Raw genomic sequence first — 215801 nt, forward strand, 5'->3', positions numbered from 1 at the left:
CAGCTGGCTGCTGGCAACAGCAGTGAGCATCAAAGGGCTTGGAGTGGAGGAGGGAGACAGAGCCATGTGTGAGGGAGGTGTTCTGGGGGCAGGCACTGTCCCAGAGAGACAGGACAAAGGAAACATCACAGAATGATTCAGAAATACTATTTCAGGGTGGAACAGCAGAGACAGGGGAGCTGTTAGGAAATATTGACTTGCACAGAGGAGAGGTTACAAAACTTTTGTGTCAGAAATGGCACAGAAACTCCTGAGTGAGGCAGGGAGGGGAGCTGCTGAAGACAAGAAAGCAAGCAATGACCATGAAATTCCCAAAAATTCTTCAATCAGACACAGCTGGGCAGGAACAAGCGAAGTTTCATTATATGCTTATGGGTTAGTCCTGAGAAAACATGGAGGTGAAGCGGGGAATGCACTGGAGAAACTCTCCTGAGATGCACAGCTAAGAACCTGAGGTGACCTGCACACCTACATCAGAGTCCTGCTGATCTCTGCTGGATCTCTCCTGCACACACTGAGGGCTGTGCTGGCAATCTGAGCTTACTGAGGGACTGAGATGATGTTCCTGGAAATATTAACAGGTATCATTAACCTTTTTCTTTACCATGAGCTTGAAGTTTATTTATCCAGAGGCTTAACACTCTACACCAGCATACACACATATGCAGAATTTTGATCCCTGGTTCCCTTTCCTCCACTGCCCCTAACTCTTCACAACTTCCAAGTCACACCAGTCTTTCCATTTGTCAGAAGCAGCAACCCAGCTCAGCTGGCAAATAACACAAAGAAACTCAGCCCAGCCAAGGCATGCGCTTCTTCACTTTTTATTCTGTACATTTCCACACAAGTCACAATACAGAAAAAGCGTCCAAAAGGATCAGCAACCAGCTCTTTCACTGTATACATATTTCTTCCTTCCCCCAGTTTAAAATCTCCTTGGTTAGCGACGCAGTGATCAAGATACTTTGTATAAATAGGAAACGCAAGAAAATCGTGGAAGAAAATACTTTCTTACTTTGTTACAAAAAGCCCCTCCTCCTTCTTGTGTTCCCCCTCACTGATGATTAAATTACCTGTGCCTTGGTTCTCTGTTAAACACATATCCTCCATTCATGGTTCTGCAGCCTGCCTGGGGTTCTTTTGCCAGCTGGCAGCCTCAAGATGTTCCAGTGCATTGTGCATGGGGTCAGGTAGCATAAAAGAGCCCTTTGAGATGTTATTACAACTCCTGGAACAGATGTGGGTTCAGATAATAGGATATATACAAATACTGGAACTCTGGATGCCCACGAAATGTAGGTTAAAAATGCTCATTTGTTATTTGAATGTACTGCTCGGTTCAAGGGGCCAAACACATCATGGAATGGTCCAGGTTCTGACCTCAGTCACATCTTGGCTCACCAGAAGTGAAGCTAGTGCAGAAGAGATCAAAATCTGCCCATTGTCCTTTCTCCACCATCTCCAGGAAGAACCACTATCTATGTATATATAAATATATATATAGCCTGATGAAACTCAGCCTTTCCATCAAGAGTCTGTTCATCACCATCCCACTCCTTCCTGGCCTGATGACTCTCTCCTAGCCTTCTTCCTTTTTGCATGAGGCACTTCCAGTTCCCTAAATCTTTGCTAACCCTTGTCCTTGTACTTTACCAATTTTCATCTCCCATTTGCCAGAGGAGATGTAAATATGAAGGCCAGAGAATCTGTTCCCTCAAATGTTTCTTTCCATTCCCCAGAAACCTTTCACATAAACAAACCAAACTGGTAATTTCTGGACTCTTAGGCAATACTCTGTCCTACCAGCACAATAGCAGAGGGGTGACAGAAACAGTTATTTCTGAGATGGGCACTCCCAAAGGAAACATTCTCTGCTCAATGAACTCAATGTGATGGAATAAAGCTGCTCTAAAATTCAGCAAAATACTCTTCTCTGAAGAGAGATAAACCACCTGAATGCTTTCATTGACTTGAAATATTACCTGAGTTACAACTTTTAATACAAGATAGCTCAAACATGGAAATCAAGCATGAAAAGTGCAAAATAGCTAATTGGAAAATTCTCATTCTCCACCCCTCTTTACTATCTCAACTTAAACCAGTTAAACTAAAAAGCATGGGACAGGGCTACTCTCACTGTCTGGAGCAAAAAAGGTCTCCAAAAGAAGCAGGATGCTGCAGAATAATATTACAAGGCACAATGAAAAAAAAAAATTAAAAAACCAAAACCACGCAAAAAAAAAAAAAAAAAACCCCAAATCACCAGACAAAAAAACCCAAAACCCAAACAACTAAAAAATAGTTAATATACAGCATATTTTAGGCTTGTAACTCAAAACACCTTACCTGTCTGTGTGTGGGGAGATGATATTATCCCCATTTTACAGCTAAGAAAACTGAGGCACAGTAAGGCTAAATGATTTACCCAAAGGACTCAGTGGAAGTGGCAGGAATGCAACCTCAAAGCCTTGATTTGCTACCTTTGGCCCTATCTCTTTGACTCCAGTATCTCCCAGAGAGAATTCTGATAAATCCTGAAAGCAAATACTTTCCCTGTTCTGTGACACAACCATGTGGCACACAGTTAAACTTGTTAACTATCATAAGACAGAAGCATACCATTAAGCCAAGTGATTATTTTTTTGCATGATCTTCTTTGTTTTGCAGCAAAACAAGAAGTCAGGTCTTGCTGGAAATAAATCCTCACCGAGCTAGTTGTGACAGTCTCATAAACCAAGCTTAGTTTACATTGCATACATACATTGCATTTTCATTAGCACAAAACTGCAGCTTGAGGAGTATTTGTGTCTATAGGAAAAGCAGGTTTTCCCCCATACCACTGTGGTTTTTCCCAATGCAAGGCTGCAAAACCACAGCTGTTCTAAAAGCTGTGCAGAAGCAAAGCAGCAATAGCAGTGCCACAAAGGCAGGCCTGTAGCTTGTACCAAAATATTCTGCTCACTGACTCAGAGAGGACACAAAAATCTCCACGGACTGCCAGAAGGTTTGTGTGGGAGCTGCAGAACACAAGTCCTCAGCTTCATCATTGGCTAGACTTTCAAAAATCTTTCAAAAGCCTCCTGCTTCCAAAAAGCTGTCTGCATCCAAAATGACTGGCAAAGGGTTTGCAACACAAAACAATGTGGGCAGGAGAAAAATAACCTTCATTTCCCACTGTGAAAGCACATTTCACCTTGAGGAGATTTCTACAGAGAAATGTTGGCAGTCCTATTCCATTCCATATTCCTCTCCCCAGTGCACTGCACCCTGGTGGGTCAGTGGCCAAGCTCCTAAGTCCATTTTGAAAGGGATTTTAACTCTTGATTATTTCATTTTCCAATGGAGTTACAGGACACAGAGCACGTGTAACACATGGTGACAGGGCAGCAGGATGGCACCCATTACAAAGGGCATCCTCAGGATGATGGCTCTGGGAAGACACAGGCAGGAATTCCTGTCCTGAGGCACCAGGAAGAGAATCAAAAAGAGCTTGGAAGAGCCCTTAGGAAAGGAAGTCAGCTCCTAGAGGCTTGCTGATGTCCATATGCATTTTACACCCTACCTGGCACTGGTGGGGTGTCAGAACAGGTACCTTCAAAGAGTTGTTACTTTTGCCAGTGAGGTGAGAGATTGATCTTTCTGCACATAAAGCATCCCCTGCTTTCCCTTTCCCGGCTCTGTGAGGTGCAGCAGCAAGCTGGGGAGAGACAAAGCTCCCAAGAGCTGCTCAGTGCTTTGAAGGCTCAGCCACTTCTTTTCTTTCCTCCCAAAGCTGTTGCATGATCAAAGGAGGCAGATGGAAGAGAATCACTCTGCAGTGACATGTAGACTGAACGAAAAATCCTGATAAGCCCCTGCCACGTCCCTGTGATTTCTGTGAGCTACATGCTGAGCAGAAAGCTGTACAGTAGCAAAGCCAGCCAGTTTGCATGAGAGACCAGCACACTCACTTTGCCACTTGGAAGCAGCTGCCTCTTCTTGCAAGCATAAGCACAGAGCAATACAATTGCATTTGCCCAGGCAAAGATTGTTTAATGGGAAAATCACAAAGGGAAGAAGCATGAGAATAGACCAAAAAAAAAAAAAAATAGATGTAAGAATTTTCCTATTGATATTAAAACTAAGTCTGGAAAGGCTGAAATTGAGCCCTCAGGCATGAAAAACCCAAGTTCATCATACGGAAGTTTAATCATCTGTTTAATCCTGAGATTACAACTTGGGCATTACAACTGCCCTCAGAGGAGCCTTTAGTGCTGCACATCCAGCTCATTCCTAGTACAGAGAATTTCAACATTCCCTGCCCATGTCTGTACATGGTCAGAGGAGATCCAACCATCTGTGACTGGTCAAGCACAAGCGTCCCAAGAGTAAGTACATGAGCAGGATTTTGACCTTTCCAGTCAAAAATGAAGGTAGAATGAGCTAAGGAAAGAGGAGGTGATGAAAGATTAAAGACCTCAGTACAGAAACTCTAAAAGGGAGGGGAAATGAAGGAAAAGCAAAGAGCACCAAAGAATATTTAAAATTAAATTTAAATAATGTTATTTTCTATTTCCTTCCTGTCATTAGCTGCCAGCAAGATCACTTTTTTCCTTAGCTTTGACATGAATGTACTTCTCCCCTATGCCATGCAGATAAGGATTACAACAGCAGCAAGACCACAGACAACAACCACAACAACCCAACTTCTGTTAATACAGGCACATCAACAGACTTCCAATTAACCAACACACTTCCCATTCTGATAAAGGGGAAAAAAATGTCCCTGGAAAAGGCCTGAAGCAGGGGACATGAGAAGAAAGACAGCTATGAATTCACTTGGTGACCTACAGAAAACATTTGTTTTGATGTGGCATTTCCTCCATTCATTTGGAAGGAAAGCCTCCAGCGTGGCTAAGGAGCAGGGAGGGGTGGCCTTGCTCACCTTAGGGCTCACGTCTCACTTCACAAAGCCCCAAGCTTTGCAAACAGAAGGCTGTTCCCCCTCCAGGCTGCCTGGTGATCTCTACAGGGGCAGGAATACCTCTGCATCTGGGTGACATAAATATTGGACACAGTGAGCACCCACCTCACTATTACAATTAGCTATATCTAATTATGATACATAATTACTCATTACAGCATTGCAACTCCCTATCTAGAAAAGAGCAATGCATGTGGAAGCCAATCTTTAGAATTCCCCATTCCCAGGGGCCAGCTTAATTTGCTTTTCTAATTTTGTCATCTTTCATTTTTTATGTGAATGTCACACAGGAAAAGCAGCCCTAGAAAAGTGGGGCTGCTTATTAAAGCCTAATTAGCCAAGTAGAAATCACTCATGTCTGCTGCATCAGACTCAAGAGCTTCTTGAGCTTCTTCTCCACACCTACAAACCTAAGTGATTTGTAGAGTTCCTAGACAGGATTTGGATTCTGTAGGAACAGAGATTACCTTCTACCTCTTCTTGACCACAGCTTGAGGAAAAGAGTGGAAATTGAAGGTCACTAAGGTAGCTGGAATCAGAAGGGCATTTTTCTCATTAAAATGAAGTGCAACACTAAGAAATGAATTTTGTCTGCTAGTAGTTAGGTAATTGCAGCAGCACTTTGGCACTGGATTGCCACAGTGCACACTTCACTGGGTGCTGGGCTGCACATCAAGCAGCCTCCCAGACAGGGACTAATTGAAGAGCCAGGTGTGGCACTTCACCAGCAAAAGGAGGCTGGCAAGAGATGAGGCAATTACATATGTAGTATTATATTGCTCAAAGAAATAGTGCTTTTTTTCTTGCACTTCAAATCCCTACAGCTTCTATATACTTTGCAAATGAATGCTGAGGCTGTTAAAATATTGCTGAACTCTGAAATAGCATTCCCAAATCAGGATTCTGATTCTAGTAGATGAGGGTGGCAAAATAGAAACAGATTTTTGAAGAAAGGTGGTTTTATGCTTTTTTGAGCATTCACCTATCTTTATGTGCCTGTCAAGAGGATTACTGCCTCCTTAGATTCCCCAAATCTCTGACACATAGGAGATCTAAGAGCGTAAGCTAGACTGTTTTAACAGGGCTTAGCATCAAATTATTTCCTGAAATATAGATGTGTTAATATTGAAACAAATGCTTTTGTTGCAAGGCTTCTCCCTGCTCAGACTTTAGAAGTCATGATGTGCTACATCAGAATGAGAATATTTTTAAATTATCTCCCTGCCTTCCCCACTCTCTGGGTAACTAGATACACGTGTACTGCATAGGATGGATTGGTTTTTTGTCTCTTGGTTTGGGGTTTTTTGTTGTTGTTTTTTTTAAATCAGCCAGGGAAACGAGAAACTGCAGCTGAGACTGGAATGTGGCACCTTATAAATAAGGCAGGAGACAAGATGCACTCTGATGGCTGAATACAGTAAGGTTATTCAGCTCTAAGCCTGCCTAATCACTGAAGTCAAATGTAATGAATTTACTGGTGTGATCAAGGCCCCAGGGAGGGCATTTTCCCCTTTTGCACAAATGGCTCCATACGTGGGCCAGGAAATTCCTTGGCCAAGGCAGGGGGTGTTGCTCCAGGGCACATTTACAGGGGATGGGAGAACACCACCCTCTGTGGGCACCACCACGGGCAGCAGTGCTGGGAACAGCCAGGGAGGGGAAACCCCTGAGCTCTGGTACCTGCAGGAGATCTCACTCCAGAGAAGTCCAGGGCATAGCAGAACCTGGACTAAAAGCAGCCATGGTCACTTGCTATGGCCACCTGGAGTAGCTTGCAGCACATCACTGAGTTGCTGTTGCAATCAACAGATTTTGGCAGGCAGATCATGGAATTTAAGGCTGCTAAAAAGAATAGTACTTAAGAAAGGCAAATTAGATGAGTACCACAATAAGCACTCTAATACTGTTTGCTATAGCTTTGCATGCATCCAGAAAGGCACAGGAATATAAGCTGTTTCCAGGACAGCTGAAATGTCCAGAGTTACTCACATTGGATGTTTTAGACTAATTAGAAAGTTAATAACTCTGTATCATTTTGGCTCAGATTCACTGAGGAAAATAAAAAGAGGAAACATTATCTTACGAATAGAAAAGAATAGGTAAAATGGAGGTCAAAATGTTACTTTTAGCAAGCTTAAAAACAAGTCTTAGAAAACACTTCTCTATAGATGTTGGTTTGGTGCAAAAGAAGCAAAAAGTGGGAGAAGCCAAATGACACACCTCAAATGGATCAGCACAAGGAACTGCTTTTTTTCTTGTAGAACATAGAGTACAAGGACAGAATTTCCTTGGAGTTTTTTCAAGGCATTCAAATTTCCAGCATGCCCATACATTTCTTGAGTACTATTAAACTCCCAGAAAACTCGAGGCTACCAATGTATCTTGCCCATTTCATACCCCAGAGGCAGATCACATCATACTTTTGTCATCCTGGAAGGGTCAACTCATAAGCATGTCCCACAGAAGGCATCTGGGATGGCTGAAAGGGAAACAGCCACCTTCTAGGTGAATTTGTGTTAGAAAATTTCACTACCGTACATTTCCCTGTCACAGCAAAGACAAAGACAAAAATGAGCCAAAGAGCCATGAAATATTACTGAAGCAAACCTCCCACAGCCACACCACCAGAAAAACTATGTGCCCCATCTATTCTTACACAACAGTACCAGCTCAGCAAATACACCTGGGAGGATCAGTGGCAACAAAACATTAATTTTGTACTATTTTCTTTGTCTCTGGTCCTTCTGTATGACAGTTCTCAAGCAGCAGGGGACATCTCATGTAGACTGAATCCAGGCTACAGCACCATGAGTTGGGACTGAGCAATTCTACTGATGCTGGGGAAAAGCAAGAGTGACAGGTCTCAATAAAAACATCTACAGACATCTTAAGGTGCTAAAACACAGACAAGCAAGACACCACATGAAATGGTGAAAGATCCACTGGAGTCTGACACCAGTTTTGTAACAGGCAAAATTTGCCTTGAACCCCTGTTTTACATAAGCAAAAACTCAGCCTCACATCTCACAGTACTGAGGGATGTCCAGAGAAATTGTGGACGACCCATCCCTGGAAGTGTTCAAGGTCAGCTTAGATGGAGCTCTGAGCAGCCTGGTCTAGTGCAAGGTGCCCCTGTCCATTGCCATTCTAAGCTATAATAAGTAAAAAATGTATGACACCATCATGCCTTGAATAACACAAGAAAAGTACCTCTAGCATTGAAACATGAAATAATAAGAGTAATTGATGCTATTAAATTACAAAATTAAGTTTATTTTATCAACATTAGAAATACTTTCTTTCCCTCCATTTAGCTCCAAAATGATATAGTAAAACCAGTACAACTGAACAATTTGGGAGCTCCTCAGTCCTACTGAAAAAGTTCCCTTTAATAACAAATTAAAATGGAAAATGACATTTTGTCTGTCCAGCAATCTCAGTAGCCAAACATCCCTAGGGGATTTATCACTCAAATGGCACAATTTCAAGTGTGTTTGCATGTGTATGTGTGCACCTGATATATATGCATACTGATGTTTATAAATATACATATATATAGTAATATACACACATTAACAGACACAGCCACTGAACAGATGCTTTAGTAAATTGAAATGTTTTACATGTAATTTAAGTGGACTCCCAGCTGCACACTGGAATTTGGGCCCTGCCCAGTGCAGGCACAGCTGTACTGTACTAACCTAGACCCCAAGTGCTCCAGAGATTCAATACCTGTGTTACCTTTACTGCAAAGCCTGCTGCTTCTGGTAATCCCACCACACCGGAAAAGGGTAAGGAATAGTCCCGGTCCCAAACTGCCCTCAGTGAACCAACTTCTGATATTCCTTGCCACACATGGGCCATTGTGGAAAGCAACGGATGTGCTGTTACCTGCAGATACCAAACATCACCAGTATCCAGTGCATCACATGTGCAGTGCTTCAGGACACATTGAACATCAAAGGCACCACATCCAGCCCATTCCTGCCCTGCCTCCAGTGCTGGGGGCTGTTTTTATCACACAGTGGCTGTCTCCTGCTGAGCGCACAGCACAGGCAGATCTCCAGAGACACGACAGACTCACTCTGATCATTGTACTCCAGCTTTCGGTGAGAAAGGCAAGCCACGCTCTCTCATGTGCTCTGAGTTCCTCTGAGCACTCCAAATGGCACAAAATTGCTCAGGAAATCTGCCCATCCTGATCAGCTGCTCCAGCGCCAGCCACAGCTGCAGGCACCTCCTGGGCACCAGGGATGAGCTGACAAGGGGAGGACAATTGGGGACAGAGGGACCAGAAGCAGCTCCCTTACCATAATGCACATCTGGCCTCTGGAGGCTACCTGTGATGAAAGCAAGCCTTTACTGCTCCACCTGCTTCATGGGACTAAAGGATCAGGGAGCTCTCCCAGCTTCATACTCAGCTTGGCCTCAGCACAGGACAGAGCCAAGCTCCTGTGCTGTTGAAACTTCCTCCATTTCTCAGATCAGTAAAGCAGACCAAAAGATTAAAGTGATGATAACATCATTCTTGTTTTCATCAAATGTATAGAAATATTACATTAATGTCTTTTCTCACAGCTGGGAAATGATGCAAGGCCTACCGTGAAACTACAGTGTGAGGATCTTTCCTTGTGGAAATATCACATACACCAAAACTATATTCTGAGTTTTTATTTTAACAGTTGCCAAATTCTGTTCTAATATATACACATACTTATTTTCTCCACAAGCCCCTGGATAATTATCAAGGGAAGTAATTTGGCTTTCATATTTTATTTTTTAAATGAGAAAGGTAAAGACAGAAAATAAGACAAAATACATTTCATGTTGCCATTGATCTATAGATTACAAATATATATAGTTTCCTTCCAGAGGAAGAAATACTAAAGAAATATTTTGCCCATATCAAATGAACTTCTGAAAAGAGGAAAAAAAATTAAAATATATTATTCAGCTCCCCCCCTCCCTACCACAACAATCACTCGTGCTTAAAAAAAAAATTGCATTCATTTGATTTTCTCCACTTCTACCAAAGAAGAAAAACTTATCTGGATAATGACCTGAGTTATTTTCATGGTTTCCAAATGTATGTAACCCCAATGATCACCATCTATCAGAGAGCTATCCCTAGCAAGGGATGTGAAAACAAACACTGGTGGATCTTTTGAATCAAACAACAAAGCAAAATTCAAAACTGTATTGCAAGAGTTATGCCAAAAGTCAGCCATGAGCATCTTCATGGGCACTGGTTTGACAAAGTAGAAGTGGAAGCTCTGCTATTTCATCAACTGAGATATCTGTAGCAATTGGAAACCCAAAGATGAAACATTTTATTTATGCCTGTGTATTTGTTTGCTTTCTCTTCTTTTATGGTTATAAGACAGAGAACAGATGAGTACAGAAGACGCAGCTGGCCTTTACAGCAGCTAAGCTTTACATTTCTAACCTATTGTGGGTAACAAGGCAAAGAGCTGCTGCTTGTCTTTCTCCAGGGACAGACTCCCCAAAACTTGGCTCCCTTGAAGAATCAGATAGTTTACAGGTTCAGCCAAAGGAGGTTTTCCCATTCCCAGTGTGACCAGGCCAGTGCCCATTTGTTTGTTGGCAGCAGTGAGCCCCGGCTGGCAGCTGATGTTCCAGGTCTCCTTGCTCCCTCAGGCTGTGCTGCAAAGGGGACTGGGTCTGCCATCGAGTCCATCAGAATTCCCTCAGCCTTGCACAAATCTCTCCCCAGTGTAAAATCCATCTTTTCAGAAATAAAGAACTAAAGAAGCTATCAACTTCTAGGCAGGCTGGAAACCTGAGAAGAGCTGGGTCAGCCATTACAGGCATAAAAGTGATATGAGAAACCTTCCTGATGACTTTCTGCTCTGCCATTTCAACATGCAATATCCCATAGAGATCTTTTCCATACAAATGCCTGTCTTGTGAGGATACCATAACCATATGCCCAGCAATGATGAGGTTGGGTTTTGTCACTGCGGTAAATCTGACTGTGCCCAAACCCTGGGAAACAAGGCAATAAGCAGCATCCCCTCCAAAAGCAAGGAAACTCCATGGGGGCTGAGTACTGACAACACAGCTTCTGAGAGGATGGCAGGGGAGGGAATGTAGCTGGTAAAAACACTGGATATTTCTTAAGGGCATCCAGAGCTCCTCAAACATTTTGCTACTGCCTGACCATTTGTGAAGACAACACAGAGATAACAGGTAATATTTAACTGATGAGAAGTGAGGGGAACAGGAGAATAAAAGCAATGCAGGAAACTGTAAGGATGGAGGATAGCCTGGTTGGGTGGCTTAATGTACCGGTTCGTTTGGATTTTGTTCCCCCACACCCTCTTTACTCTTTCCTTTTTCCTTTTTTTTTTAAATAAATTATACAGATGAACATGGGAGAAGTTCATGCTACTTGCTGGAAGCAATAAAGGTAAATTTTCATGGCCTATGGATTCCACAGACCTTTGAATGTCCCACCTCATCCATCATGGGCTAACTTATGGAACAGAACCGTTCCCAGCAAGACTCAGTAGCCCTTAGAAACTGGTGGCATGTCCTCAGGTATTTTCCTCGAGAGCGAGAGACACGTGGGTTCCATCAGTTTCTTCCTCACACGAGGCCCGAGTGCCTCGGGTGCAGTCTCGAGATTTCCAGGGATCCTCTGGGACATTTTCAGACATCAGACTGCTGTCTCCAGGTCCTCGTGGGAAACCATTTGATAGTTTTGTCGACTCTCCAGGTAGGAGGCCAGATCTGGATCACCAGCTTGCTGAGCCCTGTCACGAGGGGTCTTACCCTGTAATAAGAAACATGAAAAGAAAGTCTTGTGCTAACACATTTCGAACAGATAATTTCTAGACAGAAGACAATTAACAAGTCAGAAGCCTGTCACGGACGTATTTTATGAAATTTCCTTTCGTTAGGATCTTCTGAGAAGCTGAGAGGCCTCAGAAACTAAATGTAAACAATAATTATCTGCTGTTGTGGAATGCAACAGGTGCATCTTTGATTGGTCTGATGTGGTTGTTTTTAATTAATGGCCAATCACAGTCCAGCTGTCTCAGATTCTCTGGTCAGTCATCTTCTATTCTTTTAGTATAGTTTTAATATATAATTTTCTTTTAATATAACATATATTATAAAATAATAAATCAGCCCTCTGAAACATGGAGTCAAGATTCTCGTCTCTTCCCTTGTTGGGGTTGCCTGCAAATTCCACAAGAAGCCACTTGACTGGATTTCTTCTGTTTCAGAAAGCTTTTTGCAATGTACAATTCTACCATCTGAACAAGAGATGATAGAATCATAGATGACCTCTCTTCCCATTATAGGATACCTCATAGAGCCCAAGAAGGCAGAAATTGCTTTTGATTGCCTGGCTGCAGCAAAGGTGCTTCTGACTCTGGAGTCCAGAGAACCAACTCACTCTCAGCTGCTGACCACAGGGTGCTTGTGCTCAGAAACTCCAGAGAGGCAGCTTCTGGACCATGTTCCTAAGCAATCACATTGTTGGAATGACAGAATATTCCTTGGATTTCATTTTTCCCAGATTTTTTTCTCAGTCAAGCTTACACCGAGAGTGCTGTGGTTAGTGTCACATCAGTGAGCATAGGAGCAAGCCAAGGCAAAAGAAAACAGTTAGCCATCCTCACAAAGCAAGCCAGCCACAATAACCAAGCCTCACAGATGCTGTGCAATCAGAAACCAAGGCTCCTGCAGGTGGTCCTTGCCCACAGGCCTCTCTTTTGACCACACAGGAGGAGGACACTGCTGTGCCATGGAGATGTCTCATTCACACCCACTGCACCGAATAGTTTGAGGCCAGGCTCTCACTATGGTGACAATGACCCATGTTGGGGACTGAACTGAAGTCTCTTGTGTTTGTTTAAATCAATACAGTTTTCTGTATAAAAATAGCTTGCTTCAAAGGAGCAACACACAAGATTGAGGCTCCTTGTGTGAGCCTCGGCACACACAAGGAAGCCTCAGCCACGCAAGCAGCAGGGAGGATGCTGCAGGGTCTCACTCAGCACAGGGGATGGTGGGGGCTGATGGAGTTGCCTTACCTTGGAGTCTGTCTTTCTCAGAGAGGCTCCTGCATCCACCAGGAGCTGGCAGACGGCGCGGTGGCGCTGGCAGGCTGCCTTGTGTAGTGCTGTCTCCCCCCTAGACCAAAGCACAGAAGGCAGCCGTGAGACACAGCACAGCAATGCACATTTAGGAAGCATGAGGAGCAGAGCATAGACACAGCAGGATGCTGCATTTCTGTAAGGGTCCCTCTTGCTGACAGAGGTAGGCTTGTGCACTCTCTCCCTTAGCATCTACATCCTTTGACTCAGTAGGAAAGTCTGCAATGCACAAATAGCAGACGAAGAACTTCTGAGGGATGGGAAAGAAACATTGACAGACTTTATATATTCAGAGGACTGAATGTCACATTCCCATCCAACCATCAGCTCTGTTAACTGCTGCAGAGCTAGCCACCTTCCTATTTCACAGCAGGCAAAACAGCAACAGGGTTTGTTTCTTCCTGCAATTTCTTTCCTCAACCTCATTCTTGGAGCCGTCCTAGAAAAATCCTACCCATCAAAGCTATGACTGGTGCACTTGCTGCCCCAGTTCTGATGCCCTGCTCTCTTGGATGTATGAGAGCAAGAACTCTCATGTTCTTCCACCACTGGACTGCTGAGCTACTGGGGAAGATTAAATACATGCTTTTCAGAAGAGATGACTGTGTGGTGGGAGCACATTTGTTGCAAAGCTTCTCACTCAGACTGGAACTAAGTCTGACAGGATTCTAAAACTGTCTGAAACTGAATTACTCTTTACTGAGAGTAAAGAAATCTATCTGGATTTGCCTAGGAAGAGAGGAAAGTATACTTTGAAGGGGTTGTAAAGGGGTCCTTAATGCCAGTATCCAACAAGTAGGGCCATTACATAACCTGTGAAATAACAATTTACAAGAAATACATGTAGCAGGACAAATCTTGCACCTATCTACACAAAGTGCATAAAGGAATCTCAGCCCCCATCTATGACAGGGGATGTTGAAATATTAAGAGGCAGCTTTGTAATCAATATGCCCTTGCTTCATCAGAGCTAGTATCAGAATAGGATACCATCCTATTTCCCCCCGAGGACCAGAAGACAAATTCATACTGCCAGTTACAGCTTGAGCCTTCCCTTTCCAAGGGTTAGAGGTAGAGGAACCTCTGTAAAGGGAAGCTCTCACAGCTGTGCTCACTGACACTTGATGTGGTTGTGCTACACTCCTGGATGAAAAGAACCAGTCCCTGTCACCCTGTCACCTCTGGACTTCACTCATGCACCTTGTGCAAAAGGTGTTCTCTGTTAGCAGAGGAGGGCACTGTGGGATGAGAAATGGTAGGCTTGGATCCCTAGGAAAAAGACTGCTTTTATTTCATATGTATTACACATATTTTCCAGGATTATTCATGCTTCCCTTACATACTTTCATGGAACTTTGATCATACAAGGTGTAAAAAATTGGGAATTGGAAAGGAAAGGAATTTTTTGGGGTTGAGTTGTTGCTTTTTTTTTAATAAGAAGGGAGCTGATGGATGTTTTAACTGCTTGATGGAAACCTTCAACTGCACAAGTCCTGGACATTTAGGAGAGCTAAGGCAGAGCACCCTGGATGAATCAAGAAGGGACTGAAAAAAAAAGGTGTAGAGCAAGAAAAGTACTTTCCTGACTTTTGGAATTTGCTCTTCAGGTTAGTCCCTTAGTAGCTGGAGGCCAGAAACATCAAAACACAAGGCAGGGCTTCTATTCCTCTAGAAAGATTAAGGAAGCATGGGAAGCAATAGGGAGAAAGGCCCCTGCAAATCCAATAAATGCTTGTTTTAGGCAAGAAAGGCACATATGACACGGTTGATGTGTGGTTTTTAGGGGGCCTTGTTTGTTTGGTTGGTTTTGAAGAGTTGTGTGATTTTATAAGCTTTTTCCTTTTTAACAGTTTGCATTGAAAACCAAGATTCTACTAGTTTAACACACATAACATGAAGGACAGAGCAGGTTGTACTTACGTTTCACTGTCTGTCATGTCCAGCAATTCAGATGGACCTGCAAAAGACAGTCAGGTATGTCATAAAGCATTTGTCTGCATGACTAAAAAAATATGTCTACCAGGAGAAGATTCCCAGTAAAAATATATAAAAGAAGCCAAGTGAAAGTTAAACCTGTGCAAATATATCAAACTTCCATGTAATATTTGCTTGTGTAAGCCCTTGCACTAATAAAATTCTGGATGCACAGTCACTGCTGGAGTGTCAACAACAGGGAGTAGCAGCCTCTAAATTATACTGGGAATGAATATTCATGGAGTTTATTTTCTCACTCTTCACCTTGCTCAATTAAGTGGTTCACATAAGTACAGTACATTGAAAATGCTGATATGCTGGAAACCCTGATATATTGCAAGTTAAAATCTATTGTTGGTATTAGAGGGAAAATGTCATTAGGAAGTTGAAATTAGCCAAATTCCATCCTGAATGACATCCCTGTGCTGCTCCATTTAATAGTGTTATACAAAATGTAGATCAGGGTGGAATATTCCCAGCAGTCTTTATATTGATATGCAAATCCTGTACTCTACTGGTTAGCAATGATCAGGAAAGTAAGATTAAGAAAAACAGAAAAGATTTTTGTTAAGTGGGAAAAAATAATACATTTGGGTTAATGTCCTTTTGTCCTTGATATTCACTACAGGCAGATATTTATAGAGGCAAATTCCATCGCTGAATTATAGTGACATGGAAAGGCTAGGATCTGGATATCACTTGGAAAAAACAACTTTTCCTTTGCAGTCTGTCACAGTATTCTTCTCTCCACTGCTCTGGAGTGTAGTATTAAATGGTATAGGGCAGTTAGCAAGGGGAACAGGAAAACTTTACAAGACTTTTCCTTCCTGCGCATGAGTATTTCTCTCCAGCACACTGCGACTTTGAAATTCAAGAGTCCTCAAGAGCTTACAGCAAATCTCACCTGAAACTGAGGAATTTCACACTACTTGCTTACAAAGGCCTACACACAACCTCTCTACACTCCTTTTACTTTGAGTGTGTGTCAAAATGGATCAGAGCAGCCTGTCTTTACCTCGCTGCTTTTACAATGTACACATGGAGTATCACTGGGGCTCCTGAGCTGCAGGCAGTTCCTTCATTTCATCTTCTACCATCATGAGAAAGGGTGGTGCTTAGTCCTCAGTGCACAGGGCATTGTGTACACTGCATACTTGCCATGACAGTTCTCCAAACTCAGTAGCCACTGTCAATTATTTAATGCAGCCTGGCTCTACCACCACACATCCTCACCCCCACACTTGGAAGTTGTGTGTTCGCTTCTGCCTATCAAAAAGAAGAATCAGTCACTACCCCTGAGCTCCCAGGACCACGAAGAAGGATAAGCAGAGCCTCTTATTGAGAGGAAAAAAAGACAATGCCTGAGAAATTAACATGACAATTAAAAAATACACATGAAGAAAAAGAGTCCTTTTCATTTCCTAGGAGAAAATCGTGTTCTCTCAAAAATAAAGGTAATTCCCCATAGCTTCCTGCAATGCCACATCTCAGTGATAGGTAAGCAGGAATGGCTTGCAATGTGTTAGAGAAGACACTGCCACCTATTATTTCTGCTCGTAGTTGGAGCAAGGATGGTTGTACTGCCAAGGTGGAACAGGGTGACAGGTCTGGCTTTATGGGACATAGAGGTACTTGCCCAGGTAAGCTGAAGAAGCTGTTAAAAGGTAAGTAAAGGTAGTAAAATAGAGAGTATTCAGAAGAATATGACCTGAGAGGGAGAAGAAAGCTGGGACAGAGTGGGTCTGGAGAGAAGCCATGGGTAAAGGAAAACTGGTGTGAAGCAGGAAGCAATAGCAGGGCTAGGACAGAGGAGCTCAGTGCTGAGTCTGTGAGTACAGACCTGAGGAGATGACAAGTACACCTCCCCTGAGTGCAAAGGGTGCTCTCCTGGATACTGTCCCAAATTCAGCATTTCGTGGGAGAGCCCTGACTCCATCCGAGTCATACTGGGGTTAATAATTAGCTGCACAACATGGTACCAGGATTCTTTAATTTCATTCTCTCTGGCCTGTCTCTGAAGCTGGAATGTCCCAACTCACAGCCTGAGCGGTGCCCTTTACTTCTTTATTTTATTTTCACTTGTGCTTCTCTTAAACCATCTCACGCCCTCCTCCTAATTCCCTTTCCCCTCTTTTTTGGACCTCATTTTTATATCAGTCTCCCTGGCGCTGCCAACCGACCATTCCAAATCCCCCTCTGCCCGGGGACAAAAGCTGCACAGATGTGGGAAGGGCTGGCACTGGGAAAGCTAAGGCACTGTCATCCTGACCCAGCAGGGAGGCGGCTGTTTCACTCTGGGACAAGAGGCACAGAAAGAAAAGGGGACCAAGGCACGGAGAGAAAGAGGACAAAATAACCCAATAGAAATCCGGAAGGGAAATGCATGAGTGAGATTTCTATCAAGGAAAACAGCAGGAGGGGAAATAAAAACAAAAGATAGAAATGTGTGGAGAGGTGGAGGGAGGGAAAAAAAAGAGAGAGAAAGGGGAAAAAGAGACTGGGGGGCTGAAGAATGGCAGGATGGGGACGGGGGACCGGGTGGGGGGAGATATTCACTTGAAAAGAGCTGAAAAGCATGACACACTGAGGGGAAGGCCAGCTGAGATCACTCTCTTTCCTCAACATTGCCCATAGGCTGTCTGTGTAGAATTATTAACTTTTTTCCTTCTCTCCTTTTGCTTTCTTTCACTCCACCAAAGCCCTTCTCCAGCTTCTCAGAAGGCAAAGCAGCCTGGGCTGGCTATGGGAGGAGGGAAGGCAAGGAGACTCAAAAGCAGCTGCTCCTTCACTGAGCTCACTGCAATAAAAAAACCCCAACACTAAGTGACCATATTTCAGAGGCATTTCCAAAATATACAGCTCCACACATTCTTGAAAGGCCTCTGAGCCCACAGCTTAGCCCTCTCCAATGGATGTGGTTACAGTTACCCACAGGAGACCCACAGATATTAACCCCTGCCAGTCCTGCATCCTGTCAGTCCTTCATAGAGCTGAGGAAGAAAGGTATTTACTCTAAGCAATAATGTCAGACATCATCAACATTTCTGTTTATCTGCCAAAACCCTCTTTGTTTAATAACCTGATTGAGGTTATTATCTGGGGGACAAAACTGGATGAGGATCCTTACTTTCAAAGTAGGAGTATTTTTAAAATAACAGTAAACTGGAAACTCAGAACTATTTCTAGTCCTTTCCCAACATCACACCATCACACTTTTTTTTTTTTACCTGATAGGAAAATTAACAGTGGTCTTTTCTGCTTGTGTCTTTTAGGTCAGAATTTCCACTGTAATATAGAGGCTAGACAGGTTATGGGAGCATTCCTTCCTACATGTCTGTCAGCCACATTACCCTAAAATTTGGTACACTTGAAATTAAAATAGGCTATGTTATACCTTGTGCCTTTCAGAAAAACTAAACTGTCTTCTGCTCAGGCCCCTCATAAGTGACCACTACCCTAAAACATTCTGCAAATTCAGACATACTAACAAGTGTCATGCAAACTCATTCAGTGTTGCTTTCTGATGATTATTCAAACTTTGTCACTGACACACATCTCTGTCACAGCAAAATTTACTTTTCCAAAGCCTTCCAAGGAACTTCTGAATCTGGTCAGGATGCAAATCCAGATTCACTATGTCTCTTAGCTCTGGACTTTGCAGTGTTAAGATTAATGAAAGCATAATATTTTTTTTAATCAGGGGATGCCTTCTAGTGAAGCAAGGACATTGAGGTTTGAGGACACAGGAATGTTAAGGATAGGATGCCCTACATATTGTCTGTTGCAGCAGAAGTTCCCACCACAACCTCCTAAGGCAACTGTAAACGTCTTTTCTCTCTTCTGTTTAAAACCAAAATACCATAGATGAACTTCATAATTCTTGGCTGTCTTTTAAATGTCTAGAGAAGACAAAGACAAGGCAAATGGAATTATTTGTATAATGTTTATAAATTACAAATATTTCACAGCTGCCATATAGAGACTTCAATCCAAGTTTGATACCAAATACAGATGATTTAGGAGACCCCTCTGCTAACAGATCTTTCCTTAATTCTGCTTATGTTAAGCAAATAGACAGTTAACTCTTCTCTAATGTACATGCTAATGGATGCAATGCAGTTGCTGACTGCAGCATTAAAAGGCTGTGGTTGCGATACCTACTGAGTTTGGCCCTCAATTTCTAGCTAAGCATTTCTTACCTCAGTTACAGATGAGTTTTTAAAGCTGACTCTTCTACTAAAAGTGAAAGACTCCTGATTTAGGTGGGCAATCTTCAATGAGTGCTAGGTCTGTGTCTCTATGTATCTGCCCTTCCTGCACAGGGGATAGAGACAAACTGTTTTACTGGAGCAGCAGCCAGCACAACTCTTCCTGCAGCAGCAAGCAGCTGTTGTCCTGACACCTACTACACTGGTGCTTCAGCTGCTATCCCAGCCTTGTGCTGGGCCACTGTGAATTATCTGGCAGCACTGCACAGCAGTCCCCCTGCGTGACTCATCCCTGCTATTTCTATTTTAAGATAGGTTATTTTCCTCCCCTTAACATCTGAAATCATTCTGATCATGATCACAGAATAACCTTTCATATAAATGTGCCCTGCATGTTTGCAGAATAGGCCATGTCCACAAAGGACAGCTTTAGCCCCACTACACCATTTTCCTTCCTTTGTGGTTCTGGTTCTGTGCATGCCACTCCTGTTCTGCATTGGATTCATCCCACTGTTTTTCAAACTAGAAAGGTAAAGTTCCTGGAGCAGTGGGTTTTTCTTCTTTTGTTGCAGTTGTTTTTTAGAGATATTCAGAAGATTTTTCCCTGTGTGGTTAATAATAGATTTTCTTTGCTGTGTGCTTGAGGATATTTTACAGTGGAACTTCTATTATCATTCACTATTCTCAACCGTCTATTGGGAAGCAGACAAACTCCAGAAGAAGTGTGACTGGGCAGAGGTAATTGCCACAACAGAAGTAAGACTCGTTTTTATGAAAATTTTATGGGTGGATATTGGCAGAAACAAGAAGCTCCACGCAGGGAAACCCTTAGATATTAGTAGCATTAGATCAGGTCATGTACAGTAATTAATGCTGAGAAGATGCCAAATGCCAGAGAATGCAAAGAAAAACAAGGGCATTATGATGATGATGATGATTCAGCAAGAGAGCTCATTTGTGGCTGAGAAGTGCCCAGAGTAGAAATGAGTTTCATTAATTGCTTGGTGGGAGAAGAGAGGAGGCCTCTATTAGATTGTGCATTGTCCCATGCACTCCCTGATCCCCACAGAATGTTAAACAAACAATGCATTTGGAGAAGCCCAGAGGACATATGTCTGGAAAGCTGCAAAAGCCTCCTGCCATCCTTGGGGATAAAGAAGGGAGAGAGGAACTGAGCTGACATTTGCTCAACCTTCTGATTTGTCTTTGTCTAACAGTCCGTAATCCCTCACATTTCTCTATTTACTTCAAAAATTCCCATGGATTCCCTGCTTACATTCTTATCAGTTTAAATTATCTCACTTTAAATATTCATCAAAGCAACTGGGTCAGACTGTCACTAAGTTAAAGTATATGTGTCTAATAAAAATCCTAGAGACATGTTGATGAATTGGTACAGGTCATGTGCAGTGTGAGAGGAGACATGGGGCAGTTAGAAAATAAAGCAAATTATGCCTGTCTACAGAATTCAGTGGCACATGGGTGCACTGTGACTAATGCAACAATCCAGAGCAGTCCACAGAAGGTAGAGTTAGCACTGGTAAGGTTTGCTGGAACTGGTGAGAAAACCAGTCATTATTTGGATGTAAGGCCAACTGCGCTGCCCTATCCATATGTAGGTATCTCTACATAAAGGAGTAAAAGAACAATTCAGCCCCTCTCAGTCAGATTTTTGGGGCATGCTTCAGTTGTCCACTGAACAGTTATTTTGTGCTGTTTGATATACCTATGGGCAAGCCTTGGGATGCACTTGGAATGACAGAGATGCTTGCTTGGGCTTTAGCCGTCAGTGCAGCTCAGGCTTCCTCTGGGCCTTGTGTGTTATCTTGTAGACCCAAGCAAATGTCTTGGATACCCAAGGGCAAATGATATTAGACATTTATCTTTATCTAAATGAATAAAGTGCACAGGTAACTGTTGCCTGAATCACTTTCTGGGCTCCAATGACTACCTTGACTAAGATTTCCTTTGAGTTAGTCAGGTTAGAAGCCTGCTGCTATTAAGGATGCCCTCCTCACTTCCATCTGCCACCAAATGTGCCTCTGTCACACAGAGCAAATGAACTAAGTCACAGATTGCTGCTGACAGCACAGGAACTTGGACCTACAGAATACCTGACACTTATATGTTAATACCTAATTTAGGGGTCAAGAGTGAAGAGATGCATTGTTGCTTCTTTCTTTCTTAGGAGCTGTGCTTTTTTCTTCTCTCTGTAAAATTTGTGCAATACCTCGGAGCAATAGCTAACACATTCTAATTACCAGGGGCAGTCTGTGTTCACACTAACACTGCTGCTGAAATAATGTAGCTGATTTTGACAACCAGAAGTCGAAATAGCCATTGATATTTTGAAGTGGGGTCAGAGAAGAGTTAAGACTAGAACACTTTTCCTACAGTGAAGGAAGCTGATAACTGTGACTTCAGCTCTATGTGCAGAGCAGTTACTATTTTACTGTGCCACTCTCCAGCAATGAGGGAGCAAGGTTACAGTGGTTCAACAGGCAGAAGCTCCTAAATGTGGCTGCCTCAGACACAAAAAGAATAGTCTGTAATCTACTGACAAAGAAGAGAGAAAAGGAAAAAAGGGCAATAGCATGATCACAGTCCATAAATACAAAATGGAGATCATAAGTTTTTGCTGTTGGGTGGTCTTGAATCTAACAGATATAATATTCTAAGGCTGGAATGGAAGCTAGATGAATTTGTCTAGATATAAGGAAGCAGATTACTGACCAGTGTGTTACTAAATGCTGAAATAATAACAATGGTTGTATGGGCTCTTTGTCACTGTAAATGTTTTAATAGAGATTAGATGCTTTCTACAACATATGCTCTAATTGAAACACAGTTCAGAAGATCCCTGTGCCAAAGGTTTTAACTAAAGCTTCACACAGCTTCTTCACAGCCCCCCAGCTGATGCAAACGTGTAAACACCACCCTCCTCAAAAACCATTCTAATTCTTCTTTTGACACTTTGCCTGGAGCCATCACTCTCATTGCTATCCCATTCCCAGCCTCCTGCTCACACAAGCTGCAGGTGGACATTGCACTGAGGGACACCACAGATGAGTGAGGCCACCTGCAGCAGCCCAGTGTGGTTTTTGCCTGAGTGACACTTGGCTGAGGTACAGCTCTCTGTGGATCTGCCCCCTGGGACTCACCATGCTCCAGGATGTATTTCACAATCTCACCATTCCCAGTCTTGGCAGCGTGGTGCAATAAGGAGCAGTGATCAGGTCCTTGGATTAACAAATTGGCTCCTTTTTTACAACATTCTATGAACTAGAAGGAAAAAAAAGAGAGGTAAAAAAAACATACAGAAGGATAAGATGGGAGGAGCAGAAAAACAAATATGTCAGTAAATTCTTTACTGCTTCTCATTGTAAGTCAGTTCCAAATAGAATAACATAAAATAAAACATTAATTTAAAGCCAGCTTTTAGGCCCTGATATAAAACATCTGAAACCAGAAGTATTGACAATTATATGGGTTAAGGAGAACAGTCTGTATTTCCTAAACAATGAGACATTGCTACTCTACTGGTGATGATTTATTGCTTGCAAGGAATGCTTGCAAACCACATCTGGTAACACTGTTGGGATATATTAAAATATATGTACTTGATAAAAAGTTCTGGCTTTTTTGCTGAAGACTCAAATTTTTCCTCAGCACAGGAGTCAAATATTTTCTGACTAAATCAGAAAACTCCAACTCAAAATTCCACAAGGAGATGAGGTGACTGTCATGGACCTCCCTTGTCACAGTGCCCCCTGTTCAGGGCTGGCTGAGGTGGAAGCAATACATGGGGTAAGAATAAGAGGGAAACAGCAAACAGGCAGGTCTCAGAAATGCTGCAAACTTTGGGGGAAGGGGGGTGGGATTTGCAGTGCAGATCACTGCAGAAAAAGGAGACCATGGCTACAGTGAGGACTCATTTATGATGCAGTACACTGAAGAAGGACAAGGAGTTTCCCCATCAAAGCCAGTTCAGGCAAGATGTTTTCAAGAAGTGTAAACGAGACAATATTTTTATGACTGCTTGAAGGACTGCTCCCTAGATGCTGCAGCCACAAGAGCTGAGGCAGTGGTATAGAAGGGAGGCAAAATACCCGCAGGCAAAAAGTTGGCCTAACAGCACTGTCATTTTTACAAATGGCTCCAAGCTGGCTTCTCAGAGATGAAATTGCAACCATTAATCACAGTCCTCATCCAAATTCGAGAGCATGTTTTCAGATCCTGACTTGGCTACTGAGACAGGCAGCCTGAATACTGTCTGATGTGGGACTGCAGTCATTGGCACAAAAAATTTTGCATGAGTAGTTTTGCCTCCCAAACTTACTATACCAAGGCAGTACATGTTTTGAGACATCCATCAGGTGATAAAACAACCAGCTGAGGTTTGTTCTACATGGTCTGGTGGTTGCCTAGGCAGACCTTGAGCAAGCTAGCACTTGGGGTCTTGGCCACCAACCTCACTGGTGGAAAATATGCTTTCCTGTAAGCTGTGTCAGAACTACCCTGCTGTTCAACGCTGCCAATATAGTAATTTCCCTGTTAGTGACTGGCACATTGCTCTGTGCAGTGGACTCTGAATCCTGGGCAAAAAGGCTCTGGCTAACACCAGATCCTATTCAAACCAACTTCACACCTCACCTGAACGATGTGTTCCCCTAGTGTTCAGGGTTTCCTGGAAAGGCTGTAAAATGGCACTTGCCAGAAGTCTCCACAGCAGCCTGTTTATGATTTGGGCAGAGGTGTAACAAAATGTACAGTATATCTGACCAGCAAAAAACTGTGAGTAAGTGGGCTCAGTGCTCTGTACCTACCTTCAGAAAATCACCAGATATGACTGCCTGTAAAAGTGCTGCAAAAGATAAAAAGAAAACTGATGTCAGGCAGAAAGCATTATGCATACAGCTCCACAGCTGAGGACACAGCTCACAACAACTACAAGTTAAGGCTGACATCCCTCAGTCCACTTGCATTCTCATGTACTACTAAAACCAATGCAAACTCTGTGCTGACACATATTAGAAAGGCAGAAGACAGCCCATGGTGATGAAAGCTGTATGGACATCAAGCCATCATTTGCAATGCTCTCCTGGAACTGCAGGCTTCTGTCTGAATTTTTCACTTGAGACACTTCTGAGACCTTTCACCAGTGTCCACAAGGTGGACAAGGTCAAGTTTCCAGCACCTAAACCATCACTGAAAAAAACAGTGTTATCTGCAGAGAACCTGAAATTGTCTACAGACCTGTCAGACTTTGTCACACTGATGATGGAGTCAGTCCCCAGTACACTGAGAATCCCAAATTGTAGATGACTGAGTGACAAGAGAGAAATTTCCTAACAATTACTTGCATTACATATACATTTTGAGATGCCAAAGGGGAGCAAGTCCCCTGGGTTTGGCAAGCAGGGTCAAAGACAGAGCAAAAGCCAGTCCCCACCTCATCAGCCTTTGTATTTTAAACACACATGGAAGCAAAAAGAGACAATGTGGACAAGGGCTCACAAGAAGGCAGGACAGAGCTGCAAACAGCAGGGAGCTTCTCAGTACCCACTAGTGTCTGTCCTGAGCCTGTTGAAAAACAGAAGAAAGGCAAAAGCCTGGGACCCTCTGTTGCCCAGAGAAGCTGTTACAAACTTATCACTATGTGGCTGTGTCCTTTTCTCCTCCTTCTCCCTATCATGATATATATTGTAAAAAACAATGATGAATAATCTTTCTCAGAAAGCACTTATGTGGTTTGCATCTTCAAAAGCACTAAACATCTGCCTCAACTCACACTTTTTAAACAGCGTCCAAGCCAACTTCTATCTTTGTGTCTAGGCAGTGCAATCAAATTAAGCATTTCCCCAAGTGCCATCCTTGATAAAGATGCCAAAAATTCATACAGGAGTAAGCAGGAACAAATGAGGAAAGAGAAGCACAGTATAGCCCTGCCTCTGAAAAATAACACACAGGAAACTGCACAGTGGGAATTCCCTGATGAGCTTGCTACACCTTCAGAAATGACAAGGCATCCAAGCTAAACACTGCAGAAGAGGAAGGATGTTCAAAGGCAGCTCAACAAACGTCCTTTTCTTTGAAAACACCTGGGGCTAGTATGTGGCTTTCTGGTCTCAGTAATGCCTCATGCCCCAGCCATGTAGCACTGGGAAAAGCAAAACCCCAGTCTAGCTAAGCTCTGTCTGGAGGAGCAGTAGCAGCAATTCTTGCAGTTTTAGATTTAGGGCAGTTTTTCAGTGACCATGAGTTAAACCAAATCCTAAAAATTCCCCCAACATCTATGAGAGCGAGAATACACAGATTTTAGGAATTGAAGAAGGCAAACACCAGCAGGTAAGAGCTAGAAAATTCTTCAGTTTTAATTTTCAGTGGTTGACATCCTTCTTTTTTTCCCCAATAATTCTAACAATTGCTCAGCCCAAATTAATAGCAGAGCAGAATTTAACTCATGTAATTTGCTTTATCTATTTCCCTCTCTTTTTTTGGCCGATCTGGTCTCACTGACACCTTTATGCTTTAGCCTTCAGCAGTCTGAACTTGCAGTAGCCTAAAGAATAAATATTTTGCACATCTCATATGTGAAAATCAAATGAACTGGTGACATGTTTTTCATTGCCTTCAACATCCAATGTTTTAAGACATGGCTTCCCTAAGTCACTTTCCTAAGAGGCAGTGATACATTTTCCTATGCAAGCCACGCTGAAGATTACAGTTCAAAAAAACCAGAGAGAGATTCTATGAAAAGCCTGACAAGATGTGAAAAATCTTCTGTGCCAAAAATCCATAATCAGAAGTGGTCTGGTGATAAGGCTATTAGGATAAAGCAGCTCTGAAACAAATTCAACATAATTAGACCAATCTTTTCATCTCTTTCCTAAGCCTCAAATCCAGCAAAGCATTTAGGCAAGTGCTTAGCTTTGAGCTAATTACATTCTTTTCACGCCAAGTCTACCTGCACTCTTAAAATTAAGTGCTTTGCTACAGTAGAACCTACTGGATAAATGAATACATTACAGATCAACAAAACCAGCTGGCATAACAAGAGATTACACACCAGTAAAATAATTCAGAGCTGTATGCCCCGACAGAGGAAGATTTAGAAGCTATTGAGCTAGAAATGGAGAAATGTTCTTTGGAATGAGAAGCATGTTTACATAAATATATGAATATTGCTTAGCACACTAACCCCATAAACCCAAATGGGGCTGCTGGGCATACTGAGGAGGAGGGTGAGGATGGCAAAAATCACCTGGTTGTTAAAGAGGTGGTGAAGCAAGCAAGCAGATGGCATTGACAAGGGAGAGCAGACTGAGAAGTTGGAGAAAAATGCTGTTAACATGCAAAGCCAGGCTAGCTTAAAATTAGAAGCATTAAACTGAGAATTGTTTTATTTCTTCTAAGCAACACTGCACCATTGGCGTAATACATAAAATGCATTATATCACTGTTTTATCATATATAATATACCTTCAGGTCTTAAAGATGTGTCAAAAATCACTTGATTTAATTAATATTTTAATCAAGACATTGTTTTCTCAGTTTCTCCCAAGAAAAGCATTTCTCATTACTAATAAAAGTGTTTTATTGCCTTTTACATTTATTTAGCAAGTACCTTTATTGCTGATGTGACAGCTTGGCAAAACTGGCAAGTGGGGTGCTCTGTTCATGTATTGAGGAGGCACTCAGTCCCCCAGGCTGCCTCCTCAGCAAAACTCTAACTACCCAACTTAGAAAAGAATCTTCATTAAAAAAAAAATCAAACAAACAAACAAACAAATAACCCCAAAAAAATAAACACACAAAAAAAACCCCAAAAAAATAAAAAAAATCACCCCAAAAAACCACAAAACCCAAGCAAACAAAAAACCCACTGTACCCAGGCCTGCCAGCAAACACAATAAAATGACAAGCAAAACAAACACCAGAAAACCACCCACACCAAAACAAACCCCCTCACACACATGCACCTCTCCACCTCTCTTATAAATTATTATTGAGCAGATACAGGTGCATAATGCACTAACAGAAAAAAAGCCATGTTGAAAAGGCTGCTAATTGAATTGTGGTAATGCTGCAAGCTAATAGAGATTGAGACACAGGATAAACAAGTACTAGCACACTCTCATGCTGAAAACAATACTTTTCCTAGGGCATATATCACTCATCTAATTTCTATGCTAGTGTCCACTGCTTCCATTGGAAACAGCTAATTTTATTTCATATTTTAAAAATCTATGTTAATGTCACTGAGTTACAACAAACATTTTTTGTTCCCAGACAAAATTAACTGCTGAAATAACAAATGCTCTCTGGCTCTGCATGTGAAGCCAGCACCATTAAAACAGTGCTGCAAAGTCAGTCATTAAACACTGGGCATCAGAGAAAGGAGGAGTGAAGTATTCATGCTCCACAACTTCAGAGGTTGCAAGATGCCTGAGAGGTGTCACAGGGTTGCTTGGATGGTCAGAAGAGAAAATAACTCTCCATAGAAAATAAGCTATTTTGCCCTGCAACAGTTCATGTTGTGCTCCACAGACCAAGGAAGCTCTAGAGAAAATTACTTCCAACCTGCAGCACCTAAATTAAGAGTCAAACTAAGGCAGAGAAGGGATCCTTCAGAATGGCATGACTCCAAGGGACATGTCTGATCACCTCCAGGAATGACAACCAAACAAGGGCAAAATGAGAGATCTTCTTTTAGGGTTTTATACCCTCAGGTGCAAAATGAGAATGTCTCATCAATGTAAGGGCCAAGGCCACGACTGCAGCACCTCAGAAGAATACAGCAGGAGAGGGGCAGAAGTCATCACCATCACCTTGCTCACTTCAAAAGCCATGAAAATTCTCAGAAGCATCACAAGCAAGGAAAAACCTCAAACAACTACCCCTTCCTGTGTGCCCTGCAGAAAAACTTCCTCCTAATGCCAAAGAGCTTAACACCAAGGACAGACACAGAGTTGCTGGCACACCAGAAACTTTGCTGCTGAAGCACCTTCAGAAGGAACATGAAGAAAAAAGTTCTTACAAGACCTTGTAAGTAACATCTCAGGATCACACGGTTCTTGGCTTAAAGTAGATTGACATGGAAGATATTAAGTTAGTTGAATAATCATTAGTGAGACAGTAAAAGGAGATGGTCTGCACTGAAAAGAATCTCAAAGAACAGGGTGGTTCTACAGCCTGCCACTGTCAGTAGTACAGGGGTAACGTGTGATTTCACTTGAGTAAAAGTTATTCATAAACCAGAAATATCATCCAGATTTTATTAGTCAGATTGCACACCTGATCTGACTCTTTCAATGCCATATTTGAAACCACTACTTCTGTACCAAATAAGCCACAGTTAATGCTGATAAAAATGTACAGCAACTTTGAAGTTTTCAACACTTACAAGTAATTCTTTAGTGAAGATCTAAAAATTTTGAATGAAGGGAGCAGAATTATTTAAAACTATGTTATAAAGTATAAGTACAACACCAGGGAATTGTCATATTCACAATTAAAATGCAGGCAATTATAGACCTATGAATGAAATGCAGTGTGACAGCAGAATATTATTTGTAATAATGCATCCTACCATGAGTTAAAAAACACCAGGGTATCAGTGCATCTAATCAGAGTATGACAATATTTAAGCACATGGGAAATTATGGCAGAATTCAGCTACAATAACTCAAGGCCTGGTTGGAGGAGGGTGCTTTGACCAAAGTGGTTTGGTGGATGGCATCCCTGCCCATGGCAGGGGAGTTGGAACTAGGTGTTCTTTAAGATTTCTTCCAATCCAAACCATTCTATGATTCTCTGATCTCAAGCAGAATTAAGGCTCATAAAGGCTTTAGCTCTTTCAAAAGACAGAGCAAGGCAGTTGATAATCTGAAATTATCAGCTCCTTGCAGAAACTTCAGTTAGCAGACAATGCCTGCATCTGTCCAGCCCTTTCTAAGACACATCTGATGCACTGATTCAGCATTTGGAACTGATATGCCATCAGCATTTCAGTGCTGAATGCTTCTTACTAGTTGGAGGCAGCTAATAAAAAATATAAGAGCTTTGGTGTGGAGTGCCTAGAATTTGAGTGTCAGTGTTCACCACCATCTCCTGCTAGAGTGCTCAGGGGAGCTCTTAAGGAATCCCTCATAAAATACTGCCTCATTCAAACCTTGTAGAGCTGGTAATGGAGAAGAAACTATAGGAGAAGGTGACATCATGAGATTTTTGAAAGTTATTAAACTTAACTTGGACTATCATTAGCTTCCAGAACATTTCCAACCCTTTATTGCTGTTTTAGTCTTTGTGTAATTCATAGAGTCAGAAATTTAAAGTAATTACTGCTTTACATCTGGAGAAGTTAAAAGCTGACCCTGATTAGAAGAGCACTTTTACACAGTTGGAGTCCTCTGAGCTGTTAAAGATCAGCATTAGAGAAAAGATAACAAAAGAAGCCCTTGGGGTTTATTTTTTACCAGTTTTACAGAAATCAATAACTTCTATTTCAATCACTCCAAAAGCTATGCTCTCAAGGGACTGGAGTCCATTCAGAAATACACTATTTTCTCTGTAAACAGCAATTTGTTCATAAAAGGTTTATGACAAACTGACAGTAATATAACTTATCCAGAAATGTACAGAACTGATATTTTTTCTACTCTAGCCATGATCTTCAGCCTTGCAGATGAAAGGGGTGGGGAGTACCACAGAATTGCTTTATGGATTACTTCCCTTCTGAGAGGACTGTGAGAAACAGGCACCTAAGACACAGAGCAGTGAATTCACTTGGTATTTCTGAAGGGCCTGACAGTCACATTGAACAATTTTAGGGATCCATGAAGAGAAGTTGCAAATCTCTGCACTTGGGCTTTTACAAAATCTTTACCTCTTTCCAACATTTTATCTGCTTTTAAAGTTACAAAAAGAAACACAAACCACCTATAAAATACACATGCCAAACTGTCTACATAACTGAGAAATTAAATTGCAAAACTAATAGTGCTTTGTTGGAATGACTGTGAGCTCTCAGGTCTTTGATCTACAGACAATCTCAAGTCTCACCAAAGCTGATGATGATTAAATATTTCCTTTGAAGATAAGCTAACTGAAAGGAGCAATTAAATTTTTCTTCATGTGTTTTATGCTCCTGCAAGTAGTGGAAGTGACAACTGGAAACCATGAAAAAAATGAAACAGAAGTTAAACGTTGCAGGTTAAGGGGGCTTCTAGATGCTGGCAAAAATAAAAAAGCCTAGAAATAAATGATAAATGGTAAAAACACTTCTTCTATATTCACTGAAAAGATACTCACTATATTCACTGAAATATATTCACTATATTCACTGAAATATTCACCTAGACATATCCACTGATATATATTGACCATATATCACCCATTCTATAGTCACTGAATTTGCTGAATATAGTGAATACGTTCACTGTATCCAGTGAAATATTCACTATATTCCATTCACAGGGAGTGGAAACATGTTCCTGAATTTGCTGGAGGAGCCCCATAGACTGCAGAAGAAGCATGATGGAAATATGACAGCAAAAAATAGATGCAGTTTAGAGGTTTCCTGCCTAAATCATAATATCCCTTGTGCTGAATAAAGCAAAGACTCACTGATTTTAATTTTTTTTTCCCAAAATATATCTCTTTGCTACCACTGCCCTAAAGAAACAGGTGTTAAACAAGGGTTCTCCACAGGTTTTCAGATTCAGAAATGTCTTGGGCATCTTATGGAACCTGAAGGCAATGCCACCAGTCCAGGCAGGTCACAAGAGGTCTGGTGTGAGGCACTATTTCCATGAAAGACAACAAAATAAAGATCCTGAGAGCTCAATACTCCCAAGAGACCAAGAAAACTGACAGTGCAGCAACCAAGAGCTCAGCAGCACATCAGCTGAGCAGCAGCCAGGCACACACACCTGGGAAGCCTTCCCACAGTATCTTCAGCTATTTCACCTTCACAGGAAAACCTGCATTAGCACACATCCTCTTGGGGTTTGAGAGAGACACTTTTGAAATCTGCTGGCGCTCTGAATAAATCATGCCTCAATTACATCTATTTCTAGGATTGGATAAAGAGGTAGAAAACTCTTCTAAATGTTTGAGGGCTGTCCTTTAGTTACAAAAGCACTGCATCCCATGCAGATTTAGAGAATTGACACAGTTTTGATTGCACCTGTTTGCCTAACTTGTGAATAACAGAAAGGTTTAACATGTAAAAAAATCAGTCATTACTCAGGTGGTTATAAATATGCATTATGAACGTTTACCTTTTAAGAATTTAAAAATTCAAACTGCACCAAAACATTGATAAGAGAGAAGGAGTGGAGGGGAAGGCAAAAATAGCCACACATGCTTGTTAAAGAGAAAGAAAGGCCAAGTTCTCACTTACACAGAAGTCCCTTCATACAACTCTGGAAGGATAAAGAGGCTTTCAAGCAGATGTAAATTACACTCAAGCTGCCTTTAAAGCCCCATTTTCACTCAGACTAGTTTAAAGCTACTTTGATGCCAATTAGAGTCCAACCTGAATTGTTTCTGTGGCACTAGTGCAGAGCTGAGAGTGCAGTTGATAGTTAGGAGTGAAAGCATTCATACCCTAATGTTGAACTTTTGCTGCAAGACCATTTAACTCAGATTTACAAAAGCAAAGAATGGTAAAAAAGGAAAAAAAGGACTTCCTTTGTAAATAGTTCATAACCCCAAATACAGTCACAGATAAACTAAGCACCATCTGGCTCACATCATCACTTTTTTGCCTTCCTCTTCCCTTCCACCATTTTTAATTTTAAACCAAGACAACAATTTATGTCATTCTCAGGAGTGATGCAGTGGAAGAAAATGTCTGTGATGAAGTAAGAGCACAAGGCAGGGAAGACTTTGGCTGACTAATGCAGTAATTTTATCAATAGAGTGGCACTACTTTGGCAGAAAGAGAATCCTAGGCAAAATAATTAAGCAGTGGTTTATTTTTAATTTAAAAATAAATAGGACAGCAAAAAAGAAGCATTGTGGGCCACACTGTTCCTCTTCTCTGTCTTTGTGGACCATTCCCATCACAGGCACTCAGCACACTCCCTTCAGGTTTTTGCCACTGCGACATTGGCTGCAGTGCCTCTGCCTGCAATATCTAATTAACCCTTCCTCAAAAAGCTAGGGCTTCACAGGAGGACTACATCATCCAAAATTCAGTTCAAGAATATTTTTTCTAGCCAAGTTCTTCAGTAAGTGAAATCATTGCCACTCTTATCTGACCATGAGCAATCTCCATCAGAAAAAAAGCCAGAATCAAAGTAGTTTGCAAGGTTACCCAGAGCTTCTGCTTGAAAACAAGCTCTCCAATTCACACAACATACTCCTCACTCACACTTCCTTCAGAGGGGAAAAGGATAATGGCAGTGGACATGGTGAAATAAATATTTTTATGTTTTCATCTATTACTTATCCAGATGCCCACATCTGCCAGACATCTCCCTCTCAGATGCCTGCTGACCCCTCAAACTGCTTGGATATGATGAGAGGGTGGGTGTAGGCATCTTTTAAAGGTTTTATCCAGAAAGGGCCTCCCTCAGCCCTAGACCTGTGCTTTCACAGAATGATTTCTTTTGCCAGAGGGACCCTGGGTCTGCATCAATACCAGCCACTGCTGAACTGAAAAGAAAATGAACCAACCCAGAGCAGATCCCCAAGGTATCACTGGCCCAGCCACAGACACTTTCAAACACTGTCCAGGAGGGCTTTCTTCCCAAAGTGGCTAATTAATAAATACCTGCAGTCGGGAGGGAAGCCTCCCTCCAACCCCTCCCATAGTCTCTATAATTTGCACTGAGAAAGCATTCCAAGACATCTCAATTTGTTGCTGGGCAAACAGCAGCAGCATCACCATGAAGAACACAGCATCTCCTCTCTCTCTTTTGAAGGCCTCTGGTGTACAAAATAGCCATTCATTTTTTCATCTTTATTTTTTTAATTCTACCAGCACTGAGATGTTTGGATTCATCTACAGCACCCTGCTCATCATCATTTTAATCAGTCTGGCAGACTGCTTCAAAATTCTAGAGAACATCCCTTTGCAGACTGTGACTTTCAAGATTAGTGGAGGGTGGCTCCAGAAAGAAGGGTAAGAGAATGATATCTGCATTCCTACAGGTCACCATGGGCAACAGGAAATCCCATCTATCTGAGGTTCTAGGAAGTGTTATTCCTTCTTGTGCTATTTTCTGGGATCCTGTAACCATCTTCCTCCTTGCATGTGTTTAGATTTCCTCTCTTGAATGGAGCTGGAGCAAATGCCAGAGTGGACAGGGCATTCTGCCTCTAAGGCAGGAGCAGACACTGAAGAGCAAAGCATTTTCCTGTGTGTGATGGAGCCACCACTGCCTTCCATGCACACTTGATCTGTCCCTTCCTTATAACTCAGATAGCAGCTCTCTCTATTCAGAGGGATCTCCAGAGACAGAATTACACCTCCCACCTAAAACTTCCAGTTTGAACCTCTGCCAAGCAATCCCTGTGAATTTTTTTTTCTAATAGAGAATCATTTAGAAGTCACCATTATAAACTCACTTTACTTCTAATGTACTCCTGGCTCTACTCAAATCCCTCCTAGGTGTAGGATATCCAGCCTAGATGACTCCAAGTCATGGAGTGGCTCCATGGCATGGAACCAGCACCTGGCAGAATCTGAAAGACCTTTGAGTGTTGCTATTTGTCTTTTCAAGAAGAAAACTCATCCTTTATCTTAATCTCTTGTAGAATATTATTACTTTGTAATAATTAACTGTCTTCAAAATTGCTCCACTGAATGTATTTCCCTCTTGTCTTAATTTCTCAGTTGTCCTCATGAATTTTGATTCTATTACACACAAAATGCCCAAAACCACAAACCCTAAACCACAGAAATTATGCTGATGCAGCAAAACCACATATCTGCTGGAAGCAAATTAGGCAGAAAGCCCAATCTCATTGGTTTATAGAGAAATAAGTAGGAGAGCAGGGACATAAATATTTGAAACCTCTTGTCTCCCGATCAGAATGCAACTCAGGAGTGTAAGGATTAAGCTCTGGTTGCCTGTACTTGAGGTGCTTTAGTATAGCTACTTAAAACGGACTAATTCCATCAAAGGCAAGGTTCCTGTGTTTGAAGTCAGACACAAAATTGAGCAGCATCAGCTCCAAGTTGCCATGACACAAGTAACACACCAATGTCCCTACACCATTAACAGCAACACTCAAGAGTTTGTTGGGGTTTTTTTTTTTCAGAATAATTGAAATGGAAATAGAACTCATTGTACTCTTTTTAAGGTAATTTATTTCAATTGCTTGCATGATGATGAAGAATCAACTCAAACATACAAGGTAAACAAAGAATAGTAGAGAGAACCTAACTTTGGCCAGACAAAACTACAGATGTGAATATTTAATGCAGATTTCTGCAGAGTACTGTAAATAGGAGTGGGCAAGGCATGATCCAGTGCGCACACAAAATATAGTGCAGCTCTGAAAGGTGCTGGGTGAATGAAGGGTTTGGTCAACCTCAGCCATTCACCTAACCATAACCAGACAACAAGTGTGTGCTGGATAACCAGACAATGACTGTGTAGGGGCAACAGGATGAATTAGAAGTCTGCATTCCCATCACACCACCATTCCTGTTCCAGAAACATTAGATGCAATAACCTCCAACAGTGTCAGACCTCCTGGGCATATCAACAAGACTTTTTATACAGCAAAAGTGTAGCAGGTGATACCCTTCATTAAAGATGACTTGCCTGGCCTTCCATCATGACATCTACCAGGTCTTCTGCAGGCCTGACACGTGCCCATTGTTGAGTCTCATCTAACCCCAAAACTCAAAGAAAACCACTGACTTCCAAGGCTGCAGGGCATGGAGCTGCACCAGGGTGTACCTGGCTGAACAGATCTTTCTTCAGAGTCATCAATCCCCTGTCTAAACTGGTATGCTTTAATATTTACTTGGCTTGTATCATTTTGTCAATTTGAGCATTTGAGGGTTAGGGGGTTTGTCTACTCCTTTTGTTTATTAAAAAAAGAAAAAAAGAAAGAAAAAAAAAAAAGCTGATGGATTTCACTCTTTAGTTATCTATTTTCTAGCTACCTGTACTAAGACACAAACCTTAAGAGGCTTTGGGTATTTTTTCTTTTGAAGTTTGGGATTTTCTAGCAGTGCTCTTTCCTTTCTGTGCCAATTAAAATGGGCCTGTTTTGTAACTGATAAAGGTGCCTCTAACACGTGTCCACAACAAGGAGCATTGTGTGCAGTTACAGTTGTTCAATAGATGCCCAGTCCCAGACAGATGGTGCTTTATCTTCACCCTCTTGTCAAGACAGCATAATGCATTGTCCTGTCAGGGATTAATGGAAGTGCCACTCACATTAGATGCTAATTCTGGTACAAGTCTGTTAGAACACTACAGATGCTACAGCCACTGTTTCCCACTGTGCTTGTAGTAGTCTGTCCACACTGGAGCAGAAGCAGGACATTCAGAAACCAAGGTGAGGAGCACAATGCAAAAATCTATGCAGAATGCAACCTTGTGGTCAATGGGAAAGAGTCATTTAAAAAGCAAGAAGAAGATGATAATAAAAACCCCACAGAGAAACAGTAGAAGAAAAAGTGACAACTGAATATTAAAGCAGACGAAACAAAGATCAAGAACAAAGAGTGAGGTTAAAACAAAAGAACCAACACAAAAGAGAAAGAGCCTTTTCTCAGTAATGATCAACATATCACATCATCAGAAAATCAGCACTAGAATGGTGTCCATAACAGGGCAGAGCAGCTGTAATACAGGGCACCATGTAGGTACAGTGAAGGTACATTATTCCACTGTTGGATCTCCCCCCACTATGTAGCCCAAAGCATTATTGCCTTATTAAAAAAAAAAGTAAATGTTTAACATATTGAATGGGTACACAGTTGGGTACTGATTATTAATGAATATGCAAGTCTCAAAACTGATTTTAAGATACATACTCCAAGAACAATATGCCAGGAGACATCTGCATAAACACTATAAAAGACAGGCAATTCAGAGATAAGTTTTCAGCTCTCTCATGGACCCTCTTTTTGTTTAGATAAGAGATTTGAGATCTAAGGCTAATTTGAGATGCCTCCACACATGCAGTCTCAGTGGACTGAGAACCTTCTAGACTCTAAAATACCTGCAGCACTTTTATCACATTTTCCTTTTAGTACTGTGCCCATTTACCATGTTCTGTAGCTGCCATAGTGGGATAGAGGAAATACAAGTATTGGACCTTACTTTCTGAAAAGTCACTGGAGAATGGGAAATCTTTTGTGCTTGAGAGAAGCTCCTACATATTTATAGGGATGACAAACCTAGTTAGAAACTCCATGGTCACAAAACTTCTAATAACTGGCACTGTCATGTCACTAATTGGTCAAGGCCTTTCACTCTGCATTTCAGAAGAGGTTGCTTGTGAGAGAAAGGGAAGAAAGGCAAGGAAGAAGAGGCTATTCAGAGATGTTGATCAAACCTGAAAAGCCAAACCATAGCAGCAGATGGTAGATGGCAAACAGGAAGGTTTTTTCAAAAACTCAAATAAGTATAAAAATAGTGGAAAGAAGAAAAGCATTCTGACAGCATGAAATACTAACCTTTAAAGACACACAAGGAAATGCATATACACCGCCTGTTGCTCCATTAATAGATAAAAATGAAGCAATAGAGTAAATGCAAGGGAAATGAAATAGCAAGAGCAGCCCATCACTAACAAGTTTATGCACTGAGATGCAGCTTGAATCCAGGTCCTGAAATAGTATATTAGACCATAATGATTTCAAATCTCTTCTGAGAGTTGGAGACATGAGGTATACTGTTAACTTCTCACAGTCCTGTACAGAATATTAGAACCTGTGGTCATGGTAAAAAGCAGATGAACTATTAAACAGGAAAAGTCCATCTGGTTCACAAAAATCAATGAGCTGTAAATCATAAAAATCTAATAGGCCGCATCAGGAAATTAAACCTGTATTCTTCTGCCAGTCTCATACTTTTATTTGTCACAGGATCTGCTGCTACCAGACACTAGGAATGGACTAGATAAGCCAGATATATCCTTAGTCTTGCATGGTTGTTCACTTTTATGGCTTTCTTTACAACTTTTGTTACTGAGGAAGGACTCGCCAAGGAGATAGAAGAGAGTTTATTAATGACAATATGCTTGACATCCCTTACAGTGGACTGAAACCCTTGGCTGGAGCCAAGGACAATGTATGTTGATACCTAACTAGTCACTCCACACTCCAAGTGAGCATAGTTCAGTGACACACTTCCAGGCTCAGACCTCCTTGCACCTCCATTTGCAACAGTCCTTACAATCCCCATCTGGATCTTTCCTGAGTAATGCTTGTGGTATTGGCCAGCAAATGTTCTGATTGTGTGACTGCATACAAATTGGATGTCAGAAGAAAATAGATATTTCTTTTTTGGACCAAAAGAGTATTCCCACTTCAGAGCCACATGATGAACTTTCTCCTCTCAGTCAGTCTCCCTTTTTTTGTTCCTCATTCCTTATGCAACTCTGGCAATGCAATTACCACCCCTTCACAGTGTCTCTGGATTTCAGTACCAATGTAGCCATATATTGATATACTGTAGATGGACTTAAGTTTGCCACATTATTAAGCAGCTGGTCATCACAAACTCCCTCTTTAGGCCATGGGGAAAAATCAGATCCTTCAAGTCTCCCTCACAGCAAGCATATTACCATAACCTGCAACTCCTGCGACTCAAGCCGTGAGATTTTTCCATGTAGAAGAGCCTATCTGCCTTAAATTCCATACTGTCCTACTAAACTGACTTTACTGGTAACCCAAGATAATGTGTGTTTAAGCCTTTAAAACACAATGCATTGTCCTCTCAGTGAAAAAGATGCTGCCCTATGAGAGTCATAAAAGTTGTGCTTATCTTTACAAAAACTTGTATCATCCTTTAAGCCACACATTTTCCAGAGGTGGGGCTCTATACAGTTGGATGAATAAACTGTAAACTCTAGCAATAGTTCCATTTGATTAAGCAAGATTCATTTTACAAATAACTCAACAATTTCTGTCAGTCCCAATTAAACTAACCAAATGATCAAGCACTTAATGTCTAGGGGTGAACAAAGTTTCATCAACATCAAAGTTTCATTTTTATAAAAAACCATCTTTCTCCACCACAACTATGTTAAAACAGAGCTTACTCACTAGTCTTTGGTCTCATTTTTAATATGCTGTTGGTATCTATAAAACAGATCTTACCTTGATCTTCTGAAGAAACCGGTGACCTGGAATAAAACAACAAAATCCAGTCAATCTTGGGAAAAAAGAAGGTCACAAATAAAGTTCAGTCTCAGTCTGGGGAATGGGATGTGGAGTAATTTGAAATTTTTATTCTTGATTCCCTAGAAGAGAGGAGTGAAAGGCATCTGACATCAAAAAAAAAAAAAAAAAAAAAAAGAAATAGAGCTGAACAGGTCATCCAGCAGCAGATTCTGCAGGCCAGAGCGACCATATGGAGCCACCTCTGTGAGGGCTGCTGCAAAGACTGTCTGTAGGTACTTGGCAGAAACTCATCTGCTACTGCCACTGCCAGGAGAAAACCTCACAACTAGGGTTAGTCAAGGAAATTACATCTTGACAGGAACTCAGTCACTACAGTGGTCATTTTTTTGCCACATACCAGCTGCAACCCAAGAGTTATGAGCTACCCTAAGCAGTAGATTCGGACTCTGATAATACCCCAAGAGAGGGAAGGGTTGTGAAACACAAGTGACCTCTCAGTGTCCCTGCTGACAAAGAGAAGAACCCCAGTGAATTCCAGGGATTTGTGTCCTAGTTCCCATCACTAAGGATCACACTCCTGGTGGTTTTGGTCACCACCAAGAACAAAAGGACATAGAAGTACTGGCCCTCCATTTTTCCATTTGCTGCAGTAGTGTGGCTTAGCAAAACTGAGGCTAACCGTGGGGCTGAATCTGGGATGTACCTTCATTCCTCAGACCAGACTGAGAGCACAGAGTCCAGAGGGCTGGACCACTCCTCAGCACTTCCCCAGCACAGATTTCATCCATACACAGCCTTCCCACCCAATGAGTTTGTTCCTGCAGCGAGTGGGGCAACCCATATTTCCTTTCCAAGATATTTAATTTCACAACAATGTGCAAAAATAACAAATTAGGAAAGATTTTAAAATGTTAGTGTTGCCAGCAAAGAGATCAAAGCCAACATAAGGAAAGCAGCCACAGAGGGGTGAAGGGAAAAGAAGGAACAAAGGGGAAAAGAGCACATGTATATTTAACTGAGTCAGCAGGGGCTGAGGGCTGGAGGGGGGAAAAGAAGTGAAGCAACCCTGGGTTAGAAGAATAAAGGAGCAGAGGAAGAAGCCATGATCTCATTTCATAACAAGGGTTTGAAAATGAAGGTTGAGGGATTATAGAACATCAGAAGCAGATATGCAAATATGTAGATGCAAACAGGAAAAATTGAAAGAAAATAAGGAAGCTTTCCTGCCAAAGTATGTAAATTTTTTTGCTGTAAAATAGAGAGAGATTTGCAAATAAAGAGAGGAAATAGCTAGAGCACAGCTGGAGCAATGGTCACTGTGAAAGGAAAAAAATTTGATTGCCTAATTAGGATTCTGGCTGCACAAGAAGCCAATGTGTCTGTATGGATCAGAATTAATTAATCCTCTACTCCCATTAAAGGCTCTGATTGCTGCTGAACATCCTAAGCATGTATCCTGCTCTGCTGCCAGCCAGGCCAGCTCTGCCCTCACCCTTCAGCCATGAGTTTGAAATAGAGCAGGAATGCAGGTAATCCAAAGGATATAGCAGGCTCCACTAGAACTGTCCTGCTTTTACCAGTTAGTTACAGACTTTGGTCTTTAACTCCTAGCAGAACCCCTTCAGAAGATCAAAACCCACTGCATTTTCTACAAGGTTAAACAAATCAGAATGGGGCATACCAAGAGGTGAAAGTTTCTAGATACTTGAAGATATTTTTTACATGCAAGAGACATGCAAGGTTCCTTGGCTCACATGCTCTGACTCTCCACTGCTAATGCAGTATTCCACTGCATCAGCAAAATTTATTCCTTTGCTTTGTTTCTTAATTGCCCAGTTTCATCAACTTTCAGTTCTTTATTTGAAACAATAAAATAAGCAATACAGATTATCCTGTAATTTGGCTCTTCTTTATGCTTGGTTAAACAGATGTCATTAGTTCCTTAAAGCATCAACAACAGAAGAGATGTTATTGCAATACCAATGCCTTCTCAATTAAAGCATTGATTGAAGGGGAGGATGAAAAATATGTTTATTCATATTTTGTGTGCCTAAAATTATTATCTATTTTTCAAAATATTACTGGCCTTTCTGCTTTGTTACGTGTCTCAAATACAATGTTTGTAAGAAATTTAACATTACCACTGATACTACTAGCAATGCTTTTATTTGAAAGGATACATCAAGGAACTGTGTAGCCTGGCATCCTGAGAAAATAAGGTTTATGTAACCTTATTTATATCAGTTTCATCAGGTTTATATCAGTATCTTGATGCGAATATATGCACCTCTCTGTCTCACTCTGATAAACTCTGAGCTTGTTGGCTCATTTCATCCCTTGTTAATTGACAGAGAGTCAATTCCTGCTTTCACACACCAGGAAACAAAATAGCGTAAGCTCAACTTTTCTGATGTAGCAGCAAAGCCACAAGGGAAGGTTTTGAATATCCCAGCCACAGGAAAAGCCTCAATGAGAGCTTCCACCACTGGAGATACCAAAGGCTCAACCACAATAAACTGGGCTTCCTTTGTTCTACCACTGACACGAAGAATTTTGGCGAAGAGCAGAGAGGACTTTCAGCATCCTCCTACCATTCCAGGCCATACAATCTAGCAAGGGAGAGGGAGGTTTTTCTAGCTGCTCAAGTCCTCTCCTAACTGCACCAAGGGGAGTCTTGTTTGTAGCTGTGATGGGAGGAAGTGAGGCTGCAGAAATCTCCACACTAAATGGAATTGGGCATTTTGTGCACTGACCCCTCCAGCCCATGCTTATGGCAGGCTCTAAGGGAGGAAAGAGAGAAAGCCTAATGACCTACTCTAAACCACATCCGCCCACTCCACAGCCACAGGGGCTTTCCTGAGAGGACAAAACAATCCAGTAGATGCTCATATTTCCGGTCACACATCTTTCTCTCAGGTCTGTAAGAGGTGTGAGAGACAGACTGTGGCAGCACTGGTCACCGGACAGGTGTTCCAAGAAGGGAGGATTCTCATCTGCTAACACCCACACAGGAACCATCTGTCTAGGACATGTCAGCTTCCCTCCCAGTATGATCCTGGCTATGTGTTTCACTGTCATAAAGAAGAAAGTTATCTTCACAGCCTCCATGCCTTAAAAAAAATTAGAGACAGGTCAGAGATATTTCAGGAAAACTAATATACTGTCAAGATCTGTGGTCTCACCTGGGTCAAAACGCTTTGCCAAATGACATCTTGAAGAGATTTTCATTTGGTTAAACAAAACAGAAAAAAATCTTCAGGAAAAGGTTCAGGCACCACAATATCCTGTTCTTGGCCATTTCAGAATGGAAAAACTTTTTTCTTTATATGTGTTTACATACACATAACTGGGTTTTTCTCTGGTTTTATCTTGGTGTAAAATTAACTTGTAGAAAGAAAGGGTCACCATCTGCCCAAGAGAGTAAAGGCAGACGAGACTATCTGTGACTGTCTACATTTCCAGAGTCATGAGATTCAGTTATCTCTTCTACCAACACTGATATTTATTTTCCCATGCATAAATGAAACTGGGGAGCCTGATTTCACATATTTTTCACCAAAGGCTTTAATCTGACTCTTCACTTGCTCTGGTTTTACAAACAGCTATTGTTGTAGCAGATAGTTTGAGTAAAGACATTTCTGTGATAGGAAAGAGGATCAGAAGGGAGGAGGAGGAAAAGCACGTTGCCAAGAAAGGTCTTATCACCGCTGTTTACTTTCCATGCTGTTCATTGCCCTCTTTTCTTACAGGTCCTGCAGCAGTGGTAAACTCAGCCAGAGGGATAAAAGAACTTGCAAGCCTCAGCCTGCAATGGGAGGCTGTGCAAGGTCTGTTCCACCACCCCTTATGCAGGCAAAACAATACCCTTTGGGCTCAACATAAAATCCTCAAGTATCTTCCAGAAATCAAGGTGCACATCTTTAGAAATGCATAAAAAAGCCATAAACATGGTGTAAAAAAAGCCTGATCATACATACACTAGATGCATCCCACAAATTGGAATACTTACATATTGAAGGCATGAGACCTGCCCACCTGAAGCCACAACAGGCCTCCAAATTCACTGTCTGATTCAAAGCTCACTGGAATTTTCCCACTCATTCTTGCAGGATTTGGATGAATGGCTGCAGAAATCTAATTCTCAGCATAGGCAAGGCAACCTTCAGTATCATACAAGCCTCACTCAAAGAGCAAAACAGTCAGAGCTGTTTCCAAGTGCACCATCCAATGTGCAAGCACTAGGTTTGTTCAGATGGGTGGAAGAAGGAATAATCATTTCTAAGGAGGGAAGTGCAGGGAATGTCACAATTTTGAGCCTACTCAACAGAGACTTAGGAGCCTAGAGATATACAGCCAGACTCCAGGAGATTAATTCTAACAAAATTTCAGCAAAAGAGTACATTATTCATGAAGACAAAAGCCTCTGGAGAAACAAAGTTGGAGCTGATGTAAAGCAGCTATTTTAATCAATAAACCTGTAGCAGAAACCATCAGCACCAGACCTATTTAAAACCAACCACTTAATATTTAAAGGCCAAATAACAATCTCTATGCACCAATTCTACTGGGGTTTATGACCATTCCACTTTTTTCCTGCTTAAGGAATGTAGTTCTGCAAACTTTTTAATTCAGTCTGACAACAGTGGCCTGTGATGAGGGGAGAGCAAGAGGAGTCAGATTAAACCCATTCCTTCTCATTTTGTGAGTGCATCTCTTCAGAATCAAAAGTGGCATCCCTGTTGGGATTTATTCACATATCCTCTGATTGCAAATGAAGAAAATTTTTAGCACATCAAGTGTTTTTAAAATATGGGTGAGGAAACCCTCTCATTCAGCAATTTGTATCAATACCCCTGTAACTGTGATTCCCCTGCAGTCCCAGCTGCAAAAAGTACATAATTTTATTAGTAGAAAGGCAGAACTGCTTGCTTTCCTGGTCCCTGAGCAGATAATGCTCAGTCTGGCCATGGCACTTGATGAAAAAATAAAAGCCTGAGAATTTCTGAGAGCTTCCTCACACTTCCACTTTGACCCTATACATTCCCAGCGCAGAGGGACAATCAGAGGCTGGAGAAGTACAGCAAGCTAGCAAGTTCAGCAAAGGCAAATGCAAAGTCTTGCACTTCAGGAGGAGTAAACCCATGCAACAAGAAAGGCTGGGGTCTAACAACTGAGAAGAAGCTTTTGAGAAAGGATGCCTGATGTCAGCAGAGTTCCCTGTGATGAAAAGGACCAAAGACACACTGAGCTGTATTTGCTACACCAGAGCCATAAAGTAGATGGAAATGGTTTTTTGGCTCTACTCCATGCTTGTGAGACTTGAGAACAAGACAGACATTGACAAATTGGACTGAGTTCCAGAAAGGGTTGCAGAGGTGCTGTGGGCATAGGAGGAGAGGCTATGGAAGCTGGGTTTGTTCAGTAAGAAGAGAAGGTTTGGGCAAAATCTAATTGCTGCCTTCAACTACTTAACAGGAAAGGATAGAGAAGACGGAGTCTACATGACTGAAAGAAGCAACAGTCACAAGCTGGCACATGGAAAATTCAGATGGGATGTTAAGGAAAAAGAATTTTCTACCATGTGGATGATCAAAGAGAAGAACAGGCTGTGTAAAGAGATTGTCAAATCTCCAGTTTTGCAGGCATTCAAAACTCATCTGGAAAAGGCTCTGAACTTCATCTAGATGGATCTATCCTGAAGATTTATATCAGATGACCTTCACAGTTGTTCCCAACCCAAGTTTTTCTGCAATTCTTTAAGTCTCTCTACAAAGCTTTCTGGTTTTACTACCCCATTTCTCCTGTTGCTCTTTCCTCTCAAATATTTCTCATAGACAATGGCCATACTGCCTCACACACATGGGAAAATGCTGACCAGCAAAGCCCCCAGAATCTGAGAAATTCCATGCAAGTTATTTATCAGTTTGCAGAAATCTGTTTGGACATGTCCTGTAACCTGCAACGACCATCTAGAGACAAACACTAGAAATCTTATCCTTTCTTAATCCTGCTAAAGGACAAGATCAGTACTCCTTCTAGCATCTCTGTAATTTCTGATACCTCACATTGTAGGTTTTATATTTTTCAGATTCTGTACTACTTTAGAGCATACATCTGAGCTTCATATTAAGGGTTGGTAAGCTCTCTTCACAGAGTAGGAAGACAAAACCATTCCTTTCCTAGCTTAGGACCAAGGACAACCAATCAAAATCTAAGGCCCAAGATCATCAACGATGTGGATTGAAGAGAGAAAAACAAGAAAGATGAGACTTCATAACCTAAAGCTATAATTGGACAATTAACTCCAATATGCAAATGGACCAGAACTTATAAAAATGGGAGACCCTGTGACCGGTCATCCATTTTTGTGACCATTTTGGGTTCATACTGGGTATAGCCCTGGTTAGGCCCTTGTGCTGCCCAAGATGTACCTATTGAGGCCTCCTAATAAATACCTACTTTATTTTTAGCTCCATCTAGTCTCTGTTCTAGGTCAGCCTTCACAAGGCATCACTTCCTTGAGCAGTCTCCATCTCCACCTGCACAGCAATCACTGCCTCAGGCTGTTCACGTGCGGTCCAACATACAGGAGAGTAATTGGTGCTTCTTAGGGAAACCAGGGCAGCTCAGATGTGTTCCATGCTGGGTCTCAGGCATGTCAGTGTCCCCTCAATTGTCACATGTCCCTTTGCACTACTGCTTAAGTTTTTATCTCTTACCTTTCCTCTGTTCACTGTGGAATGTTTTAAAGAAGAAGTGCAAGACCATAGTGTAGCTATACCTGAAGTTGTACTGACACCCAGAGGACTTATCTAGGAATTGCTGCTTAAAAAGGGAATAGAAGATTTTATTGCAAAATCAGTTATAAACACAAACATGCCTATCAGTAAATTTTTAAAAGGAGAAAAAGGATAGAGAAATGTTCTATAGAATTTATCTTGGATAAGATAGTTCCACCTCAAAACATGACCTGAGCAAGCTGGCTAGGTATTGGCTTTAAAAAGAAGGTATTTCCAAATGAGCAGCAAGATCATTGTAGGATAATCACAGTTTGTTTGGATTTGGGTTTTTGTTTTGTCTTTTTATAAATACTTGGCGTTTCTTTCTCTTATCGCATGGCACTAAAATCTCTCAGTGGAATGCAAGAGAATGATTTTGAAGAAGGTCCTATCCCGGCTTATTTGAAATGCTCTTCTTCCATTTCCAGACTTTAATAAAATCCTCAAAATCCTCACTGACCTATAGAAAGCGAGATCTAAGGACATTATGTAATGCTTTAGTGAAACAACAACCTGGATGTCAAGGGATTGGATGCTGTTTGACACAGGTCACTGTTAAGAAGACTTGGAGCAGGAGCTAAAGTAGCTACATCTATGCATTTCCTCAGCATTCTACATGAGAATAAAAGCATATCTATTAGGTAACAAAACATCTGGCTTTTCCTCAACAACAAATAAGTGCACTTTTACTACTTCCAGGAAAAGATTAAAGCAGAGGTCACTTTGTTAGGATTTCAGCTTTATTTAACCCACAGACAGAAATTATTTTGCTAAGCACAATTCCATGACAACCCCATTTTGAGCACCTCAGGGATAAGCTGGTTCATAAGACACAGCTTCTCTTGGCCCTCAGGCTAGATGGAGGTGAAGCACATCAACTGCTTTGTGTCTCGAGATACTACCCAAATAATTTTAGGCTACTCTGGATTTCTAAACAATCCAGAAGGTACCCTAAATGGTGGGCTTGTTACAACAATTCAAACCAGCCACTTTTGAGAAACAGCATTTTGTTCCTGAAACACATGAATCCCTCAGAAACAGATTCTTGCAATTATGTTAAAAAATAAGTCACCTGATTTTCACAAGTGCTAAGCACTAAGAAACTCTCACTTTTCTGCCATCTTTTACAAAATAATCTAAAAATTAAAAATTCACCTTAGTTAATATGCACAACACAGAGATCCTAGGCAGAGCAGAACTGCTGAGCTGTTTACACTCCTGCTATAGACTAATTGATGGAGGAAGATCTTCTGTTGGGAGTTTCAAATATGGCTTTTGTGCTGCACTTTTAGATGTCTGGCACAGAAACAGGAATCTAGGAGTCAGAGTTACACTGGCTCTAAGCCACCTCTGGCTCTCTGATTTCAGCTCTTGGCATAATTTAGCCAGGTCCATCTGTCCCTGCTGGCCCATGGGCATCAGCACTGCCAGAACCTCAGCAAGGCTCTCTGTTATGGCCCTGCTCCCCTTGTATTTCCCTCCCTTGCTCAGACCCCAGTGCCAGCAATGCTAAACACTCTGTCTCAGCTACCAAGACAAAGCTGTGGGTTTTAGTGGGCCTTTCCTGGTGCAGAGGAGCAGCAAGCAAGCAGGGACAAACTGAATGTTTTGAAGCTTTCAGAAGTTTCTCTGCTCACCCAAGTCCTTTGGCAGGTGTGTTAAAGAGGCACTGTAGCTCCTACACTCTGCCATACAAGCCCAGAGCCAGGGCACTCAGGCACTCACACCACACATGGGAAAGGGAAAGGGCAGCTCCCTGCAGAGCAGCCATGCCAAGACACACAGCCTGGGAAGCAATGAACTTCCCAAGCAGCCCCAGTGAAAAATCTCACTTTTTGTGCCATGAGTCAAGTGAGGGCTCATGTCAGAATATTGTCCCCAGCCTCACCAAACACTAATTTCTGCAGGTCTAAAATAATCCATAGCAAACCTCAAAAGATTACCTGTTTTCACACAACTCTCCTTTGTCTTTACCTTTTTGTTGCATGGTATTTTAGACATTTCCCAGGTTTCAGCCACAGCAGAAATACAAACATGAAGATATCTGAAGAATTATTGAAGGGTTTGGCTTTTTTAAATTTAACACAGTCAACTCAGGTGAAGTCGTACTTCTGTGTGATATTTTAGAGCAGCTATTTTACCAAACTACATTTCTATTCTCTTTGAAAGCCTGTTAAAACAGAACTTAGGGGTATGAACAGGAATAGAAATAGAGTCTGAATGCATCTAATGAGATGTCCAGGTGTGAAAGCTTGAACAGAGTATGCAGCCCAATGTGTGTGTAACACATGCACAGGGCTGTTTCTTACCCAGGCTCTGAAGCTCACTGGTTTTGGCTTTGCTAAGACAGCTTGGTACTGAGTGAGAACACATTAAGGACCAGCCTCCTCTCCAAGCAGATGGCAGCTCCTTATGGCAGGCACAGAGCACATGGACACAGGCTTGCTATTCCTGTGCAGCGCCCAGAAAACTAGGACTGGGAGGTTTGGGATTTGGTTTTTGCTGTTTTGGTTGTTTTTTTCTTACCTCAACTCCTACAAATGAGTAAAAAGTACACATAAATACAGATATAGGTGTCTAAAACTACAAAGTACATAACTTTTCCAGCCTTGATTGGCTTTTAAGTCTGCCATGCTGGAGAATACTTGACCTATATTTGTAACAGTGCTTAAAGTATATCCAGAAGAATATATCTTTCTGTCAATCATCCTTTATCACCCCAGTAAACCCATCCATCCCCTTTTCCTGCACCTTTAATGTCACTGGGGACTGTAGGTCTGTTGTTTCCAGTCCATAAAGCTGGAGAGAGGGATATTCACATTCTACAGCGGCATTGTCAGAGCCACTATTGCTGCCCTGCTCCTGCCAGATACAGTTACCACAAGTCCAATACAGGGAAAGCAGTAGGCCCTAAAAATTAAATTATCAAATGTCATTTTCTTTTACCCAGACAAAAAGAAAATGAGATTATGAGAAGTCTTTCTCTTAATATATTGCTGCCTTCTTTGCTGTAAAGCTGTTTTACTTCTCAGAGAAGATTCTGCTTTGCTAATCAAGGACTAAAGTAGGCAAGCAAGGATGCAAGCAAAGGAGGGAAAAGAACACAGCTGTTAAAAAAAAAGAGAGAATTGTCACAGACATCTTTTATGAAAAATCTTTTCTTTAGGATTTTTCCTCTTGAGAAGCTGAAAGGCCTCGGGAACAAAATGTAAACAATGATTATCTGCTGCTGTGGAATGCAACAGGTGGATCTGTGATTGGTCTCATGTGATTGTTTCTAAATAATGGCCAATCACAGTCAGCTGTCTCAGACTCTCTGTCCGAGCCACAAGCTTTTGTTGTCATTCTTTCTTTTGCTATTCTTAGCTAGCTTTCTGATGAAATCTTTTCTTCTATTCTTTTAATATAGTTTTAATATAATATATATCATAAAATAATAAATCAAGCCTTCTGAAACATGGACTCAGATCCTCATCTCTTCCCTCTTCCTCAGACTCCTGTGAACACAGTCATAGAAAATAGACTCCATTTCTTCAGTCTTGGCTATCAGTCAGAGAGCGGAAAGCAGATTAGTAACTGTTACGATAAACCATTTCAAGAAAACCAAGGTACCCAGCTATCTCTACTTTTCCAACATAATTTTTTTTTTATCCTTTAAATGCACTCCAAAATAAAAACTTACATTCCACGTGGAAAACCTGGCTTTTTGTCCCTTTATCTGTTGGAAATATTCAGAAGGTATTTTCAAGCTAGGTGGTAGTTGACCTTTTAATATTCAGATAAGATGGTTCCTTTGTCAAGTGTGTGTGCATTCTGTTGCTTGAAGCTGCCCCAAGGAGAGGAGGAGAGCTGGACTGCTTGCATTTCCCTTTTGGAAAGTGGGATGCCAGTCAAGAAGCAAGATCTCTCTAAAGAAGCCAATTTGTAGTCTCATCATGTGTGGGAGTGTTTTGCATGTCACTGTCTGTCAAAATAATTTGCCAGCAGGGTGAATTTCCTCAGCTGTGTATGAGGTGTTGAGATGCCACAAAAGTCATTAAGAAGGGGCAGCTTGTTGGGAAAAGAGGAAGCCAAAATCCCACCCAGTCCACTCTGGGGAGCTAAAGGCTGAGTGATAAGAGGTATTGGTAATAAGTACTGAAGAGAAAAAGAGCACTGTACAGGATTCAGTACAGGATGTGCTCTGTTTCTGCCATCTATCAAAGGGGTGGATGCACAAAGCCACCTCACATGTGCCCACTGTTACTAAAACACCTCTGCCTCAACAACAGAGGCTGAAACTTCATTCTTGAAGAAAACACACACTCTCTACACTGCATTCACATATATAAATAAAGTTATAGACATGCAAATTTCAACCAATCTCTGATTTCTTCTTTTCCCAATTATGGTTGACAAGAGCAGAAGCAACAGTTGTGTCTTAAAGCTCATTATTACTGGGCTGGGGTTGTCAGGATGACACGCAAGTACCAATTACTAATGACTGTTGCAGAAAATTTTAAGTAATACCCATGAATTTTCTACAGCCCAGCTCTCTATAGATAAGGCCAGACCTGACAGTAGTGACATAAAATTTCTACTAATCAAAACAGAGGAAGAGATGATTAAATAAGGTTTTGCCTGTATGCAATCACTTAAAGGTAACACCAGAAGTTGCTGAAAGTTTGTTTTTAATAGCTTCCATTACCATCTGATTCTCACTGTTTGCAAAGGTCCCTCATGTCCAGTGCACACCATCACCACAAAGCTGTGGCTCATCCCCTGACCTAGCAGGGCTTGTGTGTGGCACCACTTTCCTTTGTCCTGCTTTTGTGCCTTCAGACACCAGAGCTAAATGCCAGGATCTTTCCATGCCCAGAGCCATCGCCGAGATGGTACCACTCCAGCTGAAGTAGCACAAAGCCTCTTGAATCCTGAGTTGAGAGCATCTGTTCTCAAGTTTTACCCAGTCAAAATAAACCAAGAGCATATCTCATGCAGGCCAGTCTTTGCAAAGGTATTTAGTATGAACATTCCTCTCCATTCTCTCTTTTTAGCATTGTTTTCCTCTCCCAACTCTGCCTTTCTTCTACAGCTGAGTCAAGGTGTGTCTACTAATTAGACATGGCCGGGAGTCCCTGAATAATTCTTGCATTTTCCCCACTGAAAATCTCCCAAAACAATGAATATTGCTAAGAACTCAATGTATATAGAGAAATTGTATTCACAACAGAAGCTTAAAATACATGACATTGTTTACCACATCTGTGCACTAGACTAAAAAAATTAGCAGGTGCCATCCTTGTCAAAGAATTCTTCATCAGTGGGGGTAAGGGAAGATTTATAGAGGAACTGAAGAAAGGTTTGCCTAATGGTGGATAAATTGTAGCTTTTATCTGGGATGTGCATAAAATGTTAAGTATTGTGACTGCATCATGCTGACAAATAGCAAAAGCTTTAAAAATAGGACCAGACCCCACACCAAAATGCATCACTTTTTTCACACTCACTTTCACATAGGGAATTTGTTTTCCCTCCAAACAATTTCTCATTCATTTGCTGTATTTTTATAATTTATTTTTCTTTGCTTTCTTCGAAGTTCTTTCCCTATTTAATCCATGTTTACCTTCTTCTGAATAATTCTAAGTCTGCTTTACAACACTTTCCATCTTCTTTGGGTCTACATCTTCCTTTCCAGTGCCAACCCCACCTTTTTTACATCACTTTCCTAGCAAGAGGCAGAGTTGCTTTAGGCAAATCTCTCATGTTCCACTTTTAGGTAGAGGGGGATGCTATTTGTAAAAGTATCCAAGACAACAGAAGAGAAAGAAAAGGGAGAGGTAGGCAAAAAAAGGACACTGCACTCTGTTATATTTGAGTTCCATTATAAGGACTACACACTGTTGTACAGTAAAAGTAATGGTGATTTACGGCTTCACTAAAATAAGATTTGTTTGAAAGCAATCAGTACTCATGGAGCCTCATCTGCAAAATGGAAAGCAATTCTTACAGGTACACAAATACCTGATTTAGACATACACACTTCCCTCTTGCAGTGTAATTTTATAAAGGCAGCTTGAACTAAATCTGAACCTGAAAATTAATTCAGATTTTGCTGTCAAAAACACCAGGATAGACAACTCTGCCTGTTTAGGGGCTGATATTGAGTTTTCCAATACAATATTTTTCAGGCAAACCCTTGGATTTTTTAAGTCCTTACCAACCCTTGAAATTTTAAAGATTCACTGTCATCAGGCAGTCCCTGCCTAGCATGCTTTGAATCACCTCTTTATATTTTCTAAACTTTCACTAAATTAGCATTCTTTCTTCTTTAACATGCAAATTTGTATCCCTGATGCTCTTCTCATCTTGTAATACATGAAGATTTCTCTTTAAAAAATACCCTAAACCACCTTGTAACATCTGTGTTGTCACACTGATTTCCTGGGCAACGATCAGATTCTTGTGGCTGAGTGAAACACTTGGCATTTAGCCTTTTTCTTCTTCCCTCTGAGAAACTAGGTTATTACAGCTTCATAAAGCAATGCCTGGATGGTATTACTAGCTAATTAATGTCTATTTACTGGAAAGGTCTGCAGCCATCTTCCAGCACCTACAGGCATTTTTTTCTTCCTCTCCCTAACAAGACCAGATGGCATCCTGGCCAACCTTCACCCATCCTTCACAAGCCATGCACTTGATCCAGAAAATGCAGCCAGCAGCTTGGGAAATACATTACAATCACAGCTGGACAGATGCTAGAAAAGAGCTGGTTACTGCCCTGAATGGTGAAAAAACTAATGACTTCAATTAAAAGATGTAGATTAAACTCCTACCAAGATATAGTCACCTTTTCATCTCTATATGCTGTTGGGGTTTTTATTTTTTCAAATTTTCCGGCTCTCATCATATAACAGGGTGACAAACAACCAAGAAGAGAAATATATGGCCAACAACAAACAGTCAGCAGGCTGTAAGGTCTTCTGCATCTCACTGCACCATTTAATCATAGGATGAAACCACTCATGTACAAAGGAAGGGTCCAATTTCCAGTATCAGTGCAGTCAGACCAGAATATTTATCTTTTTTTCAAGATCAAGCACCTCTAGTCCTAGTAAATTTTCTTTCCAATGTGTTTTTTTTAATACAGTGTTCACACTAATTGATGTTCCTACAATTTGCCCCAGCTTGTGGTAACTGCATCAAGACACTGTTTCATGTCCTGTACAATCCACCACAGATCAAAGAGCCATCAAATAAGGAACAAAACATGAAATCATATTAACCAACATCTACCTGAAAATAACATTATTTCAGTTAATTGAAAACAAAAACATAATTTTTCTCTCAGAAAGATCCCTGCCTCAAAACCATTATATTCACACTATGCTTTAACCAAACAAGCTTGTGATCAAAAGCAACATCTAACATTAGAATTAGTTTTAGGACATGTATTCTGTTCTCTGCTTTCCTTTATTGAAATAATGTAAGGGATCATTCCATTTTGAATTTTTAGCTACATTCCTCACTTGTCAGAAATAATTACTTCATCTTAAAGAAGTTTTATATGTATGTATATTCATATATATACACATATGCATATACACATATCGATATGTGTGTATATAGTGATGACAGATACACTCTAAGCATCCTGAAGATACATTATGACCAGCTGTGGTCATATCCTGTTTAGGAGAAAAAATGACCCTTAAGAAAGCACTCCCAGTGAGTCAGGTATGACCCTTTCTCTCACACCAAGTCCCCTGTCATTTGTCCTAGGCTATAGGATAATGTATTTTGAGCTGTACAATATTTCTGGCTAGATAAAAACTTTGGATGCTGATGACTCTTAGAAGATCCATGAGAGCTCTGTGTACAGGAAGAATTGACTGCTCTGTTCTCTGCCATATACCTGTTTAGAAATTTTGCTGAAATCCTTTTCTCAAGTTTTAATTGAAAAATAATTTCTGAAGGGATCAATCTCTGCAAAGAACCTGTGAGCAACTTCAGCTGCCAAAATATAATAATGCTTTCTAAAGTACAATTTTTTTTCTTTAAAGTGCCATCTCAGAGAGATTATTTTAGATTGCTAAATCAAACATCCAGAAGCTTGGAAATTTGGGATCGTACTTCAACCCTGTTTCACTCAAATGTTATGAAAAATTGTAGTCACATTGCCACTTTCTATTTTCTTCTGCTGGACTCTTGCCTCAGAGTTTAAGTCAAAACCTGCTTGATATACTCCCCTATATGCACTGCACAGCCTCAAGATTTATTTCTTCCACACTGCCAAGACTGTGCACAGAATGCAAAATGATTCATAGTATCCAGGTTTCTCAAGACCATGAAATTTGGCCTCACTGCGCTCCTTTAAGGTGAGGTTGCAATATTATCTGTATTCTGCAGCTGGGAAAGCGGGCAATAACTTTCCATTCATTTTAGTCATACAACCTGAGGCAACAGAAACCCTATTTCTCAGTTTCCAGCCCTCCACACTTTTTCAAAATCTCCTTTTGTGGCCCCCCAGTAACCAAACCTACTTCACAGTGGGCATGCACAGAATGAGGAGCCCATGGTTAACTGGCCACTTGTGAAAAGTTTGTTGTAAATCCTCACCATTCAAAAATTCTGTCACACATGCTGAAAAGAGAAGTCAGTCCCACAGAGCATCATTCAACTGTCTTAAATTTAATAACACCTTGCTGCCTCCACTGTGGTCCCCTGACTCATTTACCATACACCTTCCACCTCGGTAGCAAGTGAGGCAGTGTTTAAATATATTTCAGAGCTTGCCCACTTGTGTAATAACCTGATTAAATTCAGAATTCTCTGTTCTGGAGAGAAACAGCCACAGACCCTTCCCCTATGCCCCTAGTCTGTCTCACTCATCTCTTACCTATCTGTAGCCCATGCCCTCCTCCTTTTCATTATTTCCATTCTGACTCCCCAGACACCTGGTTATCCTCTGTACTCTGAACAGCTCCCATCTTTTAATCCTGTTCCCCAAGTCCCTGCACATGCTCCCTTTGTGCTTCTACTGCTTTGGCTCTTGCAACCTCTTTTCCTTGTTCCTTCATACACCTTCTCCTGACCATCTCCATCTGACCATGACCGATGCATCCCTCTTCTCCCTGCTGCTAGAGATCAGCTAATGAGCAGCACAGTCCCGCTTCCCTCAGGTCTGCAACCTGAATTAAGCCCAGAGGAGCATAACTCCTCTGTGAGTATGTACAGACAGAAACTTCTGAAGGCAAAGCTCTTGAATCTGAGGTGTCTCCAAAGTGCACGAACAACCTCATCAGCAGGGCAAATTCAGGGGTAATTTTCAAGACAGCAAAAGTCATCTCCCTGGTATTATGATGACATTTTACTAAATGTCAAGCTTCCAAATTTTCATTCCAATGAGGTTCATTCCACTACCAGCACTAACACCACTCAGAAAAGGACCACTGGATTTATTTATTTGAAGGAAGGTCATTGAAAGAAGCACATTTCCCACAAATCTTGTCTTCATAAAAAACTGGCTTTTTTGTTAAAGTGTTTACTAAAAGAAAAAGAATCAGTCATAGACTGAAACAGCATGAAAAATTCCAGCCAAAACAATTAAAGTTTAGAGAAATTGTAAACAATTCCTCACAGTAGGCAGTGACAGGGACACTTTGAGCAATGCTACTAGCTTACTTTGTACTTAATAAATCCACCAAATGTAATTGTTACAGCTAAGCAAATGTTTCGAGTCATGCTGATGTAAACAAAATCATTCTTCTTATCAATAAGAAATTAGTCCACATGTTCTCACTATCTCTCCATACTGCCTTGAACTGTCTAAGCATCATTTTTCTCACAGTTTTGCCAGCTTCAGATTTTGGGCCCTGCTATTCCAGTCTATGGAAAAATGAACCTGAATTCACCATTCTTCACTTTACAAAGAATATCAAGAACTGCTCCAGAATCCCTCAGGGAGAAAACCAGATGATTTTCTCCTGGCAGTGCTACCTTGACCACCTTTCATGCCATGACATCTCCTCCTGACAGTAGTTTCCAGTTAGCTGGAAAGTTTCCAGTTGGTAGCCTTATGGCTAGACAGCCTGACATCCCTACTGCACCTGTCCCAGAGCTGTAGGCTCTGCCTGCCCTGTACCTTGCAGGTTACCTGTCCCACACACATCCTGACAGAAATAAAATCTGAAAAAAGGCCACATTGTCACTAATTTTTCTATACTAAGTCTTAAAACCTGCCCATAGGGTTGCTGATACAGTAGAACTACAAACACAATTATACATTATGTACTTGGGGGATAGGAAGAATACAACCCCAAATCACAAATAACTTCAAATCCAGCAATAGAGTTCTGATAGGCATTTCCCATCTAATCTTTGGTAGTGATCCACTGATGGTTTTGAAAATCTAAAGTGAAATAACCAAAAAGTTGAGAACAATTTCTAAAATAGGTAAACAGAATAAGAGGTATTTTTAAATCAATATGAACATAGTAGATAGTACTAAGGTAAAAATTTCTTTTATGGGGAAATTATCAAAAAGAAAACCACTGTACAGCCATACTACGTGGTTCAAGATTATATGAAAACCTTTGCCTACATCTTTGACAGCAAGCAGCAGTTCTAGATGTTTCTGTTTTATTGCATTCGCATCAGAACTACCTTGAGGGTGAATGCTTTGACCTTTCACCAAATCAGTTGCCAAGAAGATTTTCTTAGCTGGAACTTCAGACATCAAAAATAAGGTATTTTCTTTCAAAAGCTTGGATTTAGTTTTATTAAAAGGGGAGGGTGCCACAGAGAATGAAACAAAGGCAAGAACATAAAATAATGCACAAAGAGGAAGAACAGAAGGAAGAAGCAAAAGAGAAATAGCAAAAAGTATCTGTAATTTCAGCATGTTGGCACAATTCATTAGGCTTAAAGGAAACATTAGGAGTTGTCTGTGGTGACAGGGACAGTGCATCATCAAGCAGAGAAATGCAGAGGGCTCTTACTGCAGCATATGTGTCTGGCTGGCGTCCTTTTGTTTGTCAGGTACCTCGTAGTGGGGAGAAATCTTTCCAAGGCCGCTGTCGCTCAGCATCCTCTTCCGAACCGCAGGGTTCCACCGCTCCGATATTCTAAGGAGAGAAGGAGGAAGAAAAAGGCATTCACACCCCACTTCAAAGCTGTCTTTCCTTGCTCATTGGTTCCCGGTATTTTTCAGCCCATAGCAAGTTAAAATTGATTAATTCACTGTGAGTGCTGTTCCTAAAGATGAACAGAAGCATTTCTGGTCCATCAAGAGGATGATAAGAAACAGACACGCTTCACAATCATTCTTCGACACAAAGGCTTCAGGGCTTTACACAGTGGGATCAGACTCTGACCATGCAGAGAAGTTTGTAACTCAATCATTAGAGATTTATGGCAGGATTTAGGGTCAGGTGGTGTGAGGTGGTTAAAAGGTGCTGAAGTCCACTAGTCCTGCTGTGTGTTCCAGGAAGCCTGATGGAGCAGATTTTACACTACTGTTCTCCTGTCATTACCACAGCTGGATTTGTTCCTTCCTAATACCTGCCCTCCCACATCTAATCCTTCAGAAAAGGGGGCCAGAAAGAGATGCCCATCTCTAATACACCTGCTGAAAAGGAGATTCCAGCAGCACTCACCCAGTTGCCTGCTCCACTACCAGGTCAGGCATTCCTGGTGGCGTCCCCACCTGCTGAGACATTACCATCTCTGGGTCCAGGATAAAAATCTCGTCCTGCGAAATTTCCGTCACAAAGTGCAAATGTTCCTGTTGGAGTGACACAAGCAACAAATAGTGAACCTGCAGCATCACTGCTCCCTCAGAGTACCCAGCTGCCCTAGAATGAGTTGAGTGCACGTCAGGTTCCCTGAAGAATATTCAAGGCACTCTGTGTTTAAGTGTGTACTCATACACACACACACACACACACACATTAACATCAATGCCACAGTAGTCACCAATTTATATGTCATTGATTTCAAGCTAAACAAGATTCCCCATGAGCAAGCTGCACACTCACAGCAATATTTTAAAGGTTGTTCCTCAATGACTATGCCATTCTGATGAAACCTGAAGGTCTACCCATAAAGCTGAGGTTTGCAGTTTGAAATGAGGATCAACACCTGAAGTCTCTTCTTTGATGATGGTTGACAGAATTTTTCATTGTTCAGGGGCACTCTTTCAGATCTCCACCAGTTGTACTTTCTGTTTTCACATCTCCATTACCAAAGCTCTCTTTCTCAATCCTTTCTTTTCTTATTGACACTGAAGTCTTATTGTCTTTCAAAAAAAACCCACTGAGTGTGAGTATGCCTGTCTATGTAGGGAAATGGGCAGGAAATTTGCCACTGTTGGTGTGCTAGGACCAACACACAGTATTTAATTTTTTTTTCCTCACAGAATCACAGGATAAAGGAGTAGGCATTAAAAATGACCATTAGTACAGTGTCAAGGATTGGAGAAAGGCAGAACAAGCCAAACAGAGTCAAATCGCCCAGTTTAATCTGTAGCAGCATCTTCTTCTCCCCTGCCTTCCCAATGTTAGATTACAACATCAAACCATTTATCTGACTGTGTGCAAAGAAGTCCCACGGTGTCTACATGCAGACAGGGTACAGGGGAACTCTGAACTAAAGTCACAGCTCCTTCTGCTTGAGCTGAAGAACCAGCTGCTTTTGCTAAGAAACAGTAACATGTTCGTGTGATTCAGAAACAGCTTACACAGCTCTCAGTGGGACCAGATACAAACAACCACAGTGTGAAATCAACAATTTGCACTTAATGCTGAGCAACTAATTGGCCTGTTCTGGCTACAAATTAGAAACACCAAAAGCCCTGTAAAATTTCCAGTGTCTTTTAAAAATATATTCAGATTGCCAGATCCATGCCACAGGTTTGAATCATGCAGAGATACACATTGTTTTGGGGTTCGTTATGAATATTTTGCGCATCTCTGTTCATAATTCTGTGATTGTAACAACATCTTAATTTCCATAGTTATTTCATGGCGCACACACACACATACAGGATCAAGACTTCTGGTGCCTAAAATCAACATTGAAAAGATAAATACAAATACATTGGTGCCACACAGATGCCCCAAGTAAGACTTGATAAGGAAAACAATTGCAGAGAATTCTGATCTGTATCAGATTTGTAGTAAACAGAACGGCAGATGGTCAGCAGATACAAGATTTCAGTGAAAAAACATGAATTAGATCAACTAAAAAACAGCCCAGAATTTTTTCTCTACTTCTCATGAGACATCATTAGTAAAGTTTTGCAATACACAGGAAGAACAGCAGATAATTCATTTTAAGCTGCATTTCATGTAGCTTTAAAAATAAAGAAATCTATAGAAACAAAAAACAAATAAGGATTTACCTGAGATCTGTCAATGCGGTAAAAACGATCAGCAGAAGTTGCTGCAAGACAGAGAAACAACAGCAGAAAATAGTCTGAGCAGGACTGCATGGACAAGCTGGGCTGCACTAACATCACTGGCTCCTAAAACAGGCCCTGTGTCAGGGAAGTCACAGTGGCCCCACAGGAACATAAATTAATTCCTGTATAAGTGGCATGTCTCGGGTCAGTACTGTGACCAACATCTTTGACAGCGGCACTGAGAGTGGAATCAAGTGTGCCCTCAGCAAGTTCCCTGCTCACAGCAGCCTTGGTGGAGCAGTGAACACACTGGAGGAAAGGGACACTATCCAGGGGGACCTTGGCACGCTTGAGAGGTGGGACAGTGCAAATCTCATGGAGTTCAACAAAGTGCAAGGTCCTACACAGGAGCCCAGCACACCTACAGGCTGGGTGGAGGAGTGATTGAGAGCAGCCCTACAGAGAAGGACCTGGGGGTGATGGCTGCTGAAAAACTCAGCATGAGCCAGCTGGGTGAGCTTTTAGTCGTGTCAGTAAAAAGGAAAGTGGCCAGCAGGTCAAGGGAAGAGATTCTCTGCCCCTACTCTGCTCTTGTGAGACCCCACCTGGAGCACTGTGTACAGTTCTGCTGCCCCCCACACAAGAAGGACCTAAAACTGTCAGAGCGAGTCCAGAGGAGGGCTGTGAAGTTTTTATGGGGACTAGAGCACCTCCCTTACAAAGACAGACTGAGAAATTTGGGGCTGTTCAGCCTGGAGAACAGAAGGTTGCATGGAGACTTCAAAGCAACCTTCCAGCATCTGAAGAGGTCTACAGGGAGGCTGAAGACAGACTCTTCATCAGGAACTCTGGTGGCAGGACAAGGAGTAAGGGGGACAAACTGAAAAAAAGGGAAATTCAGGCTGGATATTTTGAAGAAATAACTGTGACAGTGGTGAGATAGTTGAACAGGTTGCCCAGGGAACTTGTGAATGCCCCACCCCTGGCAGTGTTCAAGGTCAGGCTGGGTAAGGCCTTGAGCAGCCTGGTCTAGTGAGAAGTGTCCATGCCCATGGCAGGGATGGGTTGGGCTGAGATGATCTTTAAGGTCTCTTCCAACCCTTAACATTCTACGATTCTGCAATATTCCTCTCCTATTACATGCTAAATTTAAAGATAAGGCTTAAAGAAACAGTAGTCACTGCAAATATTACCTTAATAATTTAAAATGTATCAAATGGATTTCAGTCTTATAAGAAGAATTGATTACATTAAAATATGTGACAGAAAAATCTGCTTTGTTCTGATGAGAGTATAGCAAGCTTATACTCAATTTGATGGGTCTAATGGGATTAATTCAAATTCTGAATCAAAAGAACAATAATATGCTTAGGAGCTTTTTATAAATCAAATGCTTGGCCACAGATATGGACTCTGAATTAGCAATATGTTCAAGGAAAATTTATGCTACTCATGAAAAACACATGAAAATAGGGGGATTCACTAAATAAAGCACGTATTATGAATCTTGTCATTGCCAAATGATTTATACTACTAACCCCAAAAGTATTTATCATCTGCAATGTGCTTCACCAGATGTGATTTTTTTTGTATCTGCTTTGCATTTATTTGGGTGAGTGAAATCAGGTTCATTCACTCCGCAGTTTTGACACAAGAGCACAGTGATGTAGCATTGTAGGTTTTGGCACTTCACAGGAATATCAAATACTAAAGACAAAAACTAAACACATCTACCCATCCAGCTTTCTCCAAAATCCAAACAGATTCTCACTATGGCTTTTATCAATGTCCCTCATGAGAGACAAGGAATGGTGATTAGAAATTGCAAAGGAGAATTTAGTTTTGTTTTGAGCATTAAAAATTTAAGCCTCCCCATGCTGAAGCTTTTGTAAAAGCAGATGCCATCCATTTCAGCTGCTAATTCCTGTTCTCTGGAGCCTGATGTAAGGCCCTGATAAGTCATCTGCTTTGACAAAGTCTGGGTCAAACACAAGTGCAGCTCTCCAGCACAGGGTTACAAGGAAAGGGAGGTACATTTCTGTCACCTAAACACTGTAGTGCCTAAAGACTACAGCACCTGCAGAGAAACCAGGGTGAAGAGCTCACCCTTACACCAAGCAGTGAATTGCCACAACTGGCTGCACTCTGAGCTCTGGCAGTGCATGCAATGAAGTCTGCTCATCACAGCAGAGGCACTGATAAACCAAGCTTCTAACCTGCCTCAGGGACGAAAAAAGGCTAACCTGCCTCTCTGTGGCATGAGAAAGCTACAGCAGATATTTTGATAGGTAGATGAAGGGCCTGTTTAATTTTTAGAGGGGAAAGGGGGGCACTCAGCTCCTTTTTTACCTGCTCAGTGTAATAAGAAGGAATAGTTGCCCCTCTCTAGTATTGCACTCAGAACTATCCTCCATAAGCACACCAGACACAGGCAGCAGAAGGGAGATGCACTTACCATCTAGGAAGCACCATCTAGGGGAGAGCCTCTGAACAGAAAGTACTCTGGGGAAAGAGCTTTCCTGGTCCTGGATAGGGCATGAAAATTATGTTATTAAAGAAAATCCAGCATCTGTTTCTTCTCTGAAAAGGACTATTTTCTAGACTTTGACTTTTTCATTTTACTTTACTGACATTGCACAATGTGCAAAATCTATATAACCCAGGAACCAAATGAAATTACTGGGGAGGACTTAAGATCTTCTTCCTGACCTTTGCTTATCAAAGAGCCAAACAGGCTACCCCATGTGTTTTTAGCTCTTACTGGAGAGGCAAAAGGGATCAAAAGGGATCTAAGAGAGCAGAGGATGATCATGGCTCTGCTCCATGCTGCCAGTGAATGGTCAGCCAACTTCCTAAATCTGCTGCATATAACATTTAAACACAAACATATTTGCATAGGGCAAAACAGAGTGGCATGGATCTTTGGCACACACAGTTTGTATAGACACAGATTCTATCCTTATTCACGTCTTAAGCAGTATAATCAACACATCTGTAAATGTTGTAAATTCAGGTACATGTTGGCTCAAGATTTAAAATTTACTCCTCTTTCAGACAACAGACCACAGAGCAAAATATCAAGTCACATGGCAGGAAAAGAAAAAGTAAAAGCAACAGGAAGGATTTTACTTGATCCCATAAATCTTATTCTCACGTACAGTTTATGGTATCCAGCCTCTGTGCATCGCAGAGATGGAGACAATGACAGCAAAACATCCCATTAAGTGAACTCTAACTGTACATAAGGAGCAAATAACACATCTCTCAGGGATTCAATAGAATCAGATTTAAAATAACACTTTGTCTAATGTGGGCAAAGAGACTTATGGGATTTTAGGTTTGAATGTATTGCCACTGGAGTGTTTGTGAGAAAATCAAGGATCCCTGAAACCCACTAGGCTTGCTGACATGGTTGTATTGACATGCACAAAGCTTTATGTATCTTAATATTTAGTCCACTCTGTGTCAAATGGAGGGGACTGCAACACAAAGGACAAAGGGAAGAAAACATCCAATGGTGTGTACAAAAATGCAGTTTATAAAAAGAAGAGAAATGAGTAAAATTCACAGAGTACAAAATGCTAAGAAAACAAAGATAGGAATACTGCTGGTAAATGTCAACTTGAGTCACAAATTGCACATTGTGACATACTCCCTCCAAGACTTCATTACAGTTCAGCTACAGAACTAGCCTGCAAAGTTTCAGGCCCATGAGAATGATATTTTGTGAGCATTAAACTCATTAGAGAAACAAAACAGAATGAGAAAACACTCCAGTATATTTTTTCTCATTTGCACCTTGGTTTGCTAATATTTCTGCTGACTGCCTATGTTTTGAACTGCAGAGGAATCACACAAGAAAATTGCATTTATGAGATCTAAAAGTACCCATGGCACTTTATTAGTGAGGTATGAAGACAGTTCAATAAGCTCAAGCACCCTATTCATGCCCTTTATCCCCCTCTTTTTCCCATTTCTGTAATATGTAGAGGGATACCAACAAATACGGAACAAACCTCAAATTAACCTAATGAGACAATTTGCAGAAATGAACCACTTAGGAAAAAAAACTACTTGACAAACAAGTACTGAAGACAAAACACAGAGAGGGTGCATTTAAAATGTAGCATCATGAAAAATGAATGGTATGTTAGGGATTTCACACTGCTGTGCACTAGAGAAGATGGGTAGGCATCTAATTTATATTCTGCTGTAACTGCAGAGGTTAGAGCCAAGTATGGAGCTGATTTCTGACATTTCATACTCTTTTGTACATCTCCCCATATACACAGATTTTGTTCTTCATTTTACCTCAGGCAGTTTCCTACACATGGAGCAGTCAGCAGCCACTTAGGTTAATTCATAATGAGTGGAACAGAATCATACATGTTGGTTTATTAGTCAATTTGCTAGACACTAACACTGTTCTAAAACCCATTTCCAGAGCAATGATTGATGGAAATGTCAAGAATATGAAGTTCGCATTGGATAGGGAAACAAAGAAACAAACCATCAACTGATATAAAGAAGGCAAGTCCAGGAAAACATGCCAAATTGCATTTTCTTATAGTGTCTGCAGTCACAGCATCTACAGGCATTCTTGTAGAACCGGAATTTTTTCTGCATCCCCCAAGTAATCATTAACCCCAAGAAATTATCTGCAATTTCACCACAATTGCCTCCTGTAGGTTGGCTCTCTGTATGCTTCAGTGAACTCATTCCTGCTGATCCAACAAGACTTGCACTGTTATTTCTAGAAAGATGCTATCAGCACCATGCAAACTTGTCCTGTGATCCTAAGTACTATGTCAACTGACCATGGTCTGTGCCAAATCTCCATGCTAATATCACATCATTTCAGGAGTCAGTAGAGTTAGTCTCACTCAGTTTACTTCCAATTTAAGCACTCTACAATGAATTATTTTACTGAGAGAAATACACAGTCTTGAATGATACTTCCAACTGAAAAAACAAGTTCTGTATTGCATAAATTGTAGAATAAAGTTGTAAAACACAAAAAGACCAATTTTAAGAACTATCCACCTAAACGAAAACCTATTTATCTCATGCAGAAAACACACATGTGCTTAGGATGGACTAAAAAATTCCCTGAAGATTATGTCCTGTACAGAATTATTAAGAAGCTGGTCCTGCTAAAACACCTTTTTTCCCCTCATTGATTAACTTTATTACAACGGCTATGCAGTACAACATGTCATTGTTCAGTTTCTCAGACAAAGAAACAATTTTGCTTTTGTCATTTGTCCTACAGGACACATTTTCTCATTCACTTCAATGTGGAAAATACTGCTATTGCAATATCACAAGCATCATAAAGCTTTGCTAATTATAAAGGTGATTCCATAAAACTTGTCCAGGAGAAAGCAGAACTTGCTTCCAATATTTAAGGGTAAATCAGATAATCAGATAATTAGAAATTCATCTAACATATGGGTTCAAATGCAAAGAGTGTCATTCCTATTTTTAAGCCTCTTTCTGTTCTGATACTAAAAGGAAAGCTTATCTTACCTGGTAATGAACTCTTTGTGTAGCAGAGGTTACTGACTGTAGGTCCTAGTGGGAGAATGAAAGACAGGACAGTGATGAAAAAGATTAAAGCAACAACAAGAGCTGTTTGTAGTTCTACTATCTGAAGTCATTGGGCAAACACAAATCATTTGGCAAATATTTTTCACTGGTTTTAAGCATATGAAACAAATTCCACAGAAAAGCCAAGGAAAGCTCACTCAAAGTTTAGATTTGTATGTATTTGGCCCAAAAAACTAGTTTCAAAAAGAGATGACACTAATGTATTTTATCATGTTAAAAAAAACTATTTGTTCCAAGAGAACTACCTAAATTTACAATATCAGCAACAAAATTAATGAAAATATGTCATAAATCTTTAAGACACTTTTGCAAATATTTCTGAGTGATTAATGCACTTAAGAAAATCACTGACAGTTCTCTCTATTTTGAGACAACCTCACTCCAAGAAGGTCATACCAGCATGGTCCTGACATTTAACAGGGTTCAGGCATCTAATTTATTTTAATAGAGATTTAGTCAAATAGTTATAGCACATGACATAGTCTACTAAAGAGCCTGGCCTGCAGACTATTGCCCTGCAGCAGCATGGAAATTGGCAGAGCTCAGCAAACCTTGGCATCTCTACTCCCAGCAAACAGGACTGAGCCAAATCAAGCACACATGCAAAAATTAGTACAAACTCTGAAAAAGGTTGGAGAAACACAAGTCCTCCATAACCACTATGGGCAATTCAACCAAAATATCTAGCTGTGCTTCCTTCAGGGGTTGTACCTAAGACTGCCTGAACTCAGTGTGAGATCACATTTCTAATCTATCTGATGAGATCATCATCGTAAGTATTTCACTGTAATTTCCTGCACTGGATACTTCAAATATGCACCACCTTACAATACGGATTTATGTCTGGTAATAATAGTCCCACTCCAGGTCTGAATGTCCAGAAATGCATTTGATGAAGGGAATCCTGTCTGAAATGCAAAGTGAAGGCCTGAAGTGAAATACTAAGTTTCATACTCAGACTGCAAGTGTGGAGTTCCAAAATCTATAGAAGTCAATGGCTCCCAAAGAGTTCAATGGAAGGGGTGAGCTTCACAGTTCCTACGTAAACTAGACCAACCATTTATAAATTCTTATAAATGCTCATATATAAATTGTTTATAAATGTAATGTCATCAGACTTGTAAATGTTTTTAAAAGCTATCACTAAGAGATTGAAAAAATCAGAGATAATACATTAATAAAAATCACTAAAGGGGTTAGTTTTATCACTAAAGGAGTTCGCACTTAAGATGATTTGGATAATGAAGCATTTGGAGTCTGCATTTCCCAGGGTGTATTGTAGAATGAACTCTCATGAGGCAAGGTGTTCAAGAATAAGAGCAAAACCATTGTTAGCTGCATGAACACCCATTTCTGTGTCTTTGAAAATATCTAGTTGATATTTGCTGTGTTTAGTGGTGTCTCATATTACTCCATTATTGGAGAACGATGTTTGCATAATTAGACCCACTCAAATGCCACAGTGTTTATCCTTGCATAACACACTTTCTAATCCATAATTTATGTACTTTCAACAAAGTATATGGAAAGTCCTACTATTCCATTATAAATCAAGGAGAAGTAAACACACCCATCCACTTCAATTCTATTATAATTTAAAAGGAATCAGTATCATTTTTAATTTCCTGTTTAGGGAATATTTTTCAGTACTTTTATTATCATATCTTAATTCTAGAAATTTGGTCTCAATGGTAGGCAAATTGCAATACTCTTGATACGTGGTTGTTGCAATTATTAGACCCCTGCACTCAGAATGGGAAGAAGCATAAAACAGGTTTGTGAGTGATACCTGAATTCCCAAAGGCCTCACCTCTTGCAGACGGTCAATGTACATACGACAAGTCTCCAAGTCACAATCTCCTCGTACAACTATGATCCCTAGGGGAATGGCTGAAAAAATCAGAAACAAAGATAAACCTCTTTAACTGAAGTCTCTTGAACTGTTACAGACTTGCAATGGTTTCCAACGTTGTTTTTTTTCATACCCTCACGAAAGTTTTCTGCTATCTAAACCTTAATAGTTATGTAAAAGCAAGAGCATATTAATCATCATCACTTTCACCCACTTATAATTATCAAATATTTCATTTTCAACCAACTTTCATGGTTTCATGAAAGAAGTTAAAAAATATTCAGTTAAATTGAGTACTTCATTTTCAAATCTGAACATCAAATATTATTTGTAAAACAAAGGAACATATCCCAGAACAAGAGTTATGGGGGGCACACTTGTATCTTGAAATAAGAGTGATATTTTATTCTCAGAACTCAAATTCTACAGGTTTAAAGCAATAGAAATCCCAGCCTGATATCAGGGAAATCTAAAAATACCAGGTTATTTTTATCGAAGGCTGCTTTTAAACCAAAACAGATATTATTCCATCTACACACAGAATCAACACATTTCCATATTTAGTCAGGAAAAAAAAAAAAGATAACTTGTGAAAATATAGTAAAACCTTTCAGGTTAGGGCAAAACTTTTAATAAAAGGAGATTGACATTTTCACATTCATTCTGTTCTTGCCACCAAAGAGTCCACAACAAAATCATAAAAAGAAAAATAATTAATAAAGAATAGAATAAAAGAGAAAAAAGTGAGCGAACAAGAAAGATTCCAAGAGAGCTACCTACTAAGTTCTCATTAAATAAAAATAAAACAATGAAAATTCTTGAGCACCCGATTTTGTAAAAGTGAATCAGTGAATTAAGTTCTTTTTTTCTCCCTGAAGGGTCTTTAATCAAATAATGGCCAAAAATTTATGGGAGCAGCGGCAAAGATATTTAAATTCTCACATGAAATATTCCAGAAGCAGAACAGAATACCAACTCATAAACAATTCTGATAACTGGATAACAAGCAGCAACATAAAATTACCAAGGTTTCTGAGATAAACAGAAAACACAACTGTGCTGCAACCCTTCCTGCTGTTGAAAAGAAGTTGATTAAGTGGGAGAGATGTATTTAAATACTTACAAGTTCTTCATTCTGATAAGAGAACAAGAAAGTGCTAAAAGATATTGGGAAAGAGAGCTCCTATTTTTCTGGTCCACCAAAGCCTGAAGCACAAAGAGGAGCTCAGTGGTTTCCAGGGAAAAGAGCTGGGGAGCTCCTGCTGCAGTCAAGGTCACTGTAGACCTCAGAGGCCAGCACAGGGCTCAGAAATGCTGCCAGAATTGTGTTTGGAAAGCAAACTGAACAGCAGAAGAGCTACCGACCCAGGACAATGGGAAGCAGGGAAAAAAATGCTGGAGCAAGAACAAGAACATAAAGAAGGAATAGGTGTGAAGGAAGAGGTCACACAACTCCTGAAACAACACTGACATCCAACAGTGATGACAGTCCCCCTGCACATTTTCAGAGGGGCCAGGTGGAAACAGTGCTCATGGAGACCTCTGAGATTCTTTCGCTGCAGAACAGAGACTGAGACACAAGCAAGTGGAAGGAGGGTCAGAAACAGGGCTTGCTTCAAACCCTCCAGTGCTCTGGGCTACAGACTGATTCTCTTTGCTTAGTGTTTATTATTGCTTAACCTGTTTTGGCAGGAGCCCCTTAAGCTCTTTGCAGACTTCTTAATGGCTATCTAGATTCAATTGAACAGATCCCTTTGCAGCCCTTACTGAGAGAAGTGTTTGTTACATTCATTTGTAGCACTAAAAACTGAATTGTAGCAGACATGGCTACACCTCCAACAGCTACAGAGCACTAGGGAGTTAGAGCACTGGCTCACAGACTGTCACCACAGATTTTTTCTCTCTCCTCTACACTTAATGGGGACTAAAGCTTTGACCTGACAAAACAACACAGATAACAGAATTGGAATCCTTAACTATCACCATTCCCAACAGACCAAAAGAGGAGAACCTTAAAACAACTGTAATTCTAAAGAAATCCAGCAAAATATCTAAAAAAAGAAAAAACTAGCATGCAATAGATATCTTAGTGGTGATACTTTGTGAATCTCATCTAATGATTGAAGAAGTAGTGATTCACAGCTTTAATTAAATTACATTATACTGGTTCTTAGTGCTCCTAGAACAGTTCTGAAACTGGGCTGTGCGACTTTGTCCTTAAAAAGAAAAATGCTGCCTTAACTGTTTGGAAATCATGAATCAGCATGATTTATGGTATTTGGGGTCAATAGCTAGCTAAGGTGTAATGTGTGAGGTGAGTCTCAAGTGGTTCTATTCCATATGGTTCATGGCCTTTGAAAAACCTTTAAAGTCATTACTGGATAACACTAAATTATATGTTAAAATGTTGCTTGCCAATTTTTGTTGTTGTTGTTCATTTGTTGCTTGGTTGGCTCCTTTCTCAAGACCCATTTGGCTTTCAGCAAGGAAAATGTTCACAGCCCTGATTTTTATCATAAACCACAATAAGCAATCAAAATGCACCACACAGCCAAGACTTACAAAGTGCCTCACAATAGTTGCTGTTCTAAAACAAAAGCAAATGCTTAGTGGTTGATAATGGGATAGAATCTCGGGTTGCTGCTCATTCTACAAATAGTGTAATAGCATGCAACAGAGGCAAAATGAGTTAATTTACGATAAATCATTTAAAGGCCAAGTCAACATGCATAGCAGATAGTAACATTGTGGGCGCTTTCATCCAGGACTAAAGGAGCCTCTGCATTTGCTGTGTGGATGAGGATGTGGACAGTTTAAATCCCCGTGGGGCACAGGGATTACTGGATATGCCAGGAGAGAGGTGGGAGTGCAAACACATCAAGTGCACAGACACTACAAAACCACTTTCCACGTACACACACACTGTCCACTCCTGTGAATATCTGGATAAACCCACCCATGCCACTGTGCCAAAAATAAGGAATAGTCTCAAATCATGAGCCAAGCCACAGCACTCAAGTGCCGGATATTTTTCTCCTGAGGCGCCTGCTCTTCTGGCCACTTGCATCCATCTCCCAGTTCCTTTGTGCCCCCTGAATGATGAGAAAGGATTTTGTCCAGGCAGCTGTGATGAGCAGCAGTGCAAGAACACCAGGAAATGAGACAGGCAGGCAGTTGCTTCATAATCTGAACCAGTACTGCAGAAAGGTTTTTGATCCTAGCAACACTAACCAAAACCAAGGATCAGCAGGAGGAGGGTTGGGCAGATGCAGCAGTATGGCCAGCCTGGTGTTCTAATTAACTGCAAGATCAGGAGTGATTTCCTAAGTCCTCATGAAATTAGCTATGGAATTTGTAAGCAACAAACAAATCTTCCACCTATTAAGTCCCCATTACGCTGAATACCAAGAGCTAGTGAACTCTTTAATAGTATTGAGGACACAAATGAAGGAAGACTAAACATACTTATATATATTTTAAAATTCAATTAACTTACCTGTTTATTCTTATGAAAGGATTCAATTTGTGATCTTAATACCATGATTAACCCACTAAAATCCCAAACAAAACAGCCTTGAGACAGAACATTACAGTAGATGTGAATGCCAGGAAAACTCATTCTGATTCTGATACCTCAGGGGACTGGGGATATTAGACATTGGACTGTAAATGTTTAATGTAACAAATAAAGGATCCTCACTACTGAATATGCCATAAGAAAGCCATTTTCCTGAAGGGCTTCGTATTAAGAATATAATATTAAGAATATGAAGAACCAACCAAATAGAGAATTATAAAATATTCAGACATTTATATTAAGAGGTTTGGCTTTCACAGTTTGGTTTTAATAAAACTGAGTTTGTACAAAAGGATTTTCTTACCACACAAATCTAAGCCATGTGTCTCTTCAGATCCCTTCTGCTTGTTATACTGAGAAAACCCAATTCTCTCTAGGTTCATTGGCTACTAGTTTTTTAGCCCATTTGCAAAATTCTCCCATCTAAGGAGGTAAAACACAGTGGAGGTTATCAGATTAAACCAGACCATGTTTGAAAAGGCACTCATTCCCTCCAGTCTCTCAGTGATTTTTCCAGTATCCTGCCAAAAGGGAAGAAGCTGCCCAAGTCAAAGGAGGAGAGAACCTGTGCCAAACACCATACAAAAAGGAATAGATTATAGAAAATAAATTTGAAGAGCTGGGAAGTGAAGCTGGGTGGAAATGGATATTGGGAGTAAGAGCTGACAGCAGAGATCTGGATAAAAAACAAATAAGTATTTAGGGTAAAGAAAAAGAGCAGGAACTTGTGCTGTGAGGTCTGCAGAGACAGACTAAGATAGGCAGGAAGGATGTGTGTGGGATGAGTTATCCAAAGGGGACAACCAGAACTGAAAAAGTAAGAGGAAATAAAATCAGAAAAGCACTGAGGAAATATGCAAGTAGAATATGAACAGAAGAACCTCACAGAAAAGCCTACATGAGAAAGACAAACTACAGTGTGATTTCCTGGAGACTTAATATTCTTGCTTCTCTCCACTTCTTTAAGGTAAATATGAATATATTTTTTATAAATGTATAAATTTTATATAAATACAAATTTTGTAATATAAATGCCTATCATCTTCTACTTTAAAGAAGATTATAAACTTAACACATTTCCCACTAGCTCAAAAGGCAGAGGACTGTACTGAATATGCCCTGTGAGGTGTCAAGACAAGGTAGATTTAGACTAGATATTAAGAAGAAATTCTCTACAATGAGAGTAGCAAAACACTGGAATGGGTAGCCTAGATAAGTGGAGGATGTCCCCATCCCTGGGAGAGTTCAAGGTCAGGGACTTTGAGCAGCCTGCTGTAGTGGAAGAGGTCCCTGCCCACAGCAGTGGGTTGGAACTAGATGATTTTTAAAAATCCCTTCCCGCTCAAACCATTCCATGACTCTATAACCTCATTATATGAAATTTCAATGGCTTGGGTTTACTCCTTCCCCCAACCTCAGAGAACAGCAATTTCCAATATTTAACTCACTACTGCCTTCTAATCCTCTTGCTTTCTCTTTGCTGGGAGGCTTTAAGCAATCCTTTCAACCCTGCTCTGTTTCAGATCTTATGAAATCACACTGATGAAGAAATACCTAAATTATGTGTGCACAACAGATATTGACAAAACAAAGTTGTTAGAGCAAGGCACTGACTTCTAAGCAGAGTGAAGGTAATGTTGTCTTTTATGGAGCTTCTACCATGTGCCCAAAATGATCTCCTGACAAATAAATGCCCATTGGTGCATCCTTTACAGGATGAAAGAGAAGGTTTGTAGCTGCACAATCTGCCTTGTCTAAATCCATCCAGCTCAAAATTGCTTCCCAATATAAGCACATTTCCTGCGTGGCTCCTCAGGAAGCCTTTTGCTCCCTGCTGACTTTTATATTACATATTCAGGGTATAAATACCAAGTCCTGAGTGTTGGCCCTTTCTTACTTAGCTAGCTGTTCAAAATCACATGAGCTCATCTCCAAATAGCTTCACCTGTGATATCCCTAAGTTTTAAAGAGTCAGAATGCCTTTGATAGATCTAAGATTCTAAGCGCATTTCTGGTATGAGGAAGCTACAGTATCACTGTACATGTACACATCACAGTGACTCACAAGCTTGTCACTCTGTGTACCCCCACATATCTATCTGATAAGAAGTCCTAGGATGACCCCAAAACCCTCAGGTAACCCACAGGTATTAGAGGCACACATATTATAGACATTTAGCTACAGATAATCAAAAACAAGAATTCAAGGTTAAACTCCAATCATGTTACAGCATCATGTACACACACAGAGCAAGGAGGCTGCACAGAAAAGAATTGTTAAGTTACAGACAGACCAATCGTTAAACACATGGAACTAAATTTTCTCTTAAAATTTATTTTGAGTCTAGTGTGCCGTTGTGTTCTAGAGGGCATAAGGAGCAGCTGGGTCTGTGTAAAAGAAAGTATGGGAAACCCAGAGCTGCCACAGGGCTGAGAGTTATTTCTGATACTGCCATCGCTGCAATTGGGAATGATCCCTCCTTAATCTTAGTGGTAGGGAGGAAGATAAGATTATTCTCCATTGCTAGGGCACACACAACAAGTTAAGGGCAGTAAGGGCTGACATACCCTATTAAAAAAAAACCTACAACTGTTCAGTTACTGCTTATGGGAAGTTATTTCACTGATATTTTTTTCATGGTGCAAATCTGAAATGGTGTTGCTAGGAAGAACTAAGAAACACTGAAGATCACTAGGTCACTGTCTAACTTATTGTTGGTTTGTTTGTTGCTTTTTTTTTAAACCAAATTAGTTTTCACATATGCCTCCGTTGTCAGGAAATTCTTAGTTATATTGGAAGGGAGAAAACACAGTGTAACACTGAAAGATTTTGCTCTCTTAAAAATAACCCAATTGTTCACCCACAATCCTGCTTTGGATCACACTTTACTGCTATAACAGGAAGCCAGAGAGAGTGCACACAAGACAAGCAGGCAGCAGAGGCAGAAATAAATTCTGTCCACCTAGAAACCTCAGTCCACCTCACGTCTTGAGTGAGATAATCTCAGCTGTGATAATTGGAATGTACAACTCTCATATTGGCCAGAGATGGTGAAGCTTGTGACTAAGGTGACAAGTGCTTAGGACGTGTATGAGGAGGTGCAAGAAAAGACAACTACATTTGTAGTGAAGAATATTACAACATAACTAAAATGCCAACATATATCCCTTTCTTAAAATGCTGCATTGAAGCATTCATCCCTCCTCTCTGAAGGATCAATAAGCACCCTCTGTACCATCATTAATCATCCCCCACACAATACTGAGATGCTGACAGGAGAAAAGAAGGAGCAAGGGGAGGGAAGAAAGGGACAATTCAGAAACAGCATCTGGGTTAAATGCCAGCTGCATTGACAAGAAAAGTAGAAAACAACAGAAGGAGAATGAGCTAAGGACAGTCATGCCCTTCAAAGGACAAAATGACATTCTTTAATCGTTCTGGAGGCTTTCAAAATGAAGCGTCTACCTCCAGCAGAGTGAAGATTAATCTTCATTGAACATTTTGTATCATGAGCTCCTCTATGTCAGGAAGACAATCGTAGGTAAAATAGTTGACAGATTCAAATCAGTATTACAAGTAAGGAAGGGGGATTAATGTATTCACTGTGAGTTAAAACGATCCAGATTATTACAGTGAGGTCAGAGCTTTCAAAACTGTATTAAGGAGACATGTAACAGGCAAAAACCATAATAGGTTCTTTGCTATTTTTCCTTGAGGGTAACCCCTTATTAACTGGCTTCCTTTTCCTGTTCAGATTGCTGTGAGATTCTGCTTTGTTCTCAAACTATTTAGGGGAGGTCGAACTGTTTTTAATCCATGTGGATGGAGAATGGATATTAAGTAGAGCATTCTGGATTCAGTTGTAGGTATTCTGCCAAAGCCTGAACAAGTACATAAACTTGGTCTCCTGCAAGCATCTAGTGAGACATCCATACACACAAGAGCTACAGTCCTGCTGAAGGAAACCAGCACCTCTTCAGTAACAACCCCCAGTAAAAGAGGCATTTAAAGTTATATAACCAGAGAAGTAGGCTTATGACCACCGGTGTATACTGCAAGTTACATGCCCTCTCACAGGACATTACTACTACAAATGTTAAGGTGAAATATCTTTTCTGGTCTCTTTTAGGGTAATGGGGACATTTGCTTTCTCATATTCTTACAGTAAGTAAAACAGTAATGCACAAGCATTACTGGGACAGTTAAAAGAGAACTGGTAGGAGAAGAAATTCAATGAAAAATATCTGGGGAGAATAGTCCAGTCCAACTAAGTTATATTATCATGGTGGACATATATTAACTTCAAAGATTCAAAAGGGTTTCATTACAAAAGACCCACCAATGTCCAAAAGCAATCATTTTAACTCTCGACAAACAAACATTTGATTTTTAAATGACAACCTCTTAAGCACACTCCTACTAAGTGATCAAATCCTTATGAAATCTAAAACCAGGATATTAGATCTGTTGCTGGCATTTCCTTATAATGTTATCATTATGAATTTTGGCAGGTGACAAATACCATAAATACACATCTACCCCTGCAGTGACAATAGTGTAAGTTGTATGTTTTGTGTCAGAAAATGTAATGGCTCCTAGGGACAAAAAACATGTTAACTACAGACACAGAAAATTTGCATGCATGCTAAGGATGGATGAGAATAGCTCTCCTCAGATGGGAAACCCTCAAATGAACCAAGTTGTTTCTGACAGTGTTGGGGAGTTGTGTGTTCAGTGTGGCCTGAAATCTACTCAATGTCAAACTCTCAATTTAAACTTGAAGCAAGTTCTGCTCCAGTGAGGAATAATCCTGATCCTGTTAAAATTCTTCTCAGTCCAGTGAAGGCTTTGATTGCTTTAAATATGACCAAAATCCACTAACTTCAGTTAAGGCTGTCAAGACATATGTTAAAATTTAAGCTATTTAAATTCTTTCGGTGTAAGGAGAGACAATAAATTGAGGAGGGGTGGGACTGGAAGAGTGAAATGGAAACAGTTTAACTATCTTCTAAGAATAAGATAAGCAAACCAATTAAAAGGATTGTCATCCTGTAATTACCAAAGCACTCTGTATTGCAGAGGGAACTGAAGCTCTATTGCACAACAAACACTCATGCTTGTAATTTAATATGAATAATGAGCCAGATGCATAACAAGACTATTAAATTGTTATCACAAGCAGCCCTGTCCCACATTGATTAATGACTCTGTGTGTCACCAAGGAAAGGAATTCCATTTTTAAGTTCAGATTGTCATCATCAATGTTACCAAAGCAACCACTGTCTGCTTTTGACTTACCCCTAAACACAGCAATTAAACCATTACATGAGGAAACAAAACAGCGATTATTCTCTGAAATGGAAGACTGAAGGCTGGTGAAGAATAAGGGTATGGGGAACCCAGATTTGTTCCGCAAGATAAATGTACCTGTGCAAGAACCATGTTCCAGGTCAGTGCACATTCTCAATATCAAATATATCATGGTCTCCCAACTCAGCTTGAAATCTGAGGCTAATCATAAAATCTGGTACCATTTCATATACTAGAAACCCAGTAGAACCAACAGAAAGACATGAATAAAAAATACTCTGTGTACAAAACACTTATTTTACAGTAAATACAATCACAGGGCAGAAAGATAGTTAAATAAGAAAGAAAGCAGGTGGAATCTCTATATATGATCTCTATAGAGGCTATTTATATAGAGAAAGCACAATTTTACATATGCACATATAGATGAGCATACTCTCTATATTACTCCTCCAAAAGTGTGTGTTTGACCCTGTGTTTGGGGAGTTTTGTTGTTATTTTTGGGGTAGGGGTTGTTTTGGTCAAAGTAAGGTTTGTACAGAATGTTCTACCAAAAGCAGCCACAATCTGGCTTCTCCCAACTTACAGGCTTCCCGGAGCTTTTCCTTGTCGTAATGTAGCCCCTCGTATTCTTGTAAATTAATCCTGTTCACTCTGATCCGCAGGCGATCTGGGATGGAATGAGGACTGCAAGAAAACAAGAAAGCTTCTTAGACAAAGTGTTCCCTGGAAGAGCAAAGGAAAACAGGATATGAAGGGATTTCAATCTTCTCTGAAAGAAGAAAATGCACAAGCCTCTTCAAAAGTGAGCCACGTCCCCAGAGGCCTATTCCTGCATTTAAAATTATGACTTTCTACTGCGCAACAGCACAGACATTACACATTAAATAACAAGCAAGATCAAGAATCCTGTTTTCTCTTTGTGTGACCTGAAACTGCAAAGGTTTTTTCTGAATTCTTATACTCCTATGTAGCTACCCCACCCTTCTCTCCAGTTTGACTTTGTGTAGATTCTTAGAGCCCCACCACAGCCAGTAGATAGATCTGCCAACTTCAATTTCAAGACACAGAAAGATGCTTCTTGAGAAGCATCAGGACAACCTCTGTCCATGAGAGCATCTACACCACGTTACTGAAGGATCCTGATCCAGCATCTCAGGTCTGAGAAACAGTCATTTTTTTGACTAAGAACCAGATTTCAAAAGTTGTGAGTCAAATACTCAGAAGCCAGGAGGACTTTTAAAAGCAAGTAGCAGTATGGCAACCTCACTTTTAGAGAATTTAGTCTGATTTAGATACCTCAACTATTGATAATTTCAAAAGACTCAATAGGTCAGTATCTAGAAATTAGGTGTTCATATACTTAATATGAAATATCCATATAAATATGGATAGAAATTTGTCCAGAAAAGCTTTCTTTTTCATTTCACACTAGTTTCTACCTTAATGTAACCTATTGTTTGATTTTTTTAAGTTTAGCTAGATGCTATGCAAATTCATTTAGCCACACTTGCATCTTCCACTTTCAAAGAGAGAGAGACAATCCGTGTATTATAAAACATGTAGCAAATGTGTGTCCTATAGGAACTCAGTCCCGGGTCAGTTAAAAGTAGATTACTCATTCTGTGCTTTTACCAAAAGAATGTCTATATTTTCTGTTTTAATCTTGTTAGTACCAGGACTGCCTAAAGTAATATTGACTAATACACACTGCCTTTTCAAAGTCATAATGCTGTGTACTCTCATAAATGTATAGTTTTGTTTCTTTCTTTGTCTCAGTTTTAAACTATCTGATTTATAGCATTTGCACTGCTAGTGAAGGACAAGGCACATCTCACAAATGTTACCTGTGTTGCCTCATTTCTAAACACTGGTTCAAATGTGAGTTTTCTTCACTAATGTCATCAATTAATCAGTGGTAGACTTATGTTCTATTACAATGGGCCTCATTTCAAACTCATTACCACAATGAATAATCTGGATCTCATGAAAGCAGGAGGAAAACAGGATGACCTCATGCCAACATCTGCCAAACCTTGGCTAATTGCCTCCCTTCCAACATACCTGTTGGTGTCCAAACACTGTCCCACACAGGATGGTGTTTGGACACCAAGGGGAGAGAAAGATAACACTGACTTCTGTAGATATGCTGACTCACTACCTAATGCCATGTAAGGAAGAAAAACCAATGTTATTTCTTAGCTTGAAGCCGATGGCAACCTACTGCATGCACAGGATCACCTTCTGAGTCAAATTAGTCCTTTCACCTGAAAAGAAGTGAATAAGGTCTTTCTCTTTGCTTGGAGCTGGAGGAAGAAAAATACCTAAAATTAAGAAAATCTAGAATAACTTTTTTCTTCCAAGAACCACACATACACTCTCCAAAATTCTCTTTTAATTAGAAAATATTTAAGAAAACATTCCCATGCTTTTGCAAAAAGTATAATTTTTGATATATAGGCACACTGTACATCTGACTTTGTTTCTGCAGAAGCAACAAGCACACCATCCAAAGTCTGATGTATTTTCTGAGGAGAAATAGGAGCAGGTCTAGTGTAGGAGGGCAATCAGCTGACAAGTACCAGAGTTTGGTATTCTGTTCTGCCCTCCTCTCACTCCATTTTTATAAAGACAGGCTAAAACCACTACATAAACAGGTTGTGTGCTAAAACATACAACTGGAGAGAAGCAGAACTTGGCCTCTTGTCTGTTTGAAAAGTTTACTTATCTTAGTAAAAAAACTGCAACCTTGGAAACGTTTGCTTTCTATAGAAAATAAGCTTTTACCAGAAATAACAATGCCAGGAGTTCCTTTCTACCGGATAGAGATTTATACACTTATCCAGGTCCAGTCACAAGCAGCATATTCATAACACAAGTAAACACATATACACATTCCTAAAAATATGTGTGTATTGACACATGCACAAAAGAGACATTTATTCAGTAACTGAAGCTTGATGGTTTTGTTCGTCAGTTCTTTGCAAACACTCTTTGTTCTCTTATAATAGTCATTGGCTGACATATTGTGTCACTAAATTTTATTACCTATTCAAAATAAATTTGATTCTAAAACTCACTATTTGAATATTCATTTCTTGTGCTATCAGAGTAGCAGCAATTGACACCCAAGTATATTGTCCTCATCAGTCAAACTAATTAACTCATTCATTCACAGAACTCTATCTAATGGAGCTGAGCAAAATATTTCCACTATCAACACCACTGCAGTCTTCATGGACACTGAATCATAATCCATATTATTATACAAATAGATCAATTTGTCTTTGTTCAGACATACTCAGTATATCCAGAAACTACAAAGATTAAATACATAAGCATGTCCATGTAAAAGCAAATAACAGGGTGATGGATGTCACTGAACAGAAACATTAGTACAGTATTAATAGAAATAGATGTCTCTAAATACTGTGTAAAACAACTTTCTTAACTGCAACAAGAGGAAGAAAATCTTTCCACATAAAGCAGCAACTTTTAAATAAATTTGGGGAGATTGCTGCACTTTAATTCAACCTAAATTACTTAAATTACTTACTCTTAACAATTATTTTTTACATGGTGTATTACATAGCCAACAAAAATATTTGAAAGTACAGATTAATGAAGTCCATTACCTCCTAAAGAATCTAATTAAGAACTCATTCCACAAACACATCAATCCCCAGAACTAAATCCTAAATGTCATTTGCCTCATGAGGATGTAAATAAAGATTGAGGTCAAATAAAACATTCTGTTTGTTCATGTTTATTGTTTTATAATGATTTCATTCAAACACAAACCTAAATATGAATCTTCTCCAAGATCTCTCATCTAGAAAACACACTCAGTTTTTGATGAAGCCGTGAGTTCCTCCTCTCACCCCTATTAATCATCCAGCAACAAGTGAGAGGATGCCAGACAGCTCACTTGGAGCACAGCTGGCTTTCCTAGGACATGTTCTCCTGCCTCCAGTCACCCAGCGAAGGGCACAGGCAGAGCAAGCTTCGGTCCTGCCCAAGCCTGGCACTCCTGCACAGCAAACAGCTACACTTCTGCCACACCACCAGCTTGATTCAGCTGGGGAGACAGACTTGTAAATTATAAATACCCCAATCCCTATTTCAATTATTTATGAACCCAGTGAACCATTTCTTACACTTCATGTCTCCACAGAGAAAGGAATGATAAGAATAAACAGTCCAACAAGTCTACAGAATCCAGTGACAAATTTCTGATGGATCTTCAAGAATACAGCCCACACCATCCTACACACAAATTTTAACATGATTCAGTAAACAGAAAAAGAAATCTACTTCCCGCCATACAAAAAATACTTGAGTAAAAAAATCAGTCTTTTAGGGGATGTTTGCAGTGACAATGAATGATTAATGAATTACCTGTCTCCTAGAGAAGAAATAAACGTGAAAAATTAATTACGTATTCTGGCGTTTAGAACAATTGGAAAGAGGAAAGCTGTAGCCAAAAGAGAAAAATGAATTCACCTTACTTTCAAGACCACATTGACAGAGCTTGGAAATGATACATTAAAAATAAGTTTCTGGCAGCATCTATCTACTTTAAACATAAGAACTGCCACAACAGAGCAGACTAATTCAGTCCCTTCTATAGAGGAATTTCAACGCTTCACAAAAGTTTCCGACTATTTTAAGGTGAAGCTCTTGTTAAACTCTTTACCTAAACAAAAAAAAAAAAAAAAAAAAAAAAAACCCTTGAAATTATAAGCTTTACCACATTTTTTTTCTTTCATTTGGGAATCTGAGCTAGATGAGCAGCCATGTCATAGTGTGCTGGGCCACAGGACAGTCCCCTTGGTTAGGAGAAGCATTGGAAAGAAAAGATAAGCCTCACAGATGGGATAAGAATTGCATGACAGAACAAAATAGTATAATAATAATAATAAATATTGAAATAATAGTAATGATAAGTGGGGGGTAGAGAGAGTTACAAACAAGAGAGAAAAGAGGGATGCATGATACAACTGCTCACCACGCAGCATATCCCTAGACAGCAGTCAGACCCCTCCCAGGTAACTCCTCCAGTTTACATACTGGGCATGACCCTCTCTGGTGTGAAACGTCCCCTTGGCCAGTTTGTGTCAGCTTACCTGGTCTCACTCTTTCCCAGCACTGAGTGCAGCTCCTCAGCAGCAGAGCATGAGACACTGAAAATAGTGTTCACTTGGGATCAACACCACTTAGCTATAACCAAAACATTATTCTTGTCATAAATCAAAAAAGCAGTTCTGTACAGCTACTAGGGAGAAAATCAGCCATGTCACAGACAAAATCAGGACATGCATTATCCCAGATAAACCAGGTTAACCTGGCTGACCCTAGTGAGTTCTTTAGCACTTTCTTATCTCACAATTTCTTCAGCCAACACATTTAGCTTTGTAGAGCTACACCCACAGACACACTTAAAGTACAGACACATTCTGAAGTTCCCAGCAGAATCCTGGAACTTGCTTTTCTTCTCCTGCATGCTAAATGTTGTTCTCTCACACATTACCCTTCCAAGCACAGCAGGTTCTCCATAAGTAATAAGCCCTTTAAACAGAATTATAGCATTTTTTGGGTTAGAAGGGACTTTAAAGATCACTTAGTTCCAACTCCCCTGCCATGGGCAGGGACACCTTTCACAAAATCAAGTTGTTCAAAGCCCCATCCAACCTGGCCTTGAATACTTTCAGGGATGAGACACCCACAACCTCTCTGGGCAACCTGTTCCAGCGCCTCGCCGTAAAGAATTTCTTCCTAATATCTAATCCAAACCTACTCTCTTTCAGGTTGAAATAATTCCACTTGTAATTACATGCTCTTGTAAATGGTCCCTCTCCCCGTTTCTTGTAGGCTCCCTTCAAGTACTGGAAGGCCACAATTAGGCTACCCCAAAGCTTCTGTTCTCCTGGTGGAACAATCCAAATTCTTTCAGCCTTTCCTCATAGGAGAGGTGCTCAATCCTTCTAATCACCTTGGGGGCCCTCTGCTGAACTCACTCCAACAGGTAAACATCCTTGCCATGGTGGGGACCCTGAAGCTGGATGCAGCACTACAGGTGAGGTCTCACACGAACAGAACAGAGGGGCAGAATCACCTCCATGGACCTGCTGGCCATGCTGCTTTGCCTGCCTAATTTATGGTTGGCTTTCTGGGCTCCCAGGGAACACAGGACAGCTTCGCATTCAGAAATCCACATGTTAAACAGGAAAAACTGATAAGAAATTAGAAGACTCAATTCACTGTAAATCATGTTTCAGAAAAAAAGGAGAAGATATCTCTAAGCATTTTCATCCTTAACTCTGCATTTGGAGAATAGTTCACTTTCTGCCACTTTCTCTCTTAGACCTTGCCTCCTACTGATCTTTATTAGACGCTCCTCTTATAGACAGTAACCATATTCAGCCTGAAAAAGTTGATTTTGTATGGCATTTGAACCTCTGAAAGCAAAAATACTATCTTCTATTACTCTTTTGTTATTCATACAGGTTTTATACACATACTCTGCTGCAACCATTACCACAAACTCCATAAAGGAGTAGTATTTACCAATACAGTGATATTTGTATTTTTATTTATGCAGATTTTTTAATTGAAAAAATAATTACAGCCTACCCACAGAGTTTATTCCACTTGTAGAAGAGCTATAGGGGATACACAAGTAAATAGCTTATTTTTCAATGGTAATTTTCAGCATCAACCACACAAGACAAATGTACTCTCGCATATGTATCTTCTCATCTCTGAACATCCAGCAGGAAAATGCAAGTTTTCACCTTCCTTTTAAAAGACCTTCAAAAATACAATGCTTGTATTTACTTACACACCTTGTATAAGCATTTGCAATGGATCACACTACAGTTCTACTGTCTCTGCAAAAAAAGACCACATGAGCCTAATAAATTGGCTGCCCCAAATTCCCATGCATCTCCTGCTGCAGAAATCCTGACATTTATCTAAGGCAGGCTATAATCCATCACCAGGTCTCAGTAGGATCTGCCCTGCTGTTCAGTACTAACTGGAACTCAGTCTTCTTCTATGTTGTTCAACAAAAAAACACAAAGAAATATTTGAATCTCAAAGCCATCATAATCCAAATCATATTTCCGTGTTACCTCATGGGTTCTTACTTTAATTTGCCAGACACATTAATTGGCAGCCCCAGTGCAGCAGCATATTTAATCTATTTTTACAGATTTTAAGACAGAGAACAACTTTGACTTTCAAATTAGTTTGGGGCTTGCGCGTCTTTCTCTCTCTGCTTTATTCTGACAGCTGATATCAAATGGGACATTAAAATGAACTGCATCAAAACTTGGAGGTCATTTTCCAGGGGATATCCCTGAGCTCCAAGGGATATCCCAGTACGCATTCTCTTAGACACAGAGCTCAATGTTCTCAAAGTTGAGGGTTACCTCAACTTTTTTCTAGAGGCTGATTCAGATGCTGAATTGGTGAGTAAAGTTGGTTTCATTACTTTATGCTTGTCAGCAGAATACAGCAAACTGGACCCATAGAAAAGGCACACCAAACTGAAAATCTTTCCTTTTTCCAAAATAACAATGAAGCACTTGGAACTTCCTGAAATTTCACAGAATCATAGAATGGTTGAAGCTGAAAGAGACCTCTAGAGGTCATCTGGTGCAAACCCCTGCTCAAGCAGGAGACCTAGAGCAGGCCATCCAGGACCATGTCCAGGCAGGGTTTGATTATGACTAAAAATAAAGATTCCACAACCTTTCTTGGCAGCCTGTGCCAGTGTTCTGTCAACCATATGATAAAAAGCATTTTCTCCTCATGTTCAGAGGAATCCCTCTGTGTTGGATTGAAAATATCTCATCTCAATTCTTTCCAGGAATGATGCCTGGCATTAAACCTCAGATGTGCCTGTTGCCATGGATATTTGGGGTGCTGGCTCATGGCTGAACCTGGTCATCATCACCAGACATGTCCTGCTCACCTTACTTGGCTACTGTGGAACTGTGCCCATCAGTCATGCTGTCATCTGAGCTCCCTCTTCCCATTTGTCACTGGATTTTACTGCCCCATCTCTTAGCTGAATGACACAGGGTAATAACAAAAGGTTGTGGAACTTTTAGAATAGAAAAAAGCCAGATACTCACACAGTGAAGGAATCAGGGGGAGCCGAGACTCTCCTCAGGTCAGCAGACTGCACTTTATGGATACTATAAGGCAGCAGGAAATGAGTGGCCAGGAGAAAAACAGCACACAGTGAGGACAGACAAGAAAAAAAGGTGAGAGAGAGAGGAGTGGAAGAGAAGAAAGAAAGACACACAACATTTAAACAGAAACAAAAGGAATGTGTCACGTAAAAGTTGAATGAAGGGCCATGCAGAGCTCTGAGCTCACACTAGGAAGCCAAGAACAACAGAAGACATGCAAATGGAGAAAATTACTGCTATGTGGCACACAGGAGCTTTCTAAAGACACAAGTGAGGAGCAGTGAAAAGCTCAGCACATAAGTATACAAGACAAGGGATCCCAGAATTTCTTCCACAGGCACTGAAAAATTTCAAAGCAACAGACTTTGGAAGCAGGTCCAGAAACGCAAACAAATATCAATGCTGAGATCCAGATGGATGGAATTGTCTCCAAGGGTTGACCAACTAATTACTGTTTAAGGAAAAAATACCCTTACTGGAGATTTTGTATCTACAATGAAAAGTTGCTGTTTCCATTCCTCTTGCTCATACTTTAGGGAGACTTGCATTTTATTAATATTCACCTTTAGTGTTTATATTCACCTTTAGTGTTTATATTCAAATGATCATTTTCTTTTTCTTGAATGTATTAAATATGTTTTATCTAAAAGCTCTTCCCTCTTCTTTCTCTTCCATTATGCAGGATGCTCTCCCTCAAGCCAAACTAAAAGTCAGTGAGAGCAAAATATGTTTTGCAATTCAGGAAGTGTTCATTAACTGAAACTTACTGGGGAATATACAATGCAGGAGTTTCTAATCAGGAAATTATTCCTGGAAATGCTGAACCACAGTTTCTCTTCTTATTCCCCCTAATTTTTGGTATCGCTCTCAACAGACACATTCTTGGCTCAGTCACAGAAAACCAAGCTGTGTTGTCTCTTTCACATGCTACTGTGATCAATAGTGGAGAACAGGAATAAGAGCTTAGCCAACAAGTGTTTCAAGGAGAAAAAAAAAAAAAAACCACAGAAAAAAGATGATCAGGACAAAAAATACAGAAACAGTGTAAAACTTCTTCGAGTTAAGTCTTTTTCTACTCTCTCCCACTTTTTATATGGCAATAATATCAAATCTGACAATAGTAACAACTCTGCATTTCTGTGACCAAGACAATTTTCTAATTGCTTTCTTGGCAAGGAGCTCAAGAAGAGGCTGCCTAGTAATTAAGGATAGCTCCAGACCCACTGACTTATCTCACACATCTAACATTTAAATGATAGTCATTAAAAAACCCTTCATCTATCATGTTCCCTCCAATACAAGGCTTTCTGGGAGATTCCAACAGAACAAAGAGTTATATCCTAGAGATCAAGTTAAGAAAAATAAATAAACATATTTAATTACAAATTTCTTCACTTGTGCAATACTACCAATCAGCATCATATTGAATGAACTTGTTACCAATACCAATATTCTTCCTAGATTTTAACCTTTAACAAGTCATTTACTTTTTATCACAGTGGGAGAAGAGTCAAGTGCTCTCTCCTTCCTTTTTAACACCTCAGAGCGAAGCACGTACACAGATATATATAGAAATAGATGTAAATATCTACACACACAGTTTCTGATATGTGAAGCTGAGACTACAGTTCCTGACAGATCATTTGCATTTTCCCAAGACAGAGATCTGCAGAAAAATACGTCAGCCAAATCAAAGGACTCTGACAGCAATTTAGTGTACCACGGCACATTTAAATCAAGCTAAACCACAAAGAATATCCCCTTGACAATTGGCATATACTACAAATCTGTATTTCACTACCACAGTTTAAATTCAGATCTAAAAATCCAAACCTAACCCATGCTAATTATCAGCTTGAAATACCATGAATTCTCTTTTTACATTTGCATTAGTCTCCTTCAGTGCAGAAAAAGATGTCCCAGGGCTGCCCTTTGCTTTCACTGAAGATTGAGGAGTTGTGGTTGGGTGAAATTGGGCATTGCTGCCCATAGTCAAGAGTCTGCTATTCTCTGCTCAAGAAAGATGGAGTGTACCTTATGTATTTTCCAGGCAAAAAGAAATTGCACATTAGAGAAAGGGGTTTCTACTGCAACTTAAAGAATTAGTCTCAGTAAGAGAACAGAGTGCTAAATTGAACAGGAACATGTTGAAAGTAACCAGCGTGGCTTTGATTATATTCATAGATTGACAGCCAGGGAATGATGGAAAATTCTTAAGGGCTGGAGGCAAACTCTAAAGTAAATCAGGATCTTTCTCTAGATATACAGCTGTAAAGGACACAACTTTTAAGATAGCTGAAGAGAAAAGGTGTGCCTAAGACCTTGTCCTGTTTTTCCCAGTTACATGAGTTAGTCTTTTGGAAGGTATTACACCTCTTCACAGAACTTGCCTCATCATTACAATTGTGACAGCAAAATTCCCCCATCCATTTCCCCAAAACTATTAAAGCCTCGGTGCACGAGTGTTTGAATTAATGTGGATTCTTAATAACTTTAGGGCACTAGTTCAGTATCTTTGGATAAGGGACAGACTGTTTTTCTTCACATTTGGAATATTTGATGAAAAACAGCAAAGTCCCTTGCAACATTCATTTTAGCAGCAATAAAGACCTATACAAGGATTACAATAATACCCTCTACAAAAGAATCTAAATTATTTTATTGGATGGCCACTTTTATAGGTCAAAATTTGACTATTTAGGTTTCTTCTTATTAAATTATATCTGCAGTGCTTGTAAAGGAAGTGTAATCATGAAAAGGAACGTTAGTCCTGTGTATTCCTCTTCACAAGCTACTAGTTGCCAATCTTAGCTTTTCTTTAGTCACATTTACAAAACTCATTTCTCATTTGGGTTTCTATACTGGAGAAGGATTTCCTACAAAGTACAAACTGTTCTTTCAGGACATTCAAATCTTTCTCCATAGACTCCGCCAGGCAGCATGTGTTCACAGCAGAGACTGAAATATGTCCTGATTAGCTCTTGATTGTGGCAATTTCTTATGGGGTCTTCAATGCAGCTTAAAAAGCAGATCAATAAAGCTGAGAAACTAAATAAAAACTTCAAGGGCAAATGGCGTACATATGCAGAACCATCAGAAGCCAAGGGGCACACTGCCAAGCCTGCAGAAACCTCCCTAAATAAATAAATACATAACAGAAAGATAGAACACCATTCTAAAAGCAAGAGAGGGGTAACTCAGAAGATAAAGAGTAGAAGAAAGGTAAGTATTTACAATAGAGTGAAAAGGGACTTCAGAAGATGTGATTTTTTTTTTAATTTATTTTTCAAATGCGCTGCAAGTCCAGTACATGCAAAATCCATGACAGAATACGCTGCCCCACACGGGCCTCCTGCCTCAGGACATGCACATGTGCAACTCACTCATTCAGCAAAGGCATGGATGTTCTCCTCTTGCTCTTCTGCACCATGTTGGCCTGGTTCCTCAGGGAGATGCGGATGAGGGAGGGGGCCAGCCGGCAGGGCTCGCCGTCCACTTGCATGGGGATGGACTTGTACGTCAAAAGCGTCACCTCCCGGCACTGGTGCAGCCGCTCCCCGTGGCCACCCACCTGGAGAGCAGCCTGCAAGGAACAAATAAAACACACAAACAAACAAAACACCAAGGAGGTCTTGGAATCTCTGCTGGTCAGAGTGACCATGAGATACATACAAGTCTTTTCCCAGCCCAGCAGTCAAAGGAGGAGTCAGGATTCCTTGGTTGTGGTTTTCAAGGTTGTTTATTATTTCTTATCCAGAACATTCTTTCTCTGGCCTGCTGAGGTCTATTCAACAGGTCAGTGTTGTCTTTTATACTAAAAACTACATGTACTTTATGTACAATAATTTCCCAATACCTATCTCACCTATGTTAGACAGTGCATTCCTACCTTAAACCAATCCAAAAGTGCCACTATCACCCAGAAGATGGAGGCTAGGAAGAAGGAGAAAGAAGGACAAAACACACCCAAATTCCTCCATCTTGGGACCCTAAGCCCCCATTCTAGAAACCTTAAAATTCTACTTTTCACCCTATAACAAGCTAACTATTATTCTACTTAAACTCTCTTGACTTGTAATTCTTCATATAAAGGTGGTAATTTGCTCCATGGGTCAAATTCAAACTCGCAGGCGTCTTAGGCTCTGTGCCAAGGTCTCTGAGCCCCCTGGCAGGGGCTCAAGCCATCCAGGACTGCTAGAGAGATGTCCTGGGGTCTGACAAGCAGGGAAAAGATAGCTCAGAACAGGGGCAGATGAGGCAGTTAACAAATGCAAAATGCCACATTGAAGGCAGAATCCATATCACAGTACTCCATTCCTAAGATATTCTGAAAGAGCACAATGAAAGTGTTTTCTCCCCAAAACTGCAAAGCAACAAGCAGATATCTACCCACATGCATTATAGGACTCATCATCTATATATACACACGTGTGCACACACAAATTAATAACTGTACTCATTCTTAAAGCTTTCAATTTGTTTTGGTTGGTTTGTTTTTACAATAACAGTCATGCTAATAATTACTTGCTCTTTAAAACAACATCCCTAATTAGATACATCTGTGAGACAGAAAAACTATTTCCCCTTTCCTGAGCAGAATGATCCTTAATGTGAATTAGTAAATTTAAATTTTTTATTATGAAAGCTTACACATCAAGTCAACCTCAGCATTAGACAGGCTGAAAAGAGCAAGCAGAAGGACCTTGTTAAAACAATTAAATATCATGTTAAAGAATCCATTTCAAAGAAATTAAGCAAGGAAGACAATGAGCAGATCCTTCAAGTTCTAGGCAGACATGTTTGGGCAGAAATGTATTTTTTTAATGAATATGACTATTATGTGACAATCCAATCTCATATTAATGCAATGCTAACAGAGAACAGTGTAAACACAAGTCAAGGCCTGTGCACATTATGGATCAACTAACAATATGATCAATAATATAATAATGCTTTTAATAAAGTAGTTCTTTCCCTTGGTTTCACAGACCCACTTAGGTACTTCAAGCACATATGAGACATACAAGGCAAGTTAGGATTATATCAAAGCTGTCTAGGGTTATAATCATTCTTCAGCATCACAACCAAAGCACACCTGTAGACCCACAGTTCTCAACTAGGCTTCCTTTAAAGAGAAACAGAAGCTCAAAGGGCCCCACTTCTTAAATTCAGCCCTAACTAAAATTATTGGTAGCTTTTCAGATCTGTCTAGCCACTTCCACTGATGAGAACTGTGTTAGTGGCAAAATCAAAAACAACTCTTGTGAGTGAAAACTGTCAGTTTGTACATGCTGAAGTTTTGACAGTATTTTCAAAAACATGTCCTAAACTCCTCTTCACTTTTATTCCACAAGATTTACCAAGCTAATATACAAAATTTTTCATGTGGGTTATTTCCCTAATCCACCAGGCCCATTAAAAAAAAAGAGGTCCAGGAAGGTATCCTTAACCTAGACAAACTTTTAAAGGGAAGATCGAAGATTTACCAAGACTGCCTTTTGCTTACTTTGAAGATTAGGTTTGTCTGACTTTCTCTTTGAGGAAACAAACCCCATTATTGTGGGTATTTACTGAAAGTAATAGGGACTGAGGGCAAGTCACACAGCAGGGGAGTTTAGCTAAAACAGGCTTATCCATCTTTGTTTTAAACTAGCTTACATGAGACAGTAGCAACAAAGGCCTCCAGGTATGTGTGAGCTATAAAAACTTGCCAGCAAATCCAGTTGTGGGCCTTCTGCTGGGCACACAGTGCCCACAACTTCTGCAGTGCCTTAAGTAGGCTGGTGCTAGCATAGGGAAAATTGCCAACTCTGGCTGCATTTAATCAGCCCCTGAAGACCCTGTCACAGTGTTTAGCCACTGCCACAGCAGGACACCGGGATGTTTACAGCAAGATTGCTTTTATGGTATCTCACTTTTAGTTCACATTAAAGATGGCATTGGAAGAAAGTGCACTGACAAATTAAAATCTTTTTCTAGCAGAATAAAAAGGAGAGATAAAATTCATGCAAGAAATACTAATAAAGTCTTCCACATCTATTGCTAAAGTTTCACAAGACTTTTGGTGAGCATAGAGAAACTGTATGTCCATATAAATTTATCCATTATTTCATATTTATATACCAGCAAAACTTAAAAATGGACTTTATTGCCATAGAATGAAATGCAAAAGCTAAAGAGAGAAAGGAGAATTTATTTGATCATAGAACATTCCCACAGTAAAATCATGAATTCATGCTGATATCCTACTGTTCTTACTGCAATAATCTTGCCATTTAACTTCAGAGCACTGCACATGCAAAGCAGCCATATTTTGCAAGTAATACTTATTATTATTAAATAACACTTCTCTTATTAGAAAAGAACTATCTGACTCTGCCATTTAACAGCAGAGCATCTGACTACACATCTGATTTTCAGTAACAAGGAGTATTTTGCACTCTGCAGTGTTGCCCAGGGAGCCCTCCCAGCCTGGCAGCTCCCCCTCTACTCACCAGCGAGGCCATGGTGAAGCCAATGACTTCGATGTAGCCGTCGTCGTGACGCTGGGGCTCAAAGTCTCTGTGGTCACCAGGATTCCCCCAGGGCATTGTGCCAGCACAATACCTACAGAGACAGGTTTGGAGAGCCAGTTGGAGAAAGCAGCTTGCCCTGAGAGGTCCTGACTTTTTAGCTTTTTGGGCTGTTCTTTTTGTTCCCAAGCTGATACAACACCCTCAGGTGTACCTGTCATAAACTTTATCAGGTTCCTCTCGGAGAGGAAAATGGGGAAACACCAGGAAATAGGTCAGAGAGCAGCAGCTCTCCCTATTTGCTTTGATTCCTGCTGGTAAGCTGTTGAGTCATAAAACTGTTTTGCCCCTCTTTCCCCTCTCCCTGCTAGCTCAGCACAAGGAATGCAAAAAGTTGCTTAGTTTGAGGAGGCAGGGAGAAATAAGAAGCAGGAACAGATACAGCTGAGGCATGTCTCTTTTCTACCATCAAAGAATAGATGTAAAAGTGATCTGAAAGGGATAGAAGGGGGAACTTTGGAGAGGTGACACCAAGTATGAGCTTGCAGTGAAGGACTCAGAAGATTAAGTGCTTGGGACTGCCTGCGGAGCAAAGTAGGAGGTTGTCTAAAGCAATGGTCTCCAAAGTGGGGTACATGCAAGAAAAATTCACAACTGACAAGACAAAGTGTATGAAGAAAACTATTACTTTTACTTTCAATAAGAAAGCAAACATTAAAAACATACATTTTTTGGTAATACTAGAATAGAGTTACATGTATATAATTTATAAATATACATTATTGAGGCAGTGCTTAAAAGCTTTTTACTGACAGAAATGCACAATTAAATTAAATTTGGAGACTCTGTTCTAGAGAACAGGAGACCAACAACTTTTGATAATTCCGCTTTATTTTTTATTAAGGACTCCTTGTAACATGTTTAAAACTGTGACTTCTTTCGGCAGCTTGGTATTCCTTAACTGCTAAAATATTTATCCTTCCCCTCTCTCCATTTCTGTCCCCTCCTCCCCTTTCCTTTTTTCACACTTGGACTCTAATTAAGCAAAAGACCAGATATCTGATGTCGCCCTGTTTTTTAAGATTTTCTAAGCCTTCTGATGTTAACATTCTTTAACAAACTTTCTCATGCACTTTATGTAAATAACTTATTGTTCTGCATTCTTTTATAGAGAAGGAAAAATTTGATGGACTGTTGGTTTGTCCAGTGTCATTGGAGATGTGGCACTATCATCCTCCAATCCACTGTCCCTTTTGGAAATCTATAAATGTTAGAGTCAGAAATTAATCTTCCCTCTTTTTTACCTTGAACAGCTGCGTGTCTGTGTCATTTTATTTCTTGTCCTATAGCAACAATCTGTCCTTTTAATAACTTGTTTGCAGGTTAGATGCACAGCTTTCTGAAGTGTGCTTGTTAAGCATTTCTACTGTATCAGGATACTCAACTTTTTAAGGAATGGTTTTGCTGCACGCTGAGCTCTGATGCCATTCTGCATAGCTCATTAACAGCATTATAAGGAGCCAGCTCTCAATGAGGCAAGAAAATGCTTCCTGCACATTCACCCAGCCTAGGAAAACTGTTAGGTGTCTTTTGAAAACTATTGTTATTTTTCTTGCATAACTTCAAGAATCCATTTTGAGCTTACCTGGGTATGTTTAAAAACACTATACACTGGAACTTCAGCTCCTGGATCTTTGGAGTCAGGTCTGTACCATCACACTACAAAGCCAAAGTGACAGAGCACAGAGAAATTGCTGAATGGAGCCACAGACAAGAGAAGTGTTGCTGCTTTGTAAAAACTTTCCCAAGACTTTCCTTGGAATGTGTTGCAAATGTCATGCTCAAAACTGAAAAGTAACAGAGCCATTAAACTCTCACCTCACTCTCCCTCCAAACCTCCACCTCCACCCCCCTTCCCACAACGCTATGACACAATTTCTTATACTCACCACAACTTTAACATGCTTGGATAAATCTCTTGAGCTTCTTTGCAGAAAGTCTGTAAAGGCTGCCTGCAACAGAGATCAGTGCAGGAATTGTCAACACTTCCACTCTTTTTTTTTTCCCCAGTTTTTATCCCTCCACAGAGCGAATTACCAAAATGCCATCCTTTGGTCAAACTTACTCTCTCAAAATACATTATTTGATTGTATTGTTTTAAATTGTGATACTTCTGCTTTTGAGAGCTTAACTGAAAAAAAGTCCTTGAACACCCAAGTTCAATGGTATCCTGAACCATTAAGCACAAATTCTTGCTCACATACTTGTTTCCATATTTAGGGCGCATGGGTGTTATCATCTAGAAATACATTATATGCCATTCATTATCAAACTAGTGTGTACTCTTAATGGCTTTAGAATAAAGTGCTGTCCATTTCCTCCTGAATGCACAAGTGGGTAATTATATGTACATATTCACCCATCATGAATCACTCCAAATATCTCATTGGTGCCCTGCACTCCCCATCACCCTACATCCAAGACTGCTCCTCAAAGCTACAAAGATACAGGCCAAAATTTGGGGAATTCCTCTAGGAAAGTCAGTACCAATGCAGTTCCCAAGCCCTGAAAGAAGCAGAGCAGTGTCTTGAGAAGCTTATGAGCCAGAAGCAGAGGGACCAAGATATGACCAGGACTGTTTCCAAAGGAGTGGCACTTTTCTCATCTGCCCAGCTTTGTATAATAACAGTATCACAAGCTCTTTCCTACAGACACCTGCGTGTGGCACTGCCAGAAACAGCATGAGTGCACTTGAAATTTTAACAGGCAGAATAAACTGGCATGAGCTCCTGATGTGAGAAAGTGAGGGGGAAGGTGATTAAAAAGACATTCAAACAACTAAGTTAACATCGTTCTGTGAGACAAATCTGTACTTACCCCAGCATAAAACATTTTATTTCTAAATCGGCTGTTGAATTTCTCTGGATTTGCTTCTGTGAAAGGATGAAAAAAAAAGTATGAACACCCTAATGAAACAAGTAGACTTCATTATATCTTCACATTCTCTGCCAACACTACAGTGCTTTCAGTATCACTCATAGAAAATATTACCATAAATATGTTTTCCATGTGTGAGTCCCCCATCTGTGCCTTTCTCTGCTATCAGATTTCAAACACTGATATTGAATTCTTCCCTTTTCTTGTAGAGTGTGAAAATAGAGCAAAGAGGTAACAAGAATTCAATCAGTTACTTTAACACCTCTCTGACTATTCATCTTATGATAGAAGAGAATTTTTAGACTTCTGTTTCTAACAGTGGAGAACAAAACTGTAAGAATTATTAGAAATTTATGGAACAATAACCCATGCTTTGAACCAGGAGTAAAGCATTAGTAAATTACAAGATGAAATAGCCCCTAAATTCTGATGTGTTAAAGAGTTACTAAGGAATAGACATTTCTACCCAAAGATTTCTGCAGAAAAATAAACGAAAAAGAGAATTGGTTACTCTAAAACCTATTTAGAAACCCATTTCATTTTGATTAGACTCTAAGAGATGGAGAATTTTAAGTCTAGTAGTAATGTATCTCTAATGGTTAATTATTCTCACTGTTAATGTAAATGTGGTGGTTTCCAATCTTGAAATTTTCAGTCTTCAACCGCCAACTGCTAAATCTTGTTATACTTCCCTGTCAGATTAAAGAGCCTTCAACTATCAGATATCTTCTCATCAAGTAAATACTTAAAGACAGTGATTAAATACCTCTTAACCCTCTTTCCAATAAGCTAAATGGAATTCCCCTAATCTCCCAATATGAGGCACATTTCCCAGAATACAGTACATCCTTAAGCCTCCTTGGAAACTGCTTTCCTTGTTTGTGGCATCTAGAGATTCCAGAAATAGCCCTTCTGAGCCTGTATTCAGTGTTAGTGCCAGGTACTCACCCTGGCTCGTTGATTCTCCAGTGAAAACATCAAACTACCAAGGCAGTCCTTCTGGCTAAAACATCACCTTAGTGTGGATACAGCCAAATAACCTCTCAAATGACCACTTAAAACAATACTTCCAGTTCTCTTGAAAGCCACTACATCTCACAAAATACAGCTCCATTTTGTAAGAACGAGCTGCTTGAGGTCTCTGATTTGCTTGTGGGCTCAATTACTGTATCTGTTGCTGTGTCACAGGTGATTCAAACTCAGCCAGGGCCACTTCTACTTCAAACAATGAATTTAATTGCATAAGTCAATCTCATCTCACTTAGTGAGCTCACAGCTCTTTGCAAAGAGTCTAAACACCTCATGATAAGCAGCAGAAGGCTTCTGAAGGCTTGGTGCCTGTGCTGCACATTCTCTCATGTGAGTACCCCTAATGGCTCCAGACAGCAGACACCACAGCACTGGAACTTACATGGGTCTTATGACAAACGCTCCCCCTAACTAAAGCCCCAGTTTAGAACAGGAAAAGGAACCTTTCTGATGTCAGGGACTCAGCAGTCCCTCAACCTCCCTGGTCCTCCTTCTGCCAACACAGACGAGCACGGGTAGGGAGGAAGGACTCTGTGATGGAAAATAGAGCCTTAGGTTGATTAGAAGAAGTGAATTATTGAGTGCATATCCTAAGTTCACTCCATCCTCACTCCTCCTAAACCATCAAAGAAGTATAAAAATGGAATGTGTTAGACTCTGTCTGTGTGCAGTGGGGAAGTTTCCTGCAAATGACCAGTCCTGCACAGCTGGGGGATCAAACAGCATGTCAGCAGGGATAAAGTAAATTGCATCTTCCATGCTCCACCAAAGCATAAGGATACTAACGGAGAAAGTTGAAAAGAGCCAGTACACAGAACATTTCCCAAAAAGCAGAGCTAAATACATCAGACTTGGATCCAATCCTCAACTCTCAATCTAATTAGTCACAAGAAAAGTGTAGAGGTTGCCATGGAAAAGATCACATTAATATATAGGTTCCTCTGAGATACTGCAATCACTGCTTATTCTGAATATAACAGCTGGCCAATATCTAGTGCTTTAAGTGTCCTGTTGGCTGAGAGCTCATATCAATTTATCTTATTTTGGTTTTCAGGCATGATATTAATTTGTTTTAATACTATATGTGATTACAATAGTTCCACATAAGAAATTGCATGCAGTCAATTACCTGAAGAGCACGAGTGCTATAGCTGTGAAAGTACTTTACATTTTGCTACCGTTGCTAAGAAATTTTCTGGATTATCATCTGTGGTAAATAAAATCATAATCTGCTTTGCGTTGCTTAATTCACCAAGCCACAGGATTCCTTGGGCTGGAAGGAGCCTTAAAGTCCACCTAGTCCAGCCATCTGCAATGGGCAGGGACATGTTCACCTAGACCAGGTTGCTCAGAGCCTCATTCAATCCAGCTTTGAACGTTTCCAGTGATGGGGCACCCACCACCTCTCTGGGCAACCTGTGCCAGTGTTTGACAACCCTCATTGTTAAACACTTCTTCTTTATATCTAGTCTAAATTTACACTATTTTTGCTTAGAGCCATTGTCCCTTGTGCTATTGAAACAGGACCCATTTTTCTTATAAATCCCCTTCAAGTACTGAAAGGCTATAATAAGTGCTCCCAGGAACCTTTTCTTCTCCAGGCAGAACAACCCCAACTCCACATGAAAAACAATACAACCACACACCAACAACACCTTCAAGGCTTTCCTATAAGCTTTCCTCTTCTAAAATGCATAGAATTCATATATTTTAGCATTTGAGAAGACGAGGATGACACCAGCAGTGAGGACTTGTGCTACAGAAGCTCTCCTGGCCATACAAACTCAGACATTCAGCTTGCTCTGCCAAGTGCTTTTTCACCCATGTAAATTTTTAAAACCCTGGCATGTCTAGAATAACATTCATCCTTTATAGGGCTCCATAACTTCATTATTAAATAATGCCTCCATTAAATGAGAAAGTAGCCATGCATTTAAATCTATACAGTATATTCATAGTCACATTAGCAATGCAGAGTGACATGCACTCATAAAAAAAAATGCATACAGCTGTCATAATTTCATTCCTGTGCCCTTTTGTGGCCCCTCATTATTATTCCTAAAGCTTGAAGCAGTCTTAAACATCATAAAATATGCATTAGCTCATTCCATCATGTATTCTGCTCTTTATTTAGCCTGACATTAGAGTGCTATCTTTTCATCTTGAAATGACACTCTGATAGTATGACAGTGACTATGAGGAAGGCTGTGTTTCAGAAAAAATACCTGCATATGAAGCTGGAATAATCAAAAGCTGAAGGCAGACACCTGAGCAAGGTTTGTTTCTACAAGCACACCTGCCTAAACCATATAGATAGAGCTGTTCATATCAGTGCAAAGCTGCTCATATCAGTCCTTAAGCCACCTGTCAGCCTGTACAGGGTGGCATAGCTGCCACTGGCAAGGGGACAGACAAGGTGCTACAGCTGCTCAAATTCCGACGCTTTCGTGGACATTGAACCCTTTAACTTGCATAGAGAATTCTGGGTCTGTACCAAGTCCAGAGTGTGGTATACTGATCCATAGGTAACAGCTGTTCATTGAGAACATAATTTTATTCCTGCCACTTCCAGTCTTGTGGCTCTTCTCTTCCCTCCACTTCCATACTCACACTTGACTTATAGATTATCTCCTTTGCAAGATCTAACACTTTGTAAAGCTTCCTTTTCAGCCTTCTTCCTCCAGTACATCACAGTTGTCTTTGTACTTTTTTCATTTCTTAATCATGAAGTCCCTTGGAAATTCATAACACAATCACTTTTTCCTCTCGTACGTATCAACAAGGCTAAGGAAATAAAAAGTTCCTATTACCTCTGGATTCATGGAACTCCAGCGTAACATGTGCATCAAATCCAAGACTGAAGTAATTATTGAAGACATTGAGGGGAAGCTGTAATTAGATAATAAAGAGACATTGAAATGTGAATGGAACATTTCTCAACACACCAGGGTTTAACTATTTAAATTTGGCTCATCATGGAAACCTACAAAGAACCAAAGCGGAACATGTCAGGGAAATGTAAGCAGAAGGTTGCTCTGAAGGTTAGTAATGCTGGTGGAAAATAATCAGATACAAGAGCCCAAAGAACACAAATAGACCTACAGTGCTTTATGATCATATGTGTATCTTTGTTAACACATCAGAGGGTTCCTTATGTTGTCATTTAGACTCCCCATAAGGCTGCACCACTTAACTAATCACCAACACAAAGATTTTCAAAGGTTTTGCTGGCTCCTCAAGCTCAGCATGGCAAATGAAGCTCCAGCTGTGTTCTTCTCACTCCATATATAACCTGGAGCAAGCCAAGTCCCAAAGAAGCCCTAATCCTATTGAGGACCCATGAAGCAGGCAGGCACACATCTGGCCTCTTCTTTGTTTCACACACCCAGTAGGGCTGTAGAGAGGCAACTGTAGCATCCAATAGATAAGCTGGAAATTATAACTGAGAAGAAGAAAATGGCTCACAGAATCGGGAGGCTTTTTTAGTTTTGTAGTACTTTCAACATCTCCAGTCCAAATGATAAATTACTATGTGATTTCCTTGCAAAAATTTTCCCATTCTTCAACTACCAAGATACACTAGTGGAGATTACATGGAGAGCCACATAGAAAGAAGTTAAATACAAAAATACACTACACCTTGCTGTAAAGTAGGAAACAGCTGGTATCCATTAGCAAAATCCTAAGGAATTAAATTTTACATCCTCTTTTTAGTTTTGTCTAATTGGGGATTGGATGGCAGTTTTCCCGCAACTAGAGAAAAGCAACAATGACCTTTCTGATAAAATGCTAGGGATTTTTTCCCAGAGTTTAATCTTTGATATAAATGTTCAATGCCAGGGTGTTTCAAACACCAAATAAACGCCTTTCAGTGGAATCACTGACATATGAAAAGAATCAAAGGGAGAGATGCAAATAAAAAATTTAAAAGTTGCAGAACTCCCCACCCATGCTGCTTAAAGTGTAACCCAAAGAAGTTCATAAGAATTCTGTGGCTCCCATGGGAAAAAGCAGGCTCTAACCTTACGTGCCCCATCTTCCAGCTCATCCTGGGGCAAATCAGGGTTGCGCTCAACCTGGAGATTCCAACGGTCCAGCTGGACAATGGTTCCATCTTCTACATGGCACAGGATCTTAGACACTGGCTCATCTGTGTAACCCTGACAGCAGAGTGACCAGAGTATCAGCCATGGATCGTGAAAAAAAATCAAGTTACCAATTACAAACTTCCCTCCTTTCACACATGCCCAAAACCCTCGATAAATTTTCAATCAAGCATTTTAATAAGTGACTATTGAGTCTAGGGCAGGCAAAGTAAGGCCATAAGGAGAGGAATTAAAAGAATATCTGCCTTTCCTGGAATAAGCCCAGCGCTGTAGTAAAGGATAAACAAAGAGAAAGTTTAAATTATGCTTAAATTAGAAGCCTGTTTACTGTCCTTGTTACTTGGCCTGAAATACCAGATGCACCTACATACACTTCTATTGCAACAACAGCATTAGTAATTCAAAATCCCAGACTGCAAATTGAAGCAAACCATTCTGCCAGAGTGAAACAAACCTTGGACACAGCCCTGCCTGCTATTTTAGCCAAAAGTAAATTCCACCCTGCCGAACTAAATCTGAGCAGCAAGTTGAGAACCCCACATAAAGGTACCCCAGCCAGTCCTTACCCCACCCCAGTTGAGGGTGCGGGCAAGGTCGTTCCCAGTGCCAAGTGGAAGGACAGCCACAGGAGGTGGGGGGCTGAGTTGCAGCTCATCGAGGATGGACAGGATCCAGCCCACCTATAAAAAGGAAAATTAGGAGAACCTTTAGGAATGTTATAGGCAAAAAGACATATTTTGATCATATATTCTTTTTTACAGAGAAGAGCACGTAAAGGAAATCTAGAAATGAATGAAGAATAATATGGACAATTCAAGGTAATTTTTTTTCAGTTACCATTGTGTCAAAAGAAACTCAACCTTTGACAAACAGTATGAAAGAAAATGAGAGACACATTAAAACAGCATGGTGTCTCAGAACTTGTCCTGCCAAGCATGAACTTGCTCACAAGTCTCCCTCTCCCATACAAGAGACCTTAGTCCTGTCCAGTACAAGGCATTATATCTATATCTATCTATCTATATATTTATATACAAAATATACAGATATACACACACACACATACCTAATAAAAGAATAAAAGACTAGACCAAAACGCAGATTACAGCTCAGGGGTGGAGGCTTTGAATTGGAAGAGTGAATCTGTCTCTTTCGTATCCTAAGCTATTAGTTATTTCAGAGAGCTATTTCTTCTATCTTTCTTTTGGACTACATAAAGCTTTCAAACAGAAATCTAGCCAGAAGGAACAAATTACTGTAAATCATTTTGTTCTCATTAAATGATAATTTTCAAAAGGGACAAAGAATTTTTGCTAAAGAAGTTATCAAACTTTTGATGACTGAAATTCTTGCTGCAGAAACAGAGGAGTCTTCCTTAAACTACTTGTCACTTATAAAAAAAAAAAAGTGAAGAACCTGTGCTGCATTTTTAGATAAAGAATTAATAAAAATTACCAGAAGATTTTTTTCTTGTTGCCCGTTTTCAAAGATGCAGCTTCTACTGCAAATGTGAGCTTTTAAATAGGACAGAAAGCCTAAATCCTGACTACAGCTGGATTGAATTTTGCTTGTCCCAGCTAATATTACTGTGATTTCAAAGATATTCTCAATCCAAACCAGAGTAGCTTCACAAAAGGCACCCAGTATAACATGGTCATCAGGAAAAATAGCTGGAGGTTGAAGAACTGCAGAGGAGGTGGCCTGATAAATACAGAAACCACCATGCTATTTAGTATTCTAGGGTATTTCTTTCTCCAAGTCTCTTCGAAATAAATTTAATTTTGCACAAATGGCATTTATCAGACAGCTATTTATCATAACCAATTGTCCAATTATTAAAGCATTCATCTGGGATATGATCCCCTTACTTCAGTTCATTGTCTGACAACAGACATCTCAAGTACTTACAGCTCTCATGACCTTGGATGTCACCAAAAATACTGAGGTCTTTAAAGGGCTTTCAGAGGTAAGTAATCCTCTCTCTTTCAAAATATCTATATTTCTGCACTGATAACAGGAGACAGAATGAAAAGTCAAGATAACATCAGTAGGGCCAGGACTTCTTAAAGAAGTTGGTCATTGTCTTATCCACACATCTGTGCTTCAGCCCACTGCTACAGGTAACATCAAAATACCCACCACTTTTGTAAATGCTTTTAACTGATGAACAAATTGCCATTTATAAGCACAATGTTGCTATTTAACTTGAGGTCACTTCTAAACCTTGTACATTAGTTGCACAATCCAGGATGACACGTGCTATCAATTTCCCTGTAAACAGATAGCTCCTGACTACTTTGAAAGGAAAGCTTTCCACTTCCGCCCTGAAGTGACAATGGAAAAGTTACTATAAAGTTCTGATTCACCTCAATAATGAGAGGTAACATCTGGTCTCATTGCATATTCATTAAGTCCATTTGAGCCAGATTTTTCATTTCTAGATGTAATGGCTTTGGGAATAACTAGATATTAATTTGTTTCAAACTGAGCAGCAGCAGAGGTAACAGTGGAGTGCTGCTCATACTAATGAGAAGGTGCTGCCACCTCTCGCACAGTGCAGCAAAGGGAAATAGGATGGGCTGATTTAATGTAGCTGTATTCTTTTCTCTTTTAATATCTTAATGATAATCTTTTTTCCCCTTTCCTCAGATGGGAAAGAAAACAGATGGAAATACTTTTTTGCAGCTGATGCCTCCAGCTAAAGGACTGCCTTTCATGTTTAAAGGAAAAGTTCATCAGTCAGTAACAGTCATGTCTTGCTTCTCACGTACCAGCAAGGCAGTGGTCTTATCACAGATTTTTTTTCTTCATTCTTGCAGGGGACACATTGATATTAATATCCCTACCCCTGGGGTGTTAAAAGAACACAAAAAAGCTGCAAAAATCTCCCCAGAAGTTCAAGCCAAGGTGAATTAAGAGAGGGGATTCAGCTCTCTACAAAATAAACCAACCACATCTCCATGCCCTAAACATCTATATAGATATGTTCTGTCCAATCACTGCATCTTGTGAGTAGTAATGCATTTTCCTTATCATACTTACTACTAAAATTGCCATCAAATGCATGCTGAAGAACTGAGCCCCTAGCAATTAAAGGTCAGTTTTTCAACTGTATTAGCATTCAGTGTCACAGACTGAGATTTTAAATATTTTGAAGTACTGGAAAGAGATTGCAGTTATAACTCCATTACCACTCATGACCTTCAGACCATGAGCTGCAGAGTTTTTCTCCAAATGAAGGTGCACAAACCCTTTCAAGACCTGACCCCATTCACTTATCCAGGAACACAGAAATTGTCTTGTAAAGAAAAGTATTGAACCTGGATCTGCCAGGGTCTAGCAGGAAGGAGCAGAAATTAAGATATAATGGCTCCCAGACACTAAGTTAACCCTCAGACCTAATGTATATAATGACAGGAGACCAGCAGAGTTATTTTTTATTCCTTTTAAGCTGTACAAAATATTTATGCATAAAGGAAAGCAAGCTTTGGACATGAGAACCTGGCCTTATATCTTCACAGACCAGACCACACAGAAAACTGAAAAACAAATATCAGATTTCACAAGTGTAAGATATGTTGTCTCTCCGTGCCTCTGCAGGCAGGGTGAGGTGGGAAACCCACCACTGTGAGGAGTTTAATCCCTTGGCCAAAGACCATGGCACTGCCAGGTCCCTGCCACCTACCGTCCCATCCCCGCCACACGCCAGGATCCGCAGGTTCGGCACTTTTCTGTACAGCTCCAGCCTGCCCAGGGAGGAGAAGGGAGGAAAAAGGAGAAAAATGTAAGAACAGCAATGCAGACATTTTTAATGCATTTTGCTGAGTGACAGTGTAACCACCACTTACTGCATTTTCAAATATTCATTACTAAGAATATGAGTAGAGGTGGAAATGCAAAACCACTAGGATGTGAAATGAGGCCTTCCTCCATGTCAGGCAGCACCTCCTGACAAGTGTTTGATCACTTTAGCATCTTCCCAGATTTTCAAATTCCCTCTAGGGAGGTCAAAATCTTTCATATTTCTCTTACCCTAAAGTAAACAAATTTAAACACTGAGGTTTTAAAACAATATTTAATGTTCCTCATCATGACTTGTTGAGCTACCGTTTCTGAGTCTTGTATAATGTGACAGCTTCTTCAACTAGTATTTTAACACCACAGAAGGCAAGAATATGTAATAGAGTTCTTTCTCTGGATATGTGATCTAAATATCAACAGGAGAGACCAAAAAAAGCACCCATTGAAGTCCTGCTTCTTCAGTTGCACCCTTCAGAAAGCCATAATGAAATATTTTCTAATGAAGGTGGGGACATTCACATCTAGACAGCTGAATGACCAGAGGAACTAACGCTCCTTTTCCCCATTATACAGCTCTGAAAAACATATGTCTAACTTAAAACTTCTAAACATCATGAGAGAAGAGCAGTGCAGGTGCTTCTGCAGGAAAATAAAAAGCTTGGGTGCCTTGAATAGGAAACACTTGGACTGCTCTTCTACAGGCAAATATTTGATTTTATATTATTACTGTAAAATAGTTATAATAATATCATTTACAAAAACATACAAAGCAGATCTACAAATGAAAGTAGTTCTGAACAGATGGTTAAGAAAAGGCAGTATGCCCATGTCAAGTACCACAGAAGGATGGTTTCTCAGCCCTTGGCAGCAAAAATCAGCCCTTTAAAGAGAGGTACTCTCTCCCTTGGAAGAGGTTTGGACTTCAATTATTGTCTGGCTAAGCTGAGTTAGTTACTCAGTGAGCAGGGACAGTTGCACTGTGCTATGGTGTCACAGGCTGGAGGCAGCCTCTGCCTGCTGGAATGCTCATTCATTAGGGAATGGTCAGGCATTGGGATCCTCAGTGAGCCTTGGAGCCATCTGGACCTACCTCTATCTGGACATGGAGGCAGTTCCTGACCTCTTCTCACAAAAGCCCTCACTGCAGCCCTTCCTCTGTGGCATTCACATTTTCTGGGGAAATCCCTTCCCCCAGGATTTTTCTCCTGGGAAGCTGAGAAGCCTCAGAGAAAAAGCAAAACAAATTCTTTTCTCATTTGCTTCTCCTGTGTTGTGCTCATGTGTGGAATGTGTTTGCAGATTGTTTACCCACAGGTGATTGTTTCATTGGTTTCCGCTGTGAGTTGTTTTCACTCATTGGCCAATCAGGGCCAAGCTGTGTCATGACTCTAGAGAGAGTCTCGAGTTTTCATTATCTTGTTAGCCTTCTGTCTGTATGCTTTCTGTATTCTTTAGTATCATTTAGTATAGTATTCTTTAATATAATATAGAATCTTAAAATAATAAACTAGCCTTCTGAGAACATGGAGTCAGATTCATCATTCCTTCCTTCATCAGGGCACCCTGCAAATAGAATATTCCCCTTTCTACCATACCCTGGATATGTAAACCTCACACAGTCAGTAATGCAGCCAAGTTGGATCTTTTCCTGTTTTCCTGACCAGACCAGAAATAGGGTGCCCAGCAATGAGGGCTCAAGTACTTACGCATCTCTCGGCCCTTCCTGAGAGAGATCAAAGACCTGGCGTGGATTCAGATACCACATAAACATTTGGAGAACCTTGGTGCCCTGGCAAGAAAGAAAAATCAAAGGAAGGGAAGTTATGAGCAGTTTAATGATTACTGGAAATAATAGTGTGCATTATTCACTGTATTTCAACTGCTTTTCTTTTTTTCTGTGCTTTATAAAGCCAACATAAAACAAGAAGACAAACTAGAAAGTGGCATAGCAAATGACTGCTCTGTAGGATAGCAGTCCAGGACGAGGTGCACATGCAGGCATATAGACCAATTCCAACAACACAGATCACTAATGGTCCATAAGAACAGGCAGTTGGGGTCAGACCAAAGGTTCATCTCCCACAGCAACCTGTTCTCCTGCTTCTCACCACCTGCAACAAGAAGAAACTTCTGTTATCCCACCTCACCCTCATCCATGACAGAAGAAGTTGAACCAGATTGTAGCCAAAATCTCCATCACATTGAACAGTGTGCTGCCCAATGCCCAAGCAATGACAGTGACCTCCACCATCATCATGATGATCAATCATCATTGTAACCTCTTCCATCTAATGAAGCAGGAGTCAAGGATTTTGTGAGGTACAGCTGCCCCAATGGTCCCTCACTCTATGCAGTGTGGCCAGCCCACCATCTAAAGGTATAATTTCTGTTTTCTCAAACTCTGAGGTTCATATTCCCACTCAAATCCCTTCCTTCACGTTCTGCCCACACATAAAGTGACAGGATCTCTTACTAGTAGCAGGGAGCTAAGAACTCTGTGGGCTGAACTTGTACTCTAACTCAAGAATGCCTTTCAGACATGGCCTGAGGGTACACATCAGGAATTTGCCATAGCTCTCCCTTCCTAGGGATGGCTCTTCTGCCTGACACCTTCCCTGCTCTTCCCAAGAATAGCAGTCACAGTACCTAGGAAAAGGTATAAGAACAGAAAAAATGAATGGGATGTTTGCCATAGGTCCTCCAGTCTCAGCTGTGTGCAGTTCATAGAACTCTTGAACCAGAGGGAGGTACAGGACTTCACATTTTTTCAGTTGCAAATATCTCCTCCAGCCCATGTAAATGTTTAGCATCCACAACATCCTAATGGAAGGAGTTTTTCACTGAACTACAGACTGTAAAAAGAACCAGCTTTTTCCTTTTGTTTTGAATTTGATATCCTCTCTAATTCTAATGGAGGAGAAAATGAGCAGTGCCTATACTACTCTCCATGCTCTATAGGCCTCTGTTGTATCTTACACCAGTCTTTCCTATTACAAGGCCCTGTTTATGGAAAGGCACTCCAACTATTTGATATTCAAAAAGTGGCAGAACCAGGGAAATATTCACTTGGGTAAGCATTCATTCCAAGAATCCTAAGGAAGAAGTCTGCTGCATTTTAGTCACTGCAACTTGGTCTCTGTGGTACAAGACCACTAATGATTTTTCTTAGATGTCGTAGGAATATGTCATTTCACATTCAGTAATTTCAACAAGCCTTTCCTAGCAAAGTTAACCACTCTTTGGATAAAGCCTAAAGGCTTCACTGGAAACCTAAATTCCCTGTGAAAAGATGAAATCTTCTGAAAAATTCCAAACTGTCATTTTAGATTCCTTTCAAGAATCTGAAGATAGGAGTACAGCCACTCAAATATTCAAATATCCATTCCAGTCATCCAACTCTAGTGAAGAAGAAAGGCCATTCCACAGCAAGGACCTCTTCTGAGGAAGGTCTTCAGGCTTCTTCGGGCAGAGAGTCCTTTCTATCTGACTGGCCAAGAAATAGAGCCATGTGCACAAACCCTGCTGTTAAACTTAAACTTCACAATCCAGACCCAGCTGATAGTCTTACCTGATTCCCTCCACTTTTTGGATTGACAAAAACCAGCAGTGGCTTCATGAGCGGAGAGGAGATAGGTTTTATCACAAAAGGCCGGCCTTTGTTATCCTGAGAAACAGAAGCAAGAAACAGCTTCAGTACGAGGGATGCAAGATTCTTTGGCATAGCACACACAGAAGACCCAACCTAGCTCTGGCAAAACTACTTCAGGTACTGGAAATAGTACAGCCATGTCAATGCGGTGCCCAGTTAGAGCAATTTATACAGCTGAAACAACTGAATAAAATAAGGGGAAAATATCATCTGAGGGTAGTTTACAACTATTTCAAAATTATTTTGAGATTACTCCTGACCCTGTTCCCCACAATTATTCACACAACACTGGTAATGTGTCAGAGACAGTGCTATTTCTAATAGAGACAGTGTTATTTCTAATACAAACAGTCTTTCCAAAGGAAAACAGAATGAGATAAGTTAGTTTTTCCATTAATTCCATCTAACATACAAGTTGCATAAGTACTTATTTGCAGACAATCTGCTCTCAAATTCCTGGCCTTACTGCCTTCCCACCTTTGAAAAAATGCCACAGATCCAACATGACACATCCTTGGGAAAACTATTTGCGTCCCTACTCCCCAGCCCCTGCAGGACACCCCAGAGCCCAGTAATGAGGGCACTGTCCTGGGCTTTTATAGACACAGATTCCAGTTTCTGGTCTGCGGGTCTCCCACCATAAAAGAAAAGACTTGAACCAGAGAGCCCTGGCTAGGCAGGGGTGAGTCTCTCTCCACCTGTCCCGTGAGGCTGCTTGTCTATATAATTAATCCACTAGGGAGGATATGGAAGCAAGGTTTTCTATAGACATATGGAAATAAACCAATAGATAATAAACTGCTTTCTCTCTCTGTGGTCCAATTTTAATACGAGATCCCCTGAAGAAGACATCCAAAAACAGATCACATCTGGACCACAGTCTTGCATGAGGGCACTCACCATGGGTTTCACAACCCCAGTTTCACACCCCTGTTCTGCTTAGTGGAAAAAAAGGGTGTGAGCTGAGTGTCTTACATCCCAAGGGAGCATACCTTCTTTAAGGTGATGGTCCTTCTGACACAGTGTGGTACATTGTTTCTTGAAAAAAATCAACTCAGAAAATAAAACTTTTCATACGAATTTTATCTCTTCTAATAACAAATTCAATATCATGGAATTTCCCAGGGGAAAAACACATTAAACAGTTCAGTGGAAAAAAAAGGAAAAAAAAGCCCAAAAACTTTTAAGTCTGTGTTTAGACATTCAAACAAAAGGAGCATGATATCCAAAGCACTTGAATACCTACATCGTTTCCTCTTTTGCTGGCTTTTCTTTTAAAGGACGTTCTCTTCTTTCGCCTTGTTGAAGTCTTTAAGGAGTTCTACATCAAAAGAAAAAAGAATACATGAAAAGCAAAACAAAATTTAGAAGACAGGCCCAGAGAGAGCCCCTTTACGAAGCTCTTCCATGCATGTCCACTTGGAGAATGATAAGAGTATCTGGCACATGCTCGAGATTTAAATTACATGCGCTGCATGCTTTACACTTCCACACCACCGTTTATGGAGAAAGCCACACACGGAGACCAGACTGGTGCTTTGGAACTGGAAACTTTCCCACGCTGTGAGGGGGGAAAAAAGATCAGATGCTCCCATAGACTCACATAACACCACATGTTGTACCTGCCAACCCTCCCAAAAGGGGTAGGAGACGCCCGTTTCCCCTTCGGGGCTCCAGTCTCCTGCCCAATCAGGCTCGTCTCCTGGTATGGAGACCACCTGCATAAAGATGTAATAAAAAAACATGATAAATAAGGTATTTTTCATGTTTTTTTGTTTTTTTTTTTTTTAGGAAAGAAAACAACAAGTTTTAGCTCTGGCAACCATTATGACTCAACATAACGTAGGCCACCATGGTATATGATGCTGGCACCATAGAGTCAGTTCCAGCCTATCAAGAAACTTGTGCAATCATCTGCTAAGGAACAAACTGAATTGCTGATTTTTGAGGATTTAAGTAGAGAAGGTGTTTGTTGGCTGATTTTTTTCTTGTGTTTTTAAATAATAATACCACTTAACTACATAGGAAAAAATGTACACGTGCATGTATTTCTGCAGAACCTATTAAAATAAAACTTATGTTAAGGCTATTCTCCAGGCAGATGACAGTCTGCTCAGTGACACAGAGCAAAAAGGTGTTCTGGTGTGATAAGAACAGTAAAAAGGGGAATTTTATTATATTTTTTAATTTATTTTAATTCACTAATTGAAGTTATACCTGCAGGAAATCCTAACCATTTCCAAAATTTAAATTTTGTCTTGTGGGAAATGCTCCAAATATTTTTGCAGTATTTCAACTTCTAGTCTAACCATCACCAGGAAACAAAGTAGCATGAGGAATTAGAAGAAAGTTCATGGATTTTTTTTTCCTGGTTATAAGAAGGAAAGCAAGATTCACTCAGCTCATCTGAAAGTTCTCTTCTGTCCTGACCTTGATCAGATGTGTACCACTAAACAAGTAGAGATGATCAAATTTGTAAAAAGTAATGTTTATTCTTAATCCTGCTCGCTATCCTACATCAACAGGAATAGCTACTAGGTCTTGTTTAATACTCATCAACCACTTTCAGAATTTCAAGACTTGAGTATGACACGCCAGATGCACAAGTTAATGCTTCCACATCTTTGAGAAGAAAAACTAGCAGCTATCTAACTAAAATACCTAAAGGCATTGCCCTCTATCACACAGACAAAGAGAAGCCTGGCATGGAGCACAAGGTCCCAAGTTCTCAGCATTCCTGGAGAAGGAAATAGTCATGCCTTATTGCTTACTGAAAATACTTAAGACAGCTCTGGAGAGCAATTTCAGGAATTTGCCCTTTTAAACCATAGTTTGAGAAACCACCTAAAGAAGTGTTCATAAGTTCATAATCTTCCCTATGCTGATACAAAGTGATCTTGAAAGCGTGATAAACCATAAAGACTGCACTGAGTACCAAGGGCATCAGCAATCCCATCTGAATGGTCTTGTGCTGCCCTACCTCAGTAGTCACACACAATAGTGACTGCAGGCAAAAGCCTTGATGTCAACAGAAAGTTATGGGGGCATTACATTCACAGCTGCCTCCCATGGGGGCCTTAGCCCAGTTCCTCAGGCATTCTCTGAAGGATTCTCCCTGGATTTGGGCAAAACACAGGTCAGAGAGGAGATCTAGTCTATCCACACTCATGTTAGCAGCGTGCTGAAAGCTCACACACATGACAAGGGTAAAGACAGCTCTGTAAAACCCTGACTAAATAGAAAAGAATAATTTAAAGAATGATTAAATGTAGTTGTCATTAAATCCCACTATAATGGGGATTATATTCCCACAATGGAATGGGAAAATGCATTCAACTATATTAAGGAAACAGTTTAAGGCTAAGCCTCCATTCATGGTTATAACCATTTTCATTTCCATACTCAAAAAGGCACTAAATGTTGCATCTCTACAATGTTATTTCACCTCTTTTTTTTTTATTTTTTCAAACATGCCTACACCTATAGTGTCAACAGAACCTAAAGCTTTGCTGCAGTAATTGCAACCTCGTGTCCATAGCAGATGAACTGCAAAAAGCTGCTTAGACATACACAGGAGTTTTTTGCAAACATGCAGCAGAGTAACAGCCAAAGAGAATCAGCAGTCTTTGCACAGTGAGGTGAAGAAATGGATACATAAGATCTTGTTCACAGAACAAGGTAATGAGTGTTTTGTAAACAAATAATGTTATTTAGCAAGGTACTTGATAGCAAAGCATACCTTTAAATGGGCACAATAAGTAAATCCTAACTTCCCTCTAGAGAGGAAACCTCTCCTTTGTGGATGTCAGTTTGTCCATCTTCAAAAGAGATTTTTCATATTATTGAATGGTCAGTATAGCTCTCAGAAAGCTTAGGTAGATGAACAGAGTAATTGGAGTCCTTGTACGGTTTTGGATGGTGTGAAGGCCATGGCCTACCTCAGATAAACCCAATGAAATCTTTCAATCTTTTCCCTTACAACATTTCATCCTCAGTTTTCAAAGGCTTTTTGCACACTGATTTTCAAATTACTTCAATAACAAACAGTGTCTGGGAAGGTCAATCTTTACCATCTTCTGGTCGCTGGCTGTGCTCCGCAATTGAGGAAATATAGAAATAAACCCAGAAATGTAAGTGTTCACTAGAACTAGTTCACTAGTCCTCAAAGGAGGAGAAGAAAACACCAATTTACTCACCTTGAACAGAAAAACCTTGGAATTTTAGTTACTGCCTTTGTCTTCCCAAACAGAAGACAGACTAAATCAGTAAATCCATCAGTCAGATCCTCCTTATCATCTACTTTTCTCCCACAACACAAGCATATATCAAGTCCAGTGCCAGAGATAACACCACTTTGGCTACCAAACCTCACCTATAATAAAATACCACCAGTCAACAAGGGTGACCTGCTTCACAAACTAGGAGGTGGAATTGTTTGGAACTCCAGGAAAGCAGAGCTGGTATCAAAGCACTGCTAACAATACAGAAATACTGGAAATCAGTAGAAAAGTTACAGAAGTGGCTCACATTACAGATAACATGGAAGAGGTATTGGAGTTTTCCATTCATGTAAGGCAGTCACTACACACAGGGCTACCACCAATTCCAAAACTGTTTGAACCATACCGAATATTCTTCATCTTTAAATCGGTTGCTTATAAGAAGCAAAAGCTCCCCATTTAGGCCATAGATGTCAGCATAAATTTGTTTTTCACCAATTACATCATGATGCTTGACTAGCCCAACATTGTTGGTAAGGAGACACAGAGTGTGGTCTTTGTGCAAGCCTAATATTTGAAAGGTGGTGACCCATGTTGTACAAAAATAAGCATGGAAAACCATTTTTGTGGCAGTCAAAAAATAAAAAAAATTTAAAACAGGGCAAGGTTTTGCTACAAAATGCCATCTTATTTACTTCCAGGAAACCACAAACAAACAGGATGCAGGCACCACTTAGATCAATTTTGTATGAGCAGGGAGTTCAGTTCAGGAATTGTCTATGACCAATGTAAGTAGTTAATTAGAGCTGAGGAAATATTTTATACCCAAAAAACTTCTAGCCATATTTATTCTGACTGTGAAATATCTGAAAAACACATTGTTGGTTACACATTCATTTTTTTTAATGTGAAATTACATCATTTTGTAAATATTGTGTTTGTACTCTCATATCAAGTGATGTGAATATTTCATAGTGTTTACCAAATATTTCAATAGGGTGAAGAGGGTCATACTACATAGAAGTAGAGCTGGCCAGAAACAGCAGGAGAGGAAAAATATTTACTAAGCAAACAATAAATAAGAAAACAAGACTTCTGCCAAAAAATCTGAAAACACATCCAAAAGATGCATCACTATTTTCTAAAGTAATGATTTTCCCATAACTCCAGTGGGTGCTATTAGGAAGCCTCATGGAAATGCACCCACTGTCTGTGTTAAATACAATTTTGATCTATTTGATGCTGCAGCTACTCAAGATAAGGTTTTGCATGCTACTGACCATGAATTTCAAGGACTAGAGATGTGATTGCAAGTTAATAATCAAGCACTTTCTCTGTGTTCATGACTCAGGCACACAAAGCTAACAGCTACTTTCTTTTGGCTTAACATTTTAAGCCTTTATTTAAAAGATATTTGTAAATTATAATTACCTAAATTAGATTTATTTTTTAATTTGAAGTTTAAAAAAAATGGACAAGCAAGCAAATTCTCCACAAATATTGCAGGGAAGATATACCCTGTTTTGGGCAAAAGCCAAATCAAAAGCAAATTACACATCAGGGTTTGGTGGGGGTTTTGTTTGGGGTTTCCCGCCCCCCCTTTTTACTAAAAAAATTAAGTAAAATAAAAATTAAAAGAACAGAAGAAACGCTTCTTTTAGTAAGGTCAAACATGGATACATCTGTCAAACACCACACAGTTGCTGAAAATTAGCCAAGAATATTAAGTCTCTGCCAAGGACTCAAACATTCCTCAACAAAAGAAGAAAAAGTATTTCTCCAGAGGAGACTGAGAAAAAAGAGTGTGGGGAAAATCTACAAATGGCAAAAAAGTCTTTTTTCTCAGAGCGGAGGTGGCTAGGAATTTTGCAATGCCTCTCTTGGCCTAAAGGAGAAACAGAAGCCTCTGGTTGATTTTTTTGGTAACTCTATCCATGTATTTCCTCTAGCCCTTGCCCTTAACGACAAGCTTCCTACTCATGCCCAAATCTGTCACATCCCTAAACTGGAACTAAAGGCAGTGTCACAATTTAGGCCTTTTTCTGGTTTCATGGACTACTTCTGTCCTAGTGCCTTGGCTACAGCCTGAACTTAGCTTCTTCTTGACAGACAGAAGGCAGAGTCAAAAAGTCCAGGTCACTTCCTAAGGATGGACTGAAATTAAGAATATTATTCTGAAATAAAAAAAAATTAACCAGCATCTCTGACTCCTTGATATGTCAGCATTTGTTTCTTTCAGCTCAACTTGGAGTAAAATCAGACTTTCAAAGAAAAAATTATTCTTGCATGATGTGAACCCCCTTTTAATTTCTGACCAGCTCTCTTTTGGATATCTTTTTTCCTGGTTGTGTTCAGCAGTGAATTTCCCTCTCCAAGACCTACCACATCCATCACAAAAGCTTTGAAGTCCAATGCCTGTTATGCGCAACAATGAGTGTGTGGGTATGTTTACTGCTGAATGTGCAAGCCCTGGTGCAATAAGACCTGATTCTTTACATGTCCATTAAAGGCAAATTCAGAGGGATGCCAGTCCAGACACAGCCAATTCTTACTGCAGTTCAAGGGAATGTTTGTGAAGATTTTCCCTATATTTTCTCAGCTCTATTTAATGAAACATGCTTGACTGCCTACCACACAAGGGATGTCTTGCAGTATGCTTGCTGAACTCACAGGAACAACTCTGAGCTGAATCAGCTCAGAATGAGTCATATTTGTTGTTAATCATCCCAAACAGGGAAATTCACTGAAGGACTTCATGGAGGGGAAGGAGGATACAGGTTCATAACCACCATGGATGTATGCTGGGTTTCAGGGAGGCAGGGTTGAACAAGCATGCCTTGGTGAAGGAGGACCAAGCAGAGAAGCCAGGCTGGCCCTGCACAGCCAGACAGCTTCAGAAACAGACATCAGCATGCAGTTACCTGAGGTTTCTTCACCTTAATGATCCAGGTGGGAGGCACAATGACAGCAGCATGAGCCCCCAGGGAACATGGCTCCTCAATGTGATGTAGCATGAAACAGGTGACTTTGTTATGAAACTGGAAGAGAGGGAAAGAGTAGAGTCAAGAAAGACATAAGAGAAGCCTGGAGAAGAAGAAGAGGGTGATGGTACCAAAACTGGAGCAATATTCCTAACGCCATCATCTTCAAATCCTTCAACATATGGAGATTTAGGACATGTAACTAAAGATTATCTTCCTAGGCCATGTCTTCTTAGAAAAAAAAATTAAAATAAAGACACAAACAAAAACAAACAAACAAACAAAGACAAACAAACAAAAGCACCAAACCAACAAACAAAAAAACCCACAATCACTCCTAGTTAAACCCAGTCTCCTGAAGTATTTTCCACTTACCGCCAGCTTGCACCAGGAACAACTGATGGCCACAATCTCTTTACTATGGAAGGAGAATTTCTGCTGAAAGCCCTAGAATAACCAGGGAGAAAAAAAAAACCATTAAATTCCTCTTGACTATAAGAAAATATATATCTCTAACTCTAGCCAGGTGAGTGTGTTAGGCAAGCAGATTTTTGGGGGACAAAACAATTACAGGGGGTAATAGAGAAGGTTCCTCCACTGGGGTATATTCACAAAATTCTTTTAAAAGAATTTTTGCAAAATTTTTCATTTTTCTTTAAATTTTTTTGTAGTTAAAAGCAATGGAAGAAATAGAGAAGAAATCTCTATTTTAATTTTTCATGGATTTCTATAGACTTGAAAGTTTCAGATTTTCTGTTGAGCAAAGTGTTCTGTCATTGCAGTCTTGTTTGTTTTAAATATACACAAGAATTTGAATCTCCCTTTTTTTACTACAGAGTAGAATTACCTTTTTTTTTATGACAGAACAAAATTAACTACAATATCTCTCTGGGAATGTTCTGTCAAGGAAATGAAGTAATTAAGTTTATAATTTTATTGAACTGACTCAAATTAAAATCTTTCCAGTAAGTTCCAAAAAAAAACCCGTATGACTTGATTCAGATCTCTGTAGCAGGCAGGGACAGGCGTTTCACAAGATATCGGGATGTCACGCGGAGATGCAGAAACCTCTCTCCCCCCTCTGTCCCCGATAACAATCACCCTTGGAATGTAGCCAAACTTGTACCCCCTCTAACATAGAAATACCAGTAACTTTCCACTCCTTGCTAAGCATCGTACGACCCCCTTCCTGACGTAGAGAAGCCCTATCTATAAAACCCCCCGAACTGTAACATTAAAGGCCTTTGACCGTCCACCACATTGGTGTCTGCGTGTGTCACTGGCCCGAGTGACCCATGAGGGAGTTGGGTTGCCGTGCTGTATTCTTTGAAACCAGGTCACCCCTTACCGCTATAGATCTCATAATTTAAAAAATTATTTCTTTGCATTTTTAAAGCAAGAAAAGCCCATCCCAACCACAAAATGCAATTTTATTCTCCTAGAGGGGAGCTTCTTTCTGTAGAATGCAGTATGACTTTGCTGTAAATTCTAAGGTTGGAAAAGACAATTGGGTCATATATATCCTTCTACAGGCAATACAGGCAACAAAAAATAAGATACAGTCTGTAATTTTGAGCTGAGTTAAAGGTTATTTTAGTCAGAGAAAAAAAAATTATTTGGGTTGGTGGCTGGAGAGATGGAAAGTCCACAATTTCAGTGAACAGTTTGTCAGTTGTCTTTACTGCTTAGATTTCAGATTTGCAGTTGGTTGGATCCTTTATTCACAGCCTTCCATTAATCCTCTGTCTCTGTAAGTAGCCCATCACCACCCAGAATTTTCTAATTCCATCTCTCTACCAAGTGATGAATCTATGAGCCCATTTTCTTTTCAACAAGCTGAGAAATACCTAAATCTCCTATATGCTGGAAAATGCCCAAGACCCAATGCAAAAAAAAAAAAAAAAAAAGTTATAAACTGATTTAGTAGCATCTAACAGGTCATTGCCTCACTGCTTCTGTTATTAAAGTCCTTCTTCCCCTGCAGGACAAATGAGCCTATTAGTGCTCAGTGAAATGAAAAGGTCGAGCACACCAAGAAGAAGAATTAAATAAACAACCAAAAAAAAAAAAAACAAACCATGCAGAGATGCCTTGGTCTTCTGAAGTGAGGGACTGAGCTACAATCTGTCTATAGAGGGTGGCTGAGGACAATTCTATTGATACTCAGAAAAGGAGGAGGCTCTACCTGCCTACCCAGAATACAGAACTACATCTTGCAGCTTCATCTACAGGTGTCACCAGCATGTACTCAAACCAGTTTGCCACGCGGACCTTGTCACCAAGACCAACTCCTGAAAAGGCTTGTGTCACCTCTGACTAGACTTCTGGGGCTTTGTTTCAATACCTCCCCTCATGCCTCAGGGTTTACATTCAGAGAAATTCAAAGAGTAGAATTTTCATAATGATGGTGATTTGGCATGTTCAGGTTTAGCAATGGAGTGTAGTGAAGCGGCTTAACAAAGACAAGCTGGCCAGACACTTCTGGCTGGGCACATCTTGTCTGCCATTCAGTGTGAGCATGAGAACAGTAACTGTGAAACAAGTGCTGGAACAGAGGTCTGACACTGGACAAAACACTCTTTCCTCATTTACTTACTCTAGTGCTTCACAATGTTTCTAACAAATCTCATTCCTCCTTGTTCCAAAGTGCATTACAATAAAAAATAATTATTTCAGTCCCTCATGGGCACAAAGTGTTTTGGTTTTTTCTGCTTCGTAACATCAATGGGAAAACTCTTCTCTCCCAAAATCTCCAAAAATAAAAGTCTAAATTCAGTACATTAATTCCACAGCCCATCAGCCGTGCATTTTAAACATATGGACTGAGCAGCTTGTCTGGTTCTGGATGGATCATTTTTCATTTATTTACTAAGTCATTTGGCTTTTAGGGAGTCATTAGAGAAAATTATACAGCAATAAAAACATATTAATGATAAGTAGCAATAAACCACCACTTTCCTTCCTCAAGTTGCTTTACGAATGCGAGCTAATTCTTTCTAAGGATAGACGTTTCAGGTAAGATGGCATTTCTTTGAAAGCTAGCTTCACAAATAAAGCAATTAATAAAATAAACCATATACTGTCACAGGGAGATTCAGCAGGGACTATTGGACTGAAACATAGGAATCCTCCTTATTTCACTAGAAATCATATTTTCTGCCTTCTCTGAATGAGAAGAAGCACTGAATTGCAGATGTCTTCAATCATGCAAGGAGTCTTCTAACTCAATTTCAAATTTGGGGCAGAAAATGAAGTTCACTTTTCTGAGACTATCAGGCTAACAGTATGATTAGCATTGATTCTCCAGCAACCAATCCCTCCACAACACATGAAACCCCATGTTGTGAGCTGCTCCTGTAGAAATAAACAGTTGTGCACAGCAGAAAAAATGTACTTTGTAGGAAGAGTGCCTGAATGGCCACAAAACCAATTTATGTTGGTAATCCAACCTGTCTGAATAGTCTGGATTAAAGTACAAACAAACATAGACACCTGTGCACCAAAGACAGCTCATAGGGATTACTAGTTCTGATATGTTATATTTATATTCACAGAAGTATTATTGATTGCTGAAAACTATTTTCACACCACTGTTAGGGCTACTAATAATTTTTGCAAGTATTTTCCTACAAAAGATTTTCTCTTTTTAGTGCTCTCAGAGATACCCTAATGCAGCATAACTGTAGGAGAGGCAGGTATTGTTACAACTTGAATACAGACTGCAACAGAAGCACTTGGATGGTGATCTCTGCTAAAATAACAAAGAACTAGAATGGCCTTCCAAGCACTAGAAATTTCAGTTTTAACTTTACATTCAGCCCTGCATCAATCCACAGGCCTTTAAAGTGACACCAGTGATAGAGACACTGTAGGCACACACTGCATCTGTGTGGAAGACACCCCACTCTGGACACCACAGAAGGTTAAAGAAAGAGTGTTTGTTTAGTATCAAGGTCCAAAATGTGCTCTCAGTCTCAGAAAACCCCTCAGCCACTGCTAACTGGAAGCATATTAGAAAAAGATTCCTTTTCGTTCATCCTTAAGCTTCTATACTGCACATAGCTATAAAATGGATGCTGGACCACATGGTCTGAGCATTTTATGTCATATTATAGAAAGAAAAAAATTATCCTGATTTCTCTGATTATCTCAGCTAACAAATAGCTGACAGCTACAAAACTGTCTTTTTTTTCCCATGTCTTCAAGAGAAAGAAAAGAATTCTTAAACATCATGAATGGTGTGGATGCCATGGGTTGGGAACTCTTAATTACCATCCCTTCAAACACAGCAGCTATGAAGGATTAGGAAAAAGACCTAATGTGTGACAGGTTTGAAACAAGCAAAAGTCGTTCTTCTCATAGCATGTAGTTAAGTTCAGGAATTTCTTGCTAAAGGGTGTTGTAAATGCTACAACTTTACATGAAGTCAAGGTTCAACAGGGCAAGACCAGAGGAAAGATTATTGTAGATTGTTAACTATAAAGGCATGATTTCTGGAAATTCATGAGATAGAAATAGTTTTCTTGGTTACACTGCACATTCCAGGCCCACTTCCCTGGTACCAATTTCTCTATATAGTACTTCAGCAATAAATCAGTGAAATCACCCTTGGGAAGAGTAAAAACCTAAAGCCTAGATGAGTTTCTGTAGTCCGTATTTGCACTAGCAATAATGTGTAACAGGGTAGCACAGGTTTTGTTAGTACTCAAGAGATTACCCACAAGCATTTTCAGATTATTTTACTTTGAATTAGCTGTAGTCTGGTCCTGTGGACTGAATTCCTACCAGTAACTGCAGACTGAACTTCCAATTAAATTTAATCTAAAAAGAATTCAGTTCATTTGTTACAAGACTGTCCCCCATGTGAACCATTGCAAGTGATGATAAAACATGGAAAATTTCTTTCAAACTGCGCTTCTGATCTAAGGTTGAACACTGACAGACCCCTGAGTATTCAATTTTTCAGGAAGTGCCAGCCGTGGCACATAATGGCACACAGAATATAAAGCCACAAGACTATGCTAAGGATATGGAGCACATTAATTCCTATCCACTTGCTTACGGTTTGAAGCATGAGATGGGTATATTCTGAAAACTTTCTTTATTTGAACTGTAATTAATGATCACTTAAATACTTAACCATCCCATTCCAGGCATGAGATAGGACTGTTATGCAACAATGAGATCTATCAGAATCCTTGAGTATTCTATGATTAATATTTTTTTATTGCTTTAAATCTACTGTCATTCTGTTTCGATGATAGTTTCCCTTTTCTTGCAAGACAAGAGAATAATAAAGGTGGCTCTTACTTGGAGGTTTCTGAAATGTTATAGTAGAGCACATGCATTTTGCTGTAATAGGAGACTGCTTGACCAATATAGATAACTAATTATTCTCATTATAATTTTCTCAATTTTTTTGTTTCCTGGCAAAAAAAACAACTCTACTACAACATACTTATGTTGTTCTTAACTGAATATTTCTTGTTTAAGGGGAAAACTGAGATTTTCTCTGAAGTTTTCTGTATTGTCTGTTTGATGGTTAGATTTGCAGACATATCAACCAAGGCTGCCCATGGGTACATACCCAGCACAAGTTTGGATATGATACCTGGTGAGTTCTCTCATTGCAAAATCAACTCCAAATGCCTGTAGGGGAGATCCAGGCCAAGAGGGCAGAGAAGGATGGCAAAGTCATACCCCAAGAACGCTGTGTGCAAACTGCCTTGCTGCACCATTGCTGCAAGGTACTTCCTATGTAAGGGCATCACATTTTTATTGCATGTCCTATTGGTAGCTGACAATCTGCATGAGTATCCAAACACAAATCTCATTTCCTCTGCCTGAAGCACTGTGCCATGGAGATGAGACATGGACTTCCTTACCATTTGTAAAGAGAAAGGCAGAAGTATAATATAGTGCTAAATAAAGGAAATTGAATCCTTATTAATTTAATTTTTAAATATCTCCCAATATATTTCGGGGGCTCATAATATTTCAGAAGAAAGACCTTCAGTAGTTAAAGTACTTCTTTCCCCTTTTTATAGTTTTTTAGAAATAAACTTTTACAATCTATGAAGCAAAAGAAATTTAAAGCAGTCTCTTGGAGGCTGCTGAGGCAGAAAGAAAGCAACAGCCTTTCTTTTCCAGGAGCCTAAAAAATAGGCCATCACAATTTTGGCACAGAGGACAGCACTGCAAGAACATCATATTAGTACAGGGTTAGCTTAGCAATTAAAAAGGCTCAAGGAGTCACAGCTTTCCTCCTCCTCACTTTCAGCAGCCAGTACACCACAACCTCCCAGGACAAATGATGTTCCCATTCCTGCAGATGCAGCTGCCTTTCTCTTCCCACGTAGGAATCAGAACTGTAATGCTCAACATCTCAGGCTTGTCATTAGCTATTAAAAGAGGCCAAGTGTTTGTGATCAAAAAAAAATGCAGTGACTAGAAGGACCTACTGGCTACCCTGAACTCCTAGAGTCCCCCGTGTTGTGCCTGTGCTGTGCAGGAAATCTCACCTTTCCACACTGCTTACATTTGCCCTCCTGCCTCCGCCGGTGCACCCAGTGGTGCCGCACAAAGTTCTGCAAACAAGGACAAAAAAGATGTGTTATAGGAGCATGGGCACCTTGCACTCAGTGGTACCCTCTATGTGGAATTTGTAAGGAAAAAGTCCCTTCAGCCAACAGAGTAATTCCTGGAGCAAAATGTACAGCAGGTACTGTAGAAAACCTCAAAAAGCACCAAAATTGTAGGAGGAATAAGGACAAGCTGATGTTTTGTTTATCTCATTGAAATAAGGCCAGAACTACTTCCTCAGTAGTCAGGTTTTTAAATATTTGACTTTATATTTGAGATAGTTCTAGAGAAAAAAAAAAGATTAAGAGAGAAGTAGTGAAAGAAGAGGAAAATAGTTTTTCAAAAAACAAAAATACTAGCTCAAAGGCCAAGAAGAAAAAAAATGTTACCAAAAAAAGGGGGAAAAGATAGAATAACTGAATGAGTGGGCAAAAGACAACAGAACAGTGAAATGGTTTTTGTCAGCATAAGTAATAGAGTGCTTCAGCTAGAATTCATTTCACATTTATTCTGGAGAGGGGAACATACTCCACTGGGAACCAATTCTCTAAGACTCCTCTCAATCTCAAAGCACTTCTGCATCTGCACACCAGGGGGACCAGCACACATGTCAAATGAAATTTGTCCATTACTTACTTCTCTTGGAGATCTGGAGCCTCCTTCTCGGAAAGTCGGTTTGCAGCGAAAATTAATCTGTCATTGAAATAAAACATTTAGAACTTAAAGTGAGCTGAAAGAAAAGTTATTCCAATATCCTGATCTAGGCTAGACTTCCAAAGTATTTATTACCTATTAAAATATTAGCTTCACTGGGTGAAAAAAGATACTTACCTGGATGTCAGAAAAATCTCTTCATACGCCATATTAATTCTCCTTGCTAGTCCTCTACAAAACCCCCATCTTCACTAATGGTATTGCTGCCTACTCAGCCCAAATATTTCAACTGCCTCCTCCTCCTTCTGGAAGGAAACTGCTTTATCTGTTTTGTTTCTCTGAAAATCATTTGCAAACAAGTACAGACTTCAGCATAGGTCTCAAAAGTCAGTAGATGACGGAAATTTCACTCTGTAAGACCTTTTTGCACATCCTGTACTTACGTCTTCATAAACAAAATCTGTAGAGAAGTTACCACTTACATAAAGAACCATGCAAATTCTCATAGATTGCTACTTTTTCCTTCGAGAAGGATGTTTGCATCCACTTCCACAACCACAAATCATTTGGGGATTGTTGTATTGCCTCATTCAGTGGTGTTGCCACTCTAAAGAGGACAACAGGAGATCTCATAAATTAAAAACATTTTGAGGAAGATGAAGAGAAAAAAAGTATTTAATAAACAAGAAGGTAGTCGTATGAGAAAAAAATTTTGAGAAAAAAATAACAATAGAAATAAGAACAAAGGGATTGTTCTTATTTTAGTGTGCTAAGAAAGGCAATGAAGAAGAGAGAGGCCTGCACAAAGTCTAAAGGATATGTGAAGTAAGGATGCACTAAATTAAACAAATTCAAGTTTGATTTGACTATCCTTCAAAGAATTAAACATTTGAAGACCATGCACAGCTATGCTTTTGTTACAAACGTAGAATGACCAAGCTTCTCCAAATTTAAATACAACCCTCCCCAAATAAATAAGTTCTTCCTTCATTTAATAGTTGCCTTCAAAATCATAGTTCTAGGGAGAAAAATAAAAATAATTATTTTTTAAAAGGCACACACAAAAAAAAAAGTAAGCAAAAAACCTAGTACATATAAAGAAATGAAAGGCATTGTAATATTAGTCTTCCATTGCTCTTCACCTGGAATTGCAATTTGTTATTTCACTGCTCAGCCATGGCAGGCAGGAAAGACCCAGCTTATATTTATTTTTCTTAAAATTAGCACCTTGGCAGAGAGGTTCAAGCAGAAGACTTATGTACTAGTTTTAAACTTTATCGACTTTGTAACAGCCCTCTGCCTAGAGGGGAATTTCATGGTCTCCAAAACAGCACAGAGAAGCTGGGTTTTATCTAAGTGCTCATTTTCTCTGGCTGGCAATGCCACCAACTCATTGGGCTTTGGAAAGTCAGCACTGCTGGTGATTAAGGAAATCATGAAAAATTCACTGGTAACATTTTGTGCTGAAAGCATGTGTTAATGTTAATTTCACTGTGGATAAAAGCATCGGGGGTGGAAATGGTACCTCTCCAACTTGGTATTATGGCAATCACTGTGGGATTTGTCAACATGAGTCCAAATACTTGGAAAGGAAAAAGCCCTTTCCTTATAGGGTTGCTGCTATAAATTTGTTATGCATCAGCTTGTTTGATGAAGAACAACATTGCTAAACATTTAAGAGTGAAAATGAAGCTCTAATGAAAGCAATGGGGAAATTCCCACACACATTTCTTTGCACATATCCCACCAGGACTGAAAAGGGTGGAGAGGAGATTTCTCTAGCACATTTTCAATTAGGCATAATGAAGACAAATCTCTGAGGGGAAGACTGAAGTCAGTGATAGATATTCTGTAGGTGCTTGGGTGTGATCAAGGATCCTTGAAGGAAATGAGAAGCAGAACATATGCTCACAGAAATAATGGTGGCATGAAGGAAAGGTTTGATATTTTCCATTTTACACACAAAAACTTGAATTCAGAAGTTTTGAAGAGAAAATAATATAGTCTAGTAAAGACAGGGGGGAAAGTTCACACTAGCATCTTATGCTGCACAGCTCATAATAAGTATAGCTGTCATACAATGAATTATGCTGGCTTTAGTTGGGGAATTGTAAAAGGCCTATTTTGTACATGACAGGATACTCCATCTTCAAGCTTCAATTTTTAATTTAGAAGCAGAGGCAATTTATTTTTTAAACATTAAAATTGTGAAAGCATTCTCTGTTTTTTTATTTGTTTGGTTTGGGGTTTTTTATGGTTCACAGGGTGCAAAGAAATATTATTAAAAAAAGGGTGGAATTTAAAGCCAAGTTTTGTTCACAAGTACATAATTAAAACAGCTGTGAAAACTTAATTTGGCACAGAGTGTTTTCCAGGCTGAAACCTCACTAAAAGAATTAAAAGCCTGTTGGCTAAATCAGGCTCCAGAAGATGGCAATGTCTCACCTTCTCTAGCTGCTCCATGCAGGCGTTGTGGACCACGATCTTGCAGGCAGCACACTTCCTCCGCAGGGCAGACTTCTGCAACAGCAAAGGGACAGTGTGTGTGTGGAGCTGAGCTATGCCCAGGGGGAAAACAAAGCCAGCTGAAAAACAGGAGATGTTTCGCTCCCTACGCTATACACTGTAATTTTTTTTCCCTCCTTTAGTGCTCTCAGTTGTGTAAAAAAAATTAATAAATAGATAGATAAATAAATAGATAAATAAATAAATAGATACATAAATAAATAAATAAGATCTGAAGCGTTTCTGGTTAAAACCTGAAGTTTTGTGAAAAAAAAGAGCCACAGCACTCCAGCTTGTGAACTAGAAGTGAAAGCCTTTAGCTAGGGGATCAGGTTAACACTGCAGACCATCCCTCTAAAAATGAACATCCTATAAGGATGATGAGCAAAGAGGAGAAAAATTGCACATGCAAATCAGAGAACTCGCATCAGTTTGCAAGAGGTCATTTCATGCCTATCATAAAATATTTAATTTGATGGGCCTGACCATTGCCTTGCATAAAAATACTTGGGTATTTGGCTTATTCTGGCAGAGAATGATAAAATTCTCATAGAATTCTGTTAAATGCATATGAAATGTTATAGCAGGGACAAAATTCTCAATTATGCTGGTTAGTTTTATTAATTTCAATAGGGCTTTTGAAATAATTTCCATTGAATCCCCTGGGCCAAAGCATATCAAAGGCAAGAGAATACATCCAGAAGAGAGAATGTATTTACTTACTTTACTTCCATAAACTCAATTTAATTAACCAGATGGAATTAATTTTCATGTAAATTTAACTTACAGACTTGTGCTTTAGGGACAGAAGACTTATAAATACACAGTAAGTTGGGATTTCTTTGTTTCAGATCTCTTACATTCAATTTATTCATGTCCATTTAAATCCCTAAGTATTTCTTTATTATTTTCAGCATATTTTAAATAAGCTAATTAAAAAAAAAAACAAGACACACAGCTTCAGCTCACATTATGGAATTAATAATTTTTATTAATTCTCATAATTATCTAGATACACCCTAACTCTGCATGTTCACATGTATATGGTGTTCTAATGTTTCATCTGAAGAATCATGGCATTGTATAGCAGACCAGGCTTTCACATGATTCATGACTTGGTAAGTTCATGGTTTTTACCTCTGTGTTTGCCAAGTTTAGTTTTTATCTCTGTAAAAACCATATACAATATATTGTTAAATTTGCATGTTACTTTCAATGTGCTAAATCATGAGGAAGAATTTGCTCAGTTTTAGGAAGGCAAAAATCTATTGAGAACACAAGAACCATCACACTGGGTCAGACCAAATACCCACTCAGCCAAAGAAATCCTGTGTCCAGCTTTCGCCAGAACTCAGTGTCTCAGGGCCAGTGTAAGTGCACAGCAAACACACAGTGACACTTCCCTTGAGTATTACCACACAATCAGCAGTTGCTGGGACTTTGTTTCAGCACTCTGAAGAAGGCATAGGCTCCTCAGGCTTGACCTTAATGCTATGTACCATAATGCACCCAGTTTGCTTGAGAAGTTTTAAGAGATGGACATTAAATTTGTGCTATGGAAAGCACAAAAGTGTGCTATGGAAAGTATTCTGGATCACATTGCCCTGAAAACTGGGAGTGATTAGTGAATCAAAATGTTTTGATTTGAATTAAATGCTCTGAAGGTGGGGGGGCACTGGGGAGGGTGGTAGTAAAAGCAGAAAGGCAGTAAAATGAAGAGTCACAAATGGTAACCACAAACATCCCAGAGAAGAGGAATTCCCTTTAACCTTTTCAGTCCAGGGGCTTGGATACTCCCTTAGAGAATTGTTTCAGATCAAGGACATGAGCACAGGATCCCCACTCTCTTCCCAAGCTTCCTAAATACCAAAGTGAGAGGGATTTGGGTATTTTCTTCTCTTTTGAGGAAGCAATTTAACTGAAACACTAAACAAAAAGAGCTCCTGAAATAGCCTGAAAGTGCCACACTCAAAGAACAGATACTCATGGATATGAGATCACTCCAATGAAATGCTTCCATAGACAGCAGAAAAGCTTCAATAGGAGAAAGCTAACCTTGAATATTCCCAAACAGGAGAAGGTAAATACTCAAATATGAGTGCACTCATTGCTGGTGAGTGCATTCAAGAGTTTGGAAAATTCATTTCAAATCCTCGCAGTGATTAAAATTGCAGAAATTTGATCAGATGCTCCTCTCAGAGGCTGCAACAAGTGATATATTTGTGTATATTTTCATGTAAAACAGACTAGTGTCTTTTAATATTCCTGAAACACCTCAGTATTCTGCTCTTTTTTTCCCTTGTCATGTTAGTGAAGCTGTTCATTACATACATTCTCACTGTGTAAATAATCTGGGTCAATCAAAACTGGTTTGGGCTTTTTTCCTGAAGCAATAAAGTCTTTACCAGGAGCCTTTTGTCATTTTTGCTCCCCTTTTGGAACACAGGCAAACAATTCAAGTTCTCAAGCGACTTAGCACTGCATCAGTCTGAAGCCAGGCTTGTTACCTCAGAAAAAGAAATCCAAAAATAACTCACTGAGAATTTGACTTGGCAGCTCTCCTCCCCCAGGTAGCAGAGGTCCCCAGAAACATTTGTCTCTAGCCACAGATGCTCTCCATTCACAGCATTTTCCTGGGAAAAAGAAATAGTTATTAATCTGTTTTGTTAAATTCAGCCATGTGAGCATATAGGGAAAAAATCTGATATTCAACAAATTTAGAAAACTAAAATAAACTGAAAAAAGGCCAAACAAAAACCAGCTACCACACCACCAGGTATTGCTTTGGTTTTCTACAACACAAAGCCATAGCATACAGTAGCATTCCCCTGGCTGACCATCCCAGCTGAAAAGATGCTGACAATACAATGATGTGTCACCAATTTGAACACACTTCAGTTAAACTTTGCTGATGTTCTTCCCACATGCTGCATAGTTTAACTGGGAATTCAGACTTCATAAGCGTGTGATGTGCACAGAATTTTAAAGAAACAGAAAATCCAGAGAGATGGGGAAAAAGTCACAACTAATGAACTTTCAATGGGAGAAACAAAAAAATTTGAGAACCAGGCACAGGAGTAAAAAACAACATGCTGACTATATCTTTAGGATGATAGGACAAGCTAGACTAGGGGAAATGCTTTTTTTTTTTTTTTTGATAGCTGGGTCAACACTCTCTTTGTGAATACCTCAATAAAGCATTGCACTACCAAGAGAGACTAGACTTGAACTTTATACATGAAAGAACAACACAGTCATCTGAGAATGCTCTCAAAAAAAGACTCTACCTAGCACACTGACAATTAGGAGTGATTAACATCTCACATCACAGGCTAACATCTAACTTTCTCTTGACAGCCTCATTTGACCAAATTTGTACCTTGATTCTATGTAAATTCTTGTTCTAGAGGAACTTGATTGTAGATAGACTGTGTGTTTCACTTGCCTGTAATACTGATGTGACTAAAAAGCCTGAAAGTCTACTGTACACTACTTAAGCAAAGTGAATAAACAGGAATTCTGTTCAGCCAGAATTAGAGCATGATCGAAAATGCTTTGACAGTCTGACATTTGCTTCCTACACTGCAGAAGTCAAAAATGATGATGCTCACCAAACAGATGGCGTCCGACAGCAGGATGCTCCAAAATAGCCATCTTGGAGAAAATAATTTCTTTAAAATACCACTGTCAGTCTCAAAGTGATAAAATGAGATAGCTTCTCTTGATACTCTGATTTCTTAAGTAATGCAGAAAAGCACAAGTAGCAAAATCATTTTCCTTCTAGAGAGCATCAACAAGAGCCAGGACACAGGCAAGAGTGAACATGGTGCCTAGCACAACCATGGTGTTAACTTCCAGTAAAACTAGACGACAAGACCAACACTGGTTGTATTTTGGTGAGAGGTTTACCTGTCTGCAGGTCTTCAACTTCATCAGAAATGTTCTAATTCCCAGAGAACAATAGTTTGGGTAAGGATTTTCAACACTTTTATAATGCAAAACAATTTCTAAGAACTTGCACTAGCTTAAGAAAATTTTCAAGCCTTTCTTAAGGGGTACATTATTCAGATTGTAAACTCCATCCCTCATGTGTGTCCTTATATTGCAGCTATTTTGTCTTCAGTAGCAGAATACAAACTCACCAAAGAGTGCTTGGCCTGAGCAGATTCTCTGCTGACAAAACAGTGTATACAACATTATAACCCAGAGGTAAATCTCAAAGGATATAAAAGATTCTTAGCAAAGACCAACTCTGAAAGCTAAATAAGAAAGCACACAGCTCTGGGACAGAATTTTTAACAAGGAATAAAAACCATATTAAAAAATAGATTAACCACCCCTTCATTTGGACTAGGTCCACATAACTTGTCATCATGATTTCTAAAGATAAAGTGGCCTATTTCCATAACCTGGTTTGGACTGTTTGTTCTCTGTTGTTCCAGATTATATCAGAGATTTACTTGTCTAACTTTACATCACCATGTAAATAAAACTAGTCAGTAGTCTACAAGGATGACCTTTGAGTTCACGTTATTATAGAGTTCTAATACAACTAAGCAATAAAAATGTAAATAACCTGACGTGGTATGAGCGGCACACCTCCAGACACCTGCAGCCACAGAAAATTTCACAGCACTGCATGTGAATACTCACCATTTCAATTCCAGCAAATGGACTTTTGGAAAATCTTTCATCCTGAATCAGAGCAGAGTTGAGACTGCCCAAGATGAAATGCCCTCCATCAAAAATCTTTCCTACTCAGTATTTTTTCTCAATAAGATCAAAGGGAATTATTTGAACTTCACTGTTTTAAATTTTACAAGGCTCTGTAATTTGTATGATGAGACATTCTTTTGCCACTTATGAAAATCATTATATAGTCAAAGGAAGTACTGTGACCTTTTGTAAGCCAATTTTTTTATTCACTTCTGACAGAAAATTTTGACAAAAATCAAAAAATTTCTATGGAGAATTTTAAGTTCATCAAAACAGTATTTTCTACTCCAAAATTTACAGGCAATATTCCACAACAATGCTGGATGAAAGGGCACTCGTCCCCACCTACCAACACAAAAGCTGACAGAGGTCCCTGGAATAATCTCTTATCACCTCTAGGGTGATATCCTGTTTAACACAAAGCTAAACCACAGTAAAGGGTCTGTCATCACTTGTCTATTTTGACACAGCCTTTTTTTTTCCACAAAAAGTTTGCCAGTTTTGTTTATATTGTACTTGATGTCTTTATGTTGACTTTAGGATTTAATGGCTTTCAAAGAAGCAGCTGCTCTCTTTCTGTCCCTGAAGACACAGACACCAGTCTCATGCTCTTGCCATTTTCCTCATGTTGACTCTGTGGCTGTAAAGCTACACATAAAATCAGTTCAGCTAATGGAAAAAAACTAGATATCTTATTGTGACATTCACATTTTCTGGAAAAATCCCTTCACCCAGGATTTTTCTCCTGGGAAACTGAGAAGCCTCAGAGAAAAAGGAAAATAGTAATTATCTGATTTGCTTCTCCTGTGTTGTGCTCCTTTGGAATGTGTTTGGAGACTGTTTATCCAACAGGTGATTGTTTCATTGGATTCTAATGTGAGTTAGTTTTCACTCATTGGCCAATCGGTGTCGGGACTCTGGAGAGAGTCACGAGTTTTTATTATCTCTTTAGCCTTCTGTAAGCATCTTTTTTGTATTCTTTAGTATAGTATAGATTAGTATTCTTTAATATAATATAGTATCATAAAATAATAAATTAGCCTTCTGAGAGAACATGGAGTCAGATTCATCATTCCTTCCTGCCACGGGGGACCCAGCAAATACAATATCTTATCCTCCAAATCAGCTAGACAAAATGACTCGCCCTGTGACCACATAACTTTGCATCTGACACGAAGAGTGGTGGGTTAAAGATGGCTTCAGTGGGACTGATGCTTTTGGTGCCACCTCAGCTGACCCGTCAAATCACACTTTTGGCGGGACATGTTTTGCTCTGACTTGCTATGTGGAAAATGGATATTGTCCATCATTGTGGATAAAACAGCAATGACTGTGGCCTAATAAAGAAAACTGTGAACTCTCTCTCCTCTCCAGTTTCCCAGCCTTCACAAGTGTCTTGGGAAGAAAAAGGGCCCCTGCTCAGTGAAGCGGAGGCAGCAGTGCTTTCCTGGTAGCCTGGCTCACAGGGGACACACCATCTCAATATCTCTCCATCTCCCAGGTGGAGACCTCCCATTTGATTGCTCCTGATCCATTACCACCTTAATAGCAAAAAAATATTTCAGTATAGCAAACATTCCTTGCATATAAAACAAATACCACACACAATCCCCCCTGAAGTGGAAGAGAAATAAGGATTCTAGGAGCAGGAGTTTGGGAACCATGTAATTGCATGCATGTGTTCATGACTTGCTGTGCACATTTCACTGACTGAACTAGATTTCTTCAAGCTCTCCAGCATAGTAAATGACACAGCAAGAGTTACCATTTTACTCACACCCACCACTATCTCCATACCTCACTGTTCTTCAGACTGCAGTCAGCATGGTTTCAAAAGCAATGAAGATAAACCTGGCTGTTTTAATTTGCCATGTCAAGCAGCTGTACTTATTCAGCCAAACAAATAAACCAGCCAGCTCAATCTTCTAGTTCAAAAGAGCTGTAACTCCAATTGTAACAGGAGGGATGGAACTCTCCTCCATTCCTGCTATGACTGACATTCTGCAAAAAACTATTTAAGAAAAATCTCTAAAATAAATCAGTAAGAAAATTTTCCCTTTGTTAACACTCCAGCAAGAGAGAAGACTCTTCTTGCAAATATGCATTTGTCTGATACTTGTGATTAGTATGAAATCAGTGGTCATCAATCTAAACTTGATTAAATATACTTGCAAGCAAAAATTATTAATTTTGGCCTATTTCTTTATGAAATGACTATTGAGCAGAAACAAATTTGTTCGGATGTTTCTTTCCCAAATATCTTTCTGTCATGTTTGGATTATGTTTCACCCTTAACTCTGAAATTTCAGAGTTTGCAATACTTGTGTTGCAAACAGGAGCAGTGCCTCAAATATGTTTCTGTTGATATATATTCTCAATTTTAACTCCATATTAGCACACATTAATTTGGGAATATTTTTTATGTAGAGGTCTCCTATTCTTTAATTATTGCAAGTATAACACATGGACATAGAGCAAAATAAAACAGCATAGGGATAAGTTTCTCCTTTCCCCCACCATGCTTTCCAACATCTCTGCATCAATTGCCTTTTGAGATCCCCCTAAGCCTCAGCTGAGAGATCACCTGTATACAGAAGCCGAATGACAACATTTGTCTTTATGGAGCAGCAATGTTCAGATGCTATCAACAGAAATGATGATTCCCTATGTCCTCATGAACCTCTACTTTGGCTGATAACAGTTGCACTGCAGCAACAAGAAAAAAATACATATTTTCTATATAGGCACCTTGTGCAAAATCACTGCAGCCTCTACACCACTGGAAAAATATAAAGATATGGCCACCATTCTGAAATATGACAGACCTCTTTTCTCTTTAGAGCTCTCTGGAAAGAATATCAAATCTCAAGCTTTCATGAAAAAGAAGCAGCAAAGTAGAACTACTGATCCAGAACACAGCAGTTAAGTGTCAGCTGCACACAAAAATTCAGCATTTTTTAAATATGCATGGGGCTTCCACTCATCACTGCATAATTTGAACTAGAATTCCTATCACCTCTTCATCTTTTTATGTGACTAATGGAATACCCTGGGATTCTCCTTTTGTCATGAGAGCATATAAATATAAATATCTCTTCAACTGAATGCTTAATTCCCAATTACAAAACTTAGCCTTGAAGACTCTCTAATGGAAGAGAAGTCCACCCTTTAGTGAAAAAGTTAGTATAGTTTTCAGGAAGTTATAATAGAGAAGCCAAACCACTAATGGGGAAAAGAAATAAATTTATCTAGAATGAGGGAAATGCTTCATCATATGTAAAACATATGTATTAACACATATGTATTAACTGTATTACCACATACACTAATTATCCAAGCTTTAGTACATCATTAGGCACTTCCAAACACTTACTGTGCATGAAAGTAAGCAGACAGAACTACTGACTAGTGCCAAAAAGGTACAGAATATAATGCAACAGACTCCTTTAAAAGTCACATTCACTAATTTTAAATACTTCACTGATATAGGTCACTTCATGTCTGTTTGTATAGCACATACCCCAATCAGTTTATCTACAAGGATGTTATGGAAGGTGGTGTGAAAAGCCTTGCAAAAGTCAACACAATGGACTCCCCTCATCTACCAAGCCAGTCATTTAATCTGTTAGGCTGGTCAGGCGCAATCTCCCTTCCATATATCAATGCTGAATACTCTCAGTCACTTCTTATTATTAATATTTTTGGAAATTACTTCCAGAAGGATTTGTTCCATAACCTTTGCAGAAACCAGGGTAAGACTGATTAGCCAGGCATTCCCTGGATACTCTTAATCCTTCTTGAAAGCAGTACGGACATTTGTTTCATTGCTGTCCTCAGGAACATCCTCTGACCATCAGGACCATTCAAAGACACCAGACTGTCCTAGCAGTGATATCAGCCAGCTCCCTCAGCACCTTTATCTGCAACCCATCAGGTCCCACAGACCTCTGTGTGTTCAGTCTAAGTATTCCCTAACCTGACCACCGTCCACAAAAGTAGGTTTTCCTTCTGTCAGACCCTGCTATCAGTGACCTGGGACTGCTGAAGGCAGCTCTTAGCAGCAAAAATGGAGGTTAAAAAAAAAAAAGGGACTGAGCAATTCAGGTTTTTCCATGCCCTTTGTCACCATGTTCTCTGCCCTATTCAGTGGCAGCCCAACATTTTTCCTACTCTTCCTATCACTGTTGATTTGCCTACAGAAACCATTCCTGTTACCCTTCCTGTTCCTGTAAGATTCTACATTAGATTGGATCTGGCTTTCCTTACTCCATCCATGTGAAATCAGGTAGTGCCTTGTACAATCCTCCTGACCTAAGCCTGCTTCCACATATTTCCAAATGCCATTTTTCAACTTTTTCTACAACACACAGTTTTCTGTTCTTGTTAAGACCTAAAAGATTTCTGGCTTTGTCTTTTATATACATAATTTATGGTATAAATGGTAGTATTTCTCCTCTGAAAATATTCAACTTGTACCTAGAGGACTCCAACTGTGCATTCACAGAGCACAAAGCACAAAGTATAGATCAGTCAAGTTTTTTTGTTGACCTCCAATAATGAAAACTGAATACTTTCAAATGCCTCTTAAGAAGTGGGGGAAAGATTCTGAGTCTTGTTGTCATGGGAGAGGGAAAGAAATGAGCATTAACAGAAAAAATGCACTATGAAAAAAAGAAAGATATTTGGGGATGTTCAACGCTCCACTATTCTAGTGGCTGTCAGTAGTTTTGTAGGCACCATAGAAAGCAAGAGCTAGAAGGCAGCAGTTAAAAGAAAATTACAGGACTTTGTGTGCAAGCTTATGGTTATAATCCTTGGTAGAAAAGGGTAACAGAAAAATACACAAAGACCTGGATCCTCAAAGGTACACAGGCAGTGTATTGGGTGGCTCAGTGCGTACTCACTTGAGAATCTGGGCTAGAATTACCTACTTTATTATTTAACACTTGGGAGTGATGTCTGAAGTAAAGGTGTGTGGGAGAAAGGGATAGGCATAAACATATCCCAGGGGCAGCCATTTAGGTCAATTCCTTTTTGGTAAGACATCCCCCCCAGGACTCCCCTCTGGTTATTATAACACCTACTCCACACACTGTATTCTGTATGGCCCTAGTGTGAAAAGAGAACCTTAAATTATACAGCAAAGCTACAAGTTAACTTGAATTAAATGTAAGAAATGTGATGAAACTGGACATTTTTAAGTATTTTAGGGAAAAGAAACCTCAGGGAAGAGAGACAGTAGCAACAACAATAGTAAAGAATACTGGGGAGTTTAGTGCAAAAAGTCTTAAGGGACGTGAGAATCATCACCTCTGTTTTACAGCTAGAGAGGCTGATGTGCTGAGAGGAAAAACAACTCCTCTGAGCTCACTCACCAGGTAAGTGACAGAGCAGAGAATGGAATCCCACTCCTTGACTCTGCCCTGTTCACAGGTCCATCTGATAATGGAAAATCACCTCAATGGAGTTCTCAAAAATTGAGGCAATGGCAGGGAATTCTTTCCAGTTATTACTGTGAAGACAGTAGTAGAAAATATTTCCTCCCTTTTAAGTCCAGAGACAATTTATGCTCGTGTCACTTAGACTTTGGAAAGATCTCCCATCATGTGTCCTTGGAGAATCATCCTCAGAAATACTGAAGAGGAGGATGATGTATATGAGGATACAACACACAGTGATCAATGCTGCCTTCCAGCGATTAAATACAAAAAATTTCTTGTCTGGCTCTGACACATCAATTGAATTATCTTTTCACTCTACCAAATATTCCTGTGGACTTAATTTAAAACTTAGGTGTTTTTTCTTTGTTGAAATTCACTACATATTAAAAACCTTTGGTCCACTTCAACCTCCCCACAGGTCCAAACCTTACTTCCATCATACCTCAGATTTGAAAAATATCTTTTTCCCTTTTACCAGTTACTACGGGTGGTTAGTTCAGTCTCCTCCCAACCACAGATGTCTCCCACTCACTATCATGTCCCTCTCCCCACATGACACAAAGTTACCTCCCTTCTCCAATCAAAGTGTGAAGTAAAGCAGCAATACCAGTCTGAAAGGCTGCAAACAGCTAAGAAATTAAACTGACCAAAAATCTAAACCATAACCATGGAAGTAAACTACAAAAAAGCTACGCACAATTAAAACCCAAAATATTTAATCAACGTTTACTAACTTACAGCAACTCCTGCTGTATTTATGTATAGGGATCACATGAGGTAAAAGGAGTAATCATCATTGGATCGTAGATCACCCTGGTAAAGGAGTAGCAGGCAATTGGCTGAGGAAGGGCAAGCTGTGGTTGTTGGACTTGGGGTTCAGGGGTTTTTTTGCAGAGATTGTTGCTGTTGTTTTTTCTAAGTACAGTTTTCAATGGTGTTTAATTTAGCAGATGTGCTTAACCCTTCACTTATGTGACTGATCCTTCAGACTTCTACTGAACAGCAGTGATGATTCAAAACAGGCATTTTTACTGCCTTGCTGAATCAGCACCTGGGTTTGCTGGAATGAAGGAACAAGGTATTCTCCAAAGCACTTGCAAGAGGACTCTATGCAAGCTTTCAAACTGCAGATCCTCATAGTGAATCTAATCCAGCTTCCTGCAACACAGCCTCCAAAATTTCATCCCCTTAAACTCTGAGTGCAATGCCTGGAGTACAAGAAGGGCAGGCAATCTAAAAATCAATTCTGTTTTGATATAGAGAACAAAGATAAACATAAGCCATATTCATCAAAATAGAAGTTGTCTTCAGCTAAAAGCTGCTTGGGTGGCTGGTGCCTTGATAATGCAACATATCAACCTCTTTACCAACAGCCAAATGTAAAATCTTCTGTATGCTTTGCTTTAATTGAGACATTTGTGCGACCTGCTGGCTTATGCTCATCTTTTTAGCTCTTATCAGTGCATAACCTCATGGAAGCTGTGTGGGGATGGTTCAGGGGAGGTACAGACTTGCACTAGGAAACACAGAGAGGGTGGCAAAACTCTGGAACAGTCTTCCTTATAGAGGTGGTTGATGCCCCATGCTTGCCAGTGTTTAAAAGAGATTTGGACAATGCCTTTAACAATCTGCTTTAGCTTTTGGCCAGCCCTAGAGTGGTTCAGCCCAGAAACATAAAAGAGCAAGATGAGGGGTGGAAACATGGTCCCCATGTCTATGCACTAGCTTGGGCCCAGAAGAAATCTAATCATACCTATAAAGACCTGTGACCAAAGATTTTAATTACCTACTCTGCAGATGCAGACAACTTGACGTGTGCCTTCAGCCTTAAATTTTGGCTCATCAAACAGAGGCATAAAACCCTGCTGTGCTAAAATTAGATCAACTTTTGTCAAGAAAGAGGTGGGAAAATGTAACCAGCTCCCAAGCTGGAAAATCTGTCCTTTTTTTGCTCAAGTCCCCACAAGTTTTCATATCTCTGCTTCATGCATCAGCTCATAATAGATGCATATTCCTAATGACTAGCACTAATTCTGATAGCAATGGGATGTCTTATGTTGATTTAAGGATGGAGAGAGCAACAACTAGAGATACTGCTCAAATTAACTGCCAAAAAACCAAACACCTACAGTCCACTCTAAGGCCGCTCTTGGTTCCTTCACAGGTCCATTGGTGACTGGAATGTTGAGGGTATGCACAGGAGCCAAGTGCTGGAGGCCTGACCTGGAGATTGCTTTCCTGCAAATTGAAAAGAAAAAGACAAATAAATTGAGTGTGTATATAACAAATATATCTCTCCAACATAACTACTCAACATCCTCCCCAGCCTTCTCCAGAAATCAGAAGAGGCAGCAACGCATTTCATTTCAGCTTCAGTGAAATGGTGCTTGAATGCCATCTCCTGCTAAAGCAGTTTAGAAAAAGAATAAAGCAACCTGATTACTGGAAATTACTGTTTAATGGAGATCAGTTACTCAGCTGGCACTAAGCTGAGATATCAAATCCAGTGGACTGTCTGTGGTTATGTTTGCCAGTGTTAGTGGAGTCCTCACGCATTTCACCTATCCCTTACGCACCAACTAAATCTGTCAAATCAATTTATGCATAATTCCAAATACCATTCATAGGAGAGACAAAATATGAGTTTATACAAAGAATCAACCCCTTGTTGCTTTTCCTCAGCTTATAGGCTGGAAAAAGTTGTCCGTTCAGCATCCAACTACATAAAACGAGACATGGGGACACCACCAGGAAGAGAAGTCATAGACTGCTACCTTCTTTGATAATATCAGAATCCCTCAAGGAATTACAGCTTCTTTCCACTTAAATTTCTATTTCAGTTCTATCTTTCTCATCCAAAGTACTTTTTACAGCTCTTGAGGCATAGATGTGACCTTCCTCAGAAGTCATAGGTGGTGGCCAGAAACACTCCTGAAGCTGGCTCCGCAGTGCTGAGGGGACATCCTCACAGCCTGTCTTCTTTCAGACACCCAGCCCTGACAGAGCTGCCTCCACCAGTGAGCCCTCAGCTGGAAGCACAGAATTCTGCCAATACAAAGCTCAGCTGCACCTGAACAGTCTATTTCCTACAGCTTCCCTACACTATTGCATTGTACGTATTAGAACCTGATGGTAGTGGCCAAAATAATCTCACCGCTTCAGCTGCAGTGATTCAGAAGAGGACAAATATCATCTCAGAGAGATATCTCCCTTTGTAAGCCAAACACACACATCCCCCACAAAGTAAAATGACAGGCTGTTTGTGTAAAGTGCATTTTTGTGATACCGCTCCCACAGCGCTGCAGCTATTTATAGCATCTCCTAATCTTACCACTGTCCCAAGGCAATAAAGGTCAATTGAGCCAGTGGAGACAATCCAGGTCAGCCATATGCTAAATAAATCTTTTCATTGTCCTGAAAATATAGAGTGCAATATATCTGCAGCAAAGGAACTTGGAAGCCTCACTGCTCACAGTGCTTGTCTGGAAAAATCGAGGGAACTGAAGCTGCCTCTCTAAAACACCCTCTCTTGTGGGCAGCATGAACAACTCAGAACATTAACATCAGTCTCTGATCATTCAATACCCTCTTTCTACTTAATGTGGGCAAGACTTTGACATTAAGGGGTTTTTTTCCCAAAATATTTTGCATTTGATAAAAAAGGGGAAGAAGCCCAAGAAAAGGTATCAGGAGGGAACAATTTAGCAAGAAAGATTTTATGCCAAATATATAAGCACAACATAAGCTACCTATCTTAATAACTGGATTAAATTCTTAGAGAAATAAGCTACAAGAAACTATAGAAATGGTTTTTAAATATATTTTTCAAGAGACCTTCCCAATATTTGACAGTTTCTTTCCATGCTGTTTTCAGTATCAATGCAGTTATTCAGGCTTCCTAAACACAGGAGTACATTCCTGTGTCTATTTGTGGTTCATAACATCTTCGTTTATTTGGGTGGAAACAGGGCAGTATCACTTTTTCCACTCTGCATCACTGACAGGGGTAAAGCAAACCTACTTAGGCCTGTCCTCACAACAGAGGAAGGTAAATATGTGTAATGAGTGCTCGCAGACATCTCAGCACCGAGCCTCAGATACTATTTCAAGTCAGAATTAGAGATGTGCAAGCCTCCCACAGGAGAACCTGAGACTTGGCCCACATTTCTTTAAGAGGAAGCTGCGGCTGATGAGCCTTTTTGGGGGAGACCTGGCACAGTTTTGTGCCAACAGCCTGCCCTTCCTTTGCATGCCTAGCTGGATTTATGGGTTGTCTGGAAAGTACATATACACAAAACACAGGCATGACAATAACACCTTCTTTATTTTTTTTTCCTGGTGTGTTCTAACATAAAAGCCTTAAAATTATGTCAGGGATTGCACACTTGCATGACCCAGCTAGAAGTGACCCTTAATCCCAGGAACAAGCTAAAAATGTCTTCCTTTGCAGTTTCTTGTCAGAATTTTCTCTCGAGTGAAGAGAGGAAAAGTGTCAAAGCACACTGTATGCGTTGCAGAAGCTTTTTCCATTAAAAAAGGAGGGCAAACTAAAGAGCAAACACATGGCCTTCTAATAAATGTAGACAGACAAGAGACAGGAAAAAGGGGGGAAAGGGAAGGTAGCATGAATCTGATAGCAGAGCAGATGCTGAGTATCCAGGTGAACATATCTCATATTACTCTGACAAATTACACCACCTGGCACTTTTCCAATGCCAAGGTAACACGATTGGCTTTTAGTTATCTTTCCCAGAAATTTCATCTCCACTGTGCTGAGTGCATGAATGAAAACACAGGCTTGACAGTCAGCCTTTCCCATAGAAGTAATCACTGCTCCCTGATAAGAGACAGACAGAAAAAGTGAATCTGTGGTCTCCTCATATATCCCATCTTCAGACTCTGAAGAGCACAACTTTGCTAAAATGAGCACAACCAGCCCAGCAGCTGATGTAGTAACCAACAGCTAGGAAATATTTCATCATAAATAATGAGCTGTATTTTTATAACTGCTTTTTCACATCCAGTAATAAGTTATTTGTAGTAGATCTTATTATTGACTTAGCTAACACACCACCACTGAGAATAGGCATGGGTACAAATAAATGCCTATGTCACTAAATACACAACTAACAAAAATATCTGATACTAATTCTACAGTTGATACCACTGAGGAGATTCTTTGACTGTCTTGAAAACCAAAAGCAATCAGACATTCAGGTACACTGGCGTTTTTTATTTTTTAAAAGCATTATATTTGCATGTTGCTGGATAGTCAGGCGAGACTCAACCTACTTATTAGATCAAAGGATACATATTTGATCAGGGGAGATTTCAGCTTATATCCTAGCCTTTGGCTTTATTGAGCATTTTCCTCCACTGAAGGAATATAAATATCCTCCAATGAGTTCCTTAGGCTGAACAATTTTACCTGAACCTTCAAAGAGCACAACAATTAGTCAATAGTATGCAACTTACTTAAGTGCTAGTAAAAAAACTATTTGGAATAGAAAAAGTAAGTCACTCTTGCATGTGGTTAACAGCTTTGACTGTCAATTTAGTTGTCATTGGTGTTGGAGTTGCTGCCTTTCCAAGGCTGGGGTTATCATCCTCCTTTGTATATGATCATTACCATTGGGGTAGTCTCTCAGCTGCAAAGTTGAAAGAATATAAAAATGCAGAGAGACTGGCTCCCACAGATCCTATGGCTAGGACATCTGCCAGGAAAGATGTTTTTACCTAGATATTTACAGAGAAAGGGACAGTCATTTGTATAATGATGTTTAAGTTACAATAGCCCTGAATTTCTTTGAATAGTCAGTGTGGGTAAACTGTACACCTGCCAGCCTTCAGCCTTGCCAACTACAGCTTAAAAGCCCTGTACAAGGCCAGACAGCACCTGTATGCTGTATGAACAAATTATATGTTCCTGTGTTTATTTGGAGGTGCCTTTAACTCCTGCAATTTGATGTTTATAAATGTTATAAACAAAAGGTACTGGCTAGTCTCTGGCATTATTTAAGTTTTCCCCATGCATCTCTGCTGACTGCACCAGGACCCTGAAACACATTGTTCCCAGCTTGCCTTCTGGGCACATATTTTTCCTCATTTTTAGCTGACTACTGGGCAGTGATTATTTCACTGCAACATCAATTCCCAGATTTTTTGCATTCGCTGTGAAAGGAGCCAACTTCAGCCAAATTAAATAATCTGTCTGGTGCACCAACCCATTCCTGACAGTAGCCAGTAGCAGGTGTCTAGAGAAGCACTGGCACAAATTGGGTGATCCTTCCCCTGATATACTCCAGTCACAGTTTCCAGTAATCAGTAGTTTAAGGACTTCCTGAGCTGGAGGCTACTTCCAGACCTTTGCACTTAATAGCCTGTAATGGCTTTTTACTCTAGGAATGTGTTGGTCCTTCCCTGAATCCATTTATAGTCTTGGTCTCCACAGCAGGCTATGTAATAAGCTCCACAATTTAATTATGGGCAATGTAAAGTACTTCCTTCTGTCTGTTTTTAAAATCCTGTCTGATAATTCAATTGCTGTATCATATTGTAAATAACAGCGAGTAATCACTTGCCTCTCTACACCTTCTGTGATTTTATTAATCTGTTGATATACCCCTTAAATCACCACAACCCCAAGTGGAAGCACCCTAGACTACTTAGGCTTCTGCTAATTCTGAATCTGTAGCTCAATTATGGGGTTTTTTGATGCACAGTTGCCAGAACTAGAAAAAAAAATTCAACATCTGGCTGCACCCAAGTGGTGGAGTCATCACACTTTCTGCATTGTTCTCTTTAATTATCCCAAGATCTCTTTCCTGAGCGTTAATTGATAATATGAAGTCCAAACTTGATAGCTTTTTAATCCTGCACATGCATTATTTTGCCTTCACCAATCTCACATTTCGACTGCAATCTGCCTCAGAGTCATTCAGCATCATGAGATCCTTCTGAAAATTTCTGCAATCAGCCCATGCCCACTCTAATTGTGCAAAACCATCTTTACCCCACTTCATTTTGCTTCCAGTGAGCAGCACTGCTCCCATCACAGGTCCCCGGTGGCCCTCACCAGTAAACACCTAGGAAGCCCTGAACACCACCCTGTTGCTTGATACACTAAAACAGGTGTTTAGTCATGAGGACACCTTGCCTTCCACCCCTGGTTCTGAACCAGAAGCTTTTCTGTTACCCCATCAAAGCTTTCTGGAAGCCCACATGGGCTCCCCTTGACCAGACCACCCCAGTCCAGAGACCTCATGCCTCTGTCACAGCAACCTTTGACAAGATTCACAAGTCCTGGTATGGAGAAAGCTGTGCTGGCTCTCCTCCAGCACATCACATTCAGCAGTGAATTTACTAATTCCGCATCTTAGCAGCAGCTTTGCAGTTTCTCTGATTTAAACTTGCTGCTGGGTTGCTCCATCAGCACTCTGTGCATCCATGTGACCACCCCACTCCTTTAGGAGTAGAGCTCACTTAACAGAGGTTTTATAAAGCCCTCTCAGCAGTTTCTTATTTGAATTCCACCAGAATACTTCGCAAAATCAAACTTTAGTGATTAGTTACTGCCCCTTTTGTGGTCCTAAGCCTCCTACATGAACCTTCCCATTTTCCTCAGGTTCATCTGCACAAGTAGCAGCTCAGCCTAGGACATTCTCAAGCACCCTCTGCAGTGAACATAGATGCAAAAAATTCAATTAGCACTAAAAGAAACAGATCCTTCAAAAGTCCTCATGAAATGCTTTCCTAAGCATCTGCCATTCCCTGCTGCCCAGGGAACCAGTGTATGGAAAAGCCAAGACTTGGATAATTTCCCAGCCAGTCAACCTCCACATCTACACCACCAAACAAAGGTTTCCTGCCTCTCTCTCCACCCCTCACCACACAGAGCTGTCAGAAAAAAGGTGCATGGAAACTGGCACATATCCATGAAACACTGCAGCTCCATGCAGCTCTGGGCAGCTTTGCTCTCAGCCTCAAGCCCAGCTTTCCTGTACCTGGAGCAGCTCATGGTCCACTAGAGACTGACTTGAAGAGAGTGAAAAAAATTCCCACCAGGACAATCTTCCCAAGTGCCTCCAACAGCAACCACAGAGCTGTAACACAGTGCATCAACTCCCTGGTAAGTTCTGCTAGGAACATTTGGATCTACCACATCAATAAACACTTTATTCAGCTTGTATTGAGCAGGTGCAAGACCAAACAGAGCCAACAAGCCTTCCAACAAAAGAAATTATGAGGCAAAGCAAAGGGAGCAGAAAAGAACTGCAGAAAGTTGGATCAGGGTAACAGAGGAAATGCCTCTATGACACAATGATGTCTTTTCTGCATCAACACTGCAGTTCACAGGCATTTCTGTATCATGCACATTCTTTAAAAGGAAGCCTTTTGGTATTCTTGCCCCTCAAATTCTGGGTACAAGAATGGCAGGTTACTTTTCCTATCTCAAAAGAATAAAATGGATTCATGAAACAGGTTGTGTGTTACGAGAGGCATTCACAAGTTGTGGCATGAATATGTTTGCAGTTTCTTCAGTGTAGACATGCAAATCATCACTGCCCTGCAGTTATACTTGGAGCTTGATTTAGTGTCAAAACAGAGCAAGTCCAAATGCCAAAGATCTCTACTATATTTTTTTTCTCTTCTCTGCTTCACTTGACCAGTAGGCATATATTAAGCACCAAATTTTACCTTTTGGAAAGCAATTTATGGTTTCAATTTAATCCTGAACTGTGCTAAATTATTCAACCCCTTAAATCTTATCTTCCATCAGGAGTTCATCTTCTCAGAAGCCAGAGAAAGCACACAGTTTTGTGTCAGCTCCTATCAAGGTGACCAATATATCTTGTCCCAGATCTATAAGTCACTTCAGAGAATCTATTGCACTAAAATCGGGGTGACTTTGCTCCTGTACGCCTTCATTGGCCAGGCCCTGGATCCAGCTCATTCTCCTGGAAACTGTAACAATCCTCATCTGCAATGTGAAAACTGAATATGGCTCAGATTCAAGATGTGGATAATTAATAAGATAATCATAAGAAAAAGTCAAAGTCATGAAGAATTCTCTCTGAACTCCTATCAGAGCACTGGTTAGCACCCATTTCTTCCCTCTCACTTGCTCACTTCAGTGTTTTTTTACTTTTATTCCCAATTTATTCTCTAGATTTCTTAGCAAATAGGATAAAACATGAAGGAGACTTATGGTACAAGGCAACGAAATTTTAGGACCAATAGGATTCCTCCCAATATTTTGTTTAAAATTTCTGAAAAGATATGTACAAATAGGGTGCTTTCTCTTGCCACAAAAAATGACAGGCCTTGGAGGACTCCTTGTAGTAACAGAAATACCAGCATTAAGTTTCATGAGGAGGAAAGGGTAAAAAGTGATACAGCTGGTGATGCAATAAAGATGAAGAGTATTCTCTTTTCCTCTAATTTACTGAGAAAGAGACTAAAAAAGGAGCCTAGGAAAGCTGGGGATAAAAAAGACACAGGAGCTTTCTTGAACTGATTTATTTTGATTTATTTTTGGTTTAGTCAAAATCAATTTCTTTCAGAAAAGGGTTTAAATTTTTCTAGCCTTTAGCTTTTAAAGCTATGAATATATCAGATCTGGAAAAGACCTTTTAGGTCATGATATCCAGTCAACTCTATTTCAGGCAAACTTATCATATGTGTGAATTCAGAGAGTTAAAGACCCATTTCAAATCTAGCCTGGTTGTAGCTTCTTTCTTATTCCTACTGAGAAGCTATGCTAGATCTCGACTCTCTTCATCATTAAAACCCTTTTTATTTTTCTTTGTAATTTCCATCCAATATGCATGCCCCTGCACAATCTTCCTTAAATTCATATTATTAGCATTTTCACATTTCATCCAAAGAGTTAAAGTTGAACTGACAACAAATAATTTTTTATGATGCTTCTACAGAATAAAAGGCAGCTGAAAGTTTTGATCCAGAAATCTTTAAACCTTTGGATCAAAATCCTTTGAGTGAGTTTATGTAGGGCAGAGATGTGCAGAGGGAGTTAGAAGCTCACATTTCAAAGATTCTGGAATCAATCGAGTAACCAAGATGATAAAATTTAATCACTGTCTTTCCAAGCAAACAACAAGAAATGCTCTAGGGAACTCTGAGCATAAATGATTTCCAGCTGCATCACAGACTGGACATCAGCATTAGAGAAGATGGATATGTTTTTTTACTCTTTCAGAAAGCACAAGAAATCTGAATGGGAATCATTTTCATACATTTCATCCAGACAAAAATCATGGGATATGCAGGACCTGCAATCTGTAGTTCAAGTATAGACAAACAGCAGTGACAGCAAATTGGATAGACATGACTATGGTATGACTGTGATTTTTTTTTAAATAATATTAAAAAAAAAAAAGAGTGCAGATATTCTATGTTATCACCCTGCCAACCAGATAAAAAAGATAAAAAAAGATTAAGCTCTTTTTTCAGGGTGCTTCTTGGTGGCATCAATCAGTATTCATTTGATCTGGAAGATAAAGAGAAGGAAAACAAAACAATACAGGGAGGAAGGGAGGAATTTAGAGCAGCATCTAAGCATTAGCCTTGGAAATGTTTTCTTGCCATTCAGATGCTAGCACATGCTTTCTAAAATAACTTAATTTAAGGTAATTTCTATATCAGACCAGGATCCTTTGTTGGCATAAGCTATTTACACAAGCTGAAATGCCATTATGAGTCAAGGACTATGTAGCCTCACATAAACTATATAATAAACTACTATGTTTTTCTTCTTTTCTACAAATCCAATGTGTGCTTTGCAGTTTTGCACTGTAAGCTTCAGTCAGTTGTTTCAAATATAGATTTTCTGGAACCTTTCCATGCCAATGAATCATTAAGTGTTCTTTTTTTTTCTTTGTATAGTATCTTTTCCTTGAAAATGGAAACACCAAAAGTTGTGATTGTCCATTTCCACATTGTCCCCAGTACAAGCTTTCATTTAGCACATAAGGGTCTCAGAGGGGTTAAAAATAAAAATCTTCCATTTCTGAGCATGCAAACAAAAATTGACAACTTAATGGAGATTCATACTCACTAGACAAAAGAAAATAATTTCACAGTTTGTAGACAGTGGATTTAAGAAAAAAAAAAGGAATATTATAGGGCATGCCAGAACAAATTTATTTCCAAGTATTGATATAAGAATCAAATTTTCTTCCTTCCAGATATATAAATACCTAGGACTCGAGGAAAGACCCAGAATAAAAGCAAGCTTTAAAACAAAATAAAACAACAATTTTTTTTTCCTAACAAAAGATTTTGCAAGCACACAGGAAAGAGAAATAACCTCTCTTCTGAAAAGCAAGTTAGACTTTCACACTCCAAACACAGAGTCTAGAGAGAAGAGCAGGGAAGCGAGTTCAGGCCTGCAGAGTTCATGGGAAAAGAAAAGAGAAAAAAAGGACAAGGAAAAAGCCTACATTTACTTTTCATTAGTGTGGCACTTGAGGAAGACAGATAAAAATAGAAAACTACTATTCACCAACCAAATAAATTCCATTTTCTCCCTAAGGAAGGAAGTCCAGCAACTGAGATAAGACAAAGGTTTTCTCCCCTACTTCCCCTCCCCAGGATCCTATGAGATACAATAATTGATGCAAAAAAATTCAACAAGTGTCTTTTTCTTTGCATTCCTCACCACAAAAACTACACAGTTTGATGGTAGAAACTGCAGTGCTTAAAAAATATTGTTTTGAGCACCTAGGACAAGAGGCCCTTAATGCCTCAGTGTTTGGCAGCTGCCAGGTGAGACGAGCACCACCATGCTCCAAGCACCTGCACCTTCAGCTTCTCCACCATTCCCAACTTTCTTCCTTTCCCTCTGGCATGGTTTTTATGCACCCATCCCAAGGAAGCAGAGGTGTGTCCACCACTTTCAATTCCCTCTGTTTGAGGCAAACTGAAAGAGCTCAGCAGAAGGCAGAGAAAGAGAATTTATTGCAGTAAGTGAATGGCAGATGAAAACAGAAAACATCAGTTCCCCACAACAAGTCTGTGTAAAAAACCCGTCCCTGCAGGACCCCATCCAAAGCTCAGATGCTAATCAAAAGATTTTGATTACTTTTAACAAGTTTTAGATCAAAGAACAGAGGCTTTGGGATAAAATTTTATCCAAAAAAACCTTTAAACCAGGAATGAAGGATGTGTGTAGAAAATACACTAAATTATCAGCTTCCCCTCTCCTCATCAGAAACAACAGTATGGCAACACAGAAATGAGGAAAAAGCCTTGTCTCCTGACGAGATTCCCTCTCTCCCTTCAGTCCACAGAAAGGAGAAAACTTAAGAAACAGCTTAAAAATAACTTCTGAAACTGGAAGAGAATCTGACTGATTCTGGGGTGTTAAACTCCCTGAGGGGACCCATCAGGACAAAGTCCAGCTCCTGGCCCTGCACAGGACATCATGAGCATCACACCACGTGCCCAAGAGCATTGTCCAAATACTTCTTGGATTCTGTCAGGTGCTGTGACCACTGCCCTGAGGAGCCTCTTACACTGCCCAGCCAGTCTCTGGGTGAAGAACTTTTTATTAATATTCAACCTACATCTCCCCTGCTGCAACTTCAGGCCATTGCCTTGGGTCCTGTCCCTGTCACAGGGCAGAGATCAGTGCCTGTCCCTCCTGAGGGAGCTGTGACTGCAGTGAGGCCTGCCCTCAGTCTCCTCCAGGCTGAACACACCAAGCGCGCTCAGCCACTCCTCACACGGCCTCCCCTCAAGGCCCGTCACCATCTCTTTGCTCTCCTTTGGACTCTCTCCAATGTTCAATGTCTTTTTTATATTGTGGCACCCAAAACTGCCCCAGCACTGGAGGTGAGGCCGCCCAGCCCACAGCAGAGCAGGACAATGCCCTCCCCTGCCTGGCTGGCCATGCTGGGCCTGATGTCCCTCCTGGCTGCCAGGGCACTGCTGGCTTGTGTTCAGCTTGCCATGACCAGGACCCCCAGTCTGTCCATACACCCAGGGTTACCCTGCCCCAGGTGCAGAATCCAGCACTTGCCCTTGTTGAACTTCACATGAAGTGAACTGGGAGAAGTGAACTCTGCCCTCTGGGTGATTGCCCAGTCCCCTAATTTGTCAAGGTCTCTCTGCAGGGCCTTCCTACCTTCAAAGGAGTCAACAGCTCCTCTCAGTTTGTATCGTCGGCAAACTTGCTCAGTATCCCTTCCAGTCCTGCATCTAAGTCATTTATGAAGATGCTGAAGGGCACAGGGCCTAGGACAGAGCATTGTGGAACCCCACTGGTGACAGGTTTCCTCCACTTCATGTCACCCCTTCACAGTAACCCTTGGTGCCCAGCCCATGAGCCAGTGCTCACCCATTGCATGGTGTGTTTATCCAGCTGTTTAGCTCTGAATAGAACATGAATTATCTACCAAAAATACTTATGATTGGAGCTTATTCTTGGTAATCAACTTTGCAGTTACACATAACTTTTTTTTTTTTCCAAATCAGACTTTCTTTATCAAACCTTAACATTTCTGCCTGGAGGAGGAATCACATCAGATAAAAGACAACATTGCCTGTGTCACACATTGTTACAGATCTCAGCAGAATCACAGTGAGGGCCTTCCCCCTTCACTGTGCAGCAGACACTGAATTGTGCTGCAGGGAGAGGCCAAGGCACTCTCAGTCAGGAGAGAGATTATTGCATTCCCTCCCAACCCCAAGGGACAGGGATCAGCCTAGGTCTCACTCTTGGAATAGGGAAACTTTCAGGGAGACAGTGAGGCAGAAAAGTGCAGGCAGTACATCAACTAGGGCAGTGATCTCCATGGCTGAGATGGAGGTGGAGGTTTTTAGCTCTGTTGATCTAGTTAAACAAATGGTATAACTGGAGTTCGGGTTGTGTTTCTTTTCTTTTGGAACCAATTTAAGTTTAAATGTTCATTTTTCTCATAATATGCCCTTTTCTTTTTTCATCTAAATTCTGTTAAATTATACATATGTGGTTCTGCTTCCTCCCTGTTGACTCATCAGTTGTATACAAGCAAGCTAAAATAACCTCCACAATACAAAGCACTGTCAAATGCATATAAGAAGTAAACAGCAGGGAGGAAGGAGACTTATTTTTCTTCTAGTTTCTTTTTGGCTACAGCAGTACTGGGTGCTGCTTCTCTTGTGCCTATAGAGCTTCAGAAAAGGATAGAGTAAATTGCTGGTGCTCCTTCAGGATTGGCTAAATCCTCAGGCAGAATGACCTGAAAGCTGACCTTGACCTGGATGAGATCTGGTCATAAGCTTATCACAGGACATGCCATATTACTTGGACATTTTTTAATTTGAAAGACATTTTTAGTGTAAACCAGAGATTTGTAATGCCACACTTAACTCTTGTGTTGGTGTATTGTTTAGTTGCTGGGATCAAAATATTTATTTGAATAGAAAGAAAATATTACCTGCTTATGCATTGATTTTATTATGAAAGAATAAGACCAGTATCTGAGGCACTTTTTTATCATTGAGCATTAAGATGTGAAGATAACTGACAGCACAGGCGATTAAAATCCTTTACCACAAAATTACCAGAGCAAAAGGTATCAATTGTACAACCATCCCACCCAGTTTTACCCTGGAGAAACACTTGCAGCACTGAGAAGGCAGGTCAATCACCAGATTCAATCCAACTTTGACCTCATCTTTTCTTGGGATTTTTCAAGAAGGGAGCCATGAATTCAAGTGTCTTAATCCTCTTGCACAGCACTAACTACATGTCCCCTATGATGTGACTTGTGTGAGAATGCTGAGTCATTTTACTTTGGCACACAACTAAATAGTCATTAAATCATGCTGGTTTCAGGTAGAATTAAATCTGGATTAAAAATCAGCCAGAGGGAACTGCTCATCATGGCTTGAACTGGCACTGTCTCCAGATACAGCACTATTAAAAGAAAGAAAATCCAACTCTGGTGAATTAAAACCAAGTTTAACTTTCATTGCTTCATTACATCAGCCCCACCAAGCACAGCAAGGTACAGAAATGCAGTAATTTCTTTTTCTCCCCACATAATTTACTGCTGTATCACCTATTCAAAAAGACACACACAGAGAAACCATTTCTTTAGATAGCAACCATCTGTTGGATGAAATCGCACCTTAACCACAAAATGACCATTGTTCTATCAAACACGAGCAAAAATATCTTGCTCCTGGCAGATACAGAAGCAGCCAGCCCAGGACACCCTTTGGAAGCTCACATATGAAATAAAACTTGACGTTTCCTTAGCATGGAAATCCAAGCTGCCTTAGATCAACTGATCTGATGGGATCACAATGTAGATGTAAAAAACACCAAAGTGCAGGACCAGGTTACTTACAGTTATTCACTATGCCACTTTCCCAGAACTCAAAAAAGGACTGAATCATTGGGTGTTGTTTTGATTTTGGTACTACATCCACTTTAAAGGGAGGAATAAATTCTCCCCTTAAACTCCATCCTGTATATCCCTTCAATAAAGCCTTCAACAAAATACTAATGGGCAGTGAAGAGAAATGAGAGAATAAATATTTTGAGTAGGGTGCTACTGAAATAATAAAATTTCCCTCTTTCTAGTGACATTCCTTAGCAGGAAGGACAGCACAGCTTGGCCAAACCAGCCAGCTTGCTTGGGGACCTGGCCCACAGCACATGAGTCACTGAGGAGGAGGACATCCCACCTCTGTGCGCTACTGCAGCAACCTCCATCTTCATTCTTCCAGCTGCCTTTACCAGAGCAGGACAGAATGAACAAAGTTAAGAAGAGAGAACATGAATAACAGGCACATAGCAAAAGGCACAGAAATCCTGAAATTTTAAGGGAAGCATAACCAATTTCTGTTCAACCTAGGATTTAAATGTAATTTTCAGGACTGATTTTTGCTGCTCTAAAAGTGAACGTGATCATCCCATGCTCCCATGCTGGTGGTAGGACAGATTCACATCCTGGCACATCTACATGAGCAACAGGAAAGTGAGGGGCAATGCTCTGCTTACAAGTCTTGCAAAAACTACTTAACTGGTGAAGTTAATACGACCAAAAAACCCATCCTTGCTGGCTGCCCTCACAGCAGATTATCTTGACAACTCCACAGGTGATGCTTCTTCCCTACAGCCACATTCAGGCCTTCAAGCCATGACGTGATACTGAAAGGTTATGAAAAGTTCCTACTGAGAAAAATCCACCAGGGAGGCAATTGCAACTACTCAGTAAGATCCTTCCAGCTACAGGCAGGTAACTTCTCTTAAAACAAATACTGCACTAAAGCTCTTGCACAGATAAAGTTCTGGGCAACAAAAAAGGAAAGAAAAATAAATATTTTCTGTGGAAAAGCAAACCAGACAGATATATTAAAAAAAAATAGGTGAAGTACTCTTGCTATTCTTTTGCCTCAAATTTTCTTCTATATATTGTACGTTCCTGGAGCTGAGTAGGGATGGCCACTTCTGAACATATAGAAACCAGTATCTGCCTTGCTGGGATCAAGAGCCCTCATTCCCAACTGGCAAATATGGTGTAACTCCAAATCCAGTGAAGTAATACTGCTTTGGATCACTTGAGACATTATCCACAAATTAGCTCTTAACAGACTAGCAGTATTCTATTAAATCAATTATTTATAAGTAACACCAAGCAAGAACTGAGTGAAAAAAATAAATTTGGCATTGTCAGGAAAAATTTAAAAGAGCAAGAAAAACATTCCAATTTCTGTTGCTGTTGGGAGGCACAGAAGCAGATAACTTCTGTGTATGGTGGGGACTAATACAGTATTATAACCCACACCAAATGCTTCAACTTAAATTTTTAGACTACTAATTCTATAAATAAGAGTGCAAAAATGACTTTCACAATAATATCTTACTGCAATTGAGGCCAAGTCGGTGCCCCTCAGATTATAATAACCTGAAGAAACTGCTAAGGGTGTGCCTACAGGAGACACAGGGCTCTGAAGCCTCTCCTTCACACTCATATGTAAATCAAGCGCAAATTTCCCAATTAGCAGCACTCTAGGAAAAAACTAAGTAACAGTAAATAGTGTACAATAACAAAAATTGGAAAATCTACAGTGCAGTGAATACCAACTCAGATTCTTACAGGTCTTCCAGAATGTCCCCTTATTTTGTTATTGTGATTGCTTTGTTTTTTAAGACATCTGATTGCAAAAGGCGATACTGAAACCACAGCCCATCCATAATGCAGAAAAGCCTGTCGGAATTTGCAGAGAAACTGATGCAGTAATTTTGGTTATAAAAAGGTCATGATTCAAATGCCAATGGCATTACTTCAACACTGTTGAAAATGCACTGCTAATTCAAGTGTACAAGAGACGAGGATGAATACCTACACAGTCGATTTGAGTGACTGCTCATTTGGGGTAGGCTTTTAAAACAACATTGCTGCTAGCAGCAATACTGCAAGCCTAATTTTCTTGACAAGTCAGGATTCAGCTTTCTAAACTTGAGAAATGCTGCATTAACTGATGAAGACTGTAATTCCATCTGGGGGAACACAATAAATTTGAGCTTTGTTCTTGTGGTCTAGCATGTCACCAGAAACCTTTGCTGGAGTTACAGAAGTACTACATGCAGACAAGAGTGCATTACCTCATCAATAAAATGTTTCAGGAGCTGCTACAGAAGCAGCAGCAGAAAAACAAAGAGCAATTTGAACTCAAGAGAAGCTATTTGTTCTATCTTATGAGTTAATTTGTAATGCCAAAATATACCATTAACTAAAATAACAGTTTATTTATAACTTCATTTTAAGCTCATAAGAAAAAAAAATTCTTTGCAGTGCTATAAATTGTGACATTCCATTTCTATAGAGAAGTTCATATTACAGATTTTGAAATGCATTATAAAACAGGGAGAAAGCCAGCATTTTGTACATATAAACCAAAAGATACATCTTCCTCAGATAGAATTTTTTCCCACAGAGCTCTGGATCTCAGCTTTGATCAGAGCAGCTAATATTTTCAACAGATGCTGAGGATTGGATTTTCTTCTTTTAAAACAAATAAAAGGCATTTGCTACCATATCTCATCTGAATGACTTCATCCTAAATTTAGAGCAGTATTTTAATCTTCTAATCTGTACAAGACCTTGCTCTGAGATCATGTTCACTTTAGTGTGTCCATCGTCACTGGCTTGAAATTCAGATGAGAAGGGAAAGCACTAACAATTGTTTACTGAGAAATAGTGCTTTGGAGAAGGGAGGAGACTTATTCAACACTCATGCACATCATCTGTCTCACTAACATTCCAGTCTTGAAAAAGCCCCCTGAAAATTACCTTATTGTTGTATTTATCACACCTAATTGTACAGCTCACCAAGCTCATCCTTTCCCTTAATTTCTTCTGACAGGGAGACGCTCTAAAGAATACAAGGCCAGAGCCTATACAGAAGGAACCAGACTAACTGGAAACTTGCAGAAAACGTAGGTTGCCCAAAAGTAAGAATTCAATTTCAGGTGCCCTGAGCCTTTCCTTGCAATCCCCACTTTTAGGAATTTTCCCTGTTCCACTGAAGACAAGTGACAATCTGGTGCTACTCCCCCCAGATGGAATATTCTCCCCAGACACCTACACACCCCTATATCTTCTCATAATTTTTAAGAGCTGCCTGGCACTGAAGTAAATGCAAATACACTTGACACCTCTGGTTCAGCTCCATATGTGATGTCCTACATTCAGGGAGCTCAAAGTGAAATTATGTTGCCTCCCTTCACACCAGCAAGGTTCAGAAAGGCAAAACAAAACTCTTCCAGGGTTGCAATAAAAGAGGAGGAATCAGATGGCAACAAAAATTAAGGCCATTGCTGAATCCAAAGCCCCTCTGTGCTCTCATTTTACTACTTATAGGTAAATATATCATGCAGGTATCTTATCACATTTTAAGTTGGATTATCTTGCACTGTTCCTTTGGCAGTCTGTCAAGAGATACACATATGTAGTTGTCATTATTCCAAGCAGGTTTTAACATTTGCAATTGCAGAGTTTTCTGAAGGTTATCATTAAAGATCAAAGTTCAGATGCAGACCTGGAACAATATCTATTCAATAAAACTTTTTCAAAATCAGAACAGGGATTTGATTCATATGTGGAAAAAAACTGGTGATTTGTAAGGTGAAGAAATGGGATGTAGAATGTTAAAAATCTTTGGCTGAACCAGGTTTCATCTAATACAATAACCCTAACATCACCATTGACTGGACTGGTATTTTATCCCTGAGCTTCAGTAACTGTGTCAAAGACTAATTTCCCATGCCACTGATTAAGACTTTTAAAACATATTCTTACTTTGCCTTTTGTGCATTCCCTCTTTCCATGGACTGTTCATGGCACCAAGTACCTTCTAAAGTATTTTATTAGTCTTTACAGTAAAATACTGCAAATAACTTACAATAAAATAAAGATCAAGGTGGAGAATTCACAAGATTTGAACTCTATTTACATAGTCATTGCAATGTCATGCATCTCATACTAAATAGGAAAAACATGGACCCACATTAAAACACAGAATCTGCAGTTACTGGTTTCCTTTGACACTAAGCAATGCAAAAAAATTAAGTCATTTAGACACAAATAAACCTTGCATCAGGAAATCCATGAACATAATAACAAATCCTAAAGAAAGTTTAGATTCCTTTGTTCATCTAGAGCTGAGGAAGAACTAAAACTCCCCATATCTGTTAAGTAGTTTGTATTTTCTTGATATGACTTTCAGGTGATCAAAGTCCCATAGCTTCCCTAAGGAATCTAATCCACAGGCTACCAGACCTCTGGGACAAAGTCCTGGCTGTAGTAAATTAATCTAGCTCCATTGGCTTCAGGCTAACTAGGTTGATTTTTCACCAGCTGATGTATTTTCACAGCAGTAGAGAGCAGAGCAAAATTAAATGTCATTTTTATAATTGCCCCCTCATTTAACTCGATCTCTTAGAAGACTCCAGCACTGCAGACTTCTTCATTTTAAATACTTAAACAGGAGGTGAAAATGCTACCTGAGAAATAAAGGTCCTTTAAAACTCCAAAGACATTTCTCCATGTTTCCATGGAAATGGGGCTTCACTCTTTAACCAAGATGACATTAATGATCATATGCCTGAAGTCACACAAAAGAGAGATAGAGGACAGAAATTGCCAGCTTCCCCAGAGTGTGTCGATCTGGGGCACAACCTCCCCAGTTAGGGGTAGGACTTGATATCCTTTCTGCAGTGCAAAGCTTCTGCAGAAGCAGCTCTCACAGTGTTAGAACAGAGAAGGCTTGCTACTTTATTTTTAATTTGGCTCAGTAACCATGTTTGCTAACTATAGAAGTAAAACAAATAAATCAATGCCATCATCATCTGAGGGAGGAAGAGGAGGAGTAGGAGAAAGAAAGGGCAGCTTTAATAAAAGTAACACTCTAAATATGTTGCCGCGCTCCAGCCCCCTTGCAATGTGTCTGTAGCTGTTTTATCTAGCCCTGCCAGCCATGGCTGTATACTGAAGACTGGAAAGGATCACTCTGGATTGTTGTGTTGGAGGATATCACCATTACAGCATGAGCTGACAGCAAACACCAAAGTTTTGCTGAGCTAGGAATATGTGCCATGAACAGACCCTGCTGATGTGAGCTGTTGGTCTAATGGCAGTGGAAAAGAAGCAGAGGTGTGACATGACTCATCCAGGTTCCATCTTTTCCATGGCCAAGACAAGAGTAGTCAGGTTTCCTCAAGATATTCATTGCATCCCTCACCAGTGGATAGCACTGACCCTGTGCTCTGCTGAGACTTTCAGCCTGGCAGATCTGAACCACAGATGACTTAAGTCATGTCTGTTTCTTCATTCTTTTGTGCCAAAGCGTCCTGGCTCCCCACTTGTCCTAACTGCAATACCCTCACTTTTTCAGTGAGCAGAGCTGGAGCCTTGCAAAGGATTCAGTGAAGGATGTGCCAGATCAGTTTGCACAGTGCCCACCCAAAGGCCAAAGAGACATCACGCACTACACAGGTGCTGAAGTGTCAAGGAAAATCCCCAAACTCTGACCAGAGACACTCCAGTCCACCTTGAGATCCATACACAGAGAAAATAAAGGACAGATCACATACAGACAAGTACATTTGGCAGAGGAAAATACCGGCTAAATTATTATTTTTTGGGACATCAAAAAAGGACACCAAAACCCAGTATTTTCTGACTATAACTGTTTCTACTTTGGATTCTGCTGTTCAGTGCTACTCAGAACATGAATCTCCCAAAGCGTCACCAGGACCAACCCATTGGGAGCTGCTGCTGAACTTTGATTTTTAACACAGAATTAATAATAATAAAGAAAAATTAACTTCGGATCTGTAAGAAGGCTTGCCAAACAGAAGTCACATTGTGGAAATGAAAATCAGGCCTGATTTATTAATATGCTCTTCTAGGCATGCAAAGCCTTAGAGAGACTGCATACAGGGGGAAAAAAAATCCCTTCTTTATCCCAAATTTAGATCCATAAAAGAAAGGGGCTCTTAGTCTAGAAAGCAGAGCAGCCTGTGATCCTTTGCACCATGACAACCACAACACCAAATGCTGAAGGTCTGGGGCAACAGATCTGTGTGGAATATTTTTCCCCATATATTCTCTACAAGGTGTATGCCCTACCTCACACTAGCTCAGAGCATCAGAAGCTAGAAGGAATGACAAAGGTGATCATTTTGTGCAGATTAAAATAAGATTATCAAACATTCAAGAGTTTTTAGGTTTGTTTAAGCATTAAATTCTTGGTAGATTTAAATGTGAATCAAAACTAGAGAAAATATATGAAAATACATGGGAAAAAAAAAACCACTAAAAAGACCAGAATTTCCCAAATGCTGTAGTGATGCTACACATTATTCTGGAAACAATTCCAGAAACAATTCCATGTGGTTTTTCAAAACCACATATTTACAGTATATAAATCCCTTGTATAAAGACATGGGATTCAAAGGACAAGAATAACTTTCAGAGTAATACACATTATATGTGCATACAGTACTACCTGAAACAGAGGTTCTAGTGAAAAACTGATATTTGGGTGACTCATTTTACAGCTTTGGTGTTTCCCTTCTTTTTATTTCAATTACGGTCAAGTCAAAATCCTCCACAGAGGTCTAGTCACCCCTCTGGTTGTGGATTGACCACCATGCAAGTGGGTCAGCCTGAAGTCCAGTCATAATGACAGTAAATTAATTATATGGCATTGAATTAAGACTCTTAAGGAACTCTGATGAACTGGAGTGCCTAATGCAAATGAAAAGAACAGTCAGTTGCTTTGTTTTGGTTTAGGATTTACTAATCAAATACAGCAGTGCTTTGCCAGCTCAGACTCCAAAACTCAGCTTTACGTAAAGACCAGGACTAGAAATAACTCCGTGTTTTGGGTAAACTCAGTGAACGTACAAAATGTAAACACTAAACACAATCTGTGATATTGACTACAGCAAATGTATGAATCATTGTGATGCAGCTACCTGTCAATATATTTTATACTAGGATTGCCTTTGAAGCTAATATACTGGTAAATCAATTCAAATGTAACCAGCTGAATATAAAAACAATCAACTTATTTGGCTTTTGCCACAACAACTATTCCCGCATCCTCTGACATTCATTGATTTTTCTAATGGTACCACCAAGGTAGAGAAACAATAGTTTGGCTATTAGAAATTTAGAAGGAAGCAAGATTACACTGGTGGCTTCCTACAAAAACTCAAGAGCACTGAAGGAAATCTGAGCTGGGCTTTCAGACTCTTACCTGAAGCCAGCAGTCCCACACGTTCTTTTCTACATCTACTGCTGTTTATTAGCAACAGAATGCTGTGCTAACCTACCAACTAAAAGAAAGTTGATGGGTGGTATTTGCATCTTCTCAAAGCAGTACTTAAAGGGAAAAAAATAGAGAAATTTCACTGAAACAGACAAGACCAAGAATAATATGAAAAGAGATGGAGTGTGGGTGTAAAAACAACTTTACCTTCCCTATTCTTTAGTTTTTCTCTCCCCTGTGGTTCTCTAAACATTATATTTACAAGAGGCTTGGTGCTTTATTCTGGTACATGATATCTCCAAAAAGAATTGTAAAATCATGTATAGGTAACAAAAAAAAATTACCATAGCAATTTATTTTTTAAAGCCAGGTAAGAGGAGGAAAAAACTTGGACTGGGATTTGAAATGGGACACTGGGAACAAGGAGAATAATGGAGATGATGCAATCAGAAAAGCTTGGTAAGGCTGTTGGTCAAGAGCACATCCTCAATGTTCTTGCATTCCCATGGTTCGTGAATGGGGTCAGGACAGCATCCAGGATCAGACAGAACCACTGCAAAGATTACCCATTAAACACTTATGCTGTCACATGAAGATGAGCGAAAAACAAAACAAAACCATGAGGGCATCCATAATTCCTTCCTCATTGTGCAGCCTGAATAATGTCATGAGGAGCAACAAAAAGAAAATAAAATATTGACTAGCTTCTCTTGAAACAACAGTGGGCATCCAAGCACAGAGGGATGCAGGAATTCTGTGGGAAAAGCAGTGTGCAACTGTGTAATTAAAGACTGAGTCACAAGGCAAATGTGCAAGAAGGTGGGAAAATCCACATCTTGGCATTTCCTAAATTCTGCATGTTTGATTTTGCAGTCACATGAGCACTCTTTTTCCATATGTCATGAACACGTGTCCAGTATGTAAATAAACACTCCAGGCTGTAATTCAGCATTGTTCTCCCCTAACTGAAGGACTGCACTGTGCTTAACCACTTCCTTGAAGCCACAGCCACCACCTGGTGCCCCCACATCACAGCAAGGATGGGACTCACCTTGCAGCTCCACAGCTGGGGAGGGTGCCCAAACCCAAACCAGTGTTAACCTCATTCTATACAAATATCCTGAAATGGAATTCAGGTCCAGTTCTACCAGTGAAGGATTGACAAGACAGGTCATAAACTCATCAGAACTGTAGATGGACCAAAAATATCCTTTGAAAGAAAAATGCAGCTAACACTAGGACCAGCACTCATGAGCAACTTGTGACTGCTCAGAAGAAGGGAATCCAAAGGAGAAGTCCACCACTAAGGGAATATATTTCAAGAGCAAGCTGCCAAGCATTGTTGCAGCATCAGTTCAAGGGTAGAGGAAGAATAAAGGAAAAATTTGAACAGTACCTCTTTTAAAAGGACCTTAACAGGCTCTTTTAAAAGAACTTAAACTAGCTGCATCAACTGACTCTGTTAACAAGACACAATCCTTCCATTGCAGGAGAGTTCCCCACCTTCTTCTCCTAATTCCTGCCTGCCAATGAAACATGTGACAATGAATAATTGGACTCCAATAATCTGGTTTTTGCCATTTGAAGCATTACATGTGTAGTTCAGAAGCTGCTGAGATGTGCTGTTTCCTTCTTTTCCTTCTCTTGCAAACATAAGCTTTTGGGTTAAATTATTCCACCTCAAAGCCAACAACTCAAAAATTCCAGAGGTTGACTCTATTGTATTCACTTCTAGAAGAAAGAAAGGAAAAAGGTCATATTTTACATTTGGATTACCTATATAAAAAATTCCAATTCTTCCAGTAATTTGATATTAAGCATTATTTAATAGCAAGCGAACAGCGATCTTACTACATAGCAAGTTTCATTGTTTTCACTTCCTCCATCTATGAACCAAATTCAGGCAAGAGAAGTAGGGGGAGATAGAAAAGAAATATCAATGAATGGAACATCATCCTTATGAATAGCTGTATTTCTGTTCCCACTCCCAGCTTCTCATCTCTTTGACCAGTCTTCCTCAGGTAACATGTCTGATCCCCATTGTCTGACCTCCTATCTTGTTGCAAAAGCTAATCAAGCCGCCACAGAGTAACAGTAAATACAATGCACAACAGATTAAGAAATGACAAAATACTTTCGGCAAGAATGTCTCCACACTGAAAGACAATTTTGTCTGAGATCACCTTAAGGAATATAAAGCTCCTTTGCCACAGGAGCTGTCAATTCACGTTGGGACTTCAGCTCCAATGCTGCAGTTTGGCTGGGTCTCCCTAGGAACATGCCTCTGTTGTTGGTCCATGTAGATCGCTTCAGAGCAAACATAAATGAGAAGTGATAGTGGATCTGATTCTTTAGGAGAGCTCTGTTACAGCTGGAAAAATCCCAGCACAACTAGAAAATTCCTATCCAAGTTCCATTCACTAGCTAATGTATGTCCTCACTGCTGAGATTTCCATTCCCTCAGCACTTATTCAACCTGCTGTATTTAAGTGCTTTTGGGCAGTATCCTCAGTTGTATTCATTATTCCAGCCACTGCCTGGCACAAACAGTTCATGCTAAGAGTTGGACTGAACATACCAGTAACCCTGGCAATCACTGCTACAAAATCCCTTCCAGCAATACAGAATCTGTTATCAGTTGGTTTTGGTGAGGAAAGTCTGGTTATACCAAAGCAGAGCACTCAAGAACCATTTGGTATATTTTAAAATAAAAAGCATTATTTGAAAAGAGGTGTACATTACTACAGTTTTAAAAAATGCCTAATGACTTTAAAATACATAAGAACTGTTGGGGTCCTAAATGGTTCCCTTGGTCCATCTCAGACAAGAAGTAGTTAATTCCATACAGGTTTAGTCAGAGAAAGATATTCTCATTGGAGAGGTCTAGGGTGAAAAGAAAGTCTTGATTTTCCACTTGGGACTCTAATGATTTTTAAACAAACAAAACTGAATACAGATATCACATAAAAGGTAAAAAGAGTATTTTCCTCCCCCAAAACAGGTTTCTAATTTTTAATAGAGACACATATGGAAAATACAGTCTTTTAAGTACCTCCATTCTAAAATTAAATGCTTTACTGACAATAAACCATTCCATTATAAAGCATGATTTAGCTTCCTCATAGGCTTCTTGACCATTACTCCCTCCAAAACCATGAGCAACTTGAATATTATTCTCACTTTTATTACTTTACTCTGTGTTGCCCACCACCAATTAGATTCTTAAGTTTACTCCCTGCACCAGTTTAAACCATTGTCTTCGTCCCTTTCAAATTCCCTCCAAAGGCCAACTTCTTCTCCATTGCTTATGAAAAAAAAAAAGGGTAGGTAAGCATAGCTTCCCTTCTCTTTCCCTAATTTATAAGAGTCAAAACAGGGAAAAGAGGGAGCTGAAGTAGTGTTTGAAGAAGCAGAACTGAGCACTTCAACAAAAATAAATCAAACAATACAGTTGCTGGCAGTCATTGCTAACAAACCACAGTGATTGTACCACCTATCATTCTCCCCCAGACCTTTCAAATTCAAAACAGTGATTGCATTTTCCACTTTTGCTGGCATTGACTTGGCAATAAATTGCTTTTGTGGGAAAATACTTTTTAAAAAAAACTAACCAAAAGATTGGAAGCTAGAAGGAATGTTGCTTTTTTAAGTGCATAACTCTCTGTCAAAGCATCTATTTTCTCTCAGTTTGACGCATTACCTTATGATACATAATGTGCTTGGAGGCAGCTCTATACACTGGGTACACCTCAGAAGTGTTCTCAAAATGAGCAGGCAGAAGGGCAGGTCCTTGTGTGAACTTACAGACTTTAAACAAAGAAAACAGGGCACCCCATGTAATCAATCTGTCATGTGATTTCCCCAGGTTGTTCATTTCAGGCAAATCAGAATATCCTTGTTACTTGTGCTAAAGACTAACAAATCCTACTCATCTGGCACTCCCACTGTGAAGGAAAGCAGTAAAATCCCCCAAACTTTATTTTTCTGTATCTTAGAAGAGAGTGATATGTAACAAGATCTACAGCTTTTTGTTTTTATAGGCTAAGGTAGCTGGCAGGAAAACATCTCTCCAGACAGGTAGAACAACAAGACCTTCATTCTCCAAGCCCTTGCTGCTGGAGCAGAAAGGTGAGAGGGGCCAAACAGATGGACAAGATACAGGAGGGATGACAAACGACACTGGATCCTCCTTTGGCTGATAGTTGAACCTACAAAAGGGTCAAACATTCTCCTGAGTGGGTGCCACCCACACCATTGCTCAGCTGTTCACAGAAGAGGATGGAGACAGCTCATGTAGCACCAGCCTCCACTGACCCAATGTTCCTAATTTCATACCACATGTTATCATACCCCTTGAGGTCTCTGTGAGGCAGGAGACACCAAGTGAATGGGGGATGTTCCAAGTCCAACAATCCTGGTCTGCACAGATGGTGGGAAACCACTTGTTCCAGGGTAGAAAGGTCAGTCTTGGACCTCACAGAGAGTGGAGACATCAGTTTTCCCCCAACACAACAGTGCCAGAAAATGATGCTTTCCATGGCCAAAGATAATTCTCAAAAGATCAGCCCAAGGGTGCAGAAGACCTTATTGAAAACAGCAAAAAATCAGAGACAATACAGAGCAAAACCAGCAAAAAATCAGAGTCTGATCCTATGCACCTTCATTTTGGTGCTTTATACACACCTAAGAATTAATTCCATTCTTCAACATCTTTTTCTCTTATTTCTTCTTGTAAGGTTTGTTTTGCCCATGTTTTTGAATTTGAGGATTGTTTTTTGGAGGGGTTTGGGGTTTTTGTTTTGATTGGTTGTTTTTTACATGAGCAAAACAAAGCATTTTTCTTTCCTAATTTTTAAGACCATGAGGTTTTTGAGATCAAAGGTAGACTAAGCTACCTGAAAAAAAACCCATTTGACTCAACATTTTTATTTTCTTCATGGAAGCTGTGTACATCTTGTTCTAGGACTAAGGGCACCAGCTTGACTTCTACTTTAACCCCAGCTCCAGCCAGTCAGAGAAGATTCTCAAAGAGAAAAATATATTTTAAAGGAAGGAAAAAAAATATTTTTGAACTGGAAACTGTAGCAAAGAAGTAAGGTTTTAAAATTAGTCTTTATTTTTTTTCTTTAAACCACATTACTCTTCCTTAATGTCAAAAGCAAACCTCAGAGGACTCATGGAGGGCACTGTGTACACCCATACAAGAACTAGAAAGTATTTTTAATTGTTTTTCCTGGAAATTATGCACCAGCTTCTGCACAGACTCATTTTTTGGCATGGATCTCCAGGATGCCACATGCTGAAGGACAAGTGAATATATACTGAGTTTGCTAAAATCAATTATACTGCCTTGCAAAAAATTTCACTACAGTTTTGGCCAAAATAAAAAGCAAGTGCTGAATGTCTCATAAATCAGCTTTTAGCTAGTATAAAACTGCAATGGCACAACAGAGCCACATCGGTGTGCAGAGGACAGCACCATTCTGAGCAGCTCTGCAACTGGGACTAGAGCAACAGGAAAGTGGAAAAAAAGACAGCAAACCCAGCTTCCATTCCTATTCTTTTGCCCTTGCATACACATCAGAGATCTGACAAATGCAACAATTTCCCTGTCTGGCAGCTCAGCAAAATTGCTTGTTTCAGACTGAGTTATATGATGTTTGAAGGATTTTCTAAGCCTTCAACAGCAAAATTAGAAGCATGTGGGTAACATGGATTATTTCAAGCATGGTGAACTTTCTCAGCAGCTCCTAACTGGTTTTAGACCCTTAAAACATGCAAGAGGACAGCTACATTTTCAGCTTTCAGCACAAATAAAAACAATGAAACATAACAGGAACCATCTGTAATAAAATAGGCTCCAGAACAACAGCTCGAGGCAGGAGCAGATTCATGTATTTTAATGTGGAATCTTGTAGATACATTTTTAGATAACTGGCCCCACAAAGAAATACAGGCTCCCTACATAATATTTTATTGAGAGGAAAGGAATGAGGTTCTTCCAAGTAACGTAGCTACTAAGTTGGCTAGTAGGGAGGTGCTAGGAGAGTGCAGCAAGAGTGGTCTCTGTGTCTGCTTAAAATTCACATGCAGTCCTGACACCTCTGTGACAGCAAGTGCCTCCTTGTCTGTACCACCTCACATGAATGGATCTCACATGGAGCCACTTGAAGGCAGCAGGATCCAGCAATCCTTCTAGCAGGGTCTTTGGATCCGTCTCAGTATCATGTCAGCAAGATGAGCTGCTCTTCAGACTCAAGCTCCCAGCCTGTGCCGTGCAAAGGGCATTTTTCAGGTAGCTTAGTCTACCCTTTGATGTCAAAGACCTCACTGTCTTGAAAATTAGAAAAGAAAAATGCTTTGCTCATGTAAAAAACAACCAAAACAAAAGCCCAAACCCCAAACAAAACCTCTATCTAGTGTAGACACTCTAAGCCTAAGAGAACAATCTTACTGAGATAGACCAAAGCCAGCAGCTCTTGCTCACAGAAAATTAGTGATGGGCATTAATAGAGAGAGTATGAGAATGTGGCAAATCCAGAGATATGTTGCCTTCCACATATCCATCTTGCCTTTAGCAAAGCATAGTTTTAATCTCCTTCCACTTAAAAGCATCCAATCCTCCCATTCCCTGTTCACCAGTTCATTTATCTGGATTTTAACACAGGTACATTTGTCTCCATGACACTGTGTGGCAATGAAAACCAGTACATAAAATTGAATTGTAAGCAAACATTATTCCTCGTATTCTAAAGCTGTTTGACAAATTTATTTGGCTCTCACACTAACTCAGCCTTCCCTACCTGCCTTCTGTTTGCTCTCCAAGCCATTCAAGCTGGTAAAACTTTTTCTATTCAGTCTTTTCCCAGCCATAAACTGTTCCATTTCACTGATCAAATTACTATTGCTCTATTTGAGCAATAAGCAGAAATATTCAGAGACTTATATGCAGTGACTACTAAATCTCTCACCAAATGGGTAATAACTAATACACAGTCCATCCTTGCCTGAGTTAACTGCAATGTGGTGCAGATGGAGAAAAGTAGCCTTATCAACACAGAACTGCAACCCCCATTTTATAGTCCATTCAGTCACTACAATTGATCTTCCCTCCATTCCACAGTTAATTCTCATCTTAAATAGCTTAGAGACAAGTTTCAGCACCCCATAATTTATTTCCTCTTTCCAAACAATTTCCAAGAGTGCATTTAGCACCAACTGTTCTAGCTCCACATAAATCTCTGATAACACCCCTTCCAGACCAAAAACCAGTCCTGTCTAGTCTTTTTTCTAATCAAGTTTTAGACCAAGAATCTCCACCCCACAGAATTCAATTTTGTTTCTTCTAGACCAAGAGGAATGCTGTCCAGAAAAATAAAACTGTAGCAAAAATAAATACAGATATGTTATATCAAATACATCACCAAGCAAACAAACAGCTTTGGCAGAGGGAACAGAAGCAGTGTGACTAAACACTGCCACTCCAGCCCATCTCCAGCCTTGAGCGATCCAAACTCAATGCAAGCAAATCCCAGTCAGGCTTAAGGATTTGTCTGCATGTCAATAGTAAATCCAAATCCCTGGAGGATTCACAGTTATCTCAAAGCTCACATGTATGGGAAATAAAGCACTAGCCACTCATCCCTAAAGCTGTAACATACCACAGCTCTTGCTCATGGGGTAGTTATTGATGGTGCTAAGAAAGCAGCTGTAAAAAAGCAGCAGTTTGATTATTCCTGGAGCATTTCTGGAGGTCGAGGTGGGTGGGAATGACATGCCTTCACCATATAAAAATAAATATCTTCCTTTCTTACTGATAGAACTCAAGTACTGTATAAAACATGGAGGTAGGAGGCATTGCCCAATTCTTTTACTGTGTATTTTTAGATTAAATAGATTGAAGTATTTTTAGATTAAATGCAATCAAAGTGTGCCTCAATAGCTGCTTCCACCAGGCTGCTAAAACACTTTGGCTGTCTTTCAGCTGCCAGATAACTCTGCACAATAACTACTCCACACCACTTCCCCAGTAAGGCCAACATGTCCCAGGTGTCTGCAGCAAACTGTGAATGGCATCACAAATGAGAAGTGAAAGTGCTCAGAGCCTCTACAGCATGAGTCTGGGTTGCTAAGGAGGATAGATACACTGTAGAGATGTAAATTATTTTAGCCTATTAGTGATCTTCCATGAGAAGCACTCACAATGCAGAAAAAAATCTGGGAATTCAGCTGCATGTATTTTTTTATTCCTGCAATTCCCTTCAGTTCACTGGGCTGTGCAGACGATCATTTTCAATACAGTCCAATAGCTCCATTTGCTTTCTCAGACTTCTTCCAATTTCAAGCCCTGTAGACTTCAGCTCTGCATTGTTTTAAGAGAAGCACTGTAAATCTCTTCAAATTCACATGCATCTCTAAATTAAAGTGCACTTCTGAAGCCTTTCTTACCCTTTCCCCTTAAAAGCATCAACAGCCCTGACCTAAGAGGAAGGGCACAGTTATGGCTGTTTGTCAGTAATTTTGTTCATAGAAAAGACAATGCAGACTGAAATTTGTTTTTCATAGAAAAATACTTGAACAGCAATGCCAAATAGCTAGGAAACAAAGAAAGAGCTGCCTCTCCTATGGAGTAAAGGCAAAAATCTTTGCTAGCACATCTTTTTCTAGTGCAAGCAACACAGACATGAAATAAGTAAATTCAGAAAGAGGTCCAAATGCATGCCAAATAAATTATAAGAGAACTAAGCCTCATATTGACCAGGACCAAGAAGTGCTGAGCTGTCACTGAAGCCCAGGCCATTTAAATTTGTTTTGTGTTTAGGAACACCAACGCTGACATCAGCAGAAACATTTTCAGAAAACCATTTCCTTCCCACGTAAGGAATGGCAGAAGAGGATGCAACCCAGAAAAAATGCCAGTATAGATCAGTTCAAGGGTTTATTGACCTTATAATGACAGCAGTTTTGTCTTTTTCCATAGGATGTAATCCTAAACTGCTCAAAGTTCCACTGTTTGTGTGGAACTCTTCCTATGCTATACAGGATAAAGAGAGATTTTTATAGGTTCACTAAGATAGGAAATAACCCCTAACATCAATGACCACTAAACAGGAGCTAGAAAAGGATTCATTTGTTTCTAACCAGTACTAGACATCTTTAATGGAAGTCGCATCCCAGCACAAAGTCCATTGGGTACAGGGTAATATAAATGAAGACCTGAGGAGAAAAATAAAGGAACTCTTGAATAATACCACAATGCTAAACATTTTGCAAAGCAATTTTCTCACCTAGAACATCCTGCAGAGATGTCCTTATTAGCTAAAGCAGCTAAGAAGAAAGGTCATCTCCTTATTTTGCTTTGAAGAAACAAGATTCACCTGAAAGCATTCGCAGGAGTGTACAGTAAAGTGAACTGTCAAGCAGCCTTTAAATACTGGACTGAGTCAGCCTCCTTGTCTGTCAAGTGAAGGGAGACCTCAGGGGGCTGCAGTTACATGCCTGGATCCAACAGCCTTCCTGAGACAGAGCAGTGAATTGCCAGTGAGACACCAAACCCATCCTTTTGAATAACAAGAGCTTCCACAGCTTCTCATGTCACTCACCTCCCTGCCTTAACTCATTCCAGCTCAGCCCATGGGAGCTGATTCCCAGCCTCATTTTGGGGAAGGCAAGAGAGATACCACAGTTCCATAACTGTTTTCCCTTTGGGCAGAGATTTTTGCCATAAGAAGCTGCTGAGTGCTTTTAGTGCTAATTGGCGGTAGCCACACTCATTCCAGCACCACTTGGTGAATATGATGATGTGAGATACAAAATCTGCTGAAAGCAAAATCTCAGACCTTGATGGAGAGTAACAGCTCTACCCCTGCACCACAGTCTTTCCAAAATATCCAAGTGACTGGCTATTTCCTTCCCCATGGAGGGGCATAACTCCCAACCTAAAACTCCTTAAAGGGTTAAATGTACCAATCTCTATACTCTTTCCAAGTCCCCACACCTCTGATGCTTTCTCTAAGCACACAGTCTTCAGTTTCAATACAATCTTTTCAAACCTAATCTAAAATAGCAGTTTCCTTCTTGAACACAGAGCTATGTGAGCTGCTCTCTGTTCCTTACAATTGCCTACACATTCACCAGGAAAGAGAGAAGTAACAATGTACAGCAATTCAAATGCTTTCTTTAAAACAACATAAAAAAATGAAGAAAATAAAGACCTTCGGCAGTAGAGCGCTTTGCTCCTTGCAGGAGCTCCCCTCCAGCCAAAGGACTCCAGTGATTCCTTCACAATTCACAATGATCAGACCAATATTTTCTATCTCGAAGCTGAGGGAAAACCTTGAGTTAAGGGAATTTCAGTAAATATGGAAACACCTGGTGATTTTCATTCAAGATCTGTGCAGGCAAAGAAAGAGTAGGAGTTAGGCAAAGATTTCTCACCTCAGTGCTGTTTTTGATTAATTACAGTGAAATTACACTCTTTTATCCACTACTGTAAGCAGAATAAGATTATTACAGGAGAGGCTAATCCTTGAGAAAATACAGAAGACATGGATTGAACCCAGTTACCCACTTTAAATTTCTACTTAGCCTCCGCTGTGTTCCTCAGAAGACCCCTCTTCTGTCTTTTCTCTCTTTTCTTTTCCAGCTGCAGTAATGTTCTGTTTAGATATCCTCACTGAAATATCCACAGTGACTTTTATTCCTTTGAGAACTCCACAGCTCCAGAGCACATCTCTGTGTGAATTTAGGCCATTTTTGCCAGCACGCATCACTTGACATTTAAAGTGTCACCATGATACAAAGCTCCTGGCACACCAAAATCTACTTGGAGACTTTTGTCCTCCTTTACAGTCTCTACCAAACGTTTTCTCCTGTCCTTTTTTTCCAAACAAGAATTCTCTGCAAATGAAAAAGTACCCCGTTGACAGGCCTGTGAAATACTCTGCCTCTCCAAAGAGCATACAGGTTCAGAAACAGATGGAAATTTAGACATTCTGCTTTATCTCAGTGTATCAATACCATCATGAAAAGGGTAGTGGATGTTGAGGGTCTAAGGTCCACAGGGCTGTTCATCTCTCTTCTTCAGATGCCCCTTGGATGGACATTTAACATCAGCGCTGAGAGCAAGAGGTTGCAGCTGTGAACTGCACAGAGGCTTCCAGACATACACATGCACACTTACATGTTTACAGCATTCAGAATGGGCACAAACACTCATCTGCAGTTTTAAGAGAACATGTCCTAGCTGCGTTTGTCGTAGAGGATTTGGTTGCATTGGGGATTTTTTGAGGCTATTCAAGTATTAGGAATATTTGATGAAGCAGCCTACTGCATGCAGATTTCCCAGAAACGAAAGAACAAAGATACACTGATGAGCTGTGCTTATCCACCTCCAGGGTGAGATATAAAATGTATGAACTGCTTCAGACCAAAACAAACAGGAATTTAAGAACCTACTGACTAAAATGATAGGACAGAGATGAGAGCTGGCAGAAGTTAAACTCACATCTTAATTATTATTGTCAGCGTTTCATGGTACATACTGCAAATTCTGATAGAAAACTTAATGAAAAAGTCTCCTATAAAACCAAGTAACTCAGGTCAACTATGCTGGACTGCCCTTATTCTGTGTTCATAGGTAGCCCCACCTGTGCCACTTCATAGCTGCAAAGTCTAACAGGTGTAAGATTCCACCTTTTGAGTGAAATGGTAATTTGACCCCAGACTTACGTGCTGCACTTTGCTACGCCAAAACTCTCATTCAGTTCCCCTACAATGACCAGGCAGCTTTCCTGTTCCCTGATTTCTGGCACCTTGCTGCTCCAGTTTGGAGGTAAATCCCACACTGGTGCTTTGTCAGTTGTCACCCACAGCTGTTGACTTTTCAGGATATATCCCATGTCCTCATCAGTACCAGTGTTATTTCACACTTTATCCCCTGCAGAAACCCAAGACAAGCATCATCCGGTCTGGATGTTCTAACTTCACACCCCTTTGTTGCTTTATATAAAATAGGCACTTGCAGATCAGAAATCCAGAGTACTCAGAGTAAGCAGTATGGAGTTATGTTTTATTCCTGATGTAAAAATCTCAAATTTGCTTGCAATAAATATTCCCATATGAGGTCAACTTGATTTTAAATTTAATCTCATTGCTAAACAGGTGTTTGCCTTGAGATCACCACAAACACACATGGGAGCTTGCCACTTTGAATTTGTCCATAACCAACTGCTGTGTGAAAATTCTGAAACAAACTAATTTTCATTGGTTGAAGATTCACTTCAGTCTTCCAGCCCCTTCACTGGTATTTCTGATCACTACAAACAGTGGCACAAATCTACATTTTAGGTGACCAAATACTGACTCAGGAGTCTCCAGTGTGGAGCAATTTCTGCTCTCACATTTAAGGAGCTGTGGCACATTAGACATCCAGTTATGGATCAGATGGGGGGAAATGCCTTTGAATTGCTTATATAGCTGCAGTTAATAATTTGACCTGTGATTTTACCTTTCATCAGAGGAGACTAAACTTGTTAAAACTATTCAGCCTAAAAACAGTTTTGAAATGTTGGCCAGATTTAACATATATATTCATATTACAGATCAGGAAACAAGCAAGTGTATGTTTTATCTGCCATTTCCAAAACAAGGGGAACGAACATGTGACTTCCTATTACTGACATTTTCAAAGTTAATATGAGGTTAACAATTGAATAAATAAACAAATTTGAAAGGGACATTTTCAAAAATGACCATGCACCCACACTTAGCAGATTAGATTAGTGGTCTCAGCATGGGCATCCAACACAATCCCTTTTTTCTTAATTAAAACTAAAGGGAATACACCATGTTTTAAATTGTATACATTCAGAAATTACATTATTTTTCCAACAATAAAGTTAATAAACGCATAAAAGCCTTTCTTTCCCCTAAAGAATAACACACCCAGCTAGAGTCTTCCAAACATGTGATACAGGTAACCCAGACAAAAATATTCCCAACTGCCAGATCCAGGTGCACGTTCAGCATCCCCCTTTGTCCCTTTTATTCAACACTTACTCCCAATGTTGTAAGAGGAGACAGAATTTTGGCTCTTTTTTTATTTGTTTGGGCTTTTTTTTCTTAGGGTTTAAATTTATCAATAGTGCTGGATAAGCTTGACAGCAAGGAGCTGACTAAAGAGTCTTCTGAACACCATTGCTCCTCTTCCATGCATTAAATTTTTCTGGAAACTGAACTCCAAAACTCCTGGATTTAGTTCAAACGTGTTTTCCCAGGGATTTATTTGGAATTTTCCAAGCTTTCAACTGCATGTTCAGTCTGCACCTCCCATGAGGAGCAGCTGGGCTCCTTGCAGCTTGGCTGGAGGCACAAGGGGACTACCTCAGCCTAAGGGAATTCCCCAGCCTGTCCAAACCTCAAGGGAAGGCTGAAAAAGGTCTATACTTGTGAGACACGGTTCCCATACTGAGACAGAAGGCTAGAGGCACAGAAGCAGAGAGACAGAGCTGAAAAACAACAAATCACTAAACTTTCTAGTACAGAAGGGAGCGAGAATTTTCTAATTCCTTAGAGATGTCTCAGCAGGGAAAAGAGCTTTCGTTTTCATCTGAGATGGCCAATACACATCAGGATTAATTAGCAGTCATTAGAAGATATTTGCCAATGAAAAATAAATCAACTAGGAAAAAAAAAGAAGACCTTCTGAATACTTTGAATTAAAAATGAAGCACAATTCTCATACACGCAGGTCTCATTACAATGTTTTCCATTGCCTTGGGGATACATATTTCACTGAAAAATTACAATTTTCTAACAAAAGAATGTGACTTCAGAAGCCAGGTTCCTCCACAGGCACACTGCTATTTTCACTACACAGACAAGTGCAAAATGTGAAGGATAACATCCTCTAAATGAAACCAGAGCATTACACACCTCTGGCCAGTTCCACTATCACTTTGTTCTGGACAGCCCACTTTCAAAATTATCTTGAAGCTTGGAACTGTGTTGAGAACAGGAAATTATCCCAAACAATATCTGAAACTTGGGTTAGAAGATAAGTTCTTTAATCAATTGTTTGAAATATTCTGTCTTAGTCAGATCAATATTAAATTGCTAGTTGGAGGTAGAGAATTATTCCATTACCTCTTAGAAGTGCAGAAAAATTGCTTTAATTTGTCAATGGGAAAGGGAGAGAAGTTTTCAGGCTTCATCAATAGACATCAATACAGTCTCACTATAAACCTCTCTTCAAGCACCTCCATAAGTAATCTTAGAGAAACAAAAAGTAATTTTTTCTCTTACAAGAAAAATAAAATGCACTTAGCAAAGATTGCTGATAAACTAGGTTTTTGTACAGAAATCTACCTCCAATTAATTGAATAAAATTCTTTTGCTTTCTTAATTAGTGAGCATTATTTAGTATAAAACTGGCTTTTTCTTTTTCTTTTCAATTTGCTTTCAGTGTGTTTGGGGAAATGAAGGACAACTGAATGGCAGCATTCCTCTGTTCCAAGCTCCGTGTGATGCTCACGTGGGCAAATAACATCCTGCCTTTAGTATGTGCCTGGACAATGAGGGAGAGGGTCTACAAATGCAAATGGAGGGGCAAAAAAAAAAGAAAATACAACCACAAAGTAAAGCAGATCTTCACAGGAATCAGTGAGAACTTGGAGCCTGATCTAAAGTCCCCTGCAGATGATGGCAGCCCTGGATCAAACCCTCAGCATTACACAGCAGAGCTCTGCTCAGCTTTGCAGGAAAGTTGAATTCCTGATCCCTTGCTTGGCAGAGGCAGAGACCTCTTTCCCAAGACTGTGTTAACTTTTGAAGGAAGCATTATTTCTTCCTCCCCAGCCAAGAAAAAGACCAATTTTTGTACAATGGAGACTCCTTCAAAGTGGGAAGAGAAGGTTATGTAGGAGCACTCAGGAGGAGGAAGTCCCAACACTCAGGTGCAATAACCACCCAACAGTAGAGAGAGATACAGTTTGCCAAACATTCATTACCCTAGCCCAGAAAAATGGCACAATACATCATTGCAAGTAAAACAACTGGCTTTTCCCTCCCTCACTATCATTCCTAAAGCCCCTCTTGCCTTTCCATCTCAATTCTCAAGCCACTTCCCACAGCACTGAACGTGCACAGTACTGAGCACCAGGAGCAAACATGATCAGGTACACTCAGCGAGCTGTGCTGGATGCTGTTCATCTAAAACCACCAGCACATACACCACAGCATCATGTGTGATGAGAGCTGCCTTTCCTTATGGATTAGAGAAAGGAGTCCAGAAATCTTGAAACACCTTCAGAGCTTGTGGACAAGATTGGCCATTATGTCACTAAGCATTATGTCATGAAGCTTGTCAAGCCTAAAATGCAACAGTTCCTGCAAGAACCCACTTACCAGCTATCCAAGGAGCCTGACACAGACATTTTACACCTGTTCTGTTTCCTGCTGCTTTTGCAAAAGAAATCCATGTAGCTCACACTCATAACTTCCAGGAAAATTAAAAAAAAAAAATTCTCCAACACCTCAGACAGCCAGGCTAGGCAGAAAACAGAGAAATGCCTCCCACCAGTGTGCCAAACTGAAAGAGGAAATCTAAAGCAGGAGGAAGAAAAGAGGTAATACAATCAAAGGCTAATTCCTGGAAGAGAAACGTTGCTGGTGAGCTGATCAGTGTGAGTCTGCTGAAATGATGTATGGCGAGGTGGGGATGGCATGTGTGCACACACATGCACACAAACGTCAGCCCCTTCCTTGGAAGTGGATTAGGTGGCAGATGGTGTCAGAACCTGAGCTGCTGTCAAGAGCAGAGTTCACACTGTCCCGCTCTCCTGTGCTTAGAGATGAAAGCAGCGCAGACAAGCCACTAAAAAAGGCTGATAAATAGCTGACAATCAGCTTTGTCACTGGCAGCGAGTGGAAGGACATCCCTTCACTTCCTCCCTTCTCCCTCTAGAGTCCTTACAGGCAAAATCCTCTCTGAAATGGAGACAAAAGAGGAAACAAACGCGTGTGTGCAATCTCCCAGCGTGAGAAATATCAGAGGCTCAGTTTTTCACAGAGAAACTAGAACCTGCTATTACCAACCCAAATATCAGAACCCAGGACAGAGTGGGGGGAAGCAGAACACTCAGCTTAAGATCTATTAAAAGCAAAGTGAGCAGGAGAGAAAGGAAAAAAAAAAAAAAACAACAAAGAAAAAGGAAGAAAAAACCCACCGCCCTTGATTGCCAACACAATGAAAATAAATGAGGGAAATCATGCTTGGGAGGGGCACACCAGCTGAAAGCAGTCACAATGACTTTGTGCAGGCACCCCTGTTATTACTAATTATTGCAGATAATAAGGGTTTTCAGGCTGAGCAAAGGGATTTTTTTCAATTCCTAAAACCTCATTCTCTGTGTCCTGTCACCTACCTCCCCCTTTTTCTCTGGCGTCTGAGCACCTGCTTTACATAGCTTTCCCTGTATTATCATTAGCTTCGTGGATAATTGATAGCTGTGCTCGTCCAGCTGATGCTAAGAAAAGAAAGACAAGGTGGTTCCACACACACTTGCTATAAATAGACTCACAACATGGCCAGCCTTTGCCAACATCTGATGATGCCTTCCCTCCTGGGTACTAAAGTTAACTGGTTTCTCAAAGTCAGGGAAGAAAAGGTAAAATGCCTTCAATTAATTTTGCAGAGATTGAAGGGATAAAAATAAGAGTGGTGCTTTATATTTTTATGACATGCTAAAAATACTCACTTTATTAAACCTTCAGTGTAGTTTGCAAAGCAGAGTTTAAAAGCCCTTTTTTTTTCTTTTTCTTTTTTGCAGCAACTGTGAAGATCCAAATATTTATCTGGTGATGAGGTCTTGGTCAATAGGGCTGAAAAGGGTCGTGAGCAGATCTCTGCTGAATACAGCATGTGGGAACAAGACAGAGGCGACACAAACTCTCAGCTACACTGAGCCCCAGTAGTTCTACAAAACCCAAAGTGCTCATGCTCCCAGTCCGAGGTGAAGGCTCTCAGTCCTGAGAGCAGGGGAATCTCAGCTGCCTCTGCATGGCTGCCAGGAGCTCAGGCTGCCTCAGGCACTGACTCAGCAGCGAAGCCTCATCTCTGGTTGGTTCTGGACACTTCTGGGACAATCTGCTGACCTATCCTTCACCAGACATGCCAGAGGTAGGTTCCAGCTGGAAAAACCTGAGTCTAGCTTAGCCCATCACCAAAGGAGCTACGATACTCCATGCAGTCCCCCCTTGGTGAACACTTGCTTGCTGTTGAGTGTCCCCAGATCCCTTTGCAGTGCTGCAGTACAGAAATTACCTTTGCAGGATTCACCCAGACTTTTGGCAGGTTCACCCCCCTGCCCAGCTTACCCCACTTCCCAACCCTGCTTCTCACTGCGTTTTCTCCTCCTTTGACAAAAAGCTACCCCAACACGGTGTAGGCTCCAAAATCACCTGCCCCCAAATTGGAACAGATGTTTATCTATTTTTGTCTTATTCATTGTATCCAGGTGGACTTTGCAGATGAAGCTGATTTTTTTCTTCCCCCTAACAAAAAAAAAAATTATTTTGGGAAATTCTTAATGCCTTCCATCTACAAACACTAATATAGGCCCAGTTCTCACTCATGAAGCTTCACCAGCACAAATAAGGCAAGGAGCAATTTAAGATTTTTCCTGCTGAGGAAAGCAGCTGCAAGCAAGTGTTTGCCCCAGCACATGCCAAGCTATTGGCACTGCTTTTGTCCTCGCAGTAGCCACCTCCCATTCAGAGCTGATGAACTCATAGATGCCCTCAGAACTCTGAAAGCCATTTTAGACTGCAGGAGTACAGCAGCATGAAAATAAACAACTGTTGGTCCTAATCTTCAATCAAATACCAAAAGAGAGAAAATGTAGCTCCATGTGTTCTCACACACAGTGCCCAGTCGTGACATAAGAGCAGTATCTCAGACCTCAGGGAAGGAAAAAAAGAAGAGAAGCTAAGCCAAGCCTCATGCAGCTCTGTGACAGGCAGCCTGCACACAGCAAGAGCAGTGGTACAATGCCACACAACTTTGAGCAGTGGGAGGAGGAATTTTTCTTAAAAAAGCTCCAGAAATCTGCATAAGGTGGAGGCTTCATCTTAAACTTGTAGCTTCAAGCTACCAAAAAAACTGCATCAGGAGCAAAAGAAAAAAAAACCCTCCCTTTTTATAAAATTGCTTGTCAGTGCAGGAGGGCAAACGCTCTATGGATAAACTAAAGAATAAAAGCATTCAGTTTGTCCTCTCAGCCAAAAAGTACCCACTAAAATGGAAGCTTTAAATACTTAATGTCCTAAACAAACAAGCAAATTTAGCCACAACAAGACTGCTGGTTCAACACAAACCAACAGCACTCATCAACAATAATGTTGATAAAGGTTTTACATTAGCTGCACTAATATCAGTTGGGGACAGATAAAACCCACTCACAGAAGAAAAGGAGAAACAGTAGCAGAAAGACAGGGATCAGATGGAGAACAACTGACCTTTCCCACCTTTGTTACACTTGCAGAAAGCACTTTAACATCACCAAAAGTGTGGGAGACAATTTAGCAGGGATCGGTGCTTGGAGTCTCAATAGATTATGCTTCTATTTTGAGATTGTGTAAGAGAACAAATTAACCTTCTTTATAAATCTTGGCTTACTTTAATAGATGTAGTGCATCTTGGACTAGAAATAACATCTTGCATTCCTTTAATTTCTGTACTGATTGACCTCCTTACCACAAACATCCACCATTTGAGCACTGGCACTATCAACCACATGGTCAAACCCTCAGCTACTTGACTGGTGTCTTGCTCACACATTTGTGACTAAAACAATCACCACTCTGAGACCAGCAATGCCTTTCCCACAAGCTCAGGTTAGCAGAAACCTTGGATGTTTTCCCACCTTTCCTTACAACAGATGGCCCTGCGTGTTTCCCCAAGATCACCTGGGTATTTTCACTTCCAAATTCCCACTCCAGCAGGGACCCAGGAAGCCGGCAATGTCTGACATCTCACTTGATGGTTTTTTGCAGCACAGGAGAGTTTTTCAAATACTGTGCTAGAGGGCTTGATTTTATTACAGGGATATGAGAGTTCCTTAAAAATTTAGGCACAAGAAAATTTAGCATTTTTCCCCCCCTGTAAATCCAGACTTTTCAATTATGGTTACCTGCAATTACAGAAACAGTACTCAATGATCAGCATAGTCCCATCCAATTCTTTATTGTTCCCCACTTATTTTTTGGTTTTACATGTCTAATGTTTTTCTCCTGATGCTTTCAAAAATTACAGATAAGATGGGATTTTTTGACAGGCACATGAGCCTGCACCCTTCCACCCCTCACACAGGCAGAAAAGCATTTTTCTGCACATTAGCCAAAGATGTGATTGATTTCCACCTATGTTCAGCCTACCACTGAAATTCTGCATTTCAAATGCAACTTTAATACAGCAACTTATTTTACTTCCAAGTGGGCTGAACACCCAGAAGTTACTACTAATGGAGAAATCTAGTGTGGAGCATACAGAGGAAACAGGAGTAAGAAGTTTCCAGATGAAAGGAAAAAGTCATTTCCCAATGAAAACAGAAGTCAAAGGAGTGATGCTCATGATGGTGACAATTGCAGAAGGAAATCTAATTGGAGATCAAGAAAAGCCAGGTCAGCTGAAGCTAAGCCTAGGAAAGTGAAGCCTTGCTTAGAAGCATCATCATGCTATTATTTCACTCCACACAGAGAGCTCAGCCTGACAGATTCTGTCTTACTGAGGATCCCTGAGGCCTCACCCCATCCACCACTTAGTCTGTTGACTCAAGCTTTGACTGTAAATGAAAAATTTATTAAAGGCCTGGTAGGGAGAGTGGTTGAATGGCTGCAACCCCCTCTAGAACAATTCCTTCATGGTGCTTACAAATCAGAGCATGTGTTTGGCACTTGCCTCTCTCTGACAGAGTTCAGCCACAAATGAGTGCCTGGGGTAGGCATCCCAGCCTCCCTTAAAATGGTGTTTTGCAGCAGACCAGAACAAGGGAGAAATAGTGTGCCTCAGGCTATGTTCATCAATTCATTCAGAGCACAAGGTACTTGGAAGACTGGCTTAGAAATAGTAGCATTTCTAGGCACATCTCCTGCTGCAAGAACAAATCTTGCAGATTTGCAGGAGAATCCCATGCATCCTGCTGGGGTTTTTGCCATTCCTGGCTAGGAACTCCGAGCTAACAGGAATTTCCCTAAAACTCTGCCTGTCACAGCTTGTCACGGCTGTTCCAGGGCAGAGCAGATATGCAGGAGAATGACAGCAAGCTCTCTTGAAAGACAGTTCAGGCAATGATCACAGCACAGTTTTGGGCATCATTTGCTCTGTACACTTTCATCTCTCAGCCACTCAGGATACACAGACCTCATTTGCTTCTTGAGGACAGCATTTGCTTCTACCACTAAAATAAAATCTTTATTACACAAGTTACTCAAAAATGTGCTCACTACCCACTGCTGCATACACTAAGGGTATTCTCTGAACAGCAGGAAGGTATTAGAAACTGGAATTAAACTGTGTCCTCACCCTAAATTTATGTAGCAAATGTACAGGCAGAGGCAGTGTGGAGGGCATTTTTGTTAGGTCATCTAGACAGTCCTTCCCTGTAGCTGTGGAGATTTCATTTCCTTTGGCAAAGGCTGCCCACTTCCATCAGGGAGATCAGGGGAAACAAAGATAAGCTTACATGGGAGCTCACAGAAACATGTGTATCTGAGGAGTTTCTAAAGGTGCTGTGTCTGCAAAGTAACACACTGTGACCCTTGGGGGTTCTTTCTTTTTCACCCTTCTCCTTTTATTTTCTCACCTTTTTGTTGTTGTTGCTTGTGTTATAGCTATTTTTTTCCTGAGGTTTTTGTTGTTCGCTGCTCTCTCCATCCCCTGCACTCCTCCCCTTTAAAATTAATGCTCTCTCTCTCAAACCCTTTGCTTTCCCTAGGTAATAGAATATTTTCTCCTCCTTTCCCTGCTCTCACCTTTTAGATCCATCCCCCACACCTCTCTAATTCAATATCCCTGTTACACTTGTGTTCTCTGCTTGCCCTCCTTCTTCCACCTTCTCCATTTAATCTCCTCCCTCCCATTGCCTTACAAATCTCTACCTTCCTTGCCCCAGTCATTTTCTCCACTAACCATCCCTCCCTTCCCCTTTTATCTGGCTCAGTTCCTACTCCCCCCACTTCATTCCTACCCACACAGCATCCATTGTGCCTTTCTCCTCCTGCCCCAGTTCCAAACCTCCTCATCATATTTCATTTTCCTGAATTCTATTCAGGTTCTCATATCAGCCTATCTCCCTTCATCATGTTACTGCATATTTCCCATCTCCTAAATTTTTCCTTCCCCATCCACCCTCTCCATTTATAACAGTAGTGGAATTGTTGCTCTTATTAACACCTATGACCTATTAAAATTTTGGACACAACTTTTTTTGATCAGAACTAAAGCCCCCTCATCCTCCTGTGCTATTTGTCTGTCTGTAAGCCCCACACATCTCATGCCTGCCACATGCACTCTTCTGCCACAAAGAGTGCAAATGCTCTCCTAATATGGAATGATTTTATCCTAGGAGAGCCCACGTTCACGGAACTGTGTCACACAACTCACACAGCAGCTCTTTCTGGTGGGACCAACTCACAACTTGCTATTTACTCCATGAACACTGAAATTAGCCTAATTTCAGATTTCACCTGCAGTCTGACTGACAAACCCTCTCTCTGTCACCCTTGCCAGCACAAGCTGGTCCATGTCTGTGTGTGCAACACCCAGGATGAGCAGGGAACACTTCCCTGTGTCCACTGATCAGCAGTAACATGAGCTCTAATGTAAGCTATGCCCAACACCAAATGCCAAAGGACAAATACAATTCTTTCTCAAGGTGAGGTGTAGGGGATTTTTTAGTAGACAGAGGGGTATGATTATAATAAGTTATTAAAAAGGAAAAAAAAAAAAATAAAAAACCACAAGCAAGTGAGATCAACAGACAAAACCCAATTAAAGGAAATCACTCAATCAACCTCCCAGGGTTGGGTTTGCTCAGGGGACTGTCCAGCAGGACCTTCAATACAAACAACTGAGTTTGTATACAGATGGTTCTGCTCTGTACTGTGCTGATGTAAACAGAAGCTATCCTTAACCTCCTGCATCCTCCCCTTACTCCCAGATTCAAATGACTGCACGATTTGGCATTTCAAATCCAAATGAAAAAAACACAATACCTGGTGAGAGATGTTCTTCTCAGCAAGAGGTCTGGCATCAAGCAGAGAAAAAATACAAGCACCCAGGCTCTTGGAGATGCTACAGCACTGGAGAAAATAATTTTTTAAAAAGCCAAACAAAACTGACATTTTAAAGATTTCTGCTGCTTTTATCCTCTGCATACATTTATCCTCTCTAATTTTGTTGAAATGGCATTGTCTGAAGACCGGAGAAGAAAGTTGCTCTGCAACCTTTTTTACATCTAGGAGAAGAATGTGGCTCCTGTGGCTTTGCAGAATAGGGGACAGAGTAAGATATCATGCCCACAAACCTTAACTTGTGTCCCTCTTACTCCTTGTGTCCCTCGTGCACTTGCCACTCAGCTTCTAATGTCCCTCCATCATCTGCCATCTCCCTCTCCCTCAGACTCCTCAGAGAGGGAACATGACAGGACTGTCATTAAAACTGTTCCTGTTGACTCCAACTAACATGGAGAACACGTCCTCCGGTGCTGAGGACATTTTCATACACAAATGTTGTTCTCCAGCAAGTAAGTTGAGGATGCTGCTGCAGCTGGGTAAAGGTGTTTTTAATCCAAAATGCTAGAACCTTGTGCTCAACCATTCCATCATTCCCCCCACTCCTCCCCAAATCCTTGAGGTGCTTCTGCTGGTAGCTAGTTGCCATAGGAACCCTAATCTTTATGTGTTTTGCTTGTTAAATAAACTAGCACCAGAACTCTCCTTTTTGGCTGCTCTGTCCTTCTCCTCTCTTTACCCCCTCTCCTTCCCTGAAAAAGAGATCAAAAAAGATAATATGTTTGATAATCATCCTTTCTTCCTCTCTTCCTTTCTCCACAGGTCCTATGAGCTTTCCAAGTCCAATATCCAGAATTTGGCAGAAACAGCCACTGTGGTGCAGACAGATGCATTAGGCCTGACTGCTCCCTGGATTTTTCCAGAGAGAAATCAGAAGCAAGGCAGAGAGCACCAGGTAGGATAATGCAGCTTGAGAACCATGCTATGAAAACAGAGACCTCTAATCCCAGCTACTTTAGATGAAACTTTCCAACATTTCCCATGACAACTCCCTTCTCCTAAAGTCCACATGATCAGCCCTATCCTACCTCACTATACATCAGCAATGCAATTTTAATACCATTAGTGAGGGGACAGCCCTGAAAAGGTGTTTCAGAGAGGAAAGCTGAAAAGAGAAAGCAAAAGAGGCTAAACATATGAGAAACACCAAAAAGACAAGATGTTTGCAGTAGCCTAGAGCTTTTTAAATGAAGTTTTTTTCCATTCTATGAGCCAGAGATCTAGGCCAGAATCATGTAGGTCACAAGCAAACCTTGCTTCATCTGGTCTTAAGCCAATACTTAGAAGGTGATAACTCCCACTCAGAGACACCATATTTTTCTTCATGTATTTTCTTGTAACAGAGACAAAAAACTAGGGGCAAGAGATGCTGTGTGCACGTCTAATTGTCTAGCCATGCTTTCCATCTCAGGAGGAATACATACATAAAACATATATGTGTGTATATATCTATATGCTAAATGCAGAGATTCCTTAGTTGTTCTTCCCCTCCTAATTTTTAGTACAACAAATATCATTCAGAGAAAGAGCAATGCTGCCTCACTCATTTGCATGGAATACCTAGAAAATTAGTGGTTTCAAGATGGAAAGAACAGACAGAAGGGGATTTTCAAGAGGCTGAATTCCCACAGCACATGACACCAAAGCTAATGAGGACCCTATTTACCTGAATTTACCTGAAATTAATAACTAGTTAATCATTCATCCACACCCCAACAAAATAACCTCACACTATAGCAGAAGCATCAGTTTCAGGATCATTTGGGCATACCCAGGGATCTGCAGCAGCTGTTCCCTGGCATATGAATCATGGTCCCCATGGAAGACTTTGCATTGCTCAGCCTGCCTCCAGTGGATAAAAGCACAATTCCGAAAGCAGTTGGACTAGCGATTTCTAGCTAATTCAAGGCTTGGGCTGGTCTGAGTTTAGCTGAAAGACTCAGCAGCTATGGCAAATAATTGCCAGAGAAGCAGTCACTGTTAGAGTGTGGTTTACAATTAGTTGTCCTTTTGCTGTGCTTTGCACAGGTCCTCTGCTTGCCCAGCACACATGGATGCTCTTACACCTTTATTTATCAGGAAGGCAGCTAGGCTTCCCCCCAAACTCTTTCAGAAATATACCTTCTTAAATTAGCAGCCCTAAATTTTAAGTGCAAAGTTCAGGCATAATTCAGATACAGCTTCATATATGCAACTTGGTTAACTTTACCCCCACTGGTTTGTATTCTGCCAAACTATAATCTTTTATTATCTGGATCCTTCTGACATGCCCACTACTTCTTACTCCTTACAAGAATGTTGGAAACAGCATCAGGCAGCCATCTCCAGGAATATTTATGGACGTGTGCTCAGGCCCACAAGTAGAAAGAAGAGACAAGTGAATAAAACAACACTAAGCTGAGCTAAGGTTCATTCATTCTGGATGAAGGTGTTACAAATTCCTACTTTGAATGAATCTGCCCCCTGTCAGAAGTCTCTTTTCTTTGATAAACATGGTCCTTATTCTTCAGAGAGGCCATTTTTAAATTCAACCTAAGTTTCCTCTCTCCCTCTACTTTGCTTTTTCCATTTCTCTGTGGGGGCTGCTTTTTTTGAAGAGGTGTACATGGGAATCCCAAGTGGTTTTGCTACCCCTCTTGAGTAAAGTATATTCTGGTCTGTCAGAGTGCACAGATCAGCAGTAAAGCATTGTGGGGGCTATGTCTTCTTCTTCTTCAATCCCCATGAGTCTCCTACCTCCAGTTTTGCTCAGAGATTCATAGCTGAACAAGCTTAGAAAAAAAGTCAGCTGAAACTATTTCAACTGAAGCCTCCTTTGGGTTTGTACCTGATCCAGGAAGAGGTAGTTTAGGGGCCAAGGGAAAAATCGTCCAAGATTTATTCATTAAGGTAACCATTTGCCATTTACTTGAGATTATGCTTCCAGTCCCTCAGAAGGTTTGCATGCTCTATTTTCACAAACTCCACAAGTAAACACTGTAAAGAATTAGGTGGGCTCTGCAAAAAGCTCAAAGGCTTTTTTACAAGAGCTTGGCACAGCAGTTTTCATTCCTTTCCCCTCCACAGTTCAGCCCATGCAAAATTTCCAGTGTCCTCCTCAGTTTATGAATCCCTGCCTCACTGAGACTTCTCTGCCACCACCCCCACTCACACAGTGACTCAGAGTTATTAAGATAACTTCTCTTTTTCTAGTTCCTCACCTCCAACACACTCAATGCATTAAGGCACATACTCCTGCACATGTTTGAAATCCTCACCCAACCACTCTCTCTCATCCAACTTTCCTCCTACACTTCTTGCACTCCCCCATCCTGGGATGACAGAGGCAGTCAAAACCCACCCAAATTAGTTCAACTTTTACTTACACTTCTGGCTTCTCTCAAGATTATTTTGAGCTGGTACTTGAAGACACCAGGACAAGAAGGTCTAAGGTAGCTCTCCTCTCCCACCAGCACAGCCTTTGGCAAAGGTGAGGTTTGTCATGCACAGAAGATCATTCATGACCAGACATGGTGGGGAGAGGCCTCAGTGCTGCACAGGGGTCTGGCTCTGACCCACATGCTGTGTGCAGACCACAGCCATGGACTGGTTTAGGAACCTACTGGTTCCTTTGAATAGTGACATTCTGGCCCATGCAAGAAGAGGGATTTGTATATCACCATTTACCCCTGCTTTAAGATGTTTAGGGCAAAAAAATGATCTCATCCAGTTTAGAACCAGCAGGTACCCTAACTTCCCAGCAGGCTATGGATGCTCTGTAGGCAGTGGTGCTTGGGTGGTCACTTGGCATAAAGCAGAAGGTTGAGACAAGACACAAAAAAAACTCCTCCAGCCCCTGGCTCTCAGCGCCTGTGGCAGCACAGGAAGGACCATGAGCTGCAAAGCAACACTGGCACTGCAGGGGAAAGAAGGCTTTTGCTAAAGCTGGGGATTTGCTCAGATTGACAATTCTACTGCTGTACAGAGCTCTGCACATTCGCTCGTGCTCGCTTTTGTTCCTTTTCCATAACCAGCAACAGGTGGGGAGGAGTGGGATGCACACGCAGGAGGAGGATGCAGTGGGAGCAGAGAACATGTTCCTGACATTCAGGGATATGTGTAGGGAAAGCTGTCTGCCTGGAGCAGAGAGGGACTGGGAAAGGCAAGGGGCTGCTGAGCTGTGGGTCGCTTAGGTAGGAGCAGGGACAGACTTCTAATTCTGGCAGCATCAGGTGGGAGTTGGGAAAATGGCTGAGGAGAAGGCTGAAGCAGAAGGAGAGCACAGATCAGATTAAATGAGGGAATCTGCATCCTTTGTACCAAATGTAGATGCTCTTAAAATAGTCTTCTGTCACACTTGTGTACTGATTAAGAAACAGTGTCCATTTCTGAAGCATAATTCTGTGTGTCTTCATTTCATATCCACTGGCAAAATGCTGGAAACACCTGGAGCTAGGCAAATAGCTTTGCTTTCTGGGCAAGTCTTTTGCTTTTTCCCTGTTCCATGCAACTGTAGCTCATGTGCATCACTTCTACTCCAACATTACACTCTTCCCTGACCAAAGACTTCCAAGTCTAACCTATTTGGGATGTGCATAACCAAGTTACCCTGCTGGAGACCTACAAGGAAATTAAACTGTGGCTCATCTCGGGTAAAAGACTCTTCTCTAATTTCACTGCAACCCTTCCAGCCACCTTCTCCCACAGAACAGGTTTCTGATTTGCCCTGCACTGCTCTGCTTTCTGGATAACAGGAGTTGGATTCATTTCATTCCTCACTCAGAGGCCAGGCACACAGCATTTATCATCTCAGTGTCCAAATTTGCAGCATAAGCCTCGCACATGAAAGACCAAAGGGAAACAGAGCTAGGGAGAAGAGACATAAGAGAAATGTTGCCCTCTTCGCTTTTCCAGGATTTTTATTGGGTTGGATTTTAAACACTCTGAAAAGTTGCTGGACTACTTTACCCAAAAAGATGTTTAATCACTCTAATTCTGAGTCTGGATAACTGGACAAAAGAACCACACATTTGCTGTTCAGAGGATAACTGAGACATCAGCAGTAAAGAGAGGCAAGCATAATCCAAGACACCTCATCTTTGAGCATGAAGATAGCACTTCTGTGAGAAAAGGAAATTATAAAATAACTGGACACACACTAACCTAGGCCTCTGTGATGAGCTGCCAATAAATGCTTCAGCTCCTGTTAATTATGGTGGTGTTTCTACAATGATGAGATGACTTCTCTGTGGAGAAGAGCTCTCATCAGGAAATTGGTTCTATTGCAATTAACATCTTTGAATATCCAAATTTAACATCCTCCTTGAGCCTTCTCCCTTATTTCAGGAAGTTTGTGATCAATCAAGTCCTGAAATAGAGCTGGAGATCTGGGATTCAGGGAAGGGGGAGGAGTTCTGTGTTTGGGGGCAGGAGTGTTAAGTACACCACAGTTCCAAAATCAGCTGGTTGATGTCTCCAGCAGCATTTCAACCTCTCATCCCCATATACATAATTTCCAAGAAAGCTGTTATCATCATCACCACTATTTAGAGTCAGAATAGGTGACACATCCATTTCCTAAATGCCTCAGCTCTGTCTTCAGGGTCAGCTGTAGAGCAGAGTCTAAGACACAGCCAGCCTAAAGACACAAACATTCCCTCCTAAAACAACTAATACAACATGTCATAGAACACACCTTTCCTCTTCCCCTCCTTCCAAACAGAAATCATCAGTTTTCCCTTCCTGGGGCTCTGTGATTCCATCAGTCCCCAGCTACTGCAGCTCCTCAGAGAGCTGGGGCACCATGAATGGATGCCAAAGGAGAAAACAAAACAAAATCTCCTGCTGATCTTGCTCTGGCCCACCCTGCATCTGAAACACCCAGAACTTCCAGCAACAGCCCTGCCACAACCCAACACACAGGGAGAGAGCAAATTAACATTTCTGATGTATAGCCTTTCAGAGGTGAAGGAAAACAGACTTTCTACTTCTAGTTTACTTAAAGAAAAGCATTTAGACCTAGCCACCAGAATCTTCCTCATCTTGTACTACAACAAGAAATCTGAGCAGTAGATGCACTCACTTTATGGCACTGTAAACAACTGGGGAAAAGCAGCCATACACAGGAAGGATTTACCAAAAATTTCACTGCTAGCTATTAAATTTTAAAAATATATTCACAGCCAATACCAGCAGAAGGCTAAAGTTTAGGGCTCAAAATTCATAACTATGAAATAAGATTTTTCTTTTTAATATAAAAAAGCCAAATTGTTAACATCTAATTGCAAAAGTTCCATACCTTCTTGGTGATTTCTCATGGGCAGCACATCACAGCACTGACTCCATCTTCTTCACAGCACAGCCAACAAACTCCAGCTCCCTTCTCACGCAGCTAACCCACTCTTTTGTAGCACTCATCTTTATTAGACACAGCTGTGGCCTGTTAAGGGCAGACCTGTTCCTAATTTTTCGTAATTAGTGCAGCTGCAACCCTCAGGGGTGAGATTATCTTCTGCGCTATCTTTATTTTCCTACATTCTATCCCCCCACACCAAATTACTTTCGCTGTAGTATATTCAGCTATATAAAATCTGATTTCCTGCTAGAGAGCGTTAGACCCTCCCCAAATTGCAAAATATAAACACTGAGTGCTCATATACTTATCTGGGCAAATCACTATGACTAAGAAAATTGAATTACATTCAACTAAATTTAAACAAAATGTAGCAACACTTTTGTTCTACAATGTCCTACAATGCCATCTCTTGTCAAAAATTACAAAAAAAGACCAAAAAAAATCAATGAAACTTGAGAAATAAGTACAATAGACACAAAATTAAGGCACAGAGTCTTGGGCCACAGCTACAGCAGCCCACACAGTCATCTACACCTGTTTAATAATCAATAAAATATGCCTCAAAATCACATTTGGACAGTGGAGCCCAGGGCAGCCAGAGAGGAAATCACAGGGAGTCACTCTGTCTGTTCCACCAGATACCAAATTATACATGAGATGAGCAGAAAACTGAACAAATCAATCCTATAGCCCTTCATACTGAGTCCATCTTTGTTTTCAAAGAGGGATGCTGTTGAAACAGAAAAATACTCGGATAAGGGCCTGCTGAATAAAGTGTAAGATTTAGAATAAGAGAAGTAGAAACTAGAGAGCTGATGGGTTAGAAAACCTCTGCACAGCATGAGGGCTCAAACAGCTGAGAAACCAGTGCAGAGGGGTTTGTAATGTTCAGTGCCTTCTGCAGGGCTGCCTCTTTCTGAGGAGCAAGTGAACTTATAAACCAAGATTTATGAAGATCTACACACAATATTATGATTCATTAGGGAGAGCTAGGAACTAATAATTGGGGTTCCCTTGTCCCAAATTATTCAGTATTTAATCCAGTCTGTACAGAGGCTGTTGCAAACATATCATCCTGTCTTCCAAATCACTGTGATTTGTGTGCATTCACACCGAGAAACATCTCGACCATGAAGAGTTACAAATACAATTGAGGGGTCCTGAAACCACTAACTTTACAGCTTTCAAAGCCAGGGTAATTTCAACAAAAGAAGGAGGATAATAGGAAAGCCAACTCTTGGGGATCCCATAAGAATTCCACTCAGTGGGAACCAAGGTGTGGGCTAACCAGCAGGGATGGATGCTCAGTCTATCCCCTCAGGGAACCAAAGGGGCAGGCACAGAGGAAAGGTTCCTGAGTGGCCGGGCGTCCTGAAGGTAGCCCAGCTTTCTGTGCCTGCTGCAGCAGAGCCAACATCATCCAGAACATCACACCCTGACTGCAGGAGGAATAAACACTGCACAGATCGGGAGCACCAAGAAAATTTGTTCTGAGGGCAGGTCAAATTTCAGTCCTCTTAGCCTTCACATAAACCCCTCTATAATTCTTGTGCTTCAAGGCATGAATTCACAAGAAGTTATTAAAAGCACAACATCATGTAGAGTCTGCAAAGTCCACACCCCAGTACTTCAAGTGTTCCACACGATACATTTAAAGCCACTTGGTGACATTTAAGGAGAAAATTCCTCTTTAGCTCTCCACTCAAATTGCCATGACAGAAACCAACAGGGTGAGCCCTTTAAAGAGCCCCTTTGCTCCTTTACTACACGAGCTCGCTATTGTACACACACAAACGTGCTGACACACACTCTGCAGCTAATGTGGATCACACAGGTGGCCCACAGAGACATAAATACACACATGACAACCTGGAGCACACAGATACGTGTGCACCAGCACACAGGAAAGCTTCCAACCTTCGTGTGTTCCAAGGGTGCTTGTCTCTCCACCGATCCCACATTCCTGAGAAGTTATGCTGGCTCCTACCCCCAGCACCCAGTGTCTGACTTTCTTGTCAACTTCAGGAGGTGCTCAGCAGGAAGACAAGAAAGCAGTAGATCCAGGGAGGCTTGAGGAGTAGCCTGTGGCTGCCCCAGGGTAGCCAAGTGAAAAAAAGATGAGGGGAAGAAGGAGGGAAGAGGTGGTTCCTGAGAGGTCACTGGAACAACTGTCATATGAGTAGGTTTCAGTTCCCTTCCCATTTTTTATATTTAGGTGAAAACTTGAGTAGCTACTTATAAAAACTGGGGGAAGCCCCACCTCCTTAGCTTTTATTTTCCCATGGAGGACCTGACAATGTTTGAGCATCAGGACAGCAAGTAAAAGCAGAGTAAGCAAAACCCATGCAATTTCCAGATCCTGCTGAAATTTTACTTCAAATCCAAGGATGAGCATTGAGAGTTAGAGCAGTAAATGAAGAATCCCTTGCTTTTGCTTCAAGCAGATAACCACTGTGGCTTTCTAAATGCTGTGAGTGCTGTAGCCTTTCATAACAAGTAACAAAGCCAGGCAGAGCACATAATAACCCTTACCCTGTGATGAAGTATAATAATAATGCATTACCACCGTTTGCTGGTTCATCTTTATCCATGAGTAAGAAGAAGCTACTGTGTTCTTTAAATAAACATTTTGTCTGGCTACAAGCAAAGCTCTTAAAGTCAGAGTGGATTCAGGAATAAATTTACTTCATTTACAGTGCACAGCAATAGTCCATTCCATGCTAATAGCAACTCTTATGCTTTTTGTCAATATGTTCTTTTTACAGGGAATTTGGATAGCTTTTTAGCTGCTTCATTTGCTATTTTGTGTCACACATCACCTGCTCTTCCCTGCTGGTGTTTTCCAGCTTTACAGCTCAAGATTATCCCTTTGGGCTAATCATCCCTTTTTCAAAAAGGTAATGCTGGGAAATACAGGAAGCAGGTATAAAAATCCAGAGAGGAAAAACCTCTCATAGATTTCTGCCAGCTCTTCAATCTTTCCATTCTCTAAATGCTCCCTTCCCCTTCACACCTGCTACCCTCTGACCAAAATGCCTGAGCCTCAGTGCACACACAAAGTCTCCTCCCCAAAACGTGGTCACAGCATCCCTGGTTCACCAGCCAAGGGCAGGAACAGCCTCCACTGCCTCAGTCCAGCTCCAAGGGCCTCTAAGCCAGCTCAGGCAGAGCAGTTCAGTCTCTCTCCTTCCCTGGAGTCCCAGCACCCACATGTTCCTGGCGCCTGTGCCTGGGAAACCAAGGGACTCACTGCCCTGGGTTTGCACCCTGATCTTCACTTTGAATAACACTTCCCCTGCCATAAATGGGGACACTGGGCACAATACTCCCAAAGAGGACCCTTCAATTTGTATGAGCTCATCACTTGTACTACTTTTAACACTTTGTGATCATTTCTGCATGGAGATAAGTAAATCTCGCATCTTCTCACTCAGGGACAGAGAGACTCTTCTGAAATATTTCCATTCAGCATTTTTTCCAATCATCTTTTAAATGTTTTTCTTAAAACCACAGCTGACTCACCCGCTAAAACAAGATAGTCTGATTCATATTTAACACTTTTGTCTCCATGGCTCATTTTGGTCACCAACTGGCTTAGACTTTTCTTTTGTACTACATGTAAGGGGAAAGAATAGAGAAAAATGTACTTTAAACATCCATTCAGTTCCAAACTGTTGACAAATGCTCAGGATAAATCTGCAGAGAAAGGAAATTGTTACAGCACCTAGAGACCTATTACAAATTAGAACAGAAATGAACTTTTTCAGCAAGAGACAGATTTGTACTTTCATGTTCCCAGATTCAGATGAAAAGGGGCTCTGTTTAAGAGATATTTGGTTAGAGGGTTTTCTTTTCTTCATTTACCATCATCAAAACCCTCATAAGACTGAACAGCACTTCAGAAATAAAATTACAAGCCAGAAATAATTTCCCATTTGCACATATCTTGCAGTGAAATTTATCACTTAATATTTCTAAAATATCTAAAAAGGGGAGCCCTAAAAAGAGAAGCCCAGATTGAGGTGAGATATAAACTGTTACTGCTTCACCCATGGGAAGTCCCCATTTCAAACAAGGACAGCATCAACATCCTCTCTAGAGCTACCAAACCCTGATCTACAGAAGGCTCCTCTGAGATGAATCCAATTGAAGCACCTGCAGCAATTTTCCAGAGGAATCAAAGAAGCTGGAGAGCAGATCTGATGGAAATTAATGGGATCCGGGGTGTTGCTTGCTTCTAGCTTTCTTTCAAAGACCTTCAGGTTAGCCTCAGAGCCTGGTCTTCTCTCTGATATGGAGATCACTAATAAAACCAAACAGTGTCTTCACCCATTTATGAGCCAACTAATATCACCTGTGCAAAGGCTTTTCAGTAACTTACAAGTGGTAGAGGACTTCAGTCCCAGCTCAAGTGAGATACACTCACAGTCTAGAATTTAAGAAGTTGTTCATAAGGTTTGGGTAAGGACTTTTAATAATCTTCTGATTAATTAGGACAAAGATAAAATACTGGGGGAGAAGAGGGGAGAGATTTTGATGTAGCAAATGGAAACAGGTTTTAAATGTCAGAAGGTGAAACAGGCTTAGCTTATGGCTGTGTTTTGGAAAGCAGCAGGGAGCTCAAGACATCTATATAAACACATAATTGAAGCATTCTGGCTCACAATTCTTGCCTAGGTATCAACAAGACAGAGAAATTCCCCTTGCTTCATGTACTTCTTCTGTGCTCTGGCAGATGTTAGCATCCAGACCCACTGCTCCCACTTGCTTTTCAGTTTAACCTGTGTTTAATGCCTCCTGAGATCACAAAAACTGCACTTCCAGGGAACACTATTGCAGCCCAGGCAGGCAGGACCAGTCTCTAGAAAACCCTCAGGCTGGGGCAGAAAGTGCTGCTGGTGTCCATCTGAACTCTGCAAGGGCAAGGTGACTTTGAGAAGAGTGTAGAGATGTATTCACACCCTGTTTGAAAGGAGGGCCAGCCCTGTCCTGTTCCTCACCCACAGAGAGGCAGATCATAAGCTCTGCTGTCACAAGGGGCACCTCCAGCACCAGCCCCAGCAGCACAGCAGGCCCTCAGGGCAGAGCCAGGCTGTTTGTTGTGCAGTGTGAGGTACCACAGGCCCAATTCCTCATATGCCGGCGCCATTTGTCAGCTGCATGTGACCGCTCATGAATAATGTTCTCCTGCCCAGCTCAGAGGCACACAGTTGTGCCCTCTCACTGAGCACGTGCCATACACAGACAGCCCAAGACACGACTGAGATGAGCTTATCTCAGTGCCTGAGAGCACAGGAGTTAGAACAGAACACTTTTCCTTCCAGCTCTACACCTTGCCTTTGCTGTAAGCAAGGAGGAAGGAACCTGGTGCAGCCTGTTGAAAACGAACAGAATGCCTCTGATTTTACAAAGGAACACTTGGGATTTAAGGGGGAAAACCACATCTGAGAGCAAGCCAGGGCAGTGTTTCCTCCCAGATTCACCCCTCTGATCTACCAGCAGGTCCCCATCACGGTACTGGTGGCACCAGGTCCCTGGACAAACCCTGAGGAAGCCTGGCACTGAGCTGAGGTGTGCCCAGGACAGTCAGAGCCCCACATCTCTGTGTGGGAAGGGAGGAGCTTGCAGACTGCTGGATAAGCATAGATGGAAAAAAAACCCAAGTAGTTCCTTGGGCATTGCATTCTCAAATTGCCTGAATCTCCACACCTGGTGGTGGGCACACCTTCTCAGTCTGGAGGAGATGATAAAATTGTTTGTGCCCACTTAGCCATTCCTCAAGGAATTACTGTTGTGATCTAGGGAGAGACTCAACTAGATAATGTATTTCAGAAGAGAACCACCAAGGTCCACACAGCAGAGGGTTTTAGCTCCCCCTGAAAGCCCAAATCATAGAGGTCTGTGTTGGCATAAGCCATTGCCCTGCTCTGGGCTCATCATGCCACTCTGTCCTGCACTCCCTGCTCCAGGACTTGGGAGCACAGAGCTCCCCAGCCTGCTCCCCAGCCTGCCTGCACAGCTCAGAGCAGCCACCCTCCTACTCTGTAATATTCCTACAGACAACACAGAGAATAACAATTTCCAGTTGCCTTGAAGATGCAAAATAGACCTTAAAGACTAACAAGCAAATTAGACAAAAGAATGTAAAAGCAGGCACACAGGATGAAAAAACATAGCTAGAACCAGTGGATAAACAGATAATGGGGAACATAGGGGCTTTTGTGGCAAAGTTATGTAACAAGAAATAAGAGCACATGCCCTAAGAGAAGTTCAAGGCAAAGTCATCACAATATTGGGGGCTCTCAGTGACTGTGACCACCAGAGACCCCTTTAGATGACCCTTCAGAACCATAAGAGGACTTCCAGTAAGAGGCAGAGGCCTCTAAATTAATTCTAGGAAAAGTGATGTTCATGTATTAGCTAGGAAATATGCTATAATGAATCTGATCAATCATGGTGGAATAAACACCCTGTTGTAAAATTTCACAACACACATCCAGTTAGGGGAAAAATCCCCCAGATGTGTCCAGCTCTATCATAAAAAATGCCTGCTTTCTAATACTTCCATTTGTGTTAAAATTTTTGTTCTCAACCTGATTTCAGTATCTTGGAGGGCAGGACTAGCCACAGCACCGCTCATGGCAGTTATAAACTGCTCTTCCCAAAGTATTGCAAAACAGCAGGGTTGGATCCTTGGCCAGCAAATCCTTTGCCTGGGGGCACAAGGGCAGATTGAGGAGAAATGCTGTACACTGGGCTGCTGCATTCATCCAGGAGGAATGAAGGTCAAAGACTTTGGGAGTGAAAAGATAAATGAAAGGAGAAGGCAGCAGTCAGAGCATCCAAACCTACTGGCACTGTACCCACAGAAATCCCTTATAATTGTGTTAAAACCTTCAGCCTGGTTAAAAATCAGAGAAGGCCTCTTAGGTGCCCCAAGCTCATGTGTCCCTGAGCAGATACTCTGAAAGGACTGTTTCACCTCTACTAATGCCTGAAAAATTCACAGTTTAACCTTTACTCTTGAATTTCATCTCCTGTGGTAAGAGAACAGCCTGTCCTCTGCCACCCAGTGATGTTGCAGAGATTAATGTACACCTGTACAGGATTTTGAAGACCCAAGAGTTTGTCATTATTCCCCAAAAACGCTCCAGAGAGAGGCTTGTGCTCAGCATGCAGCAGCCAAGAGTACGGCCAAGGATACCCAACCTCATCTGCCGGCAGCACCCCAAGGCAGGAGGCAATCCCAGCAGGAATACCAGGAGCACCTGGCATACAAATCCATGCAATCCCAGCAGGAATACCAGGAGCACCTGGCATACAAATCCATGCAATCCCAGCAGGAATAAATCACAGCAGCACATGGCATACCAGCCCCTGTCTGCAAGCCAGAGCACTCTGGTAAGGATTCCCATGCACTTCTATAATGGCTGCAAGAGCAGCTCTGCTCCAGTGCTCAGCAATCATGACCAAACTGTTAGGGATGTTCTTACTCCACTACAAAAGTCACAATAAAGACCAACATCATGGCAATAAGCAAGAGAGCTGGATCCCCAGAAAAGCTCGGGAGCCCTGTGTTTCCCCTCCCAGAAACAGTTGTTCCTCTCCAGCTCGTAACAGAGGCACCAAGAAGAGCCAGGAGGAGAGAGACAGAGTTAAGCAGAGGTGACAAGAGCAAGAGAGACAACAAAGCACTGACACCCACACACAAGCCCTCGGGTAGTTTCTTGCCACTGAGTCCATCCCCAAGTGCCGTTCACACGACTTTTCCATCCCCTGTCACATGTTAATAATTCTTGCTGAAGGTCCTTCTGCTAATACCTGATTGCCAGAGGGGTCAGGGCAGCGAGCGCCACACAGAGCCTGCCCAGCTCTGAGGGAACCTGCAAGACAAAGCAGCCAGCACAGACACTCCTGCTGCAGAAACTATTCACAATTTTTTCAAAATTTTGCTTTACAAACCACATACAATCAGTAGCATGGAAAGCGTCTGTGAACCAGCCATTTAATGCAGTAGTTCAGATCCTGTCAGCTTGGGCACAAGGATCCTGCCTGCTTGATTTGCTCTCTGTTGAGTAGCCCTCCCAGCTTTTACAGCTCAGGCAAAAGCTATGATCCATACTGAAGCATGCTAGCTCCAGGAATCCTGATTTTCTTGACAAAACCTATTCCAAACAGACAAGCCACTAAAATTTGAAGCACCCTCACAAGTGAATATATTAAGTTGCATCAATATTCATTTACCTTTTACATATCACTTGCCTCATGCTTATTTTCTAAACTAAGTACAGTGGAACATTCACCCCAAGTATTTATAGTTTTTCATGTTTAAATACACAAAAGAAAGATACAAAGAAAAAACTGTGGAGCTTCACGCCTGGAAAAAAACACAGGAGACAGGAGATCTGTTGCTCATTCTAGCATTTCTCTACATGGATGAGATTTCCTTTACAGTGCAGCATCCTGATAGACCTCAGAAACTTAGAGCAATATCCTTTTGGATGCATAATAGCTCCTTCGGTGCATATTTACTTTCATGCAACCCATCATTCTTTATTTGGAGCTACATTTTTATGCACAAAACAGTAGCTTTCAGAGGAGGCAGGAGTTATTAAAAAGTTCATCTGTTCCAGCTGCTTAATCCTCACTTAAACTCATCATTAATCCTTTTTTTATGACACCATAATTGTCCCTATGGCAACCAATTATGATGTCACAAACAAGATTAGAATTTTAGATAGGGGAACAGAATTAGCTTCTCTGCTATTTGTTTAGGTCCTTAGTGGCTGTCACGCCTGATCAAATCACTGCCCAATGAGTTCAAAACTCTGCTCAATGTCCCACCAACACAGGGCAAGGCAGACAGACACACAGGCAGTGGCATGTGCCCAGTGAAGGATGGGAAGCTGCAGTGCACAGACACTCCCTTCCCAGCCCCTCCAGGTCACATTCTCAGCTCCTGAAGCAAGAAATCATTGGCAGCTCCAGTGACATTGTGGGTACTCAGTAGTCAGGCTTGTTACAAATGCAATTCATTTTCCTATTAAAGCCTAATCCTTCTTTGGATTCCACTGAATATTCCCCTTCAGTGATTTGCTGCAGCAGTGAAGTCCCTATTAAATACACACAAAACAATCATGTATGGCAAGTAAAGAAAAAGCCCCTGAGCTCACTTATTTCATCATATTTTCTTCCACTTATAAACCAAATAACCATAGTCTGTCATCTTTCTTCCTGCAGAATAATCACAAACACACTTGAATGCCTGAAGTGATTTACCCTTCTTTAGTCCTTTTTCATTTCATCTACAGCTTTTCAGGCTCCCTACAAATCAAAGGAAGAAAAGAGTAAAACTAATAAAGAGGTCAAATGTCAGCCACCCAGGTGCCATTCAGCACACCATCAGCAGCTGGAGGTGTCACATATTCACAATAAAGATGATTTGTCCCCATTCCTTCCCCCCTGCAGGCTTTGTTTGTGCAATTCTGGTGAGGTAAATGAATTAGAGCAACAGCAAATGTTAAGCTAAGAGCAAAGCTCACCAAAAAAGGGACTATCCCAGGCAATAGCATCAGGACTTGCACAGAGGCACCCTCCTCTAACACATGCTCCTTTCTGCAGCCAGGGCTGGCTTTGAACCATTCAAGAGCAATCCCAAGACCAGCAGTCATGGGCAATCCATGCGTTTTCCTTCCCAAGCAATCTATTGTAGCTCATGGAAAACATGACAAATGTGCCCCCCTAGATACACACACCCTAGAGAGGCAAGAGATTTGCTCTCATGTCCTGCACCCAGACAGAGCCACAGAACAAGTGGCTCCCAGCTGCCCTTGCAGCTGGCAAAGCAGTTCATTTTCGAGATGCAGCTCGCAGCAGGCAAAATGGCAACATCTCTATTTGGCTGTAGAGATATTGCAGCACTTTATAAAACTGACATACTTGCCAGCATCCACTAAAAGAAGCCACCACTTCCACTTCAAAGCGGGTTTATATCTTGCCAAAAAAACCAAAACAGCAACAACAACAACAACAACAACAAAAAAAAAAAAAAAAAAAAAAAAAAACCAAACAACCCCCCCAAAAAACCACCAAAAAAAACCCCAACAAACAAAAAAAAAAACAAGCAACTTGTTGCAAGAAAAATTCTGTTTTGCCTTTTTTTGATTTGGAAGCATTTGTCAAACACTAACAAGGATATACATATATTCATCCTGTTTGTAGGAAGGGTCCACATAAAAACTTATTTTAAGACTGCTTTCCATGGACTGCCTGCAGTCAATAGAGATGGACTCTTCCAGAGGACAGCTTGGAGGCAGAATTATGTTGGCAAAATGGTCCTCTGGAGAAGACTCCCTCACATGCTAACAGCCATTGAGTAGGGGTAGTCTCCCCAGCCTGAAATTATCCTGCAGAAATAATTCCTCCTCTCCTCATACTGAGTTTTTCACACATACCAGCGCTCACAATTTTTCCAGAGCCAGCAGGGCGTGACACCAACCACTAAGATGTGCATGTGGGGACTGATTCATCACAGCAGAGCCATTAGAAGGAAATGCATTAGTCTTAATGGCAAGAACTGCACATTCACATGGTCTCTTCCCAAGAAAGTTCTTAAATCCTGTGGGAGACATATGTCTGGAACAGCAAAACCAGTACAAGCAGAGACTGTTCTGTGACTGACAATTCAGCAATCCCTTGTCCAGACACAATTTACTGTAACACTGCCTGGCTATTTCATCTCTCTCTTATATTTGTTTCCAGGCTGCAGTTACCAACACCCTTCAGTCCTACCCTCCTTCCTTTTCTGCTGCCCAGACCAGTTGGATGGGAGCTGCTCAGAAACCTCACAGAAATGTGACTACTACAAAATTCTGTTGAGCTGAGCGCAGTGTGGTGCTCAGCAACCAGAGCATGGTGGGAGAGATCATCATCCTGCCAAGACCCAGCACCCTGGAGCCCCCTCCCTGGGAGATTGCTGATCCAACTGCTCCATGCTCAGAAAGGAGCAGCAGAAATGGCTGAAGAGCAGATCAACACCTCTTCAGGGCAGAAGCCTTTCCAGTTCTAACATCAGACATCACTTTCATCCTCTCTGTAAGACAAGAGTTGCTGCCACTAAGTGACTACTCAGCTTTCTACCAACCAGTTACTTCCACCAGCTGCAGAGGAAGACTCCCAGATACAGAACATTCTCAGAAAGAGAAGGAAAAAAACAACCATTATCCATACACCTGATGTACATTCAGCTTCCAGACATCCCTGGGAAATCACCTCCCTCTTTAGCTGGAAGAATTTGGATGGCCACCCAATATTACTCTGATAACACATTTTAATCATGACATCAAGAAGTTCCTGCTAGCAGTCAGAGGACAATTCATCTTCCATGTTCCTCCAGTCTCTGGTAGCTCAGAAGAGGCTGAGTGTCATAGGGCTGGCCAGCACTAGATGTGGTCATTACAACACATTCCTATCATAAAAAATGAATCATGGCCAAGACACTTTCACAAACGCTATCAAATAACAACTTTGGCTTGCACTCCCATTCAAATTCTCATACTTCAAATCAAAACAAAATCACTATTCTCTTCTGAATCAGACTGAAAAGAAGAACTCTGGATGAAGAAAGGGAATTATCAGCCATCCTATATTTTACTTATAAGATGAATATATAAATACATTGGTCATGTTGTGAGGTTTTTTAAACAAACCAACATCTTTCCCAGAAGATTTCAGTTGGAAAATATTACGTCAAAATGTTTTTACAATGGGAATATTCCACTGGGAACATTTAAGCTACCCTTCTCCACCGCAGAAGACTGGAATTACAAGCAAATGCATATATTGTGGTCCCTTCACAAGTATTACCTGATGTCCAGCTTCCTTAGAATGAGCAAAAGGTCACCATTTCAAAAAACAAATGGTTTTTTCCCTCTCTGTTTGAGCAGACTCTTCACAGAATGGCATTGAAACCTTCCTTGTGTTTCAGCACACACCCCCAGCCCAGACACATCAGGCAGGAGCCCTGCAGGCTCACCTGGCTGTCCCCAGCACCTTCCTCACTCACTCAGCTGCTGACACACACTGTTGTGCCTGCAGCCACCCATCATGAAGATATTTTCACTGGTTCTCATTTATCCTCCTATTATTTGTGGTTGCACACATAATAGAAGCTGCTTTGTCTGCCTGTGTAGTAAATTTGTCTCATTGTCTCACAACCTCGCTGTGAGAAGCTGTTAGGATTGATTCACAATAGGGCCAACACTTCCATCAAGCAAATATCATGCTCAGCACCTGACAAATTGTGACACTGTTTGCAAAGTGACTGACTGAATCAGAAACAAAAAGCTCCCGCCGCGAGTTTGGGTAGGGGTGGCTGGGAAAGGGGCTACCATACAGGAAACAGGGGCTGCTGCCCAGGCACAGCTGGGACACAGCAAGACCCAGGAGAACCCTGTGATTTCTGGGCATGATGCAGGCAGGAGTGGGCAGGAGAGCTAACCTGCCAGGGAACTGCCTCCTGAGACAGCAAGCTGTGTCTCCTACAGGAGAGGAGTCCACATATTTCTCTTTTTCACCCATTGGATCAAATTGGGTGGAGTTAATTTTGGTGCCCCAGCTTATTTCTTCCCTCTTTTCTTTCTCTCTGTATTTCACATCCTTATTGGCTTCTTTCAAGCTTGGAAAAATTTTTGTTTTAAAGTATTACCCAGTGTGCTCTAAGCACAACTTTCCACCCTTCCTTCCTCTCCTTCTCTCATTTTATAATTGCTGGTGACCCACTGGAAAAGCCTATCTTTGGTCAGCTGGAGGATCCAAAGCTCCTTTTTTTATCACCTGCAGCTCCCAGCACAAGCAGATGGGAGAAGCAGACACATGGAGCAGGCCCACATCCATGTCCTTCAGCAGGCAGCCAGGCTCAGCTTTATAACTGATAAGATGCACAGCCACAAAGGACGGCAAAATAACATCACTGGCAGCAGAAAGGAAAGGCCATTTGGTATCTTGGCACTTCACATGTAAAATGGGATGATCTCCAATTTTCATGAAGCAAAAGGCTTGAGTAATCTTAGGACAAAGGCCAAAGAGTGAAAAGAAAGTGAATTACCTTCTTTTTCTGCTAGGTCAGGAGAGGGGTATAATCAGTGTGTGCTGGAAGCTCTCCCTGCCTCTGTCTGCACTGCACCTCTCCCTGAACAGAAGGCACTCCCTGCCAATGAGGAAATGAGGAGGAATGAACCCAGCACTTTCAAAGCCATAGGTCAGCTCCCTTTTTCCTTCCATCTCTCTCCCCAAATTAGTAATCTTCTCTTCTCTTCCCACAGAAGAATAGCATGAGCTGTGAAAGGAGAGGAGCCCCTAGCACAGCAGCTGTGCCTTACTGGACCAGGTAACACAAACACCAAACTCAAAGCCTTTCTTCAGAAAGAAAGGAAATTGGAAATGGAAGAAGCTATTGTATGGGTAGGAAAATGACAGCTCCAGCCTATCATCTGCTGATGGCAGAATTACATTTCAGTGCTTTCCTTTCTGCACTGAGGAGCTGGGGGTAAGGGGAGGAGAGGGAACTGAGCAATCCAGGGATTAGGGGAAAAATGCCATATTGCCCAACCAAGGGATCAGATTAGGTTTCCTTTTAAATTCCCTGCTATCTGATCTCTCATATTTTCACCAGACATGAGGGGAAAATTGGAAAGAATGTATTCCTTCCTCTTGAATGGGTGACTCTAGAAGATTACATATGAGGAAATAAAATTACTCGTGTGTCATATTAAACATCTCACCCAGTTGCAGCCAGAGATAGCTCAGCTTTGTGTCCTTCATTTAAAAAAATACAGGAAAAATTAGCAGAATTTACTCCACTCAATCTCTTTTTTTTTTTATCACATGTGAGATTTTTCTAAACACATTCTTTAAGAGGGGAGCTCACACAACACTCTCTCTGGGTTTGTCCTGCCCCAGACAGCATTTCTTAGAGTGCTTCTGGCTTGAGACTGCCCAGAGGCTTGGATAAACATCCATAATGCTTGGCTTATGTTGTTGATGTCCATCACATCGCTGGGAGTCTGGGGTCTGGAAAGCCCAGGCTATTCCCAGAGGGAAAGACAAGCAGCATCTCCTCTGGAAAGCAGAAAAGCTGTGCTTCTGCCAGCCCTCCCTTTGGGGTACCAGAGCCTGCCAGGCCAGACTGCCTACAGCCATCCCTACTGAAGGTTATGGGTTTTGTCCCTCTCAAGTGGATTAAGGTTTGATTGGTAAGGGGATTTTTGGGGAAAGAGCTGCCACTCCTAGGCCACTAGACTGAAGGGGTAGTAGTTTCTAAACACCAGATGTACAATCTGTGAGGGGGCATCTTAACTGCTTCATTGGTCTCAATCCAACTCCTAGCTGCCCCAGCATCACAGCCAGCATTACTCATCCTCCTCTCTGCTGCAAAAAGAGGAACAAACTGCTGCCAAGACAGAGGCCAAACAAGCCGACACTCGGCAATTTTGCTGTTCACGCTGGAACACGGCGCATTTATCAAACCATGATATGGTCCATATCACACTCAAGGAAATGAAAAACACTGCTTTGCTGTTTGCTGTCCAGGATGAATCAAGATTCACAAAGCCAAAAGAGAGTCCAGGCAAGCATCACAGCCCTAGGCTGTACCCAACCCATTGGGAGCCTGCTCCAGCACTGCTTGTTATGCATCACTGGGGCTTGTCAGACAGCCCTCAGCATTCCTTCAGTACCTGAAAAAGCTGGAAAAAATAAAAACTGAAAAGTTGGAGAGGGTAACTAGTGCCTCTTCCTTTTTGCCATAGGCTGGTGTTGTACTGACAGAAAAAAGTCAAAAACCAGTTTCTATTCCAATTACACTTTAAAAGAGCAACTCCTCTGCAACACAGCCTACAACTGCAGGGCTTGGAAACTCCCCATATTGCAACTCTGAAGGGGAGAAGGAGGCAGCTTATGAGCAACTTCATGGTAAAGAATCAGAGATAAAGAACTGTGCTATAAAGCTCACACTAACCTTGGAGGCAGGAAAAAACTGTTTGAGCAACCTCAATAACTTAAATCTAACCTTGTAGAATGTGAAACCCAGCGTTCATGTAGTTCTGTGTTCTTTGTTCATTGCACCAGGCACTGCACAGCCCCAGGTATATAAATAACGCAGAGCACAGGGGTCTGGGTGAAGGCAGGGCAACAAAGGGAAATTATCGAATTAAAAGGACAGAGAGCAACTAAGAAATATAGAAAGACATAAATTCTCTCGTGGTAGACACTGGCCAGGGACAAAACTACCTGCTGCAAAGCCAGATGCAGTGCCCGGCAAGAGAAGTGACAGTTGCAGCGTTGGCTACCTGCAGAGACAGAAATGGAGAACGAGGAATAGCTTCAGTTCTTTTCACTAGCAGAAGGCCACCCACAACCAAACATGTCAGCTGCATCAGTACTGTTGCTAATTCCTTCTTCAATGTCATTTTAAATCAAGCTAAAAGCTGGAGGTGACTGCAGTGCCAGAAGCAAAGGTTCCTACAAGCACAAGCAGCTGGCAAGGCGCTGGTAGTGGATATCCCTTGGGGCAGTAGCATCAAAGGCACTTATCTGTTGTTTCCTATCTGCACCAGGGTTTGCAAAATGCAAATTCTCTCAGTGTCTCAACTTACAAGTAACCTCAAAACTCATAATGAAACTTTATTCACATCTTTGGCATTTCACTTACTTTCACAACAGAGTCCATTGCCCTCTGGGGCTCCATCCCAAACCCATAGATCAGGCTAACATCAGCAATTAGTAATGAGAGACCTGGCCTGGCATTCACCTTCACATGGCATTTCACTGCCTTCAGAGCACCTGCAGGATGCAGTGCTCCAGGAGGAATGAACCTCGATGTGTTTTCACAACAAAAGGATATACTCCTGGGATCACTCACTAATTGGATAAAAGCATCAGAACTACCCCATTGCCATCCCTAGAGGAAACTCATTAGCAACCTAATGAAATAAAGTGATGACAGGAAGGTATTTTCTCATCATCTTTTAATGCTAACGGGCTTTAAAGCTATTTTGCTTCCTCATCCCCTCCTATGGTGCCCAGAAACCCCATGGCACCTCTCAGAGCATCACAGGCAGTCCCCTCTCCTGCATATTACCCAACATCAGGGAGCAGTTTCAGAGCACAGAGGGATTCTAGGGTGTTCGACTCACCATCTTTGATGAATCTATGCAATTGAAGCCTAATCCCTGCTCCACTTGGAAAATGCTCCCCAGTGGGTCAAGCTTCCTGATGAGTCATACAATTTAGAAGAAATATCACCTCACTACTAAGGACTTTGCTGTTTGGTTCTATGACAGGCAAAACTCGTGAACATTTGAAAGAAATGAGAAATATTGAAACAAATTTTACGATTTTGAAATCCTTTGAAGTTGGCGAAATTACAAATATTGAAGCGAGTTCTACATAAGCGTAGTGCTTCTAATAATTATGTCTCTATTAAACAGTATAATTTTTTTACTCCTTCTCTAAAAAGCATCAGCTCATACCCCCAAACACTTCTGTATCATATAGCCTTAATATGCACATATTTTAGATGTACATATTAAACACAAACTCCTTAGTAACAGCGAGGGAGGAATGGATAATTTTGAATAAATCTGAAAAGGATATTAGAAAGCAACACAAAGTATTTGCCCACCACATTTCCTCTACCCACACCCCTGACCACTAAACACCTTCCCCCCAGTCCCTGGACATTGAAGAAGGGCCCACATCTCTCCTCCAAGAGCTCTTGCATGGAGTCAGACCACCAAAAGCACCAAAATCATTTGTGTCTGCAGAGCATCTGTGGCCCAGCTGAGGTTCCAGGGCTGCCAGCAGCAGCACTGCCCATCAGTGACCTCCTTGCTGATGCTGCACACCTTACTGGCAGCCCGAGGGAAGGGCATCCTCATCTTCTCATCTCTCTTGTTTAGCCACAGGGGGAGCAATGAAGTGTTCAATCATACCTCAATCTCAAGTCCAATTAGACACCTCCCTTCTCTCTGATTGCATGGCCATTTGTCTACAGCAATGGAGATTAGTGTTAGGTAGTTGTAGGGCTGGTGAGCTGCAAATCTTTATAGGTGGACTTTAATGTTATAACTCCCCCTCCCCCCTCAGAAAAAAAAAATTGCATGAACCAAATCATGAATTTGCACTTTCCCATTAGGAACTGTAAGTTTTGAACTTAACTAAGCTTCCGAACAGCTGTCAAATGGAAAGGGATGCTGGCAGTGCCATTCAGAGCTGCATTGGAATGGAAATCCAGAACTGAGAGGTTCAGGACCTCATTACCAAGGTTTTCCTAGCACAAGTGTTTCAAACTACCAAACTTCCTCAAAAATGCAGTATAGATAGGTATTGGGAAACACCTATCAGGCTCAATCCCAGAGCACAGATAAGGTCAGCCCTGCAGCAGCTTTCTTTGTCATGAATATAGTATTTAGTGATCATTCGTTCCTCAGAAACACCCAACAAATCCTTCCCTTTCCCCTCAGCCTCTTCCCCAACTCTTATGCTCAGCCATTTCACTAAATTAACTGAAGGTGTTGAGACATTCAGAAGAACCACTTAGTACCCTGTGGCAGCCTCAGGCTAGAGAAGATCTTTAAAAAGGACCCCTCCCACTCGCTCAATGAAATAAGTCAGGAGCAAAACTTCATAGAATCAAAGAATGCTTTGGTTTGAAAAGGATCCCACAGATCATCTTGATCCAGCACCCCATCCACAGGCTGAGACAACTTCCACTATCCCAGGTTGCTCAGAGCTCCTTCCAACCTGGCCTTGGACACTTCCAGAGATGGGGCATGGACAGCTTCTCTGGGCACCCTGTGCCACGGCCTCACCATCCTCATGGGAAAGAATTTCTTCCTAATGTGTAATCTAAACCCATCCTTTTTTCAGCTTAAAGCCATTACCCCTTGTCCTGTCACTACACGCCTTTGTAAAAAGTTTCTCTCCAGCTTTCCTGCAGGCCCCTTTGAGGTATATTTGGTATATTATATTCCAAGCAAGATCAAATTATAATATTCATGCACAGCTGTTCTCTGCCTCTCCCCCAGCCTTCAGGTTTTCTCTGAAAGCTGCAGTTTCAATCCTTTTCTCTTCCAGTCTCCTTTTGGCCTGGATGAGAGGTCTTGCTCTAAGTGCTAGAGTTGAAGATCTGTTCCCACTTTGTCCCAGAGACTCCATCTGCACTCTAAAATAAGTCTCTCTATGTTCTTTTCCCTCTGTTTCTCAAAGTGCACCTACAAAAATTCAGGCTGCCTGTGTTATGGATTGTCATAGATTACAGCCCAACAGGTGGAAAAGCTGAGACAGCATCCACTGGACAAGAATTATGCTTTTAATTTGAGGTAAGGCTCTGGCCAGCACACTAGATTTTTTTGGAGTAAAAAACCAAACAGACTCTTCCTCAACACTACGTAGTCTCCTACTTTGTTTGTGGATCTCTTCTGCAGACTAAGATGGGGGGCTGTGATCTTTTGTAAGAGAAAAAATGCTGGTGAAATTTAACATAGAAAAACCTCTTTTTTTCCTAACCACAGTCATCCCAAGCCCAGTGTTTTCCCCAGAGACCAATTCAAGCACTGACTGGAGTAGTCTGTGCCAGTATGTGGCACACATTAGACAAGGTGGTGCTGGTGTGAAGACTGCACACATCTTCATCTTCATGGACAAAATCCTCTCTGAATTCCTTTATAGGCAAAACACAAAGGACGAGTTTCCACGTAGAAAACAAAAAAGCCTTTAGGAGCTGGCTGAGAGGCAATCAACCTTTCTGCTGGCAGCATGAACAGGGCTGCACATGCATCAGCAAGAGCCTCACCAGGAGCTCAGCATCCCCAGAGAAGTAACAGGAGAATCCAGGGGCTGGCACAACATGGCACCAGGGAGGCAGCTGCACCCAGCACTTCCACACCAGGAGACACAGGGAAACAGAAGGGAAAAGCACAGTATAGACAGAAATGAGAAGTGAAACCAGAGAGATGTGGAGGCTTTTAAAGAGAGAGAAATGAAAGCCTGGGACACAGCTCTTGGCACTGCCCTTTCCATCAGACCTATGGCCTTTGCCATGAGCAACCACATTAATGTTTTGCATGCATAAATATGCATTACCTCAGAGAAAGGGACAGAAAAAGGCTGAAAACTCACACACCATACATTGGAATTAGCAACATAATGACAACATGATGTTGTTGTCGTTATGTTGTCATTTATCCTTCATCTTTGTCCCTGGATATTTATACAGAGCATGCACCAAGGCCCACAAGCACACAGCACATTGTGGTGTGTATTTCTCAGCCCACAAAGGGCCCAGCAGGTTTTTGTCGAAAGCACAGATGGTTTTCCCACATGATTGCAACTTTTAAAACACACAGCGAAGTCTTTCATGTTCATTTCCTACCATAAACCTTCTTCACCATGAAGGGACATCACTTTAGCCACACACAGCCACCAAACACCCAGCACTAACCCACACAGAGACCCCTATAGTCTCTCCACACACACATGGACTTCTCTAGAGATGCTCTCAACACTTTTTTTTCAGATATATCCCATCCCATGCCACTTTTCTTTGCTAAGGGCAACAAATCATAGAATCATTCAAAAACTAAAACAAGCAGGAGAAAAAAATGCCCCCAGACCAATACTGGACACATGGGTGAACACGTCAAATATACTTGAGTTTATGCATTACTTCCACTTACAAAGAGCTTTTAAAGAACCAAAACAACAACTTTGTAAAGTGAGAAAAAAGAAGAGCTCCAAATTTCTACATACATTTTATTCCAAGGCAAAGTTTCTCACTGACAGTTGTGTAACTAGAAGTGGATACAAAGATGTGAGGCTGCCACTCCTGACTATTTTTATTATTATTATTATTATTCTTTCCCCCATTTCTCTTTTCTTTAACATCTGTGAAATCTTTCATCTGACTGTCACGTGTACCTCATGCCCAGGCTCTGCTGCATTGCACGTACCATAAAGCAACAGGAAGAGCACAGGAGAGATTGTTGCCTATCCACATCTCCTTCCCAAAACCTCAGCCAAGCTGCCAATTACAAAATTTTTAAAAATTAAAAAAAAAAAAACAAAAAAACCCCAACAAATCCACCCAAACAATAAAAAAAAAATAATCATACAGGTCTATGAAAAGTCTGGTGAGGCTTCAAGAATATAATTTTATCAGCCACATGGCTGACCCAGGAGAGAAGAAGTGACTACCTGCTCATTTATTCCAAAGGACTAGAAAGAACAAAATCGGTTTTCCACTTCATCAAAGTTATGTGGCACCTGATTCAGCACTTCTTACACGATGAAATTTTCCACCTGCAGGGCAATCTGAGTGTACAGGTCCGTGCCTGTGCTACACAACAGCTTCATTATGTGCCCACAGAGGCTCACCCTTTCGGATCACTGGTGCACTTATCTCATTTTGACTATGTACATAATTCCATTGCAGCTCATGTGTCATTTCAGTCAGAGTTACCACTCACAACACCTCTTTTGTGAGGTGCTGCTAAGCCCAGATACAGAAGGGAGAAGGTCAGACACACTTTAAATTCAAAGAGAGTCCCTTTACTTTGTGTTGTGTAGAGACATTGATGGCCAGACTGGCAGGCACATCTCAATGTCAGGAGGGAGCCTTAAATGTCAACTTGATTTTCCCATGGTAGGATTCTTCTTTCTGACTATCCCAGCATTTTTATGCATTTTGCTGCAGCACAGCGCTTCCACCTCAAAGCTTTATAAATCAAATAGCTTCATGAAGGCCCCCTCATGTACCAAAAACATCCAGTCATCTGCTTTGGGTGGAAACAACAAAATGGTGATGGAAGTCTTGGGTGACAAAGTAAATCGAGTTACTGTTACACGAGTGGGTGGTAAGAAGACTGCACAGTACCTACCCACAGCTCCTAACAAAGACAGTTGCACGCAGATCCTCTGAGATTAGGCCAGAGAGTGAGAATTATTTCCTTGACATTTGGTAGAAAATAAAAACCCATCCATCATTTTCATGCAGAGTAGCTGCACTCATTTATAGCATTAGAATGTGTTAATATTCAAAGAAACTTAGGTAAAATAAAACAACACAATCAAAAGATCAAAGGCTTGTGTTGGGTGTTTTCATTTTTACAAATGTCATTCAGCTTAAGTTATTTATAATACTTCACAGTACACTAGTGAATGCTGTCACATTTCATAAAACAATTAAGCCTTAGTAATAGGACACACATCTATTATCCTGTCTATATTTAATATTTACTGAGAAGTGATGCATGTCTTATGACTGTTATCATGTCTGAAAACAAAAGAACAAAAATAATGGGGATGTTTTCCAGTTTACATTTCTACTTTGGTCCCCATCTGTAGTCTGAGGTACTTAAATGCTCATCAACAGTGACAGGGTTTGTGTAATAAGGATTTCCCAGAATTTCCTTGCCCTAACTTTTCCCCCTTCAAAAGCAGTGACAAAACCTCCTCTAATTATAACTGCTGTTCCTTACTGCCAGGGCAGGCAAGCAGTTCCTGCTGATGGTGCAGGGGGAGAGGCCAGCTCGATTCTTGGCTTCTGCTGGCAGAGGAAGGGTCGGGAAAGCACACAAGGCACATCCCAAACAGATCCATTTGGCAGGAGGGGGAGACACTTCAGCCAAGGGAACTCAAACCACCTCCTTGAGGAGCTTTCACAGTGACTCGTTGCTCCAGGAGAGGAGCTGGGTGGCCAGAGGACTCAGGCAGCTCAGGAAAGAGTGCCTCCAACCTCTTCATCACCAAAAGGGCAAGGCATGGCTCCCTGCTGGAATTCCCTGCCTGGCCAAGGACAAGGCAGGAGCACGGAGCTGCCAAGACGCTGCCAGTCAGCAGCACAGGACTCTGAGGTGTGCATTAATTACAGCCCCACATTTGGAAATTCCTGGCTCAGGGAGGAGCAAAACTTCTAAAGCCTGCCACCCACTGCCTCACTCAGGATTTCTCAGCCTGGTCAAAAGGAAACTGCATTTCTCTAGGAAATCTGTTCTCTAGTGACAAGTGTTTGCCAAACATCACTTGAGTTCTCACAAGAGGGACATTAAAAATTACAACTTTGTTTTTATGTACAATGCCGCTAATCATGATTCCCTGAAATTCTAAATAATAATTAATTAAGAAATTAAAATCCATTTGCTCTATTGATTGTTTCAGTTAGCTTGTTCTTTAGGTCGTCTTGTTTTGATTTTTAGGGATGATCTTTTGTTTGACTGGGGTTTTTATTCATTTATTTATTACTTTTACTATTTCTCTAAGCTTAATTAAATGACAAGACTGCATTTCAGATTATATTTTGGAGGTGCAAATACCTGCAGGAGACTACCAGATAATGCTTTCTTTTCCAGGTTTCCTCCTACCTTATCTTTTTATTTTATATTCTCACTAAGCATCTATCTTTGGTAGAATCTGAATTTCTCTTTATATCACTAATTACTTCAGGAAAGCAACTTTAACTTCTACTTAATCTAGAAGACACCACAAGGTTCCTCACAAACTTTGCAATGACAAAATAATATAAATTAAAGGGAAAAAATTTACCTCACAGCTTTCTGTTCCAATATCTTGTAAATATTCTGCTAGGTCTAGAAATGTATGGGGTAAATACTATTCTGAGAACCAAACTGTAAAAAGCATTTCTCTCTGGCAGATGTACATATTTAATTCACTTTTCAGTTTTCGTTTGCCAATCTTTTCACAGGGGGGCGGGAAATTGAACTTTTGGTTTTATCAGTTTATAAAAAGAAAAAGAAAACAAAAAAAGTTTTTCATTTTATGAGCCAATGTGTCAGATTTTCAATAGAAGAGCCAAAACATCGTAAGGATATTTAACCCCGTGTCTGTGGGATAAAACATAAATTAGGGCTAAGAAATGCTGCTTAGCTGCTGGCATCCTGATGTCAGCATCCAACCATGGGGTGGGTCAGCCTCGTTCAAGAGATGAAGAAAGGGAGATTGCTCCCTGAAAAAGGAGATTTCTGTGGCTGTCACTCTCTTTGCAAGGCGACAGGAGCTGCAAGGGACCGAAGGTTCTGTTTGCAGCCCCCGTCCCGTCCTGTCCCTCTGTCCCGGCGGCTCCCCCGGCTGATCCCGGCCCCGGCGCTCCAAGGCGAAGGAAGATGTGCTCAAGGGACCTTCCAGGGATGGACACGGGAGCAGCCACGCTCTAAAGCCATCAGGTCCCGCTCGGGCAGGGACAGTGGCACATCCAGCCTGTGCATGTGTCCCCAATTCCAGCACAGCGCCGGGGACAGAGCGCAGCCAGCGCGGATCTGCCCTGAACGGAGCGGGCAGGACAGAGGGCAGCGAGCCCTGCCGAGTGCCAGCTGCAAGGTGGGCATGGCTGGGAGCATGGGAGCAAGGTCATGGGAATTGTCAGGCTCCCCACCAAGCATAGCTGCGTTATTTACAGCAAGTTTTTCCTCCTGCTGGTTTGACTGGGGGACAAACACGCCTACGTTGGTATTTGCTGCACAAAATCGTGACGTATTTAATACAGCGGTTCCTGCATTTCAGGCTACAGGCCACATCGGTACAAAACATTGATTTCTGAACATGGTACTCATAGTTTTGGTACTATTCGAGGGAAACTAACAGGTTCTTTGCATGCAACAACAACGTCAGATAATTGGAGATGTATGCTCTTCAACAACAAATTAAAAAAGAAGATAATACCTCAAGCCCAGACTCAGGCAAACTACAGTTTAATAACATTGGCACAGCAGAAGTTTTTCTTCTTTTTTTTCCCTGCAACAATACCCTGACCTCCCATTTTGCTCCTTCCACTGCCACCAATAGATTTATTCTTTTACGTGCATTTTCATGCACCTTTATTATTCTAAGCAAGTTCCAGCTGTTGCGGTTTTTTCCCTGAATGTATAAAAACAGCTCTACAGGTGTGTATGGCAATGTAATGCACCTGCATACAGAGCCCTAAATGAGATGTTTGAAAGGCTCTGTGAAGCCTTGAATAATTTCTATTGTGCCAGTGGGTAAGGAAGTCCAAGTGCCAATGTAAATAGGTTTTCCTGGACCCAATATAGCCATTTACATTCACAAATGTATTTCAGCACCATAAATTACTGAGGCAAATGGCAGCAATTTAAATAGACTGTGGTTACAGGGTGTGGAGAACTCAGTGGAGGTCCTCTGTGGAAGTTTTATACTCTTCTATCTATCCAGATTGTTCTCATTATGGATAAATGATAAAGTGAATATTATCTGTAGGAAACCAGGCATAAATGAGGAAAAGGTGTGGAAATCCACGGATGCAGAGAAAATGTACTTTCTTGCACGTATCTTAAGTCAAGTAGAATGAGTGATATGCATCAAGAGATGCTTAAGAAAAGCCTTTGATATCTGAAAGTTCAGGACTTGTTATATGCTTGCACAAATGAAGGAGAGGAGAAGGAAGAAAAAAACCCCCTACATTTCCTCCTAAAAGCATCAAGCATGAAACCCTTACAAATATTGACCATACAGAAAGCTTCAAGAATACCCACAACTTTAACACACTTCTCAACAATCTAGACAGCAGAACATTAGAAACAGATTTTACTATCTCCTTTTCCCTACCCCAATGCCACCCCCAAAAAGGCAGAAGATTTATTGCAAACTCCTTGCTTTCTGTCCCAAGAGCAAACCTGTCTTGTTAGCAGCCACCTTATTTCAGCAGCTCACCTCAGACTTGGCCTTTACCTTCAAGGGATTTGCCCCTAAATGGCACAAGCTAAGAGAACTGTCAGGGTAGAGATGCAAAAGTACCCAGAGCTGACTGACACAATGTTAGTTTCAGAGGTATCCAGTAAGTTTTCATTCTCACATCGCTCACCTTACTGAGTCTAGGATGAATCATCCCAAACTTCACAGTCACTGCTGGGACCATCAGCCCTGGTGGGGAAAGCCTCTCTGCACACACCAAGCATTATATAAAACTTCAGCTATGAAGAGTGTTTAATTACATCATCTTTAAGCCCTGCCACATGCAGAGCTAGGACCAGCTCCTAAGTTACCCCAGCTGTAAATTAACAGCACATTAAGCACCCCCATGGTTGGGGAGAGTCTTCAGCTAATTTACCTGGGGCTAGAGATGCCCTTTTCTTGCAAGGACCAGTAACAGCTCTGTGTTTTCTGCCCTAAAAGCTGAGAGGGCTCATCCCTGAGCACACTAGACCATTAGTTACTGATGGTGTGCTGCCTCCACAGGGGCTCTGCAACCAGAATTAGGTAAGACTCAAAAACTTTTTGGCACGGACCTCCTCAGCCAGCAATCTGTTTGGGCAGATGCTGGCAATTAGCAGCTCCTTGCTGGCAACAGAGGAGCAGACCAGCCCCACCAACGGCCCCTCCGCGCAGGTGTGTTTACAGGAGGAACAAAAACATTTATTTACCATCGGACACGTGAGGCAAATGCACAGCCATGAAAACGGAAGACCCTGATTATGAAAGTACCGTCCTGCTCAGGCCATAGCAGGGCATGTGGCGCCCGGGGGCTGTCGCTGGTGTCCCCCAGCCCGCAGCCACGCCTGGGCACAGCAGCCCCCCTATCTTATCAGCCGCTGGGGCTTACGCAACGGCAGCCGGCGCGGGTGGGGAGCGGGCAGGGAGGGGACACCGCACTCCGGGAGAATTCCCACAGCCAAACCCCTCCCGGGAGCAGCGGCGCCGCCAGAAAGGTTTTTCCCATCCTCTTAAGGAGCGTTTGGAGGCGCCGGGATCACGGGCGGCTGTGTTTTCACTGAAAAGGGCAAGCTCTAATCCCCAGCCAGCCGGGCAAGAGCCCCGACTCTGGCTCGGAGTAACTCCGAAGTTCACCCACATTCCCCGTCACGCTCCCCATCTCCCCTGGCGCTGCCGCTGCCCTAAACCTGGCGGCAGCAGCAGGGCTGAGAGCAGCTCGCTCTCTGGCTTAAGATCTGGGAGAGCTCTTTCAGAGTTCGGGACGAAGAAGCCCCTGAGGTGTCAGGCGGGTCCGGCGGTGCTGCGGCCAGGCAGCGGCGTGAGGGCAGCGCCGCCGGACCCGCCTCCCCACCCATCGAGAGGCGCCCGGCCGGCCGGCACCCACCTGTAGGACACCTGCTTCCTGAAGGTGAGGCTCCGCAGCTTCTCCTCCAGCGACTCGTCCGCCGCGGACAGCCCCTGCTCCTCCGGGATCCCGGCGGCGCCCGCCGCCTCCCCGCCGCCCTCGGCTCCCCGGCAGCCGCCGCCGCCTCCCGCCGCCCCCGTCTCCTCCCCGCCGGCCGCGGCGGGGGGTTCATTGCGGCGGGGCAGCGGGGCCGAGCAGGAGGAGGAGGCGGGGGCAGGGGAGGCCCGGCCGGCGGCTGCAGGCGCTGGGGGCGGCCGGGGCACCGCAGCTCCCGGGGCCGCGGGGCGCGCTGCGAGCCGCGGCGGCTGCAAATGGCAGCGCGACCGCGCAGCATCCATCGGCGGCCGCACTGCAGCGGGGCATTGTGGGAAACTCCTGCCCGGCCACGCCCCCCGCCACGCCCCGCCGGCCGCCGGCCAATGGCAGCGCCGCGCCCCCGCCGCGCCCCCGCGGCCGCGCCCGACCGCGCCCCGCCCCGCGGCCGCGCCCCGCGACACACACCGAGAACACATTCCCGAGTGAGCATCTTCCCGGGTGAACATCTTAGCGTCACACCACGAACACCTTCTCGAGTGAGCATCTTCCCGAGCGAGCATCTTCCCGTCACACTGCGAACACCTTCCCGAGCAAGCACCTTCCGAGCAAACATCTTCCCAGGTGAACACCTTACCGAGTGAGCCCCTTCCCGAGCGAGCCCCTTTCCCAGCGAGCACCTTCCCGAGCGAGCACAGGAGCCCCGGGAAGGGCTGCCCTGGGCTGCCCTCGGCTGCCAATCGCTTCCAATTTGTTCCCCCCGTGATCTCAGTTTGGCGCCCTCAGAATCAAAGCGCCCAGCGGCAGAGGCATCTGACGAGCATCACGGTGCCCTTTCGTAAAGTTAATTGTAGTCCCACCTTGTTCCTTGCTTCTCCCTTCTCTTCGTTAGGGGACACTAAGGAAAACTTCAGAGGAAAGTGTCAGCGTGTTTCAGCACAAGAGCTGACAGTGACAATAAGATTGAAAAGTACAGAAAAGGTTGAGGTCTGTGGCTATACAGAAATTATTGCAGGAATTATGCACGGACAGTGCTTTGTTTTCTGTATGCGAAAGTTCCCTGAGGTAATGCAATCCAAAATGGAAAGACATTAAAAAAAAAACAGCACGAACAATTACACTCTACAGAGAAGGCAAACCCTGCAGGAAGAGATTTCAGTAACTCCTGTGCTCCATAGACGGCTTCCCTAAGCAGCCTTGCCTCTTCTGTGTGAACCCTGTGCCAATCAGATCCATGACAGTCAACAGAATCCTTACACCTGATCCTCGCTCCTTTCCAATACCATTCCCAGATTACTTTATTTACTAGTGAAGCACGTAAAGCATAACTAAGCAATGTAAAACCCTTGCTTATCAGAAGCAAAACTAAGGTTGTTATGCAGGACTGTAAAAGGAAGGTCTGGATCCTCCTCTGAGCTGTGTGCAGAGAGATCTCCAAACCAGCATGGAGCTCCACTGGAACCATTGGTCCTTTTCCACTGAGAGCTGGAAAGTCTGCAGTGGAACTTCCAGGGAAATCAGCAGAGAATGTTCCTTGTGAAAGCATTCAATTTAAGACTACATGACCAAATATTTTTTGCAGAACCAAAGTAAACCACCTTGGGGTGGACCTGCCAAAGAGCAGTTCAGAGCCAGCCCAAAAGTCAGCTTCAAGGATGGGGAGTGGCACCAGGAGTCCCTCTCTTATCAGTGCTGTTTTGGGGTTTTGTCATTGGTGAAAATGGTGTGGCCTGTTGCTATGAGAAGATGCCAATGACATGCGCTAAAAAACTTGTAACTGCAATTTAATTTTGCACTCAGAGAGCAGAACACTGTGCATCATCTCACAGCTTTATTCTCTCAGCCTCTGGCCCACACGAGAACAGCTCTGTCGCCTGTGTCCCAGCTAATGGCTCCACTTCCCCCAGAGCAGCTGGAGCAAAGCCTAACAACTCACCAGGATTTCCTACCCCCTCTCCAGTGAACGCCCATGCCACTGAGCCACCTCCTCCTCCAGCACAAGCTCCCCTGCAGCTCCTGCTTGTCAATACCCCTTTTATCCACATGACCAAATTTACACTCTGCTCCGGGATTACCTATTTTTCCTCTGACTGCTGCAATTTGCATGACTCATTTGCAACATGAAGAGCAAAACTGACTTCCTTTGCCTTTTTTTTTTCTGAATATGAGCAATTATGAGAGAGTCTGAGGCTCGTGAAGGAAAGCCCTGCTTATGCTATTACACCTGTGGTGGAGCTGTCAATCCCTGAGGTACAGGAAGGCAGCAACAGTGGAAACTTTGTAGGAGTATCACGTTTGCTCCAAGGTGTGGCTGCAGACATACCACTGGGCCAGGAGGGAAAGGACGAGCACAAAAATAGATTTTTAGCAGGTTTTGCCAGTATCTGGGATTATCATGCTAAAAAAAAATCCGAACTCCCAGGTGTGGGTTCTCATCTCTTAGGTGCTGTCAGGTTGAATGGAGCACCTCACACCACTCCGTGGTGCCTCCCCTGATAGTCTGGGAGAGCTGACAAGGCTCAGCAGGTGGGGAGCTCTTTTTCCTGGGTGGGAACTTCTCACCCTACTGCATGCCATGAATAGCAGGGTGGATGGTGGGAATGATGGAGGAGCTGCAGCAAAAGGAGGGATTTCAGCCTTTTGGAGTAAAGCCAAGGGAAGGTTTATTCCATTACTCACATGCCTGTAAAATCCCATTTTGAACACTCCAGTGTGCACAGACTGTGTGCACTGTGGTAAGTTTTATTGCAGCGGGAGGGACTGAAAATTCTTTTTCTAATAGAAAAGAGATGGATATATGAAAAAGGGGATTGGGGAGGAAAAGGATGAGGCAACCTTACTTGTTCAGTGTGCCAGGCTAGCCAGTGAGGAGTCAGTCGACTTTAAATGCTCCATATTCCTTAAGTTCCCACAAAATTCATCCCCAGGTTAGCCCCCAACATTCAACTTTCAGGGAAAAAAATACAAAGCACATAAAAATAAATATCTACACATAGACATGTGTATGCATGCATTTGCATCTCCTCCAATTGTAAATATTTTTTTTAATGTGACATAAATGGCCAGCTTCCCTTTCCAGATCCAATGTTGATAGATTGCATCCATCCACAACATCATTCCCTTTTGGACAACATTTGAAGGTCTAGTGGAGCACTGCTCATCCATTGGGAAACTGAGGGATGCTGAGGCTCAGCAAGGAGGGACCCACCTCAGCTGAGAAAATCAAACACAGATTTTTATCAAAGAGGTTTTAAAAAGAGGGCTAACCAGATCCTAAACATTCCTTTAGACAGAGAAAATGAGACAATCCAACAGTCATGAACTTATTCTTATCTTCCCTTAGCTGTGCCACAGTAATGACAGGGGCTAGAACTTTTAATTTCCTTCTTACTGAAGAGACAAAAAATAGTAATTTTAAACCAATGTATAGAACTTGCTGTAAGACTAATTCAATAATGAAAACATAACCATCTGAAGCCCACAGGGAGACAACACCAAGAAAAGGAGAAATCAAATAAATCACTTTGACTTTTTGAGGCACAAACTGGAGTGTGACAAGACATGCAAGCATTATTATTTATTAGAAAGGTATTATGCCTTTGTTTCCAATTGCCATCTCCTTTGAATCACCTTGCTTTTCTTAATCTCAGTGTGATTTACAGAGAGGAGGAAGCTGCCACTGGCTTTGCAGACCAGGAATCTGAAGCATGGAATAAATAGGGCAAGCCAAATTCACCAGCATGCCACAAGCATGAGGCCCACGTTTCTAAAAAAAAAATCCTAAAGCAAACAAATCAGGAAGGGGAGCATCAGGAATGAATCTTCCATGAAATACCTTCAGGGGAGGTAAAGTCTGTGCTGCTGTAACATAGGCACAAACAATAGCTAACAGCACAAGGAGAACACTTTCTACCCAAACATGCCATGAGAGGCATCACGAGCTGCATTTGGACATCCTCACTCCTGTCCTGCAACAGGAATCAGCCTGAAACTGGAGTATAAAAATCCAGCCTTGGATTCAAACAGCAAGATGCTTTTCCAAGAACAGCATGTCCTGGAGGCTGATAGGTAGGGAGGCTGACAGCTCATCACACAGCATTTCCCCATTGTGTGGGGGTTTCTTTTTCAGTCACAGGCTCCCTGCAGCATCACCTGCTGGGTGATGCTTCAAGGGTCGCATGGACATCTGAGGGGATCCTTAACTGATGGCTAATCACAGGCCTGTGGTTTGTTTGCTTGGAGGAACTGAGCTCAGCTAAAGCTAAGCTGAGGGTAACTTTCCCAATCAGTCACAGTCTAACGATTTTCCTCTAAAAATGCTATATATGGTTTGATGCTGCTGCAAACAAGTGCCCTGGATCAATAGTCCTGGCAAGTGAAACTGCCTCTTTGGAAAGCAAGAGGCACAGAGGGTAGATCCTTGGAGAAGAGCTTCTTTTTTTTTCCTTCCCTCACTGCCAATTTCTTTTGCTACTTTAACCTCTTTAGCCCCAAATCAAGGCATTTCTGAAAACCCACATCAGCCAGAAATTTAGTGCAGGCCACAGTGTTCCAATTTCCATGGTGTGCTGCCTTCCCCAAACTCTAGAGCAGCCTTCTCTAAGAGGCCTTGGAAAGGATGCACCAAAGCAACCTGTCTCACTCCCATTTTCAGTTAAACTGGAACTATTCCTTCCATGGCTAGTATTTCCTGTGGAAGAGAAATTCTTGGTTGCTGTTCTAGGGATGCATGGTGCTCATCTATGAGGTGTCCCTCCCAGTAGAAAACTGGCATTAAACAAATTAATGTATATTTGTGATGCCAGCTCTGCACAGGGTAATTTTCACACTAGGTCATCCATGGTCCAGTTCCCTGGATGACCAGCTGTTGTGGTCCCCAGGACGAGGTAAGAGATGAGAATCTGACTCCAAGATTTCAGAAGGCTGATTTATTATTATATTATATGAAATTATATTATATTATATACTAAAACTATACTAGACCATAGAGAAAAGAATACATCAGAAGGCTAAACAAGAATGATAATAAAAACCTGTTACTGACCAGAGAATCAACACAGCTGGACTGGGATTGGTCATTAAGTAAAAACAATTCACATGGAAGCAATCAAAGATGCACCTGTTGGTAAACAATGTCCAAACCACATTCCAAGCAATGAGATAATTATTGTTTACATTTCTTTTCTGAGGCTTCTCAGCTTCTCAGGAGAAAAATCCTGGCAAAGGGATTTTCCATAAAATATCATGGTGACAACCAGTAAAGCCACAGAGTCCCCAGACTGAAAGAATCAGGCATTTCCTTTTCCATGTCTACGAAAGCAGCAGAGGTCAGCTCTGTGCCCTGGCTGGATGCTGGGTTTGGGCTGCAGGGTGTCATGCTGGGTCCTCACACAGGCAGAACTTCCAAACTGCTGCAGAAAGCTCCCAAATTGTCTCAGGGGTGAGGCAGGCTAAGGAAAGGAGCTGAGGCCAGCAGAAGAGCCAATCCCAAAAAGCCAAAGCTCTTTTAAGAGTTCACTCCAGTCTGAACAAGCCCAGAGCAGGGAAAGGCCTTACCTTCCAGAGGGCTGTTTGGCCCACCCAGATGAGCCCCAGCCCACCCTGTCACTCCAGGTGACACAGCTCCTCAGTGTCCCTGACTGAAGCAATGTCCCCTTGGCATGAGCCCTCCTGGATCCCACTTGTACAGAGAATTTACT

The 215801-nt window shown here is 41.0% G+C and overlaps 1 protein-coding gene across 2 annotated transcripts; it reads right to left on the reverse strand.

The window, feature by feature from the left end:
* Nucleotides 1-9934: 9934 nt before the first annotated feature.
* Nucleotides 9935-210163, reverse strand: DGKI (diacylglycerol kinase iota). Of its 2 annotated transcripts, XM_030960423.1 has the most exons (33): nt 210049-210163; nt 134575-134683; nt 124826-124921; nt 122229-122303; nt 119766-119822; nt 119069-119134; nt 112923-112994; nt 112488-112604; nt 106593-106667; nt 105266-105361; nt 103404-103486; nt 101582-101642; nt 98463-98576; nt 97813-97950; nt 96601-96679; nt 92702-92757; nt 91774-91836; nt 91470-91543; nt 89807-89918; nt 86696-86895; nt 75698-75798; nt 66182-66261; nt 64291-64335; nt 61217-61286; nt 58762-58802; nt 57017-57144; nt 56360-56485; nt 38578-38603; nt 24101-24138; nt 22436-22556; nt 15013-15049; nt 13030-13129; nt 9935-11759 (listed from the first exon to the last, which is right to left on the reverse strand). In XM_030960423.1, the coding sequence occupies exons 4-33, from the start codon at nt 122244-122246 to the stop codon at nt 11643-11645; spliced, it is 2511 nt and encodes an 836-aa protein (XP_030816283.1). In that variant the 5' UTR covers nt 122247-122303; nt 124826-124921; nt 134575-134683; nt 210049-210163; the 3' UTR covers nt 9935-11642. The 2 variants fall into 2 exon arrangements, with proteins under 2 accessions (XP_030816283.1, XP_030816282.1); XM_030960422.1 differs by lacking the exons at nt 134575-134683; nt 210049-210163 and having other exon boundaries at nt 112503-112604; nt 124826-124904.
* Between the last annotated feature and the right edge of the window lie 5638 nt (nt 210164-215801).

The sequence above is a fragment of the Camarhynchus parvulus genome, chromosome 1A (assembly GCF_901933205.1).
Source record: "Camarhynchus parvulus chromosome 1A, STF_HiC, whole genome shotgun sequence".
Lineage (NCBI taxonomy): Eukaryota > Metazoa > Chordata > Aves > Passeriformes > Thraupidae > Camarhynchus > Camarhynchus parvulus.

Coding starts and splice junctions, on each gene's coding strand:
- DGKI (XM_030960423.1), bottom strand. Junction 96,680..97,812: donor TGGAAGATGGGGCACGTAAG/GTTAGAGCCTGC, acceptor ATCTAATTACAG/CTTCCCCTCAATGTCTTCAA. Junction 66,262..75,697: donor GGAAAAGCTCCGGGAAGCCT/GTAAGTTGGGAG, acceptor TGATTTTTTCAG/CCATTCCCCTAGGGATCATA.